Source organism: Molossus molossus, unplaced genomic scaffold, assembly GCF_014108415.1.
Source record: "Molossus molossus isolate mMolMol1 unplaced genomic scaffold, mMolMol1.p scaffold_m16_p_4, whole genome shotgun sequence".
NCBI classification, from domain to species: Eukaryota; Metazoa; Chordata; class Mammalia; order Chiroptera; family Molossidae; genus Molossus; species Molossus molossus.
In genome coordinates, this window is record NW_023425377.1 from 82,256,723 (window position 1) to 82,532,891 (window position 276,169).

Here is a 276,169-nt window from a genome sequence, read left to right on the forward strand (position 1 = left end):
GGGGGTCTTGGAATGTAGCCTCTGCAGATAAGAGGGAACTACTGTAGAGAAACAACGATAAGAATAACAGCAGACTTCTCATCCAAAAAATTTAAGTGAGAAGACAATGGCAAGATATTTTTAAAGAACTGAAATATTTCCTTCCTTAGATCAGACATAAGAGAAAAGAGGCCAGACATGGAACTGTGAGGTACAGAACAAGTAATCTCAGGTGTAAGAAAATATAAGAATATAAAGGAGGCTAATAATAAGGTCTAACATTTTATTAAGTTTTCATTTTATTTCTTGTACCATAAAGAAGCTTCCTTCTCTATCAGTAATTTCTCATGATGAAGTATTATTATCTCCATTTTTCAGATGACATACAGGTATCACAAATACTGCCAGCCCTTCAGAGAAGCTGCATGTCCAGGTATTTCAGAACCAAATCCAGAACACACCACATCCGTGGGCAAGGAATCAGTAGGAATCCAGTGTCGAAAATGACCAGTATCTAAAAGATAGTCATCAGGAGGGAGATGACAGTTGGCAATGCATGAGCAAACAGAAGACTGTCAAGGGGTAGGAAAGGAGAAATCAGAAACAAGAAAGCTGAGAGGAGAGCTGGGTCATAAGGCGGTCATTAAAGAAACAAGGTCAAGGTTCTGAGAGTCCTACTGCCCTTCCTTTACCCAGCATGCAGCTGAAAGGACTAGCTTTCCCAGGGGCATGATCTAAGCTGCCCTGGGACCTGTCAATCATTGATAACCATTTATTAAGCACCCACTAAGAGCTGGCTGCTAAAAATACAAAGAGGTATAAGACACCACTCTTGGTCTCAAATAACTATTTAGAGGCAAATAAATTAAGTTAAAGGAGTAAAAACAATATGAAGTAACAGAATTATAAGTTTCCAGGGAAAGTCAGACTTTAAGAACCACAAAGGCTCCCTGGTAGAGAAGCAATTTGAGCTGTTCAATGAAGGAAGAGCAGGACAGAGGCAAGGAGTTGAAAGAGGAACACATTCCAAGTGGGAAGAAAGGCACGGAATTGGAAATACATATTTTGTGATGGACATTATACTGGTAGGCAAAAATAGAATATCAGAAGTTTGTATTAGAATGATAGATTCCAGAATGTGTGAACTCTTGAATTCTGGACTGTACGGCAAAACAAGATGTACCATTTTCCAACCATGACCTATCTCTTCTTCAGGGCCCCACCATCTGATAATACTTGTATACTTGTAATACTACATTTTCACTTCCAAGTGCATGGCAATTCCATGAAATAACCAGGGAGGAAAGGAAGTAAGACAACTGCGTGCACATTACCATGAGTGTTCAAATACTTCTCTTGAATTTTAGAAGTTTTTTGTTTTTTTTTTGGTTAATCCTCATCCGAGGATATTTTTCCATTGATTTTTAGAGAGAGTGGAAGGGAGGGAGAGGGACAGAGAGAGAGAGAGACACTGATGTGAGAGAGACACATCCATTGGTTGTCTCCCACACAACCCTGAACCTGCAATCTAGATATGTGCCCTTAACCAGGAATCAAACCCATGACCCTTCAGTTTGCAGACTGATGCTTTAACCACTGAGTTAAACTGGCCAGGGCTTGTCTTTTAGAAGTTATTTAAAAAGCAGGTTAATATCCTGCTTGATTTAAGATATTCAAAATTTCTGAAACAAATGAAAAATAGCACAGTAAGGAGACATTCTCATGTCCTTAAACCTTCCCATATGGATCAAGAGCCTTATGCTCTTTTATTTTGTTTTAACTCATCTTTATGGTCGAATGTATTACAGCTGTCCCCCCTTTTTCCCCATTGATCCCCTCCTCCACAATTCTACCCCCCTCCTGCCTTCTGCACACTATTGTCAGTGTCCATTGGTTATGCATATATGCATAGAATTCTTTGATTTATCTCATTCTGCCCTCCCTCCCCCTTCCCTTTGAGGTTCATCAGTTTAACAACCAATTTGTACTTCTTAATTACTTCATCTTTTTCACCCATCCCCCCCAACCTCTGCCTATCTGGCAAGCAACAAAAAGTTCTCTGTATCTTATGAGTCTGTTTCTGTTCTGCTTGCTCATTTTGTTTGCAGATTCAATTGTTGTTGTTTTTTATCCTCACTCGAGGACATATTTCCACTTTTTGTTCAGGTAGAGTGGGAGGGAGAGAGAGGAACAGAGAGAGAGAGAGAGAGAGAGAAACATCGATGTGAAAGGAACACATCGAGTGGCTGCCACCCGCACGACCTACCAGGACCGGGGACAAACTGCAACCGAGGTACATGCCCTTAGCGGGAACCGAACCCGGGTCTCTCTGGACCGCAGGCCGACGCTCTAACCGCTGAGCAAAACCGGCCAGGGCTCAATTGTTGATAGATATGTATTAATTGCTATTTTATTGTTCATATTTCTGTTCTTCTCCTTCAAGAAGACACTTCAGCATTTCATATAATACTAGTTTGGTGGTGATGAATTCCTTTAGCTTTTTCTTGCCTGGGAAACTCTTGATATGTCCATAGATTCTAAATGACAACTTTGCAGGATAGAGTAATCTTGGTTGTAGGTCATTGCTTTTCATCACCTTGAATATCTCTTGCCACTCCTTTCTAGCCTGCAGTTTCTTTTGAGAAGTCAGCTGACAGTATTATGGGACCTCCTTTGTATGTAACAAACTGCTTTTCTCTTGCTGCTTTTAAGATTCTTTCTTTGTATTTAACCTCTGGCATTTTGATGATGATGTGTCTTGGTGTAGACCTCTTTGGGTTCATCTTGTTTGGGACTCTGTGCTTCCTGGACTTGTATGTCTGTTTCCTTCACCAATTTAGGAAAGTTTCCTGTCATTATTGTTTCATATAGGTTTTCAATTTCTTGTTCTCTCTCTTCTCCTTCTGGCACCCCTATGATGTGAATGTTGGCACACTTGAAGTTGTCCCAGAGGCTCCGTATACTATCCTCATTTTTTAAAATTCTTTTTTCTTTTTGCTGTTCTGATTGGGTGTCTTTTGCTTCTTTATATTCCAAATTGATGGTTTACTTCTTGGTCCTACCCACTCTACTATTGATTCCCTGTAAATTATTCTTTATTTTAGTTAGTGCATCCTTCATTTCTGATTGGTTCTTTTTTATGTTGTTGATGTTCTCACTAAGTTCCTTGGAGGTCTCCTTAAGTCCCTTGAAGGTCTCACTAAGTTCTCTGAATGTCTCACCAAGTTCCTTGAGCAATCTTATAACCAGTGTCTTGAACTCTGCATCAGATTGACTGCTTATCTCCATTTTGTTTAAAATTTTTCCTGGAGTTTTGTGCTTTTCTTTCATTTGGGACATGTTTCTGTATCTCTTCATTTTTGGCTGCTTCCCTGTGATTGTTTCTGTGTTAGGTAGAGTTGCTATATCTCCTAGGCTTCGTAGGGTGACCTATTATTGTAGGTGTTCTGTAGGATCCAGTGGCACAACCTTTCTGATCACCCCAGCTAGGCCCTCAAGGTGCACCCTTAGTGTGAACTGTACATCTTTCTGTTGTAATTGAGTCTTGATTGCTGTTGGCATGTCAATGGGAGGGATTTACTCAGGCTGACCTGCTGCAAGGACTGGCCATGCCCACTGACCACTGGCCTCTGACTCCCTTGGAGGATCAGCTGTGTAGGGGCCCACTACATAGAGCAAGACTTACTTCAGTAGGGCTCTTGTACCCACTGAGTCTGCTCATTGAGTGTGTCACTTGTGGAGGTGATTGAGTGGTGGTGTTTTGATGTGTTCTGAAGCTGTCCACAGGGTGTACTGGCTCTGGTCCAAGGTCAGCCACTGCCTGTGTTCTATCCACGGCCACTGGCATAAGCTACAAAATGATCTGCAGATGGCTGCTTCTTGTGCTGGCTTGGAGGTGCCCAGGCAACGCCAAGCTGTGAACCAAGGCTGTTTGCTTCTAGTGTCAGGCCTGGGGCCACTTAATGAGAGGTATGGGGCTCACTGAGACCAGATGCTGCTTATTTGAAAGGAAACTCTGAAGCAGGATCCAAGACAGGTGAATGCTATGGTAAAGCCTTTGGAAACAGCTTGGGTGGACCTGAAAGTTGGGTGGGGCGGGGCCTCAGGGAATCACCAGGGCGGGGCAAACAGTGTGAGCCAGGTTGCTGGAGTCCCAGATATGGCGGCTGTCTGCTGCCCCAGGGAAGGGCTCACCAAAGGAACATCAGTCTCTACCAGCATTTCTGTCCAGGAGAAAGCTGCCTCTCCAGCCCTCCTGAGGCCAAACGGCTCAGTTCTTCCCTGTATGTCTCTGGTGCCCCTCAAGCTGCCTCTCCTCCGAGCTTAGAGGGAGCAAGTCTGAGTAAGTCTGTGCGTGGGCCCTTTAAGAGGAACTGCTTGGGGCTTCCACAGCTGCAGTCTTCCTCAGCCTCAGTACCCACTGTTTTCCAGCCAGAAGTTGTGGGGACTTCTCTTCCTGGCACTAAAACCCTGAACTGGGAGCCTAGTGTGGGGCAGGGACCCCTCCCTCCTGACTTTTATCCACGTGGAACCAGCCCGTCCATGCCTCCACCCCTCATACCAGTCTTGTTGTGGCTGTTTCTTTAATTTTGTAGTTGTAGGACTTCCATTCAGCTCGATTTCAGGCGGTTCTGAATGATGGTTGTTCTGTAGTTTAGTTGTAACTTTGATGTGGTTGTGAGAGGAGGCAATACTATGTTTACTTACCCGGCCTTCTTGACCGGAAGTCCAAGCTTTATGCTCTTGACCTTGCAGTGAAGTACGTGGTTTATATGTAAAGAAACTTGGTGACTTAAACTGGCTGAGAGTTGCTCAGTTGTTCTTCCTGTCTCTCTGAGTACAGAGCATTGCAATCGATTTAGAAGAACCTTTTTTTTTTTCATAGATTCAAGGGATCCAAATAGAACTGAAAAAAAAAAAAAAAAAGCACAAATGCTGTATTTCCTTCTCATGAGAAACTTGACCCACAGTAACTAGTGTGCTTCATTGTAATGTTCCCAGAAACATCTCCTTGGGAATTCAAAGTGTTACAGGAGGGTGATGTCAGCATTGTGGCAGACTGACAAAGTGTAACTTAGTTCATCTCACAAAGGCTGCACTACATGCCCGAGTCCTCTCAGCCTGTGAAAGACGTAGCCAGAATGTTCTTGGTGCAGTGGAAAGTATGGGTTCTGTGGTCAAGCTGATGAGAATTGAAATCCTGGTTCTGTCACTGAGAAAGAACCTGGGCACTATCCTCAGTCTCTGAGACCCCAGGTCCCTCTGTAATATGGGTGCATGATGCCTTCCTCATAGGGTTACAGTGGTGAGTAATCAAATCAGGTAATGCGGGCAAAGTGCCAGCCTCATAATCAACACGTTGTAGGCACTTTTTGTCTGTTTTCTTCTCCTGAAATACAATTTAAAAAAATGTTTTAACTGATTTTTTAGAGACAGAGGAAGGGAGAGAGAGATAGAAACATCGATGGGAGAGAGAAACATCCATTGGCCGCCTCCTGCACACTCCCTACTGGGGTTTGAGCCCACAACCCGGGCATGTGTCCTGACTGGGAATTGAACCCGGACATCTAAGTCCACAGGACGATGCTCAATCACTGAGCCGCACCAGCCGGACCTGAAATACAATTTAAGATTATAAAATTTCTCTTGGGTATTTATATAAAAAAAAAATCTGAAATTAAATAAATACCACATATAGTATTTCTAGAAACTCAATCAAAAAATATTTGATACCTAGTACCATTAACCTGCAGAGAAGCCACAAAAATTGACCAAGGAAGAAAGTGTGAGGATCTCATTACAAATAAATTTAGAGACAGTTTTCTCTTTCGCTAAGGCAATAAATGTTCCATGGTCTTAATTAAACTTTTCAAAATTCATCTTGATTCTTCCTTTCATTCCTTTGAAATCTTTTCTGATACACATCTCCTGGCTTTCTTCTCTCCCTTAATTACCAGCTGGAGGGTCTATTACACATGCACACTGCACATTCTCTCTGTCTCTGCCTGTTTTTCTTTTCTCTCTCGTTTTCTGTGTGTGGGTCCCTCCCTCCCTCCCTCCTTTTCTTCCCCCAACTCCCACCTCTTGCCCCAAAGTGGAGTTCCTTGGAAATAAATTGTAATGACATTGTATTTCTATAGGGAATCTCTTCACTATTTTGCTGGCCACAGTGTAATGCGCTGACTATGGAACTGTGTGATCATTGTCTGGCTGGCTATGAATAGACTTCTTATCTTTGCATATCATTTGATGGCTCTTAATTACCTGTAGATTAAGTCCAAATTTTTTAGTTTGATCATCAAAGCCCTTGTCAATGGCCCAATCATTTCAGGCTCATCTTCTATCAATCCCATTGCGTATGGTGTTCTGGTCACTCTGGATAACATTGCCAATACCCACACCTTAAACGTCACTGTCACTCAGCCTGGGCTAATGACTCTCTCTTCCATGCCCCCAGCAAACAACCACAGAACCTGTCACCTGTTGTTTTAGTTGGTGAGTGTGATTCGTCCCATATAGAACACAAGTTGCATGGTCCTTTTATCTATATCCATTATTCCAGTGCTTTTGGTGCATTATTATACTCTCAGGATATGGGTAGGACAAACATTTTATAAAAAGTTTACTACTGAAAACAGGAATTAAATCTAATATGATTAGATTCAATTGTGACTGACAGAAAAAATTCTCAAAAGCAGGGTTGATTTCTCTTTTATGCATCTGAAGTAGATTTGGTGCCCATAGTGTGAACGATCCAGGCTTTTGCCACCCAGTTATGCCCCCTTGCATACTTCCTTTTTTATCTGCACTTCAGGATCCAAATTGGTTGCTGCCACTCCATGCATCACACCCACATTTAATCCAGCAAGAGACAAGAAAGGGAAGAAAAGGGCACACTCCTCCAGGTGAAAACACTTTCTGGAAAGTGTGTGTACTATTTCCATTTCCTGACCAGACATTTGTAAACTGATGACAGCTAGCAGTAGGGGAGGTTGGGAAGGATAGAGTATCTAAAGTTTCATTATGCAAACAAAACATGGATTCATGAAACAGACTCCCTGCAACTACAATTCCTTATGATCATTTGAAGTTATGCTCAAGACAGATTAATGTGCAATGCATTGAGCATTACTTACTGTAATTCAAGCATATATTTTCATATGCATTATAGCTAGGACTTAAATGTAACTCAATCATGTGTTAGTATGTTACTGCAGTCATGCCTGTGAGTGACAACAGACACAGCTTGGGTTATTAAACACAGAGCCCTATTGCTGCTTAATAGTGTTAATGAAAAACAGCTCATAAGCAAATTATGCAACTTAATTGTAGTCAAGAAATCAGCTCAGTTATATTATTTTTAAAAATCACATCTTAAATTTAATGACCCAAACTGAATCCTTCCCTATAGAAATTTCCTTTCCTCCTTCTCATCTTAATGATAGCACCACCATCTGCCCACCTGTTCAAGCCAGGAACCTGGAAATTTCTCTATTCAGTCACTGAATTCTGTTGATTCTTCCGGTTTCAGTTCTTCCCTCTCCCCTCTTACCATCACACTCTTAGTTCAGGCCCTCACCCTACCTGGTCCCCTCCTATCTACACCTTCCCCACGGGACTCCCTGCTTCTGGCCACAGCCCCTTCCCCTGTGGGTCAGAATGACCCTCTTAATTACAAGTGTATTGTTCCCCTGCTTTAACACTCACAGGACCATGCTCACACGTCCTAATCCCACCCTCCCGGCCACGTGAAGCATCTGGACCCTGCCAATCCTGGTTCCAACTGCTGGCACATCCTCTTATATAAATTTTTTTTTCCTCACCCGAGGACATTTTTTCATTTTTGTTCAGATAGAGTGGGAGGGAGAGAGAGGAACAGAGAGAGAGAGAGAAACATCGACGTGAAAGGGACACATCGAGTGGCTGCCACCCGCACAACCAACCAGGGCCGGGGACAAACTGCAACCGAGGTACGTGCCCTTAGCGGGAACCGAACCCGGGTCTCTCAGGACCGCAGGCCGACGCTCTAACCGCTGAGCCAAACCGGCCAGGGCTGGCACATCCTCTTATTACCATAGATCCTCCCTGTTAGGGAGCCACTTGTCACTTTCAGAATGCCACGGGTCTCTCCCACCTTTGGACATGCTGTTCTCGCAGTCGAGAAGGCTCTCCACTGCATCCTTTTCCTCCCGTCCTCTGCCCGCCTGACCTTCTTTCAGCTACTCCCCAAAAGTCAGCCCAGACATCATTCTTCTGTGTAACCTTCTCTGCCCCCTCCCCCTCCACTGAAGAGGGAGGCCTTCGCTCTGCTCCACTCCATAAAACATACAGCATTTTCATGATAGAAACTATCACAATATCAGAACCCTATCTCTCACCTAGATTGTAAGACACTTCAGAACTGTGTTTATATTTGTATTCTCAGAACCTCGCATAATCCCTACCACATAATAAGATCTCAATAGAATGAAAACTAAACATATAAATTAGCATTTTGCTGTATTTATGCCTGTATAATGTAGTTGTGAATTACTGAATTATCTAAAATTTGATATCCTGTTTTTTCCACTTAAAACTATGTAATAATGTTATTTTTATTTCAAACAAGCTGTTGATTCAAGTTCCCTATAAGGTTAAAAATGTTTATAAACATCCTCTGTATAACTGTCCCATACTTTAAAAATTATTTCCCTGTTGCTAGACAGTCACAATAGTTGCATTTTTAATATTACATTTAACACTTTGATGAACATTATTGTCCACAAATCTTCGCATTTCAGAATATTTCTTTAGAAAGAAAGTAACTAAATCAATGGTGGGCATGGATATTTTAAGGGTCATGTTATATACTGTCAAATGGTTTACTAAAATGGCCAAACCCATTTGGATTCACAAAAGCAATACCTGAGAGTGAGCATCACATTTGAAGAGAGATATAGGCCAACTAGAAAACATTTGTAAAAGAATGAAACAAATTTGAAAATTTGTAAATACCCCATCTAAATAATTATTGGAGATATATGGAAAGTTTACCTAAGGTATAGTTAGGACATGATGTATCTATCATGAGGAAGATGTTATGATAATACAGTCATGAGGAAGAGGAAACAGACTTCAGTGCCATTACAGAAAACAATGATAGAATTACACCAGCTACTATTTGTTGTGCATCAGCTATGTGCCAGGCACTGTGCTAAGCAGTTTAGCTATACTAGTGATTGAATCTTCATTTTGCAGATAGATAACTAAGAGTTCAAAGAGTTTGGTCACTTTCCAAGAGTCACAGAGGTAATTAACAGCAGATCTGGTATTCATCAGTCCAGGCTGCACTGATTCTGAACTCATCACACATGTTATTAACCACTGCACCAGGAGTTCCCAGACTTCTCCACCAAGGTCAGCCTCATGGTAGATAAGAGTGAAAGCCAATACTAGGAGTATGTAGACAGAACTAGCCCTCTTTAAGCAAGTGAATCCCTAGAAGTCTGTTGTTGTTTTTTTATCCTCACCCGAGGACATTTTTCTATTTTTTGTTCAGATAGATTGGGAAGGAGGGAGAGAGAAACATCGTGTGAAAGGGACACATCGAGTGGCTGCCATCCGCACGACAAACCAGGGCCGGGGACAAACTGCAGCCGAGGTATGCGCCCTTAGCGGGAACTGAACCCGGGTCTCTCTGGACCGTAGGCCAATGCTCTAACCACTGAGCAAAACTGGCCAGGGCTAGAAGTCTGTGTTTTGTTTTGTTTTTTTTTTTTATCCTCACCCGAGGACATTTTTCCATTTTTTGTTCAGGTAGAGTGTGAGGGAGAGAGAGGAACAGAGAGAGAGAGAGAAACATCGACGTGAAAGGGACACATCGAGTGGCTGCCACCTGCACAACCGACCAGGGCCGGGGACAAACTGCAACCGAGGTACGCGCCCTTAGCGGGCACCGAACCCGGGTCTCTCTGGACCGCAGGCCGATGCTCTTACCGCTGAGCCAAACCGGCCAGGGCAGAAGTCTGTTTTTTCTTCAAAAAAACCTACTCACATTTTTGCACCTGCTGTGGAAAACAGCATGGCAGTGCCTCAAAGAAATTAAACATTGAATTAACCTTTGATTCAGCAATTCCATTTCTGGATATATATGCAAAAGAATTGAGGGAAGGGTCTTGAAGATGTATGTATACACCCACATTCATATCAGCATTATTCACGTTACCTAAGAGGTGGAAGCAACCCAAGTGTTCATTGATGGATGAATGGATAAATAAAATGTGGTATATTCATGCAATGGAGTATTATTCAGCTTTGAAAAGGAAAGGAATCCTATTACATGCTACAGTATGAATGAACCTTGACAACATTATGTAAGTGAAATAAGTCCGTTATAAAAAGACAAATACTATATGATTCCACTTAATATGAGTTACTTAGAGCAGTTGAATTCAGAAACAGCAAGTAGAATGGTGGTTATCAGGGGCTAGGGAAAAGGGGAAAAGGGAAAGAGGAGTTGTTTAGTGGAATAGAATTTCAGTTTTGCAATATAAAAAGTCCTGTAGGTTTGTTTTACAACAATGTAAATATAATTAGTACTATGACCTGTATACAGATTAAGGTGATAAATTTTGTTATATCTCTTTACAGTAAAATAAATCTAGGTACATTTTTGTATTATATTTGATTTTTATATTATCATAACAATGTTTCCCCCTAACTTTTCAATAAAAATGATCCTCTAAGATGTGCAATGTTTATCTTCCAACTTTGCATATCCCTGCATATCATGTGCCCGGTGTAAGAAGCATTACTCTGCATTACACATCCAAGGAAGCCAAACAACATTATCCATGGGGTACTATAGTTTTTATATCTTCATCCAGAGAAACAATTAGCTATTTCCTTTCTGTTTCATTTAATTGATTTCTGCTCTTATCTTTATGTTTTTTCCTTCCAGCTACTTTGGGTTTAATTTGTTATTTCTTTCTAAATTCTTAAATTATTGCTCTGAGATCTTCCTTCTTTTCTAATATAGACATTTAGAGATACATTTTTCTCTCTAAGTATTTCTGTAGCTACACCCTACAATTTTTGATATATTGTATTTTTGTTTGAATTCAATTAAAATATTTCAAATTTTCCTTGTGATTTATGCTTTCACCAATGGGTTCATTTAGATTGTGTGGTTTAATTCGCAAATAATTGGGGATTTTCTAGATATCTTTCTGTTACTAATTTCTAGTTTAATTCCATTATGGTCAGAGAACTTGTTTTGTATGATTTCCATCCTCTTAAATTTTTTGACACTTGTTTTATGGCCATGAATATAGTCCATCTTAATTAACTCCAGGTGCACTTGAAAAAGAATATATATTTTGCTGTTGTTGAATATCAAGTTCTATTTGGTCAGCTATTTCTCCTTTCAGTTCTATCATTTTGCCATATGTATTTTAAGCTCTGTTATTAGATAGCGCATATATTTATAATTCTTGTTTTCTTTTTCTTCTTTTTATAATCCTCACTGGAGCATATTCTTCTATTTATCTTCAGATAGAGTAGGAGGGAGGGAGAGAGTGGGAGAGAGAGAGAAACATTGATGTGAGAGGGATACACCAACCAGCTGCCTTCCACACGACCCTGACCAGGGCTGGGGATGAACCGCAATAGAGGTATGTGCTCTTGACCAGAATCAAACTCGCAACTCTTTGGTCTGTGGGCCAAGGCTCTAACCACTGAGCAAACTGGCCAGGGCAAATTCTTATTTTCTTTTGATAAATTGACTCCTTTATCATTATATATTGTTCCCCTTAATGCCTGATAATAATCCTTGTTCTAAAATCTATGTTGTCTGAGATGAATGCGATACTCTGCATTCTTTTGATTAGTGCTTATATGTTATATCTTTATTCATTTGTTTACTTTTAACCTATCATTGTATTTACATTTAAAATGGGTTACTTGTGCCTGGCCAGTGTGGCTCAGTGGACTGAGTGTTGTCACATGGACTGAGAGGTCCCAGTTCCATTCCCAGACAGGGCACATGCCTGGGTTGCTGGCTCAATCCCCAGTGGGGGGCATGTAGGCGGCAGCTGATTGATGTTTCTCTCACATCAATGTTTGTGTTTCTCAAAAAAAAATCAATAAAAACATATTTAAAAAAATAAAATGGTTACTTGTATCAAGCAAATAATGGGGTTTTGCATTTTTGTTCAATGTGACAGTCTCTGCCTTTTAATTGGAAAGTTTAGACCATTTAAATTTAATGTAATTACCAATATAGAATAAAAAATTGTTAAGCATGTAAATCCTAAAGTTCTCATCACAAGGAAAAAATCTTTTTTTTTTTTTTGTATTTATATAAGTTGGTGGATATTAGTTAAACTTATTTTGGTAATCATTTCACAGTGTATATGTAAGTCAAGTAGTATGCTGTACATCTTGAACTTTTATGGAATTTTATCTCAATAAAACAGCAAAGAAAATTATCAATATGGTTAGATGTAATTATACCATGTTGTTATTTGCTTTACATTTGTCTCCTTTGTTCTTTGTTTCTTTTCTCCTGTCTTATTCCGGGTTGGATTTAAAAATATATATATTCCACTATCTCCAGTCTTGGCTTATCAACAACACCTCTTTGTTTTTGTGGTTATCATCTTCCTTGTTGGTGTTGCTGTTTTAGGTGTTGCCCTCAGGCTTACAGTTATAGCCTCAACTTACCTCAGTCTGTCTTCAAACATCATACCACTTCACCTATGTGTAAGACTCTTACAATAGTATACTTCCTTTTGTGTCACTAGTCTTTTGTGCCTTGTTGTATTATTTCACTTTTCCATGATATAAACCAGCTGAGCCTGACCCTTCTGTGAACCAAAATTGCTGCCGTGCATTTCCAAAATGCCTTATGGGGGTGATACTGCCCAGTTGAAAACCACAAGTCTGGGATCTTAGGATTTAAAACATGCCTCTCTTTCACTCTGCCCTTCCCTGGCCCCGATTCCTCCTCTTACCACATCATCAAGAGAATTCCAAGGAGCCCTGTTCTTCGTATGCTCTTCCTGGATGATGAATTCATTCACTTCTGTGGCTGCAGCTGCTGCCTAATGCTCTTGACTCCCCACCCACCTCCAGCCCACCCTCTTGCTCCTGCCTCTTCTTCTGTTCAAAGCCTGCTCATTCTTTTTTTTTGTACAGATAGAGTGGGAGGGAGAGAGAGGAAGAGAGAGAGAAAGAAACATCGATGTGAAAGGGACACATCGAGTGGCTGCCACCCGCACGACCAACCAGGGCCGGGGACAAACTGCAACCGAGGTACGTGCCCTTAGCGGGAACCGAACCCGGGTCTCTCCGGACCGCAGGTCGACGCTCCAACGGCTGAGCCAAACCGGCCAGGGCCAAAGCCTGCTCATTCTTAAAGGCTCAGGGCAACTGCTGCCCACTCCATGAAGGCTTCTCCAATGACTACCCTTCCTCTTGCCTTGGAGATACTGCCTCTGGTTTAGTTCTTTTTTTAATCCTCATCCGAGGATATTTTTCTATTTATCTTCAGATAGAGGGGGGAGGGAGAGTGAGAGGGACACATCGACTGGTTGACGACCCCGACCAGGGCTGGGGAAGAACCTCAACCGAGGTATGTGCCCTTGACCAGAATCGAACCCACGATTCTTTGGTGCTTGGGCCGACGCTCTAACCGCTCAGCCAAACCAGCCAGGGCTACTTTAGTTCTTAATTGTACAGAGCACCTCAAACTGTAGTCACAATTGGCCCCTAAAGACCTGGAGAAAAGCTTGTTAAAAAGTAGATTCCAAGGAACATCCTCAAAAGATAATATTTCAGCAAGTCTGGTCAATTATTTTCATTTACAAATACCCCAAAGAAGGAAATGCGCATTTTAACAACTCTCAGAAGGATTTTGATAGAAACGGAAAATTTAGGAACCATTTCCTTAGTCATTTCATTTCCATGTGTTTCCCAACTGGCGTGTAAACCCTTTCGATGTAGGAACTGCCTCTTAGTTTGGGGCCCCATGCTGAGCACACAATTGGAGTTTTCAGCTTTCAGTGTCAGGCAGTGGGGATGAGTGGGACCAGGGGGTGTCTTGGTGGTGGGTTTCAGCCTGTGGATAATCTGAATCAGCCACCTTCGTTCTTTGATATATGCAATCGATGGTGCTTTCTGGGTCTTATATGCCGTGTGTCACAAAAGAGCTATAAAAATGAAGCTTTGAGACAAGTATGCTGGACTTTCTTTCAACCACATGGCTGCCCCTAATTCCATCCTATGCAGAAATTCTGGAGCAGCCACAGCCTGGGACACAAAGATGAATAAAACGTGTTCCTGTTTGTAGAGAAATTCAAATCTAATAGATTAGAGAGAGAGGTGAACACATAATTACATGGTAATCAACGCATATAAGAGGTACAAAAGTATTGGTAGAGTCAGGGAACTTAATATCTGAGCTGAGTTTAAAGGAATGCATGGAACAAATTCAACCAGGCATGGAAGAGAAGCCCAGGCAAGGGAACTGCATGAGCAGAGATGGACGTTTGGATCAGTGCAGTTTATCAGAGAATGAGTGGTAAGTGCAAAAGTTTGGTGAAAGAGAATGGTGGGCATGGACCTTCCTCCTGGCCTTGGGTATTCCACTGGGAGGATGGAGACTCGGATGGGGTAAATTTGTGGGACTAGACTCTCGAGGGCATTACTGTCTCCTTTCACGCAGAAGCAGACAGTCCCTGATGGCGTGGCCACAGTTTCTCGCTGTCTCCAGCACAGCAGCTTCCTGAAGCCCCGGGGCTGTAGCTCTGGTCTCCATGTTCATTCTAGGTCACTGCCTTTCAAAGGGTTCTGAGTGCAACCTCCAGAAAGAAATACATTTTATGCTGTGACCTAGAGCATGCATACATAAATATAAAACTGAAACATAATTTCCGTAAAACAATACCTTCATTATTACCTGTAATCACTTTGATATTTTTTCTACTCTATTTCATTCAAAAAAAAAAAAAAATTAAAGTTGGGTGGTACCCACTAGGTTGAGTTCACAGTGCAATAAGTACAACTCATAGTTTGAAGACCGTTGTCCTCAGACTCATATCCTAGTTTGGAAGTGTCAGGTCCCAGCACAGTGCAGTGACTAAGAACTCAGCACTCTGGGAACACACTTTCAGAACCGAAGTCCTTGTTCTCCCTAAGGGTGGCCTTGGGCAAGTTACTTAACCTTTCTATACCTCAGTTTCCTTGTGTTCAAAATGGGAGAATAATAGTACCTATGTTGTAGGGTTGTTGTGAAGATTAATCTTCAAAAAATTGCCAGGTATCTAGTGTCAGCTGCCATCATCATCATCATCATCATCATCATCATCCTTGATCCCTCCTGTTATCCCATCCTAAAATGAAGCTAAGTTGCAGTACCTCTGGTGGGGGAACAAAAATAATACCAAATAATTCATTTATAAAGCTGTACAAAACTACACAGTGTGCAGGAAAAGGTGGACAATGCCCTGGGACACTGTCCACGCAGCCTCTCCCCAGTCCCTTTTGCAGGGGAGAGGAGGAGGGAAGTCCTTTACCTGCCATGGTTGGTGTTCTGGATAATGTGACTGCTGGGTCTGCAATCACCCCTCTGCTTCCCACTAACAATGTTTTATTTCCTCACTCACATTTTGTGACCACCTAGAATCCCACACTCCCAAAGTGAGGAGGACTTCCTTCTTACTGTGCATCTTGGGGGCCGTATTAGAATGTCAATCCGTGGAAAGCAAGATTGGAGTCATTTTCTCATCACTTCAGTGCACCGAATCCAATCAGGGAAAGCTCACAAAAAGGGGGAGGAGGAGGAGGAAGGGGGAGGGGAAAGAGAAGCAGCAAACTTTCCAGTTACGCCAAAGGCTGGCATATTTCAACCCGCCTCACCATCTCAGACGCTCTGATGGACAAACTGAGGGACAAAAGGGGCATTTGCCACCTGTGAGGCAGGAACCAAATTCAAGAACATTCTATCAATTACCCAAAGGACCGATTCAGGAAATAAAGAACTGGAGACTTGGAATAGATGTTTCATTGGTCATGATGATCAAAAGATGATGCTTAACACACACACACGCAGACCTCAACACCTGTTGCAGGGCTGAAGCAACACCTCCAGCCCCCCACCCTCTCGCTGGGCTTCTCCAGCCACACCCTGCAGCCACTGCCCACCCAGGACTCTGCCCTTCGCTCGGACTTCTGCTCTGTTTTCCACTTCTCTCAACATGGTGCCTGGACGCTCACGGTCAAGAAAGGCGGAGGACTTGACCTGAGACTGCGGTGGGCAGTGTTGCAATGTCCATGAGTCCTTCTCCACCTCCCTCTCCCCACTTCTCTCCTCTCCCCTCTCCCACCCCATCATTGTTCCCCAGAAACAAATAGGATGGCTTCACTGGTCAATTCTTTACATGTACAAACACCAAAAGCAGAGGGAACACCCCTGGCCGCCCCCCTCCCCCCAAACCCCAGTGCTGCGAGAGCAGCCAGCGGTGGGCGAGGCTGCCTCGGGAACTGCGGAGCTGCTGGAGCTGTCCGGATGTTCTGGAAACTTCTTTGGCTTCTAGGCTTTACCTGGAGGCCTCTTCCTTCAGCTCCTTGTTTTTCCGCACCTCTTCCGCGTGCTTGTCCTGGGAGGGAAGGGAAGGAAAAGGACAGGTTACACCCGGGGGAAAAAGGGAGGGACAATAGAACCCAAAGAATGGCCACCACTGGAAGTGAAGAGCAGGGTCTCAAGGATTCCTGAGAAGGGACAGAAGGTGGCAGGTGAGGCGGGCAGGAGGCAGGTGAGTGAGTCTGCTGATGTGGCCCTAGGAAGCTCACTGACTGGGCCAACCTCCCCGGGGGGACCCACCTCACAATGACCCCAGTGCCCACCAGCCTCTCCCTCCCTCACCTGGCCATCCTGAGGTTTGCACTGATGCTACTTGACTCAAGTAGCCACTCAGTGTAGCTGCTAGAGGAACAGGCAGAGCAGACAGACCTCATAGCAGGCTACACACACACACACACACACACACACACACACACACACACGCAACCTCACTGCTACTTTTATTTCTTGTCTGTCTCCTTATGAGAGTTGTCTAACCCCCTTGGAAAAGATGAGGGCTCTTGAAGTATAAACGGACTGAAGAATTTTGGGAAGTGTTGTCCAGCTCGAAAAGGTGAGCTTTCTTACAAGTGTATTAAGAGAACCCTCCTTTGTCTCACAGCATAATCAAGCCAAAAGATGGGGTTTGACCTCAGAGGCCTATTAGTTGTGTGACAGCGACCAACTTGCTTTGCTGATCAGGCCTCGGTTTTCTGGTCTTTAAAGAGAGGGGCATGCAAGTAAGCTTGTTTACGTCTAGAATTCTGCGATGTTGTGTTTACCTACAAGGCTTATCATTACAGCTCATTCATCAGGGCCTCTACTGGGTGGTTTCTTGAGGGCAGGGAATATGTCTTGTTCTTTTTGCATCTCCCAATTCCTCCAGTGGCAGCTTGCTCATGGTAGGTGCTCAACAAATGGCGCTGCAGGACCCTGGCATCCATCCAGATATCATCGCATCCAGATATCAAGTATCAGCCTGGAGCAGGCACACTGAGGCAGTCCAGGTTTCCAGGATATACCTTAAACTACAAATCTGTCCCTAGAGAGGCCCTAAAGTTTTCCATGGTCCTGAGGAAAGTATGGGGAGTGGTGCATCTAAGGCAGTGGTTCTCAACCTTGCTACGTGTATGAGCATGACCTAGAAAGCTTGTTAAACTGCAGGTCCTCAGGCACCATCCTTCGAGAGCCAGCATGAGAAGGTCTAAGATATGATCCATGTATCTGTAGTGTTAAACTTGACACCAGGTGAGTCTGGTGCAACTGGTCAATGACCCACACAAATACTGACACAGACATTGTTGAAGGTGTCCCTGGCCTGAGCCAGGGCAGAAACCATACACCTATCTCTTGCTTTCATTGGTGGGCAAGGTTGAGTAGAGGTCAAGATCTCAGAGACTGAGGCCTACTTGAATGTCTACTTCAACATCTTGCTTCTTTGAGTCTTACCTCCAACGTTATTACCCCAGAGTCTGGGTCTTCCCAATCTCTTGGAATCTACCTCCAAGTCCTCGTGAGCTCACTGGGCAGATCCCTAGGTTTCTGGACTCTCTTTCTTTGGCCTTTAATGGCTCCCTCTCTGAAAAAAGGCCAGGAGGACAACTGGGGGGCTGGTCGCCTTGACATAAGTGTTGAAAGAGACATCTGGATGCATAGCCAAAGAATTGGGTTCTAGTTCCAGCTTAGTGGCTGTGTGTCCCTGGGCAAGTCATTTGACCTTTTCTGACGTGGTTTCCTCATGGTAAAAAAAGTAAGGATAACATTTGCCCTGCTTAACTTATTGACTGGTTGTGAAGATAGGATTATGATGAAATAGAAGTGTTGGACAGTTTTTCAAATACCATATCATGCTCTAGCTTCAATAATTTCTTCTGGGTTTGGCCTGAGAGCCCATGTCCCATCCTATCCCAATTCCAGATTTTTTTTTCATGCAAGAGTTTGCTCCTAATTATCCCTCAATAACTGGGGAAGCCTGAAATTCGACAAGATCACTTCCCTCCTATCTGGTACTTGGTGGAGATCTTGCTGACCCAAGAAAGACGGAGTATAAAAGTGGAGGGGATGCCACATGCTGGCCAACTGCAGGGCCTATGCAACATTCAGATCCCCTCTGAAGAAACTAGATCTTTCTAGTAGCTGTTGTGAAGAGCCTGAGACTCTATGTGGATAGGCAGGAAGGAGCGGGGACCACGCTGCTCACCATGGGACGAGGCCACCGATCGGGTCCCGGGAGTCACCGCGCAGCAGGCGGCTCCTGGAAATAAAACACAGAGCTGGAGCTCTCCCAGGAGCTGCAGGAGAAACTGGGGCAGCCTTGAGACTCAGGAAATGAGGCCAGCATGTTCTTAGCAGAATGGGCTGTTATTCTGCTGATACGGAGACCAACCTCAGACTCTCACATTTCTCATATTTAGGTGACACCATTTGCTTTATTGACAAAAGGCAGCATATTGGGAAGACTCATGACACCCTCAGACCATATCAAGAGAGTTGGAAAGAATCATGTTTCCTGCTTAATGAGCAACTCAGATCATCATGCCCTTTGTTTAGAGCCAAGGGCTCAAGTCAGCATCTTTCATTGAGTCGAACTAGTCCAACAAGGATGAAGCCAGGAGTATACAGCTGCTTGTCTATTCCTCCTCCCTTGCATTGTGCAGGCGTTCTCTAGACAATGAGAGGTCTCATCTCCCTGAGACAATGAGACATTTCTGTGGTGTAGCTGTGTAACACGTCCCCGTGGAATTCCAAGTTCAGTTTGTGTTTCTTGCCTGTGACTTCCCAAACCATCCTTTGGAACTCATTAAGGACACAGCCTAAAAGAAATATCCCCATTCCTGCCTGAGGCTGCTTGCTCCCTGAAATGATATATAGGTCCATTATACTTGCCATGGAAGGAAGAGAGCGCCCCAGGAGTCTCCTCTCTGATTCAAGACCACTTACCTTCTCTTGCAGCCGTTCCAACATGGCGGCAAGGTGGGCCTCTCGGTTCTCCTTGTTGGATTCCATCTTCTGGGCCAGTTTTTCTTTCGCCATCTTGATGAAGTTGTTGTTTTCCTCAATGGCTTTTTGGATCACCTCCCGCTCATGTTCCCGTTTCTCTGCCAGGTGCTTTAGGAGCTCAGCTTCCTGGTACTAGGGTTGCACAAAGGGAGAAAGAGACCCTTGAAATGAGCATGATGGGGATATTTTTATCATCATGACTTAAAAGCTCCACACCCAGAACACATGCCTCCCTGAACTTGATCCCTGGCCCATTGGCAGAAAGCAGGACACTTCTTGGATTCTTCCACCATACCTTCGGTTCTCTTTTCCTTGTGGCCATCATTCATTCATTCATTCATTCATTCATTCACAAATACTACATGACCATGCAGTATATGCCAGGCACTATTCTAGCAAGTTGGGAAAGAAAAAAGTCTAGTAGAGATTTAACATACATAAATAAATCAAACCCAGACTAGTATGTGACATATGCCGTAAGTGCTACAGGAATTCAAGGAAGGTGAGGATTATTTTCTGCTTGAAAGATGAAGAAAAACTTATACAAAAATGGCATCAGAGTTGGGCCATAAGAATCAATAGGAAATACAGCAGGCGCACCAGAGGGTGAAAGTATACCATACCATGACTTTCTTCCCCGTCCTCAATTAAGGAGCCCCTTTTTACTTGTCTAGTCTTTTCCTACATTTTTAGTGTTTGTCCGTGTCTTACTCTTGTCATTGTGCATATAAGACCACCTCTTGGAGGTATGTAACGCAGTGCTTTATCCTCCTAACCAAACTGTAAGCTCCTAGAGACCAGGGATGTATACTTCTTTGTTTCTCTCAATGATGCCTCATTCTCTGCCCTGCATATGGGAAGTGCTCCCCAAATATTTGTAGGTTGTGATGACCTGACCCCAGCTCAGAACCACCACCTGTCTTCTCCAGCTCCTCCCCATTCCTGCTGAGATGGAGGGACAGAGGGACAGCACTTACCTTCCTTCGTTCTTCAGCGGCTTCTAGTTTCTTCTGTATCTCCTCCAGCGATGGGTCTCTCCGCCTGGGTAGGGAGGCATTGAACTCGGGCACCCCATCAAAGGAGGGCGGCTTCAGGATGACTTCAAAGGACTGGCCCGAGGTGCATTTGTTCAGCTCGATGACTTCCATGTCAGAAATTACACACCAGTTCAGGTCCACCGTGTCTGCTGCAGAAAGAAGAAAAGGGGTTGCTTACCCCCTGAAGACTGCATGGGCACCCTTAAAGCATACACACATGCACACCTGTGTGGGAGACCTAGATGCCCAAGGCAAACCAATGGCCAGGGTTCTGCATCTGTCCTCAACGTGGCACCTAAATTCAATGGGCTCTGATGGGGCTGGAGGAGTTGGTAGCCACAGTGAGGTGTGAGGCTCCACGTTTAAGGTCCCAGGATATGTGATTTCCAATAATGGCTGTAGCAATTGCTTTTGCTTCTGCCACAAGGCTCCTCCCATAGTTGGGCTCTTGCTCAAATTGTCATCTGTGGTGGCCAACAGTGGTGCACATACCCACCGCCCACCACCCATCTGCTCCTCCACTCCTCGTCCCACTACCAATCTGATGGCTCAGCCTGTTGACACCTCTCCCCCTCTCCCTCCTACCCTGCTCTCTTCTTTCTCTCCAGTCAGCACTGTCTTTCCGCTGGCTTTGATCTTTCCTCCTACACTGTCTCCCACACCAGCCTAAACAACAGAGAAAAACAATCTCAGGTAACCCAAACACCCCCCATCTCTCATTTCCAGACCAAACCCATCCCTTCTTTTATAACGCCCAGAAAATTAAGAGGTGACCTGTGCCTTGACCACCCCCGATCAGGATGTGGCCATTCAGTGCTCCCTGCCAGCATCCTGAGACATGGTGTCCTGGGACCCATCAGCATGGCCAGCACAGAGCCTCCTTGGGGGGCTGTAGGTGAAAGTCCTCTTCACCTCTGGGCTCTCTCAGAGCATTCTCTAGCCTTCCCACAGGGGACTTGGTAACCATGGAGCCCAGTGATTTACACCTGTGTAGGTGTCCCCGAGGGCACAACCTCTGCTTCCTCCACAGCGTCATTTAAGTGAATGAACAAGAGCTAAGATCAAGTGCGCTCTGCACAGTCTGATTCAGACCTTCACCTCCGTCTCCTCCCCGGGCCCAGCCCCACCCTGCCTTCACGTGGTGCTTGGACCCTCGGAATCAGCTGTGGTGATTTTACTGGCTCTGGGAAAGCGAAGGTAACGTGGGGAGGAGAGGGTCAGGAAATGGGGGTGGGGTGACATACTTGTGCATACAGGCCGCAGAAACCCTCCACCTGTTACTGTCCCAAATGCAGCCCTCACTTACCTTCATATTTATAGGATGACTTGTTCAGGGGGTCGGCCAGGAAACAGGAGCAGAACAGTGACACCAGCGGGAGCTCCTTCATCTTCTCTTTGTAGGCTGTGGAGGCACCGGGCAGGGGAAGATGGTCAGCCTCCCCTGGTCTCAGAGCCAGCATCTCTGAGTCTGGGTGCCCAGGCAGCCGGGGTCCCCGGGCTCTGCAGAAGCAGCCAGACCCACCCTTCGGCTGGGAATGTAGCCCCCTTTGCCCCAAGAGGCCCTGTTCAGGATTCCTGTGTGTGATTCGGACCCGAGTCTGTCCACCTGTAGAAGCCGAGCCTTCCAGAGCACTAGGGTGACGCAGATGACCCATCTTCTCCCTAGCACGTCGTCTCCCTCCTAGTGCCTAATACAAAATGCTCCCGAGGAAAGATCCCGAGCACAGTGTCTTCCCCACCCAGCCAGCCGCCCTGCGCCAAGCTCGCTCTCTCCCCACACTTGCCCGGGATTCTCCATTTCTTTTGTTCCGGGCAGTGTTTTCCTGGAAACACTGGCGATAAAGGAATAGGTAAGAAGCTCACCCCTCCCACCTGCTCTTGGCCCTCACTGGGTGGCGAGGTCAGGCTGCGAGGCTTCCCAGTGCAGTGACCACAGCCAGAGGGGCTGGTGTCCATGAGAGCTAGAGTGGTACCCCACCACTGTCTAGACTTCCTGTGTCTGGGGAGGATTTGAAAACCAGAAGGTCACAGATCAGAGCCCTGGCCTGGCATGTCCCCGCCCCCAGCCCTCCGGGCCCACTGCCATGGGCCCCGTGGGCCTGTTTTAAGCCCAGGCTCTCTCAGCTATCGCCCAGCGCGATGCCCGGGCACTCTCCTCCTCATTCCTGTTTACAAATTGAAAACATAATTGACTGCAAAAACATTATGTGCTTTGTAAAAACTTTTTAAAGCACACACGCAGAAGAGCAAAATGAAGAGCTCAGCTGTGATTCCACCCACCGTCTAGAGATAACCTCTTTTAACCCTGGGTGTATTTGTTTTTTAATATGTTGATTTGAGAGAGAGCCAAAGATCAATTTGTTGTTCCACTTACTTATGCATTCACTGTTTGCGTCCTGTATGTGCCCTGACCGGGGATCAAACCTGCAACCTTGGCATATCTGGATGACACTCTCACCAGCTGAGCTACCCGGCCAGGTGCAATTGTTTTATCTTTTTCGGTGCATATGTAAGCACATACATGCAGGTACAGAAATACCCTGTGCTGCGGTGCTCCCACCACAGAAAGTGTTGCACCTACCAGCGAGGGTCATGTTTTCTGGAATGTGAGAGCTGAATCCGACTGAAAGTCACAGAGTAGGTCTGTCACCGGCTCAGGACACTGTTACAAATCTAAGAAAAAGAAAGCATTTTACTATTGACAGGTTATTTACATAAGAAAGGGGAGGAACCCCAGAAGGTGACTTGCTGCTCCCATCTCCAGGCCCTCTTCACACCAACTCTCCCTCTCCCACACCAGCCGCCTCCCCCACACCAGCCACCTCTTCCACACCAACCACCTCTCCCACACCAACCACCTCTCCCACACACCACCTCTCCCACACCAACCACCTCTCCCACACCAGCTGCCTCCCCCCCACACCAGCTGCCTCCCCCACACCAGCCACCTCTCCTACACCAGCCACCTCTCCCACACACCACCTCTCCCACACCAGCCACCTCTCCCACACACCACCTCTCCCACACCAGCCACCTCTCCCACACCAGCCACCTCTCCCACACACCAGCCACCTCTCCCACACACCAGCCACCACTCACACACCAGCCACCTCTCCCACACACCAGCCACCTCTCCCACACACCAGCCACCACTCACACACCAGCCACCTCTCCCACACCAGCCACCTCTCCCACACCAACCACCTCTCCCACACCAACCACCTCTCCCACACCAACCACCTCTCCCACACCAGCCACCTCTCCCACACCAGCCACCTCTCCCACACCAACCACCTCCCCCACACCAATCACCTCTCCCACACACCAACCACCTCTCCCACACCAGCCACCTCTCCCACACACCAGCCACCTCTCCCACACCAGCCACCTCTCCCACGCTCCAACCACCTCTCCCACACCAACCACCTCTCCCACACACCAGCCACCTCTCCCACACCAGCCACCTCTCCCACACCAGCCACCTCTCCCACACACCAGCCACCTCTCCGACACCAGCCACCTCTCCCACACACCAACCACCTCTCCCACACCAGCCACCTCTCCCACACCAACCACCTCCCCCACACCAACCACCTCTCCCACACACCAACCACCTCTCCCACACCAGCCACCTCTCCCACACCAGCCACCTCTCCCACACACCAGCCACCTCTCCCACACCAGCCACCTCTCCCACGCACCAACCACCTCTCCCACACCAGCCACCTCTCCCACACACCAGCCACCTCTCCCACACCAGCCAGCTCTCCCACACCAGCCAGCTCTCCCACACCAACCACCTCTCCCACACCAACCACCTCTCCCACACCAGCCACCTCTCCCACACCAGCCACCTCTCCCACACCAGTCACCTCTCCCACACCAGCTGCCTCTCCCACACACCAGCCACCTCTCCCACACCACCCCAATCAAGTTCAGTTTCAAGGCACTGATGATTTCATAATTGGTTTCCCAGTCTCAAGCCCCCTGAGTATACAGACATGGGTTTCCCCAAACTGTATGGATCAAGGGGTATTCGTCTGCCCCCTGCAAAGCTCGCTGAGCTGGCCCCAAACAAGGGTTAGGGGGAGAGATAAATCCTGAAACAGAATTACCTGGGAGGTGTCCACAAAATACCTGTTGTAAATTTCTCCTTACACCCACCCAGAGGACTCATTCTGATACGAGCGAGGGGGAATTGGACAGAGATGTCAAAATACCTCTCCGGGTGCCCGCTCACCTCCCAGCCCCCAACCACTGTCCTAAGCACTCTTTGACCCCACTTAAGATAGCCTCAGACTATGAAAAAAACAAACACCATTAAGGAATAATGGCATAAAAATGTAGTTAGTGCAGACGGTAGCCGGTGCGAGGAATTATTGTGGGAGCACAGAGCCGGGACTCTATACTCTGTGTGAGGCCTGGGGAGCCAGGTAGGGCCCCCTGGTGTTAGCAGCACACAACAGAGTCTTAAATGGGAAGTCAGAATTGGTCAGGAGGTGACAAGGGGGCATTCTGCCAAGAAACAGCACATACGGAGGCAGGGGTGAGTGATCTCAAGCAGCCTGATGCTGGACCAGAAAGTGTGAAGGAGGAGGGGCGGTGAAGCTGGAGAGGCAGGGAGGGAGCAGACTGGGGAGCATCTGGGACAGTAGGTGATAGTGAGTGGCCATCATGGGGGCCACTGGTTCCTTGGCTACTGTGATGGTTAACTGTTGTGTCAACTTGACTGCGCTAAGGAATGCCCACAGAGCTGGTAAACATTTTTTCTGGGTATGTTTGTGAGGATGTTTCTGAAAGAAACTAGCATTTGAGTCGGTAGACTGAGTGAAGATCCTCTCATCAGTGAAGGTGGGCCTCATGCAATGCCCTGAGGGCCTGAATAACAGCAGGTGGAGGAGGGGTGCATGTGCTTTCTTTGATTGAGCTGGGACCTGCATGTTCTCTTGCCCTAGGACGGACGGATGTGGGAGCTCCTGGTTCTCAGACCTTCTGACTGGACTGAATTGCACGAGCAGCTTTCCTGGGCCTCCAGCTTACAGACGGCTGACCGTGGGCCTTCTCCGCCCCCATAACTGCGTGAGCCAGTCCTCATGATAGATCTCTTTCTCTGTGTCTATACATATCCCGTTGGTTCCGTTTCTCTGGAGAGCCCTGGCTGATACAGCCACCCTCAATGGTCACTGTGCCAACAGAGGGCGGCATGAGCCAACAGCTTCCCTGCCAGCAGACTCACACAAGGGCCCTGAGACTGAGTTAGAACCCCTTTCTTACTTAGGGAGGTGTTTTCCCTCTGTAGATCAGGGTCTGTGCTGGCTGGGGACGGGCAGGGAGCCGCTGGGAGCAGTGGGCTCGCTCCAGCTCTAGGGCTCAACCAGCGAGGAGTCGAACACAGACTTTGCCTCTCTTACTAGTCACTTTACATGTCGAACCCTGCTTTCCCCATTTAATTCTGCACAGAGTTGTACAAACTAGACGAAAAAAGCATACACCCCGCATCCAGCAAAAATGAGGTGCTTAACAAATGTTAGTTTCCTCTCTTCGGTCTTTTTCATCAGGGTGGTTACCAGGTACCACACACCTGCTTCAAAGTTGTTACCTGCGGTTCTCACCTGCCATGCAAGGACCGTCACCCCTATTTGCAGATGAGATGGAGGATCAGCGGGTTTATGTGGCTAGAAGGTAAATGAATGGAGATTTGAAGCCAGTCCAGCTGGCCTTAAAGTGCTCCAGCCCCCCAGCGACTCCCTGTGCTTTGGAGCCAGAGGCCCTGCCACGCCCCTCCCAGTGCAGCACAATAGGCCTCTCTCCTCCCATCCGACAGTACCAGTGAGTCCCTGAACCGGGAGGCGGGCCTGGGTGCTGGACGCAACAGCCTTGGCCATGAGCCTCCATTGACACAATCTCTGCTCAGGATCTGGCTGATTGCGAGGGCAGCTGTTAGACTTCTGAGCGAGCCCTTGCCAGGAGAGGGAGTGGCCTCAGACTTTACCCTGAGAAAGAAGGGGGACTGGGCTGGGCTTTTGCTATGGGAGCAGGTACCTGGAGTCAGGGACCATGTGCCTTGGTGTGAGCTGAGAACAATAATTAAGATCCTACACTTATGGCCCTGGCTGGTGTGGCTCAGTGGTTAAAGTCGGCCTGTGCACCAAAGGGTCTCAGGTTTGATTCTTGGTCAAGGGCACGTACCTGGGTTGCAGGTTCAATCTCCAGCCTTGGTTGGGGCATGTGTGGGAGGCAACCAATCCATGTGTCTCTCTCACGTCGATGTTTCTTTCTCTCTCTCTCCTCATCCCCCGTCCCTTCCACTCTTTCCAAAAATCAATGGAAAAAATATTCTCAGGTGAGGATTAACTAAAAAAGAAGACCCTACACTTATGGCATACTTTACAGGCTACAGTTTCTGTCACCCACATTGTCCCAGCCGATCTTTGCATGAGGTGGGCTAGGCTGACAAGAAAGGCATCATCAACTTCATTTTCAGATGAAGAATCTGGGGCTCAGAGAGGCTAAAACTTTTGGCTAAGGTCACACAACTAGCTGGAGATAGAGCCAGTTCTAAGATCCAGGTCTTCTGATTTGTCAGCTCTTCCTTATGGGCAGGGGAGGGACTAGATGTTAACTGCTCATTCTTCCATGGTGCTGGGGACTCAGGAAAAACCAGCCTGGCCTGAGGATATGATTGAATTAAAATATGCAATAAGTGCTTTCTACACTTCTATGGATACTACTGTGCTCAGAGTTTTAGGAGAAACACAGGTCAGAGAAGCAGAGAAGGAAGATCAGGGCAGGGAACAGGAAACACCCTAGACTGCAGGGGGACAGAGGTATGCCTGGCCAAGGACCTTGTAACTGAGAGCACTCAGTTTCACAGGGTTGGAATCTGCATAATTTTCTGCCCCCCCCCCCCTTTATTGATTTTGGAGAGAAAGGAAGTGAGAGAGAGAGAGAGAGAGAGAGACATCAATGAGAGAGAACATCGATTGGCCACCTCCTGCATGCCCCTCACAGGGGATTTGGCCCACAATAGGGGCATGTGCCCTGCCCAGGAATCAAACTGGCAACCATATGGATCAATGCTCACCACTGAGCCACACGTACTGGATAGAATCTGCATAATTTAAAATGTGCATTTATGGAGCATCTACTATGTGACAAATGCTTTCACTTTAGTTTTAGCAATAACCTTGTCACATAGGGATTGCTATCCCTGTCTTTTAGATGTGAGAACTGAGGCTCAGAGGTGCTGTGACATTTCTAAGATTACTCAGTGTAGTGGATTGAATGGTGTCTTCCAATAAAGTATATCCAAGTCCTAACCCCTGAAACTTGTAAATATAACTTTATTTGGAAAGGGTCTTTACAGATTTAAGTTAAGGGTCTCAAGATGAGATCATTCTGTATTATCTGGGTGGCACCTAAATCTAATGACAAGTGTTCTTATAAGGGACACAGAAAGGAGAGACACACAGAGAGAAGGGCATGTAAAGATACAGGCAGAGATTGGAGGGATGCTGCCGTAAGCCAAGGATATCTGAAGCCACCAGAGTCTTTGGAGGGAACATGGGCGTTCTGACAACTTGATTTCGACTGCTGGACACCAGAACTATGAGATAATGAATTTCTGTTGCTCTAAGCCACAGAGTTTGTGGTCATTTATTCCAGCAGCCACAGAAAACTAATGCACCCAGTAAGTGACAGAGCCAGGGTTCAGACCTATGATTCTTTTACCTTATCTCATCTACCAGTGTTTGTACACAGTCTGATATTTTCCTCAAGATAATCTGTGTACCTGTACCTGTGGGTACATGGGGCCCTTTAAAATCTTTGTGCCGATGGTCACGACATTTCTATGGCACTCAAGATCCGAAAGATATTGCTGCCCATGGGACATTCTGAGAAAGGATATAAGGGGGCAGTGAGGAGGGCATGGCTCTTCTGAAGGGCCCAGCAATGCAAAGGGGACCGAAGACACTGGCTGGTGGCAGCCACAGCCGGGAGCCTGACCTCACTCCTAATTAACCTGTGGCATCGATGTTGGGTGGGGCTGGTCACACGGCCTTCCCAGCACTCAACCTGGCGGTGAAATGGGCCAGACCGGGATGGAAGGCGCACCACTTGAAGATCTAGTGATGTTAACCTATGGCCTGGAGGCCCTTCAGAACAGTTCGTAGGCCTCTGTTCTCCCATCGTAGACACCAACTGCCCAGGCCATTCTTTTGGGCACGTCCAGTCAATCCTAAGGACCACAATCAGCCTTAGTCCTATAAGCTTCTTATGGTACTATGGGATCTGTTAAATGGCTTGGCGGTTTGGGTCATGTCGTCATGCCTGCATCACCTGCAATGGAGTAGGGCCACCAGGTCTGTCAGAGAGGGGGCAGTAAGGGTGTAGTATTGCCCAAGGTAAGTGACAGCAGAATGCTAGAAATTCTAGGAGGCAGGACGGAGATTAAGAAATCATGGAGGCCAGAGTAGGCATGAAGCAGTGGGGTCAGACCCATCAGATTCTAGGGAGGACATCAGACACTGGAGCATCATAAGGCAAAACTCCATGCTGAGACAAACCTCTGGCCCTCCCAGAGGCTCCTTGCACATTTTCTGTCAAGGCAGAGGCCAATCCCAGGCCTTGGGTAGCCCCTAAGGGAGACCAGCAAACTGATGGCATTCAGCGGTAGGAAAGATCAAAGGGGTTCCCAAGTGAAGGTTGATGTGTCACAGTAACTCAGGGGGTAACTACCGAACCATAGCCAGAGCTCAGGATGGTGGCCTCCGGACTCCTGCCCAGTGCTTGCTCCCAAGCCCGTCTGATACACACAGACAAGAGGCAGGGCTGCCCTGGGCAGCCCAACTCCTGTACTGTCAGTTATGATCCAGCATAGCAGGTGGTGAGAGTGACTCAAGCTTCAGATGCTAAAGGTGAGAGTGTAATGGGCTTATTATGCAGTTAGTTTCTGCAATGCCTCTAATGTTGCAGTGGCTTTGGAACTTGACCATGTGATGGCCATGTGACTGAGTTTACTGGGGGGCCGAGGGAACCCATTGGGTTGCATGCAGGGTGCACTGGGACTGATTGCTGGAATTGGAAGGGAAAAATCGGAGACCTCCAGACCAGGGAAAGAGTTTATGCTTTATCTTCAATCCAGTGGGAAGCCACTGACATCTTTTGAATAAGGGAAGAGGAAATGGTGATGCTGATAATAATAGCAATAATAATGGCTACCATTTCTTGAGCACCTGATTTGTACCAGGAAAACCACCAACATTATCTCAGTTTATTCTCTGAGGTTCTTTGATAATGAAGAGGTGGAAGCTTGGCAGGGTCAAGTTAATTCCATGTCCTACAGGGAGTAAGGGACAGAGCTGGGATTTTCATGCTAAAGCCTGGCTCTGTCTTTCGGTTACACTACTAGTGCAGAAGGATTCATCTGGCCCTGGCTGGTGTGGCTCAGTTGACTGGCCACTGTCCCATACCCTGAAATGTTGCCAGTTCAGTTCCCTATCAGGGCACGTGCTGGGTTTTGGGCTTGATCCTTAATAGAGAGTGTGCAAGAGGCAGCCAATTGATGTCTCGCTCTGGAATAGATGTTTCTCTTTCCCTCCCCCTCTTCTCTCTCTAAAAGAAATAATGATAAATAAAAATTAAAACATTTCCTCTGGCAGCATGATCTTGGGGGGAAAGATGAGGAGGAGAAGGCTAGAAGCTGAAACTAGGCAAAAAAGTGTTAAACCCTGGATTGTTGGCCACCCACCCAGCACTGTTTTCCTGTTTGCAAACTGATCATTACATTTCTCCCAGCTCCAGCATTTAAGAGTCTGTGTATGGAAAAGCAAGTAATAACATATGTTTTTTCCTGAAGGGCTGACCATTAGCATAACTGGTAAAAGTAATGAGTGATAGCCCCACCAAGCAGGGATCCCAGCCATCAGGAGATAAGACACAAAATGAGTAAGTTTTTATTTTTATTTTTTTTATCCTCACTCAAGGATATGTTTATTGATTTTAGAGAGGAAAGGAGGAAGAGAGAGAGAAGAGAGAGAGGGATGTGAGAGAAAAACATTGCTCGGTTGCCTCCTGTACATGCCCGGACCAGGTATTGAACCCTCCACCTAGGTATGTGCCCTGACCGGGAATTGAACCCACAGTCTTTTGGTGCCTGGGATGATGCTCCAACCAACTGAGCCACCTGGCCAGGGCAGAATGAGTAAGTTTTGATGAGGGGTGAGGGCAGCTGATAGTGACAGTCTAGAGTCAGGCTGTTGACTGAAGAGAGATCTCATGGCTCCCCCAGGTTCCCCTAGATAGAACATCAGAACGTCAACGATGGAGAGACCTGGCCATCACTAGCCAATGGTTCTAACTGGGGGCAGTCTCACTCCCAGGAAATACATGAGACTTTTTGATGGTCACCAGACTATGGGTGGTGGTTGGGAGCATTTAGTGGGCAGGGGCCAGGTAGGTTAAGTACCCTGCACTGTACGCAACAATCCCACACAGCCAATCATTGTCCCTTCCAAAATGCCAATACCCTTCTCCACGGGGACCAAAGATCCTGAGGTCACACTGAGTTGGTGGCAGAGACCTAGCCTCTGGATCTCAGTGTCAGTACCCTCCTCTTCATACCGATCCCTTCTCTCTCCCACAGACCAGGATGTGAATGAACAGCATGCATGGGGCCACCCAAGCAGCAATAACATGATGGGGATGCATAAGGGACACCAGAGTTGACAAACCTATTTACATGACCAGAAATGTGACCCACACTCCCGGGCTTTCTATAATGCAGTCAATGGCCAGGAGCCGACAGAGAAGAGCAACCAGTTCTCAGAGGCTGAATGGCCATTGATCGGGTGCACACCTGACCTCCTAAGGTGCTCTGACCGCCCACATAGCCAGAGTGAGCAAGCATTTTATTTGTCATTGCAAGAAATGCCTAGAGATTGCCAGCAGGATGTGTCAATTCCCATGTGGGCTATTTTTGAGGGATAAGAAGCTAATGCAAATCTAAGTGGTTTGAATAGAGTGGTTCCTGGCAAGGGTGTTCAGAGACTGTATGGTAACTGCACAGACTCAAGGCGTGGAAGCAGTCGGTTCTGACCTAGGCTCTCTGACCACAGGCAGTACAGGAAGGTGGCTCTTTGGGTCTGTGCCAATTATCCGTTTTTAAGCAAGTTCTGTTGAAATTAGGCACTTACTGAGGTAAGCTGCCAAAGTGTCATGGAATCATATCATTTCCATACAGCAATCTTGGTTATTTCATGCTGATCAGAGGCCCTGATTGGCAGCCATATTTCATTTCGGTTAAAACAAAAGAGAAAAATTATTTTTTCATGAATGTGGTTTTCACTCTTTCCACAACTATTATTAAATATTTAATTCTGTGCCAAGCCCTCAGCTAGGTCTTAAAATAACCACAGGGGTTTTTGATGAGAAAAGTGAAACAGGTCCCCTGGGTGGGGATGTGGAGCCTCTGGACATTTCTCAGAGATGCTCTGTGGCCTTGGGCAAATTCCCTGGCAGGCACAGGGAACTGTTGTAAAGGGAGAGGGGTGGGTGAGGCACACAGAGGGAAACTAGGAGGGCTAGTGAGACTCACAGAGGGAAACTAGTCAAAGCAGAATAGCATATGGTTTTGCTGGCTTTGGAGGGCTGGCATTTGTTCAATCCCGCCCTCCCACCCCCCCAGGTTGACTTCAAGAGGAAGAGAGGGTGGGAGCTGTGGTCAACTTCCAGCCAGTACCTAACAGACTTAGAAATGCAGCTTCACTGGTGCTTCTAGGAAATCAGGAGGTGTTATCTGTGGGCAAACACAAAGCTCTGGGGTTTGTGTTTATATTGGGAAACAAGCCAGAGAAGGAAAATTAAGCTTGGATAACAGACAGCCCCAAATAATCCACAGTAATGGCACTCTCTGAGCTATTTTTATTTTGAGTCAATATATACAGAAGAACCAACGTATTGGAAGTAAAGTTCAGGGGCACAGACTTTCATTCAGTGCTGCTGATGAAGTGCAAGGCTTTGTGACGCAGGTACCATGGGAGGTCCTGGGGTTGAAGCACGTGGAGGATTCAGCAGAGGGAGCAAGCCTGTGTGCTCTTACTCTAGTCACAACACTGGGCGTGCTTTGTAGTATTGTGCCATTTACCAGGCACTTTTACATGCATGTATGCATTTTATATGTAATGTGTGTTTTTTTTTAAAGTTTTCTTTAAAATATTTTTTTTCTTTATTGATTGCAGAGAGAGGAAGGGAGAGAGAGAAATAGAAACATCAATGAGAGAACATTGATTGGCCGCCTCCCACATGCCCCCCACTGGGGATCAGGCCCACAACCTGGGCATGTGCCCTGACCAGGAATCTAACCGGCGACCTCTTGGTGCATGGGTCGATGTTCAACCACTGAGCCACAACGGCCGGGCTATATGTAATGTTTTAATTACAAACATAATAACATCATATTTCAGAGCATCTATGTGATAGAGAAAAGACAAATCCCTGTCATCTTGCTACATTCTGCTATTGGCCTTTCCTTGTAGTTTTCTTTTTATATCTGTTATCTGTAACCTGGGTATGTATATTTTATCATTTCATTTTCCCCAAATCCCATACAATAGATACTATTATACCCATTCTACAGATAGGTAGTTCAGATTTGCCCAGAAGTCATACAAGTAAAAAATAATGAAGATGGGATTTGAAGCCAAGTCTTATATCAAAGGCCATGCTGTTTCCAGTAAAGTCCCATGGTACTTTCTCAAATCCAAGGCCAAGGATACATAGAAGCAAGATAGATGACTGCCTAGGGCATGTGGTTGAAGGGTGCACAGAGACTCATTTGCCCCAAATCTGCCTCTCAAGTGTGGATGACCTAGGTGCTTAAACTGTTCACCGTTAAGTTCCCCTTTGTAGCAGGCATTGCCTCAGAAAGCCCCTGCTAAAATGTGCAGACATGACCTGCCAAGTGTAACAAATTAAATCATTTCCCTATCAGCAGAGCACAGGCAATAGAACTGGAGACATCTTCCGAATTCAAGCTCTCTGCCCATAGGTAGGCGGAGCCATGGAGATCCCAGGCATTTTCATTCCCCACCTTTTTTCAAATGAGGAGACAGAGGGCGCAAGAGATCCAGGGCCTTCCCCAAGATTAGGTAGGAGTGACAGAGCCAGTGTTCAGGCCTGCATTTAGCTCCACTAAAGGGAGACTTATCTTTTGCAGTAATACTCTTGTTGTCTTTGTTCTTTCATTCTCCTCTGATGCTTTGTAAGTTTTACATCTTAATTTTATCTTTTAAAAAGTAAATATATTTTTATTGATTTTTTAGATAGAGAGGAAGGGAGAGGGGGAGAGAGATAGAAACTTTGATGACAGATAAATATTAATTGGCTACCTTCTGCATGCCTCATACTGGGGATCGAGCCCACAACCTGTGCATGTGCCCTCACCAGGAACTGAACCAGTGACCTCTCAGTGCATGAGATGATGCTCAATCCTTTGAGCCACACTGGCTGGGCATATCTTTAAGTTAATATCATTTATACCTATATTTCACTACATTGAGAATAAAAGAGTATCTGATGGTTTTCTTTGTGTGAGATGGTTTTGTCAGAATGGTCTGGATTTTCAGTTATAAATGATCATTATTGATTTATTTATTGAGAACCTACTATAAGCACTATGTGAAGTACTAAGAAGGACTATAGTGACGAATTGAACAGACATATTTCCTAGTCTCAAGATATTTGACAGTTGCATTCAGCTTTGTAAATGTATCGATTACAATTAGACAATGATTCTAAATTCTAGTTTTTCTTTCTTCATGACCATTAACAATATTCTTTTTGTACTCGAGTTCTATAATTGATTAAAAATGTTTGCTAAAAATAATTAGCTAGACTACTTCTGGAGTAAATTTTTCTAGGAAGAACTCATGGAATGCTTGTTGAGCCCTTACATGTCTATTTGATGGTAGGTGCAGAAGACAGACCTCTCTGCCTGTTTCCACAAATGCTGGTCCTGCCTTAACCATGGGGATGAGCTCCAAGACCCCAGCCAATGCCTGAAACTGTGGATAGCACTGAACATGATATATACTGTTTTTTCCTGTATATACATACATACCTTTTCACTTAAAGGAAGCACTTTACAGCTTTTTTTTTTTTTTTAATTTTGTTTTTTATCCTCACCCAAGGACATTTTTTTCCATTTTTTGTTCAGATAGAGTGGGAGGGAGAGAGAGAGAGAGAAACATCGATGTGAAAGGGGACACATCGAGTGGTTGCCCCCACCACGACCCAACCAGGGCCGGGAACAAACTGCAACCGAGGTCCGCCCCTTAGCGGGAACCGAACCCGGGTCTCTATGGACTGGAGGCCGACGCTCCAACCACTGAGCCAAACCGGCCAGGGCTACAGCTTCACTGCCAGCATCACCACCCTAGCACTTTGGGGCCATTATTAAGTAAAATAAGGGTGACTTGAACACAAGCACTGCGATTCCATGACAGTCGATCTGATAACTGAGATGGCCACTAAGTGACTGATGGGTGAGCAAATACAGCGTGGAAACTCTGGACAAAGGGATGATCCACATCCCAGGTGGACGGAGTGGGACAGAGTGAGATTTCATCATGCTACTAAGAATGGCATGTAAGTTAAAACATATGAATTGCTTGTTTCTGGAATTTTCCATTGAATATTTTCAGACTACTGTTGACGGGGGTAATTGAAACTGTGGAAAGCAAAATAGTGGATAAGGGGGGACCACTGTACTCAGTTTGAACCTTGCTCCCTACCTGGTCTGGATCTCTGGGCACTGACATCTGAAGGATCTGCTGGAATTCTGCCCTCTGTCCCTCCCCCTCCCCCACTGGGTCTTCCACTAGAGTCTGAGCTCAGGTCATTTTCTGGATTCACATTCCCTAGTTTGTTCTCGGGACTCCTGGGTTGCCTGTGCTCTCATATATTAGGCCAACCACCCCAGACTCCTGCCCCTTCTGATCTGTTCCAGGCTCCTGCTTCCCACCGCCCACCTCTGACAGGACCCTAAGCGGGTAGACACAGGGCTGTCAGTTTTAACTGATGGAAAAGGTCAGTGAGCTTTGGTGGGGAAGATGAAGAGGGGTGTAAGGGAACAGGGGTTAATATACCTGCATCTGTCTCTCTTTCTAATAGGACTAAAAATGCAGCCCCCCCCCCCACACACACAGTGATTTTTAAAATGGCAGGAGAGATTTTTTTTGTGTCTTTACTCCTCTCCAGAGAAAAACAGAAAAAGTAACCTTTTCCAGACTACCACATCTCTAAATATATCAAATTCTAACTTTATAAGCACACTAAATTGTACATGATGAATGTTTATTTCCCAAGCCGAGAGACAGAGAAAGAGAAGAGAGTTTGGTTCTTATAAAATTATAAAAATTACATTATAAAAATTACAGGGCATTATAAAAATTACATTTTGCATATTTTATCATATTTCCCATAATATCTATTCCCCCCCCCCAAAAAAAAGAGTTCCATTTCTAACCACTGTGACTTCAAAATATCTGGAATTCTATGCTTCCAAATGGGAATCTCCAGGTAGGTAGAAAACAATATAAGAACATCTAGAGAGGCCCTGATTGGTGTGGCTCAGTGTTTAGAGTATCAGCCTGAGTACTGAAGGGTCATGGGTTCAATTCCCAGTCAAGGGCACATACCTGGGTGGTAGGTTCAATTCCTGGGCCCAGGCACATTCCGGAGGCAACCAATCGATGTGTCTCTCTCACATCGATGTTTTTCTCTCTCTCTCTCTCTCTCTCTCCCCCTCCTTCTCTCTCCTCCACTCTCTCTAAAAACCAGTGGAAAAAATATCCTCTGGTGAGGATTAGCAATAACAATAACAAATACCTAGGCAGAAGATCTTAGGGGTTCTGGAAAAATTAAGCCTTTCTTTGGTTAAGATCTTTAGTTTTTAAATATCCAATAATTTAAAATCAAGAACACAGAAGGTCTGAATTTCTCATTCTTTCTATATTGTTGAGTTAATATAGACACTATCTTCTTTCTATCTCATTCTCTCCCTCTCTGTTTTTCTTTGCCTGTGACCCTTGCTCTGATCCACTGCCTTTCTCTCTGGATCTAGGTTCATCTTTGCTGCTCTATTTTCAATCTTTTTTTTTTTAAATCCTCACCCAAGGATATTTTCCCATTTGTCTTCAGATAGAGCAGGAGGGAGGAAGGGAGAGAGAGGACAGAAACATCAATGTGATAGAGATACATCAATTGATTGCTTCCCACACAACCCCAGTTGGTGGACGAACTGTAACTGAGGTACGTGCTCTTCCTTGGCTGGAATCGAACCTGGGACTCTTTGGTCCACGGGCCGATGCTTTAACCGCTGAGCCAAACCAGCCAGGGTTCTATTTTCAATCTTATAAGTCATCCCACTTGTGTCCCATAGGGCAAATGTGGTTCCAATGGCCTGGTTGGGCGAGAGAAGGCAGGCAACCTCACTTGGCTATTGGATTTCTTTTATGAAGCCAAATTTAGATATTGAGCAAAAATACAAGACACTCCCACTACCCCGTAACCAATTGTGTGTCTGCTCAACAGTCTGCTCAGGACACAGGACTTCTTTATCTTTGATGGAGCCTTGGAACAAAGTATCTCCCTAAAGAGATGTAGTTTCTCCATTTAAAACAATACTTGGATTTAGTTGTACCTTTTGGGCGCTTATTTTGTACCTGATAATAGGGACACATAGAAACAAGATAGTTCTTGCAAGAAGTTCAGTCTACACCATGAGTGGACCTCGAGGACATTATGCTAAGTGAAATAAGCCAGTGACAAAAAGACAAATACTGTGTGATCCCACTTCCATGACAGAATAGAGAATGATGGTTGCCATGGGCTGGGGGGTGGGGGAACTGGCAGTTATTGTTTAATGGGGACAAAGTGTTAGTTTGAAAAGATGAAGAAGTTCTGAAGGTGGATGGTGGTGATGGTCTCGTAACAATGTGGATGTGCTTAATGCTCCTGAGCTGTACCCTTTCAAGTGATTGAAATGGTAAATTTCATACTCTGTGTATTTTATCACAATTAAAAATAAATTTTAAAAAAGTTTATAGTCTAGTAAGAGTTATCCATATGCTTATAGACTTATACTTAAAAAAAGGAATTAGAGATCTCTCAGCCCAGTGTTCCTCAAAACTTTTTCTTATTGGGATCCACAATAAAGAACTACATTTCATATTTTGATTCAGTAAATATATGTCATGATACTGATATATGCATATATTCACTGATATATACACATATGTACAGACAGATTTACACATAAATGTATACATAACTGAAAATATATAACTAGAAAATGGTACAGGAAACATTATTTACTCTACTACATGGGATAAGTTCTGACTTTTATTTACATGGTGTTATCCCATTTTATTTAAAAATGCCATTTACAATCCACAAATTGATTTCACAATCCTCTAATGGGTCTCAATTTACAGTTTGAAAAACATTAATCTAGACCAGGCTCCAACACAATGCAGAAATCTCCTCTACAGTGACCCTGCTGGGTGGTAATCCAACTTCCACTTGAATGCTTTACATGATGGGGAACTCATTCCCTACAATGCTGTATGATGGATCCATCTAGCAATTAAAGATCCTCACCCACTCCAAACCTGTCCCAGAAAAGCTGGGACCCACTGCCAGGTGCTCAGGTACTGATGATTGTAAGTGGGCTTCAAGGAGAGGTGACATAGTTCCAGAAAGCAAGGTGGGAGTCTGGGGGGTAGCTGAGTAGAGGGGCGTTGGCTGGCCCTAGAGGACAGAGCAGGGTCTCTGAGATTCAAGCTCCGCTGCCCAGACCTTCCGCCTCTGCCTCCTCACAGCTCCAGCACTACAATTATTTCCTCATCTAACAGATGATCTCATTCCCCCGGCACCCTGACTCCCTGCCTGTGGGAGGGGTTTCCTCCCCCTACAGGGGGCCTCAGCCTCAGTAGAGACAGTTTTCCCCACCTTTCCTCTCAACCTCCCACCCTCCCTACAGGACTCCAGCAGGCCACCGCTGCCCATCCCTCCTGCCATTCTCTTGATCTTGAAACATGGGGTATCCCTGCCCCGGTATTCAGACATGGGCTGCCTGAATACTTCTGAGCCCCTCAACGGGTTCTGGAGACCTGCCCTTTTCCAGGACAATGGGGCTCCTCCACACCGGACTGTGTCATCCCGAGAGGAATAAAACAAAGACAGCACCACCACGTGGGGATAGCTGGCTGCTGGACATCAAATCCTGGGTCCTGCATGAGAAGCAGACAGTGTCTAAACTCCAGGCGAGGGTGGTGGGCTGAATGAGGAGGGGCCTGGCTCGGCCACAAACGGGGACCAGGGCGTGGCAGCTGTGGTCCCCGCAGTTCGCAGCTTTACGGCCAGTCACCCTGCCCAGGTAGGATCAGGTTGACCTCAGGGTAGGGCGGGGCAAGGAAGAGGTGGTGATCTCATTGTATCTTTAGAACCAAGAGGAAAAAGTAACTCAGTGCCCAGAGAGGAGAAAGAAAGGGATGATACAAAGGGAAAGGGAGAGGAGAAAAAGCTGGGGCTGAGAAAGGGAATTTAAACACAGGTCAGCTTCTAGCTTGAAAAGGGTCTGGGGGTCAGAACCAGCTCCAGGGAAGGTGGACCCTGAGCAAGATCTTTCTCCTCAGCAACACAACATTTTTTATGCAGGAAAAAAACTCACCACGGACATCTAACCCGGGCAATTCCCGCCCACCCTCTCTCCTGAGCTCCAGAATGGAAGGAGCGCCTGCAGCCCACCCTCACCCCTCTGCTGAGGCTGAGGCCGTTCTTTTCTCCTCACCCAATTTCTCCCTGGATCTGACAAAGTTTGACTGAGTGGAACCAAAAGGCAACACAATAGGTGCCAGACTCCTTGCTGCTTTTCCTCTTTGAAGCTGCTGCTTTTCTTTTTCTTTTATCTGAAAAGCCTCAAATAATTTGCATTTCATTTCTACTTACCTGCAGTCCAGTTAGAAGCGAGCTGCTCCCTTCCTCACTCCCTCAATTAGTGGTACCCAGGGCTTCTCTCCACATCAGCACCACTGCTCAGCTCTCGCCATGACATCACCTCCGAGCCCTCTGATTGGCCAGCAGTGGGTTGCTTGGCAATTGGACAGTCTCCTCCGGTGGAGCAGGGATTGCCTGAGTGAGTAACTCTTAGCAGGCCAGGGAGTGGAAGATGATGTCAGACAAATAGCCTGCTTTCCATGCAGCCTGTAGAGTTGGGGAACCAGAGGGTAGGGTGGGGATGAAGAAAAAAGGGGGAGTGGTGCGGGAAGGTGGGGGTGAGCAAGAGCACCTGGAGAGGGGGAATGATGAATGATTTCCAGAATCTTTAGCTCTTTCAGGTCTGGGGGTGGGAGAATATGGAATCTAGAGAACTCAGAAAGCACATATGAACCCTAAAAATAGCTTCCCAGAGGGTTTGGTGCCTGTTTCCATCTCTGTCAGAAGGGCTGGTGGGTTTGAACAGTGACTCAGAAAGCAAGGAGGAATGGCAGGCACCCCAGACCCGGGGGGCGGGGATGATGCACACAGGGGTCCCAGGAGAGCAGGGCTTCCCTCTCACCACCTTGCTGCGGAGTTGGCCCCTGTGCTGTGGCTACCTGACCAGAGCTGGTGGGACCTCACTGCCCTGCCAGCCCACGTGGGCCTCCCATAGGGTCCTCCTGAGCTTCCTGATCAGGACTGAAGCTGAGGGTCATCACTATCCCGGGGGATTCCTAAATGAGAACCTTGAGGGGAGGCAATGGGTCATCCAAGGTGGCTTCTTAGTTCCCTAAGGGAATGGGGGCCCGGGAGCCCCTGATGTAACCTTCTCAACCTGCTCCCCCTCAGTAAGGCAGCTGGAGGTGGCAGGGTGAGGCAGTGGAGGGCATGATAGCCTGTGGAGCGAGCCCCCCTTCTTCTGAATGCTTCTCCCTGTCAAACTTCCCTGGGTGTGTCTTCCATCCACCCCCCTGGAACCCATGGCAGGTGCAGACTGCTCCACCACCCAATCTTGCCTCGGCCCTTTCTGCTGGGGAGGTAGGGAATGGGAAATAAATATTTTATTGTAGTAAAATACACATCACATAAAATTTATTATTTTAACCATTTTAAGTGCACAGCTCAGTGGCATTAAGCACCTTCACAATTCTGTGCTCCATCACCACCGGAGCTTTTTCCCAAGCTGAAACTCTGTCCCCATTAAACACTGACTCCCCATTCCCTCTCCCTATCCCCTCCCAAACTTTAATCTACTTTTTGTCTCAATGAATTTGCCTGTTCTAGCAAATTCATTACCTCATGTATTACCTCATGTAAGTGGATTCATACAATCTTTGTCCTTTTGTGTCTGGCTTATGTCACTGAGCATCATGTCCTCAAGGTTCATCCACACCATAGCATGTATCAGAATTCTGTGGCCTCATTCTGTTCAAGGAGGGTTTGTTCAACTGCAGTCAATTTCATGGACCCTCACCCTCTGCCACCACGCCCCTGCTATGAGAATATGCATAATGACAAAAGGTTACTTTGAATGCAGCCCATGCTTTTAAATTATGTTCTTAAACCACAAGAGCACCAATAAGCATTTGCACACTGCGGTCCATGCATGTATAAGACCTGTCATGCGGTCACCCTGCAGATGGCTGAGGAAGCAGTAGGTTCTCGGACCTGGCCTGCACCCCACAGCTGGGATCCACTGGCTGGGGTCTCACTCCCAGTGCCCCGTGTGGCTCATCAGGCAAGGAGAGCACCGTTAAGCTGCCCCCTCTTGCCCACCATGCCCAGAAGTGGCCAGAATAACAAATGCCCCGACAGCCTTTGGAGGCCTCAGAGCTCACCCATTCTGGGCTCTCCGGTCATCCCCCAGCAGTGCTGTAAGGCCAGCAGCAGGAACCCGTTCTGATTGAACAACAGGCTTATCATGCCTGCCACATGCCACTAAGCCGGCCCAGTTCAGAGGGAATCAGGTGTGCCTAAGGACATCAGAATGGCTTCTCAACATGGAGAGACAATGGAAGCCACGCTGTACTCCAGGCTGGAATCGGAATCCAGGCAAAGCTGACTGGTGGGCTGCCTTTGCAGTCAGGGAAGCCTCTCTCCCCTCCCCCACCCCTCTTTCCTCTTCCCTCCCAGCACTAAGAAGTCTGGAACTCCACAAATCTGCCGGCTCTGGAAAGTGAGGGGATGGGGGAGGAGACAGTGAGTTGCCATGGTGATGGCAGCCAATGAGAGGTCCTGTGCTACTAGGGGAGAGGAGCACTCTGTCTGCATCCCCCTAACTGACTGATAGGAGGATGGGGCTGGGCACAGGGTGGGGGGATGAACAGGACAGGACATCATGACTGAAAACAGAAACCATGGTGAGGGGCAAAGGGTAATGGGAAGGGCTGGCCCATTTCTAGAATTAGCTAGCTACCACCTGAGTACTAAGCCATGATGGGAGATAGATGGAGATATATATATATATCATTTTTTCCCGCAATGTTGTGCTGCTATCACCACCATCCAGAACTTTTCATCTTCCCAAACTGAAACTATGTACTGATGAAACAAGAACTCTTAGAGCCAACTGGACAGTCACCTTAGGGACTGTCCACAAACTTTTGCTCTCTTTCTGGACCTCAGGAAATACGGTCCTAGCCATACACAGGAATTCAGAATATTGAAACACTGCATGTGTATCTTCTTCATTCTCACTGATGTGGTTTTTAAAAATTATATAATGCAAATGGGCATTTATTATCCGCCTTTATTTTAGGAGGAGACTAAAGCTTGGGGGATATTTTTCTGTATAATGTGTTGAATTGAACATTGTCAGGTATTTTCTTAAAACAAATAAAATGTGTGCACTATGCAATGTTCTTTAACTGTGAATGTTGTTATTTCACTTGACATTTTATGACTTCTGCACTCTTGTGACATCAGTGGCTTAGATATTTTTTTAATCAATGGAAACACAAACTCAGTCAGTTTGAATTTAGGCAGTGCTGCACTGCTGGAACTATTTGTTTATAAACTAAAATGTAATGGTAGTTAATAATTAGAACAATAAGATATGATGTTTATGCACTGGCTGGTTTGGCTCAGCGGTTAGAGTGTCAGCCTGTGGACCAATGAGTCGCGGGTTTGATTTCAGTCAAGGGCACATACCTTGGTTGTGGTTCGTCCCAGGCCCTGGTCTGGCCTTATGTGGGAGGCAACCAATCAGTGGTTCTCTCTCTCATCGATGTTTCTCTCTCTCTCTCTGCACCCCGCCCCTCATCACTTCCACTCTTTAAAAAAAAAAAATCAATGGAAAAAATATCCTTGGGTGAGGATTAACAAAAAACAAAATTTACAGTAAAAAAACACACGCACCCCAAATAGAAAATGGGCAAAGATATGAAGAGACATTCCATCAATGAGGACATACAGACAACAAATATGCACATGAAAGAAAAAATTTAACGTTACTAGCAATTTAAAAAAAAGCAATTTAAGATGACAATGAACCCTGGCCAGTGTGGTTCAGTTGGTTAGAGCGCTGTCCTGTGCACTGAAGGGTCATGGGTTCGATTCCTGATAGGGCACATAACCAGGTTTTGGGTTTGATGCCCAGTTGGGTGTGTATGAAAGGCAACTGATTGATAGTTTCTCTCACATCTAGGTTTCTCTCTTTACCTCTCCCTCCCTCTCTCTCTCAAATCAATAAAAACATATCCTTGAGTGAGGATTAAAACGTATTCTCAAAATGACAAAATCATAGATGGAAAACAGATTAGAAGTTGCCAGGGATTAGGAATAATGAGAGGAGGGGTGACTATATAGGGATAGCAATAAAATCTTTATAGCATACATTGTACCAATGTCAATTTCCTGGTTTGATATAGTACTAGTGTTATGGAAATCATAACCATGCAGGAAACAGTGAAGGGTACATGGGACCCCTCTGTACTATCCTTGCAACTTCTTCTGGATCTGTAGTTATTTCATAATTAAAAGGTTTGTTTGGAAGGCAAAGGGAGTGTCAGGGATATTTCATGGAACGCAAAGCAAAGAGAGCAACCCCTCTTCCCAATAAACAAGTACCATAAAGGCAACTTTGAATCATCTCCACCACCCATCCCCAGCCCCTCTGCAAAACTGCTGCCTTTCTCTCTCTTTGTAGACCACCATCCCTGCTGTAGACCACCAATCATCCCTGCTGTAGACCACCATCCCTGCTGTAGACCACCAACCATCCCTGCTGTAGACCACCAACCATCCCTGCTGTAGACCACCATCCCTGTAGACCACCATCCCTGCTGTAGACCACCAACCATCCCTGCTGTAGACCACCATCCCTGTAGACCACTATCCCTGCTGTAGACCACCAACCATCCCTGCTGTAGACCACCATCCCTGTAGACCACCATCCCTGCTGTAGACCACCATCCCTGTAGACCACCATCCCTGCTGTAGACCACCAACCATCCTGCTGTAGACCACCATCCCTGTAGACCACCATCCTTGCTGTAGACCACCAACCATCCTGCTGTAGACCACCATCCCTGTAGACCACCATCCCTGCTGTAGAACACCATCCCTGCTGTAGACCACCATCCCTGTAGACCACCATCCCTGCTGTAGACCACCAGCCTTGCTGTATACCACCAACCATCCCTGCTGTAGACCACCATCCCTGTAGACCACCATCCCTGCTGTAGACCACCATCCCTGCTGTAGACCACCATCCCTGTAGACCACCATCCCTGCTGTAGACCACCATCCCTGCTGTAGACCACCATCCCCGCTATAGACAACCATCTTTGCTGCTCCATGCCTGTGGCTGCCTCACAGCTGTGAAGCCCCATTGCCCTCTGGCAGCAGTGCTGGAATCCTCTGTAGTTGAGCCACAGAGAAAAACCTGCTAGTTCTCTCTTTGATTCAATTCAAAATTCCCAGAAAAACAAAATCAACCAGCCCTGTGTGGGTCGGGAACCTATGCCTTGTCCTATGGCAGAGGGTCACACAGCACAGACATGTCTGCCAACACAAACACCTTCACCACCCCCAATGAGGCCCTGGTTCTGGGTCATGTCCATTTCTCCTCCAAATCAGTCTCCAGCTGGTCCAGTCTATGGAGGAATGATAAAATCTGCCATCTATATCACACCTGCTAAAGAACATGAGGAGAGAGATGAGACAATAACCACAAAGCTCCCATAAAAATGAAGAAGGAAGGGACCTCCAAGACAGCAGTTAGTGTTGGTTGCTGGGTATCTGACAAAACTCATGACTGTTGGGTGGTGACTCCTGTAGGCACCTGCAGGAGGTCCTTGGTTAGCCAGTACGTCCAATCCAGGATCTGCTCCTGGGGACATGGCCCTTGTCTGGGGTCCTCCTGAACCTCCCCTGGGAGGAGAGTGGAGAGAAACTGGCTGTGGGGTGTGTGACACCTTCTGAATGGAGTTAGCAGCCTCTGAGCTAGGGCCTGGACTTGCCTGAGGAACTGAGAAGGCCCTAGTGTGATTTGTGTTGCTTTAAAGACCCTGTTGTCCAGGCTGGAGGTTTTCTTGGTAGCATAATGCCTGTAAAACCTTCTTTAGCAGCCCTTTGACTTAATTTATGGAGACTCGATTTGCTGGAAGCCTTTTTTAGACAGTTTGCTAAGCTGGGCAGCCAGAGCAGGCTGTGTCTAAGGGGATTCTGTTTCTTGGGACACCTGTTGTATTCTCTACTTAATGGATTTCACTTTAGAATGTAGAGGGTAGGGACAGTGTTGGCCTCACCTCAGTAGCCCAGTGGGGGCATCCCAAAGTCCTCAGGTGTGCACGCATCACCACCTCTGTCCAGCAAGAGGACGCAGCAAACGGACTTGGCAAAAGTGTCGAAGGATCAGGGTTTCCCAATGCCCCTAGCGTGTCCCAGCTGTCCTTGTTCCAATGGGTTGGCCTCACAGTTTCATTATTGGTGCACCACCGTTGTTCGGTGCGGCAGCTCAGGAAGTGCTAGGGTCAGTTTTGAGAATGGACTGGCAGTGTCCTCAGCTCCTATACTATAAGCATAAAGAACTGCCAGCAACAGGGTTGTGTAACTGACCTGTTTTCTCTTACCAGCTTTAAGCCAGGCAGCCTCAGACTGGTGCATGTCTCCCATGCACCTACTGAAGTCCCAGGGAAGAGCCAGCACAGTCAGACATCCTTCAAGGTGGCCCTTTAAGCCCCTTAAAGCCTCAGCTTCAGGACATAATTGTCCAAGTCCCCAAAACAACAGACACTGATTTCACCAGCTGCTTCAGTCTGTGTTCCATGAACATCCCTCCCCGTCCCAGAAAGGTGGGATCCTTGCTTCCGTGTTCTAAAATGAGCCAGTTATGTGGTTACATGCAGCTTCATTTCCTGGTCCCAGGCTGCATCTTATTCAGTCGTTTGGCTGTAAATGAACAGGAAACTACTCCAAATTACCTTAAGCAAAACCAGGACGTTCATTCAAGTTTACAAGGTGATTGCATAGAAACCAACACAAAAGGACTGCTGTGTTGAAACTGGAAACTGGGAACCAACAGAATCTGGGAAGTTCTCCCCCATTCCCCTGTCTTCCTCGCTCCCTCTCTCTGTATGTGGATGTGCCTCCAGCTGCTAACACCATATGGTCACTCATGTCCACATCTGCATCTATCCACAAGGCTATATCCTTCTGTCTCCATGACAGACACTGCTTTCTGAGCACTGGCCATCCTATGTTTCTTGGGGTGACAAAGAGACAGACTAACCCGCCTTCAATCCTAATTTCAAATATCCAGGCAAGAGAACCCATCTGGCCCAATTTCAGTCAGGTGTGTGTCTGATGGCGTGGATTTTGGCCGGGGGTGGGTTGCACAGTTCAAACCTGCATGGAGTAGGGGGCACCGTTCTCAGAGTGGGCAGTAGGGAGCTCTGAGGACACATCCCACATGGGTACTCCATCAGGGTCAGTGATGAATAATAAAACAGCAACATTGTGCTCATTGCCTTTGAACAAAAGGTAATTGCCAACAGCAGAACATCTGAATCAGATTAGGACGAAAAAGAAAAACTGGGGACAGGAAGAGGATTTGCCTTACGCATGTTTTGGCCTCTAACACTACAGCTGTTTCTTCCTCAGTGCAAAATTCCCAGGGGCTGAAACCCCTAGACTGGAGCTCAGAAATGATGCTGGAAACAGGATGTCAGAAGCACCGGGTGCTAGGAGATAAGGGGCCACCTGCCCCCGCAGCCACGGCCACAGCTAGCCAGCCACTGAGTTCTGTCTGCTGCAAGCTGCCTTGTGTGTGGATGGTGCTGGAACCAGGGAGCTGGGATCACCTCTGGGTCATCCTGGCATGTTCCGTCCTTGCCCCGCTCAGAAGCACAGACAGAATGATGGAAAAGAGCCAACTTGCTCTCCCCTGCAGAATTTAGGTTTAAGGGACAGTGGAGACTTGGAAGACGCTAAAGGGAGGTTTAAAAGAAGGGCCGAATCGGAAGAAACACACAACCCTACCACAGTGACAAAAAGCCACAGTGACTTTCATTCACTGCATAAGTTAGAATCTGCCTCATTCTGCTCAATGGCTTCACAACCATTATATATTTTTTTAAAAGGCATTTTGTTATTTTTTTCTCTTTATTCCTATATTGATTTTAGAGAGAGAGGAAGTGAGAGAGACTCTCTCTCTCTCTCTCTCTCTCTCTCTCTCACTGGTGAGAGAAACATCGGTGAGAGAGAACATAGATTGGCCGCCTCCTGCATGCCCCCCACTGGGATCAGGCCCGAAACCTGGACATGTGTCCTGACCGGGAATCAAACTGGCGACTTTCTGGTACATGGGTCGGTGCTCAACCACTGAGCCACACCAGCTGGACTCACAATCATTTTAGACCAATGAATAGGCCGTATTCCAGCTGAGAAATCGTGAAGATGTATTAGCCCGTGAAAAATCACTTTGTATCCCCAAATCGTAGGAAATTAGAAATACCCATAAGTATAACGTCAATGGCATTTTCAAATTCTAGCAAAATAAATAAGACATCAGAAGAAAATGGAAACATAAATTGAAGGAGGGGTGATGAGGGAGGAGGCAGAGATTTGGGGATATATAGTCAGAAAGATTATTTACAGTATGTTTACTTTCCAGAGAGAATGAATATTGGTTTTCTTGTTAGAAGGAAACAAATCACATTTTAAATGAATTTTCTTGGAAAAAAAAAAAAACAACTGGCTTCTTAGCTAGAGAGATTTTTCTTGATTAAACTTTAATTGTCAAACATAATTCCATTTATATGAACCTCTGGGAAAGATAGGCCTCATCTGCAGTGATGAGAAGCGGCCAGGGGCTGCCTGGGGCTGGGTGGGGGTGTGAGGATTATCTGGGGAGGAGCATAAGGGAACGCTGAGATGATGGAAATGTTTCATATCTTTATTGTGGCAGTGACGGGCTTATATATTTGTCAAAACTCATTGAACTTAACATGAGTTTATTTTATTGTTGGTAAATTATGTCTCAATAAAGTTAATTTTAAAAAACCTACTGTGTGGGAATGGCAGAAAAAATTATAAAAGAATAGCATCTTCCCCCAAAGCTGGGGCACTGGTGGGTACTGTCCTACAATCAAACAAAGCACCCCTGTCTCCATAAGGAAAGCAGGTAGAGAGAGGCTCAGGAGACTCTGGAAAGGAGACAATGGTTGGCTTGCATTCGGATGAGGAAACAATTCTTGCTGGAAGGGCAGGCATGGGAAGAGCATGTTAGGCCAAGATCAGCTGTGTAAGGTGCTGGGTTTACTGAGTAGTGCATTCAGGAAACTGTATAATAGTAAAATCATCATGAAGTTAAAGAAGCAAGTCTTGTGAGAGACAACCAAGTGTTCCCGGATGAAAATCCTGGCAAATCCCATTATTTCCTGCTTACACTCTTTAAAAATATGTTTTTATTGATTTTTTAGAGAGAGAGGAAGAGAGAGAGAGAGAGAAATGTGGATCGGCTGCCTCCTGCACCCCGCCTACTGGGGACTGAGCCCACAACTTGGTCATGAGCCCTATCTGGTCTCTCTCCCTTGTGCTGGGTGGGTGGGTGCCTCTCTGGCTGATTGTTCTGGCTCTAGCAGTTCCTGGGCAGGGGTGGGGTACATGTCAGTGTTTATTTTGGTGGGTCCCTTTCCCTCGGAGGTGGCCCCTTTGGACAGAAGTTAAAACAACTCCAGACAGGTCTACACAGAGCCATCTGGTCCTCAGGAGAATCATGCACACCCTTTGTTCCAACAGCTCGGGCTGTCCCTCTGTTGTGTCATCAGAACAGGTAACTCTCCCAATCTGATTCTTCAAGCATTAATCAGATGCCAGTTCACTGTGACCTGTGAGATCCAGAGGTCATGTAAGAGGTATTCCAGGTGGTCCTGGTGAAGTTCCCTTCCTTAGTGCTGGGGTAAGCGAAAGGCATGCTCTTTTGTTGTTGTTGTTAATCCTTACCTGAGGATATTTTTCCATTGATTTTTTAGATAGAGTGGAAGGGAAGGAGGAAGAGAGACAGAGAAACATCAATATGAGAGGGGCACACCAATTGATTGCCTCCCACATGACCCTAACTGGGGCTGGGGATTGAACCTGTAACCCAGGGACATGCCCTTAATCAGGAATCAAACTTGTGACCCTTTGGTCCATGGGCTGATGCTCTAACCACTGAGCAACCAGCCAGGGCACAAAAGACATGCTCTTAATTCCCTTGTGGTCATAGAAGTGCATGTGGAGAGCTGGGAGATTGGGAGGGAAGGCGGGACCCACGGCATCCCAATACTGCTCCCCAGAGAAATCCTCCCATGAATCCCATCCCTGCCCTTGGCTTCTCAGCTTCTCTCAGGTTGGGGAAGAGGGAAGTCAGCTTGGAACAGTGGGGAATTGTAACCCATCCCACCATTCTTTTGACATTGTTTCTGTAAATGCTGACTCTGATTAATACGTAGCTTGTAGATAGACACGTTTGTATGAGAGTCCTAGGAACTAACTTCAGAAGATACAGGCTCTGACCTTCATCATCCCAGTTCCAGGAGATTTGCTGACCTTCAACTGTAGAACCAGGATGATGAAGACCAGGATGACACACACAAGACCATCACTTGACTAGTTTGGGATCCTTATTGGAATGGACTGTGCTGGTCTGCACATAGAGAACTTTTCAACCCCCTCCCCTTGATCTCTTTGTTCTGTTTTCCTTCTTTCCTTATAATAACCTCTGCTTGCTCTGAGATGTTAAGATGGGCTTTGTGACGAGAGTCCTCCATCTTCTCATGAGTTTGGCTTTTGTGGCAGCAGGCAGCCGAACCTTGGTTTTGGTCATAAGCTGAGGTTTACAAAACAGGCTGTCAGTCCCCTTTATGTACCTGCATTGGATCCCACTCCTCACTTTAGGGTGTGGAAGTGGTGGGCCCTATTTTCTTGGGATCATGGCCTGAAACAATACCAAACATCAGCTGCTACATACTGATTCCTATAAGGATCAGGTACTCTGCTAGGTTCTTGACATAGATGACCTCATTAAATTTTCACCATAAAACCTATATGTTGGGAATGACTATTCCCATTTTACAGATGAGGAAACTGAGTCTCAGGGCGGTTAACTGACTTGGCCAAGATTACATTGCTACCTGTAGAAGCTGAATGATAAATCCAGGTTTTCTGGTTCTGTGCTATGCTGGACCCAGAACTAGATACTCTGTGTAGGTTGATATTATGGAAACAAAGTCCATAAATTCAAAAGCGTTGGAGGAGTTTACAGTCCAGACAGTGCAGGTGTAACTCCATTCTCCTTCCAGCCCCACACTCTCCTGCTCATCCTCCCTTCCTCCTGTGGGACACCCCTTGCCTTCCCATCCCAGACAGAATGTTGACACAAAATGTTCCCAATATATTTTATTTATTTATCCCTTCCTTAGACTGTGAGTTTTTTTTGAGGGCGAGGACTTAGCTTGTTATTCTCTGTAAGTATCTTAGCACCTGGCTGAGTCTCAAAAACTATGGAATTAGGAAGGCATGAAAAACCATGAACACATAAATGTCAGGGAATGAACCAGCCTTGCAAATCCCAATCCGTACAAGAATTGGGTTATAGAATTTGATGCAGGGGTGTCTTAGGTGTTCTCTGGGATGGAGAAAGAAAGTGAGGATTCAAGCTTCCAGCCTGTAAGATGAGAGGGTTGATCTGGGTCGTATCTAAGGCCCCTTCCTGGGGCATCACTGTGACTCTTAAGGAGGCCAGAGAGAAGAAAAGGAAGACAGTTCACTGCCTGTCTGCTCCCTTTTCCCCTTGGACTGGTGGTGCAGGTGTTGGGGATTAACCCAGCAGGCTGTGAGCCCATAGTTGTACTGGAAACACCCCAAGAGGAGGGGAACAAAGAAGAGAACTTTTGGGGACAGAGGCAGCAAATGGATTCATTCCATAGCAATAGAAGTACTTTTACTACTTTATGGGTTGGGTTTCAAGTTTTGAACACCTATTCCCCAGATGAGCTCTTAGAACTCAACCCATTGTAATTTAAAGTCTGTCTTCATAGACTCTGAGGAAGGCTATACAGCAATAGAGGGGGCACTCCATTGGGCCAAAAGGGAATAGGACCCCTCTCAGAGGTCTTGTGTTGCTTCACCATTTCCCTAACAGAGCTGATCTAGAAATGGGGAAAATGGCAGCCATTGTCAACCTCAAGTTTAATGTTCAGAAAGCAACACAAGCCATCTCTGGCTTTTACTGCAACCTGAGTTTCAGCTCACCAGCCTTGCGAGCATGATCTCTGCCTGGGGAGAGGCTTACAGGTAACAGGCACAGTGAATGCTGTTCCTGGGGGAAGGAGGACTCAGATCACATTGAGCATGACAGCATCCTGGTCATTGAGGCTCTGGGGCCCTAACGATGCCTTCAGCTTCCCAGAGACACCACTGAACGGGTCCTAGAGGGACCACACGTGGCTGCAGTTTTTAAGTAATGAGCATCATGGCTGTGTAAGTCAGGCCAAATATTGGCACCTTTTCTCATACAGAGAACAACTTCACTGCGCTGGGAGCTGGGGAAGAAAAGAGAGGGGGAACCTGTTGCTGATCATAACTTGATCCTCCTTAAAAACCGTCAATGAGAAAAAAAAACAAAATCAATGGCTCCCCAGCACCTATAGGACAATGTCCAAACTTTTCTGTGTGTCCCTGAGGCCTCCACTCCTGAGCCCGCCTCTGCCACACACACACACACACACACACACACACACCCTACACACTGAACTTCTTTTTGAACTGCAACAAAACACAATAAGCTCCCCAAAGAAACCACAACATTTCCAACCACCCACCTTTGAATACACTGTCTTTCCTCATGGCTGGGCTGACCTCCCACCACCACTGTCTGGCCAGCTTCTGCTTATATTTTAAGTCCCAGTATACATGTCACCTCCTCCGGGAGGCTTTCCCTGTTCAGGAAACAGTTGTTCTCACCCTTGTTTTTCCTAAAGCTCATGCTAGAGATAATGAGTAAGGACAATTAACATGAGGGCTGAGCTGAACATGAATCTAGCATTTTTAAAGGGAAACCCACAGGGAAAGTGGAATTCTTAAATTATAGGAAGCATAGGGAGAAAGTTTAGATGCTGAAGTACAAAGTGGAAATGATTTTCAACAAGGATGGGGGTTTTGCTGCAGTCCTCTTTCTACATCATTATCCAGCCACCTAGTTATTTTGCAGGTTTTTATTATAAGGCTTAGAGTTTTGTTTTCTAATTTTTAAAGTAATCCATGTTCATTGTATCAATTTTTTAAAATGTGGATTTACAGCCCTGGCCAGTTTGGCTCAGAGGTTAGAGCGTCGGCCTGTGGTCCGGAGAGACCCGGGTTCGGTTCCCGCTAAGGGCGCGTACTTCGGTTGCAGTTTGTCCCCGGCCCTGGTTGGTTGTGCGGGTGGCAGCCACTCGATGTGTCCCTTCACGTCGATGTTTCTCTCTCTCTCCCTTCCTCTCCCTCTCACTCTATCTGTACAAAAAAATATCCTCGGGTGAGGATAAAAAAAAAAAAAAAAAATGTGGATTTACAAAAACTACTAGATTAATTCGTTCATAATTCCAGCTTCCAGGTACCTTCACCCAAGCAGAGAGCAGTGTACCATGCTGGAGAGAGGTGAGCAGCCACATCAGCCCCAGCTTGTTCCTCATGGGGGCAGCCTCACAAAATGTGGAGAAGCCACACTTGACTACAGAACCAAAACTCCCAGTGTGACTAACCAAGGCTCTGGCTCTCTCCCTCCTAATCACCTCACCCCAGACTTTTGGTTCTCTGAACTGGGAAAGAATATCAGTAGTAAATGAAAATGTTTCTTTTCTCTCTTCATTTTGGCCTGGGATCTAGGCAGAAAATGATACCAGAATCTATCTTTACTTTTTTTTACATATTCTGAATTCAAGTTCTTTGTTGGATTATATGTATTGAAAATATTTTCTCTCCATCTGTGGCTTGTATCATTTGTTCCTTAATGACTTCTTTTGATGAATGGAACTTCTTAATCTGAATGTAGTCAAGTTCATTGATCTTTTCACTATATAGTTAGGTATTTGTGTGTGCTTTATTTCACTAACCAAGGTTGTGAACATTTTCACATATTTTATCTTCTAGAAGCGTTATTTACCTTTCAGATTTGGATCTACAATATCCCTAATATACATATTATTTTTGTAAGGCATGTGGAATTTTGACTGGGATTGTTGTATAGACCGATTAGGAAAGAACTGACATTTTAGCAATATTGAATATTACAATCCATGAACATGGTATATTGCTAATTTATTTAGGCCTTCTTTAAATTTTTCAAAATGTTTGATAATTTTCTGTGTACTCCTGTAAATATTATTGTATTTATTCCTAAAATTTAATTTTTCAATATTATTGAAAAATATTTTATTGAAAATACCTTCATTGACTTTTCTATTCTAGATTCTTGCTAGACTCATTTATTTATTTATTTTTTATTAAATTTTTTTTCTTTGTTGATTTTAGAGAGAGAGAAAAAGAACGAGGGAGAGAGAGATAGAAACATCCATGAGAGAGAACATCGATTGGCCGCCTCCTGCATACCCCCCACTGGGGATTGGACCCACAACCTGGGCATGTTCCCTGACCAGGAATCAAACTGTCAACCTCTTGGTGCATAAGTCAACGCTCAACCACTAAGCCACACCAGCCGGGCTCTTTTCTTTTATTAATAACAATTTATATGTTTTGATTTACTTACAAAAGTAGTCACATCACCTAAAAATAATGATACTTGTATTTTTTCCTTTTAAATCCTTGCACCTTTATGTTTTTATTTGGCCTTAATTTGTTGGCTAATGCCTCCAAAAAGATGGTGAATAAAAGTGGTGATTACTGACATTCTTGTCTTGTGCCTGATTTCAAGGGAAAAGCTTTTCAACATTTCAGCATTATATATATATTTTTTTCTCCAACTTTTTTGTACATACCCATTATCAGATTCAGAAAGTTTTCTTCTATTCCCAGATTCCCAAGAGTTTTTTAATGAATGGTTATTGAATTTGATCAGATGAATGTTCTGCATCTATGAAATGATCATGTGCTCTCTTCTCTTGTAATGTGATGAAATAAGTGATTGATTTTGAATGTTAAAAACAAAGCCTAAAATAAATTCTTGAAATAAACTTAACCTGGTTATATAGTGTTTTAAAATACTTTAAGACTTGGTTCACTATTTAGAACTTTTTTTTTTATTTTAAGGATCTTTGGTTTTGAATAAAATTGGTCTATTATAATTAATTATCATTCTTATAATGTTTCTCTTAGGTTTTGATTTGTAATGTTAATTTTATAAAATAGTGAGTGTTAGCTATGTTTTGTCATAAAACTAAAGATAATAACTATTACAACCACAAATAGCCCTGGCCGGTTTGGCTCAGCGGTTGGAGTGTTGGCCTGCAGACCAGAGAGTCTCAGGTTCAGTTCCCGCTAGGGGCACGTACCAGAAAAAAACAAACAAACAAAAAACCCCACAAATAACATAAGTACTTAGCAAATTTCTAGAGGAAAAAAAATGCAAAGAAAATACACTTTACAGAACAAAATATGGGGAGGGGATGAAACAAAGATGCGTAAAACACATAAAACAGAGTGACAGTAAAAGTGAGTTTTAGATTTTTCTGTGAAAAACAACATCTGAAAAATCTCATCTACATTACTACAGACACATCTTTAAATAAAGACCCAGAAAGGTAAAACTAGAAGGATGGATCAATATACAGTAGACAAATGGACACAAAAATAATGAGAGTAGCAATATTATGTCAAGGGGGCAACACAGAGTGTATTTGTTATCTATTGTTGTAAAAATATTACTTCAAAACTTAAAATGACAAACATTTATTATCTGACAGTTTCTGAAGGTCAGTAACCCAGCAGTGGCTCTGGGTTTCTCATAGGGCTGTGGTCACCTGGAGGTTTGAATGTGGTTGGAGAATCTGCCTCCAAAAATGTTCTCGAGATACAGCAGAGTTAGTGACTCAGGAGAGAAAGAGTAGCTGTGATGGAAGCTGCAGCCCCTTTACATGACCTACTTTCCAAAGTTTTACACCATCACTTCTGCTTCATTCTAGTCCTTAGAATTGAATTGTGGAGTTCAACCCACACTTAAGAGAGGAAGGAATTTGATCCCTCCCTTCAAAGGAGGAGCATCAAAAAATTTATGAACACGTAAAAATAAAAATTTTTAAAAAAATTATGAACATACTTTTAAAATCACTACATGAAGCACAGAACACCTTAAGAAATGGTTACATACAAATCCCCAAAGGAAGCATCAACAGTTACAAACAGCAGAAGTTATACAGGCTGCATTTTTTTTACTGTAGTCAATAAAAACAGCTTAAAGTTTATGTTATAAGGATAAGCACCAGACCAAAAATAAAAATATTCCAGATTATCAGAAGCAACACATGCTTGCACATGAGCAGATACATAGTAAAACATTTAAAATTCAGAAGAAACAAAAACATAATTCATAATATAAAATTGATAACAGAATTAAGTCTAAGCATATCTGTCATGATAGTTATTGCAAATGCACTGTTTGCTTAATTGAAAAAACAGCTCACAGATTTGATAGATATGTGGAAGGGTAGTTATTGTAGCATTATTTGTAATAGTAAATATTAGAAATGACCTTAATTTCTCTCACAAATGAGGTGGCTAAGTAAATTATAAGTTCCATACATTGGAACAATACACAGCTCTCAAAAAGAATGAGGGAATTTTATATGTATTAAATAAAACAATCTTCAAAATATATCAAAAGCAAAATAAAAATATTTATAGTCTGTGACTATGTTGTGGTCTTAAAAAAGAAAGAATGTGCTTATTTTCTGTATATCTCTCAAAAGATCCATAACAAACCAGCAATAGGGGTTGTTTTTGTGGAAGATTGGGGGCACAGAGGAGAGAGAAACTTACCTTGTAGTATACTGTCTTCCTTTTGAATTTTATATTTGTGCTCAAGTGTATACTACTAATTTAAAATTTTTTATAAAGTCATTTTATTAAGTTTTAATTAAAACCTTAATTATTTTAACTAAAATAATTAAAAATTTTAATTTTAATAACAAATAGACTAATTGAATTGAATTGATTGTAATTATGTAAGATATTTTTTAAGTGGTCAGAGAATTACCTCCAATATGGTTCTGGTTCTTTAAGCTTTCTGGGAACATACTACATAAACTATTCTACACACGGAAAAAGTAGGAAAGCTGTCCAGGTGCAGTACAAAAATAATGGCATACTGAAACAAAAATCTGACAAAAATAGTATAATTTAAAAAACCTATATATTCAGTTATGTATCTCTGAAAAAAGATTCAAGAAAATACTGTCAAGTTGAAATGAAAGATCTTGCAAACTTCCTGGTATAAAGACGGGCAGGGAAGACAGAGAATTCAGAAAAGAGAAATGAGGCATTGAATACATAAAACCATGGTCAATAGCACCAGTAATGAAGGAAATGGGGGTGGGGGTCCAGGAGCTATCATTTTGTACTAGACTATTAAAGATGTAAAAGATGAAAAACACCCAGGCTTGCTTAGGCTGTGAAGAACTGGACACAGAAACTGCCTCCAACATTTCTGGAGAGCAATCTGGCAGCCTGTATTTTAATCTCCGACACAGGAATTTTGCTTCTAGGAATTTATCCCAAGGAATGAATTAGTCAAGAGTCCTACAATACAATGTATATACAGTAGTGTTCATTGCAGCAGTGACCTGGGCACCTTTAAAATAAATTACCATATATTCACACAATACAATTCCTCATAGCCAGTAAAAATGATGCTATAGATGTATATACTTATACATCTACATGGTACACTTATGAAATGGCCATTTAGTTGAAAAGTTTTGCAGCCATTAAATACTATGCGCTTCAAGATTTAATTATTTATTTAATTAAAAATTCACAGTAAGTGAATTTTTTTAAATGCTGCAAAAATTATAGTGAGTTAATTTCCATTAAATCCCAGATTTTTAAATTAAAAAATATAGTTAAACTGCATCGAAAAGTTTAATAGTACTAACTTTGGGTAGTGGAATTCTGTGATTCTTTTTACAGTTTTCTAAATGAACATGCATTACTTGTATACCTTAAAAAAGTCTATCTGTATCTACAAAACCTGGCACTATCTGCTCTTACTCCGTTTAGTGCCATCGCCACCTCCTCACTTCCCTCCCCTGGAAAAGTAGTTAAAAAAGACGAGGGGTCCCGTTTTTGCTAGTTCCTAGGGGTTAGGAAGAGTTAACTAAGTCCTAATTAACTCCTAACAAGGGAGGAACAACTGACTTCAGATTGGATGATGGTGACGTCATGCCAGTAGCAGGAGCCAATAGTAGCGTACCTGCTCAGGAAGTTTCCGTGAGCCCCGGATGCTTTAATGTGGCATCTGGACGCTCCGTGGGCACCTCCACCCCGGACGTGGCCTCCTGAGCAGCGCGGCCGCGGCCTGCGGACCTGGACCTGGTCCCTGTTCACCCAGCACGCGCCACCCTGGGGTCCTCTCCAAGCAGGTCCGGCCCTGCGGGTCCGGCTCCATCTCCAGCCCTTCTGTCCCCGAGCTGCACCACGTTCTTCCCCGACACCCTGCCGCAAGCGTCTTGCCGAAAATACTCCAGGATTCACAGGAGTCATTGCAAATGTTTCCGTTTGTCCCCGGGTCGTCGCCCATCCTCTCCCTGGCGACCCAGACCAGAGGTTACTTACTCCCTGTCTCCCTGCTCCCCCTCCTGACCTCACAGTTCTGAAACTAGAACCCTGCCTCAAGGGCACCGGTAACCACTTAATAGCCACAGCTGACACTCTGGTTTTCTTCAAGTCACGCTTTTAAGTACAGTGCTTTCTCTCTAGAAGACAAAGGAGGGGGAGCAAAAAACCCCAAGAGTCAGGTGTAAACACCTCATCCAAAGAGAGCCATGGTTAACAATACTGGATATTTGTTGGATTTGCTCTGATTATACTTTGTTTCAATTTGGCTTTTTTCCAAGTATTTCATGTCTTTAAATATTCCTTTATTTATTTAGTGGCTTCATAGTATGTCAGCATATGGAATAATTTATTTACTATTCCCCTTCTCTTGTATATTTAGATTATTTCCAACTATTCCCTATTCTAAAGAATTCTGTGATGAACATACATTGTACCAAAATTGTCCCAATATGTAAATATTTCCTCAAGATGTAATCTGAGGGATATGATCACCCCCTCCCCCCCATTTTGGTTTAACCCTCTTTGTTATTTCTAATGAAATTAAAATCACTTTGTCTAATTTCAAAACCAAAGAGCTAGGGATTCTGATTTATGACTTCTTATTCTAGTCAATTAAAAAAAATTTCTGCAGAGTTTTGTGGTTCTGTTTTAAAATTTAATTCAAGGTGGTTTTATATATTGGTTGTTTTTGTGAATGGAGTTTTATTTCTACTATATTTTCTAGCTGGGTATTGCTGGCATATAACAGTATTAATTTATTATTATTATTATTATTATTTTTATCCTCATCCGAGGGTATTTTTCCATTTTTTGTACAGATAGAGTGGGAGGGAGAGAGAGGAAGGGAGAGGGAGAGAGAAACATCGACGTGAAGGGACACATCGAGTGGCTGCCACCCGCACGACCAACCAGGGCCGGGGACAAACTTGCAACCGAAGTACACGTACACGCCCTTAGCGGGAACCGAACCCGGGTCTCTCCGGACCGCAGGCCGACGCTCTAACCGCTGAGCCAAACTGGCCAGGGCTAACAGTATTAATTTTTATAAGCTAATGTTATTTGGATTTACTTTACCAAATCTTATTGGTTGTTTTTACTTGATTCTCTTAGGCAATAATTGCAGCAGCAAACTTGTGATGTACGTCCAACAACTTGCCTTATGTATTTTGATGCTTTTGTCCTAATATCCCTTTAAATCCCATTTTGTCCTTTTCCTTTGAATTTCTGGGCAAAATTATTGTTGCCAATCTTGTTTTCTATTTGGATGTGTATTGTTAGAAACCAGACTCCTTGCTACTGTGGTTCATTTTCTTTTGTCTGAGATGTATTTTTTATAAGCAGTTGATTATAGTTTTTTAAATCTTATTTGCAAATGTTAGTTTCTAATAGGAATATATTTGTTTTGTAACTATTACATTTAGTTTTATGGCTTTTTGTTTCCTTTGTTTTCATTTTTGCTGCATGCACTCTCTTTCTTTTCCATTTTCTCATGTTTTGGAAGAAATATATGTTGTTTTAAGAGTCTCCTAGTATGCCGTGGCAGATTTGGCTCAGTGGTTGGAGCGTCAGCCCACGGACCAGAGAGTCCCAGGTTCAGTTCCCGCTGAGGGCATGTACCTCAGTTACAGTTTGTCCCCAGCCCTGGTTGGGGTCATGTGGGTGACAACCATTGGATGTGTCTCTCTCAAGTCCATGTTTCTCTCTCTCTCTCTTCCTCCCTCTCTCCCTCCCGCTCTATCTGAATATAAATGCAAAAATGTCCTCAGGTGAGGATAAAAAAAAAGTCTCCTAGTATTTTAGCCACCTTTAAATATATTCTTGTCTCAGTATCAAAAGTACAAAATGAAACAATATATTTTTAAAATTCTGCTGTTTCACCTCTTTTCCTATATAAGGGATTTAAGAAACTTTACTTCCCTTGCCTCCAAATTTTCTCGGTTTGGTTACTATAACCTGAAATTATATAATATAATTACTGTTATTAAATCACATTTAAGCCCTGGCCATTTTGGTTCAGTGGTTAGAGCGTTGTCCCGAGGACCAATGAGTCGCAGGTTTGATTCCGGTCAAGGGCACGTACCTCAGTTGCAGTTCATCCTGGCCCTGGTTGGGGTTGTGCAGGAGGCAACCAGCCGATGTGGCTCTATCACATCAACGTTTCTCTCTCCCTCTCTCCCCCTCCCTCCATCCCACTCTATCTGCTGATAAATAAAAAGTATCCTTAGGTGAGAAAAAAAAAATCACATTTAACATTGTAAATTATCTCTTCCAAGAATAATTTTTGTTCTTTGCAACATAATACATCTTCAATAAAATTATTTTGAGTAGGGTTTATGGGTAGTATATTTTCTGAATCTTTACATTTTTGAAAATATTATTTTTTACTTTCATACACTTATCTGGGTATAAAATTCTCAGAAAATTCAAAATGATTTACTCAACATTCTACACATATTTCCCCATTTTCTGTCTTTTGCTAAACCAGATTGATTTAGTCCTTTGTACATAACTAGGTGTTTGTAGTACCATTTTCCTTTGGAGTCCTGGATGTCAGTAGATTTTTTTTTATTTTTATCCTCACTTGAGGATATGTTTAGTGACTTTAGAGAGCGAGGAAGGGGATGGAGGACAGGGGGAGAGAAACATCGATTAGTTGTTTCTCATAGGTGCCCCCGCTGGGGATTGAACCTGAAACATAGGTAAGTGCCCTGACCTGGAATGGAACCCAAAACCTTTTGGAAGCACGGGCCGATGCTCCAACTAACTGAGCCACCTGGCCAGAGCTCAGTAGAATTTTTTAAATGTACTGTAATTCAAAGTATTTGCCTTAAATTTATCCGGAATGTGATATTGCACTTTTAATCTCAAATAGTGCTAGTTATTTTGGTTCTAATTTGCTCTGATTTTTTTCTACAATTCCTTTTTTTTAAATCTGTAAGATTTTTATTTTTTTAAATGGATATTAATATTCATTATATATTTACATTTTAAAACACCACCTAATTTAATGAAAACAAGGCACTCAATGGCCACTGGCAGCAGAAGCTGCTATTAACTGCTAATCATTGTTATGAAGTCATAGTTATATAGAAACACTAAAGAGAATAAGTAGACTTAATTTAAGTTAATAAGCAACAAGTATAATTATAAATAATACCAGATTTTAAACAGAAATCTGTAAAGGTTTTATTTACTACATAAGGATTTCACTCAAAGTAGACAAAATACATACTCAAAATTGGAGGATACCAAATTAACTTCCTTTTAGTTGAGGCCTATCCAACTTCAGTAACATTTCTAGATGAGGCATAAAAGTTACTGCTGTACATTTTAAAAGGATTGGTCCAGTTTTAATTCCTCCTCTTCATTTACAGTATTGGCAGCAGCATCACTATGTGGATTATCTAGAATGTCTTCGTTAAATCCATCTGACTCCTCCTCTTTTTGATCCTCACCTGTATTAATATCTTCAATTGTCTGTGCCCTAGATGTGTTCATTAGCAAGTCATTTTCTTTTCTTTCGCAATTTTCATTTATTTGTTTGTTTGTTTGTTTATTTATTTATTTATTTATTTATTTATTTATTTATTTATTTCCTCACCCGAGGACATTTTTCCATTTTTTGTTCAGATAGAGTTGGGAGAGAGAGAGAGAGAGAGAAACATCGACGTGAAAGGGACACATCGATTGGCTGCCACCTGCACGACCAACCAGGGCCGGGGACAAACTGCAACCAAGGTACGTGCCCTTAGCGGGAACCGAACCTGGGTCTCTCTGGACCACAGGCCAACACTCTAACCGCTGAGCCAAACCGGCCAGGGCAGCAAGTCATTTTCTAGGGACTATCACTCAGTAGCTTTGCCTGCCTTCTTTCCAAGGCCAGCTGTTTATTTCTCGGAATTCTTTGTTGTTGCTCCTCTGGTGGGCTTCTACTTGACTCGGAAGTAAACTTCATATTTTCAGATGAGTTTGTCAAAAAGGGATCTAATTCAGTAGCAGTTACATCATGGCCATTATTCCCCCCTACTTCATCATTGTTGTTAATAAAATCTTCATGTAATAGGGAGATCAAATTGAATTAGTTTTAAACAGGTCTGAACTTCTTTTTTATTTCCCAAGTTTTCAACTCTGTCAATAAAATCCTCAAACTGCAGTTTAGGGAATAGCCTGTGTGCCCAGTGCTCCGTGTGTTTGATTGGGTCTTATCAAATACATGTCCGAATGCTGGAAGCCCTCTCTCTGAAATTAATCACTGAGCGTCCAGCTTGGGTATATTTCTTTTAACAGTTCTCTTTAGAGGTACAGGAACAGGTGCCCCTCTTCCCGACTCTTCATCAGTTTCATCTCCTTCACCATCTCCTCTCCCTGGAGAAGCTGGAGGTGGGAAGGAGGAAAAGTTTCATCTTCTACATGCTCATAATCTGGAAGGTCAATCAAGTCATTCTCCTATGGTTCCAACATCTTTTCCTCTGGTTTTCCTCCCTTTCTGGACACTTCTTCTGGATCTTTGAAGATTCTTCTTCCTCTAACCTCGTGCAGACAGGAGCGACCGCAGCTCCGGGCTTGGGGCGGTGAGCAAACCATGCTTCTCCTTTCCCACAATTCTTAATTTGGAATTTTATTTTTCCCCCTATATCTTTATTTCATTTTCTTTCTTAAACAAACAAACAAACAAAAACAAAGAAACGTCTGTTACCTCTGTTTTCTTGCTAATTTCTCAAGTCTCTCTCTTCCACATTCCTTGCTCAACTGTCCTCAGGCTTTTAAAATCCTGGTCTTTACTACTTCTTCTATGGATTTTATGGCTGCTCTTCCCTTGATAGTTTTCCTGCATTTCTGCTTTCTCTCACTCATTCTATTATAGCTTCCTCTCTTCTTGCTCTCTCTGCTGCTGTTCAAATAGAGATGATTCCTTACTGAGGATGCCAAAGTTTTCTTCTGGATGTTGCAGATGGCCTTTTACAGGGATATATGTTCGCACTGGGTCTTTGGATGATTCTTCTTTGTTCTGTGGTATTTTTCATGCCCCATGTTTTTCTTTAACCAATGGGCGCATCCTCGAAGGAGGTGATACCTAACTAGACATGTGGATCCCATCAGCCCCACACAGGATCCACCGAGGGCAGTTCTTCGGGTGCCCCAGCTCCCATCACCTTCCAGCTTCTCCCAGACAGAAGTGGGGTGTTGGTTCACATTTCCCTAATAACTAGTGATGTTGAACATATTTTCATATGTCTGTTGGCCATCGGTATGTCTTCCTTGGAAAAATGTCTGTTTAGATCTTCTGCTCATTTCTTAATAAGATTGTTAGTTTGTTTCATTGTTGAGTTGTACCAAGTCTGTATATATTTTGCATATTAGCCCATTCTTAGAGGTACTGCTTGTGAATTTCTTCTTCCATTTGGTTGGTTGCCTTTTTGTTTGGTTGATGGTGTCTTTTGCTGTTTCTTTTTAGTTTGATGTAGTCTCATTTGCTGATTTGGGGAGGTGCAAATTAGGAAAAGGAGGTAAAATATACAGTAAAGAAAGGAAACTAGACATTGGGTGGAGAGCACACAAGAGTATAGAGATATCAAATTATAATGTACAACCGAAATTTATATAATGTTATTAACCAATGTTAGCTCAATAAATCTAATATAAAAGAGTGGGGTGGCTCTGTTGTTTGGAGGTGGGATCTATTCCTACCGCGTGGATCAATAAAAACAAACCCACATGCATCCTGGTAAGGGTCCTTCCTATCTCTGCCTCATTTTGTAGGAACTATGACCCCGGGATGCTGCTTGGTCCTGCCCCCACTTCCCCTCCTTTCTGCCAAGGCTGTTTCCGGGACATGTGGCAACTGAACAGGTATGGCAGGATGAAGGAGGGAAGAAAACAGCGTTCCTGGCCACTTCAAAGAGCAGCTTGGGAACAGTAAAGGGTTAGGACACGTAAGGAAAATCCCTTAATTAAAATAATACCTCAATCTTCATTCAATCTCTATAGTGAAGAGATCATTTCCAGGTGAGGAGAATGGTTGGATCTCACCACCTCAAGTTTTGGGTCCCCGATTTACTTTCTCCGCGATGACTGATTCATGTCTTTATGCATTCACTGAACAAACATTAATCTCAGTGGGCCCTCCGCCACCACTTCGCCGTCATCCACGGGCCCGCAGTGTGGATCCTGCCCACAGCTGAGGCTATGTTCACGGAGAGAAAGTGGAATAGAGCAGGGAGGAACTAAGGGGCACGGCTTTGCAGCACCAGTAAGACCACCGCATTAGAACCTCAGATTCCAACATCAGAACCTCTGTAGCGTCTTGTCCACATAGTAATTAGAGGAGAGGCAGAGGGAGGGACTTTAAATGTCTCTTGGGTGGGAGTTTCAAAAGGCAAGTCTGGGCAGGTGCTAAAAGCCCAGCTCCCCTGGCTTTATAATTAGGGGGTCATTCCTCCTAATTTCTGCTAACAGGCTGGTCACCCACCACTTCTCGTCGATGTGAGTTTTCATCTTTTCTTCGCTGCTATTGGGAGAAGCTGTGTCAGGGGTTGCAATTAAACTGGAGCAGGTGAATTCTTTTCCATCCTCATTTCACCGGACTTTCTGGTCCTTTGACACTGTCGCGCACTCCCTCTACCTTCAACATTTTCTTCGGCTTCTGTCACACCGCCTTCCTCTGGCTCTGCTTCTCTGTTCACTCCTAGTGCCTTTAACCCGGAGACCTTGGCCCACCTCTAAAGGTGTCAGTGCTCCCCAGGACTGTCCTGCCCTCTTCTATTCTAGACAACTGCCAAGTGAGAGCACGAACTCCAGTAGCTTCAAGACAACCCGCCAATGACTCCTGACTCTCCCGTCCAGATCCTGAGCTACAGATCTGTATCTGACGGTCTTGTCTTCCACCAGTGTTCCCCCACAACACTAAGCCCACCTGATTCCTCTAGTCTAGTGGTTCTCAACCTCCCTAATGCCACGGCACTTAAATACAGTTCATGTTGTATGTGGGTGTGCCTGGAGACGGATAGAGGAGCGGTGTCTTGGTTCCTAAGACCATGGGAAATACGTGCTTTCCGATGGTCTTAGGCAACCCCTGTGAAAGGGTCGTTCGACCCCCAAAGGGGTCGTGACCCACAGGTTGAAAACCGCTGCTTTAGTCCATGCCTCAGTGACTAACACCCCACACAAGCCAGAAACCTGATCGCCATAAGACTCCTGACTTCCCTCACCTGGTCCAGTCCTCCACAGCGCTTCCTGGCCGTCTTACCTTCAGTATTTCTAGTGCCCATTTCTTTTTATCCGCACTCCCCCTTCCTTGGGCCCTCACAAGCTGAACTGCCACACCTATGTCACATTCACTGCTGCAAACCCCAGATGTTTGGGGATTTGGGGACGGTCACTCCAGACCTGGGATTGAGGTCTGGCTCTGCTATGAATTACTCATGTGACCTTGGACTTGTCTCCTGGCCTCTTGAGCCTGTCTCACACAGTGTTAGGTGGCAGAGGAGGTTAAAATGAGAGGGCACATGTGGAATGCTTTGTAAGGAAACAAGGGAATTGCACAGGCTAGTATAGTTATTCAAGGACCCCTTAGCCCATAGCTGACATAAAGGGGGAGGCAAGAGCCTGAGCATTTGTTGAGCCCCAATGTGTGCTGTGCCCTGTGGGGGGCGCTGTTCATCCACTGACCCTCTTAGTTCCCAGGGCTCCATGTTGCCACCTCTCCAAAGAAAGAGGGTTGGATCCCAGACTCCTGGAGGAGGCTGAAATAGAGCCTGACTACCCAGACCCTCCACCTCGTCTCCACGTGCCCTCGTGTTCCTCCCGCGTCCACATTGTTCCCAGACTGTCTGTTTACTGAAACACATTATGCAAATCCCAGCTAGCCCCGTATCCATAGAAACCAAAACCTCCCATTTTCCTCAGCCTGTTCCCCCAGAAAAGAAACCCACCCAAGTGACACCCACCACCAAGGACAAAGAGCACCCAGAACAGGGGGGCTTCCTTCTGCCTGGGGGCACCAGGCTTTAAGTGTCATTGGATCCGTCTTGCCTGGTCCTCCATTGTTGCTGGGGAAAGCAGTGGGTGGTACTGGACGGTGTAAGAAGCTGCGCTTGTTTTTGGAAACCTTGAAGGGAGATGCTACCCCCCAGTACAGTCATCTTTTGCCCGAGCCACATAGCTCTGCTGCCGCTGAGATCATCCCCAGGGTGGACGTGAGTCAGTACTGACGTCACCTTTAGTCTGGCACACAGCACAGGAGCCGTCACTGAAACATGGCAATACAGTTTTATTGTTCATGACTGATTCTTAGTCTTAGGGACAATTTCTCAAGACCTGTTCTGGTTAGAATAATAACCTTTCTTATACTTCAGACATTATGACTCTTCAGTCTTCTATTTGTCTAGACTCAAAACTGGAGGCAAAGCTCCTGATGGCACACGCAGGTCACGGAATACTGGTCGGCAGTAGTCCCTGCTGCATGCAAGATACGAGGCTTTTGCTAGTGACACAAACTGTGGATCACAAGACATTAGAATTGGAAAAGACCTTGACAAAAATATGCAAGTGTCCTAGTTTCTTTGCCTACAGAAGTTTATCTAAATTCTAATCTCACCACTATTTAGTAGCAGGGCCCGGTAACACAATAGTAGAATCTCAACTGCCAAGTGTGTACCAGACTCTATTCGAAGTGTTTCACACATTTGCTCATTTAATCTCATAGCCACATTATGAAGTCAGTCACCTCCATCAATCTCAAGGTATCATATTACCTCCATCTTCCACTTGATGAAACTAGGGCAGGAGAGGCTAAGTAACTCCCCCAAGGTCGCACAGTGGTTGAGTCAGAGTTTGAATCTGGCTTGTTCAGTCCCACATCCCAACCTCTTAACCACTAGGCTATTCAGGTCACTAGTGGCTTTTGTGAAATTTTTTAAATGTATGTTGAGGTCTCAGGTTTAAGGTTTATCTTCTCATGTCAGGAGCAACTCAATTCCACTTGGTTTTCTTCCCGGTTTTAAAACCCTAGGGTGAAACATTTAAACAAGAACAAAAAGCCAAATCCACCAGTTAAGCTGACTGCGTGAAAACACCCTTGACAAACCTCTCCTTGAGGGGAGCAAATTCTCTTCTTTCTTTCATTTACTTTTAAAAATCTTTATTGAAAGTATTCCAGATGTTCCCTTTTCCCCATTTAACCCCTCCTCCCCGCTCCCACCCAGCTTCTGCCTTCCCGGCACTGTTGTCTGTGTCCATTGGTTATGCATATATGCGTATGCGTTCTTCGGTTTATTTCTTCCTGCCCCCACTCCCTCCCACCCCATCTTTCTTCCCTCTGAGGTTTGTCCATCTGTTCCCTACTTCCATGTCTCTGGATCATCAGTGTATTTTGTTCATTATATTCCATAAATAAGTGAGATCATGTGGTACTTCTTTCTCTGACTGGCTTATTTCACTTAGCATAATACTCTCCGGGTGAGGAGAGAAAATTATTTTAATAATATCCTTTATTTTTCTCCTCTTTTTGGGTTGCTTAGAGATATAGATCTAGAGTATCTGCTCTTAAATTGTAGTGTATGGGGAGAACCAGATATACTCATATTATTTTTTATTTTTTTAAAGGGCTGGGAGCACCCGTGGGTCTGGAACCACCCTCGTGGGCAAGAGTGGTTAGCAAGCTGCAAGCTTAATGCGAAGGAACTGCTGGGCTAAAGCCAGCCCCAGATGTACTCAAAAATAGAATATTGCTGTGCACAGAATATCCCTGGAAGGATTAAAAAAACATTTTTTTGTTAATCCTCACTTGAGGATTTTTTTTTTTTCCCCACTGATTTTTAGAGGGTGGGAGGGAGGGAGGGAGAGAAACATCAATGTGAGAGACACACATTAATTGGTTGCCTCCTGCATGACCCCACTGGGGGCTGGGATAGAACCTGCAACCCAGGTACATGTCCTTAATCAGAGCTGAACCCGAAACTCTTTGGTCCACAGGCCAGCGCTCTAACCACTAAGAAAAACCGGCCAGGGCTGGAAGGATTTTTTTTAATGGTAATATGATTGTGCACAAGGGAGAGGAGCTGAGTGGGAAAAAGTAGGAGAAACTGTTCTAGTACTTTCTGTACCTTTGGAATTTACAGCCATGCAAATGGATTATCTAATCAATACACAAAATTAGAGACAAGATCTCACTTGTCTTTTTGTTTAATCCTCGCCTGAGGATACACTTATATTGAGTTTAGAAAGAGAGGAAGGAAAAGGGAGGGAGAAACACTGGTGTGAGAAAGAAACACTGATTGGTTGCCTCCTGTATATGCCCCGATCGGGGTTCAAACCCACAACCTCGGGATGTGCCCTGATTGGGAGCCGAACCCATGATCCTTTGGTACACAGGACAATGCTCCAACCAACTGAGCCACACCAGCCAGGGACTGCTTGTCTTTTTCTGTGTGTTTCATGTCTGTATGCCTAACTCTGACTCCTATATTTCTTGGTTATTACAACATAACCATTTCCCACGTTACTCAAATTTTTCATAAACATCAATTTTATGTACACATCCTTGTTAAATATCTCAGGAAATCTGGGCCCTCCCAATACAGATAACTTACTTTCTCATTTTCCTTTGGGATTTTTCATTAACGTGAATCACATTAACATTCTGAACTTCTCACTTTCCGAAGAATTAGCCGACATGTACTAAATCTATACTATGTTTAGGATAGAACACATGGCATTTGTACTAAAACATTACCTGACTCAATCCTCACAACAGCCTGAGGCAGAAATCGTAATCCTCACTTCAGATGAGCGAGCAGAGCTTCGGAAGGATCAGTTGGTATTTGGAACCCGGAATCGGGATTTCAGGTCCCAGGCCACGCTCTCCTCACCGAAGATGCTGCCAGTGTCGTGGAGCTCTCAGGGACAGCTCCCCTGACCTCCAGCACAGTCACGAACTAGCGGTAGAAAGGTGAGGTGCTGTGCTCCCTGCACTAGTCTCCACGCCGAGAGGATGGCAAACGCAGCTCTGCCACCCTAGCGCCCTTCCAGCAGAACAGCCAATGTGTGGTGGCAGCCAAGGGAGCCTGGGCAGGTCTCAGAAGGCACCAGAGTCAAGGACAACTGAAGGCGAATTAGGGAGGACAGAAGCCACAGAGGCAGCTCCCAGGATGTGCATGTGTCCAGGACTCCAGAAGGCTGGGCAGAATCTCTGCAGAAAATGGTGGCAAAGGTGGGTAGGAGTGGCAGGGGAGGGGCCTCGAATGTCACTCAAAGGAGCTGGGAAAATCCCAGGATGGCACAGTCACCCCGTGCCAAAGATCCTGGCACTGCCACTTCACTAACCATGGGGGTCATGGGAGATTTCCACTACTCTGATCAACAGACTAACTGCTGAGAGAAATTTCATCCTCCACAGGCAGGAGGAAGCAAGGAAGATGGCCACAGTACACTTAATTCTGACCCAAAAAATAACTGGTGGCTGAAGTGGGAGTGATGGGGAGCCGAGGAGGTCAGCGTGTGCTCAAGGAAACACAGCCCTTGAACCAAACCCCGTAAGTGGTGGGGCCAGTATAACCAGAATAGAATAATTTACAGGAAATCAATAGTAGAGTAGGTGAAGCTGAGACACAAACCATTGATTTGGAATATAAGGAAGCAAAACACACCCAATCAGAACAGCAAAAAGAAAAAAGAATAAAAAAAATATGAGGACACTGTAAGGAGCCTCTGGGACACCTTCAAGTGTACCAACATTCACTTTATGGGGGTGCCAGAAGGAGAAGAAAGAGAAAGAAATTGAAAACCAATTTTAAAGAATAATGACAGAAAACTTCCCTAACTTGGTGAAGGAAACAGAGATATAAGTCCAGGAAGCACAGAGTCCCAAATAAGATGAACCCAAAGAGGCCCACACCAAGACACATCATCATCAAAATGCAAAAGGTTCAAGACAAAGAGAGAATCTTAAAAGCATCAGGAGAAACGCAGTTAGTTACCTATAAGGGAGCTCCCATAAGACTGGCAGCTGATTTCTCAAAACAATCTTTGCAGGCAGGAAGGGAGTGGCAAGAATATTCAAAGTGATGCAAAGCAAGGGCCTACAACCAAGATTACTCTATCCTGCAAAGCTGTCATTTAGAATCAATAGATTTTATATAAAGAGTTTCCCAGACAAGGAAAAGCTAAAGGAGTTTATCACCAACAAACCAGTACTATATGAAATGTTGAAGGGTCTTCTTGAAGAAGATAAAAAATATGAACAATAAAATGGCAATAAAATGTATCTTTCAACAACTGAATCTACAAACAAAATGAACAAGCAGAAGAACACAGACTCATAGATACAGAGATATTTTTGTTGGTTATCAGGTGGGAGGAGGTTGGGGTGATGGGTGAAAAAGGAGAAAGAATTAAAAAGTACAAATTGGTTGTTAGACTGAGGAACCTCAAAGGGAAGGGAGGAGGGGTGGTAAGGGATAAACCAGAGAACTTATATGCACATATGCGTAACCGATGGACACTGACAATAGTGTGGGGAAGGCAGGAGGAGGGCAGGAGTGGGGCGAGGGGGTCAATGGGGGGAAAAGGGGAAATCTGTAACACATTCAATAATAAAGAAAAGTTTAAAAAGGAAAATAAAATAAAATAAAATAAATAACTAAAACTTTTGTGTTTCAATTTGGGAAAGTGAAAAGACAACCCACAGACGGGAGAAAATGTTTGTAAATCCCATATCTGATATGGGACTTGTACCTAGATGTATAAAGAACACTTATAACTCAATAACTAAAAATAAAACTAACCTAATGAAAAATGGGTAAAGGATCTGAAGTCAGTTCTCCTGAAAATATATACAAGTGGCAAATAAGCCCATGAAAAGATGCTATATATCTTTAGGAATCAGTAAAATGCAAACTGAAACCAAAATGAGATACCAGTTCACCCCCACTAGGATGGCTAAGTTCAAAGACACAATCACAGGTGTTAGAGAGGCTATGGTGCAGTGGAAACACACACAGCTGTAGAACATAAAATGGTGCAGCCACGCTGGGGAACAGCCTGGCAGCCACTCAAAGGGTTAAACAGTCACCACATGACCCAGCCAATCTACTCCTGGGCATATACCCAAGAAAATGGAAAACATATATCCACACAAAAACTTGTACACAAGTATTCTAGCATGTCATAATGACCAAAAACTGGAAGCAATCTGAATGTCCACCAACTGAAGAATGGATAAATAAAATGCAGCCCATGCACACAATAGAATATTATCCAATAATAAAAAGGAACAAAGTCGAATACATACTACAGCATGAATTCACAAGAAGTGGGTTTTAGCTCAAATATCATTTTTATTCTTGTAAAAAAGAAAATGAATTCTCCCAACATCTAAGGTGGAAATGAAACACATTTAAAACAGTTTATAACTAACAACATTTTCTGGTCAAGATAATTACATGGAAATTATATTAGAAGTGCTAAATACTTGACTGTAGAGTGCACACTGGCCTCAGTGTTTGGTATCCAAGCGCTTTCAGAGGGGCCTGTGCATGAGTTTGCCAGCATCCTCACACACCCAACCTGGGGGCCTTTACACAGTGGCATTTCCTACCACGACCCTCCTGTGGCCCCTACCAAAGTACACACCACATTTATAACCAATATATAGTTTTGAATCATCATTTCTGTATAAAATGTCCATTTCTGTGAAATGGGGACACAGGCAAGAGAAAGAATGGGCATCCGTGCCCCCCCATCGAGAACATCGCTACTATAAAAAAACAATTCCTTGTACAGTGCTGTTCCCAGGACACGGTGCTTTGACCATTAAAAACTACAGTAGGCACGTGTGAGGAAAAAAAGGTGGAGTACAAGTCTGGCAGGCATGGCAGGAGGAGAAGACATCGGGATAAAATGCAAGGCAGCAGAGCAAGAATGAGCAGGCTGAGGTCGGCAAAGGCGAGCAGTGTCTCCCTTGCTTCTCACCCCCGCCCAGCCCAGACTGCGTCCTCTCCTTCCCTTCGTACCTGTGTAACAGCGACCAAAGGAATTTCCCCCACAGCAGTTATAGAAGTCCCGCTGTCTCATTTACAGATGAGGAAGGGGACCAGAGGGGAAATGGGTCAAAGCCATGGTTTTAAAATTGTGTATTTTAAGTGCTCTGGACCCTCCGTGCAGAGAAAATCATCCAAATGTAAGGAGAGAAATCAGAGTTGATCTGATGGGCAGTCTTGCCTTGAGCTTGAGGGGTCCCAGGGAGGCTCTGTGAGGCGGTTTTAAAATACTGAACTGACAGATGAGCCAAGCCCTGGTCCTGCCCCAAAGCCATGGCCATAGCCCTGTGCTAACTATATTTTATTATTTTCTATCTTCTTGACACTGAAATCTGGAGCTCACTGACCATGGGGAATTGCCCCTCCCAGGGCTACCTAAACTAGCCAATCCCACACCTGTCCAACCCATACCTGCTTCATTTGTTCCTTCCTGTGAAAACTGCAACAGCCTATGCTGTCCCCTCACTCCCGCTGCCTCCTGGAAAACCTGGGGCTCCCCCCAACCCCCCTCCTCTTGGGAACTATAAGTAACAAACTTTTCAATAGCAGTTGACTCCTGGTCTGTTGGCCTCACCATACCTGAATAATAACAAAACCTACATTAAAAAATGTCTAAGATAGGTCTACTCTAGAGGCAAACATTATCCCCAGAAATCCTGTAGTTAGGATTAAGGAAATTTACACCCTGAAGGTGCCATGCCTCTGGGAGAGCCTGGCCAGCAAGCTACGTCCTAGATGACTTCCAACCGTGGGTAGAGAAAAGAACCAGGTATGAGGGAGGCCTCGGGCCTGGAGCCATGGAGAAGAATCTGACAGTCAGAAGCAAGATCCTGGCAAGAGAGCAGGAGGTAGAGGCGTCCAGGTGAGTGTGGGCTTTAGGAAGAGGGACAGAAAGAGGGCAGGGCCATGGCATGACGCCTGGGCAGCACCTGGCAGGCTCCGGGCGGGCCTCAGCCATCCAGCTCCTTCTTGACGGTGATGCGCAGGGGGCAGATGCGCATAGGCTCAGGGGGCCCGTCCCCCCGTGTGCCCCCCAGGTAGAAGTAGGGCCGCACCTCCCCAAAGCGGGCGTGGAAGGTGTAGAGGTGGCAGTGGCGCTCAGCATCGTAGAAAGACAGCTCGCCCTCCTCACATTCCAGCTCCACACGCAGGCGGCGTGGGATGGAGGGGACCGGTGGTGATGTGGCGGGCTCTGAGGTCATGCAGTGGTCGCCCTCCACCCCCTGAGTGCGGCACAAGTACCAGAAGCCAGAGCGAGTGTCCTGGTAGCAGCTGTGGGAGTGGCCCTCCGTCCCAGTGTCCTGCCGCATGCGCACCACGCCCACCCGCCAGCTGGACAGCGCCCCCAGGTCCACCTCCCAGGCGTGGGAGCCGTGGGAGAAACTGCGTGAGCCCAGCAGGCAGGGCGCCGAGGAGAAGCGCTCCGGGTTCTCCACCTGCACTCGGTAGCCGTGGTTGGTGACACTGGTGAGGTCATCAGACACGGACAGCCAGCCAGCCGCGGTGTTTGGATCAAAGCTGAAGGGTACTGAGAGCAGAGGGGGACAGTGGAGTGAGATCAGCAAACCTCACATCCTGACCTTCTGCCATGCCAGCTGATGCCCTAGGCCCCCAGACTGACAATGGTGTCCCGCCCGGCCCCAGTGTAGGGAGGGTGCTGCCCTGGGCTGAGGGGCGGTGTTATGGGTTGAAATGTGCTCCATCAAAAAAGGTATGTGGGCCCTGGCTGGTTAGGCTCCGAAGTTAGAGCGTCAGCCTGCTGACCAGAGTCTCGGTTCGATTCAGGTCAAGGGCACATACCTCGGTTTCGTTTTGTCCCTGGCCCTGGTCAGGATCGTTTGGAAGACAGCCAGTCGATGTTTCTCTCTCTCTCTCTCCCTCTTCCTCCCTCCTTCCCTCCCACTCTATCTGAAGATAAATAGAAAAATATCCTTGGGTGAGGACTCAAAAAAAAAAAAAGGTATGTTGAAGTCCTAATCCCTAGTACCTCAGAAGGTGAGATGTAATTAGACTGGGATGGTGGGGCCTTAATGCAATGACTGTTGTCCTTACAAAAAGAGACGCAACACAGTGAGGGGAGTTCACCTGACCACCACGGTGGAGATCAAAGGGCTGCAGCCCCAACCACAGGTTGCCTGCAAACACCAGAAGTCAGGAAGAAGCAAAGGACTTTCCCCTACAGAGTTTGGAGGGTTATGACCCTGCTGACACCTGATTTTGGACTTCTAGCCTCCAGCAGTGTGAAAATACATTTCTGTCATTTTAAGGCATCCAGTTTGCAGTCCCTGATTATGACAGCCACAGGAAGTCAATTCAGCCAGAGATGCTCACAGAACTCCCATGCCATCTTAGACAAGCACGGAACATTCCCTGTAAAAGCACGAGGTCTCAGTCAGTTTGGGCGGCTACAACAAAAGTGCCGTAGACTGGGTGGCTTAAACAATAGAAGTTTGTTTCTCACAGTTCTTGAGGCTAGAAGCCTGACACCAGGGGACCCCCATGGCCAGGTTCTGGTGAGAGCCCTCGTTTTGGTTTACAGATGGACACTTTCTTGTAGGGTCCTCACAAGATGGAGAGAGGAAGCCAGCTCTCTGTGTCTCTTCTTATAAGGGCACAAATCCCATCATAGGGCTCCACCCCATGACCTCATCCGACCCTAATCACCTCCCAAGGGCCCTGCCCCAAATACCATCAGATTAAAGGTTAGGACTTCAAAATATGAATTGTTTTGGGGGTGGGGAGATGACACAAACATTCAGCCCATAGCACATGACACAGTGATCATGTGGGCTGGAATCACCTCAAAAGAGGCAGTCCTGAACTGAGGAGGTCTTTCATTATATATACAATACAGTTCTGAATACAGGGAAGTCAGTTTCTTTTTCTGAAGAGGTGGCCAAGTGTCAGGACCCAAAGAGGAAGGAGTTCTGCAAGGAGGCATTGGAGCACTGGGGAAAGGAGTGGAGGGGAGCAGGGAGCAGGGGCCCTGTCTGAATGAAGCTGGAGAAGGTGAGTTCTGCTGGCTCTCCACCTCGTATGAAGTGCCTCCCCTGCCTGTACCCCGACTCACCAGATTCAACAGACGTGACCATCTTCCTCCAGACACGATACTGCAGGGAGTCCAGGTACTTGCAAACATCGATGAGCATGCCAGGCTGTACGGGCTCTGGCTCCATGGTGCAGAAGAGGCTGGAAAAGGAGAATTGGGCCTGGTGGGCAGGGCCAGAGCCATGCATCCTGGACCTAATGGGTCAGGCGGGTTTAACAAATAACAGGCCTTCTTCCCATCACAGGCCTAAATTCCCCGCCACCTTGCCCAGGACAAACCCAGACAAAGCTGTGATGGGAGATGAGCCAGGAGACGACTGGGCGGCTCATACTGTTTCAGGATTCAGTACTAGGGCACACCTTGCGCCAGCTGAGATAAATATATATATATATAGGAGGTTCTCAGACCTGATTCCTATCCTTGTGAGCAGAAATCACACTTACACATCTGCTCACAGGATGTTTAAGTCGAAAGGGACTTAAGGGTCCTCCAGTCCAATAGTATAAAGGTGTCACTGGCCTTTGCTTGAACACTGACAGGGAACTCACTACTGCTCAAAGTACCTTACCTTCTTCCATCTTTGTACAGTTCTGACTGAGACACAGTTCTTCCTTACTCATCCCTGTGTACAACCAACAACATAAACCAGTATATGTCCTGAGGCTCTCAGAGGAAGGGTTGACTGAGAAACAAGCTTAAATGTGAGGATGACCTACTGAGAACTACAAGCCGTTTGCAGGATGGCACTCTCTCTCCTCACCCAGTGAATGGTGATGCCCCACACTCAGGAAAACAACACTGCACCAGCGGGATGCCTCGAAAGAGGCTCGGTCCCCTGGCCAGTACCCACCATGCCCTCTGTATTACACCCCACTGGCTTTATTACCTGCCTGGCCCTGGAGCCACTGGAGTTTATACCCCAGGTGTTTCTGCCTGCTCTTTCCCTCCCTTCCATCAGCCTTGGCAACTTACCGGCGTTTTCGGCTCTTGTGTTTCTGAAAGAGAAAAAAATCAGACACAAACATAGACACAGAGAAAACATGTAAGTTTCTGAACTTAAAAGGAGTCATACATCCCATGTTCATGGATCAGAAGACTTAATAGCATTAAGATGGCCACATTCCCCAAAATGACCTAAAGGGTCAATGCAATTCTGTCAAAATTCCAGTTGGCTTCTTTGCGGAAACTGATAAGCTGATCCTAAAATTCATATGAAAATTCAAGGGACCCAAAATAGCCAAAACAATCTTGGAAAAAAACAAATTTGGTGGCTCACATTTCCCTATTTTAAATCTTATTAAAAGCAACAATAAACAAGTTAGTGTGGTGCTAACATAAGGACAGGCATATAGGCCAGTGGACATTGAAAGTCTGAAAATAAACCCTGATATTTATGGGCAATTGGTTATCTACAAGGGTGCCAAGACCGTTCAATGGGAAAAGAATGGTCTACAACAAATGGTGCTGAGACAACTGGATATCCACATGCAAAAGAATGAAGTTGGATTCCCACCCTGCACCAAATACAAAAATTAACTCAAGTGGGTCAAAGAATTAAATGTAGAGATAAAACTCATGACCTTAGATTAGGCTATGCTTTCTTAGATATGGCACCAAAAGCGCACACAAGCAGCAAAAGAAAATACAGATAAGCAGCACTTCATCAAAGTGAAAAATGCTTATGCTTCAACGGATGTTATCAAGAAAGTGAAAATAACTCTCAGAATAGAAGAAAATATTTAGAAATCATGTAGCTGGTAAAGGTCTAGTATCCATAATATATAAAAAATCTTACAATTCAACAACAAAAAATAATCCAATTTAAAATTTAGGCTAAAGGACTTGAACATATATTTCTCCAAAGACACACAAATGGCCAACAACTACATGAAAAGATGCTTAACATCACTAGCCACCAGGGAAATGCAAATCAAAACCATGAGATACCACTTCACACCCATTATGATGGTTAAAATAAAAAAAGACAGATACGTGCTGGCGAGGATGAGGAAAACTGCAGTCCTCATATACTGCCAGTGGGATGTAAAATGGTTCAATCTCTTGGAAAACAGCCTGGCAACTCCTCAGGGAACTCTGTTCTGATTAAAATCTTTTTGGCCTCTTGACCCAAGCAGAGGATGTGGTCTGTAAGCTCCTCCAGCCCAGGAAGACTGGGTTGCCCAGGGCTGCTGGTCTCAGGATCCCCACTGGTTCTTAAACATCTGGTCCCTGTCGCTGAATGAGATGATGAGCTCCTCACCAGGAGAAAAGATACATCGTCTTCCTTCATCTCCATCTGCAGCCGCTCGATCTCATGGGCCAGAGCCTCTGTGTCTTTCTTGAGCTGCTTCATCTTCTCCTCTGCCAGAAGCTGCTTCTGCCTCGTCTCCTCAGCCATGGCATCCAGGATTGCCTGCTCCTCCACTCTTAAGAACTCTCGAAGCTTTTCAAACTCCTGCCGGATTCGCCTTTCTAGCCAGGCAGTCTCCACCTACAGCAGAGAGTGGGAAGGAGGCACAGAGCATTAGATGTGGAGGGAATCTCAGCTGTCACCTACCCTAGTGGCTCTCAGACTTTTAGTGAAGGAACTCTACTTTCAAAAGAAACCATATATAGAACGCAAATGGATAAAATATAGATGCAGTTTTCTTAGCACAAATTTACATTTAAAATAAGTCAAACAGCACAATGTGACTGTTTTGATTAATTTTTTAAAAGTTGAAATCACTGCTTATACATGACAACTGTAATCCTGTAACTTCAAACATACAATATTCTGTATCTTGTTTAAGTTGCACAATAGCACAAGAAATCCTGAATTACAGAAAAGAATCAATGCAAATAGCAACTACTTAAAAAAAAGTTACCTGCCTTTCAATCTTAGGGCTTCAAATTTATTCAATCAAGAGGCTTATCAAAAAAGTATTAATAGAAAGTATTTATTTTAAAATGGAATAATTGCCCTGGCCGGTTTGGCTCAGCGGTTAGAGCATCGGCCTGCGGTCCTGAGAGACCCGGGTTCGGTTCCGCTAAGGGCGCGTACCTTGGTTGCAGTTTGTCCCCGGCCCTGGTCGGTTGTGCGGGTGGCAGCCACTCGATGTGTTCCTTTCACATCGGTGTTTCTCTCTCTCTCTCTGTTCCTCTCTCTCCCTCCCACTCTACCTGAACAAAAAATGGAAAAAGTGTCCTCTGGTGAGGATAAAAAAAATAAAAATAAAAAAAATAAAATGGAATAATTGCCCTGGCCAGGCAGCTCATTAGAGCATCAGGTAAAGCATTATTCCGATATGCCAAAGTTGTAGGTTCGATCCCCAGTCAGGAATCAACCAATGAATACATAAATAAGTAGAACAACAAATTGATGTTTCTCTGTCTCTCAAATCAATAAACAAATAAACAAAACTAAACAAAAGCTGTATTCATTAATGATATGCATACTCTTAATCATAACCGCAAAAAGCTTCTAAAAAGTTGAAACCCCAATGTACTCAAAGAAAAAGCAGAAAAATATTTCTCATCTTGCAGTGAGAAAGATCTTTATTACTAGAATATAAAACTGAGAAGCCTCAAAGAAAGAATGAAGTAACTAAATACATATAAAAATACAAAGTTTCAAATGGTAAAAAACCACTAATAAAGGTAAATACATATTTACTGAAATATACAAATTATATATTTCATGATGACTAGACTATTGGAAAAACACCTCAAAATGTATGCTCTAGCAATGACAGGTTAGTAATCTATATCTTTGGATTACAAATTCAATATATGTTTATGGCTCTGACAATATGATGATAAAGTGATTCACTGAAAAAGTAAAAATGACAAAAAAAAATAGTGAAAATGACTCATTGAAAAAGAAATGACAAACTAGGAAAAATATTTCCAACATACATATATATATGAACATATATAAGAACATATTATTCTTAATATACAAAATGCTTTTATGAATCCACAAGGAGAAAAGATAAATAATTCATGAAAAAATGACTGGATTGACATTCACAGAAGAAACGCAAATGGCTATTAGACTTTTGAAAGGATGTACAAACTTACTAATAATCAGAGAAATGCAAATGAGAAGAGATGGCACTGTTAAAATATCAAGCTGAAAGGACTGATAATGTATAGTAGGAGGGAGAGTGAAATCTGGGATGATTCTTATCCCACAGGAGGATAAAAAACAGAGCAGGCAGGAAAAACCAGTCAGAAGACTTAGCTCATTTAAGGGACAGAAAGAAGGCTGGAACTGAGAGCACAGCCCAGCCTGGGAGAAGATGAAGCTGAGGGGCAAGAAGGGGTTGGAAGAAGCCCTCAGAGGCTATGGTGAAGAGTCTGGATTGTATTGCGTGTGTCATGGAAGCCACTAGACAGTTATAAGCAGAGGAGCGACACAATCGATGCATTTCTCTAAAAAAGCAGTCTACTCTGCAGAGTAGACTTGTCACGGGGCCCAGGTAGGAGGGCAGGTGAGAAAAGATGGTGACCTGGACTGGGATGGTGGCAATGGATATGGAGTGTAGGATGGACGTGATGTATTTTGGAGAAAGAGGGGATGAGACTGTTGATGGAGTAGACATGGAGAGTGCATGGGAAAAAGGAATAACTAATGAGCCCAGGACATCACTGGCTTGAGCACTCAAGGTAGGCGGAGAAGTGTGGCATATTCTTAAGTTGATTTGAAAACACAGAGCAGATAGCACAGGTGGCTTTGTAAGCTGTTCCCGTGGCTGCTGGCATGGCCATGACCAGGAATTGAAAGAGGCCCTGGCAGCATAGTGTCTGAGAGCATGATTGTGCTAGACCATCAAGGTTGGGGAAGGCTGACTCTGTAGGTCAACAGCCATGGCCAGGGCCAACCCACCCTCACCTATCCCCCAGATGGCCCTAGGTGGCCCCAGTCTCCCATGCAGCCCGACCACTCACTTACCTGATTGTGCTTGGCGATGGCCTCGTAGGAGCGCCGCATGGCCCAGAAGGCCTTGGCTTTCTCCCGCAGTGAGTGCTCCATGTTCCTGCACTTGGCCTAATGGGAAGAATGAGAGGGAGGCAAAAAGGCAGGTTGGAAGTGGGGGCCAGACAGGCAGAATGACACATTTACAACTGGAGTTCCACTTCCACCAGGGTACAACTCAACCACAATTACTGAACCCAGTCTGTCCACTCACTGCAGGAAACAGCAGAAGGTCCTGACCTAGAACTTGACATTTACAGCGTAAAGGGCCCTCAGATATCCTCCAATCTAGACAGAGAGACAGGGGTGAGGTCAAAGGGCCTATTCCCTCTCAAGTTGGTCACAGCACAGCACAGAGGGGATGCATCCTGCTCAGGGCTAAAGCTGGTCCAGGCTTGGCCGTGAATCCTGAGCTGCATGTATAACTTGTAAAGACAATGTGCCCACAGGCTCCCTTTTCAACTTTCTAAACTGGACTGGCCTGCAGTCACTAACCAACAGGTCTGATTACAGGGTTCATCCAGTTATTCCCATGGGTCTTTATCCCAACTACATGTCTCCCCACATCCTGATCTCATCCCAATATTCTAATCATGTTTGGAACATGTGAAATATTTTAATCAGCAGATTCAAAGATCTTTTTGTTTAATAGTTTTTGTTTTTTAAAACTTAACCACTGCTCTAATCTCTTTGGACTCCTTGAAGAACTGGGACTAGTTTTAGGTTGAATTTCTACCTTTTGTATACAACGCTTAACATTTGCTGTCTTTATCTTTTTCACTCTATGTTCTAAGAAAGCTTTTCAAGTTTTTTCCTTTGGAAAAATAAAAAAAAATAAAAATTCTAATAACATTAATTATAAATGACTACCAATTATTGAGCATTTACTACTTGCCAGGGACTGTGCTAATTACTTTACAAATTATGACACTTAATCATCACATTATCCCTATTAGATAAGTAATACCACTAGCTCCGTTTTACAGATGAAAACTGAAGCACAGAAGGGAGGACTAGCCCTAGGGCACACAGCTAATATGTGGCAGAATAAGAACATGAACCTAGACAGTAGTGGTAGGCAGCCTCTAAGGTGGACCCTAGTGATCCCTCATTCCTGTAAAATTAAGTTTGTTGTTTTAAGCTGTCAAATTTGGGGGTGATTTATTATGTACCAACAGATAAGAGATTTGTCCTTGAAAGCTTCATCCCCACCTGGACCTCATTTGGACGAGATTCTGGAATCTGAGCTGATACTATAATGAGATGAGACGTATGGGGATCTTAAGAGGGGGTAAGTGTATTCTGCATATGGAAGGGATATGAATCATTGGGGGCCAGAGGACAGAATGAAGGAGGCAGTCAATAAAATGACCCCAATGAACCCCACCTCCTGGTATTCATGCCCTAATGGAATCCCCTCCCCTGTGGACTGCGCCTAGTGACTTGCTTCTAACCAAATACAGCAGAAGTGATGAGACGTCCCTTCTGAGATGAGGTGATAAAAAGCCTGTGTACACCCTTTCTTGTCCTCTCTTGCTTGATGTCGCCTATGAAGCAGCCCATGGGGCAAGGAACTGAGGTGGCTTCCAACCAACAGTCCATGAGGATCTGAATCCTGGAGCAACCACCCCAGCGAGCCTGAATGGGGATCTTGGCCTACTTGAGCTTTTAGCTGAGATGGTAGCCCTGGCGACACCTTGAGAGCAGCATCATGAGACACAGAGGCAGAGGCACTCAGCTAAGCCATGCCCGCATTCCTGACTCACAGAAACCACGAGATAACAGATATTATTTGTTTAAAGCCACTGTGTTTTGTGGTAATTTGTTACATGGCAACAGATAACTACTAACCCATCTGTCCTACTCCACAGCCCATTCTCTTAACTGCTATGCTACAGACCGCAAAATAATGACTGATTTCATTTTCTGCAGGTTTTGTGTTCTTTTGTACCCATTCTGAACATTTTTGTATTTTTTGTAGTATATCACCTCTAAGGTGTGTCTCCTCAATAGCAAAATAATATTAGTATGAGCATCCCACACGACCACTTAAATATCATCCTAATGTTTTATTTTGTGGGACAAGATATTCTGTTACAAAATCATGTAATAAAATCCAAGAGGACAATTTCAAGATCTGCCAAATAATTATAAACGATAGAAGTGAAGCAACTGCTTCCTACCCAGTGTTGTGCTGGTCCCCAAATGACACAGCTGACCCTCTGACCTTCAACCTTGACAGTTAGGGAGTTATGGGACAATGAAGATAGATAAGAGGGGGTGACAGTCCCCTGTCCTTCCCAAACTTTACAATCACTTGGAGAACTCTGGTTTAATTCAACTGGTGAGATCAACCAAAGAGTGTATTATTACTAGCAAGCAGTTATTATTGAGCATGTTACACTCCTACAAGGCAGGCTCTGTATTCCTATCATGCAGAACAGATAATAAGGCCCAGGGGAATTAAGTACTTGTCAAAATTACACAGACAGTAGCTGGACCAGGAATTGTACTCTGAAATGTTCAACACCAAGGACCACATTCTTGTTTTTTTTTTTTATCCTTACCCAAGGATGTTTTTTTGCATTTATCTTCACATAAAGCGGGAGGGAGAGAGGGAGGAAGAGAGAGAGAGAAGCATTGACGTGAGAGAGACACATCGAGTGGTTGCCACCTGCACAACCCCAACCTGGGCCGGGGACAAACTGCAACCGAGGTACATGCCCTTAATGGGAACGGAACCTGGGACTCTAGTCCGCCGGCTGAAGCTCTAACTGCTGAGTCAAACCAGCCAGGGCTCTTTATAAAAAAAAAATGTTTTTTCCTTTATTGATTTTAGAGAGAGAGGGAGAGAGAGATAGAACCATCAAGAACATCGATCAGCCGCCTCCTGCATGCCCCCTACTGGGGATCCGGCCCACAACCTGAGCATGTGTCCTGACTGGGAATCAAACTGGCGACCTCTTGGTGCATGGTCTACGCTCAACCACTGAGCCATACTGGCCGGACAAGACCACATTCTTTTTTTTTTTTTATCCTCACCCGAGGACATTTTTCCATTTTTTGTACAGATAGAGTGGGAGGGAGAGAGAGGAAGAGAGAGAGAGAGAAACATCGACGTGAAAGGGACACATCGAGTGGCTGCCACCCGCACGACCAACCAGGGCCGGGGACAAACTGCAACCGAGGTACATGCCCTTAGCGGGAACCGAACCCAGGTCTCTCCAGACCGCAGGCTGATGCTCTAACCGCTGAGCCAAACCGGCCAGGGCAAGACCACATTCTTAACCACAATACCACACACCCCATTTCAGTGTTGTTTCCCTCTTTTCAAACCTACAGCTTTCATTTGTAATTCCTGACTTACTTTATTAGCTAGAATCTCCAGTACAAAATAAAATAGAATTGGTCATAATGGGCATTCCTGTCTTTTTCTTGATCTCAATAAGAAAGCTTTCAATGTTTCCCCATTACATATGGTATTTGCTATATACATTTTGTTACTTTTTTTTTTCCTTCATTGATTTTAGAGAGAGAGGAAGGGAGAGGGAGAGAGAAAAATTGACGGGAAAGAACATTGATTGGTCACCTCTTGCATGTCCCCACTGGGGATTTGGCCCACAACCTGGGCACGTGCCCTGACTGGGAATTGAACCGGTGACCTCTTGGTGCATGGGTCGATGCTCAACCACTGAGCCACACTGGCCAGGCTTGTTAGATACTCTTAATCAAGATTAAGGATATTCCTTCCATTCCTAGTTCGCTGTTTTCTTTTAATCCTAAAGGATATTGAATTTTATCAAATAGATTTTTATCTATTGACATAGCATATTTAACTGGCACAGAATTGGATTTTGGTTTCCTATCCAGTCTGACAACTTTTGTCACTGAACTTGAATATGTAACGCAATTACTGATATATCTGTGTTTAAACTTATATTCTTGTTCTGTGCTATTTGTCCTGCTTATTTAACACTTCTTTTTCTGCCTCCTTTTGTCTTTTAAAAAAAATTTACTATGCATTTTTATTCCACTTTTTTCCCTTCTCTGCATTTAATGGTTAACCTAGAAAATACATTAAAAAGTATGAATGCAAATAAATCTAAAAAATATCCTTCATGTTTGCTTTTGATATTCTAATTTTAATATACTTGTATCACAACTGGACCCACACTTCAGGGACCTAATTATCTGCACATGGCCCAAGGAGTGCCTGAACAAGCAGAGACTGCAGTCACTAGTGAGGATTCTGGTGAGGAGCCCATCTGGACTAATATAGTGATCACTGCCCTGGGTGGAACTCAGTGGCCCATGACCACCTGGAATGCCTCCCAGGCCCCAAGCCCCAAAGAGCAAATGAGCTGATTATGGCATCAAATTCTAATATTCAAGATTAGTTATAAACACACACAAAATATGAAGTTTTTATTTACACTACAGGATTCAGAATGTTTAAAAAGCCTACATGAATTTTTTAGAAATTACAATTTGATTCCTTACGCAGCAAATTTCAATAGCATATTTAATACCCTAAGGATTTTACAAAGTTGTTTAATCCAAAATACCTGTTAACTCAGGTACTATGTGGTGTAACAGAAAGTGGGAATGGTGCGGGTACAGGTAAGAGAAAGGATAACTAGGACTTCCCAAGATCATCACAGGACCCTAGCAAGTACTTAGCAAAGAGCTAGGGTCATGTCTGAAGCCAGGGGTGTCAGGCCCAAGCCAAGTTTTCTGTCCTCTGAGGTCCTATGTATGCTGTTGCTTCTGACTTACCCCTACCTGCTTCACCCAGCTATCACAACAAGGCCTTGAAAATTCAACTCAGGCCTCTTCATTTCCTCCAGGAAGTCAGCTTGACCTCCCAGTAGAGTTCAGGTATATCTCCATGGGCTCTCACAGCTCCCCACTACACTTCCATCATCCCACTCATTACCCTGGATAATCGCCTCACTCTCCTGGAAAGGCTGCAGGCTTCCTGGGGAACAAGTCCTAACACCCACGTCCTCTCACTTGGCACAGTGGTGCTCAATACACCTTTGCAGAAGGAGTTAAGGCCTGCTCTGCAGGGATAAAGGCTGTTTTGCCCACTGCATATCCCCAGGTCTTAGCACAAAGTAGATGCTCAACTACTTGCCCAGTTGAAGAGTAAGTGAACACCCACGTTCTCTCTACTACACCATATCCCCTACTGGACTGGAAGTTAGGAAAACAGATCTGCATCCTTGTTTTTGTCACTAACCACTGGAACAAACTTCTGTGTGGCTCAAACTTCCTCAGGTTCAAGATGAAGGCATGAAAATTTCTATGGTCTCTCAAATTTCCTCATGAAAATGATGAGTGTGGTTTCCTCTGCTGATGCTTACCGGTCCATCACTAGGACTTCCTAACATCTGTCTCTGGTTCATGTCTTTTTCCTATTTCAAATGTTTGATGTCAGGCAGACTGATGTAGTAGCTAGGAGATCTGGCCACTCAGGTTCAAATCCCAGCTCCTCTACTTATTAGTGAGTGATCTTGAACAAGTTCCTTAACTTCTCTGCATCTCAGGGATGAGGATACTGCCTGGCTCATAGTGTTGTAACGTGTCAGCGAGATAATCAGAGACGCACAGCTGAATTGTAAAAGAGAGGAGTGCTTTATTCACTGGCAGGCTGTGGGGGGCATAGTTTCCCCAAATTGACAGCCCCAATTGTTCTTGCTCTTCTGCTTTTAAAGACAGAAGCCAGTTACATCCCAGGAAAGTTTCAGTTCTTCAAACAGAGAAATATTGGCTGGTGAAGTCATTTCTTGGAACAAGGTAAAGGGATTTTACAGCCACCCAGGAACAAAAAAGCACTCCCAACAAAACCCTGTAATTAATATTTCAACTAGACTGTATTGACTTTAATTTTGTTTGTACTTAATCTGTAAACTTCTTTTGGTTTTATTACCTATATGTAATGTAAGTAAGAGAAATTTACACCAGTTTTGTGCTTGTACGTAAGGAATATGATCATTTAAGACATGCTGTTGAAATACATATTTTTTTAAGAACATGTACAAGCAGTAGAGGATTTCCTAAGGTCTCTCAAGATCCAACATACTTTAAAGCTCTGGTTTATTTTTATTAAAAAAAATTTATTTTCTTTATTGATTTTAGAGAGAGAGGAAGGGAGGAGAGATAGAAGCATTGATGAGAGAGAACATTGATTGGCCACCTCCTGCATGCCCCCCACTGAGGATTGGGCCCACAACCTGGGCAGGTGTCCTGACCAGGATCGAACCTGCGACCTCTTGGTGCATGGGTTGGTGCTCAGCCAGTGAGCCACACTGGCCGGGCTAAAGCTCTGGTTTAAACACTTTGTCATATTTTGAAAGCTCATCAGTCCTTCCCTTCGTGCTCCATGGGACTTAGGACAAAATCTCAGATCTTTTAACATGCCCTCCAGCGCCCTACAGGATGCCCATTCCTTGCCCAGCATGTCTCTGGTTTGCTGTGAAATCACTTCCTCAGAAATTCCTCCCCATGCCCATCAGACAAGAGCAGGCCTCCTTGTAACAACAGCCCATCACATCCTGTACTGTCCTGCACAGGAATGTCACAGTCTGAAACCATGTGATTGTCAGTGTGATTATCATTCAGCCATGCCTTTGGACTCCAAGAAGGCAGGGGCTAGGACCGCATGCCCTGTCCCCTAGTGGACATACCATGCCTGGTACATAGTAGGTACTCAATCATCCCACTGACAGAGGTCCTTGTCCCCTTAAGCCTCTAAGTCCCCCCACACACAGTCAGCTGCCCTCACAGCTCCTGGAACAGAGGACCAGCAGGGAAAGTTTTACCCTTGGACCAGAGAAGCTTCTCTCAAAGTCCATGACCAGAGTAAGGGCAGAACAAGGCCCAGGCGAACTCCATAGTACCTGCTCTGTGACTTTGGACAGGTTACTTAACTTGTCTGAGGCTCAGTGTCACTGTCCGTAAAATGAGAACAGTACCTACCTGTAATAAGCTGAAGAATGGTCCCCCCAGAGATGTCCATGTTCTAATCCCCCAACCTGTGAGCATATTGCCTTATATGGCAAAAAAACCTTTGTAGATGTGATTCAATTACAGATTTTAAGATGGGGTGACTGACTATCCTGGATTGTCTGGCTGGGCCCCATGTAATCACAAGGGTTCTTATAAGATGGAGGTAGTAGAGTTAGTCAGAAAGATAGTGGGACAAGAATCAGAAGCTGGAACGATGTGCTTTAACAATGGAGGAGGGGGCCTCTAAAAAGCTGGACGAGGCAGGGAAATAAATCCTCTCCTAGCCTCCAAAAGGCATGTAGCCCTGCCAGCACCTCGACTTTAGCACTTCTGACCTCCAAACCTGTAAGATAATAAATCTGTGCTGTGTTAAACACGTTTGTGGCAATTTACTACAACAGCAACAGCAAACTAATATACAACCTTATAGGGTTTTTGTGAGGATTAAATTTGTTGACAGGTAAACACTTAAGAGTACCTGGCACATAGTAAGTGCTCAAAAAATGTTGGCTGGTATGATGCTTATTTTTGCTGAATTCTTCATATGGGTGCCAAAGGTGATCTTTCTGAAGCACACATCTCATCACAAAATTCCTAATGTAAAAGCTTTCAGGGTGCCCCATAGCACACAATGGAAACCCCCTCAGTGCTAGACCTCTCCAGCCTTCCCATACTGCTCCCTGACAACCTCCATCCAATCGTCCAGAACCACAATTTGTCTCTTTACTAACAGCATCATTCCTCTGCTTAAAACCCTCAGACTGCTTCCTATAGTCTTTAGGATAAAGGCCAAGGTTCAAGGCCTCCTGGCTCCTTCTGCAACTCCATCATCATTCTAATTACTCTGAAAGGCTCTCGGTGCCTGGAAAGGGAGGCCTTCCTGCTTCGGGACCCATACACATTGCTACTGCCCCAGCCTGAAATACCCTCCCACACCCTATTCACCTGGCTAACACTTCCTCATTCTTCTGGTCTCTGCTTGAAGTTCCTGGAAGGTATATATTATTGCTTATATCATGTCCAGTATTGTCCCCAGGGTCTAGCAATACAAGGTAACTGCTGAATAAATAGAAAGTTGACATTAGATCATATATACTCCCTGGCACCTGGCTCACTGATCTTGAATCCTGGCTTAGTCCAGACCTGGGGTTTTACCTTGGCGCCCTTGGCCTTGACCCCTGACCCTCTTGAGCTGTATCTCTGCCAGCCCCCTAGTGATTACTCATGACTTGATCCACGGAGCCCCCTACCTCCAAACCAGTCCCTACATTGTTCCGCACTTACTTTACCTGTCCCAAATGAGGACCTGACACCTGTCAGTGGAAATGGAAAAAGCATTATCGTTAAATAAGATGGCAGCAAGCTATATTAGTGTTTAAACATGCATACTGACACATTCCCCTTCACTTGAACTTTGTCAAAATGTGTATGAGTCCTGGCCGGTTTGGTTCAGGGGTTAGAGCGTCGGCCTGCGGACCAGAGAATCCAGGGTTCGGTTCCTGTTAAGGACACATACCTCCGTTGCAGCTTGTCCCTGCCCAGTTGGGGTCGTGTGGGTGGCAACCACTTGATGTGTCTCTCTCACACTGATGTTTCTCTCTCTCTTCCTCCTTCTCTCCCCCTCGGTCTATCTGAAGATAAATGCAAAAATGTCCTCAGGTGAGGATAAAAAAAAAAATGTGTATGAAACTTTAATCAACTTATGATATTTCTTAAGAAAGGCATTAAAGCAAACAAACTAATTGAAACAATGTCTGTAGGACAGGCATGGGGGGGTGGTTTTTGCAGCACCTCCTTTTCAATACACTCAGCATCCTACCACCTAACTGCTGTTCTCCGAACTGGGTCTAACCCAGGTGTTATAGGTGATGAAATAAATTAGTGTTTCACATCCTGTGCAATTTTTAAAATAAAACAACAAAACTACAACATAAAACAGCAGAGTACAATCAACATTTTCACAGAACTTTTGTTTCAAATGATACATACATGAGTGTTCTGGGTCACAATGGAGAAAATATTTCTCACTATGGGTTAAGGTAAAAAAATTTGAAAACTCCTGAGTTGGCTAATTCTTATTTTCTGATCATTTTTCTTTCCTACGCCAAAATATTTCTCATGTTAGTTTTGCCCTGTAAGTTGCTCCTTTATTTATAGCCACTGGCACTCTAAGCATTGGGATGCTGAGAAAGTGATCCAGAATAAGCAAGCTGGCTAGGGCCAAAGGCCTCCTCACAGCTACACAACAGATGGACCAGCTGGGGAAGCAGGTGACCAATGTTGGGGATCTCAAGGCCCCATAAATGGCCAGGCCTTGGGCTCCTGCACCTCTAACCTGAAAGTGCCGAGCTCCACGTTTCCTGAGCTTTACCCACACCTGTGCTTCTCAGAGAAGCATGGGCCACACCCCGCTGGCAGAAAGTGTGCCCGGCCTAAGAAGTGGGTGGGGCTGTCCTGAGAACATCACGTAACCCCAGTGTTCACATTTCCTGTTTACCTCTCCCACCTCAGACCCCCTGGGCCCGCTTTGAAGGGGGCGGGGCAAGGCAGCCTCTACAGGTTATGGAGTCACCCAGGAGTGGATCCTGAGGCGACACCAGTAAGCCGGCTGCAGGAAGAGGGGGCAGGAGCAGCGGAGTCAGGAATGCTGGGTTCTAGTCCGGACTCGGCCACCACGTGTGCACTGGGCCACCTCCCTCACACAGCCGCACTTACCCGAAAGTCGTGGGCAGTGTCCTTCACTGCCTGCACGCGGTGTCCCTGGTGCCGGGGGTCGGCCTGGCACGAGTAGCACAGTAGTTCCTTGTCATCGAGGCAGAACAGGTTGAACTGGTTGCGGTGCAGGCGGCAGAGGCGGGGAGAGCGGTGGCCTGTCCAGCGCGCGCCCTCGGCCTCCTCACGCAGCAGCTTCTCCACCAAGTTGTTGAGGGTGTGGTTGGTGCGCAAGTCGGCGGGGGCCACGCGGTCCTTGCACACTGGGCAGGTGGGCGCTGCCTGCACCTCCCAGCAGTGGGTCACGCACTCGCGGCAGAAGTTGTGGCCGCAGGGCAGAGTCACGGCATCCCTGAAGGGGTCGTAGCAGACCGCGCAGAGCAGCTCCTCCTTGAAGGAGCGAGAAAGCCCGGGAGACAGCGGGGGGTCCTGCTCCATGGCACCCACCGCCTGGTCCGGTGCCCGCAACTTCCGGTGCTTCGCGGCTCCTAGGTGAGCCGGGCCCAGTCCCTTTCCCTCTAGCGCTGAACGACAGCGGCGCCGGCCAATCGTGCGGGGCATGCTCAGAGGCTCCGCCCCACTTCCGGTCTGGGCGACAAACCAAGGAAGAGAGGGAAGGGGAGGGGAGAAGAAGGGAAGGGAGGGGGAGGGGGATGGGCGGGGCGGGGCGGGGCCGTTCTGCTCCAAAGTTCCTGCCAGTGTCCGCGGGCTCTCTGGGTTTAGAGAGGAAGTAACTCCCGGTCGGTGCTGTAGGGCTTCCGTGTCACTGGAAACCTACTTCCCATTTTAAATGGAAAGTGAAATCTATAAGCCCCTTCCTTAATCAATCCCTGAAATACCAGGCCCGCGAGGTCGGAAAAGCCAGAGCACCCCACTTCCAGGATCCCACGTACAGTCTGGCTCTTTACAGCGTGGTCGGTGTTTTCACCACTTAGGATTAGTGCCCTTTCAAAGATCTGTGCCCACTCTTGCACTAATTGTTTACTTAATTTTGGCCAGCCTTATTATCCCCCGGGGTGAGGAGGAAACGGGTGAGGGAAGACCTGATTTTTGTTCCCTAAATGGGCAAGTCACAATCTTTCAAAATCTATTTCCTCGTGCGTAAAGTGACGCTTGTATCTCTTCTCTCCTCGAGATGTGAGAATTAAAGTGAAGTAAGTATGGAAAGTTTACATGATATTAGGCAGGTACACATTAAAACAAGAGTAGAATCCAGCCTAGTGTACCAGGCCTGGATCTCTCCAACTCCCCCTTCTTGCCTCAGTTTGATCACTTTACAAGAGCTCTCAGCGCAGTCGGTTAGCCTGCGGTACTTATACTGCCTTCAGATGCAGGATTCCTTTCCCCTGACACACTTCCATTCTGGTTTCTGTTGGAAGACAGTTTCCACATGTCTTGTTTCTGTATGGAGCAGAGGCACTGGCTGCCTTTTCAGATTGTCTTTCCAAGGATGTTTCCATGGTGAGCAGCCTTGGAAGGCAGAAATAGTGTCTCCTTCCAGAAAAAAGACTCTCTATTATGAAATATTCGGGTTCCTTCAGCTTTAGGTCTTTAAACTCTCCTGTAATGCAACATCCTGTGGCTTTCATCACATGGGCTTGTGGGAATTAAGGCTCAAGAAACGGGGCCCAGCTGAGGATTATCTGAACACTGCTATCGCTGTTAGTAATGACTGTCTTTTGTCATCTACCAGTATTCATGAAACTATCAGGCTAACTTGTTAATTTGCAAATAGACTAAAATCTCTCACCCTTTATAGTTCTTGACAATTTCCTTCCAAACTTTTCCTCTGAATAATCCTTTCCCCACAATGCCAACAGGATGAATACCACTAATTCTTATTGCCTTCTGCAGTGTTTCTTATACATGATTTATGGTCCTCCTACCCCGGGGAGTTTTCTAAAAGCAGAGATTCCTGGGCCCACTTCAATCTACTTGCCTTTCTGGGAGATGAGCCCAGGAGTTTGAATTTTTATGTGCTCTCTAGGTGATTCTTGGGCACACCAAAGTTTGAGACTCATATTTCTAGATCAGGGGTGGGGAACCTTTTTTCTGTCAGGGACTGTTTGGATATTGATAATATTCATGGGCCATACAAAATTATCAACTTAAAAATTAGCCTGCTATATTTGGTCAAACATTTAATTAACTCACCCTTAATGTGATGGCTAGAACTGCTTCTCTTTGGTGAGGGGTATGATGTTAGCTGGTATTGATGATGTTGCTACCTGCAACTGCTTTTCCAGGTTTGCAACGGTAAGTTTTGAAAAAAACTACTTGCAGCAGTAAGTTGTTCTGAACACAAATGCATATTTCAATGCATGTCTCCTCAAAGTAGGAAATTCATCATTGCTTATGTAACATTTATAGAACTCAAGCAGTGGGAAGTTGTTGTACCTAGCTTTCAGCTCATCATTGCTTTGTAGCTGAATGATTTCATGTTGTAGGTTATCAGGCACATCAGCTGGTTCCACATTGAATGGTGTAGCAAAGATGTTCAATTTCATTTGTTTACTTTTCATGTTCTTTTTTTAAAAAAAAATATTTATTGTTGGATGTAAAATGTATTACAGATGTTCCACATTTTTCCCCCATTGATCCCCTCCTTCCCACCCCCGCCCCCCTCCCACCTTTTCCCACACTATTGTCTGTGTCCATTGGTTATGCATATAAGTTCTTTGGTTTATTTCTTCCCACCCCCCCAACCCCTTTCCCTTTGAGGTTTGTCAGTCTAGCAATTAATTTGTGCTTCTTAATCCCTTCACCTTTTTCACCCTTCCCCCAACCCCCCTTCCAACTGGCAACCAACAAAATGTTCTCTGTATCTATGAGAATGTTTCTGTTCTACCTGTTCATTTTGTTTATAGATTCCATTGTTGATAGATATGTATTCATTGCCATTTTGTTTGTTCATATATTTTATCTTTTTCTTCAAAAAGACCCTTCATCATTTCATATAATAATGGTTTGGTAGTAATGAAGTCCTTTAACTTTTTCTTGTCTGGGAAAGTTTTTATATGTCCATCGATTCTAAATGACAGCTTTGCAGGATAGAGTAATTTTGGTTGTAGGCTCTTGGTTTTCATCACTCTGAATATTTCTTGCCACTCCCTTCTGGCCTGCAAAGTTTCTTTTGAGAAATCAGCTGACAGCCTAATGGGAACTCCCTTGTAGGTAACTAGCTGCCTTTCTCTTGCTGCTTTTAAGATTCTCTCTTTGTCTTGAACCTTTTGCATTTTGATGATGATGTGTCTTGGTGTGGGCCTCTTGGGGTTCATCTTGTTTGGGACTCTCTGTGCTTCCTGGACTTGTATGTCTGTTTCCTTCACCAAGTTAGGAAAGTTTTCTGCCATTATCGTTTCAAACAGGTTTTCGATTTCTTGTTCTGGCTCTTCTCCTTCTGGCACCCCCAAGATGCGAATGTTGGCACGCTTGAAGTTGTCCCAGAGGCTCCTTACACTATCCTCATTTTTTTGGATTCTTTTTTCTTTTTGCTGTTCTGATTGGGCATTTTTTGCTTCCTTATATTCCAAATCGATGGTTTGCTCCTTGGATTTACATACTCTATTATTGAAGCTGTGTAAATTATTCTTTATTTCAGTTAATGCCTCCTTCAATTCTAACTGTGTATCCATGATTTCTAACTGGTCCTTTTTTATGCTCTTGAGGCCCTCCCTAAGTTCACTGAGGTTCTTACTAAGTTCATTGAGCCTCCTTATAAACAGTATTTTGAACTCAGCATCTGTTAGGTTGCTTATCTCCATTTCGCTTAGTTCTTTTCTTGGGGTTTTGTTCTGTTCTTTCATTTGGGACCTGTTTCTTTGTCTCCTCATTTTGGCTGCCTCCCTGTGTTTGTTTCAGTGTATTACTTAATGAGAGGTATGGGGCTAGCTGAGACCAGATGCTGCTCGTTTGAAAGAATTTAGGAAAATCCTGTAGCAGGATCCAAGACCGGCCAATCCTATGGTTAAACAAGTGGCAACAGCTTGGGTGGGCTTGAAAGTTGGGTGGGGTGTGGCGGGGCCTCAAGGAGTCAGCAGGGCGGGGCTACCAGTGTGAGCCAGGTTGCTGGAGTCCCGGATGGTGGCTGTCTGCCGCCCCCCGGAAGGGCTCACCAAAGGAACAAAGGCCTCTTACAGCACGTTTGTCCCCAAGAAAGCCCCCTCTCCAGCCCTCGCTCCAGTGCCAAACAGCTCAGTTCTTCTCTGTATGTCTCTGGTGCCCCTCGAGCTGCCTCCCCTCCAAGCTTAGAGGGAGAGAGTCCGATAAGTCCGTGCGCGGGCCCTTTAAGGAGCTGCCTGGGGCTCCAGCCGCTTCAGCCTCCCTGAGCCTCAGTTCCTGCTGGTTTTTCCAGCCAGAAGTTATGGGGATTCTCTTCCTGGCACTGGAACCCTGAGCGGGGCACCTGGTGTGGGACAGGGACCCCTCAGTCCTCAGGGAGGACCTTCCCAGCTGCGGGAGCCTCCTGATTTTTATCCGCCACGCTTGGGTGTGGGACCAGCCCCTCGCACGCTGCCGCTGCCCCTCCTACCAGTCTGGATGTGGCTGCTGCTTTAATTCCATAGTTGTAGGACTTCCGTTCAGCTTGATTTCAGGCGGTTTTGAATGATGGTTGTTCTGTAGTTTAGTTGTAACTTTGATGTGGTTGTGGGAGGACGTGATACCGCGTTTACCTACGCTGCCATCTTGACTGGAAGTCCTACTTTTTATGTTCTTGAATCTTTGATTAAATGCCTCAATTAGTTTTGCACATTCACCAGCATATTCAAGTGTCATAGAAGGCTTTTGTCCTCCCAGAGTAGGGAAATGCACCGTGTTTGAATTGTACTTTCCACAGTCTTAATTTAGCTTCAAATGATTCATGTTTGAAAGGAGGGAACTGAGATGCTGGTTAGGGCCCTGCAGCTTGACGTCCAACTCTGAAAGTTCCTTGGTAATGTCCATCCTGAATGCTAAATCACGCAACCGCTTGCTATCATTGAGTTTCCTGACAGGTTTTCCCTTCACCTTCATGAACTGCTTGACTTCACCTCAAAGTTCATGAAACCTCATGAGCATGTTCCCTCAACTCAGCCACTGCACTTCACAGTGATAAACAAGATCACTGTACTCAGAGTCAAGATCATTCAATAACTCCTTAAACTGCCGGCTCTTGGCTGTTAAACCCTCTGCTTTTGACAAAATGTATGCATGACACTACTGTTGACATCACATTGTTGAGCTGCAATGACTGTGCACAGAGACTTTCTTGGTGTATGATGCAGTGGCATATAATTCAATCACTTGGATCAAGACTGGGATGATTCCGTTTTTTTTTTTTTTTTCTCATTCGAGGACATTTTTCCATTTTTTGTTCAGATAGAGTGAGAAGGAGAGAGAGGGAGAGAGAGAGAGAGAAACATCGACGTGAAAAGGACACATCGAGTGGCTGCCTCCTGCACGACCCAACCAGGGCTGGGGACAAACTGCAATTGAGGTATGAGCCCGTAGCGGGAACCAAACCCAGGTCTCTCTAGACCACAAGCTAATGCTCTAACCGCTGAGCCAAACGGGCCAGGGTGTGATTTTGTTCTTTCTTGACAAATGCAATTAACCCTTTTTGTGAGCCAATTATGGCTGGAGCTTCATCTGTAGTAAGGCCACTTAACTTTTCAAATGTCAGCTCAAGATTTTTCATTGCTAAAACAAGTCTCTCAAACAAATCCTCACCTCTTGTAGTGCCATGCATGGCTTCCAGTGACAGCAGTTCCTCTTGCGTGTCAAACTCTACAGTTATTCCACAAAAGAAAATGGCCAGTTAGGCAGTATTTGTTAAGTCTGATGTCTTGTCACAAGCCAGAAAGAAAATCGGAAATCTCCTACAGAATCCTTCAGTATTTTTTTCAATATCTTGTGCAAAATCAGTAATTCCATCTGAGACAGTTCTCTGAGACAGACTAACACTCTGAGACAATTTTACTTTGTCTGGTGCTAACACCTCCCCAGCAGCCACCATGCACTCTTTCACAAACTCTCCCTGTATATGAGGCCTCAAGGTCTCTGTCATTAGCTCGCTCACTACATACCTGGTCTGAATAACATTGTCTTTGTCGCTATGAGGCCCAGTGAAAACGGCTTGTTGTGATTTCAAACTCTGCTGAAGAGCATTGATTTTATTCAGGCTCATTTGGCCTCCCAATTCATTGAGTTTAGTATGTTTTGAACTGTAATGAGGCTCCAGATCGGCTTTTTTTCCATTACTGCTAATGCATTGACAGAAACTAAGCACACAGGTTTGCCTTTGACTTCAACAAAAAAAAATAATCATTTGTCCATTTCTCTTGGAAAGAACGACACTCTGCATCAACTTTTCTTTGTAGTTGCCACTTGTAGGATGTCACGCCACTTAAGTTTTAATAACTATCCAGTGTAATGATGTCACCAGAGATGTAATCATTTTGCTTTGATCGCTGTTCTAATCCTGCATCTTGGATTTGGAACATATCCAAAGTTTGTATCATCGACCTTGAGGTCTTTTCTGTGTACTGTAATTTCCTCAATCTTCATCTGCTATTCAGTTTTTGTGAGGATTGTTGATCGTGGACATGTGGATGAAGGTTGGATTAGAATTATAATCTGTGTTGACAAGGAAGTCGACAACGTCGTTGTCAATCATTGGAGGCAAGGTCATCAACATCTCGAGGAATCATCTTATCACATCTCGTCTCATCATCACCGGATTGCCATAGTTTCACCACAGTGTGTTAACACTTTTGCCACATGTACACAGCCTGCCTGGCACGGACTGTCCTCTGAGTCACTGAAATACAGGCAGACAAGCGAGGGCAGGCGACAAGAAGCATATGTGTCTGTCCCATCATGTACTCGTATGTGTCCTGTCTATTCCATAATGGACATTTCTTGCTTGTCCCTCAAAATTTATGTTATTATTAGGATTCACTTAATATAAATTTTTACTATGAAAAAAGCTCCTAGATTTATTGAATTTCAAGTTCCACCTGCAGTTGCCTTGGCAGGGCCAGACCAAATGACTTCTCAGGCCTTATATGGCCTGTGGGCCGGACGTTCCCCGCCCCTACTCTAGGTCTACCTACCCCAAAAGTAGTCAAGTTTCAAGTTATGGTCACTGGTTCAGAAACTAACCTTAGAGGCAATCTCCCAAAAGGCCACAAGATGGGGTTAATAACCCTACACTCCAGGCACCTCCCTGGAAAAACTTGTCTTTTTTTGTGGTCTCACTTTCTTTCATTGTGTTCTCTTATCTGTGTGTCCCAGTGGCTCCATGAATCTATCTGTTTTGCTATCTATATGTTTCATTCTGTTCTTACATGATTTTCCTTGTTTGTTTTGTTGGTGTTTTTTTCCCCTCAGACTTCGAGCGGGTGAAGAGTAGAAATTAAATGTATTTTTTAAAATAGTAGAATACAAAGGTGAACATTAAACCATTAAGGTTCTTCAGTCTTTCTGGAAATCCAGAAAGGACTTATTTCTATTCCAAGCTCCACCACTAGCTAGAGCAGTGATTTTCAACCTTTCTCATCTCATGGCACACATAAACTAATTACTAAAACAACTGACTAAATATATTATTTTGCCGATCTGACAAAACAAAATTTTTTTTGATTCATTCACACTGGACGGCTATTGCGTTGGCTGCTGTTATTTTTAAATTTGACAATCTAAGGGAAAAGAGGTCAGTTCCCCTAACTGTGTAGTTAGGTATTGCATATTTTAAAAATTCTTGCAGCACACCAGTGTTGAACATCGCTGAGCTAGGGGCATGACCTGAGTAGAGTAGTTCACTTTTCTGGCTTCCTTTTCTTCAACTGTAAAAGGGAAGATTGAACTAAATGCTCCAAGTTCTTACCAGCTCAGACACTCTGAACTTTTCTATTCTCTGCATAATTTCAGTAAAAAGGGTGACTAAGACTTACCCAGATCCTGGGAAGGAGAAATCTTGGTAACTATAATAAATTTGTTACTAACTTCTGTTTCTTCCTTCAGTAGAATGGACCTTCTTCAGAGGATACTGAAGTTCAGGTCCTCTGCATACCAACTAAACTATTGCAACAGTCTAGTGGCAGTTCTCACTGTTCCTAATTTGCCTCATCTCATACCCAAGGCATCCTTGCTGGGCACTGCCACATTTCCTAACCCCTTATCGTCACCATGCAAATTTATGTAAGGAACTGACAAGTATTTTTTAAATGTTGTGTTGAGAAACAAAATTCCTTGGTGCAGAAAGAATGCTCCCCCCCCCCCCCTTTAAAGCTGTTAACTACAAAGTGGCTACTGCAAATAAAAGCCAGAGATTGTTAGGTTAGATAACAAAAAGGGAAAACCAACTATATGATGCATAAAAGGAACTCACTTTAAATATAAGCATACAAATAAGTTAAAAGTAAAAGAGAGGTAAAATATACCATACTAACAGGAATCAAAGAAAGCAGGGGTGGCTATGTTAATATCAGATCAAGCCAACTTCATATCAAATAATCTTTTGAGATAAGGAGGAGGCTGCTGAATGCAATGGTTGCAGAACTGACAGTGGCAAGAACCATTTCTAGAAATAGGCAACCACAGTTGCAGACGTAATTGAATTTGTTCAGCAAAATGACTAAGGAAATCTTTGAGGTAATCATTGTAGTCTTCATGTGGGGCGCAGATGACTTGAGCCTTCTCTGAGGCCTAAATGATAGAAATAGGAGGGTGGGGGTTCTGAGTTGGTTTGAATAACACAGGGACAACTTCCAAAAGAAATAGTGCTGATGCAAGAGACGAGGGAAACACCTAGGGTAGTAAATAGCCTGCCTCTGGTCAGATTTCCCAGCTGACTTATTTGATCCACTTCCTTTCCCCTTCTATGTATCACTTATGATCTTCTAAGCTGCAACTTTTAAAATACAATTCAAAATGATTAACCAATAAGGGGATGGATTGTCTCACATAACAGACATTCTGGAGGCAAGAAGGCTATGTCTAACCCATCCTTCTGGTCTGCTTATGGCTGCCTTTTGGTTGGAAAATTATTGCAGCAGCTCCAGGCATTTTATCCTGACATGAACCAATGTCCAGAAATGGAACATTTCTCCCTGGCATGTCTCATTTTCAGAGCCAAGAAACCTTTTTCTGAGTCCCCCTCCCCCCAAAGACTTTCCCTCACACCTTATTGGTCAGAACTGGTCACAGGCTCACCTCTAAATTCATCCCTGGCAAAAGGAATGAGACCAGTATGATTGCCTTGAGCCAATTAGATTTACCCAAGTCACCTGGCGGAGAGATGGTCATTGAAGTACACTTGGGGCTTGGCTGTTATGAAAGGGTGAAATCGCCATTAGGTAGGTAACTACAGCTTGAGGACAGTTGCCAACATTGGCAAATTGGGAGATTTCATACAAAAAGTCTGCTTTCTACCTTTGCCTTTTTTTTTTTTTTTCATTAAAAAAATTTTTTCATTGTGCAAAATAAACATAACAAACTTGACCATCCTGAACATTTTTAAGTGTGCAGTTCAGTAGTGTTAACTATATTCCCATTGTTGAGCAACCAACCCCCAGAACTTTTCATCTTGCAAAATTGAAACTCTTTACCCATTTTAAAAATCCCTTCTCCTTCCTTCCCCCATTTCCCACAACCACCACTCTACTTTCTGTTTCTATGAATCTGACTGCTCTAGATCAGCAGTTCTCAACCTGTGGGTAGCGATCCTTTTGAGGGTTGAACGACTTTTTCACAGGGGTTGCCTAAGACCATCAGAAAACACATATTTCCGATGGTCTTAGGAACTGAGACACTGCTCCTTTAACTGTATCCAGGCAGGTCCGCCCACATGCTGATATACCCACATATAGATATGCCCACATACTAGTACCCGGCATGATCACATTATTGCACCAATCCCACCACATACCCTCCATACAAATACAGGTGTCTGTGACAGGGTTGGCTCCATAATATACTTATGCAGACCTGTCACACATGTGTAGAGAGCATCTACTGTGTAGAAAGCAGCTACTCTGTTAAAAGCAGCTACTGTGTTGAAAACAGCAGTATTGGAAGTAAAATGACACTTCATGAATTATAATTACTGGGTAAATGTAAAATCATGTACTGTAAAATCATCAACTACTGCAAAATATATATATATATATATATCTGTGTCATGGGAACTTAATCTGAATGCTGATCAGTCTTTTTTAAAAATTTTATTTTTGTTACAAATGTTTCTCCTTTTTTACCCCATTGACACCCTCCTCTCCGTTACCCCCGCCCCATCCCCGGCTTTGTTGTCCATGCCATTGGTTATGCGTATATGCATATAAGTTCTGTGGTTTATCTCTTCTGTCCCCCCACCACCCCCTCTTCTGAGAGTTGTCCGTCTGTACCCTACTTCCATGTTTCTGGGTCTACCCTATTCCTCAGACTGTTATGTTCATTATGTTCCATAAATAAGTGAGATCATGTGGTATTTGTCTTTTTCTGCTTGGCTTGTTTCACTTAGGATAATGCTTTCCAGGTCCCTCCATGTCATCTCAAAGGATAAGAGATCTTTCTTTCTTACAGCTGCATAGTACTCCATTGTGTATATTTATCACTGCTTTTTTTTATCCACTTGTCTACTGATGGACACTTGGTTGTTTCCAGATCTTAGCTATTGTAAATAGTGCTACTATGAACATGGGGGTACATATATTCTTTCTGATTGGTGTTTCAGGCTTCTTGGGGTATATTCCTAGAAGTGGGATCACTGGGTCAAATGGCAGTTCAATTTTTAATTTTTGAGGTAACACCATATTGTTTTCCATAGTGGCTGCTGCACCAGTCTGCATTTCCACCAGCAGTGTACTAGAATCCCCTTTTCTCCACACCCTTGCAAACACTTGTTGTTTGATGATGTGTTAATGGCGGCCATTCTGACAGGTGTGGGGTGATATCTCATAGTTGTTTTAATTTGCATCTCTCTGATGATTAGTGATGTTGAGCATTTCTTCATATGTCTCTTGGCTATTTGTATGTCCTGTTTGGAGAGGTGTCTATTTAGTTCCTCTGCCCATTTTTTAATTGGGTTTTTTGTCTTCCTTTTGTTGAATTGTATGAGCACTCTATATATTTTGGAAATTAATCCCTTATCTGATGCATCATTGGCAATTACGGTCTCCCATATAGTGGGATTCCTTTTCATTTTGATGGTTGTTTCTTTTGCTGTGCAGCAGCTTTATAGTTTAATGTAGTCCCGTGTGTTCATTTTTTCCTTTGTTTCTGTTGCCTTAGATGATGTATCAGTGAAAATTCTGCTGCGTATGATGTCCAAAATTTTGTTGCCTACATTTTCTTCTAGAATTTTTATGAACTCATGGGTCACATTTAAATCTTTTATCCATTTTGAGTTTATTTTTGTGTATGGTGTAAGTTGATGGTCTAGTTTCATTTTTTTGCATGTAGCTGTCCAATTTTCCCAACAACATTTATTAAAGAGGCTGTCTTTACTCCACTGTATGCTCTTGCCACCTTTGTCAAATATTAATTGAGCATATTGCCTTGGATCCATTTCTTGGTTCTCTGTTCTGTTCCACTGGTCTATATGCCTGTTCTTGTGCCAGTACCAGGCTGTTTTGATTACAGTCACTTTGTAGTATAACCTGATATCTGGTATTGTGATCCCACCTGCTTTGTCCTTCATTTTCAAGATTGCTGTGGCTATTTGGGGTCTTTTTTGGTTCCGTATGAACTTTTGAAGTATTTGTTATAGTTCTGTGAAATATGTCATTGGTATTTTGATGGGGATTGCATTGAACCTATAGATTGTGTTGGGCAATATGGACATTTAAATGATGTTAATTCCTCCAATCCATGAACAAGGTATGTGCTTCCACTTTTTTTATATCTTCCTCTATTTCTTTTTTCAATGTCCTGTAGTTTTCTGCAAATAGGTCCTTTACTTCTTTGGTTAAGTTTATTCCTAGCAATCTTAATTTTTTTTGCCGCAATGGTAAATGGGATTGTTTTTCAAGTTTCTCTTTCTGTGAGTTCATCATTGGTGTATAAGAATGCTGTCGAATTCTTGATGTTCATTTTGTATTCTGCTACTTTTTCAAATTCATTTATTAAGTCTAGTAGATTTTTGGTGGAGTCTTTAGGGTTTTCTATGTATAATATCATGTCATCTGCAAATAATGACAGTTTCACTTCCTCCTCTCCAATTTGGATCCTTTTGTTTTTTCTTTCTGCCTGATTGCTGTGGCTAAGACTTCCAGTACTATGTTAAATAAGAGTGGCGAAAGTGGACATCCCTATCTTGTTCCTGTTCTTAAGGGAAATGTTTTTAGTTTCTGACCATTGAGCATGATGTTGGCTGTAGGTCTTTCATATATGGCCTTTATTATGTCAAGATATGATCCTCTATTCCCACATTGCTGAGTGTTTTTATCAGAAATGGATGCTGTATTTTGTCGAATGCTTTTTCAGCATCTATTGATATGATCATGTGGTTTTTATTCTTCATTTTGTTTATGTGGTGTATCACATTTATTAATTTGTGAATATTGTACCAGCCTTGCATCCCTGGGATGAATCCTACTTGGTCATGGTGAATAATTTTTTGATGTATTGCTGGATCTGATTTGCTAGTATTTTGGCGTCTATGTTCATCAGAGATATTGGTCTGTATGTTTTCTTTCTTAGAAGTGTCTTTTTCTGGTTTTGGGATTAGAATTATGCTGGCCTCATAAAACGAGTTTGGAAGTTTTCCTTCTTCTTGAATTTTTTGAAATAGTTTGAGGAGAATGGGTGTTAGTCCTTTTTTGAATGTTCAGTAAAACTCCCCCGTGACGCCATTCGGGCCTGGGCTTTTGTTTGCTGGGAGAGTCTTGATTACCTCTTCAATTGCCTTAGTTGTTATTGGTCTGTTCAAGTTTTCTATCTCTTTCTGGTCCAGTTTTGGGAGACTGTGTGTTTCTAGAAATTTGTCCATTTTGCTTAGATGGTCGAATTTGTTGCCATATAATTGTTCATAGTAGTTGTTAACGATCTTTTGTATTTCTGTGGTGTCAGTTGTTACTTCTCCTCTTTCATTTCTGATTTTGTGTATTTGGGTTTTCTCTCTTTGTTTCTTAGTGAGTCTAGCTAAGGGTCCATCAATCTTGTTTATCTTTTAGAAAAACAAGCTCTTTGTTTTATTGATCCTTTGAATTGTTTTTTTTTTTTTTTTTTGCCTTTATGTTATTTATTTCTGCTCTGATGTTTACTATTTCCTTCCTTCTACTTGCTCTGGGGTTTTCTTTTTTGCTTTCTCACTTTTTAAGTTGTCAGGTTAGACAGTCAATTAGAAATTTTTTCTTGTTTCATGAGGTAGGCCTGTAGTGCTATGAACTTCCCTCTCAGAACTGCTTTTGCTGCATCCCATAGATTTTGTGTTGTTGTGTGTTCATTTTCATTGGTTTCTAGGAATTTTTTAATTTCTTCCTTGATGTCCATGGTAACCCATTCATTGTTTAATAACATGGTATTTAGCCTCCATGTGTGCAAATGTCTTTGCATGTTTTTGTTGCAATTGATTTCTAGTTTCATGCCATTGTGATCTGAGAAGATGCTTGATATGATTTCAATCTTCTTGAACTTGTATAGACTTAGTTTGTGTCCTATCATGTGGTCTATCTTTGAGAATGTCCCATGTGCACTTGAGAAGAATGTGAATTCTGTAGTTTTGGGTGTAATTCTTTGTAGATATCTATTAAATCCATTTAGTCTAGTGCTTCATTTAGAGTCTCTTTTTCCTTGCTAATTTTTGTCTAGAGGATCTATCCAGTGGTGTCACTGGGGTGTTGAAGTTCCCTGCTATGATTGTATTGCTATTGATTTCTCCTTTGAAGTCCTTCAGAAGATTTTAAATATACTTTGGTGCTCCTATATTGGGTGCATATATGTTCATCAAGATTATATCTTCCTGTTGGATAGATACTTTCACTATTATGTAGTGGCCTTCTTTGTCTCTAGTTATGGCCTTCATTTTGAAATCTATTGTATCAGATATGAGTATTGCTACCCCAGCTTTTTTTTTTTTTGCTTTCTGTTTGCTTGGAAGATTTTTTTCCATCCCTTTACTTTCAACCTATGAGTCTTTTGTTGTGAGGTGGGTCTCTTATAAACAACATAAAGATGAGTCATGCTTTCTTATCCAATCAGCTACTCTGTGTCTTTTTATCAGAGCATTCAAACCATTTACATTTAAGGTGATTATTGATATGTACTTATTTATTGCCATTTTTGTTTAGTTTGGTTATATTTTTCTTCCTATTTCTTCTACTAATTACAGCAGTCCTTTTAACATTTCTTGCAGTGCTGGTTTAATGCTAAGGTATTCCCTTATTATTATTATTATTATTTTTTTTGTCTGGGAAGCTCTTTATTTAACCTTCTATTTTGAATGACAGTCTTGCTGGGTAGAGTAGTCTTGGATTCAGATCCTTGCTTTTCATGACCTTGATTACTTCATCCCATTCCCTTCTGGCCTTTAGTGTTTCATTTGAGAAGTCAGCTGAGGGCCTTATGGGGTTTCCTTTGTAGGTAACCTGTTGCTCATCTCTTGCTGCTTTTAGGATTCTCTCTTTGTCTTTAATTTTTGGCATTTTAATTACTATGTGTCTTGGTGTGGGCCTGTTTGGGTTCTTCTTACTTGGGGCTCTCTGTGCTTCTTGAACTTGAATGCCTTCTTCCTTCACCAAATTGGGGAGGTTTTCTGTCAGTATTTCTTTGAATATATTCTCTAACCCTTGCTCATTTTCTTCCTCTTTTGGGACTCCTATGATGCAAATATTGTTACATTTCCAGTTGTCCCACAGTTCTCTTAAGCTGTCTTCCTGTTTTTTAATTGTTTTATTCTTTTGGTTTTCTGATTGGTTGTTTTTTTTCTACCCTGTCTTCTAATTCACTGGTCTAGTCCTCAGTGTCCTCTACTCTGTTGTTTAGACCTTCCAATGTGTTCTTTATTTCTGATATGTCATTCTTGATCTCTTCCTGGTGTTTTTTAATTTCCAGTTGATTGATTTTCAACATCTCTATGTCCTTCCTCATGCTGTTGTGCTTCCTCAAGATCATGGCTCTGAATTCTAGCTCTGTTAACTTGCCTAACTGCTCCACATTTATCTCATCTTCAGTAGAGGTCTCTTGTTCTTTCATTTGGCTTTTGTTTCTGATGACCATTTTGGCTATCACAGTGGGCTTTGGAGCCTGCCAAGTTTTCCCTGTGTGTGTTGGTGCTCTGTTGTTTGTGGCTCCCACTCCTGGGTTTGGATGAACGAGGGAGGACCCATGTTAAACACCACTGTCAAGTCTTACTTTCCTGGTTAGAGTTGCTAGCCCAGGAATGGTACAGTTATCCTCTAGCTTTTTGCCTGGAGGCTATCAGTAGTGGTTACTTGAAGAGTTTTGGGTTGTCAGTTGAGTGAAAAACTCCCTCAGGTGCTCAGAATATGGAGATTCCCCGAGGGTGGGGCAGATGCTGGTTGTTAGTGAACCTCAATTTGCATTTCAATGGTCCATCTGGGTGGGGTTGAATCTTTGTGGGAGGGGCCGCTGCCTCTCCCCAGAGCCCTGGGAAGGAGCAAGATGGCCACTGTCCTGCGTGGCTGCAACTCAGCAAAAGCTCTGAGCCCCCTCCAAATCCCGAGTGTCCCCAATAAGTTCCAGTCCAGTCAGCCGTTCCTCTGCCAGAGCCCAAGGCTAATGGCGGTGGCTATTTTAGCCTCTGTCCCAGCTCTGTGCTGTGGAGCCACTTGGGAGTTTAACCCAAGGGTGCTGCTCACAGCTAAGGCTGCTTCTGTCTGTGGGCTCCCAGCCCCCCTCTCATGCCTCTGCAATTCTATCAGGATCGAGTCAGTGTCCCTGGTTATATGGTCCTCGCAAGCTGCTTTTCTGTTGCTTTTTCCCATCGATTTGTCTGTGTTTTAGTTGTAATTCCAGTTTGGTCCTGGGAGACAGTCTGTGTAGCTTCCATTCACTCCACTGCCATTTTGGAATTCCTCTGATCAGTCTTTTATGTTCAGCTGTGGTTGATGTGAATACTGCTCCCTTGTGATAGTAACAGGTATGTAAAAAAACAACACAGAGAATGGCAAATCATAGGAAACTTTAATGAACTGTGTTGACTAAACTATGCCATGTATTATCTTTTCTATTATTAAAGCTATTGTTATATATTATTTTCATTAGCAAACCATCCCATGACAATGGATCATGTAGAGAAGAAAGTTAAGAAAAGAAAATAAAGTGAGGATTTTTTACAGTATGGTTTTACCTCAATAATTACAGGAGGAATTTAGAAACTGCAATGTGTTATTTGTTGTGAAGTTCTATCAGCCGAATCTATGAAGCCGAACAAACTAAAATGCCATTTTGATAGCAAGCATCTGAGCTTTGCCAGCAAGGATACCAACTATTTTAGAAGCAAAGCAGATGGACTCAAGGAAGCCAGACTTGACACTGGTGGCAAGTACCACAAACAAAATGTAGCAGCTGTTGAAGCTTCATATTTGGTGGCACTCAGGATCACCAGAACTATGAAACCTCACACCATTGCTGAGGATTTACTGTTGCCAGCAGCCAAAGACATTGTTCGAATTATGATCGGAGACGAATTTGTTATGAAATTGAGTGCAATTTTCTTATCTAACAACACTGTCCGCAGAAGAATAGATGACATGTCTGCTGATATTCTTGATCAGGTAATCCAGGAAATTAAATCTGCTGCACTTCCAATATTTAGCATCCAGCTTGATGAATCTACAGACATTGCAAACTGTTCACTGTTACTGGTTTACATGAGGTATATTAATGATGGTGACTTTAAAGATGAGTTTCTTTTTTGCAAACCTCTTGAAACAACAACTACTGCACATGATGTATTTGACACAGTTGGTTAATTTATGAAAGGGCATAAAATCTCTTGGGAATGGGTTTGTGGTGTTTGCACAGATAGTGCTCCAGCTATGCTAGGATGTCAATCTGGGTTTCAAAGTTTGGTACTGAATGACTCACCAAAAGTCGTTGGAACTCACTGTATGATTTATTGGCAAATATTAGCAACAAAGATGCTGCCACAAGAGTTACAAAAAGTAATGAAAAGCGTCAAAAATTCTGTCAATTTTGTAAAGGCGAGCACTTTAAACAGTCGACTGTTTTCACAACTGTGCAATGAGTTGGATGTGCTGAACAATGCTCTGCTATTTCACACTGAAGTGAGATGGTTGTTGACAGGAAAGTTTTAAAATGTGTTTTTGAGCTTCATGATGAACTCAAATGTTTTTTAATCAGAAAGGAAGACTACAGTTCAAAGCACTTTTTAGTGATAAACGTGAACTGCAGAAAATAGCTTGCTTGGTTGACATCTCTGTCATCTTGAATGAGTTAAATTTATCACTGCAAGGACCAAGTGCAACATGCCTCGATTTGTCTGAAAAGATCCGATCATTTTAAATGAAACTTCAGCTTTGGCAAAAAAAATTGGATGAAAATAAAATTTACATGTTGCCTACCTTATCTGCTTTCTTTGAGTAACATGACATTGAACCAGACAAAAGGATTACAAAGGTGACAGTTTCTTCACACCCTGACCACCACTTGTTATTTTCTATTTCTTTTCATAGTAGAATCCTAATGTATGTGAGAAGATATCTCCCTGTGGATTTGATTTGCATTTACCTAGTGATTAGTGATGTTGAACATCTTTTAATATGCTTGTTGGCCATTTGGATAGCATCTTTGCAGATATGTCTATTCAAGCCCTTTGCCCATTTTTAAATTAGGTTATTTTTTGTTGTTGAGTTGTATGAGTGTTTATATATTCTGGATATTCACTTCTTAGCAGATATATGATTTGCATATATTTACTCCCATTTCTTAATTTGCCTTATCACTTTGTTGATTTTGATGCACAGAAAATTTTTATTTTGTTATAGTTCAATTTATCTATTTTAACTTTTGTTGCCTGTGCTTTTAATGTTATAGCAAATAAATCATTGTCTAACCCAATGTCATGAAGCTTTTCCTCATATTTACTTCTAAGAGTTTAATAGTTTTAGGTCCTATGTGTAGGTCTTTGATTCATTTTGAATTAATTTTTATATATGGTGTTAAGAAAGGGTTCAACTTTATTCTTTTGCTATGGATATCCAGTTTTCCCAGCACCACTTGTTGAAGAGATTGTCATTTCCCTATTGAGTGGTCTTGGCCCTCTTGTTGAAATTTGACCATATTCACAAGAGTTTATTTTTAGTTTTGTTTTTTTTATTCTTACCCGGGGACATTTTTCGATTTTTTGTTCAGATAGATGGGAGGGAGAGAGAGGAAAAGAGAGAGAGAGAAACATTGACGCGAAAGGGACACATCAAGTGGCTCCCTCCTGCACGCATGACCTAACCAGGGCTGGGGAAAAACCGCAACCGAGGTATATGCCCTTAGCAGGAACCAAACCCAGGTCTCTCTGGACCCCAGGCCGATGCTCTAACCACTGAGAAAAACTAGCCAGGGCTTATTGTTTTTGTTTGTTTGTTTTGTTAATCCTCATCTGTGAATAATTTTTCCATTAGATTTTTAGAGAGTGGAAGGGAGAAAGGGGGAGAGAGCCAGAGAGAGAGAGAAAAACATTGATGTGAGAGAGACACATTGATTTGTTGCCTCTTGCTTGTGTGAGGGATTGAACCTGCAACCCAAGTACATGCCCTTGACCAGGAATCCAATTGAAACCCTTTGGTCACAGGGCTGATGCTCTAACCACTGAGAACACCAGCCAGGGCTACTTTTTAAGTTTTTTATTCTACTCCATTGGTTGATATGTTTGTCTTTATGCCAGTACCACACTGTTTTGATTACTGTAGCTTTGCAATAAATTTTGAAATCCAGAAGTGTGAGACCTCATGTTTGTTCCTCTTTTTTAAAGACTATTTTGACCTTTGGGGTACCTCGAGATTCCACATACATTTTAGTGTGGATATTTTTTCTATATCTGCATGAAATGTCTTTGAGGTTGCATTAAATCTGCAGATCACTTTGGGTAGTATTGAGATTTTAACAATATTGTGTTCTTTAAAAATTTTTCCTTTTTTATTTTATTTATTTTTTTATTTTATTTTATTTTTTTATCCTCACCCGAGGACATTTTTCCATTTTTTTTTGTTCAGGTAGAGTGGGAGGGAGAGAGAGGAAAAGAGAGAGAGAGAGAAACATCGATGTGAAAGGAACACATCGAGTGGCTGCCACCCGCACAACCGGCCAAGGCCGGGGACAAACTGCAACCGAAGTACGTGCCCTTAGCAGGAACTGAACCCGGGTCTCTCAGGACCGCAGGCCGACGCTCTAACCACTGAACCAAACCGACCAGGGCAAAAATTTTTCCTTTTTTAAAAATTGATTAGGGGTGACACTAGTTAACAAAATTATACAGGTTTCAGGTGCACAATTCCACAACACTCATCTGTATACTGTATTGTGTGTTTACCACCCAAAGTCAAGTCTCCATCCATCACCATTTATTCCCCCTATAGCCTCCTCCACCATGCCCCCACTCCTCAGCAATCACCACACTGTTAACTGTGTCCATGAATTTTCACTCTTTTTTACTCAATGCCTCCACCCACCCTCACCTAGCACCCCCAACAGTTGTCAGCCTGATCTCTATCTATGAGTCTGTCTCTGTTTAGCTTGTTCATTTTGTTTGTTAGAGTCCACATATGAATGAAATCATTCTGGGACTGGCTTATTTCACTTAGCATAATACTCTCAAGGTCCATTCATGCTGTTGCAAAAGGTAAGATTTTCTTTTTTTACAGCTGAGTAGTATTCCATTGTGTAAATGTACCACAGCTTTTTTATTCACTCATCTACTGATGGACATTTGGGCTTCTTCCAAATCTTGGCTATTGTAAATAATACTGCAGTGAACATAGGGGTGTATATATTCTTTCGAATGAGTGTTTCAGGTTTCTCTGGATAAATTTCCATAAGTGAAATCACTGGATCATAAAGCAGTTTCATTTTAAATTTTTTGAGGGAACTCCATACTGCTTTCTACAGTGGCTACACCAATCTGCATTCCCACCAACAGTACACAAGGGTTCCTTTTTCTGCACATCCTTGCCAAAACATGTGGTTTGTTGATTTATTGATGACAACCATTCTGACAGGTGTGAAGTGATATTTCATTGTGGTTAAAAAAAATTTTTTATTCTTTATTAATTTTTGAGAGAGAGAAAGGGAGAGGGAGAGAGAGAGAGAAACATCAATGAGAGAGAACATCAATTGGCCGCCTCCTGCATGCCCCCTACTAGGGATTTAGCTCACAACCTGGGCATGTATCCTGACCAGGAATCGAACCAGGAATCGACTTTTTGGTGCATGGGTTGATGCTCAACAACTGAGCCACACCGACTAGGCTTTCATTGTGGTTTTAATTTGCATTTCTCTGATGAGTAGTGACGTTGAGCATTTTTTCATATACCTATTGGCTATCTGTATGTTCTTTTGGAGAAGTGTTTTTCAGGTTCTTTGCCCAATTTTTAATTGGAGTTTTTTAATGTTGAATTTCATAAGTTCTTTACAAAATTTGGATATTAACCTCTTATCAGGTGTATCAATTAATATGTTCTCCCATTCAGTGGGTAGTCTTTTCATTTTGTTGATAGTTTTCTTTGCTGTGCAAAAACTTTTTAGTTTTGTCCTGGCCAGTTGTTAAGTGGTTAGCTGGTCAGTCTGCGGTCCAGAGAGACCCAGGTTTGGTTCCCTCTAAGGGCATGTACCTCGGTTGCAGTTTGTCCCCGGCCTTGGTTGGTCGTGCGGGCGGCAGCCACACGATGTGTCCCTTTCATATCGATGTTTCTCTCTCTTTCTCTATTACTCTCTCTCCCTCCCACTCTATCTGAACAAAAAATGGAAAAATGTCCTTGGGTGAGGATAAAAAACAAAACAAAACAAAAAACTTTTTAGTTTGATGTAGTCCTATTTATTTATTTATTTATTTATTTATTTATTTATTTAGTTTCTCTTGCCCAAGGAAATATATCAGAAAAATATTTCAATGAGAAATGTCCAAATTTGACTGCCTATCTTTATTATTTTTATGGTTTTGAGTCTAACATTTAAGTCTTTAATCCACTTTGAGTTGATTCTTTTCTATGGCGTAAGAGGTGCTCTAGTTTCATTTTTTTTTTTTTTGCAGGTATTTGTCCAATTTTCCCAACACCATTTATTGAATAGACTATCTTTCCTCCATTGTATGTTTTTGTCTTCTTTGTCAAATATTAATTGACCATACAGGCAAGAGTTTATTTCTGGTCTCTCTATTCTGTTCCATTGATCTATAGGTCTGTTTTGATGCCACTGCCATGCTGTTTTGATTATTATGATATCAGGTAGTGTGATTCCTCCAATTTTGTTCTTCTTTCTCAAGATTGCTGTGGCTCTTTGGGGTATTTTGTGGGTCTATATAAATTTTTGGAATATTGGTTCTAGATCTGTGAAATATATCATCGGTATCTTGATAGGAATTGCGTTGAATCTATAGATTGCTTTGGGTAGTATGGGCATTTTTATGATGTTAATTCTTCCTATCTATTAACATGATATATACTTCCACTTATTTGTGTCTTCTTCAATTTCTTTCTTCAGTGTCCTATAATTTACCAAGTACAGGTCGTTTGCATCCTTGGTTAAATTTATTCCTAAGTATTTTATTTTCTTTGAAGAAGTTGTGAATGAGATTATTTTCTTAGTTTGCCTTTCTGGCAGTTCATTATTGGTGTATAAAAATGCAACTGATTTCTGGATATTTATTTTGTATCCTTCTATTTTAGTAAATTCACTTATTAGTTCTAGTAGTTTTTTGGTGGAATCTTTAGGATTCTCTATATATGTTATCATGTTATCTGCAAATAATGACAGCTTTACTTCTTCCTTTCCAAATTGGATGTCTATGTTTTTGGTACGTGCCCTTAGTGGGAACCGAACCTGGGACTCTCTGGTCCGCAGGCAGACCCTCCAACTGCTGAGCCAAACCGGCCAGGGCCAAATTGAATGTCTTTTATTTCTCCTTGTTATCTCATTGCCATGGCTAGGACTTTCAGTACTATGTTAACTAAGAGTGGTGAAAGTGGACATCCTTGTCTTGTTCTTAATCTTAAAGGAAACACTTTTACTTTACGCCCATTAAGTATGATATTGGCTGTGGGCTTGTCACATACGGCCTTTATTATGTTGAGGTATGTTCCCTCTATTCCCACTTTGCTGAGAGTTTTTATCATAAATAGGTGCTGGATTCTATCAAAATGTTTTTTCTGCATCTACTGATATGATTATGTAATTTTGTTTTTTATTTTTATTTATACTTATTTATCTTTTTTGTTTTTAAATCCTCACCTGAGGATATATATGTGTGTGTGTGTGTGTGTGTGTGTGTGTGTATATGTACATATATACAATTAATTAATTTTTGTTACAGATGTTTCTCCTTTTCCCTCCACTGATTCCCCCCTCTCCCTCCTCCCCGCCCTGTCCCCGGCTTTGTTGTCCATGCCCATTGTTCATGCATACATGCATTTTAGTTCTGTGGTTTATCTCTCCCCCGCCACCCCCTCTTCTGGAGATTGTCAGTCTGTACCCCACTTCCATGTCTCTGGGACTACTCCATTCCTCAGGCTGTTATGTTAATTATATTCCACAAATAAGTGAGATCATATGATACTTGTCTTTCTCTGTTTGGCTTGTTTCGCTTAGGATAATACTTTCCAGGTCCCTCCATTGTAATTTTGTTTTTTAAATCCTCACCTGAGATTATGTTTTTTAAAACTGGTTTTAGAGAGAGGAATGGGGGAGAGTGAGAGAGAGAAAGAGAGAGAGAGAGAGATCAATTGGTTGCCTCCCATACATGCCCTGACAGGGATAGAACCTGCAAACTTTTTTGCGTATGGTCAATGCTCTAACCAGCTGAGCCACCAGGCCAGGGCAATATGATCATGTGGTTTTTATCCTTCATTTTGTTTATGTGGTGTATTATGTTTATTGACTTGCAGATATTGTATCAACCTTGCATCCCTGGAACAAATCCCTTTTGATCACGGTGTATGATCTTTTTAATATATTGCTGGATCAAGTTTGCTAGTATTTTATTGAGGATTTTAGCATCTATGTTCTCCAGGGATATTGGACTATAATTTTCTTTCTTTGTAATGTCTTTATCTGGTTTTGGAATTGGCATAATGCTGGCCTCATAAAAGGGACTTAAGAGTTTTCCCTCCTCTTGAATTTCTTGGAATAATTTGAGAAGGATAGGTGTTACTTTTTTGAATGTTTGGTAAAATTCACCTGTAAAGTCATTTGGTTCTGGAATTTTGTTTGTGGGGAGTTTTTTTTTTTAATGTTTATTTTTTTATTACGGCTTCAATTTCACTAGTTGTAATCTCTCTATTCAGATTATCTGATTCTTCCTCATTCAGTTTTGGAAGATTGTATGTTTCTAGAATTTATCAATTTCCTCCAGATTGTCCAATTTGTTGCCATATAGTTGTTCATAATATTTTCTTACAACCCTTTGTATTTCTTTGGTGTCAGTTGTTACTTCTCCTCTTTCATTTCTTATTTTATTTCCTCTTTTTTTTTTTTTTCCTTGATGAATCTGGTTAAAAGTTTGTCAATCTTGTTTATCTCTTTAAAGAACCAGCTCTTGGTTTTACTGATATTTTGTATTTTTTTAAAGACTCTATTTGGTTTATTTCTGCTCTGGTCTTTCTTTTCTTTTCTTTTTTATTCACTTTTCTTTTTCCTTATTGATTTTAGAGAAAGGAAGGGAGAGAGACATAGAAAAATTGATTGGCCACCTCCTGCATGTCCCCCACTGGGCATCGGGCCCACAACCTGGGCATGTGCCCTGTCCGGTAATCGAACCAGAGACCTCTTGGTGCATGGGTTGATGCTCGACCACTGAGCCACACTGGCCAGGCTACTCTGGTCTTTCTTATTTCCTTTTCTGTATTCACTTTGAGCTTTGTTTTTTATTCTTTTTCCAGTTCCTTTAAGTTTAAAGTTAGTTTGTTTATTTGAGATTTTTCTTGTTTCTTGAGATAGGCCTGTAATGCTATGAATTTCCTTCTTAGGACTGCTTTCACTGTGTCCCATAGATTTTGGGTTGTTTTGTTCTCATTTTCGTTTGTTTTAAGGTATCTTTTGACTTCTTCCTTGATTTTATTAACTCATTCATTGTTTAGTAACATGATAGTCTCCATGTCTTTGTGTTTTTAGCGTTTTTTCTTGTGATTGATTTCTAGTTTCACACCATTATGGTCAGAGAAGATGCTTGATATGATTTCAAACTTCTTAAATTTATTGAGACTTTTGTTTGTTTGTTTGTTTGTTTGGTATGTGCCCCTAGTGGGAACCGAACCCGGGACTCTCTGGTCTGCAGGCTGATGCTCCAACTGCTGAGCCAAACTGGCCAGGTCTATTGAGACTTTTTTGTGTCCTAACATGTGGTCTATCCTAGAAAATATTCCATGTGCACCTGAAAAGAATGTTTATTCTGCTGCTCTGAAGTGAAATGCTCTGAAGATATCAATTACATTAATCTGATCTGTTGTGTCATTTAAGGCCACTGTTTTCTTATTGAGGTGTTAAAATCCCCTACTATGACTGTATTACTGTCAATCTCTCAAAGTCCACCAAGAGTTAAAAAAAAAATGTGTGTGTGTGTGTTTAGGTGCTCTTATGTTGAGTGTATAACAATTTACAAGGGTTATATCATCTGTTGGATTGCTTCCTTTATCATTATGTAGTTTCCTTCTTTGTTTCTTACTATAGCCTTTGTTTTAAAGTCTATTTCACCAGATATAAGCATTGCTACTCCAGCTTTTTCTTTCCTTTACATTTGCATGAAATACATCCCTTTACTTTTAGTCTGTGTGTATTTTTCATTTTGAGGAGAGTCTCTTGTACACAGCATATATATGGGTCTTGTTTTCTTATTCAGCTACCCAATGTCTTTTGATTGGAACATTTAAGCCATTTACATTTAAAGTGATTATTGATAGGTATTTACTTATTGCCATTTTATTATTTTAACTATGTTCCTCTGTTGTTTTACTTCTTTTTATAAACAAAAAATATTATACTCGTTTATTGACTTTTTCTGAGAGAGAAAGAGAGAGGGAGAGGGAGAGAAACATTGATGTGAGTGAGAAACATTGATCACTTGCCTCCTTTTATGCAACCAGATTGGGGATTGAACCTGCAACTTGGGTATGTGCCCTGACTGGGAATCAAATCTGTGACCTTTTGGTGTATGGAACGACACTCCAACCAACTGAGCCACACTGGCCAGGGCTTTTTTTTGTCCTTCTTTAAGCAGGTCCTTTAACATTTCTTGTAATGCTGATTTAGTGATAACAAACTCCTTTGTTTTTTATTTTCTGGAAAACTCTTTATTTCTTCTTCAATTTTATTTATTATTATTTTTTAAAAATGTTTTTTATTATTTTTTAGAGAGAGATGAAGGAAGAGGGAGAGAGCGATAGAAACATTGATGAAAGAAAAACATTAACATCAATTGACTGCCTCCTGCACACTCCCCACTAGGGATTGAGCCCACAACCTGGGCATGTGCCCTGACTGGAATTGAACCAGTGACCTCTTTGTGCATAGCTCAACTCTCAACCACTGAACCACACTGGCAGGGCTCTCCTTCAGTTTTAAATGATAACCCTTCTGGGTAAAGTAGTCTTGGTTATAGGTCTTTGCTTTTCATCACTTTGAATATTTCATGCCAATCCCTTCTGGCCTAAAATGTTGCTGTTGAGAAATTAGCTGACAGTCTTATGAGAGCTCCCTTGTAGGCAGCTAACTGTCTTTCTCTTGCTGCTTTTAAGATAGTCTCTTTGTCTTTAACCTTTACCATTTTAATTGTGATGTATCTTGGTGTGGGGTTCTTTAAGTTCATCTTGTTTGGGACAATCTACACTTCCTGGACTTATGTGTCTTTTTCCTTCACCAAGTTAGGGAAGTTTTCAGTAATCATTCTTCAACTAAGTTCTCTATTTCTTGCTTTCTCTCTTCTCCTTATGGTACCCCTATGATGTGGATGTTGCTATGCTTATGTTGTCCCAAATGTCCCTTGAACTATACTAATTTTTTAAAATTCTGTTTTTTTTTCTGCTTTAATTGGGTGTTTTTTTCTATCTCATCTTCCAAATCTGAGCCTCTGATCCAGCCAACCTACTATTTATTCCTTCCAGTGTATTCTTCACTTCAGATATTGTATTCTTCATTTCTGACTGGTCCTTTTCTTATGATTTCTATGTCCTTTTTCATGCTGTTGATTATCCTTATAATAATTAGTTTGAATTCTATATCTGATAAATTGCTTGCTTGCAGTTCAGTTTAGCTCTTTTTCTGGAGGTTTCTCCTTTTCTTTCATTTTGGGCATGTTTCTTTTTCTCCCCATTTTGGCTGCCTCTTTGTGTTTGCTCCTATGTATTAGATAGATCTGTTATGACTCTCAGTCTTTGTGGGGTGGCCTTATGTAGAGGGTGTATTGTGGTGTCCAGTGGTGCAGTCTCATTGATCATCTGAGCTGGGTGCTCCAGAAATGTCCCTTTTATGGGTTATGTGGGCTCTGCTGTTGTAAGTGAGTCTTGATTGCTGTTGCCCTGTTCATGCATTGGATTGACTCTCAGGCTGACTGGGATGCTCAACCTCAACCACAGTATGTGAGCTGCTGTACCAGTGCTGACCATACAAAACTCAGTCACCGACACCCCCTGAGTCTGCTCAGACCTCTATACCCTGGCCAAGGCAGTTGACACATCAGCAGGGTGTGAGTTCTTCAGGTTGGGGTGAGAGGGAGTCCAAATGGTAGGGCTATTGTTTTCCCCCAGGCCAATGCCACAGGGAGGGAAGTGCTCCACCCAAGAAAGATGGCATCTGTGGTATGGAAGAATGACTTAGCATAGGGAACCTGGTCACTTCAGCTCTCTCCTCAGAGCCATGGACTCCAGACTCTCCTCATGCAACTTTAGTCTGCTCCTCTCTCCCTTCACCAGAGCCCAGGGTGAGTGGCTACAAATGAAATTTTGTGTATTGGCCCTTTATGAAGATACCTGTTTCTCTAGTGGACTCCTGTCTCTCCCTGGTAGACAGAAACTCTATTGCTTTCAGATTTTATGTAGGCACTTCTCCCTGGCTTCGATGCTCTGGGTTGGGGAGCCCTGCTTGGGGTTTAGACCCCACATTTCTCAGGGGAACTCTCCACAATTGAGATATCCCTCCAGAACCTCAGGTGTGCCTGTGGGAGCAGTGCCAGCCCTTTGTGTGTCTCTGCCCTTCCTACCAGTCTCGATGTAGCTTCTTCTGTAAATCCTTGGTTATAAAACTTCTCTTCAGCTAGTCTTCAGTTGGTTATTCAGGATGATTGTTCTATAATTTAGGTGTGATTTCAGTTTGGTCCTGGGAAAAGGTGAGTGTAGCTTTCACCTACTCCACCGCTATCTTGGATCCACAATATTGTCTTCCAACTCATGAACACAAGATATCTTTCCATTTATTTGCATTCTATTATTTCTTTCAGAAATATCTTATAGTTTTCAGTGTATAAGTCTTCCACCTCCTTGTAAGTACTTTATTCTTTTTTGATACTACTGTAAATAGAATTCTTTTCTTAGTTTCCTTTTCAGATAGTTATTATCTGCTTTTTCTTAGAAGGAAGGAAGGAAGGAAAGAAAGGAAGAAGAAAAAGAAAGAAGAAAAAGAAAGAAAGAAAGAAAGAGAGAGAGAAACAAAGAGAAAGAAAGAAAGAAAGAAAGAAAGAAAGAAAGAAAGAAAGAAAGAAAGAATCAGACAGACTTGGCTGCATTGCTACATTAAGCTTCTCCTCCTGTATGGCAGTAGATTTTTGAGCTGAATAGCAGCTGCTTCCTGTAGGAGGGATGTATGTTTTCCCAACCCCTGTACAGCCAGCCTTCCTCACATTCCCGCTTTGCTTCTGAAGGCATGTGGTTTTTTGACCCCTTGTTTGGATGTCCTGGGTGAAGATTACACACTGTTCTGATTCACTGTGAAGGAGCCAGAATGATAAAATACTCTGGGATAGACAGGCAACTTGACAACTTGAAAAATGAAATCTAAGTTGATTCCATGTTCCCTGAAATTTATCTATAAGCATCCAATTATTTTATTGCAAATATTTGAATAAAAGCTTTCCTGAAATATAGAGTGTGCTTTTTCTCTAAAATATAAGATGAAGAACATAATTTAAACTTTTTTTTTTGATGTCCAAAATAGACAATAATTACTGTGCTGCTGTGAGTAATAAAGGGGTACCGTCAGGAGGTAATGAAGCATGGAGGGCTGTTTGTATGTGTCCTGTAAATGTCTGCAGAAGCCCGTGCTCCGAGGGTTCTTGCATTTGCTGGGCACTTTTTGTTTCTTTCTTTCTCAGAGGTTCTTGCTACTAACAATGAATCTGCCTATAGCAATCTGCTCTCAATTCCTAGTTGATGCTTCCAGCATAGTGTGGGCTGGGAGCAGATTACCACACTTGTTAGAATTGCAGAGGTCAACAATGGCAAGAAAAGGTTCATACAATTACTCCATTGCTTTGGAGTTCAGTCATAGGCTGTGGGGAACCTGATGAGCTCACTCACAGGTGGAAGTAAGGGACTGAGAGCCAAAAAGTCCATAGTCACAGGAATGATGGAGCTGGCTCGGAATGCCCAGGGCTGTGGAAACTGCCTGGCTTCAGTGGCACTGAGGCTCTGCATGTTGTTCTTTTTTTTTTTTTATCCTCACCCGAGGGCATTTTTCCATTTTTTGCACAGGTAGAGTGGGAGGGAGAGAGAGGAAGAGAGAGAGCGAAACATCGATGTGAGGAACACATTGAGTGGCTGCCACCCGCACAACCGACCAGGGCCGGGGACAAACTGCAACTGAGGTACGTGCCCTTAGCGGGAACCGAACCCGGGTCTCTCTGACCGCAGGCTGACGCTCCAACCGCTGAGCCAAACCGGCCAGGGCTCTGCATGTTGTTCTTTAATGGAAAAACAAAAACATTCTTCTGCCTTCTCCATCTGCCCTCCCTCTTGAGTACCCAAATTAATTTCTTAAAGGACTTAATGCAGTTTTATTTTTTCCCAAGAAAATTCTCTTTGGATTATGTCCAGGAGTTATTTTTTTCTGTGAAAAGATTTTATTTATTGTAACTTCTGTTTTCATTATGAATATTTTCAAAGATGATATTAGGGAGAACAGTATCATTAACCCCCATATGCCTATCATTCAGTTTACATTAGTTATTAACTTTGCTATTTTTGTTTCAGCTCTCCCCTCCACATAGGGTGGGGATCATGGACTATTTTAAAACACTGATTAAAAAAATTTTTTTTCTTTATTGATTTTGAGAGAGAGAGAGGAAGGGAGAGGGAGAGAGAGATAGAAACATTGATGACAGAGAACATTGATTGGCTGCCTCCTGCATGCCTGTCACTGGGGATTGAGCCCACAACCTGGGCATGTGCCCTGACCAGGAATCGAACTACGACCTCTTAGTGCATGGGTCAATGCTCAACCACTGGGCCACACTGGCTGGGGAAAACAATGATTATTTTTATTTCAGGGACGTATTTTTACAATAAAATTACAATAAGGTATAATATCTTCCATTTATCATCAGCCATGAGCCATAGCACTAGCAAGGACATTTATAAGTATTATTTCTAGTCCTTCAATAAACCCAAAAAGTAAATTATTCCTATTTTATAAATGAGAAAATTGAGGTCTTGCCTTAATTTGTATACAAAGGAAAACAGGCTAAATAGTGGTACATTAGTTAAGATGCAGTCTAGACTATGGTAACAGAAAAGCCCAAAATATGACAACCTGAAGAATTTAAGTATTTCTCTCTCATGTAAAAGTTCAACTAGGTCCAGGCTATTTCTGGGACTAGCATGGCAACTTGATAGCAACAGAAACCCAGGCTTCTCCTCTCATGATGTTCAGCTATTCTCAGCACCACAGACCGAGATGGCTGCTTTGGTCCCTGTCATAAGGTAGAATGGAAAAGGGAATGGTGGAGGGCATACCCATTCCCTTGAAGGGCAAGATACTAGAGTTGCACATGTAACTTCTCACCAACCATTGTCCAGAACTTCATCTCATGGTTACACCTGCAAGGGACACTGGGAAATGTAGTCTTTACTTTGGGCAGCCTATGACCAACTAAAAACCAGGGATTCTACTATAAGGGAAGAAAAGGGGGCAACTAGGAGAGCTTTTAGGGGTGGAAGAAAGGGTTCTTTTGAAGTCACAGGTTTTGAGTTTTTTATTTTGGCTTCAACTGTGGTCCACTTAGTAAACTTAGTGGCACATGATTAAAGTAGAGATGGCCCTTTGCCCATGAGGTTTGTTTTTTCCTTTTTTGTTTAGAACACATAAACATACTATTCTTTCAAAGTGAAATTTATTTTAACAGTAAATTTACATCATGTGATTTAATTCCATTATCCGGAATGGAAAGACCCCAATTATATAGCATAACAGCTCTGCCACTGATGGATTTGGATTCAGCTCTATTCTTTAACACCTGGACAGCTGTAGACAAACTATTTACCTTCTTCAAGCCTTTTCCTTTCTACAAAACAGGAAAACTACTGTCGACTTCAATTATTGTGAAGATTAATTAGATGATAGATGAAAGTTCTTGGCACACAGTCAACACTCAACAAATTATATCTATGTAACAAATATACATATGTAGTATTTCCTCACTAATCTTATCCTATTTAATTCCTATAACTTCTAAAAATAATAATTACAGCATTCTATAGCATTCTCATACCTTTCACTTAATTTGGGCATCACAGTGTGCTGTGAAACATGTAAATACTTAGGTTCTACTCTCCTAGATTAGGAAATACAAACTCAGAGAGATGGATTTGCTTGCCCAAGGTCACATCTCTCTTAACTGGATCTTCCCATGTACATTTAAACCGGCTCACTGGCTACCATGTTGAACAAATGACAAAACAGTCCTCTTTCAACCTAAAACCCCCTCCAGCCACCCCCACCCCCCACATCTCTTGATACCCCTTTCAGCCAAATTTTTAAAAAGTTATTGGCACATGCTGCCTCCATGCCTTCACTTCCAATTTACTTATCAACCTGTCCCTTTGGACTTTTGCTTCTTCATTAGATTTGCTCTGGCCTGACCTTAAGGTCTCTGCTCCCTCTTACGCCTGTTGTGCACTTAGTGCCCCAGACAATCTCACCTACCTTGTAGCTTCAGATGCCAACCCAGAAGTTCATCACCAGCTCAGACCACTTTTCTGAGCTCCAGTCCCAACTACTCTTCAGGTGAGAGTGGAGGACAGGTTAGGAAAACCCTTTTCACAAGGGTCTGGCGTAGGACGAAGAGATCATGAACCAGAAAGGCAATAGGACTGGAAAGGGGATGAAGAGTAGGAAGGGTGCTGGAAAGGATCCCCAGGACTTGGAGATTGAATGGCTATGGGGTAAGGAAGGAGAAGAAGGAACAGTCAACACTGACTAAGATTTTAGCATTTGGTGCCTGGGATAATGTGGACACTCATGGGGAAGGATGGAAGGGGATCTGTTTGGGGAGCAATATCATGCACAGTGGGAGACCTGAATCTAGGGTAAGGGTTAAACATTTAAGTGGAAATCAGTCTTTTTTCTTTACAGTTTTCTCTTCCTGCTGAACCAGCTACACATTTTCCCTCCACTTTCATCTAGGGCCTTCAGAGTAGCACTGTCTCTGCTTGAGACATAGAAGTAGACAGAAAGGAAATACTTTTGCTTCTTCACTGGGGTAGGTCTTTATCTCAACGCACAATGAGACACTGATAGGCTTTTTTCTTTTTAATCCTCACCCAAGGACATTTTTTCCATTTTTTGTTCAGATAGAGTGGGAGGGAGAGCGAGGAAGACAGAGAGTGAGAAACATCAGTGTGAAGGAAACATATCGAGTGGTTGCCACCCTCACGACCCAACCAGGGCCGGGGACAAACTGAAACCGAGGTATGTGCCCCTAGTGGGAACCGAACCCAGGTCTCTCTGAACCGCAGATCGAAGCTCTAACTGCTGAGCCAAACCGGCCTGGGCGATAGGCATTTTTTAGAGTGTGTACATAGAATCCCAGGCTCCTGAAAGCAAGGAGACTTAAAAGTGGAGTTAACTATTCCAGAGTTAACTATTCTCAAGGTCTCTTTCATAGATAAAACTTATGATTCTACAATTCTAGGAGCAAGGTTTTGGAGCTTAAAAAAAAAATCACTGAAGAATTCCACAACTTCTGAAAATTTGGAATACCTGAAAACTTTTATTTCTCGAAATTGGGGATTCAATTAAGTTATAGTTCATGGATTTGGCCACATAGGGGCAGCATACACACACTCATCTTTTCGTAAACCGGTCTGGTTGGTTGTGCACTTAGTTCCTGCTGTCACCATACTAGCACAGACCCTCAACACAGGTGTTTAAGCTTCACACCACTAGGCCTTCATCACCGCACTCCATGCACAAGAATACGGAGAGGCCACTCACTTTTTGAAGCCATCTGACAATTTCCTTGCAGTGTGATCAGTTAGCCACCTGTCTCTCCCACACTTTCCCTGCTCAATCCAGTTTACTCTGTCTGACTTGCCTGTCTCCCCAAGATCTCCCCGGATACCCCCTTGGCCTCCTTCTGAAAGCTATTCAGTCACCAGCATTACTTCCAAGACTCCAAGTCAGCGCTGGGAATGCAACTGGTGGGAACAAGAGGCAGTCATGCCCATGAACTCCCATCAGATGGTTTGTAAGTTGCCTTCTTGGGGCAGGTGGGCCCCAGGCACAGTGGCTCTGATTTCCTGTAGACCTGGAGAGCGTCCAGGTATCTGTGCTTTAAAATATACTGAGCATACTTTAAGAAATAACGACTCTCTGGCTTTGTGGCCATGAATGTGTTAACTTAGCTAAGTCTCCATTTTCTTTGCAGAAATTGGGGAGAGTTAAATCAAATCACATGAACTGAGTGCTTCCTTAGCACAGTGGTTGGCAATGACATGCTCACTAAATGCTGCATTTCTTGTTGTCCTGGGTGGCTGCTCCACTGAGTTTGGGGATGCAGGTCAGGAAGTGTCATGGGCAGCTGTGCACGCCGGGCTGTCACAGGTGCCACCCTGAGAGCCGACCTTGTGAAGCGTGTCCTCCAGAAAGTGCGAGATCCCAGGCCTTCGCAGGACACAGAATGATGTTGGGGTGGGGAGCCTGCACAGGAACTTTAAAGAAGTGGGGAGTGCAGAGTACACACCAACTTTTGACCTAACGCGAAGTCCACTTCCCCTCCTTCTACTCAGGAGAAATTCTGAAATCTTTCTAGTAATGGGGGGGAAGGGGCTGCTAAGTTTATTTGGGCAGCAATATGGGACAAGGTGGAGCTGGGCAGGGTGGGAAAATGCAACTTAGCTTCTATGACCGTTCTTGTGCCACCCTCTGGTCCTGCCCTATCACAGGGCAGGGACCTGGTCTGTAGTGTTGAGTTCTGCCGAAGTCCCTGGTGATAGTCACCTGATTTCTGGTGCCCTGGAAAGGGGCTGGCCCTTCAGGACATGGAGAAACAGGGAAGGACACAGGTGCTGAGAGGTGGGAGGCAGGTATAACCTCTGGCTCTGAAATAAACCGGAGGCTAGAGAGGAAAGAGCTCCCTTTAAACGTGGCCTCCAAATGTCTGCAGGTGGAGTGGAAGGAGAAGGGAGGAGTGGCTGGAATTGTGGAGCAAATGCTCCCGGGGGGCACATAGCAGAAGACCCCATCTGAGGTCCGGAAATGGCAGAAATGGCCCCCCAGGTGAGCACGTGCAGCGAGGGAATGGAAGGTGGCGTCTATTTCAGAGTTTATGGTAAGAGGCTGGAGCAGGCACACACTCAGCACCAGACAACACACCCCACCCTTTAAGGAAGTGGGGAGGAGAGCAGCAGGGGTGTGGTTAACTGGGAGGAGGAGAGGGGAAAACACAAACCTGTCAGCCCTCTTACTCAGCGGCCTCCGGAGCCGTGAGCCCCGGGAGCCCCGTACCTGCCACAGCCGCGACTCACCTGGACCGCTCAGCCCCGCCGCACCTGGCCCAGCCGAGAGCCCCGCCCGCGCTTCGTTCCGAGTGAGTCCCTCCCGCGGTCCCGGCTCGCCGGCCAGAAGTTGGCGGCTGGACGAGGTAGAGGGGGAGAGGGGGGTGTTTCGTAGATTGTGGGCACCTGCGCGGGACCGAGTCCCTGGTAAAGCAGCCTCGGACCCAGGCGGCGGAACTGCGATGCAGTGTCCTCCGGGGCTCGCTGGGGAGAGGGAGTCTGTGTTCGGAGTTCATCTGAGACTAAAGGGTGTTTCTCCGTATTTGTCCTCTTAACGTCCTCAGACGGGAGAGGCTGGGGCGACAAGGAGAAGGCACAGAAAGGCCACCTGCCTCGGAAAGGTCAGATCAGAGAGCAGCGAACAGGGCTTTCCAGATCGTGCCCAAGCAGCTCCCTGCCCTGCTCTCTTCTCCCCAGCCCTTCGCACCCCACCCTGGCTGCTCCCACGCGCACCCCGCCGTGCCTGCACCCACTTCTAGCCCCCTGAGTGAGCATCTTCCGAATTAAGCCCTGGCTGGAAGCAAACAGGGGTCTGCAAGTGGCAGAGGCAGAACTCTGGTGTGTGTGTGTGTGTGTGTTGTGGGGACTCCGTCAATACTAGCTGCTACACTGGTTCTTTGTGAAACTACGTTCTAAATGCTGCTAACGGGTTAAATTCTGTGCTGCCTTCTCCTGTCAGGCTGTGCGTGGGCAAAGCCTTGGGTGGGTGAACAGGGAACATATGGGTGATGTTCTGAGCCCACCGAGGCCCACCACCTGCCCTAACCCTCAGCCATCTGACACTGGCATCTCCCCACACCCCAAACTTGGGGATAAATCCAATTAGATTCCTTTCAAGGCTCAGGGAGAAGGAGAGCTGAAGTTTGGACACTGACGGGGCATTTGCAGGAGGATTTGTAATTCAGAGGCAGAAGAACTTCCCGCTGACCTGCAGCGGGACTTGAGCCGACTGGGACAGTTGGTATGGCATGATCCGCTCGGGGACATGAGGAGGCTTCTCTGTTCCACCATGGCTAGTGTTTCCTCACCTGAGTTCAGGCCAAGAAATGCTGTTGTGAACCTAAGTCCAGCCTTTCACAACTCCTCTGGGAGGAGGGAGAAGAGGAGGCAGAGATGAAAAAGTTTAAGTCAAGATGGAAGGGAGGAAGGACATAGTCACATTCAAGAGACTCAGCTATGGCAGAACATTCATTCATTCATTCACTCATTCATTCATTCAATAAGCATTTACTGACTTCCTACCTGAGGCCAGGCTGGGTGTGGGGAGAAACAGAGCAGAGAAACAACCCCTGCTCCCCAGAGCAGTGCAGTGAATGGTGGGGGCCTGGGCGGGAAGGGGCAGGGTGCTAACTAACCCAGTGCTGGAAGGTTGTGGGAGGAGATGGTCAGGGGGGCACCCCAGGAAGGCTTCCTGGCAGAAGTGACACTAAGTGTGGACCTCAAGGATTAGTAGGAATTAGCCAGGCAGGGGTAGAGGCACACTAGCACAGCAAGTGCTAAGATCATAGGCCAGAAGCAGCATGACGCATCCAAAGAAACTGAAAGTAGCTCAGAGTGTTCAGCGCATGGAGAGAGCAGGGGCGAGGTGAAGCAGGAGAGGTAACTGGAGATTGCTCCAGAATGGCCTGCTCAGGCTGCCATGGCAACTCCTGTGGGGGCAACACTTGGACCTGAAGCCAGGCATGAGACTTCCCAGCATGCCTTCCACTCCAGGGTGAAGTTGCCAGATTTAGCAAATAAAAATACAGGATTCTCTGATAAGCAATGAATGTTGTTCAACTATAAGCATGCCCCATGCAATATTTGGGATGTACTTAGACATCACTCAGTGTTTTTCTGAAACTCAAGTTGAATTGGGTGACTGATAGTTTATTGGGCAACTTCTCTAAGAGAAAGCTGAGGTGCTACATTCGGAAGCAAAGGATAGGCAGTGCCCAGGGCCCAGAAGAAGAGTCTCGGGACAGATTTACCTTGTAGCCAATCCTCCTGGATTCCAGTCTGGAGCTTTTCCATTGACCGACAATATTATTTCTTAAAAATAAACCAAAAAACAGTTTGAATTCCTTGGTCAACTTGTTCATCTCCATAGCTGAAGGATGATGGTAACTCAGAAAGACATTGGGCTTTGGATCAGACCTGGGCTCAAATCCCAGCCTGGCCACTTGCCTGCTGTGGGGCTGCATATAAGCCACTGAGCTTCTTTGAGCACAGAATCTCTTTTCTGAAATGTAGACAAGGATGTCTGTTTGTCTGGGTTGTTGGGAGGATTTGTGATAATGTATGAGGATTGTCTAGTGAGTGCAAAAAAAAAAAGTGGTAGACATAATTTCTTTAACACCTTCTGGAGGTCACCAAAGTAGCATCCACAAAGTGCGTGGGGCTCATTTATTTCCATTTATACTTATCAAGCATTCAGAGGTCTCAGGGGATTACATGGTGGGGGTTCTGCTTCTACCTACAGAGTGGGTTAGTCCTGTGCAGAGAGGGAGAGGCTGAATCACTCTGTCAGCTTTGCTGTTCTCTTCCCATAGGACTGCTTCCTGGGGAAGAGATATCCAGCCCTCCTCTTGAAGGACAGTGTGTGTGGGGGGAGGGAGTAGCTCAAAGTAGACTTAACTGAAGGGAAATGTGAATGAATAAATTGAAAGAGAGAACCCACACAAAACACCTAGGACAGTGCCTGACACAGAAAAATACCCCATTAAATTGAACTGTCATTATTCCCATTTTTTTTTGTTTGCATTTTTATTAATCCTCACTCGAGGATATTTTTCCACTGATTTTAGATAGATGGAAGAGGGGAAGGGAGAGAAAGAGAGAGAGAGCAACATCAATGTGAGAGAGACACATCAATTGGTTGCCTTCTGCACAACCCCAACCAGGGTCGGGGATCTAACCTGCAACCCAGGTATGTGCCCTTGACTGCAATCGAACCCACAACCCTTTGGTCTGTGGGCTGACACTAACCACTGAGCCAAACAGGTTAGGGCAATTATTTTCATTTTTCTAATGAGTACTTTTTAGAAAACTAGAGCTCAGGAGTTGATGAAGTAGGGTGCCTTGTGAATCATGTTTTGACTCTAATCGGAACATTTGTAAAAGCAAATTAGGGGCCCCCAAAAAGGGAACCTGGAGGGAGTTAAGAATTTGGTATGAGAAAGAGGAAATGGAAAGTGTGTTTCCCTTGTGGGAACCACTGGGTTAAAAATGTTCCCTCTTTCTAGTGGCTCGATCTCCCCCTCCTCCCTGCTCAGTGATAAGCATTTTGTCTCCAGCTCTTTAGAGCAGCATTTGCCGACATTGTTCAGAGAAGCTCTATACCATGAGATAGTTATAGATATTCTATTGGTGAAACACTCCAATGAGCCCTCTTGGAGCTTTGTCATCTATATTTGCACTATCAAGGTTATGGTAAGTCCTGCAGAAAAGATGCTTCTATCACTGGGCTTACTAACATTCCCTAAATTTGACTCTACAACCCTTGCAGGGCATGAGGGGGGAGGCACCTATTACCACATTGAGGACAATGGCATTCCACATCTAGTGACTGTTGATATGGGTGCAGTGCTGGGACCAAGCAGGTCTTTCAGGGACATTATTCATCCCCAAATTCTGGCCAGGATGAACCTAGACTCAGCAGTGCCCAACTTACAGAAGATCCTCAGAGACTGAGCACTTGAGTGCCACTGTCCCAGCCTCATACGAACACAGACTCCTACCCTGTTAGCCTTAACCTTCCTACTGCAGCTTACACCCTTTCCCGTTGTTCAGAAGACCCCAGGATGAGCAACTCTCAGCCTGATGGCAGCAGCTCCATGTGTCCTGAACGTTGCTAAGACAAGTACAATTGATGGGGAGGTAAGGGAAGGGAGGGGGCATACCTGGGGTGGACCCCAAGTCATAGGTCTCCCCGCCCCTAGTGTTCCCCCTGCACAGGAGTTATGGGCTCCAGATGAATGGCGCTCTGAGGTGGTCACGCAGGTGTGTCTGGAACACAGACACGTGACTGCTGGCGTGCTTGGAGCTGGAAGCATGGCAATTAAGAGAAGTTCTTGTTGGCTTGGTGATCAAGAGTTTCTCTTAGACTCTGCTTCAGTGCCACGGTAAAGGGGGAGGAGCAAGGAGAGTGGCATCCGTCTCTGCAACATGAACATGGTTGGGGGTCCAGCGGTCCAGTGCCCACACCTGGCCAGTCGTCCGGGCTCCAGCTCCAGCTCTGGACTCATTGTATGAAATTAGTCAAGTTTGTGCCCGTGTTTCTCTCTTTACGGCAGAGATGCTAACAGGGTTTTGCATGAGTACGGACGGCCTAGTATACCAGGAGTCAAGTTCAAAACACGGACAGCCATGAAAGCATGGGCGGGGATCTCACAGAACTGACACTAGCCACTGTCCTGAGTGGGATCGGCGAGACCCCCTGGGGTTGGGGCATCTGGGGCTGGAGGAGCCAGGCCGTCAGGAGGCTGGTGTGGCAAACATTTACCAATTCCTATAGACTATGTCAATATTTTAACATCCTAGGTGGCCAGCTTCATAATAGCCTCGTCTGCACATAGAACATTCAGTCCTTTAAAGGCAGGACACAGCAGGCATTCATTATCTTGTTATACTACGGTCAGTCTGAGCCGATGAGGGAGCACCCTTTTATTTTTTTCTAAGGAAAAAGGCCATCTTCTGAGGGGCAGACCTCTCGTGAGGGTATCTCATGGACAAGCATCGCACAGACAACTGTATTCGCTTCTTGTCCCCTCCCCAACCCCAACTCACTGTGTTTGAGGAACAGCCAGGCCTAGTTCGCTCTTTATTTATTTATTGTTCCATTTATCTTCAGGTAGAGTGGAAGGGAGGGAGAAAGAGAGAGAGAGAAACATTGATGTGAGAGAGACACATCAACTGGTTGCCTCCCGTATAACCCGACCAGGGTGGGGGACCGAACTGCAACCGAGGCACGTGCCCTTGACCAGAATCGAACCTTCTATGCTTTGGTCTCAAGGCCAACGCTCTAACCGCTGAGCCAAACCCACCAGGGCTAGTTAGCTCTTTAACCCGCAAAAGAACTCCCCCAACTGTCCATCAGACACAGGAGTCCGAAAGGTCAAAGAGTTCAAAGAGCCGCGGGGCAGGAGAACATGCTGCCGGGCAGGAGAAAATGGTGGCTTCACTTTCAGGGTTCTCAGCAACGCTCTGAGCTGTGCAAGGGGGTGGCGGTGGGGGAGGGGGCAGGCGTCTGAGTCACTGCTGTTTCCCAAGGTATGATTATTACTCACGATGACGGTTTGATGAAGACAGCAGACTAGAGACTGCATGTTCCCATGTGCTTTTCACCTAGACACATGGCTGGAGAGAGGATTGCAGGATTTTGTCTCCAAGGCCCCTTCAGAGAGGCTATGGGTGGGCTGCAGGAACAGACCCCCAGGTATTCTGGGTCTCCCCTTTTCCCAGCATTAAGGCTCCTGCTGCTCTTATAAGGCAGCCAGTTAACGTGATTGGAACTGAGGCCAGCGACGGCCAGTACCCATGGGAGGGTGAGCCTTTCCCTTTTCTGTCTTGGCTGCAGTTCACTAACATTTTCCTCCTCTCCCGTCCCCTGCTTCCCTTTTATGTTCTGAAATCCACCTACACAGAATCTGACAACGTCCCTCACTCGAGACGGGGGCTCAGAGGAATGCACCTCACCCAGTATTTAAACTCGGGACTGGCTTTAATTCTTGTCTCTCGGACTAGCCTCCCTTTCAATCAGGGCAGTTTCCCCAACAACGTTGAGGGCACCAGGACCACAGCCCCTCGTTCTCATGCCTCTTCTTTCTCTGAGGGCCTTCCACCTGACTCTCAGACTCCCCGAGCTGATGTGATCCCGCTGCGACGCGCAGGTCCTGGAGGCTCCTCGAAGGCCTGCTGGGAATTCTGCCCTGAGTTTGGGCTTTGCCCTTCTAGGGGGTTCCCTTTTGCAGCTGACCCCTCCTCTGGTCCTGGCTACTAGGAGCATCACATCTTTTTCTGGTTTCTAAATTAATACAGTTTGTCCCTGGGGAACAAAGAGACATACTTGAACAGGAGCATTTGGGGTGAGAGCCTGGCTTCTCTCCCTTCAGCTCAGGTTTACACTCTCCCCACCCCCAGGTCCTGCTGCAGGCAGGTTACAGATGATCTGATCCCAGCACCTTTTACAGTGCTCCTACCCGGCATTCGGTTACGTTCCCAGCCCCCAGCTCGAGGCAGGCAGGCCCCGCGCTCGCTCAGCAGTTCGGCAGCCTGGGTGAGTGGAAAGGCAATCTGGGTCGGAGACACGGCTCTAGTCTAGATCCTTCCCCTGCTGCCTGTGTACCTTCCGGTGACTCTTCACTCTTCCAAGCCTCACTTTTCTCAGTTGAAAACGAAGAAATGGTGCTGCATCTCTCAAAGGGGCATTGAGAGAAATACTTGACTTGTGTGAAAATGCCCTGTAAAATACTGCCAGGCACGCTCCCTGAAAAGATAGAGAGCTTTGGGTCCCAAAAGGTGAGTTGGGTCTCGACTCTGTCACTTTCTACCTCTGTGACATTGCCTAGTCATGCAATCCCTCTGAGCCTTCATTTTCTCATTTGTAACTTGTTCTGGGCATTTGTTTAATATTTCTTCACTAATATTTCTTCATGTCTTCACCCCTCATTATGCTCAGGGCATGTTCTTATTTCCCTAAGTCTGAGGAGCTGTATCTGTTCTCAACAAGTTTATAGTCTGGTAGGAGAGGTAATACATAAAGAGAAATAACTGTTAGACAAGATGGGGACTTATGGTGCCATAAAAGAGGTACTGATAAAGTGCTATGAGGTCAGAGGCTGGAGAGGTTACTTTTGTCTGGGGAGTCATGGAGTGCTTCCTGGAAGAAGTGGCATTTGGGAAAGCTCTGAAAGGATAGTTAGTGTTTGGCCATACAAACTTGGGATGATGGTTGTGGTCAAAGAAGAATGTAAATAAAAGCAGGTGAGTGGGCAGGCATGGTTCCAATGACTCATTTTGGGTGGAGCCAAGGGTATTGAAGGGCAATAAAGATAAGGTATATGGGCAGAAAGTAAGATAAAGGTTGAACATGGCAGCTGAAGAGTTTGGACATTATTCTGAAGGCTGTGGGGAGCTGTTGGACTGAAGGTTGTTGAGATAGCATTTTGGGTGAAGGGACCATGATCAGATTTGGGCAGCAGCATATAAAGCAGATTGAAGATGGGAGAACTTGCAGCAGGAGCAGGTCAGAGATTACTATCAATAGTTTAAGTCTTAAGAATGTGGATAAATTGTGTAATTCAGGATGGTTTGGGGGCCATGGAGAGGATCTGCTGGTCACTTGGAGATTCTACATTCTCTGGGTTGAAATTGGTCTTTAGATAAAGGTAAAAGATGTAGGGTTGATGGGAACATCATATGTTTAGGTAATATAGGTAATTTGCCATTCTCCTTAACTCTCTCCTTCCTTTGAGTTCTTGATTCACAGAGTTCTTTCACTCAGACCTCATCTTGGCTAGGTACGCACTAAATGTCAGCCTGTCTTGAGAGCTCTTGGCAGCATCTGTGTGGCAGCCTCCTCCGGAATCAAGGAGGAACATGTATTTAGATCTACCCTCACCCACCCTCATCAGTTCCGAGGTCTCCAGGGCTCCACTTCCAGCCTGACCCTCTTCCTTGCTTCAGCCCTCCACTTGCAAGAGTCTATAAGACATTGCCACTCAAGTAGCTCATCTAAAACGCAACACGCTGGAAACTGAACTCATCAAACTATCTCTACCTTCTGGCATCCTTCCTTCTCTTCACACCTTTGTCATTCTCTTAGTTACTTGGGTCAAAAACCTTGGAGGTATCTTCCCTTTCTCCTCTTCTCTGCTTTTCTCTGCTCTTATCTTCCCTCCTCACTAATGAGTCCTACATTCTTTCTACATGCCTCTCATTCCTTCCTTTCCTTTTCCCTGGCCAGCCCTGCTCTAGCTGGGCCTATTAAATAATATCACCCAACATTACCTAAGAGCGTCTCCCCTTCCTAGCTCTAGCTGACAGTGCAAATCCAGACCCCTTAAATTGACTGCTCAGTACCCTCCATAATCCGACTTTTATCTACCCTGCTCACCTAATTTCCCCATACTTTCCTCATCTGCTCACTGATTCTCCTCAAACCTTTACTCAAGACCCGTGTCCTGCCTGGAACACCTGCCCCTTCCCCCTTTCCCAGTCTGACTCCCTCTAGTTCAATTCCGGACCTGGGAAACCCACGCTCTCTCCTGCAGCCTCTGGGTTTGGGCTTTGGGATGTGAAATTCCTCCAGGGCAAGGAGGTGCTTTTCTTTTGGTTTTCCTTCCAAACTCCCTCAAATGACAAGAATAGGAATTCCACTTCCCTCCTTCTCCACACACTCATGCCTGGCTCACCCGGGCCAGACGTGACCTTCCTCATTCCCCGTCCTGGGTAACACAGCAGCCCGTTGCAACAGCACAGGGACCCCTTCTCCCTAGAGGTCAGGATGCGCTCCTGCCTCTCCTGCACGTGGAGGTTTCCCAGAGCCCAGAGAGAGCGAGTCAGCGTTTAGAGCCGGAGCTCCATAATCCCTCTACTAACCTCTCTAATCCATCAGATCCTCGCCTTTCCCTTTTCTCTCATCCTCCAGTTTATCGAGCCCTCCCAGGCCAGGCTAAATGACAGAATAAAGACAGGGAGTAGGAAACAAGGCAAGGTGCCTTTATAGAGGTGAAATCGTGTTAGGGATACCAGAGAGAGGCCTGCCAGGACTCCCACCTGTCTGTGCCCAGGCACAGGGCTTGCCATAGTAATTGCACGTGGAGCTTTCTGGGTGTTGCTTTCCCAAGAACTGAAAATACTTAGTCCACACTGGCTCCCTTATCTCCAGAGGGTGGCCCTCTGTTGTGCCAGAGTGCCTCTGGGCCTTCTCCCTCTTTGTTTACCTCTGTGTAGAAAAATCCTTCCTGCACCTGTTTGAGAAACACTTAGCCCCCCACCTGTGTTCACTTTCAGAGAGTGGTGTGAGGGACAGAGGGGGGGGGATGTCCTGGGACAGGGAGTCCTGAGGGCGCCCTGGGTCTGGTCTCTGGTGGCTCTGTCACTGTCCCTCCTATGACCGTTGGTGAGTCCCCTGGGTAAGCCTGTTCAAGCCTCAGGGTTTTCATTTGTACATACAATAAGGGAGAATGGGGATGGACTTGTTAACAAGTGGAGAGTTTTTACAAAATGAATCTTAGGAGAAAGCCCAGTAAATGAACCGGGTTATAGAGGGCCTCCCAGGGTTGATGCAGAAAGGGCAGATGCCTGCCAGACCCTTGACCCTCTTCTGCACTGGTCCCTGGGCCCAGATCATCTTGGATCTTTTCCAGGTCTCCAGTTCTTGAGGTCTTCATTGTTTATGGGTGATGGGGGCTAGAGAATGGGTCCAGATTCACGTGGGCTCAGCAAAGCATGATCTCAGAGGAAGGAATCCGACCTGGGCCGTGGGGTGGACGTGTTGGGGGCAGGGGTACTGCGTACACGCGCGCCCTGGGAGAAGATGCACAGTGCTCACCTCTGAGCAAATGCATGTTTATGGGAGGAAAGCCCAGCGCTTTCATCCGTGCTCCGAGCCACGGATGGCCCCCCAAACATTGAGAACAACCCACAGGGTTTTGTAATCAGTTTTTATAAACTTTTCATAGTAGTTAGCTCAAACTTGAGCTCCATTTTAATGGCTTTAATTTAATCCGTTTAATTCAGAACTAGTCTGTAAACTCTGCTGAGGTCAGACCCTCTCTGTACTGAGAGTCAATATCATACTCAAGGACACAGCTGGTGCCAAACACACAGTCAGCACTGATGAATGCGATGTGAGCCTGGACATATGTGTGTCTCCCAGTAAGGGGGATTGTTGGGGAAAAAAAGAATATGTAAATGTTTCAGGGTCATGTTCAACATATCATTTTGGTGACACGTTTCAAATCACATACTATATAAAATAATACATTAAATTAAAAGTACTTTTTTTCCCTAACCCTCTTTGTTTATACAACAAACACTTCACTCACATCTTTGACATGAGTGTCCTTCTTATCCCAGAACCACTTTTTGAATCAGCTGTCTGTGTTTTGACCTCTATCATTGTCTCTATAGTCTAAGGAGAGTTGGCTATTCCTTATTAGGCCAAAAGGTGTTTGTTTATTTTATTCATTGTTTTATTTAAGTGTACTTAGTATACAATCTTAATTGGTTTTGTTAGTTTCAGGTGTACAATATAGTGATTTGGCATTTTTATACCTTACCATGTGATCTCCCCACTAATGTTTTTTAACAACAGCATTTTTTGGAGATATAATTCACATACCATAAAATGTATCCTTTTAAAGTACAGTTTGGTGAATTCACAGAATTGTGCAACCATCACCACCATGTCATTGCAGAACATTTCATCACCCCAAAAAGAGACCTGTATCCTTAGCAGTGACTCCTTATTCTCCCCTTTCCTCAGTCCCCACTAATCTACTTTAAATAGAATTTGCCTATTCTGGAAATTTCGTATTAATGGAATTGTGCAACGTTGTGATCTTTTGTGACTAGCTTTGTTTACTTAGCATAATGTTTTCAAGTTTCATTTATGTTGTAGCACATATCAGTCTTTCATTCCTTTTTTCTTGCCAGATAATATTCCATTGTATGGATATACCACATTTTATTTATCCAGTTTTTGTTGATGAAGGTTTGAGTTGTTTCCACTTTTTGATCATTATGGATAATGTTGCTATGAACATTTATGTACAAGTTTTGGTGTGGACATATGTTTTCATTTTTTTAGTTATATGCCTAAGAGTTGAATTGCTGGGTCATGTGATAAATCTCTGATTAACATTTTGAGTAATTGCTGAACAGCTTTCCACAGCAGCTGCATCATTTTACATTCCCATTAGCAATGCATGATGGTTCCAGTTCCTCCCTATTTTCACCAACATTTTGTTATTGCCTGTAGTTTTGGTTATAGCCATTCCAGTGGGATTGGAGTGGTATCTTGTTATAGTTTTAACTTGCGTTTCCCGTATGACTAATGATGTTGAGCATCTTTTATGTACTTATTGGCCATTTGTATGTCTTCTTTGGAGAAATGTCTAATCAAGCCCTTTAGAACATATTTCTTTTAGATATCCCCAATATACCACTTAGTATACTGCTTTTAAAAAATGATCTTTTAAATGTTTGTTTACAACAAAATTCAGCACTTATAAATTGTAAGGTTATACACCCACCCTGCCAAAAGTTACTAAATCTACATTATAGTATCATGCTTAAAAAAGCCCCAACAATTCTATCCAGTGACCTTTGTAAACATCGAAGACTTGAATTCACTGAAGTGGTATCAGGCTAATATTTTTCCCCAAACAGTATATTTTTGTTCAAAATAGGGTAAATGAAAAAGAACTGCATAATATGAAAGATTCTAACCCAGCTGATGTGGCTCAGTGGTTGAGTACCGGCCCATGCACCAAGAGGTCGCTGGTTCAATTCCCGGTCAGGGCACATGCCCAGGTTGTGAGCACAATCCCCGGGGGTGGCATGCAGGAAGTGGTTAATCAATGTCCTCTCTCATTGGTGTTTCTATCCCTCTCTCCCTTCCTCTCTCTCTAAAATCAATAAAGAAAAAGAAAGATTCTGTGAAGGCTAGAAGATAAACTTCCTATTTCTGACAGATAATTTGGGGAGGGAGAGAGCTTTACCTTATATTTAAAGATGTATAATATTTAAAAATGAATGGGTGGATGAACAGACAGACAAATGACTAGGAATGAGTGAATGAACAAATGGAGGAATGCAAGCTGGTAACAGTCAACCAAGCAACCATACCATTCTGACTCTTTTTATTTCCTCTTAATTCCTATCCAGAAAACCAGCATTGGTCTTTATTTTGTACTACACAGAATCATATATAAAATTGTTTTTAAAGCAGATTTGCAGTTACCATGGAGACAAGACACCATATTTTCTGTTGTTCTGAACATCTTTATCATCTTCCTTTACAATGGGACCACCTGAGTCTGCCCAGTCTCCTGGAGGTGATTGAGAAACCCAAAGACCAAGTACCATGACTGTAGGACTTGATTCAGGGTTATAGTTGCTGGAGCAGGACCTTTCGGGTTGTGATATGACACCAGGGTTCCCTTAGGGTTTGTCTTGCTCAGGGCCTGAGTCCACTGCTGCCCTCCACCAGCATGAGGACTTCAGGGTTGCTGGTGCCTTGTGCATGGCCTGGTGCTGGGGGTCTTTCCCTTCTCCCTCCTCTGCATTGAGACAGCCACTTCCATCTCACAAGCCACACTCACTAGTGATTCACCAGCAGATTCCACACAGAGAGACTGCCCCTTCCAGTCTTCCCCTTCGGTCTTCTCTTAAGGGGACACATGTGAGCTGGAGACTAGGACTCTGGATATCGGGGTAGAGTGAGGAAACAAAAGAGAAAGAATAGCAGGCAAAGGGACACAAATGGGGGCTGTGGCTAGACATAGGAAGAAGTGACAGAGACATGGGCGAAAGCTGTAGCGGTGGCTTTTAAAGGCACAGGCCCTGCAGGGGGATAGTGGCAGACGATACTGCTCTTTAGAAAGACCTGCGTGGCCTCAGAAGGCCAGGCCCCTGTGACATTGCTCTGGAGTGTGTGTGTCTGGAGTTGAGGTCAGGGAGCCAGGGACAGGGGAAGGACATGTGGACATGGCCGGGACTCCTTCCGTTACCTCTGGTGGTCTGTAAAGGAAATTAGGGCTTCAGGTTTGTGGACATCAGGCATGCGACCGGGTCCCTTCCATAGCAATTAGGTCCATTCTTAGATGGGATCCCAGTGACAGCGACAGCTAGTCTTTCCTTCGTGCCATGAGAACACTGAGTCTAAACTGGCCCCCCAATGGATGTTTTCCTTGTTTTTCAAACCTCTACAAGGAAGGAGAGTTTATGGTCTTCCTCCACAAAGGCCTGTTTCTGTGTTTGAGGGGGTGGGATCAGGGGCTCTGAGGCCCAGCTGCACGTGACTTAGTGCCTACGGCGGGCTACAACCGTGGACAAGAGACCACCCTCAAGGTGACAGAGCAGTGTGAATGGTCACAATAAAGCCAGATGTGTTGCCAGAGGGTGGTCAAAGGCCAGAGGCACAAAGGCCAGAATCACCAGTTTGACCAAGGGGAGCTAAACAGGCTTTACAAACGAGGTGATTCTGGGAAGGGTTTTGAAGAATGGATAGGAGTGCACCAATCCGAGAAAGGGTGGGGAGCTGCTCTTCCAGGTGGAGAGCACAGCATATTTAAAGATAAGAAGGCACCAAAGAGTGTGGCCTGTTTGGGAAGCTGTGAACAGCTCAGGAAGGCTGCATGGTCTCCTGGCAATGGACGTTATTCTCTAACAACAAGAAGCTGTAGGATATCTAAGGTGAGCGTATATATATGGGATATATCACTATTGGAGTTTTTACGCAGGGAAAAAAATCAGATTTTTGCTTTGGAAAAGAGGACTCTGGCCCTGGGTCAGAGCAGCTGTTATGCCCACACAGAGGAGGCTTTGGATCGGAGAGCCTCAGACAGGCATTTCTGGGGCTTGGTCAGAGGCCGCCAGCAGGGCCAGGCCTGTGGCCTGGAGTTCCGCTGTCGGCTTGGGTGTCTCAGCTTTCTGCGCCGCTGGCTGGCCACGAGGGTGCTGGCAAAGGCTGGCCTGGAGGAGGAACCCACTTCCTGCTTTCTCCCCCTGACATCTGTGTGCAGAGGGTAGTGGGGCAGGGAGAACGGGGGTGGGGGTGGGGGGTGGGGAGCTTGTCCAGATGAGCACGAGCCGACCACCTCCAGCGGGGACGTGCGGACAGCGAGATGGTGCTTCATCTGCAGGAATCAGGAATTTATGAGGAAGACGCCTACCTGAAAGCCAGGGGCAGCCAGGCATCTATTTTTGCCCCAACAGTAGGACTAGGGTATTCCACTGGAATCACAGAGCATACAGGATATTCAGTCTGGGAGACTGGTGGAGGGAAAGGGACTGGGCACGAGACAGAAGCTCACATTCCACCTTCCCAGCACCCCTCCTCCCAGAGCTCTTGGCTGTACCAGCCATTTATGCCAGGCACACATTATCCTGAGATAAAATTATTTTTCACAAGTACATGCCTTGCAAAACAGAACGGTGGAAGGCAGGGGCCTTGTCTCATGCCCCTTTGCCTCCCAATCATTTTCTAGCAGATGTCAGGCTGTGAACCTTGTACTCAGCCAACAATTGTTCAGATCTGAGGGAAAAGCACTCATGCAGAGATGGTCTCTGCCGCTGTGGGAATGAGAGGCATCAGAGGGACTTACATGAAAACGATGCACACAATTGTATCAGCTGCTAAAAGAGACCCGTGGGCGAGGACTTCCTGATCCCAGGGTGGATGCTCTGTGGAGAACATTGTGAACAGAAGCAACCTGGACCCTCCAGGGTCACCCCGAGCAGAGCTTCTCTAGGTCAGTGCCCTCAGAGTCATTGGAGGGTTTTTGACAGCACAGATCACCAGCTCAGACTCGAGTTACTGCTGCCCTCCACCTGGGGCGTGGCCCGAGATTCTGATTCTGACAGCTTCGCAGGGATGTGAAACCTGCGGGCCCAGGAGCCACACTGCGAGAGCCACTGGTGCCGAGCCAGCTCTGTTACTTAGGGGCTTGTGTTAGCACCCCCGTCTGCGTCAGACCCAGGCAGCCATTTCTTCCTTTCTTGGTTTTGCTTTGTTTTGTTCCTAACACTCCAAGCACGGTTTTGATGCCTACCCTGGTTGAAGCACCTACCATGTCTCCATGGGCTCTGCCACTGAGCCCCACCTTTCATCTGCCCAGGGCCCCTGAGGGCTTGGTAGACTTTCCCTGCTTCTGGCCTCTGCTGGGCTTCCTCAGTTCCCACCTCTCAGACCCCTCTAGGCCTGACCCGAACCCCGACTCAGCGTGCCCTTCCCCCTAGTGCCGCAGTCTGGCTTCATCTCACCATCCTCTCTGGTCCTCAACCCTCTTCCTGACTCTGATCTTATTTTACTGTGGATTGCGTGTGTGTGCTCTGTCTCAGCACGGCTGCCATGAGCCAACGCCACAGAGCACGTGGCCGAAACAACAGACTGACTTTCTCTCAGTTCTGGAGGCTGCAAGTCTGCGGTCGCGTCAGCACGTCAGCTTTGGGTGAGGGATGTCTACACAGCTTGCGGACCTTGGCCTTCTTGCCGTGTCTGCTCACGGCCTTTCCTCGGTGTGTGTACACATGGGGATGGGGTGCGGGGGTGAGGGAGAGAGAGAGCATGCTCTGGTCATTCTCCCTTTCTTTATAAGGACACTAAGTCGATCAGATCAAGGCCCACCCTAATGACCTCATTTAACCTTCCATCAAAGCCACATCTCCAGACACAGTCACTGCGGTTAGGGCTCCAACCTTTGAATTTTGGAGGAACACAGACGTTCAGTCCAGAACATTGTCTTTCCCATTTGGACTATACATCTTGGCGGTCACAGTCATGGAGCCTGTGTCTGCCCTCACGGCTATTGTGGGAGGTGTTCCATCAGTGTCTACTTAATCACTGTGAAGGCTTGAAAAACACACCAAAACAAGCCGAGACCTATTTGTTTACTTTGGCCCTTACTGGCCCCCAGCTCTTGAAATGTATCCACAAACGCCAAGGAGATGGAGAAGAGGTGCTGGCTGCACCCTGTCCGTGAGATGGCCTGGCTGGGTGCCAGAGTTGTCAGTCGGCCCATCAGCCTAGAAAATAATGTGATTACCAATCTGTAATCACTCAGGGAGCTACCACCCCCAGAGCTGTATTAAGAATGTTTTCTCGGGCAAAATAAAAACACAAAAAAGTGCTGTCTTTGGTGTCCAAGTCTGCCACAGGAATCTCACCAGCCTGGGTCCTTCCCACACTTCCTCCAGATCTGCACCTTCCAGTTCTCAGACCAAAGACCCCCGAGCCCCCATTCTGCCCTCTTCAACTGCCAAATGTGGTTCTTTGCCCCAAGACTGTCTTTTAGTTCTTGCTGCTTTGCCTCCTTCCTCTCAAATGAGGCCACTGGCATCCCCTGGCCTGAGGACCCACACCAATCACAGAAACCCAAGTGACCCAGGTACACTTCTGGGAATGACTGCCCTTTGTGTCTATTTACAACTGTCTAATGACGGGGTCACCCTGGGGGAGACCCACAGAATGTGCCTTGAACAGGTCATGGCTTGTCTTCTCCACCAACTTCTACCTTATTATTAAAAAATTTTTTTTCCCCTTTATTGATTTTACAGAGAGAGGGAGTGAGAGGGAGAGAGAGATAGAATCATCGATGAGAGAGAACATCGATTGGCCACCTCCAGCATACCCCTCACTGGGGATCAGGCCCACAACCTGGGCATGTGTCCTAATCGAGAATCGAACTGGCGACCTCTTGGTGCATGGGTCGACGCTCAGCCACTGAGCCACACCAGCTGGACTACCTCTACCTTATTCATGAAACTTGTCTCCTGCCTTCTGGGCTTTTTCCTATTATTTTTTTCCCTGTTCCTCTGAGTCTCCTGGTCAAAGAAAGGAAAATAGAAACATTCCCTAAGTTTGGAAAAAGGATTCTTAAACTCAGTTCTTGATCTCATCTTTCACTTCTTAGGAAAATGCTCACTTCTTGGTGTGCCATCCCCTGACTCCCCTCCCCCCTCTCCTCCCCTCCCCCTCCCAGCACAAGCTTGGGTTTGAACTTATTGCTCCCTTAAATATGGAGCAATCCAGTCTCCCAGTGGAGGCAAGGGAGCATCCGCCTTCACACAAACAACTCCCGATCCATCAGCAGGCAGTGTTCATAATGGTTAGGAGCAGCCCTCCGACTCCAGGTGTGGCTTCTCACCTCCTGGAGATGTGGCTTCAGGCACATTCTTAACCCCTCCAGCCCTCAGCTTTCCCACCTGCCCCGGTGATGATAACGGGTGATAACGGGAGTGCTGTCCTTCAGGAGAGAGTGCAACCACTGAAAAGAGAAAGTACATTCGTGTGCATGAAGCACTTAGCCCTGGTGCCTTGCATTACATTTAGCAATTATTTTTATCAATGGCACGTACTGTTAGAACACAGACATATGTGTGTAGCTGAACCGTCACCTGCCCTGCCCCTTGTCTCTCACGCGTGGGGCACAGCCCAGCTCCACAGCCTAGGAAACCCAGGTCCTGCCCCAGGATCTCTGCCAGTTCTAGACTCACTTCCTCGCGCCTCCAGCCACCTCTCTGCTGTCAGATCTTGTTCCGTCTCATCACCCCAGGGCACAGAGCTCGGCCCATTCACTCATTGCCCTGAGAAGTCCAAACACACAGAACGTTTGATGTTGTGGTTTCACGGAAGGATTGGAGGGAGGAGGAGTGTTATGAAGGGGGTCAGGTCCGCAGCTTAGTCTTTTCCTGCTCTCCCTCTGCTCGCCTTTCTTTTCCCAGAGCAATGAACAAAGTATACTTGCCCAGGCTCCCTGAGCCTCATCTAACTGCAGTGACTTCATGGAGTATGGCCTTAGTCTGCCTGAGCTGCTGTGACAAAGTACCATGGATGGGGGTGGGGGGGCACAGCTCAAAAAAAACCTTTATTTCTCACAGTTCTGGAGGCTGGAACATGTAAGATTAAGACCCTGGCAGATCCACTGCCTTGTGGGGAACTGCTTTCTGGTTCATAGACAGTCTCTTCACTGTGCTCTCACATGGGGGGAGGGGGAGGAGTCCCTCTGGGGGCTCTTTTATTTATCTATTTGAAATCTTCACCTGAGGATACTTTTTCATATATCTTTAGATAGAGTGGGAGGTGGGGGGGAGAGAGAGAGAGAGAGAGAGACAAACATTGATCCGAGAGAGACACATTGATTAGTCACCTTCCACATGACCCCCACCAGGGCTGGGACCAAACTACCAAAGTACTTGCCCTTGACCGGAATTGAACCCGTGACTCTTTGGTCCGTGGGCCGATATGCTTTAACAACTGAGCCTAATCATGTCCCAGAGGCCTTATCTCCTAGTACCATAACTTTGGGGGTTAGGATTTCCAGGGGACTACAGTGATTCAATCCATAGCAGGCATTTTTCTGAAGAAATACGGTTTTCTCCTGGAGGAATCCTGTTACCCTGTCCTAAGGGAACAAGAACCACATCATCTTTTCCTCATGTTTGAACGAAGGTGCTGCATCCAAGGGGCAGGGCTGCCTGTGCTGACCCCTGGTGCTCCTGAGTGGGGGGCTGCAGGGAGCACGCTCTGCCCAGGGCTGAGGGCTTGGAGAACAGACGCCCGCTCCCCAGCAAAGGCAGCCAGGCCTAGTTTCTTCACTGCTTGTGAAGAGAAGCGGTTGCTTTCCCCAGACTGCGGATCTGACTTTCTGGCAATGGGACGTTATAACTGATCAAAAACTTTGAGAAGTAGACAAGTTACATTACACACGGTTGAATCAGGCGTGAAAAGGAAACAAAACCTGTGCACGGGAAGGGGAGTCAGGTAGGAGTGTATATACCGCTCCCCTGCAGGAGACCAGGGGCGCATCGCCCCGAGGTGACAGCGAGGGCGGGAACTCGGAGAGGCTCATTGGCTCCAAAGTGACCGGCCTTTCTGACACGCAGTCCCAAAGGTGTCCACACTCCCTGTTCCCCAGAGTGGAGAGAAAGAAAGGAGTCTTTCTTCTACTCAAATGATCTGCATGGCCTGTTACCTTCTCGTTCTTTTTATTTACCCTTTGAAATCCTCTTCAGCTTTCAGCTGCCCCTGATCCCTTCGGCCATAGTCAGAGCGACTGGCCCTGTTCTCACTGCGTTCACAGCACAGAGCCTCGGGTGCAATGGGCACTTCCGCCTTCAGACTCTCAGTGAGCCCTATAAGACCATCTTACACACACACACACACACACACACACACATGCACACGCGCGCACACACACACATATATTGGTTAATCCTCACCCGAGGATGTTTTTCCATTGATCTTTTTTATATTTTTTTACATAGAGTGGTAAGGAGGGAGGGAGAAAGAGAGAAACATCGATGTGAGACATATCAATTGGTTGCCTCCCACACAACCCTGGCCACAGCCAGGATCGAACCTGCAACCCAGATATGTGCCCTTGACCAGGAATTGAACCTGAGACTCCTTAGTCCACAGGCTGACGCTATAACGGCTGAGCCAAACTGGCCAGGGCATTTTACTTAACTTTAAATCCACTCTCAGCCCTATTTGGTGGCTTAGGCAGTGTCTGGCCTACAATGAATTCTCTGCAAATCTTTTAAAAATGAATTCACTGTGATTCTAAAGTGATGGAGAGCCTCATTCAGCTACAAGCCCCATCACTCAAGACCATGGTGTTTATTATAGGCAGTTTGCCCTGTTGGAATTTCTATTCCCATCTAGGGTGTCCAGTCTGCTTAGACCCACAGGGGTGGAGAATCCCCTTCCGCCTGAACGAGCCCACGCTGCTGCTTCTACAGCATTCCACTCCAGCAACGTGGGCCTAGAAAGACCTCACGTTTCACAAATCAAAGGTGCTTCTCCTTCCAATTCAGATAAATAACATGATCTCTCAATAAATAACATTATCTCCAGATAAAATGAGAGCTGAGTAGCATATGGGGAAAATAAATCTGAACTATCCCAGAAGCTGAAACCTAGTGAGACTAGATGCCTGAAACCTGTCTACCCTGAGAGGCAATTGTTCTCGGGGGGCAGTCTTACACAGAACTCGGCCCTTCTTCTATGTTGTGAACACTCAAACGTTTCTTAATCGGTTCCCCACAATTCAGGAGAATTGCCATCCATGTTCCCTCTGCAAGACAGAGCTCTCCTGAACTTCACCTGCCAAGATCCCTCAGTCACAGCAAAATCAACAGAGCCCACTGTTCTTTCCACTCCACTGTGTGGTTCCTCGCCAGCATGCACACCCTCCAACACGCCTCCTGGAGCTTCAGCCTTGTACATCATCTTAATGCTGTTGCTTAGCAACCAGCAAGGGAAGTGTGATAGCACCTCCTAGCACTGCCCATGGAACACAGCAGACAATACAAACAGTTCCTGGCTCCTCTCTGCAAGTAGAGGAAGGTAACTGTCAGAGGTGGCCAGCAGTATGCTCCAGAGATATTGGCTCATCACCCAGGGGCCCAAATTGGTTGTTGCTTTGCTTTTACTTGGCATCAGGTAATGTCTTCGTGGGGGTGGCTGGGTAGGTGGTTCTTGAAGGGCCGGATCTCTCTGCTTGCACTTGTTCTCAGGATGCCTGTGATGCAAAAGGGCCTTGCAGAATCCTCTCTGCTCCCACGCAGCCCTGCCCTGCACCAAGCCCGCGTCCCCCCCCCCCCCCCCCCAGCCACCGAGTTTCCTGCAGTCTTTTCCATTTAGAGATTGTTCCGCAATGCTCTGGCGCTGCCCTGCCCACTCCCCCTTCATGCAGCCCTCTGTGCCTCCAGTCGCTGATTCCTTTGCCTTTCAGATGCTTCGCCATGCTGTGGGACAGCCTCCAGCTCCTGAGGTCATCCATGTCCCCCCTGCATCTCTGTCCCTTACATTCCTTACAACCCAGACCACTGGGCCAGATGCCACACAAGTGGCATCTGAGGCCCACCTCCTGCTCTCTGTGGTGTCCTGGGTCATCAGAGACTGGGTCATTGTGATTTGGAATTCCCAGGCATTGTCTAGCATAAAACAGTAGAGAAAGCAAGAGAGGCTGGAGTCTGAAAATACACACTGCAATCCCAGATCTTCTCTTCCTGTCATGACTATGTGATTTAGATCAAGCTTCTCTAACTTCTGTTAAGCTTTGCTTACCAAGGGGATTGGACTCTTTGCCTCATTAGGCTATTATAACCATGAGATAAACTAACAAATGGAAGGAACCTAGCAAAATACGCAGCTTACAGTTGGAGAACTCTAGTCCCTTCCTCTCCTTCCATCTCTATCTCTTTATTCTTCTTTTAGTACCTGCTCTTCCTCAAGCAAAAACAAGTCTTCTGGTTGGATTCTCGGAGACAGTGCCATGTCATGACAAGACATGGCTGAGAGGCAGAGGGTCAGCTCAAGGTTTACCACTCAGTGCCTCTGACTTTGGGTCCTTGAGGTTTCTTCTGTTCACCTGTGAAAGGAGTTAAGAACACCTGACTTGTCCAGTGCCCAGAACTGCTGTAAAGCCCAAAGGAGAAAATAATGTGTGTCACTATCCTTTACACATGTCAGGGTGTTTTACAAATTTAGAGATAAGAGTTCTCTTGGACAAACCTGATCCTATCCCCTCCGCCTTGTAAAATGAAGGAACTGGATACCAACCTGTCTCAAGCCCCTTAAGTTCTAAGATTGAAGCACACCGAGAGATGACAGTTCCTCGCCTTTCAAAGGCCTTCATGGACAGAACCGGATCCTCCTTCACAGACAGTATTTGTCTTGAGGCTGTGAGAATAATTTGCATTTATATAATTTGCATTTATATTTCCCTGGGGTCCCATGACCAAGGTGGCTGGTTATCACCGAGTCAACCCTCACCCAGAAAGGTTTTAGAGGCTTCTTCTAGTTCTTGCTTGGGACTGCATGGAGCTCTGTCCTTTCAATAAGGAAAACAGATGAGTCAGAACGTGCCCACAGTGTGATAGATGTACCAGGGAAGCAATTGCGGCTGTAGGTGTGTGAAGTTTATGTCACGTGTACTTCATTGGTGGTTGTATGTTTGTTAGTGGCCTGAAAAAGAGCTGAATTTGCATATGGAGGGTACATGAAATGAGATATTAAAGTATGTAACATTAGTCATTTAAATAAAAATATGACCAACAAATAGAATTTGGATGTTATTGAAATCTTGAAGGTTGGGAGTCTGGCCAACGATGAACAAACATTCCAGAGACATTTGCATTCTCTTCCGTGAGATTTTTCCCAGGCAATTAGAGAGCCTCCTTTTATAAAGAGGATCCCAGCAGGAAAGATGGGTGGTGCCAGCAGCTCTCAAAGCTCTGGCTTGGCTCAGAAGGAGGGTGCGACTTCACTCAGAGACGCGACTGCCAACGTCCCTCTGATCCCATCCCTTCAGGGGAAGAGGAATAGAGTCTTCGGTTAAAAAGTTGAGAGCTCCCGCTTCATAATAAGGTTGCAAGAGGTCAGATATCGTACAAGTGCCAATGGTTATCCACTAACTCTTTGAAAATACAGTTATTTGGTAGGAGAGCAGTGGGGAGACAGATATGACCTATGTTATGACTGGACCCATGGAATAATGATCATAGAAGCAGAGAATGTTAAATTGGAAAGGACCTTGGCAATTGCCCAGTCCAATCCTTTTATTGAAAATTAAGGCCCTGGCCCTGGCTGGTTTGGATCAGTGGTTGGAGCGTCGGCCTGCGGACCAGAGGGTCCTGGGTTCAGTTCCTGCTAAAGGCATGTACCTTGGTTGTAGTTTGTCCCCGGCCCCGGTTGGGGTCTTGTGGGTGGCAACCAGTCGATGTGTCTCTCTCATATCGATGTTTCTCTCTCTCTCCCTCCTCTCTCCCTCCTGTTCTATCTGAAAATAAATGCAAAAATATCCTTGGGTGAGGATTAAAAAAATAAATAAATAAGTAAGAAAATATTCTCCAATGTGTTAACAGTGGTCGATTTGGGATTGAGCAGATGTGGATGATTGTTATTTTCTAGGTGGTTCCCTGTCCTTTTCAAATAAAAATACAAAAACAAGAAACCAGGAAAATGACTTGCCTAAGGTCCCGTAGCAATGTGGAGGCAGAACTTGCCTGGCCCCCAAATCTGTTCACTTTCATTCCTCTGCTTGTCTTGAGGGAGTGGGGTGGAGGGGTGGTGGGGTGGAGGGGCGGAGGGGTGGAGGGTCTATCTGAGGCTAGAACTGGGCTTACAATTTCCAGAATCGTTTTATAAACATTTTTCTTCTGCATAAAACACAACCTTAATCTACGGGAAATGTTAAAAATAAAATGTCAGTTGTAAGCAAATCTCTCATTGCACACCTGGCTCGACAGGGTTAAAACCGCCTGCCCAGGGATAATGTGCAAATGGAACCTGTGTTTGGTTTTCTTAACCCACATCCCACGTAGCCCATCACTTGAGGAAAGAGGAGCACAGCTAATGGGGTGGTAAGAACGCTGTGAATGCCATCCCCCGCACAGGCTCCTGTCTACAGCTTTTGTTCCAGGGTCTCTTCAATAAATATGACTCAGTCTGCTGTTTGGGCTCCGCTTCCCCTGCGCTCCGCTGTGCCTGTCATGCATGACTCAGGAGGCATGTTCAGGGGCCCCTCGGGTCCTGCTGCCTCTCATCTCCCCCGCTGACCAAGCTCCCCTCTGCTTGTCTGAGCGCTGAGATCCTCCGCCCACCCCAGCTTTCAAAGCACCAATTAATGCGGATGGGGGTCACCGCTACCTCCCCATTAAAAAAAAAAAAAAAAAAAAAAGTGCTGTACACTTATCTTGACAAACTGCCGAAGTGCTTTTTCTCTCACCTACTCGTCTGCAAAACGTGTCGTCTCCAGCATGTGCGTGATACCCGGAACGCCAAGTGAAGGTCAAAACGTGTTCTTGTGAACAAGGAAAACAAAAGACAGGAAAACCTCCCAATCACCTCTCCTCCGGTAAATGCTTGTTAGAGCAAGAACATTATACACTTAATGTGCAGAGAGGCTGGGTCATCTGGGCCAGCCCACACTTGTGAACTTGTTTGGGCTGGAATAGTCAAGATAGGAGCTTTAGTTTATTTGGACTGAACTCAAGGCAATAGTAAAATGTCCCAGCATTTTCTTTTTTACTCTTTTTTTTTTGGTACGTGCCCCTAGTGGGAACCAAACCCAGGACTCTCTGGTCTGCAGGTCGATGCTCCAACCGCTGAGCCAAACCGGCCAGGGCTCCCAGCTTTTTCTATAACAAAAATAACCAAAAGCATTAAATAAGAAGCATGGGGTCTCCTTCCCCTAAGCCACCGAGGCCACAGTCACCTCAAGGAGGTAGTGAAGCAGAAAACTGCCTGCTCAGGGGGCTGCTGATGTAGGCTCAAACGATTTCTGTAGCACCCTCTATGAGAGAGGCCCAGAAGGGCTGGAGCACAAATTTGCCATGAGCTACACATCAGTGGGGTTGTTAATGTTGGAGGCTGTGCTCTATGAGATGCCCAAGATAAAGGCAATGGGACTACCATGGCTAGCCAGCGAGTCGCCCTTGGTTTGGGGGATGCCATGCCCTGTCTCAGAAGGGACTGTTGTTTGCCAGGACGTCTGGGATGGAGCACCCACTGCCTGGCCATCTGCTGTAGGATTTTTCTCCCTCCTTCTCCTTTCTTCTCATGGGATAAGAAGGGCTCGTCTTGGCCTAATTGTACATGTTGACCTCTGAGTATGAGGAAGCAAAGTCCCTGATGCATTTATTCACATGGGAGTTTTCTCTCTCTCTCTCTCTCTCTCTCTCTCTCTCTCTCTCTCTCTCTCGCGCGCGCGCACACACACACACACACACACACACACACACACACACACACACTTTGGTCACACAGCACATCCCCATCCTACCCTGTAATGTCAGATCAGATTTGGACCAGTCCTGGAATCAATGAGGCACTTTAGTGGTTGGGTTGTTCTATGGCGATGCGGCTTTGAAGGTGTGATTTCCCACAGTCCAGCTGCTTGAGGAGCAACAGCCTGAGCATGCCAACTCATTTAGCCTTATCAGTCACCGAGACCCGACCAACGGTGGCTCTGGAAGATGTTTCCCGAGAGCGGGAGAAGTACAGCAGCAGACACAAGCCTACCGTTGACGACGAAGTGAGAACAGGAAGGCCCCGCGCACCTGTTAGTTTCATTGTCAGTACTCGTATCGTTGCATATGGCAGGAGCCTCAAAGAGGGGATTTGCTGTCTACAAACTCAAACTAAAAGATTCAGGAAGCAGCTCAACTCAGGGACGACTGCAACTAAGAGTCTAAACACCGCCAAGTGCCCCTGTGCCTGCCCTCTGCCTCTCCGGCTCTCTCTTGTATGTTGGCTTCATCCTTTCAGGGCAACTTCTGTAAAAGGCAGAAGGTGTAGCTCTCATCCACAGCCTTCTCAACCACAGGAGAAAGCTTCTTTCCCTAAGCTGAAGTTTTAAAAATGCCAAAAAAGAACTCTGATTGTTTCAGCTAAGATCACGTGTCCAGTTCTGGACCAATCGCCCTGGCCGGGAGGGTGGGGAGCCATGCTTGTCCCAGTTTGAGTAATGCATACATCCTGTGGGCCAGACCACAGAGATGAGGTAGCCGAGATGGTCTCACGATGGCAGCCCCTGCTAGAACTAGCCAGTTGCCATGGGAGGAGGAACGCGTCCCCGAAAAGACTGTGAGTTGAATTCCTTTGAAGGGGGAGGAGGTCTAGGCACACAAAACAGCTGTGGTCCCCTGCCACACATGTGCCAGCTTTGGTCATGTAGCAGTCTGTGATCTGTGGTAAGCAGGTATGTGTGTCTGTTGGGAGGACTGTTAAATTTGAGAAATGCAGGGAAATGGTGACATCTAAAGTGCTGGGGAAGTGGCAGTGTATAATTATGTTCTGGTTCTGAACTATATAAAACCTGTCAGAAAGAAGGTCAGGAATTATATGTCAATAAATCATTTACATACTGTTAGGCTGTTTGACAATAGTTAATAAATAAAAGAGATAAGTGAGCGTGTCTTCTTGGTCATGTTGGCCTGCTTATAAGATTTAAAAGACCAGGTCACGTGTTTACAGGCTGTTCTTTCTTTCCTGAGCTTGAATGCAATGTTAGTGATGGCCTTCCCACAGAATTGGCCCTGATTTTGTAGTTGTTGTTGTTGTTAATCCTTACCCATGGATATTTTTCCATTGATTTCTAGAGAGACCGGAAGGAAGGGAAGGAGGAAAGGAAGGAGAGAGAGAGAGAGAGAGAGAATCAATTGGTTGCCTCCCACACAACCCCAACTGGGACCAGGGATTGAACCTGCAATCCACATATGCACCCTTGACCAGGAATGGAACCCGGGATTCTGTGGTCTGTGGGCCAATGCTCTAACCGCTGAGCCAAACTGGCCAGGGCGGATTTTTTTTTCACCTTATTGTATTGTGTCTGTCTGAAATTGAAAAACAATCTTGCCCTTCCATCTTGAGTGAATGGTGTTCTTAGAATAAATGACTATTTTTGATTCTGCCTTTTAACTCTTCAGACCATACTTTGCCCTTGTTTAAAGGGAGTCTTAATGTTTTAATACAGGTGGGTACCTAATAATGGCCTTCCAAAGCTGCCCATATCTTAATCCAATCACCTGTGCATTTGTTAATTTACATGGCAAAGAGATTTTGCAGGTGCGATTAAGTTAGGACTCTTGAGATGGGGGAGTAATCCTGGATTATCAGTGTGGACCTAATTTATCACAGCGTCCTTATAAGAGTGAGGTAGGAGGGTCAGAGAAGGAGAGAACAGAAGGAAATGTGACAACAGAAGCAGAAGTTAGAGAGAGAGAAAGTATTGAAGATATTACTCTGCTGTCTTTGAAGATGGAGGAAGGGACCATAAGCCAAGGAATACACGGTTTCTAGAAGCTGAACAAAGCAAAGAAAAGGATTCTTCCATAGAGCCTCCAGAAGGAACATGACCTGATGACACCTTAATTTTGGGACTTCTGGCCTCCCGAACTGTAAGACACATTTGTGTTGTTTTAAGCCACGGAGTTTGTGGTAATTTGATACAGCAGCAGTAGAAAACTAATACAACTACCTTTCTGGTAAGCAACTTGGCAACATGTACTAAGAGACACAAGATTTTATGCTTCTGACTCTGTCATTCTACTTCTAGGACTCTCTCCCAATGAAACAATCAGATATGCAGAAATGTACTTATCTGCTCAGATGTTCATCACAATATTATCTATAATAGCAAAACCTTGGAACTACCTGAGGCCCCTACTGGTGATCTTACCTTTATTTCAGTCACAACATTTCAAATAAGAAAACAAGGCCCACTGGATGGTGGTCATCTGCCATTAAGATGCTGCTTCTAGAATGTGTTGTAATCACAGGTGGGAATGGCCTGTGTTAGAAAATGCTGTCAATCTACTGATTCAACAAATACTGTTGAGCATGCTGGGACCTGAGCCGGGGGTATAGACACCAAGAACACATGGGATAATGGGAGGTGCAGAAACCTGGCCAGAAAGATGGCTATCAACACAAAGGCTTCAGAAAAGGTGACGTGCCACTTAAAACTTGAAGGATCAGCAGGAATGAGCCACAACTGAAAAGTCGATTTATGGAGTGTAGCTGTTTCCCCATGCTGTGCACGTGGTACCTGAAAGTGGAGATAGATCTGGCACTCACCAGGAGTTCAGAAGGCTCTGCAGCTTGAAGCAGGACTAGCAGCCCTCTTGTTAAAGAGCTATAGAAAAAGACTAGAAACAACCTAGATACCCTTCAGTGGGTGACTGGTATAGCTATGCCATGAAATACTACTCAGCAATGAAAAGGAATGAACTATTGACACATGCAGTAACCCGGATGGATCTCAGGGACATTATGTGTCGTGAAAATGAGTCACTCTCAAAAGGGTTCATACTGTATGATTCCAAAAGTGTAACATTCTTAAAAGGACAAAACTATAGGGATAGAGAACAAATTAGTATAGTCATGTGTCTTTTAACTATGAGAATACGTTTTGAGACGTGCTGTTAAGCAATTTCGTCGCTGTGTAAATACCACAGTGCACTTACACAAACCTAGATGGTATAGCCTAACGCTCGCCTAGGCTGTATGGGCTAGCCTGTTCTTCCTAGGCTACGAGCCTGTACAGCGTGTTACTGAACAAAATATGAGATTAAATCAAGCCCAAGAGAAAATGATGTAAACATGAGATGAACAAGGCTGCTGCAGGCGTAACGTGGCATACTGCTTTACGGCAACCTTTTTAAAAAAAAAATAAGTAGAAAGAGTACACTCTGAAATAACAATAAAAATACTGTAGTAAGCATATAACATACTATGTACTGTACATAATTGTATTGCTACACTTTTCTATGACCGGCAGAGTAGTAGGTTTGTTTGCACAGCATCACGACAAACGTGAGTAATTTATTACACCACAATGTCATTAAAGCTATGACACTTCTAGACAATAGAAATTTTCTTTAGCTCCATTGTAATCTTATGTGATCACCATCATATGTGTGGTTCGTCATTGAATGAAACTGTTATGTGATGCATGACTAAAGTTGCAGAAATGAGGAGGCAGGTATGACTATATGGAGGTAACACAAGAGAGTTCTTTATGGTGATAGATCAGCTCTGTGTCTTGACTGCAGAGTAGTTACACAATTATATACATGGGATAAGATTGCAGAGAACCACACACACACACACACACATCCATGTTTTAAAAAATGGTGAAAATGGAATGAGGTCTGTTGTCTCACCAGAGTATAATACCAATGCCAGTTTCCTGGTTTTGCTATTATAATACAAGATGTCACCATTAGGGGAAGATGATGGGTCAGGGTACACAAGACTCTGTGCGCTATTTTTGCAACTTCCTATGAGTCTATAGTTATTTAAAAATAAAAGCTTAAAAAATAACCACAGACTAAAATTCCTCTGCCTGATGACACTTCTGTCCCCAAGCATTTTTTCACTACTCAAATAGTTCCAGGTCCATTTCAGCTGGTGTTTGAATACCTCATGCTTCCCTATCCCTTCTAGACGTCTGCTCATGGTCACATAGGACAGGTAGCAACTGACAGCGGAGGATTTCCTTCCAAATGCCCAGCACACTGGGCCCGCCTTCCCCCTCAACAACGGCCAGGAGCAGCATTTCCCAACCACCAGCCTGCAAGGAGGTTGGCTGTGTTTGTGAGACACCCTGGGCGTGTTGAAAGAGTCTGGCTTTCTTCTCTCTCCTTTACCAGCTCTGGATGAGGGACCAGAAATGGCCTGTAAACAGACTAGAGGGAGGAGGAGCCTTTGTTGAAGGGGAGATTTGGGTGAAATGAAGAGAAGATCGTTAAGATTGAGAGCGACAGCAGGTAGGCACTCTGGCCTAATGGAAACAGCACAGGCTTGAAGTACTATCCGAATTCATTCATTTATTCAAGCAGGTGTCTGTGTTCAGTCTGCTACCAGAAATACCACAAACAACAGTCCCGGAGGCTGGGAAGTCCAAGATCAAGGCACAGGCAGGTTCAGTGTCTGCTGAGGACTGGCTTTCCAGTTTGCAGACAGTTTTCTTTGTTCTGTGTCCTCACTTGGTGGTGAAAGGGGCAAGGAACCTCTCGGGACACTGGCCCCATTTAGGAGAGCCCCACCTTCAAGACTTAGTCACCTGCTGAAGACTCCACCTCCTAAAACCATCGCCTTTCAGTAAGGATTTAACATATGGGTTTTGGGGGATATAAACATTCAGTCTATTTATCAAGCGCCTACTCTGCGCCGGGCATAGTTTCACACATTGGGTAAAAATGGTTCCTAGCTTCATGGAGGTTACATCAGATGGTCTGAATTTAAGCTCGGTTGCTCACCAGTCTTGTGATCCCTAAAAAGTCACTTAATATCTTTGAATTTTCGTTTCTTTTCTTTAAATTGGGGTTATTAATCCAACGTCTTTGGATTTCTGTGAGGTTCATGAGATGGTGCATAAGTGCGGGGCAGTGTCTTAAAATGTACAGGTGTTCAGTTTTTACACTAGTTCTCACTGTTCTCTCTCTTTGCTCACCTTCTATATGGATTGCTTATGACTGGTGGAAGCTGGATTCCACCAGGGGCAGCCCAGGGCTGTTGGCAAAGCTCAGTATTGTATGTGTTGTTCAGTTAAATGCAGGGGTGTCTGCACAGTTCTATAGAGCTCAGGACAGATGAAGTTGGACAGGGAAAAAAATTCTGATTTTGTATTTCTGTTCATTTTTTCTTTCTATTTTTAATTATCTATGTTTGGTGTGTTTATCATTGTATCTTCTTGGTGAATTTTTCCTTGTTAAAATCACTCCTCCTCACAATCATATTTTCAATTCTTTTTCTGCGTGTTTGTTATTTCTAGCGTGTTTGTTATTTTATGTAGCTATATCAACTTTCTTTCACTTAGTATTTGTCTGGCTTATGTGTTTCTATCCCCAATTCTCAACTTTTCTGTGTCTTAATGTTTTAGGTCTGTTTCTTGTAAACTATATATAGCCGGATTTTAAAAAAATTGAATCTAAAGGCAATTTAAGCTTTATAAAATTTATTAAGACTTGTAATATATTTAGCACATTTCTACAGCATTATTTTAGATTTTCCACACTTGACCCTCGTCTTTCTCCCACCTTGTTACCTTTCATTGGATTGGTTGTGTTTCTTTTATTTCTTCCGTATTCACCCTCTTGGGTTAAAGCTTACATATTACAATTCTATCATTTTAATGATTTTGCTCATTTTTAAACACATTGCTTGAAAAATCTCATATCAGTCAACATTATTCTCCTTCTCCGCAAAGTGGAGGGACTTAATGACACTGACTCGAATCTTTCTCCCTCCGTCTTCTAAGCCATTGTCAACTCCCAGTTTCGTGTGGCCCCTTTTCAGTACCCCGCTCCAGTTTGCCTCTTAGAATTGTCTTCGACTTCTCTTACCTCGCTTTAAATACATTTGAAATATATTTATATTTGATTAAATTAAATATATTTAAACTATATTTATTTGATTCATTAAATATATTTCAAAAATATTTTTATTTTATTAAACTAAATGTATTTCAGCTATACATTATACAGCCCTGAATTGTTCTATGAACTCTGGTCCTTGATTTTCTAATCTATGATTGGCCTCTGCTGAGCTTTCCCCAATGTTGGTTGTTTGCCTGTGTGGTTTGTAATTTTGAATCATGTGTGTGTGTCTGTGAAGGGCGGGGGTTTCCATGTATTTCTGATTGTGAAATGTCCTAAAGAGTTTTGCCTTTTCCTCTGCCTGAATCACTTGTCACCATTTCTGGGCTCGTTTTTACTTTAATTACTCAGACTGGAATTTCCACCACACATATGTAGAATGGCACAGGCTTTGTTTTTAATTTCTCTTTTGATTTTTTTTTTTTTAACTGGGCTCCAGGTTAAGGTTCTTCCCCATGGCCTGGTGAGCAGCAAGCTATCTGAAAAGATGCTTGATATGATTTCAATCTTCTTGAACTTATAGAGACTTAGTTTGTGTCCTAACATGTGATCTGTCTTTGAGAATGTCCCATGTGCACTTGAGAAGAATGTGAATTCTGTAGTTTTGGGGTATAATTCTCTGTAGATATCTATTAAATCAATTTAGTCTAATGCTTCATTTAGAGTCTCTGTTTCCTTGCTAATTTTTTGTCTAGAGGATCTATCCAGTGATGTCAGCGGGGTATTGAAGTCCCCTGCTATGATTGTATTGCTGTTGATTTCTCCTTTGAAGTCCTCCAGAAGATTTTTAATATATTATGTTGCTCCTATATTGGGTGCATATATGTTTATAAAGGTTATATCTTCCTGTTGGATAGATCCTTTCAATATTATGTAGTGGCCTTCTTTGTCTCTAGTTATGGCCTTCATTTTGAAATCTACTTTATCAGATATGAGTATTGCTACCCCAGCTCTTTCTTCTTCTTCGTTTGCTTGGAAGATTTTTTCCATCCCTTCACTTTCAACCTATGTGAGTCTTTTGTTGTGAGGTGGGTCTCTTGTAAAAAACATATATGTGAGTCATGCTTTCTTATCCAATCAGCTACTCTGTGTCTTTTTATTGGAGCACAGTGAGCTATCTATTTGTTCTCTGTGCTCAGTCCCTGACTCGCAGGGATCGGCAGCCGATGGCACTGCCTGCGCGAATATTAACCCCCAGGCCCCGCTCCTGGGGTCCCCATAGCCTTGGTTCTTACTCACCACTCTGAATGTGAATCTCCTCAATTTCTGATACCTGAGAATTTTCTCTTTTTCCTGGGTGTGACTAACATTCTTTGGGGTTACGGTTTATCCCGCATGGCTTCACATTTGGAGTGGGATGGGCCTGGTCTGCAGTAGGTCAGTCTCACAATGACTGTCACATTCTTGCACAGGCAGACACTCACTTTGATTCTTTCAGTCAGCAAATGTCCCAGAACTTACCATCCAAAGAGGGAGACAGCCTTGAATTAAGTAGTGTAAGGAGCAAATGTAAATTTATAACTCTGGCAAATTCAGCCAAGGAGAGGCACCTGTTCTAGGACAGTGGATGGATGCTCTAGGAGAGGCCAGACCCAGCCAGTGGCCGGATGGGGAAAGCTCAGAAGTCACAGAGGCCAGAGGACAGCCTCAGGAGGTTTTAATTGCAAGGGCCAGGGCTGTGGCCAGGGCCCTGTATCCTTCTCTCCCTCCTCTTCCCTGTGTGAGGTCTGTCTGACCTGGGTGCTAACTTTCTCCCCACTCAGGTGGCAGGAGCCCAGGGCAATTAAACCCAACAGGGGTGGGGGTGGATGTCAGGGGCAGGATTTCCCCTGGCACGATGCCCTCAAATGCTGTGAACTACCCCAAAATATTGCCATCTATGCTGTTGACTATATATGTATAGAAAAAGGGATGTGAAAAATCTGTCTACAGAACATCACACCTGGTACATTCTGACTAGCAGGTGGGAGAAAAAAAAAGCCAGAACTGCTTTTCTTTTGTCCTCTGGGTCTAGAGTTAGAGATTTCTTCTCCTTCCAGATGATAACCAGGAAAAAGGCCTTCAGTCATTCTCTAAATAAAATATTTTGGTCACTCAAATAGCCAATGGGGTAATGAAGGGAAGGCTGGGAAAAAATTTAGTTTCCTTATATTTTTATTTTATTTTTTTTATCCTCACCCAAGCATATTTTTTTCCATTGATTTTTAGAGAGTGGAAGGGAGGAAGAAAGAGAGAGAAAAAGAGAGAGAGAAACATCTATCTGAGAGAGACACATCAATTTGTTGCCTTCTACATACATGCCCCAACCAGGGCCTGGGGTTAAACCTGCAAGCCAGGTATGTGCCCTTGCCCGGGAATCAAGCCTGAGGCTCTTTGGTGTGTGGGCTGACACTCTAACCACTGAGCAGCAACAGCCTGGGCAAGATTCAGTTTCTTAAAAGGAAAGATCTCTGGGCTGGAGAGCCATGGCCCAGCTCTCCCTCCAACTTCCAGGTGGGACCATGGGTCAGGGGTACATGGGAGCCAGGCCCCTTCTATGTAAAATTAGGAGATTCCTCTAACAGAGATGGAGGGACCCTTCTGTCTCTGGTATCCAAAATGGTCTCCAGGGTAAATGGGGTGCTCTGAGGCCCCAGCTGCCCTGCATTTCCAGGGTTCCCAAAGAGCAACTGTCCCTTGAGCCTGTTGCTTCTCTGGGCTTTGGAGCAGGCTTCCTGCCTACCTGCCCACCCCCACTTCCTGTCACTGATAACCCAGATTATCCATCATGCTCCCTCAGGAATGTTTCTCATCCTCAAATTCAGCTGTGTAGCCAGCTCTGCCCAGCAGTGCCAAGAAAATACAATCTCTGCGTCACGAAGCGAGGAGCTGAGTGTGCGCCTCCGTGGTGTTTACTAACCTGCCTGGGTCAGGGTGGTGGGGAGAGAAGGCCCTGGTAACCCTTTGGAACTTCCTCGTATGGACACAGATTGCTGACCAATCCCTGGCAGGTCTGTTCTAATCCAGGTCTGGCCCGGAGCCTCCTGTCATTTGCTGACCCAGTTTGTAACCCTGGAGGCAGGGCCGACAGAGTTGAAAAGTTGTCGCCTGTGGCACTGCCAGGAGCCTGCGCTGCCCAGGGCCTCGTCCCTCCTCCCCTTCCCCACCCTCCTCTGGGACAACCTGTTCCCTCCTTTTCACTTCCTGGGCGTGGCTCACCCAAGGGCTCCCTCTCAGCGTGGCAGGTATGTGTCATTTCCTATGCTGGTGAGGCCCAGAGGTTCTGGGTCCCTCCACTCGGGCCTGGTCTCATCTGATTGAAAGGGATGTAAGGGTTGGCCCCTCGAGGCCACGGCATATTAAATCCTGGTAATGATTTATTGTTGGGGTGAATGTATCACCTGCGGGAGGCTTTCTGTGTTTTCACTGAGAGATGTTTGGGAGAAGCAGGGGCCTGGGACATTCTGTTTCACTCTGTTTTCTGCCACCTCCACCCCTGTCCCCAGCCCCACTGTCATCCCCAGAAGCGCTCTGCTCTCCCCTCACCTATGCCCCCTTACTTCCCTGGGACCCTAAGGCTCTGCGGGAAGCCTTGGTAGTGTCCGGACCCTCACTGGGGAGGCTAGCGGGGTGATGCTGAGCCCTGTGGTCAGGCAGGAGGGACCCAGCTTTGCAAACCCATCACTGGCCGACCTGGTTAGTGCTTCTCCGTCAGGCCAGGATGAGAGTCGGTGTGGGCGTGGGCTTCATTCAGCAGGTGCTGGCACTGTCTAACTGCTCTGCCGGCCCGGTCCCACTTCTTCGTGACAAGAGACCCACAACACCCTTGTGGCCAGGGTTGGCTGGGAGTTCTTGTGATATTGGCTCCCGAGTCAGGTCTTCCAAGGACAGCAGCCACCTCTGCTCCCCTCGTGGTGAAAAATGGGAAAAAGTGCAGGTAAACCACTAGGCCTGGGAACATCTCCCGATTAGCCCAGGACGAGGAGAAGGGCCAGCACATTCTGTTGGCCATGATGCTTCTGTGGTCTTCCACACAGTTCTTTTAAAAAATTTTTAATCCTTACCCGAGGATATTTTCTATTGATTTTTAGATAGAGTGGAACAGAGGGAGAGAGAGAGAGAGAAACATTGACATGAGAGAGTCACATCGATTGGCTGCCTCTCGCTGACCCCCAACCCCGACTGGGGCCTGGGATAGAACCTACAACCCAGGTAGAACGTGCAACCCAGGTACATGGCCTTGACTGGAATCGAACCCATGACTCCTTGGTCCACAGGCTGATGCTCTAACCGCCAAACTGGCCAGGGCTTGAACCCACTTCTGAGGGCTCCATCTTGAACCAGTGGGAAAGAGTTTTCTGGGAGTATCTACTTGGGGAGGTGAAGGATCTGAAGACTGCATCTTATGAGACTGTTTGAAGGACTTGAAGCAGTTTAGGTTTGAGAAACCTGGAGGAGCAGGGGAACCGTTTTCTAATATTGACAGGTTGATAGGTGGAAGTGAAATGAGTCCTGCTCTGTGTGTCCAGAAGGCAAACCAGGGAAGTTGTAGAAAATTATAATTGGGCTGAATATAAAAGGCTTTCTTATCATTAGAGCAATGGAACAGGCTGCTAAAATTTTGAGGTCGTGAGTTTCTTATCACTAGAAGAATTCAAGCAGCAAGTGGCCAGGAGGAAACTCCCGCACCAGGTTGAAGTTTGGACAGCATGATCTCTGACAGCTCTTCCCACTGTAAGCCTCTGGGAGTCTCTGGTCTACCCCTGCCCTTTCTTCCACCTCCACAATGTTCCCGTAGCTTATCTCCACCTTTCTCATCAAGGCCCCCTTCCTTGAGCCAGATGGAGACACCCAGTCTGGCCTGGGCCTGGGCCTGAGGTGGGCTGGGTGATGGCTCTTGGCAGAAGCCCCAGAAAAGTCTGCCACATTCAGAGCTGGTACAGCTTTGTTGCGTGTTTCTGTGAATTCTTACTAGTCAACTCACCCACCCCCAGTCCTGGGGGTCAAGATTACTCTGCCTGGGGCTGCAGATGAGGAAGTAAGGAAATACCCAGGCCACTGCAGAGCGAAGATTAGACCTGGACTCTGCCCTCCTGTTCCCGACGCCGTTTGTGGATTGCCTGCGTGCATGTCTGTGCCTTCTACATACAGCCTCGGTTTAATCCTTGCGGCAGCTCTGACACGGCTGCATTGTCCCATTTCACAGGGGAGGAACTCCATTTCACAGCAAAGCTGGAGCTGTGTCGGGGACACAGCTAGTAAGGGATGAAGCTATGCTGTTAGCCTCTTCACCAGCAGCTGTGAGGGGCAGCCACAGGTGTGCACGGAGAGAGCCCCAGTGCAGCTGCAGAACATGAACCCCCGGGGACTGGCTGCGGCCATTCAATTCCATACACCCAGGTGAATGATGACCGGCTTCATATATTCCCTCTGTGCTCAATGCAACTGGGGGGAAAAGTATATGAGGTATTATTCCCAGCTTACGAGGATCCTGTGGTCCAAAGCCTACCATGTTTACAATAAGCAAGATGTGCCTAATACAGAGCAAGAGCTCAGCTTATTGAGGGACAGGAGGGAAAGCTTTGTGACAGAGGTGGAACTGGAAGTGGGCTTTGCAAAAAGGATCCTTAGATAGGCAAACATATGGGGCATGGGGATGGGCAACATCGTGTTCAGTGCCACAGGGACCAAACAGAATTGGACCCCTGAATTCTTGAGTTATTATTAAGAAAGCATGATCGGCCCTCCTGTTTTCTCTGCCCACCTAGGGACGGCTCCCGTCCCAAGCAGAAATTTCCAGCCCGACCTTCTCATTCTCTGATTTGACGAATAGCCTCACCATGGTCCCATGTTCTGGAGAAGGCTGTGAATGACTTGGGCTCCTCCTTTAGTTCCTGTGGATTTTAGAAATCTTCCTTTATCCATCCCTTATTATAGCCCCCATTCTGGGTGAGACTAATTCTTCTTGCCTACGTCAATGCATCAGCCACCAAATTGCTGCCCCTGGGGCCTCTCCTTGCAAACCTGTCTTACCCATGGCTGTGGGGTAGAGTCACCTCCATCAATAAGCCTTGGCTCTTTGACCAAATCCTTATCAAGCCCTCACTTTTCTGCTGTCTTTCCCACATTCATTCTAAGTTTTGCTGACACACTTCCACGCCCACCTCCTTTGTTTACAAACTTACCCATAGCTGCACATGCGCAAAACTTAACCTCGGCGCAGCACAGGATTTCTATGGGAACAGAAACAACTCAGCAAGAACAGGGACCTGCCAAAGCCCTGGCTGCTTTCCTCCACAGGGACAAAGTCCTGTATGTTTCCTGGAGACTCCGTGTGGTGTCCTGGTCAAGGAAATAGAAGACAGATCTGACATTTCCTAGCTCCACGACGTGGGGAGAGGTACTTTAACCTCTCATTGCCTCAGTTTCCCCACATGTAACATGGCAGGAGAATAACAGTACCAACCTCTTTGCTTTGTTTTGAGAAGTTGACACAGGTTTCCCCTGCTATCCCAAAGCAGAGCGTGCTTAGAAAACCTTTGTAAACGGAAAGGGTGTAAATCAAAGAAGCAATTACTATTCATTTATATGGAAAAAAAATTGAGCATTCCCAGACCTCCCAAGATAACTTAGCAAATCACACCGAGTAACACGGAAAACCTAAACTAACCCTCACGTGTACTAATGGCAGGGGTGACAGGATAAATGCACAGCCCGGATACGGCTAGGTGGGGCTTCTCTCGCTGTTTGGGGTGCGCGCTGCCTCCATAATGGCTCCCCGCAAAACAAATACTGAGTACTATTTTCACAAAAGCAAACATCCTTTTGGGGTTCCTTTCGGTTAGTGAAAACAGGTACTAATGTAGGTCTTCCGTAAAAGACAAGTGGCGTAACATAAACTTTTGAAAAGTGGGGCATAGCTGTATTTGTAACGGGCACATAAAAAGACCCAGTATATGTCTATTATTTTAAAGTTATTATTATTGCTTATAACCTGTGCTCCACCTAGAAGGCAAGAAGAGGCAGACATCTGAAAACTAGGGAAGCCGGAGATGCCCCTGCTGATGGGGACTATGGACTAGTGATCAGAAATGTACCTTCCTGACAAAGGTCACAAAAGGGACCCTTGGAGGGTTCAGATGTGAATTAAGGCAACGAGGGACCACAGACCTAGTCCTGAGAAAAGGATTTCAAGCAATGCCAATTAGACCTTATTGTTTTATAATGTTTCCCACTGACACTGCCCCAGAAATATGAGACCTTGGCCATCAACCCTGGCAACACCCCCTTATCTCTTCTTTACTCTCAAGTTCTAACAAAGCTTCTCAGCTTCTATTTCAAATAGGACAATGACCCACCAATTCCTATGATTGACAGGAAATGTGAAACCCAGAGAGGCAAATTGTGGCTTGGAACTTGAGTCTTAGGGTGACATAAATCGCATTCTATAAAATCTCCCACCCCTACTATCTCGCCATCTGCTATGATCTGAATGTGTCTCCCCACAAATGCATATGTTGGAACCTAAACCCAAGGTGATGGTATTAGGAGGTGGGGCCTTTGGGAGGTGATTAGGTCATGAAGGTGGAGCGCTCATAAACGGGATTAGTGTCCTTATAAAAGAGACCCCAAAAAGCTCCCTCTCCCCATCTTGTTAAAAGACACTGAGAAATCTCTCACCTAGAAGAAGGCCCTCAACTGACCATGCTGTTGATCTCTGGTGATCACCTGCTTTCTAACTTCTAGATTCCAGCTGTGAGAAATACATTTCTGTTATCTGTAAGTCAGTGGTATTTTGTTATGCAGCTCAAACGGATTGAGACACCATTCCAGCTGTTCTGCTAGGGCAGGTCACCTTCCCCCAAGGGAGGCTGTCTACTTCCTTCAAGGCTGTGGACTAATTCCCACCTGTCCTTCTTCCCAGCTCCAAAGGTTTTATGCAAGCCTAGTCAGTTTCATATGTAAACAGTGTGGTCTCTCCAGGTAACATCCGGCTTCTAGATTTGCATGCCCAGGGTCTTGTGGTGGTAGCCAGCCTTAGCCTAGGTAAGCTGAGGAAGTCTTTCAGCTGGCCAGATCAGGATCTGCCAAAAACCCTGCAGAGTCCATTCTAGGCCAAGATCAGAGCAGCCATCTGGGAGTGGCAGAGGCTTCTAACCTCTTGCATTTCCCTCTCACTATCTAACCTCCCTCCCTTGGGGAGGAAGTTCCTGAGCAGGGTTCCTGGGCAAGGTGCCCTTTGCAATATGCAAGTTGCTTGTGACCAAGCCTGTGTCCCTCGGGGAGGCAGGAAGTCCTGTTTGAAACTTCTGAGCACATAGAACACAGGCTGAGGGAGGACCCTCCCAAGTCAGGGGCTTCAGCTCAAGTTTGTCAGGGGGTATTTGTGTGTATGGGTCTGTGTGTGCGGAGAGGAGGGGCTGCTGCAGGGTGAGGCATGGTGGCGGACTGGGCAGAGAGGAGTGGTGAGCAGCAGCCTAAGAAACAGCATTGTTTGGAGAGCAGAGGAGAGGAGAGAGGACAGAAGAGGAGAGGAGGAGGAGGAGGAAGAAGAGAAGAAAGAGGAAGAGGAGAAAGCTGTATTCTGTCTTCCCTGGTATTGGAATCTTGTATGAGGAGGTAGAAGAAGTTCCTTGAAAACAGGGTCTCTAAAGTTCTAGAGAAGTCTTGGCCTCCTCCATTTTTGGAGGTTCTCTGGATTAAAACAGAAGAAAAAATATCAAAATAGGACAATAAATATGATGGATTTTAAATGTTTACTTTCACCAGTTAATAGTTTTAAACACAAACAGTGACTTCATGAGTGGACTTAATTGGACATAATATCAAGGGCCCTTTGTCCTGTGAAGCCTGAGCCAAGTGGCCCTCTTGGCTTTGAGCTGTTAAAGAGCAAAATTCAAATGAGCAAATGTGAAGATCTAATTGGCTTTATGGAGCGATTCATGAATCAGACAGCATCTTATCCAGCAACTAGAAGGTCACTCTGAGGGGTTGTACAAAAGATTTTTATACAAAGAAAGTTGGGGCAAGGGAGCTATTAACAAAAGAAAATTAAGGATTAATTTTGGTCCAGGGCATCTTTTTGGGGAGGGAAGAGAAGGGGAAGGGATTTTATCATGCAGAGTGCCTCTTCTTTCAATGGGGGAAGGAGGGGGCTCCTGTCACAAATGACCTCATTGGTGTCAACCAGAAAATTCCAGACTGGTTGATTAAGATTATGTTTCTGGCCTGGCCAGTGTGGCTCAGTGGTTGAGTGTCGACCCATGCACCAAGAGATCACCGGTTTGCTTCCTGGTCAGGGCACATGCCCTGCCTGTGGGTCAAATCTCCAGTTGAAGGCATGCAGGTGGCGGCCATTCGATGTTCTCTCTCATCGACGTTTCTATCTTTCTTTCCCTTCCTCTCTCACTAAAACCAATAAAGAAAAAAAAAAAGATTATGTTTCTGGGGGAGGTTGAAACTGCAATTAGATCAACTAGGTTTGTTTTCATGGGCTTTTATTTATTTATTTATTTTTTTATCCTCACCCGAGGATATTTTTCCATTTTTTGTACAGACAGAGTGGGAGGGAGAGAGGGGAAGGGAGAAAGAGTGAGAAACATCGACGTGAAGGGACACATCGAGTGGCTGCCACCCACACGGCCAACCAGGGCCGGGGACAAACTGCAACCGAAGTACGTGCCCTTAGCGGGAACCGAACCCGGGTCTCTCCGGACCCCAGGCCGACGCTCTAACCGCTGAGCCAAACTGGCCAGGGCTTTTCATGGGCTTTTAGAACACGTGACGCCATTTTGGGCCTATGGTTTCTCTTTAACAATGCTCATGTAGGTTGTTTCTGAAGAAGATGAGGGAGAAAAATAGCTCTTTCCCCAAATTACTGACCTCTCTGCTTCACTGACAAGTATTCTCTCCTGGACCAAATTTTACTCAAGCTCCCCTGAACCCTCTTCTCAATGAGCCTCACCCTTTGCCTGCCGTCCTTGGCCTGAGAAGCTCAGTTCAGCTCGATACCTAACCAAGTTCCTCATAGTGAGTTCTATCTACTGACTCCCTCACCTTGCCCATCGGCTATAAATGCCCGGCTGCCCCTGTTGTATCTGGAAATGCATTCAACTCTCTCCCCTGTTGCAGTGGTCTTGGACAAAGTCTTCCTTGCCCATTCAACTCCATTTGTGCAATTTTTCTTTGTGCCTGCATGTGCACACATGAACTCTTTTTTAAAAAAATTTTTTAAAATTAAATTTAGAGAGAGAGGAAGGGAAAAGAGAGAGAGATAGAAACATTGATGAGAGAGAACATCAATTGGCCTCCTCCTGCATGCCCCCCACTGGGGATCGGGCCCACAATGTGGGCATGTGCCCTGACCAGGAATCGAAACGGTGACCTCCTGGTGCATGGGTTCACATTTAACAGGTGAGCCACACAGGCCGGGCATGAACTCTTAATACAGCACGCTTAACAAACTCCCTGGTTCCCCTGGTTTGTCTCATTCTCTCTTCTGCACTCAGAAAAGTTTGTGGGGACGGATATTCAGGTGTAGGCAGAACGAAGCCATTTGTCACACGTGTCATGGGATCCCCTGTCCGGGAAGAGCGGATCACTCTCCCTGGGGCCTGTGAGTGACTGCAGGCCATGCTCTGCTCTGCAGATGGTCAGCTGTGTGTTCTGGAGACTGTGAAGAACCCCTACTGCCTTGGGCTGGGAGGGAGGAGAAGGGAGCTGGCAGGGTGGGAGAGGAAAGAGCACCCAGGGGTGTCTCTCTTCCAGGCTCTTCTCTGCTCCCATCCCTGGAAAAGGGCTGTTCTAACCTTGGTTCTCACAGATTTCTCTGTCATTAGAGGCGTTTCTCAGCATATCTATTTTGGACCTGCAGCTGGTTGCTTCTCAGAATAAACAGAGCTGTGATACTGGGATAAAAGAAGCAAAGCGTACCATCTCCTCATGATGCCCTCCCTCTTCCCAGTGTTTTCCAACCTCCATTCCCCTCTTCTTAAAGGCCTTGCCCTGAGACCCCTCCCACCTCACTTCCTGCCCTGTAGCTCTCCTTCGACCTGCTTAGAATCACAGGCTCCCTCCCAGGCACGTATGGGCCCCGCTATGGCCAGGACCTGCTGGGCATGGAGACTCCAGGGCCTGCAAAGAATTAATGTCAAGTTATACAAGAGCTCATATATTCATGACTTTAGCAAGAGAATGTAAGAGCTGGTCCAGCCCCTCATGTTTAGATGAAGCAACTGAGGTCCCACTAGGAACATGTGGTGCTCAGGGTCTCGGAGCTCCTGGAGGTTCAGGTAGGAGCCGTGACACCTTGATTGTGATGTTTTCCTCATACTTCTCTATTTCATTATCAGACCGTCTGTGTTCTGAAGTTATTGAAATAGGAGCTTGCTGCTGCAGGGACAGGAAATGAGACTATTGTTTGGGACACAGCGGATGTGGGGTACCTGGTGTATTTATAAACTGAAATGGTTTCCATGGGGGAGAAGGCAATCGGGGATACTTTCTGGTTAACCTGGAGGTTGGAGGGTCTGGTCAGTAAGGAGAGAATGAAGAGACCGGTGTATGTGGCCACTTTCAAGACCAGGTCCCTCATCAACCCTTGCTGTGCCTTCTACCCGAAGTAGGTCTGAAGGTGCATCTGCGGGTGTGCACGCCTCTTTCTCACCTCCGTTCTGGTCTATCGAGAGCCCCCCTCCCCGCCTTTGTCCTGCCTCTTTCCTGTGCTTGCTGCGTTTGTGAGCTCTGCCCAGTTCCACTCGCCACCAGTCCTGTATCTGCAGCCTGCTGTGTGGCTTAACTCACATGGGGTTACCGAGGTCGAAGGAAGGAAGGAGAGGTAGTTTCTAGAAGTTGTGCACGTTTCCTCAAAACCTTCTTCCTATTCAGGGCCGAAATGGTCAGCCTCACCTCAGTCGCTCTACAGTCTGGATTCTCAGCCTGGACATCAGACCAGTCAGTCTCCTCTGTTACCTCTGAGAAAAGGGGACAAGCCAAGCCTGTGGGTTTCCTTTCTGACTTTTGTCTTATTTTTATAGATGAAACTGTGGTTAGACTCTGAAATTAGTCCTCAGAAACCTCAGTGGCCCACCCAGTAGCAGAGCTGTTGCTGTGGGATTGGGTGCTGGGCGCTGGGCTGTGAAGGACCTATACTCTGAGCACCCCTGTTAGCTGAGAGGGTTGTAGGTGTGAATGTCAAGGCCCTGGAGACAGCCTAGCTCTTCCATGCACCCTGGGAGGGGGCAGAGGATCAGCAATGTGGTTTAGAATTCAAGCGAACTTGGGGTTGTGTCTCAGCTCCACCATTTCTTAGCCCTATGACCTTGGGCTGGTTATTTAAGTGTCTGTGAGATTCTATTTCCTCATCTGTAATATGGGGATATTAACAGTATCTATTTTGAATTAACAGTATCCATTCCTTAATTCAACACATAATTTATTGAGCATTTCTTCTAGCCAAGCCCTGGTCCAGGCATGAGCATACAGTGGTGGGAAGGACTTATGTGGCATCTGTCCCTGTGATATTTGTGTGTTCTGATAAGGGAACAGGGTGTTGTGTGGATTAAATAAGAAAGTGTATATATATATATATGTAACTTGACACCATAATGATGCAAAAAAGTGCTTGATAAATATAATTGGTCAGGCAGTGAACCAGAAAAGGTGTTTCTATGCTATAAAATGTTTACCCTCTTCTTCAGATTTATAGCTCTCTTTTGATTAAGGAGAGCACATTAATCAAGGTTTTCTAGAGAAACAGAACCAGTATACATATGACTTATATATGCATATATACGCTAAATATATGGTACATATATATGTATGTGTGTGTATAAGGAAATTTATTATAAGGAATTGGCTCACATAATTATGGAAGCTGACAATTCCCAAGTTCTGCAGTAATCAAGCTGGAGACCCAGAAGAGGCAGGGCCATAGTCCTAGTATGAAAGCTGGCAGACCTGAGACTCGAGTTTGAGTTTGAAAGGCAAGAAAAGCCAATGTTCCACTTCGAAGGCCATCAGCCAAGAAGAATTCTTTCTTATTCCAGAGAAGGTCAGCCTTTTGGTTCTATTAGGCCTTCACCTGATTGGATAAGGCCCACCCACATTTGGAAGGGCAATCTGCTTTAGTCAGTCTACCAATTCAAATGCTAAGCTTATCCCAAAACACCCTTACAGAAACACCCAGAATAAACTCTGACCAAATACCAGGGTACCCCATGGCCCAGTCAAGTTGACATATAAAACTAACTAGCACAGGGCACCATGGTTGGAGAATGTTATAGCTGAGAAAGCCCTTGGGAAAGAGCTGAGTGACCACCCTGTCCTGAAGAGGATGACTTTGGCTGAGGTCAGGACAGGATGCATACCCTGGGGCTCAGTCCAAGCCAAATACTTGTTTTTGTTAGTTTACACTATGCTTTATAAGATTGTGCCAACGCTTAAATATTAAAGAGTTCACATTAAAATCTGAATTTCAGCTTCTCACGAAAAGCTAGAAGCAGTGGTCATGTGCTCTCCTCCTGGTGCCTGTTGAGAATCCATCTTCTCAACCCTCAGGCATGTGGGCAGGACCTTGTAATAACCATGTTTTCTAGTTTCTGTATTTGCTGCTTTGACCTCTGGGGCCTTGCTGACTCTGGACTATTCCTCCCAGTTAGCACCCAGTTCTTGAGAGGGTGCCTTTCATATGCAACCCAGCCAGTCCAGAGCTCACACCACCACCACCCAGGCCACCATTCTCTGGCCTTAATCACTCCTGGGCCACTGGATACGAGACAACTAAGGACAGGCTCTGTGCCCCAGGACCCTTTGAAATGATCCAAACGAGTCTACCCTAAGCCTGCTTACTCTGTCTCGCCTGTTCCTTCTCAAGAAAACCACATTCAAGACTCTTGCCTACTTTTCTCCCTCGTTCCCTCTGCCTCCTGACTGACCTGGTGCTTTCCCGTGTGGCCCTGCCTAGTGTCCTGTGCCTCCTGTTTCTAAGGACCTGTTAGGATAAACTACTTCCTTCATGGCGGCCACCTCCAAGTCTGTGTGTCTTACCATACCTGTATCTGTGACAGTCTTTCCCTGAAGGGTATTCACCAGACTGGAGGCCACCAGACTGGGTGATCTCAGAGACCCATTCCAAGGCTGAATCGTACAATGTTCTGGTCGTCTGGGCTGGTCCACATGGGTAATTCATTAGCGCCGCACCGCAGAGGCAGTGGGGGAAGGACTAGAGAGCCCAAATGACTTCTTAAGGTCACAGCTACTAGGTAGGGAAGGGGTGGGAACCAGAACCCAGATATCCTGCCTGTGTCAATCTGCTTGAGCTACCGTGACAAAATGCCACATGCTGGGAGGCTTAAACAGCAGACATGTATTCCTCACAGTTCTGGAGGCTGGAAGTCGAAGATCAAGGTGTCAGCAGAGTTGGTTTCTTCTGAGGCCTCTTTGCTTACAGATGGCGGCCCTCGTGCTGTCCTCACACGATCTCTTCTCTGCATGCCATTGGCGCCTCTGTGTGTCCACATTTGTCCTCTTACAAGGACCCCAGGCAGATTGGATGAGGGACCCCCCTAATGGCTTCATTTTACCTTAATCACCTCTTCAAAGGCGCCATCTCCAAATGCAGTCACATTCCGAGGTCCCGGGGGTTAGACCTTCAACATAGAAAGTCCATAACCCTGCCTCCTGGGCTGTGTTCTGCCCTCTGCTCTGTGTGCCTCTCCCCTGGTGGCCTCTCCTGCTCCCCACCTTTGTGAGCCCAGCTGTGGGTACAGTCAGTGTACCGTGCCCATTCTCGTCTGGTTCAGTACTCTGTTCATATGACCTGTTTGTTCCCGGAAGGGCCGTGGGCCGCAGCAGAAAGCAGGGAGCCCATGTTCTGGACTCATTCCCCTCAGCTGGCGCACGGCCACGTTCCATTAGGCACTTGACAGATGATGGCGATGTGATGATGTTGACAACCCAGAATAGAACCCAAGAGTGGGAGGTTAATCTGCTCAGCCAGTGCTGTGGGGACCAAGGGGGTGTGGTTACCACCTCAGCTCAAGCAGGGACCAGAGTTCAAACTGAGCATCGAACAGGAGACACAGCCATGACCACAAGGCTGTGGGAGAAGGTCCAGGGGTGGGTGACCTTCAACGCCCACATGCAGCTCTCAAACCCTAAGACCTAGGTCTAGACCCAGAGAGCTGGGGGCTGCAGGGCAGCCTGGGAAGGCCCTGGAGGCTTGAGCGCCCTCCCAGTGCTCCCGAGCGGCCTCTGGCGGTGTCTGCCCTCACTGGTGTCGGCATAGCTCGTCTGAAACGATTTCTACAGGCTTCTTGAAACTGACATTAAAATGTGTATGAGCAGCTGGTGGTCCCGGTGTGGAATGATCTGTGTCTTTCTGAGCCAGTGTCCTCTCCCCTGTAAAGGGTCCAGCACCACCTCCAGAGAGAGGAGGAAGGAGAAAGGGCAAGTGCTTTGTGAACTTGTCGCTTGTTACTGCGTGTGTAGGGGAGACCGTTCTACTCTAGACGACCGTTAGACTCTAGACTTCCTCTCTGGGAAGGCGAGCACATTGGCTCGGGCTGGAAGAAGCCTTTTCCAATAGCCAGTCCTCAGTGGGCTGGGGGAGGTAAAGACCAGGGAGGTGCTGGATGCAGGTGCAGAAGGTTCTAGAAGACAGAGGACTCCTCTGTTTGACTCTGTAGCTGGTATCATACTTAGTCCATAGGGATCACCTGGACTCCAGCACGTACAGGGGGTTTACTTTGGGTGAGACGGGCCTCCTGACAAGGACTCAGGTCACAGTGCTCTGCTCCCCACAACGAACGTTTCTGCTTTGACGTCTCTGGCCTCAGTTTTCTGATCTATAAAACAAAGGAGGTAAAAACATCATTTCTCAGTCCCTTCAGCTCCGGTTCTCGCCACCTGCAAGTTTATAATCTTAGTTGTTACATTGTCTCCCTTGTCAGTGCCTTACATACTTTTTCTTTCCTTCCTAGCTACTTCCTCGTCCCTCTTATTTTATTTTTCTCAGAACACTCATCTCTCCCTCATCACCCAGCTTCTCTCCTGTGGCTACTGATTTTAACTCCCAGAATTTTGTATCCAAGAGGGCATTTTGGGGAAGAATCTAATCTGGTCCAGTGGCTTTAACCTGAAATTCAGGGCCCCTGAAAGGTGTTTGTCCGGGGCCGGGGTGTGGGGGTGGGTTCTGCGAATCTTGGAGCATTGTCAGCCAAACAGTGAAGAATTAAACCACCCCCGGAAACAGGCTGTCCCTTTTAAGTTTAAAATACTCATGCTCAAGACTTTGTTGGAAACACATTCCTCTCACTCAATCCCCTCACTTTTTAGGTAAGAAAACTGAGGTCTGGACAAGTGAGGTGACTTGGCCACGTTATCTAAGTGTCTTTCTGGCATTGAAGTCGGATGTGATACAGAAGAATTTAAATGCTATGGCCTTGTTTGTGTACATGAGGTAACCAGAAAGTCCTCAGTCCCCAGGAGGAGAGGGTTCGTAGATAGAACTGGTTTCTCTGGGTGCTGTTGAAGACTGGGGCGTGGACATAACTCCCACACTGTCCTCTCACCCACTTCTGCTGGGCCCTCCTTGCCAAGCCCACTGTGCAGGGAGGGCCCGGCGGCACCCAGGGCCCTCAGCCTCCACGGTGGAGGGCACTTGCTGGGCGCTGCTGGGCCCTCCCTGCAGCCTGCGGTGGAGCTGTGGAGAAGTGGGTTGCTGCTTTCTCTGACTTCCTGTGTGCTTCGGAAACCTCAATGAAGAAGAGCTACAGGAAAAAAAAGCCAAGGACCGTTATGCTGAACATAGACTTCTATCTGACGTGGGGGTGGTGAATGCATGATTTTTCTAGAACTAAAGCCCAGGACCCCCCCTTCCCTACTTGGCTGCTGGGAATAGAAGTGCCTGGGGCTGTAAATAGGTAGTGGGGTCCTGGCCATGCTCAGGCCTGGGTCTAGTGGATCTATAGCGGTGGCCAAAGTGATTCTTGAGAAATATTTATCATTGAAAGCAAAACCATCAAAAGGAAAACTTAATTACCTCTCTCCTACAACTGGTTGACATTTTTGGTGTCTCCTTTTCTGCATACAAACCGGTGGTAACCATGGGAGCATATCTATGTAGCAAATATACACATACTCTTTGGAGTTTTTATAATACTCCCATTGCATATGCCTAAGTGGTCTCCTTATCAATTACCTTTAGGACCAACAGGAATGAACTCATGAGGGAAATTCTGTGCTTGGGTGAGAAGGACAGAATTATGCAGAAACACTACCTTTCTTTCTTTGTTTCTTTCTCTTTCTCCTCCTCCTTCCTCCCTCCCTCCTTTTCTTTCCTTCCTTACTCCATTCTTTTTCTCTTCCCTCCCTCCCTCCCTCCCTCCCTCCCTCCCTTCCTTCCTTCCTTCCTTCCTTCCTTCCTTCCTTCCTCCCTCCCTCCCTCCCTCCCTCCCTCCCTCCCTCCCTCCCTCTTTTCCTTCCTTCTGTTTTCTTTCTTTCTTTTCATGGCACATTGCTGCTAGCTGCCCATAAACTCCTATTCTCAGGGCCTCCTACTCAAACTGTGACTCATGGGGGCCCGAAGGGTCAGTTCTTTCCTGGGCTGGGGTCGCCACCTGGATGTGAGTTTGTATGCCTGACTTTGTGTCCATGAGACCTTGCTCCTCCATAGCTCTTTTCAAAGAATAACTGATATTGCTACCTTTCAGGCTCAGAAAATTCTGGGTTGGGTTTTCCCTTTGTATTTTATTTTGTTTTTCTAACCAGGGAAGAAAAAAAAAAATCCTACTGCAGCTTGAACGGTGGTTGGGAAGGCTGTGAGGGCAGAGCTTGTGAGCCGGGGGGTTTCTTGCCACCACATTCGGGGTTACCCTACCATGGAGCTCCCGTGGCTGAGGTTGTAAACAGGCAGAGTTCTCCCAAATTTTCTGAGCTCTGAATCACTGAAACCATCTCTTTCTGCTCTTTCTATTTCCCCATAATGGGCCTAGGTAACAACAAAAAATTAAAACAGAAACCACTACTGTGCTCTGAAATCAGAGACTTGGAAATACCCAGGAAGGTCCTGTATTTAAAAATCGAAATTCCTCAGAGAAAAGTAGGGTGGGGGTGGGGGGGTGGAGAGATAAACCAAAGAAATTATATGCATACATGTATAACCAGTGGACACAGACAATAGTGTGGGGAAGGCAGGAGGGGGGCGGGAGTGGGGAGGAGGGAGTCAAGGGGGAAAAAAGGGGGACATCTGTAATAAAAATAATTAATTAATTAAAAAAATTGAAACTCACTGAGAGGGGTCACTACACCAGTATTTGTAGATCAATCACTCCCCGGGGACAGGGAGGCCTGGTTTCACCACCGGGGGGCAGGAGGCCTGGGTGCCAGCCCGATGACCTCACGTTTCAGTCTCTCTGAAACCCAGTGCTCCCCAGTGAGACAAGGGCTAACCCAGCTGTTCCCCACCCTCCAGAGGTGTGTACCAGAGTCACCTGGGATGTTATGTAAAAACACAGAGGGCTGGGCCCCAGCTCCAGATGTCTTCGTTCATTAGAGTGGGACTAAAGCTTGAGCCATGTCCGTATATATATATGTATATATTGTTAAAGAAAAAGTATTCAGACACTCGTGAAAAAAAACCAGTAAAGCCGACTTTATTTGTGGACTATTACAATGGGGTTTTGCAGTCGGGGAAAGAAATTGAAGTAAAACAAGGGAAAGTGGGGATTATAGCCAAGGAGCAGGGTGGGGTGAGGGATGAAGAATTACTAAAACCATAGGGTAATTCTTTTCTAAATGGACCTAACCAGATTCTTGCTGAAGGCAGGCCACGGTGATCAAATATTCCCTAGGGGCTGGGGCTGGTACGTGTGTGGGTGAGCAATTTGATCAGATAGCAAGTGTACTTAGCTAGATAGAGAAAGTGGGGAATTCTGGCTGAACCCACCAAGCAGGATTCTTGCTAAGTCTGGACTCTGCAAGGACAGAGACAGAAGCTGAGGTTTGGGTTTAGTTGAGCAGAGGGTTCAGAGAAGTCTGATTGGAATTTGGTGGAGGAGAGAATCTTTGTCAATATCTATATGGACATGTACTTGCAGCCACAGTGAAGAAGCCATGGGACCAAGTGCTGTTTGAGGTGATGTTTCAGGTCCAGCAGTCCACTCTTCTCTCCACGAGACTCTAGAGCCCAGGGGACATTACCCTGGGATGTCTGTGGGCCAAAGCCTCCTTTCCTGGGCAGTCCCGGACTCTAGATAATTGCAGGGGGTAGCAGTCAAGGCCACACCTGGAGTCCCTCAGACAAAGTATGCTCTCTGATTGCTGTGTGACCTACGGGAAGTCTCTTTGCTGAGCCTCAGTTGCCTCATCTGTGAGATGGGTTGATAACAGTGCCTACCCTGTAGGAGTGTTATTGGGAAGGAATGGACTCATGGTGCATGTGAATTGCTGGCTCAGGGTTGGTCTAGGGAAGTGTTCTGTGTTAACTGCTGCTAGCTCTCAGAAGTGAGCCCTTGGCAGGCATGCAGGGGGGCATGAAGAGGAGGACACGTGCTCAGAGATGGGGAGGGAATCAAGTCACAGTGGGGCAAAGACCCCCCCAGGGGCATTGCCAGTCTCTCTGTTCTCTTGGAAGATGGCTTCCAGTTGAGGATAACTTTCTGTAGTCCCACGGTTCTCTTGGCGGATTTTATTGCAATGTCTTTTTATCCTATTCACCCTAATCCTGATTTTGGATAGAATTCAGAAATCTAAATTTCAGAATATTTGCTCTCTAGTCTAGCTCTGGAGTAAGAGGACTGGCCACTCTCTGGCTATGTGGAGAATCTAGAAAGTAAGACTCTCTGAGGAGCTGGCAATAGATGACAGAGAGGGGGCTGGCTCCTATCATTGTGGAAGCCACTTATTTAAAAAAAAAAAAAAAAAAATATATATATATATATATATATAACCAATATAACAGTAAAAGAACTTAAGATCTTTGAACTGTATGTAATTCTAAATATAGATGCATTTTTACATACCTATAGTTATAATCAGCATGTTAACTCCATTCCCGGTCATTGAACATTTTTATATAAATATTCTCATATTGCTGTCATAGAGTTTATCATTGCTGATGTTGCCGGAATGCTTCCTGAGCATTCTGTTCTAAGTTCACTATCTCATTACTTATGATAAGTAGTACAGCTGTGATCATCTCTGTGCAAATGATCCATGCCTACCCCTTGAGGTATGTGGGGGGCATTTCCCAAAGTTGGGGGACCAGGTCTACCTGTGTGAGTTGTCATGTATTTAACTAGCTTGCTTTTTAGAAAGCCAGTTCTGAATCAACTGGCCGTTGTACTATTTCAAACCCATAAACATATGATTTTACTGTTTTCTCTCGGTAGCTTGGCGTGTTTAATAGGGTTGTGCTGGTACCTCAAAGTTGTTTTCCTGAGCATTTTTAACTGCTGAGGATTTTTTGGGTCTATTTTAAATTCTTCCAAGCCTTTCCACACACAGGTGGCATCCTGTTTGTTTGCCGGGGCATCCAAATTGCTGTTTCATCCAGTTCACACTGAAATGGAAGCTGGTTGCTGCCGTGTACAGATGGGGCATCGTCATGTTTATTGGTTTTGATATCTGTTTACATAAAGCAAATTTGTAGTGTGTACTGGATTTGCAAAGAGTAGCATATTGGGGCTTGGCAGGTGGAGAAGCCTATTCAGAGAATGGTTTTGTTGTTTTAAGGGTGGTAATAGATGAGGGGACAATACCTGTACTGTTAGATGTGGCTTTGTACTTTCTGGTTGAAAAAAATACCCAACTACTTGAGCTTATTTATTTATTTATTTATTTTTTATCCTCACCCGAGGACATTTTTCCATTTTTTGTACAGATAGAGTGAGAGAGAGAGAGAGAAACATCGACGTGAAAGGGACACATCGAGTGGCTGCCACCTGCACGACCAACCAGGGCCAGGGACAAACTGCAACGGAAGTACGTGCCCTTAGCGGAAACCGAACCCGGGTCTCTCTGGACCACAGGCCGACGCTCTAACCGCTGAGCCAAACCGGCCAGGGCATTGAGCTTATTTTTTATTGTCATTTTTTTTCTGTTTATTAAATGTATCATAAAAGATAACAAAAAATTCTATGTTGCTATCATTATTATACATATTCATATATCAAAAAACAGTATACCTTTTAGTGCTGCATGGCTAGAAACTGATGAGCTAGCTTATATGTAGATTTCTGTTGGGGTGGAAGTCTGGGGCCACATCAGGAAAGCAGTGTTCTGAGCTCTCCTGTTTGGCACAGGAATAACCTTGATGTGTAGACACAAAGCCCAGAGTGGTGAGCTCACTGGTGGAACCTGGCTGTAGTCTGTCTCTTGGGCTCACATGGGAAATGTGAGTTCTGGTCCTGCCTCCATCACTTAAAAAATGTGACTCTAGGCAAGCTGCTCAGTCACTTTTCCTCATCTTCCAAATGGGAGTGACACCTGCCTTGGAAGACATCAGCAAGACAGCAAAAGACTCATCAGCCAAGACTCTAAAAAGTGATGCACAGTATGTGGTCTGCAAACCGAGAGACCCTCTTCCCTCCCGTCTGTCACATGTTTTTTTAAACTCTGACGTGGATAAAGAAGTTGGCTCTGTCTTTTACATGGCAACCCTACAACCATTTAAAACCAGCAATCCCATCACCATGTCCCAGGACTTCCCTCTCCCTTTAGTTTTCAGGATCTGCCCCATATGACTAAGTCCCCAGTCACCAAGGGCTCTGAATGTCCTCACCCTACGACACAGTGCTCCAACCGTGGGGCCCTGGACTGGCAGTGCATGGATGTGGTCATGTCCACACATAGCCCTGGGAGAAGTCACCATCCTTGTCTTAAAGACGTGCTGGTGACCTGAACACGGCATGGGCTTCTTTGGCAGCCACATCAGAGTGACTAACCATGAGCTTACAGTTAGCTTAAGCCCCATTTTAAAAATCCATTTTGTTGCTAAACCACATCTTCCTCATCCCAGACTGGGGAAGATTTTTTTTAAAATCGACATGAAGAACTTCACATTTATCCCATTTTGCTAGTTGCATTTTGTAACACTTGTCTTGCCGGCCTGTGTAGATTCAGGGAACTCTTTGTGGTCTGCAGTGAAAGGAGGCACAATCTCTCCTAATCCTGTGCTCAGCTTGGCTTCAAGTCTGATAACCACAAACTCCTGCATGCCAAATTCAAAGGTGCCAATTGTAACAGCACTCAGTCCTCAGCTTACTGTGGACACTCGATCAGCAGCTGTGGAGAGAAATCATTCGACCGGTTACGAATATACCTCAGTATCTTCTGGCCTCCTCATTAACCTTTTAGGAAAATGGGGAAGAACTCAGTCAAATACCCAACTGAAGTTTTGACTCATCAAAATATCAAGTTTCCCTGCTCCACAGCCAACACTGTAACACACACAGAGGGACATGAGAGTCTCTGGAGTTGAAGGCTGGGAGAGAAGGAAAAGTTTGAGATCATGACTTGAAGTGGAAGGCTGGAGAAGAATTTAGTTTAGGGTTAAAGAAGACAAAGGGTGTGGTTTTAACAATTACAACTTTTAGGAGATTGGAGAATAACAAGATTCTTGGAGGGAGGACTACATCTTAAATTCCGTGCTTCCATGCATCTTGTATTTTGCTGTCTTGAAGGGCTGGGTGGCGATACTACTGCAGGGACCAGGAGACATCAGGGTCAGAGGCAAGCTTGAGGCGAGTGGCTGAAATCTGCCCCTCTCCCCGGGTCTCTCACTGTTCAGGCAGTGGTGCGTACTGGTACCAGCTCTGACATACCGGCAGCACCCATTTCTCCCCAAGTCTCTTTCAGTGAGGCCAACTCAAAATGAGCGATAATGGAAGCATTTCCACCAGAGAGATTGGCAAATGCTACAGATCAAGTCACAATTCCCCTGGATTGTCAGTTGTAAAACATACCATGACCTCACTTGGATTGTTCCTGTTACCTCCTAGTTCATGCTTGTACTTCTGCCTATGGTCAGAAATATATACATAAAGACATATATTTTTATAAAGAAATATATATATAAAGAAATAAGTATATACAGAAATGTATATAAAGAAATATATAAAGAAATGTATATAAACAAATATATAAAGATATATAAAAATATAAGGAAATATATAAAGAAAGATATATAAAGAAATATATAAAGAAATATAGATATAAAGAAACATATAAAGAAATATATAAAAGAAATATATATAAAGACATATATAAAGAAATATATATAAAGAAATATATGTGTTTGTATATATATAGTGTGTATATATATATAGTGTGTATAAAATATATAATTGTTGTTAATCCTTACCTGAGAATATTTTCTCCATTGATTTTTTTTTTTTTACATAGAGCAGAAGGAAGGGAGAGACATCCATGTGAGAGAAATACATCAATTGGTTGCTTCCCACATGTGCCCCAACCAGGACCAGGGATCAAACCTGCAACCTAGGTACATGCCCTTGATAGGGAATTAAACCCACCACCCTTTGGTTCTCGGGCTGATGCTCTAACCACTTAGCCACGCTGGCCAGGGCAGAATTATATATTTAAAAATATATTTTTTTTCTTCATTGATATTACAGAGAGAGAAAGGGAGAGGGAGAGAGAGATAGAAACATCGATGAGAGAGAACACTGATTGGCCGCCCCACAATGGGGATTAGACCCACAACCTGGGCATGTGCCCTGACCAGGAATCGAACTGGTGACGTCTTGGTGCATGGGTCGATGCTCAACCACTGAGCCACACCGGCCAGGCCAGAGTTATATTTTCTAAATGAAAATCTGCTTCTCCACAGGTAAAGTTTAAATTTTTAGCATGTTGCCCCCCTCTTGTCTCATTTCCCAGCAACCCCTGGCCACGCTCCTCAGCAGCCATTTGGTTTTCCCATCTTGCTGGGTCACCTTTTCCTGGGGCCTCTGGCACCAAGCTTAGTCCCCTATCAGCCCATATCATGCTCTGGCTGTCTTGTTTTCATCTTTTTCCTCTTCACTGAATTATGAGTTTCTGGTGGACAGGAACCTCTCCCTCTTCTGTTTATCTTTGTATGTTCTGGCATGCCCCCCCCCCCCCCAGCCCCGGACATAGAAGGCAGAGGCTGGGGTGGTGTGGAGGAAAGGAGGAAGGTAGAAAGAGGGGAAGGAGAGAAGAAGTAAAGAAGGAAGGAAGAAGAGAAGGAAGGAGGTAAGAAGGAGGGGGAGGGAAAGGAGGGGAAGTGACTGAGGGAGGGAAAAAGAAGAAAGAGCGAGAAAGACAAGCCAGCCAAAGTTATTCATGAATAGGCAAATAAGGAGGAAGGTGAGTGGCTTCTGAAGGACTGGAGAAGAAGTAGAGGCCAGAGGTCACAGGAAGTAAGAAAACTCTGCCCAGCTACAGGGATCACAGTCCTTGAGCTAGCGAGGAGAACAGAGGTTCTATTAACAGAGGAATAATTCATCCCTGTTTCTCCCCTCCTGCCCACTGAAAGCTGGCCCCAAGTCAGCTGACCTCTGGGTTGACAGGTACTGGCGAGAGAATGATCCTGAGTGGTAATGTGTGCGGGGGTGGTGGGCTGAAAGTGTTTTAGAGTTTCAATACATGTTTCTGAATGACGTTGAATTATAGCTAGTGATAATCACAACCTTTCTGGCTCCCTTTTTTGCAAGGTAATGGGGAGGGATGCTTGGAGAGGAGGGGAAGGGATTAGCCAAAAGATGGATTGGGCGACCCTGGAATAGGCCGGATGCTGGCCCCTGGGAACTGGGGGCTGACAAGGCTTGAGCTAGGGAGGGGGCGCTGCGGAGAACCGGTAGGGCCCAGCTTGCCCAGAAATGCAAGGCCACTGCCAATATTTAAGTGGCTGCTCTCAGCAGGCCTTTGCAGAGGAAAGGCCTGTGTTCCCCATTTTGTTGATGTGGAAATGGCAAGAGGAAGTGACTCAGAGACGGAGTGGAAATAAAGTGTATCTTGTGACATTCAGGCTCCTGCGAGACCCAAAGGGCTGGTGTTTTGAAGTTGCTGTGAGGCTTCCTTCCACACTGCTGCGGTGTTCTCGGGGCAGGTGACGGCCCTGTGTGCGGGCAAAGAGTAGGAGGAAGGGGTGAGCTTTTCAGGTGGGCAGGTGGATGGAGGAAGGTGGGTGTTGATGGAAAGGTTGCTCAGAGCACTGGAGACAGAGGGGCTGCCATAGCCACCTGACCCTGGACTTACCAGGCCACCTTAATTTTTCACAAGTGGGGACTAGTATTGGGTTTCTGATTCTTTCTTCTGCCAATTCACAGGCATTAAAAAAATACATGTACCAGGGAGTTGGCATCAGTAATCTCTGAATCTCTAGAAAATTCTGTAGGATGGGTAATGTTAGCCTGATAGCTCAAGAGAGGAAACCAAGACCCTGTAAGGTGACCTTGTCCAGATCACATCACTGGTAAGTGACAGAACTTTCAATCCTGGAGACAAAGAATTTCAGCCTCAGGCTCCTGTTGTCTGCTCTCAAGTCTGGTTCTCTGAGAGGCCAAGCTTTGCTGTCAATTTCCAAAGACTATCGTCATTTCATAAGCTAATGAACAGAGGAAACCCCCCCAAAGGTGGAAAGACATGTTAGAATATGCCCTTCAAATGGAATACATTGAGCTTTATGATGAATTTTCTATAGTGTCCTTATTTTTCCTTGGACATGGAAAATATCATCAAAGGCCATCATCCACCTACCTACTGCTGTTTGAGAACTCTGACTCATCTGGCCTGATGTCTCAAGATGTCAGAGCCAATCAGTGGCAGAGCTGGGCTCTGACTCCAAAGCTTGGTGGCAGGACAGCCATGAAACCAGCCCTCTGATCTTTGGCGACTGACGTTGAAGCTTGGCCTCTTGGGAAACCAGGTGCAAGAGCAAATGCTCAGTCCTTAGGGTAAAATGCATTGTCCTGAGGGTTGAAAGCTAGGCCTAAGATTTAAGGGAGCATGAAAAAGGGACAATTAGTCAGAAAGGTGGCATGATGTCATGGGTGACATGATGTCATCTGACTCATCAAATCTGGGTTTAAAACTGGTGTCCTCAGGGCGGCAATGACACACCAGTCTGGAACATTACTCACGAAGGACTTTCGGAGTTAGGCAACTTAGTGGCCTTAAGTCTCTGCCACTTGCTAGTAGTGTGATCTGGATAGTCACCTTGCTAAGCCTCAGTTTTCTCTCTTAAGGTCTGAGACTGTCATTACCAATCCTACAGAACTTTTCTAGAGATTTGGAGATTGCTTCCGTACACTCCTAGGCAAACAGAATGTGTCCAGTAAGACGTAACATGACCCTAAAATATTGTGAAGTGCAAGATTGTGCTTTTCTGGGGTATTGACCCCTGTAACCCTGACATCTCTCATGCAGGGAACACAGCCCTGGGTACGGCACCAAACCAGAGTGTCTGGAGAGACTTAAACTCTGCTTTAGTGTCCCCTCATTCAGGTAGGTGAATGTCTTACCGTTCAGGAAGAGTGTCATTTATTTTCTTCCTGGAGACTCCAGAGATTGTGCAGCCTTTCTTAGTACCCTTTGCTGGTTTGGGCCAAGGCGTTCTTATAGCCAATCAAAACTTTTCCTGTTTTAATTTGAGCCCATTTCCTTGTGTTTGTTATTCTTTGATTTTGGCTTAGGCAGATCTGGGGGTTGGGAGGCAAGCTGGAGCCCACAATGGCTTAGAGCCAGGGTTTTTGCTAGTGTGGTGGGACATTCATTCCCTCGGACACTGCTCACAGGGTCTGGGGCAGGCCACGATGCAGGGAGCAGGGATTCAGGCTGGGGGTCCAGTCCGTACTGGAGAAAGGGGCAGGGCTTTTGGCTCACAAGTTGAGAGTCAGAGGATTTTGTGATCACATGACTAAATCAAAGTTCATGGACTGAGGATATTTAGTGCTAGGATGATCACTTTCTTCTTGCATAAAGTTTGTGCCAACCTCAGTAGTATCAAGAGATACTATTTTCTTCAAAGACAGATAGGAAAGTGGAAAAAACTTTGAACTTGAATTCTAATCTGCTCTGGCATCTAGGTTTGCCATTCAGGAAGTGTGACTCCTGGACCAGATGGCTTAAACTTTCTTAGGCATGTCTCCTCTGTGCATGGGCATAGTCCTCCCTGCCGATCTCCCAGTATTGTTGTGCAAAGCACTTATGTGTCTTAAAATTTTGAAACTGTAATTATTTTGGAAGTCAATAGCCTGAAGTTACTGCTGCCCTGGACTAAAGGCAGACCTGAGGAACTTGCATGAGGCTGAAGGTAAAGGTAGATCCTGGGTAAATGGAAGGACTTGGTGAACATATTTCAATGGGAGCCACTGTGAATGATGGCTTTTGAACCAAGGGTCAGGGAAAACTGATGAGGATGAGAAACCAGTGTCCTTCAGGCAAGCAGGTGATGGCCAACACATCAGTCTGGGTGGGCTGTGCTTGGACAGATATGCAATGTGAGCATTTCTCTTTGGTTAGAGCTGGCGTAGGGGCTGACTCCTGAGTGGGCTAGACACTCCCAATCAGGCTGGGCCAGGGGTCAACTATCAGGCTGTGGTTTCTCAGTTTTATATTTTTTCTTAATAAACTTTTTTTTTTTCCCAGCTGGTGTGGCTCAGTGGTTGAGCGTCAACCCATGCACCAAGAGGTCACTGGTTTGATTCCCGATCAGGGCACGTGCCCTAGTTTTGGGCTCGATCCTATGTAGGGGGTGTGCAGGAGGCAATCAAATGATATTTCTTTCTCATCAATGTTTCTATCTCTCTCTCCTTCTTCCTTTCTCTCTCTCTAAAAATTAATAAGCCCTGGCCAGTTTAGCTTAACGATTAGAGAGTTGGCCTGCGGTCCAGAGAGACGCGGGTTCGGTTCCCGCTAAGGGCATGTACCTCAGTTGCAGTTTGTCCCCGGCCCTGGTTGGGTCATGCAGGTGGCAACCACTCAATGTGTCCCTTTCACATTGATGTTTCTCTCTCTCTATCTCTTCCTCCAACTCTATTTGAGCAAAAAAAATAAAAAGGAAAAATTTCCTCAGGTGAGGATAAAAAAAATTAATAAAAACACATTAAAAAAAATAATAGTTTTAGGGTCACAGCAAAATTGAAAGAAAGGTACAGAGATTTCCTACATACCCCTTACCCCCACACCCACACAGCCTCCCCCATTATTGACATCCCCCCCCTGAGTGGTGCATTTGTTACAATATGAACCTACCTACATGGACACATCATAATTGCCCAGAGTCCACAGTTTACATTAGGGTCAGTCTTGGTGCTGAACATTCTGTGATATGGACAAATGTGTAATGACAGAGATCCACCATTATAGTGGATTATCATACAGAGTATTTTCATCACCCTAAAAATTCTGTGCTTCTCCTACATATCCCCCAAACCCTGGCAACCACTGATCTTTTTATTGTCTCTGTAGTTTTGCCTTTTCTAGAATGTCATATAGTTAGAATCATAGAGTATCTAGCCTTTTCAGATTGGCTTCTTTTACTTAGCAATATACATTTAAGGTTTTTCCATGTCTTTTTATGGCTTAATTGAGCATATTTTTTTTTTTAGCACTGAATAATATTCCATTGTCTAGATGTGCCAGTTTATTTATCCATTCACCAACTGACGGACATCTTGGTTGCTTCTAAGTTTTGGCAATTATTATGAATAAAGCTACTGGGAACATCTATATGCAGATTTTTGTGTGGACATAAAATTTCAGCTCCCTTAGGTAAATGCCAAGACGCAAGGTTGCTGGATTGTATGGTAAGAGTATGTAATTTTGTAAGGAACCGCACAACTGTCTTCCAGAGTTTGCTCCGGCAATGAATGAGATTTCCTGTTGCTCCACATCCCTGTTACCTGTTTACATCCTCAGGTTTAAAAGAACCACATTTCATTGTACTGTGGGCTGTAGCCGCACAGGTTTAAAAGTGTCGTGGGCGCCCTGGCCGGTTTGGCTCAGCGGTTAGAGCGTCAGCCTGCGGTCCAGAGAGACCCGGGTTCGGTTCCCGCTAAGGGCACGTGCCTTGGTTGCAGTTTGTCCCTGGCCCTGGATGGTCGTGTGGGTGGCAGCCACTCGATGTGTCCCTTTCACATCGATGTTTCTCTCTCTCTCTGTTCCTCTCTCTCCCTCCCACTCTACCTGAACAAAAAAATGGAAAAATGTCCTCGGGTGAGGAAAAAAAGAAAAAAAGTGCCGTGGAGGCCCAGCTGGTGTGGCTCAGTGGTTGAGCGTCGACCCACGCACCGAGAGGTTGCCGGTTCGATTCCCGGTCAGGGCACATGCCCATGTTGTGGGCCCGATCCCCAGTGTGGGGCGTGCAGGAGGTGGCCAAAGGATGTTTCTCTCTCTTCCTCCCTCTCCTTTCCTTTCTCTAAAATCAGTAAAGAAAAAATAAGAAATCCCTTTCTTCGCCTGCCCCCCCAAGACTTTGCCCTGGCTCTGTCCCAGGCCAAGGTTTCTAACCCCTGCGTCCGCCTCTGCTCCTGTGGGCTGCTTTGCGAGAGGGCTCGTCTCCTCCACTGTTCTCTTCAGAAGATGATGTACACGATGTGTGCAAATGGAATTCCTTAGATCGCACCAGTCAGATCTTGTGAACTTTACTGACATCTTCTTTCTACTCAGTTGTTCCCTCTCACTCTTCCCTGGTGTGTCAGGAGGTCCCTGGAAGGTCTCCCATCGGCTCACTGGCGCTAGTGTTGTTTGGTGAAAATGCTGCCTGGGCCAGGGAGACGTGTCCTGAATGGCACCCCCTCCACCCACTGTGGAGGCTCCGGAGCCGCGTGGTGTCACCTGCAGATGTGGATATAATTGTTCTTCTTTCCAGTCCTCAGCCCACGTCCCCACCAGCCAATGTGACAGCACCGATGATGCCCCTGGTTTCCAAGTGACCTTGGAAGGCAGGCCCTCTGGCTTCCATCAGTAGGCGCTAGTCCCTGGCGACAGGCACCATAGGCCACTCTGTTTTCTTCCTACCCCAGACACCTGTTTCACAGAACTGCCTCGTGAGCCTCTGCCTGAGAAGTAGCTTATGCAACAGCAGCCGAGGGTCGTGTGTGTTATTGACTAACCTGTGCATATATTGTGCCTGTTTATCTCTATGCCTAGAGTGAATGCTCTTTAGGGACAAGACACCCTGGCTCATTTTCACGTCCTGTGGCAGATCTGTCACTGTTCCCTCTGACAGCCAATTGGGCCTTGTCATTTCTGTATTCTCCCACTCACATCTGCCTGCCAGCATCTGCACCTGCGCCCTGAGACTTTCTCTGGCTCCCCAGTCCACTCTGCCCTTGTGCAGAGCGGGCCGGAACGCTGGGGGCCGTGCCTGTAAGAAGTGGTGTGTGTGTTCGTTTGCATTCGTGTTTCGGGTTTCTTTGGATAAATTCCCAGAAGTGGAATCGCTGGGTCATAAGGCAGTTCCATTTTTAATTTTCTGAGGTAACTCCATACTGCCTTCCACATTGGCTGTACCAGTCTGCATCCCCACAAAGAGTGCACGGGGATCCCCTTTTCTCCACATCCTCGCCAACACTTGCTGTTTGTTCATTTACAGACAGTAGCCATTCTGACACCCCTATGCTCATTGCAGCGTTATTTATAATAGCTAAGATCTGGAAACAGCCCGAGTGTCCATCAGTAGATGAGTGGAGAAAAAAGCTGTGGTAAATTTACACAATGGAATACTACTCCGCTGTAAAAAAGAAAGAAAGAAAGAAAGAAAGAAAGAAAGAAAGAAAGAAAGAAAGAAAGAAAGAAAGAAAGAAAGAAAAGAAGGAAGGAAGGAAGGAAGGAAGGAAGGAAGGAAGGAAGGAAGGAAGGAATCTTGCCCTTTGCAGCAGCATGGATGGACCTGGAGAGCATTATGCTAAGTGAAATAAGCCAGTCAGAGAAAGACAAGTACCATATGATTTCACTCATATGTGGTATCTAATAAACAAAATAAACTAACAAGCAAAACAGACACAGACTCATAGACAGAGAACAGACTGACAGCTGTCAGAGGGAAGGGGGTTGAGGGGCTGGGTGAAAAAGGTGATGAGATTAAGCAGACCCCCCCCCCCCAATCCAACAATTCATAGACACAGACAACAGTATGGTGGTTACAAGAAAGAAGGGGGGCATGGGAGGTAAAGAAGGGTAAAGGGGAGATAAATAGTGATGGTAGGAGACTTGACTTGGGGTGGTGAATGCACAATACAGTATACAGATGATGTATTATAGAATTGTACACCTGAAACCTCTATAATTTTATTAACCAATGTCACCCCCAATAATTTCAAGAAAAAAGAAAAGAGAGATGGTGTGCAGATCCCTCCCTCCCTGGGAGGAGTAGCCAGCTCCACGGAATTACTCTGCATTTGCCCAAGTGCTGATCCCTGCACCGATCACCCTCCTTTGGCTGCCTTCCCCTCCCGTCACACACTCCCCACTTCTCTAGCGGGTTTCCTCTCAAGCCGCCTCCCCTGGAGTCCTTACTGAGGAGCTGGGGAAGCTTAGGTACATGCCACTGCCATAGCCGAGTACTGGCTCACAGGACATGCTGCGAAGATATTTGTTGAAAACTGCATGGCTACTTCTAGAATATTCATAGTAGTCTCTAAAATAAAACAGGCTGAAGATCCTTTTCTCCATCTGTCTTGTCGCAAATTCCGGCTGCCCTGTGGACTCAGGCTGGCGTTCCGCCCAGTGGAGGGGCGCCCCGCTCCGCCCTCGTGTCCACGGCAGCTCTGTCTCCTCGGACGCAGGGGTTTCAGAGGATGACTGTGTGTGTGGCGTCTCCCTTTCCAGTGCCCGGCGCAGTGTGAATGGAAGAACACAGACTCTGCTTCCACTTCCAAAATATTAGACTCCGCATCTGTATTTTAACATTGCCAACTCCATCTTTTTGTCCCCGACTTCTGTACTAGGAATGTCCCCCGAAATGTCCCCCCAGTCTTTTGTTAGAAGGAAGGTATCTTTCTGTAAGTATAGGTTCAGACTGAGACCAAAGATTAGTCTAGAACAGTGGTTCCCAACCGAGCCTGAAAGTTAGAAAAATCCTTGGAAACTTAAAAATACCAATTCCTGCCCTGGCCAGTTTGGCTCAGCGGTTAGAGCGTCGGCCTGCGGTCCGGAGAGACCCGGGTTCGGTTCCCGCTAAGGGCACGTACCTCGGTTGCAGTTTGTCCCCGGCCCTGGTTGGTCGTGCGGGTGACAGCCACTCAATGTGTCCCTTCACGTCGATGTTTCTCTCTCTCTCTCCCTTCCTCTCTCTCCCTCCCACTCTATCTGTACAAAAAATGGAAAAATGTCCTCGGGTGAGGATAAAAAAAAACAAACAATTCCGGGTCTCTCCACAGACCAGCTTAGTGGTAGTCTCTGATCATAGGGCCTGGATGTAGGTTTTCTTAAAACCTTCTCAGGGGCGCCCTGGCTAGTTTGGCTCAGTGGTCAGAGCGTTGGCCCTCGGACCGAAGGGTCTTGGGTTCGATGCCTGGTCAAGGGTACGTTCCTGTACTTGGGCTGCAAGTTTGATCCCTGGCCCTGGTCAGCGTCTTGTGGGAGGCAACCAAACTGCAAGTCTCTCTCACATGGATGTTTCTTTCTCTCTCTCTCCCTCCCTTCCACTCTCTCTAAAAATCAGTGGAAAAATACCCTCTGGTGATGATTAATAAAAACAAACAAAAAAGCCTTTCCAGGGGGTCTTAATGTGGAGCTAAGTTGATGGTTGACACCACCAGTCTGGAGGTCTGGAGGGGGAACTTCGACTGCTTCTTTGGGCGTTGCTGCGTTAGCTCGGCGAGGGGGTGAGCCCAACAGTGTTGCCTTGGATCAAAAGGACCAATTATGCTGAGTTTCAGGGTGAACTAAAGATCCCTAGAATTCTTATAGTCCATATAAGTGTCAACCAAGTTGTTATCAGAACTGGGCGGGACTCTAGGGGCCCAGCCCAGCCCCAGCCCACCCGCCAGAAAGACCTTCCAAATCGGGCACCTGGAGTGCTGTTCCTCTCAAATTCTCCTGCATGCAGTGAATGATGGGATGTTTGGTGAGCTTCTGTGGGACGAAGGCCTCCTGCCCAGAATGTTCAGGCTGGCGGCCTCCAGTGGATGGAGGCAGACAAAGCCATCAGCTGATGGCTTGTCCCCCCTACCTGGGTCCCCTTCTGCCTTCTCAGTTCCAGTGCCCTCCAGGCCACCTATTCTCCAGCTCTGTTCTTGTTCTTTTCCCCCTTGTCCCTGCTTCTCTCCCGCTATTTTCCACGGCCCTCTTTGCTTTCCCTGCTCAGCTGTGCCTCGGAAGCATGCGGTGGCCGCCTCCTCCCACAGCTTCCTTTGCACAGTGTGGGCCCCTGCCTGGGAGCCAGTGTGGGAAGAGAAAAGGAATGGAGAGACGGGGCTTCCAGAAGCCAGTGCTCACAGCCTGGGAGTTTGAGGTCTGGGTTTCAGACCCGGATGTTGATGCAAAGGAATCCTTTGTGTTTCAGCTTCCCCCAGGCAATACATCCTGGTGCCTTTAAAGGAGCTTTTCTAGGAAAGGGAGAGTGTTGTCTGCAGGGGTCTCGGCCTGGTGGGTGCTGTTCCTGCGGGGGAGGCATGTGGGCCTACGCGGACTTGCTTCAGGCCTGTCCCTCTGCTGTCTCCGCAGAACTGCGATGTGCTGGTCCTAGCTGCTGTCTGAGAGGATGTCTGGGGTGTCCGAGCCCCTGAGCCGAGTGAAGGTGGGCACGTTATGTCGGCCGGAAGGTCCCCCAGAGCCCATGGTGGTGCCAGCAGACGTGGAAAAGGAAGATGTGCGGATCCTCAAGGTCTGCTTCTATAGCAACAGCTTCAACCCTGGGAAGAACTTCAAACTGGTTAAATGCACTGTGCAGACTGAGATCCGGGTGAGTGTGGCGGGCGGTGCCTGCTTCGTTTGTCTGTCTCTCCCTCTCCTCCGGGGCTGCTGGGTGGCCCTCCTTCAGCACAGCAGGCTCCCCTGTAGCCTCCCCTGGGCTGGGGGCACCAAAGGGGGAAGTTCTCAGCCTACAGAGCCAGGCCTCCTCTCAAGGGGTCCGCAACCCACCTCTCTAGTAGGTGGGGGACAGATCTTATAGCTTTAGTTAGAACCCCAGATCGTTTGCTTGGTCTTTGATTCAACTCATTTCAACTCATTAAATATATATGACATTTGAGTTTCTGCAAGAGATGTAAGAGCCTCCACCCTCAAAGAGTTTACACTCTGATTGAATTGGAATCAGATACACTAGTGATAGAATTGAAAATAGAACGAAAGTGGGATAAGACATGCTGGGTGCTTAGACACAGGAGCTGGTGGGAACATTCAGAGGATGATAATGAACTAGAGATGCCCTAGAACACGTGAGTGGCTGGCAGGCCCTTTCTGAGGCAATACTTCAATTGGCTTATTCTCATCTAGGCCTCGGAATCTGTTTCGCAAGATCAGAACACCTAGACACCAGGAAGCCAGTTCCACTGAACCAAACATATAAGAACTTGTCATCAGAAACAGTTACAACAATGAATGATTTAAATGCCTACATTTATTAGACAGTTACTGTGTACAGCCTGGATCAATTCCTCTACATATATTATCTCACTGAATCTTCCCAATGACTCCATGAGGTAGATAAAATAACGACATCCCCTTTTACTGCCCAGAATACTCCTTTCTGATAATGCAGAAGAAAGCCAAATTGATTCTCAAAAAGCCAAATTGATTGCTTGGTGGGATGGTAATTCGAACAAAGGAAGCAGTGGACTTTTGAGAAAACTAACCAGGTCTGAGAAAGCTGGATGAATGATCCCCAATCGTCTCATTACCAATCATCCCCTCTCCTAAAAGTCAGTATCCCCCAAACTCAGTGGGTGTCTCTTCTGGTCAGTGCTGGCAGCACAGAGCCTCTGCACGTCTGTCTGCTTGGCTGCCTTCCATCTATTACAGCACACCCTGTGCTTCTACACACCAGAGTAGAACGTAATTGATTAGGTCACTGCCTTGGCCAGTTATCACCATCGATTATGGTTTGGTTACTCCCTCTGTTTCCTGTAACTGATTTGATTAGGGCCTTATTTGCTCATCTCAGGGTTCCAGATATGTAGGTACAACTGTGTCCTTAGAGTAAGCCCTGGGCACCTTCTTCTAGGAGGCTGTTTTCATATCTTCTTAATTCTCTACTTCTTGAGTCGTCCTTTGGGTGCATCGTCTTTACAGATAACTGATGCCATCCACTGTGGGTTTTGTTGGTGTAACTTTCGTAAGTTAACCTGACTTCCAAGTTTGGAGGGCACATCCCTGCCTTTCTGCTGAAACCCAGAGAGCATCTGGATGGTCCAGACCAGGATGTGGTCTGTGGAGTTAGTGGAAAGGGACCTGAAGGATAGGCAGATTTGAAGCGGCACCTCTGGGGAGAGCAGAGGGCTTTCTGGGAGGAGGGAACAGCAAGAGCAAAGGCAGGGAGGCTGCAAACAGTGAGTCATTCCGTTAGGCTGGGGCATGGCTTATATTTAGAGAAGTGTCTGAAGTCAAGATCAGAAAGGAAAAGTTGATGGCAGATAAGGGAGGGCCTAGACTATTAGGCTGAGGAATTTGGACTTGTTCAGGCAGTAGGGAGAAACACGGTTTTCAAGCAGGGGAGAGGCTTTTCCGGCCTGTCTGATGTCTTGCTGGATGCTTAAGGAGAAAAAACCACAACGGGCCACAGAAAGGGCAATGAGACCCAAGTTTAAGGATAATGGCTAGCGCCCGAGGCATTATCTGGAGGGGTGTGAGAACAAAGGTGGAGAACAAAGGAAGATGTGCTGGCCTTCTAGGAATTTATGTCCAAGCCTTCTGGTTTTTCCTGTTTCCAATTCTGCAGGCAAAATATCACCTGTTGATTGCAAATAGCCATGACTTTCAAGCCACCTAGACCTTGAGCCAAGTATTGCCTTTTACATATTGGTTGTATGGCCTTAGACCCAACACTTAACCAACCTGGCTTCAGTCTCCTCACTGGGGATCCTGCCCATGTGCAGCCTTGTTGTAAGGATTAGAGATGATAGGTGAGAAGCACCTACATATAGTAGGAGCTCAATCATTGGAAGCTATGGATTGTGTGGTTATTAGGTTGTTACCCTGCTCAGGAATCTCCAAAGGTTTCTAATTGCCCATAGAATGAAGTTCAAATTGTCTTCTTTTATTGTTTATCTACTTCTCTGTCATATTTTCAAACTGAGAAGTAAGATGATCAGGCTTGTGTTTTGAAACAGTATATAGTATCCTGCAAGATGTTAAGAAGTGTGTCCTGGAGAAGGGGTTTTATGGTCAAAGAAGTTTGAGAAATGCTTGGTTAAACAATTCTGAATAGATTTCTTTGCAACAAGACTTACTAGAACATTCAATATGCTGATATGCATGGTGGATCACTAAGAAAGGGCCACAAAAGGGGTGTTTTCTTTAAAAATATTTTTTTTTCTTTACTGATTTTAGGGAGAGAGGAACAGAAAGTGAGAGAGATAGAAGCATCGATGAGAGAGAACATCGATTGGTTTCCTTCTACATGTCCCCCCACCCCCAGGGATTTGGCCCACAACCTGGGCAGGTGCCCTGACCAGGTATCAAACTGGTGACCTCTTGGTGCATAGGTCAACACTCAACCACTGAGCCACACTGGCTGGGCAAAAGGGGTGTTTTCTTTTAGTAAGTTGTTTCTTAATTGCCTAAGAGAACCCTCTTTTAAAACTTAGACCTAGTTCTTCAGATAATCATTTAGGGATCCCATTTTCCTAAACTCTGACAGCAATACAAAAAAAGGCGGGAGAGAGGGAAGGCTGGGGAGCGAGAGATGGGTTAGGAAGCTGTGGCCACACTGCTGGTGGGAAATGGTTAGGGACTGAACAAAGGGAGTGGCATTGGGAATAGAGACAAGTCAATAGATCTGAGTTCATCTAAGGAGGCAGAATCAACAGAATTGGATGATTAACTAGCTGTAGGGAAGGAGAGCAAGGTAGGAGACAGGATGACTCAAGCTTTTGCTTGGGCAACTGAATGGGTGTTGGTACCATTCATTTAGCTAACAACAGAGAAGGAAGGGCGTTCTGAGATTTCAGCTTTACCTGTATTGTATTTATGAAACACCCTCATGGAGGAAAGTGGACCCGAAGCTCAGGAGGGAGAAAGGACCTAGAGTTGAAGATTAAAGAGTCGTTATGCAATGGATACCATGTGAACGGATAGAATCACCCACAGAGAATGAGTAAAGCAAGAGAAGAAGAGTTCCAATTAGGAAACCTTGGGAAATCAACTCCTTAGAAGCCAGTAGAGAAAGAGGAACAAGTGAAGGAAAAAGATGAATCATCCAGAGAAAGATAAAAAGAAACAAAAGAACAGGCAGGGGAGACATAGGCAGAAGAAACTTTGAGGAGAGAGTGGTTAGCAGTGTCAGACACTCAAAAAGGTCAAATCAGATAAGGCTAAACAGGTTTATTGGCTTTGGTAACAGGTGCCACAATGACTTTTTGCTGGACAGTTGCAGTGGAGAAATGGAGGCACCAGGCCTTGTGCAGCCAGTTTGCGAGTGGAGACAATGAGTATAAGCAATATCTCAGAGTGTTATCAGCAGAAGGAAAAGTATATGTGAAGGTCCTGGAGTGGAAAACTACAGGGCAGGTTTGAGGCTAAAGAATGGCCAAGATTGACTATTTAAACCACATAAGCGATTTTGAATTTTATCCCATCTCTCGGGGGAAGTCATTGATACAGTTTAAGTATATGAATGATACGAGATTGCATTTTTAAAAGATCACCTGGCTGGTTTTGCTCAGTGGTTAGAGCATGGGCCTGTGGACCAAAGTATTACAGGTTCAATTCCTGGTCAACATCACGTACTTAGTTGCAGATTTGATCCTCAGACGGGGTCGTGCAGGAGGCAACCAATCAGTGTGTCTCTCTCATATTGATGTTTCTCTCTCTCTCTCTCTCTCTCTCTCTAACTCCTTCCCTTCCACACTATCTAAAAAGTCAATGAAAGAATATACTCGGGTGAGGATTAACAAAAATAAATACATACATACATACATACATAAATAAAATAGAAAAGTAAATAAATGAAAGATCACTTGGATTACATAGTAGAAAAGAGATTGAAAGATGGCAAGAATGGACGTGGGGAGATGTTAGGTGGCTATTGCAGTAATCCAGATGATTGTGGCTTGATTAGCATTGTAGCCATGGTGATAATAATGTTGATGATGCCCAGCTAGTGTGGCTTAGTGATTGAGCATTGACCCGTGCACTAAGAGGTTGCCAGTTCAATTCCTGGTCAGGGCACATGCCCAGGTTGTGGGCCTGATCCCCAGTGGGGGCCATGCAAGAGGTGGCCAATCAATGTTCTCTCTCATCGATGTTTCTATCTCTTTCCCCCTCTCCCTTCTTCTCTCTCTAAAATCAATCAATCAATCAATCAATCAATCAATAAATAAATAAATAATGTTGGTGGTAATGATGGTGGAGGTGATAATGATATTTCTATGCAAATGTTGATGTGATGGTGGTGGTGGGTAGTGATGATGATGATGGTGATAGTGGTGATGAGGATTGATTATGGTGTTGATGATGGTAATGCTGCTGCGCAAGTTTCAAGGTGATAGTGGTGGGGATGGCAGCTAACACTTTTGAAAGCACAGCACATGCATCCTCCAACTGACTTCTCGAAAGAATCCTATGCAGCACATACTATTATTGTCTCCACTTGGTACATAAGGAAATAAGGTCCAGAGGAGTTAAACAAATTGCTACTCAGTGGTAGAGCCTATTTTGAAACCCAGTCAGCACACCTGCAGAGCCTGCACTCTTAGCCACCGTAGTGTAGGGAGAGAAGTCGTTGTAATGGAGATAATTTAGGAGATGGAAATGAAAGGTTTTGCTGGTGGACAGGAGATGCAGGAACGAAGAAGAAGGCAGTGTCAAGACTGGAAGTCCCGGTGCAGGTGCACAGAGTCCCAGTCCCTAAAATGAAGAACACTTGAGGAGAAACTAACTGGGGAGTGGGGAGTTCCTAAGTTCAGTTTTGGACCTGTTCGTGCAACTGAGATGCTCTAATGTTCTCCTGTGGAAATGTTGAATAGACTGTTTGATTTAGGATTCCGGAGGAGAGAACTGGGCTAGAGATAGACATTTGAGTGTTGTTAGCCTCTGTGTGGTGGTTGAAGCCATGGCTGTGGGGAGACCATTAATGAAAGAGTCCTGAGTAATTTTGTCATTCATTCCACAAATATTTGCTGAGTGCCCCCGTGGACCTGCACCATGCGTGGCTTATTATGACCTGGGGAGCATCGTCCTACCCCAAACACAGATGCACTCGCTGCTTTCACGGAGCTTCCAGGCCAAGGGTGAGCCTGACATTGACTCACACTCCTGAATGAACCTTTACAACAAGTGGAGGCAAGTACTCTGACAGGAAGAAAGAGGTTCTGTAGGAGTACAGAAGTGTACAGAAGAGCTCGGCCCAAACGTCAAGGAACAGCTTTGTTATTCCGGGCATTTGTGAGCTCTGCACCCAGTCATGTAGGTCCAGACCCAGCTTCCCTGCCTGAGACTCTCCTCGAGGGGCCCCTCCCACCCTTTGCTTCCTGACCCCTTCTCGCGCCTTCCTTTCCTAGCTGGGCGTTGTCCTTTGATGGATTTCTCTCCTTTCAGCTCCATATCTTCTTTTACCATCCTCCCCACGCTCAAAATGCTGCCAGTCCTTTCAAGCTTGCCAAGCACTTGTCCCTCCATAAGAACACTCCCGAAGTTCCAGCACTCCCATCCAGGTGTGTCTGATCAAATAGAAGCACCCAGAATCACCTTGGCACAGTCTATTGGCAGCACATTTCCAAATCACAGTTCCTCCACGCATACTTGCTGAATTCATGTGTTCCTTTTCACTCTCCACTTGTTTCTGTGCAACTATAATAGCCTCATGGTGCTTCTCTGTGCTGTTAAAAGCTGTGTGAATAAGCCCTGGCCCTTGTGTTTAGGACCCAACAAACAGGCAGGTGTTGAAGAGAATTGAGCAACATGCCGAATTTTGCTCTTCTTGATTTTCCATTTCCCTTTTGTTTGATACTTGCTGGAAATTGTGTTTGTTTGGGAGCCCTGAGTCTCTGTAGCAAGTGGAGGCTTATATCATTATATATTTCTCTAACATGCTAATTTGCTTGTCTGGGAAAGAGGTTAAGATAACACTTCGTAAACAGGCAACAGAGTGCCACCCAGACGTGCCCACACAGGGCGTCTCTCTGACTCTTACAGCCTCTCTTTCTTATTCTCTCTCGCTCTCTTTTCCCACCCCCCTGCTCTCTCCCCCAACACTTCTCCTTTCTCTTTTTCTTCTTCACTCCCTCTCTTCTAGGGTATGTTGGGCAGGTTGAACATGTGTCCTGTTTTGTCTCAGATAGTCCTAGTTTACACACAGTGTCTAGGAATGACTGCTAACAGTGCCCCCAGACAATCTCAGGAGCGTCACGATCCTGGGGATAGATGATATGGTCACCACCTCTCAGTGCCATATTTGCTCCTCTCGGCCCCACACTGACTTGCTGGCTCATGGTGTTTTCTCTCTCCGGCTAAACTCAGCTGATCCACTCTCTGCATGGGCCCATCTCTGTCTGTTATCGGACCATCTGTGTCTCACAAGGAGCATCTTAAGCAGAAAAGCAGGCCCTTGTCTGTGAGATGGTGTGGTTCTCAGGGTGCAGGTGGTCCAAGAGGGTCCAAGACCCTTTTCCTCAGCCGGCCTCTATTATGCTGGAAAACCATGTTCAAGATTCATCCGTGTTTTCTCTCGACGCATCACCCCACTCAAAATCCACATGTATGTCTTCAGGAGGTCCAAAGACTGAGCTATTCTTTGCCCTTCTCTCCAGGTCCAGTTGTGTCCCTTCCCCTTCAAAACAAGGCTCCCGGCCTGCAGGCGTGGCTGGTGGGTGCCACTTGCCTGAGGTGTGAGAGTCCAGCCCCAAGGGCAACCTGCTCTGTGCTCTCTGCCCTCCCCAGGAAATTCAGCGCTCACACAGCACATTCCAGATAGTTCTCAGAGAAGCAGATTTCAGAGATGGTGGCCCATTCTCCCCTATACTCATTAGAAAATCATCCCAGTTAGCTTATTGCTTAAACCTATCAATTAACCAGGGTGTCTCCCCCCACTAAATCCCGATGCTGAAGCCCTAGCCCCCAGTGTGATGGTATTAGGGAGATGACTGGGTTTAGATGAGGTCTTGAGGGCTCCCTGACGGGATTAGTGATGACATGGCCAGAAGGCGGCCATCTGCAAAGGAGGAAGAGGGCCCTCGCCCAAAACCAAATCAGCCAGCACCTTGCTTTGGGACTCCACAGCTTCTAGCACTATGAGAAATAAATGTTGGTCATTTAGGCCACCCAGACTCTGGCATTCTGTCATAGCACCCAAGCTCAGACACAGGGCCAGCCACTGCGCCTGGCCAGAGGAGCAGCCTGCAGCCCACAGCTCATCCCCTCAGGCTCTCTCTTTCCAGAACAATCCCCGCTTCCCTCCAGATGCCTCAGGGGGCAAGACCACTAGGGGAAGAGGGGAGGAAGGCTTGAGTCCTTGCCCTGGGAAGCTGGCATGTCTAAAAGAAAGGTTACCCTAAGGAGAATAGCAAAGCCAGACAAAGCCAGCACCCCCATATGTGAGAACAGTTCCTGAAAACCTGAGAAGAAAGGGTTCGGCCAGGAAACCACAGACTGATACCACAGAGACACTCACAGTGATGTAAAAAGAGGTACATTCACAAGGACCTTCTCCCCACTTCCTGTGTGTGCTCACCAGGCCAGCCCCCCTACCCACAGACACCTGCAGAGGGGCGCGGGCCAGACAGGCAGGGTTCCGGCCTCTTCATCTGCATGACTGCGTGCATTAGATCGACGAACTAGCAGTCAGGTGCCTGTGCTTCGTTTCTATTTTTAATCTGGCCGTTGGGGGGCTGAATGTCCTGGTTACAAAGAGGTGTTTTATTTTTTTCTTTCACATCGAAATGAGTGCTCTCAGAGTGAGATGTTATGCTAACTTGTATTATTTTGTTCATCAATCATTTTTTTTTTAAATCATGCCTTAGGTGTGTTGAGAACTCAGAACTTGTATAGCTATTGTACTTGGTTCCTGGGGCTGCTGTAACAAATTAACAAAAAAACTGGTGGCTTAAAACAGCAGAAACCTATTCCCTCACAGTTCTGGAAGCTGGAAGTCCCATCTCCGAGGTCAGCAGGACTGTGGGACCTCCGCAGTCTCTAGGGGAGGAATTCCTCTGGTGTTCTCCAGCTTCTGGTGGCTCCAGGCTTCCTTGGTTTATGGCTGCGCAATTCCAATCTCTGCCTCTGTCTTCATAGCCCCTTCTCCTCTTCGCTCCGTGTATCTTTTATAAAGAGACGCCATTAGATTTAGGAGCCACCCAGATAGTCCAGAACGATCCTATCTTGAGATCCTTAGTTTGATTACATTTGCAAAGACCCTTTTCCCTGAGGAGGTCTCATCACAGGTTCCATGGGTCAAGGCATGGACATATCTTTTGGGGGCCACCACTCAGCCCACTGCAGCCATCCATGAGGATCGTGGTGTCTGTTGCTGGTACCCCCATTCAGCTGTATACAGACCCATGTGTACAGTGTGCAGGTGAGCGTGAGCAACGTGCACACATATGCACACCCACACTGAAGCTCAAGGCTGAATGTCAGGAAATGACTGCAGACCACAGGCTGGTGAAAGTCTCTTTCCCTCACTACTGCCTGGGATGCTCAGTTGCCGGGCAGCCTGTGGCCTGCCTGTGCCCTGGCAGGATGCTTCCTATGATGCTGTCAGGCTACATGATACCACAGGCTGGTCCCTTGTCACTCTTCAGGTGATTTCATACAGTCACATAGCTTGAAATTCTAATTTTAACCACTGGTGCCCAAATTTGTATGCTGGCTGCGATTTCCTCCCACGACTCCAGCTCACGTGTCCTCCTGCCTCTTTGCCAGCTCCATGGGACATCCAACTTCCAGGGGGAGAATCAAGCTCATAATCCTTTCCCAAAAGTCTACTTCTCTTCCAGTCTTTCCCAGCTCCATTAATTGCAGCTCTGTTTTCTCAGTGAATTGTGTCTCAGGTTAGGCCTCAGAGTCATTCTTGTCAACCCCACCATCAAAACACGTCTGGATTCTCATCACTTCCTTCTCACCATCTCCACTGCCTCCACCCTGGTCCCGGCCATCAACATCTCTTACTCATCACCTCCTAACTGCTTCTGTCCTTCTATCCCAGTGGTTCATTCTACGGGTAGCAGCCAGGGTGAATTTTCAAAACACAGGCCAGCTAGAGGTGTAGCTTAGATCATATCACTGCTCTACTTCAAACTCTCCCGCGGTCCTGTCTCACTCAAAATAAAATCCAGTGTCCTTACCTTGGCCTACAACGTAGGTCAGCAAGCAATAGTTGCAGGTCAAATATGGCCCACCACTCATTGATGTAAATAAAGTTTTATTGGAACCAAACCTTACTCGTTTACATATTGTCTACGCCTGCTTTTGAGCTACAACAGCAGAGCTGGGTAGTTGTGACAGAAGCCATATGGCCCACAACGCCTAAAATATTTACTACCTGGCCCTTTCGAGAAAACAGGCCTGGACTGGCTTTCTCCTCTTACTTCCCTTCATGCCCTGCCCTCCGCAGCCCCTCTGGCCTCTCCACTGTCGCTCAAATGCACCAAGCACTCTGGGGCCTCCAGGTGCCCACCTTGGGGCTTCTGTGCTCTCTGATCCCTTTGCCTGGAAGACTCCTTCTCCACAAGGCCATGCTTCCTTGCTTCCTTTGGGAATCCATGCCAAGGCCTCCTTATCAGAGAGGACTTCACCTCGTGTAAAATAGCAGTCCCTGTCAATCTGGTGCCTTGACCGTGGTGCATCTTCTTAACACTTATCTGAACCTGAGATATTATTATGCTTATTTGTTTACTGTTTAAGCTCCCTCCCCAATAGAAAAGAAGCTCCATAAGAGAAGGACTGTGAGTTTGTTTCCCCATTTTGTGGAATTCATTAATGAGAAATTATTTAATAATGAGTGGATTTTAGTTATAAAGTGAACAGAGGCTGGCTAGAATTCCATATTTCAATTCCAAACTCCAGCGGAGGAGAAGGAGTATCAGATTGACCTGGTGTGTGTAAGAGGTGGCATCTGGTGTCGGTGGCAGCCTATGCCCGAGAGGTGCTGTAATCAGGGCAGGCAGATGGGTTTATGTAACCGCTACATCAGTGTCCCAGATGAGGCAGATGGTCTGAGTCTCCACAGAGATTTAAAAATACTAGTTTTTCAGCCCTGGCTGGTTTGGCTTAGTGGTTAGAGCATTGGCCCGTGGACCAATGAGTCACGGGTTCGATTTTGGCCAAGGGCACGTACCTTGGTTGCGATTCATCCCCGGCCCTGGTTGGGGTCATGCTGGAGGCAGCCACTGGATGTGTCCCATTCACATCAATGTTTCTCTCTCTCTGTCCCCGCCCCCTCTCCCTCCCACTCTGTCTGAACAAAAATAAAAAAAATGTCCTCTGGTGAGGATGGAAAAAAATACTAGTTTTTCAAGCCCCATCCCAAATTCACTGAATCAGCATCTCTGCCTCCAAGGCCCCACTTCTGCCTTCAGGACACCCAGCTGGCTCACACTCTCTGGGAAAAGATTATGGGGAGGGGGCCCAGGGTATGAGGTCATTGTTTTAGAGTCAGAGAACTCACAAGATACTGAGTCTGAAAGGGTCTATGAAAGGGTGACAGAAGAATTGGATGGAGCAAAAGGAAGAGAAGTCTGTAGATGAGCATCGAGTGGTTGGAGGTGATGCTTAGTGCGCTCCTTGCTGCCATTCTAGCACTTGTTAGTCTCTAAGCAGATGTGGCCTCCTGCAGAGCTGGGGCTATGTCCTGTTCACCCCCGAATCCCCAGTGCCTACACACAGCCTAACACAAAGGAGATACGCAGTGGATGTTTGCAGAATGAATGAATGAGCTGATGCCTAGAGAATACTCAAAGGAGACCAGTAATCTCCTAGCTCACTTGATATAAAGACCAAATAGGAAGTTGACTGAAGGGAAGATTAGCACTTGTGAGTGATAAAGTGTAGGAGGGCTAATAGAATTCCAGCTGGTTTAAAATAGAATTCCCTATATATTCGTCAGCAAGTCACCTGACCTCCCTAGGTTTCAGTTTCTTGGTTTAAAAACAAAGTCAATTTAAGTGATCTCTAAATTTACTTAAGGCTCTAAAATTCCAGTCTAAGTTTTACAAGCTTACTAAACATTTGAACATTTGAGTATCTATAGAGTTGAAGATTTAATTTTTTTGTGGCTACGCCAGAAAGGTCTGCTTTTATATCTGAGCTTCTAGGTTCTAGAAGGCAAAAATGTCTGTTCAACTTAGCTTTCATCAAGATCTGGGTAATTTTGGCTGTTCTTCTGCTCTCTGGTCCTGGACATTTATTGTCTAGTCAGCGTTTTTATTTTAGAGTTGTATATTTCACAGGGAATTTATTCACCTCGTAGAAGCTGAGCATATCAGTGGGGTGTGAGGTCCCCACTTGCTAGCACATGAGCCAAGCATGTAGGCATAAGCTGTGGCATTTGTCTCGAGTTGGAAGATGATGTCTGCTCCTACTATTTCACTATGAATTTTTTATGCCTGATCTGCAAAACCAAGCTTATAATAGCTAAACTGAAACATTTAGTTTTGAAGAGATTTTTTTATAATTATAAAATGAATATATGCATGGTATACATGGAAGGAAAACTACAGACCAATATTGCTCATGAACATAGATGCAAAAACCCTTAACAAAATATGAGCAAATTGAATCCAACAATATATAAAGTGAATACATGTTCATTCAATAATCACAAAAATAATAATGATACACTTTAGCCCTACTGTATGCAAAGCCCTATGCTAAGCTCCTTACTTGTATCATCTCATTTAATCATCAAAAAGACCCTGTTAGAGAGGAATATTTTTACTTTTTACAAATGACTTACCGGGGAAATTAATTTGCCTAGAGTCACAAAGCACATCAGAGATGAAACAGTTTCTGATTCTGAGGTCATTCTCTTCACTACTACACTTTATTTTATGTATTTTTTAATTTGTCATTATTGATTTAGAGAGAGAGAAAGTGAGAGGGAAAAAGAGATAGAAACATAGATGAGAGAGAACATCTATTGGCCACCTCCTGCATGCCCCCAACTGGGGATTGGGCCCACAACCTGGGCATGTGTCCTGACCGGGAATCAAACTGGTGACCTCTTGGTGCATGGGTCGATGCTCAACCACTGAGCCACACTGGCCTGGCTCAACTACTACATTTTATACAAAAGTTCAAACACAAGAAACCTGGAAGAAGAAGGCTACATGTGTATAATTTGACTCACCCAAGGCAACACTGTTTACATTTTGATATATTTCACTCTGGATTTGTTTCTGCTTCTATCACTGTCACACTTTGTGTATGATTCCACATCCTATCCACCCCATTTATTATAATACAAACAAAAAGTCCAAGAGTTGAGTGATGCATGGAAACCCCCTTAGAAGGTGGGGGTGGGCACATAACACAGTGTTATGTGCTTATCTTATAATTTAATATCTGCTCTTTTTATTTATACCACATGTTATCTAATCCCACCCAAACTCCCATCACTGAAGGGGTATTTCGTTCATTTTAAAGATGAGGAAATGGGGGTCAGGTGCCCAGATCTTGTAGACTCCAAAGCCAGTAGTGGTGCCAGTCACCACACCCCTGATCTCTTGAACAATTTTGATGGTAGGTCACTATCCTTTATAACCCCAGCTTGTTGTCCAGGGAGCTAGCCACTGTTCATTTCCTCAAATAGTTGAGGACCGTCTCCACGCCAGGCACTGGGCTTGGAATCAGGGATGATATTGTACGTGAGGTTTGGCTTCTGACCTTCATTTGAAAGGTTAGGAAGACAAATGTGGACAATTGTCTTATTCTGATTGGTAAACGTCCATGTTAGTTTCTTAGGGCTGCCATAACAGAGTACCACAAATGGTTGACTCAAAACAACAGAAATGCATTCTTTGCAGCTCTGGAGGCTATAAGTCCCAGATCCAGGTGTTGGCCAGGACATGTACCCTCTGAAACCTGTAAGAGAAGGAAACTCCCTTGCCTCTTATTCGCTGCTGGCAAGTCTTTAGCATTCCTTGGCTTGCAGATACAGTACTCAAGTCCTCCACCTTCACATGACATTCTCCCTGTTTGCAAGTCTCCCTGTATGTTCAATTTCTCCTTTTTATAAGGACAGCAGTCACTGGATTGGGACCACCCCAATGACATCATTGTAATTTGATTAGTCTGTAAAGACCATATTTCCAAATAAGGTCACACTGTAAGGTACTGGCTATTAGGACTTCAACATATCTCTTTTGGAGGAACACAATTCAACCCGCAATAGTGTCTTACTAGGTGTGTGTATAAAGGTCTTTGGGAATCCAGAGGAGGAATCAGGAAGGGCTTCCCAGAGGACCTCACAGTGCTGACTGGGTTTTAAAGGATAACTGGAAGCTCACTGGATGAAGGGACAGGAGGGCGGGGGAACCAGGGGTCTTCCAGGCCAGAAGAGCACGCTGTGCTTGGAGAAGAAAGAGAGTCATTCTGGAGCTTAGAGCACAGCACGGATGGGAGTGGGAGCTGAGGCTGGAAAGAACACGTGGAGGAAAAATCCAAAGGGCCTTTTATGCCTCGTGCTCAAGAGTTTGGATCTTATCCTAGCATGCAGAGAATGAGGAGCCAATGAGGATTTTTCAACAAAAAGTCACCTGTTTGAAAATGTCCTCAATCTTAACGTGACACCTTTTAAATCAGAATTCAGGCAAGACTTTTGGGAACTAAGGCTTCGCTTTATTAAAATTTAAACTCAATCATTTCTAAAAAGAGGAGCATTTTGACTTCATTGAGCAGACTGTAAGGAGGGTGAGTGAAATGAAGCCTGAAAGCAATGTGAAGGCCTTGCCTCCGGCTGGGCCCAGGAAAGCAGACCTGAGAAGGAGGTTTGCATGCACGAAGCATGTTTGAATACACTCCTGAACTGCACCTGGGGGAGTGAGGGACTCAGGACGGGCAGAGGGAGAAGTTGGGCTGTGATGCTGTCGTGACTCAGGGAGCTCTGAAGCTGCGGTGGCCCAGCAGATTGTTGCAAATCGGAATGAAGGACAGGGCCTTTATACCCCTGAAGTGCCCAGTCACTGGATGCAGGCTGCCCCCAGTAAGAGCTATAACCTTAGTAAAGGCGAGGTCGATTCTAATGAAAGGGGGGGGGGGAGTCACAGTTATCATATTTCTTTATTATTATTATTATTTTTTAAATCCTCACCTGAGGACATTTTTGCATTTATCTTCAGATACAGCGGGAGAAAGAGAGAGAGGGGAAGAGTGAGAGTAAAACATCAATGTGAGAGAGAGATATCGAGTGGTTGCCTCCCACACAACCCCAGCCCGGGCCGGGGACAAACTGCAACCGAGATACGTGCTCTTAGCGGGAACCGAACCCAGGACTCTCCAGTCCATGGGCTGATGCTGTAACCACTGAGCCAAAACGGTCAGGGCAGTTATCATATTTCTAAAAAACCCAGCTACTAACATGAAATATGTTTTATAAGCTCAAGAATAAAAAAAGAGATTAGGTATTTTATTTGAAAAAAAGGTGGACTTAAGAAAATCATGAGACTACAGAGAGGACTAAAGAAATCATAAAATGTGGCTGAGATACAAGGATAGACTATTAGATCAAAGGACAGAAAAAGAGATGAGAAACAGCCCCACACATATAGTCACTTAACGTCAGACCTCCTTGTAAAAACAAATTCATTTTAGCCTGGCAGTGTGGCTCAGTGGTTGAGCGCTGACCCATGCACCAAGAGGTCATCGGTTTGGTTCCTGGTCAGGGCACATGCCCAGATTGTGGGCCTGATCCCCAGTGGGGGGCATGCAGGAGGCGGCCAGTCAATGTTCTCTCTCATCCATGTTTCCATCTCTCTCTCTCTTATTGTCTCCCTTCATCTCTCTCTAAAATCAATGAAGAAAAAAAGCACACACACAAATTCATTTTAAACCATTTCTTGTGCTATATACAGAAATCAATTTCCGATGGGGAAACGTGGATGAGTGACAATAAAGGAAGAGAAAGTGGATTGAGTAACTAATTGCTCGGGTGACCTTTCTTTTTTTGGAAAGAAATTGGCCTGGGCATGGGGACAAGTGTACAATCCTTCTTTGTTTCTGACCTACAAGAGGAAATGCCAGAGAAGAGGGAGAGAGGCAAAGGCAGTCTGGGGTCTTCACACTAGCTGATAACGAGAATAAATCAACGTTAGCCACGCAGGAAGGAACGCCATGGAAACCCCACTGTTTGCAATAAGGCACCAGATGCTGGGAGCCACGGGCAATCTGAGGGCCTGCTTTTCAGTAGCTCTCGTGTGAGGGGAAGTAAAGGTTTTCCTGTAGCAAAAAAGAATCCTGGTCTTATCTAAATAGTAACTGATAAAATTAAGACAGCCTTTCCTTTTCCCCTATCGTGTTACATATGGCAATTTAGTGAGTAGGAAGACATCTTATACTGTTGTTTTTAAGAAGTGATTTATTAATAGAGAAAGAAATATTGACTCATTAATGGCAATCTATGAGCCGTGGGCAGAGGGCTGATTTTGCTGCTCCCACTGTATACTTGAGGAGCTGCGGGAATATTTGGGGAGCGGCAGGAAAGGGTGAGGGAGGCAGGGCTGATCCCAAAGTCTGCACAGTGCGATCATGCCAACCTCAAATTTTTCTTCATTTAAACAGATTCCCTACCCCGCTCGGAGGACCCCTCAATTTAAGCTACTTTCTTCTGCCCACCCACTAAATAGAAGCTCCTTGAGGAGAGGGCTCTGCGCACTGGGGTTCCTAACAATGCTCTGCAGAGGGAGTACGTCATAGAGGGTCGCTGATGGTTTGAATGAAGGAAACATTCTGCAGCTTCACATGACAAAGGTGGAGACAGCAGGATGTAGACTGTGGCCCAGGGAGTTTGCCATCCTGCTAGAAGTATGTGTCAGAACTGGGGCCAGACTCTGGGTTCGTGACTCTTCAGTGAGTGGTCTTTCTGTGTCACCGGTGATGGTCATCCTCGTTGCTCCCCGGGTGCCCCTGGAGGGTTGGTGCACTTTACAAAGCAATTCTGGAGCTGGCACAGACTTCACAGTCCCTACAGGACACCCCTCCTCAGAACCCACTCTCAAACTGCAGGGTTCCCAGGCCGCCCACATTTCTGACTAATTGGCTACATTCTTAAGGGTTCCAGCTAGCCCCTCGGGTCCAGGAGTAGGCAATGCATCCCGTTGTCCTATCTCTTTGGTCTCCTCCGATCAGAAAGAGTTCTTAAGTCAGAAAGAGTGCAGGCCTTTCATTCTACTGCTCTGTGAGAAGATCCCCTCACCCTGAATGTCATGACCAGACTCAGCCATGAACTTTTGGCAGAAATGTCTTCGAAATGGTGCTGTGTTCTTGGTGGATCAAGGTGAGGGACATGCTCCGTTCACCTGTTCTACTGATGATGATGTTAACACGGATGACCCGGTCATTTGTGTCTGCCAGGTTTTTCTTGGTATATGATTAGTGTCTGAGGAAAGATATACTAAGGCCATGTCAATATCCTATTACCATACGACCTCCCTCCTCCATCTTTATCATCCTTTGATGAATCATGCCCGAACCAACCAACGCTGTTTATTGCCAACGCTGTTTAGTGACTTTCTATTTTCATTCCTTCTACATTTACTAGTTGGCATCCTACTGCAAGGAAGAACATTTTGTTTCCCTTATTTAGTTATTTATTTATCTATCTCATATTCTATTTTATTCAGTAGGATGTAATCTGTTCCTGTCTTGTGTATTTTAATACTTAGGTTGTCCCAGATTTGGCCAATGCTAGCCTCTGTAAGCTGATTGTTTCCTTGTTACATAGCCCCAACATTCTCCAAACTCTTCCTTTTTAAAATTTTTTTTATTTTCCCTAGTCCTGGAATCAGCCATTTCCCCTAGCAGCCCTGGATCCTTTTAGTGGAGAAGGATATTTGGGAACTAACACTCAGTGTTTGGTACCCAAAAGACAATGAGGACACCATGAATCCTAGGCTCTTTCAATAAGCAAAGTGCTGGTGTGTTCTCTCTCTGTCTCACCATGAGTTCTCAGCAATACTTCCAGTTGCAATCCCTCGCCACAAGTTCTCTCCGACCTTCCCCTCTCTATATTTCAAGGACTTTCTCCAACAGTAAGAAACCCATTTGCCATTATCCTCAATATATTTACTCCTCTGCTCAGTCCCCCTGTATGCCCCTTGACCATACCAGCCCTCTCGCCCAGCCCCACCTCCTCCTGTGCTCTGATTCTGGCTTTGCAGCCACTGCCAACCCCTCAGCCCCACCACTGTGACCTGTGGCCTCCCCCCACCTCTAGGAGAAGGAATAAGAAAACGAGTTTTTAAAAGGTGAAGGAGAAGAAACCAGACTTTTGTTTTTCTGATCTTTGTTTTTACAAAAGTATCAGAATCTACACTGGATTCTAGAGTTTTTCAGACCTCCACCCTCCAGCTTTATCATGCCAGGTTCTGTCCTAAGGACTTTCATCTAATTCAGTCCTCATTGAACCATTCAAAATAGGTGCCATTATTATCTCTGTGTTATAAATGGTTGTATGGAGTCTTGGTGGCATGCACATTGCAAAGACATTCAACAGAGATTGGTCAGTGCTTGAGAGTTATAAAATTTGCCTTTGAGGGTCCTCTCTGTTCCACCAGAAATAGGCTTGATTCACTAGTTATATTCAGAACCATATGAGAAACCCGAGTTAAACTGGAAGCAGTGTGATTCAGAACTAGGCATGGCCTTGTAGATGAGCATCCAGGCAGCTGCCCAATGTCCTCCTCTTAACCCAGCTCTCTCTCCAGGCTTGGAAGCTATGGCATCAGGATGTCAGGCTAACTTCTGGTCAAGAAAGCAGGAATAGCCCTGGCCAGTTTGGCTCAGCGGTTAGAGCGTTGGCCTGCGGTTCAGAAAGAAAGCAGGAATAAGGCGGGCATTGAATTTCTTATCAACACTGTTTCCTGTAGTCATACTTCTGTGTGGGGCCTGTGTCACTTAATCCCCTAATGTGAGTCCTGTCCTTCTGTCTTGCCCAGCCCCACCATTCCACAAAACAGCTTGTTCTAGTAGAAACCCTCAGTCTCCAGGGGGCCAGAGTTCAAAATCCCAGCTTAGTTCCATGAGCTGTGTGGCCTCCATCAATTTCCTCATCCACCAAAATAGGGGATGTAATACCTACTTTCCTGTGCCTATGGATTTAATGAAGTAATGTATGCAAAGTGCCTAGAAGTGCCTACTGAAGACCCTGAGTAATGCTGACTAAATTGGAAACCACTCAGAGGGTGCCTTTGACTTGGTGGATGCTCGGTGATTATTAATCGGTTGGTTGGAATGAAATCGGAACCACAGAATGGGTGCTCTTTGCCTCGCTGCAACTTCTCCTTCACTTCTGCTGCTTCTTCCTTCACTTTGCTGGTTTGTTCATTCATCACATAGAGCCCCCTGGGTACCAGGTCTTGCACCAAGTGCTAGAGAATCACAGATGAATAAAACATTAAGATGGAACATCACCCTAGAGAAGCACCTTCTGCATGAGGACTGTGGGAGCCTAGAAGGAGGTACCTCTGAATCGCGCCCCTGTCTTCTCCACAGGAGGTCATTGCCTCCATCCTGCTGAGCGGGCGGATCGGGCCCAACATCCAGCTGGCTGAGTGCTATGGGCTGAGGCTGAAGCACATGAAGTCGGATGAGATCCACTGGCTGCACCCGCAGATGACAGTGGGTGAGGTGCAGGACAAGTACGAGTGTCTGCACGTGGAAGCCGAGTGGAGGTAGGCGAGGAGTCCTGGGCTCGCAAATGGGCGGTGTGGAGTGGGGAGGCCCTGGGGAGCCTTCCCTGGAGCACTTCCCGACCTCTGAGAGTCATCTAGAACATCTGGGTGACGTTTTAGGCGTAGTCCCCCAGCAGCGTCCAATGTATGTATTTGCCAAGGCTGAAATGGGCTCACAACACATCCCCATCTGGGACAGATAATAGAAACATCCCCAGACAAGATTCTGTGGATGCTATGGAGAAGGAGGAAGAGAAGTGCTAGGAGAGGGCGAGTCAGGCCAATGGCTGGTCCAAGGAAACTGGTGGCCAGGAAGAGGAAGTGAGGGGACTCAGCACTCGTGCTGGCCACCCCTCTGTCCTCCATGGTTCTCCACCCAACCAGAAGTCCTAAATGGGTGGTCAGGATCCACATGGGCAGCCCCTCGCTTGTGGTGGCTGAGGCTGCACCGGCCCTTGGCCGGACCTACTTCTCCTTCAAATACAAGAGAGTCTTAATTTCCTGTCGCAGGTATGATCTTCAAATCCGCTACTTGCCTGAGGACTTCATGGAGAGCCTGAAGGAAGACAGGACCACGTTGCTTTATTTTTACCAACAGGTAAAAGATAATTCTTGTGCCCAGTGTCCTATTACACCTTAAATGCCAAGTATTACCTGTGCTCTCCTAGGAGATGGGAGAACAAAGCCATAGAGGTCCAGTGCAGAAAAGTTCTCTTGGGAACATTCCTTGGCCCCTGGTCATCTGTCCAACTCTGCCTCTCGCACAGCTAATTAAGTGCCAGCTAACCCCACCCCATATGCTCACAGCTCCTCTTGGACTTTTCTGATGGCTCTTTACTGCCCAGGAGACCTGGCTGGTGAAGCAGACAGAGCAGGTACAAGGAGAAGGCTGTAGTCTTACACACACAGGCTCTGCCATCTGACAGGACTGGTTCCTCGTCGAGCTTTGCCACTTACTCACGTGGTACCTGGGACTTCACCTGCATAAAGCTGTTCCCTCTTTTATAAGATGGGGATGATGATGATGATGGTGATGATGATCCTACTTTATAGGATTGTCGTGAGAACCAAATTATATTAGTAGCAGTGTGCTTGTAAACCAGCTCTCTGAATTAAAAACAAACCTGATTTGTAGAACTTGCCAATTTCCATGGTGTAAATAGACCTGTTTCAAGCTGCCAATGTGATATCAGCCAGCTTGAAAAATATGTTTAAATGTAATAACTAGTTTTCAATAGCTGTTTGGAGCTGCTCCAACACACCAACTATAGTGCATGTAAAGTTCCTAGCATGAGACCTGGGACAGTGAATGCCAAGTCACTGTGAGTTGCTATCATTATATTCTGTCTGATCTTAGTGCCCTCCTATATCTCTTTTCTGGTTTGCTGGAGACCATGCCAGACGTTTCTCTTACAGTAGATGTCACCACTTATCAACAGGGCTGTGGCTAAATTACTGACTCTTCCTCCAAATCCCAGCTTTCATATCTCCAAAATGAGGAGTGGGGGAGGGGAATCTGAACTCCCTGCCTAATGGAGCCAGTGGGAACATGTCTAAAGCACTTCAAAACCCCAAAAGCCTCAGCCTGTGGAGGCTTGATCAGCAGTGCCCAGGGTTCTGGAGGGAGGCAGAGGCTGAGCCGAAGGTGAGCCTACCCCTTCTGCTCTTCATCTCCTGCTACGAGTTTGTACATGGCGGGCGTATGAGACAGCTCAGAGTGGCAGGATTGTGTTCAGGGCATCTACCATCTTCTGGGGCCCCTGCTCAGAAAAACAGGGGAAGAGGGCGGGACTCTCAACCTCGGCCTTTCTCCCCACCAGCTCCGAAGTGACTACATGCAACGCTACGCCAGCAAGGTCAGCGAGGGCATGGCCTTGCAGCTAGGCTGTCTGGAGCTCAGGTACGTGGCTCTTAGCCTCTCCAGGGAGGGGTCTGCACCTCCCCTCCTGTGCCAGGATCCTGGCCAGCTCGGTTCTCTCCAGGGTGGGAAGCAGGAGTGGATATGTGAGCTGGGAGGGAACAAGTGGTGGCCGACAAAGGGTCAGGCCGTGAGGTGCTTGCCGTCTGGGTCCTGGGATAGAGGTGCCAGGTCCTCTCTGGCTAGAGCCCCATCTTCCTTCGACTGCCGCTGCCCTTGCCTCCAGGATGCCTGCTTCTTCCAGCTGTCTGCTGTCCAAGTGATTCAGTAATGTTTCTTTGAGCCTTAGGTGAGATTGTGGGAGACAGAGAAATGTTGGAATTTCCATGTGTTGTTCACTGCTATGTCCCCAGCTCCTTCCTATAGGCACTAATAAATGTGTACAAAATTAGTGAATCATCCAGACAGGTCCTCAAACTTACAGTGTTTGGGAGGTGACAGGTGTGTCTACAACTGATCATAATACAAGGCAGGATGAACTGGGTGCCAAACAGATGTACGTATAGGAGCCACGGATCCCGCCTTAGGGCACCAGGCAGAGGGGATCTGAGCTGTTCCAGGAAGGAGGAGAAAGATTTCTGTGAGTAGATGATGGAGGAGTCCGGGGCATTCCGGGCTCAATGACCAGAGGCAGGAAAAGAACAGACTGAAGGATGATGGGAGATGAGTTGTGGGAGGTAAGTTGGGGCTGATGGTGGAAGACTTTGAATGACACTCTAAGAAATAGGTCTTACCCTTGGCTGTGGGCCAAGGAGGGTGATGTGGTTAAACCTGTGTTCTAGCACATTCTTCTCCAAAGCAGCACCATTCAGTTCACCATCCATCATCATTCATCTGCCCATTCCTCCCTCCCAGGGCTTTTTCTGCACCCCTTATTTGTCTTACAATGGTGGTTCCAAAGTCTGGTTGCAAATCATAATCACCTGGGAGCTGATTAAATTAGAATAACCCTAACGCTACCCTTGGAAATTCTGATTTAGTAGAGCTGGGTGAAACTTCAGGATATGCATTTAAAATTTTTTTCTTTCTTTCTTTCTTTTTAGAGGGAGAGAGAGATAGAAACATTGATGAGAGAGAACATTGGTTGGCCGCCTCCTGCATGACCCCCACTGGGGGTTTGACCCACAACATGGGTATGTGCCATGACCGGGGTTTGAACCAGTGACTTCGTGGTGCATGGGTTGACACTCAACCACTGAGCCACACCAATCGGACTAGGCTATGCAAATTTTTGACAAGCCTCCCGGACAATTTGAACACAGTTAGCCTCATGAGTTGGTAGAGGGGGTTTCAAGACCATTGTCAGGGAAACCTTGGGCCAAGGGTTACTTTTGGTTTGTGGAAAATGTGGTTCCAGGAAGAGTCCTGAGCCTGTCTGTGACCTTAAAGTTATAGAAAGTATAACCCTGCTGGGGCTTCTGGGGGCCATGGAGGAATTCTGGCTCCCATCCTGCGTCCCAGAGAGAGTGCTGAGGTGTCCCTCAGGGAGGACTGTGGGTGGGAAGGGGAGGATCCCACTTTCATCTCAGCGTCTGAGACTGTTGGCGTTTGTGACGGAACAGGTCAAGGACAGCCTCGGAGGGCTCCTCGTGGCTCTCCCACTTGGTGACTCTGCCTCAACGAGCAAGGGGACACTAGGGTCCTCTGTGCAGTGGAAATCTGCAGCCTGTGCTGCTAATTGGAAGACAGACCACCTCACCACAGGTGGTCGTGGTCCTGGGAGTTCTGTGCTGGTGGGTTGGGGCTGTCTGTGAGGTTTACTTGATGACACGTGCCCTTTTATGCCTTCCGAGACCACCATGGCTCCTATAACCTGCATGGCCTCTTACACAGTCTCATCTCCTCTGAAATGAGACACTTCGAGAAAGCTCACCTTTCCCTTTGTATCTGTGGCTCTCATACCCAGGACTCTAATCATGCGAATCACCTCTCAAAATATCATGACTTACTAGTATCCTAATAGCAACAAGAAGACCCATTAGCCTTCTATTTTATGTTCTTATTTCCTTGAATTATTCCCAAATAATTATTGATCCAAATAATAATAATAACTATTCTTATCTAGCGCCAGGCATGGTGCCCAAGGCGCTGGAGGACACAAGGAGCCCCCCCACCCCCACCCCACGGTGGCTCCATTTACATTCTTGTCAGGGGCGTGCAGTCTGCTGCTTTGTCAGCTCGGGATTATTCCAGAGCCGGGTTGGCTCTGTGACAGGGATATGTTGTTTCATGTCTCCTGGGTCAGAGGAGCAGAGTCAGATAAATGTTCCTATTCCCCCGTGTTGACCTTTGAGTTACAGGATAAATGATATTAGGAGAGGATGTGGGAGATGCCCATTTTGTAGGCTTAGTAGAAGATTTAAAAACCTATGATTTTAAAAACTTGAACACAAAGCTATACCTTACCATGATTTTAAAATCAAGTTATAGCTATTTCTCACCAAGAGATACATTTCTGAAAATCAGGCCACAAGGCAGAATCTTCCAGGGCTGTGATTTTTTTTTTTCTTACAAAAAAAAGATTTTTTTTTTCTTTTTTCCTGAAACTGTTCCTGAGTGCAGTCTACCTACAGATCATGAACAAAGGTTCCCTGCTCTAGTAACATCATGGGTTGTATCACCTAGGAAAACAGTATGGTGTCTCTAGAAAAAAAAAAAAATCCTGGCTTAAAAAAGAAGTATGATCTATGCACGAGATACGAGGTTAGCAAGATGAATCCCTGGTGGATTCGGTTCACGCCAAGGAGCAACGGGTGTAATGGTGAAGAGCGAAGGGCCTGCCGGGAGAGCCTAGGTCTTCCGCTTCCGGGCAGGTCACTGAGGCTCTTTGTGCCTCTTCCTTCATCCGTAAAATGAGAATGATAATTATAGTAGCAACCGTACAGGATTGTTATGAGGATTAAGTGAGTTAATGTGTTTAAAGTACTTAGAACAATGATAGGGCCCGAAGTACTCAATTATTCATTATTTGTACTAATTATTTTTCTCTTTACCCTTATTCATTATTTTTAAATTTATTTTAATGGACTTTATTTCCTAGAGCAGTTTTAGGTTCACAGCAGAACTGAAAGGAAGGTGCAGAGATTTCCCGTGTACCTCCGGCCCCACGAGGCACAGCCTCCCCTAACAGCCACGTCCCCCACCAGAGTGGTACATTTGAGACAGTCCTTGAACCTGCACTGACACATTGGGTGACTACAGTGTCACCCAAAGTCCACAGTTTACATTGGGGTTTACTGTTGATGTTGTACATTCTTTGGGTCTGAACAAGCATATAATGACATGTATCTACCATTACCATATCATCCAAAATAGTTTAACTGCTGTAAAAATCCTGTGTGTTGTGGGCTCAAGCCCCAGACAGGGCACATATAAGAATCAACCAATTAATGCATCAATAAATGAATCTCTCTCTCTTTCTAAAATCAATCAATGGGTTGTTTTATTTTTGAAAAAGAAAAAAAGCATATTAAAATAGGGGTGTCAAAATCTTTACCAAAAAATCCCCTATTTATCCCTCCTTCCCCCATCCCCTGGCAACCATTGATATTTTTACTGTCTTCATAGTTTTGCCTTTTTCAGAATCTCATATTGTTGGTATTATACCTAATCAATTTTATTAATTTGTTGGAGGTGCTTTATCAATGCCAACTATATTAATTTACATGTCCCTCTATCAGTTAAACTGTGAAATTCATGGCCCATATGCTAAAAATCAGTACCTGCCCAGTGTGAGGGGATAAACAGCTTTCCCTTCGCCGGAGACACCAGGACCATTGCCAAAACCCAGGAGAGTCCCAGACACTCTGACCTAAAAACTCGGAATGAATGTGTAAACAATAGTAGTCAAGTAGTAGCTAATACATAAAAATTAGAGAAAACACTCAGAAGGCGTTTTGTCCTCTAGTTTAGAAATGTTGGTGATGAGTTAATATTTCTGTTGCATTTTAAAAGGAAAACACAACCAACTGGATTTTCCAAAGATGTTTCTTTAGTTTCTGCTGTCATTACCCAGGTAAAAGTCACTGACCTGTGCCTGCCCATATGCCTTCTGTCTACTTGGTGTGTTAGCTGGTTAAAATGGCAGGCCTGGGCTTGGGAGAACAGCCAGGCACCAGAGGGCGCTCCTAGCATGTGCATTCAATGATGGCTTCTGGGGCAGGTTGAGGATCACTGAGTGCTCACTGACAGCAGCTGAGATAGGGTTCAGCCCAGAAGATTGTGAAGCTCAATCTGGAAAAAGCAGTACATCTGATTAGCAGTGGTGACTGGTTCTCCCAGACACCCCAGTGATGCTCAACTGTCCATATGTCAGAAACACACAGATCATGGCCCACTTGAGTGATTGGGTTCCTTTGTCAAAAGTAACACAATAACTGCTCTGGCCAGTGTGGCCCAGTTGGTTGGGCATCGTCCTGTGCACATACCCGGGTAGCAGGCTCGCTCCCCAACAGAGGGCATGCAGGAGGCAGCCAATCAGTGTTCTACTCTCACATTGATGGTTCTCTCTCTCTCCTCCTCTCCCTTTCTCACTCTCTAAAAATCAATAACAAATCTTTAAAAAAAAATCAAAACACAATAACTGATCCTCAGTACATGAAAGAAGGGCAATCAATGGTATAGAGTGTGAGTTGGATTTCAAGAGATTAGGATGACCTAGGTATGTTACCTGAGTTACCTTTTCCCTAATTAAACACTTTTCCATTCACCACTTCCTTAATCATTCTAAAATTGCTATTATTTTCATTCCTCCATGTTCATTTCAAAATTCGTTTACCCTTCCATTTAGCCAACCCCACCTTTTGTTTACTAAGGCTTATTTAAACATTCTAATCCTCAAAATTATTTTATCCATCCCTAATCTTAATGCTCATTCATTCATTCAACAATGATCATAAGTCAGGGGTGACATTAACAGACCCCTGTGTTTGGGACTTGGAAGCAGCTCTCACCCCCTTAGTGAGTAATGCACTCCCTCTGCCTGGCATACTCTTCTCATTCCCCTCTTCCCAGCTTGGTAAACTGTTCTTTATTCTGGAAGCTTTAGAAAATTTACTAAGCCAGTGTTGCCCCCTTGCCCTCTGCATTCATAGAAAACCTCAGAGCACACCTGTGAAGTGTCGATGATAAGCAGTAGGATGGCCATGGGCTCTTCCTGCAAAGCCAGCTAAGGGTTTCTCCATCTTGAAGCCTTCCCGTCCCCATGCCCACCCCACCTACACTGCCCTGGGCACCAACGGGCTCACATGCACTAGACTGTGAAATGTCAAATCCTTGAAGTCAGGGTTGGCACTCCCTTCACTGGGCCCATGATGAGGGCACAGTCCATATTTGAATGAATGGATAATTCTGAAAGGTCTAAATTCCTCTTCTCTGCTGCTCACTTGCCAACATTTATTCTGTTAGAATTAAATAATTAGGTACGGCAAGCCGATTTGATCAGTTACCTAGGAGTACATCTTGCAGCTCACTCAACCCAGCAGGAATTGTGAGTGGCCACGGTGCCTGGACTCGACATTTTGTGCTCTGAGGTTGTCTGTGAAAGTGGTGGGGGCGGGGGGAGGCAGATGACACAGTTCTGAATACTTTCCAAAGCTGCCGTGATCGACTGGGTAGAAACTTGGCATCTTAACCACAAGCTCCTCGGGTAGAAGTAGGATGGAATGATTTTTTATCCAGGGGAGAATTCTGGATAGGGTTTTTTTGTTTTGTTTTGTTTTGTTTTTTTAATTTTCACCAGAGGATATTTTTCTATTTATCATCGGATAGAGTGGGAGAGAGAGAAACATCGATGTGTCTGAGAGACACATTGACTGGTTGCCTCCTGCATGACCCGACCAGGGCCAGGGATGAACCACAATCAAGGTACATGCCTTTGACCAGAATTAAACCCGCGACTCATTGGTCCGCAGGCCACTGAGCCACACCAGCTTGGGCTGGATAGGGTTCTTTTTTTTTTTTTTTAATTACAGTTGACATACAGTATTAGACAACCCATAGTTAGATATTTACATAACATGAAGCAATCACCCCAACAAATCTAGTACACATCTGACACTATGCATAGTTATTATAACATTATTGACTATACTCCCTGTGCTGTGCTTTACATCCCCATGACTGTTCCGTAACTACCTACTCATCCTTCTAAATCCCTTCACCTTTTTCACCCTCCCAGCACTCCTCCCCCGTTTGGCAAACGTCAAAATGGTATCTGTATCTATGAGTCTGTTTCAGCCCTGCTTGTTCATTTGTTTTGTGTTTTAGTTTCCATATAGAAGTAAAATCATCTGGCATTTGTCTTTTCTGTCTGACTTATTTCACTTAGCACAATGCCCTGTAGATCCATCCATGTTGTTACAGAGGCAGGATTTCATTCTTTTTTTTTTTTTATGGCTGAATTATATTCCATTATATATATGCACCACCCCTTTATCTATTCATCTACTGATGGACACTTAGGTTGCTTCCATATCTTGTCTATTGTAAATACTACTGCAATAAACATATGGATGTATAGGGTTCTTATGTTCTATAACTGAATGTTTTTCCTGTTTACCTGTTATCTGGTTTCCAAAGATCAGACCTGCTCTAGTCAGCCCCAATACTCCATTAGCATCTGCTGTCTTTCTCTGTTGGATACCTGGCAGAGAGAGGGTTGGGGAAGAGCCATGCTTCCTAGACCCCTAAGTTCTCTCCTTGGGTCAAGCTGCCAGGGTTTCTCAACCTCAGCCATAGGGACATTTTGAGCTGTATAATTCTTTGTCAGAAGGACCATCCTGTGCATTGTAGGACACTTAGCAGCATCCCTGGCCTCTATAGTCCAGATGCTGGTAGGACCACCTCTCCTCCCAACCAGGTGTGACAATCAGAAAGATCTCTGGACATTGCCAAATGTTTCCAGGCTGGGGAGGGAGGTGCAAAACTGCCTCTGATTGAGAACCACTCGATTAGACCATTGGAAGGTCTTGTGTTTGCACCACTAAAGAGAGGCCCTCCAACAGTCACACTTACTGAATTGTGCTTTAAGGCTGTATCATTGGCATTTACCAAAATTGCAACAGGAAAAAAAAAAAAAAAAAGAGATGTATAAAATTGACTTCTCTCTCTCTCCTTTTTTTTTTTTTGGTAAAATGAATATTGAGAATAGTATATGTTTTAACCGAAGATTTCTTCTGTGATTTCATGCTTTAGATGTTCTTCCCAATTCTGTGATTTGGGAATATTTTCCTAGACTTTGTTGTAGTTTAAAAATGATTTTATTGTTACATTTATCCCTTTAATCCATCTAGAATAAATGTTCAAAATAAAGTGTGAGATGGGGGTCTAACTATTTTCTAGTCATAGTGAATTGTCTTTTGAATTCATATCTTTTGGATTTCAAGTCACTTGCCTCTCTCTCTGCTTATAGTATCAGCACAAACTGTCCTCAGATGTGTATAAAGACAGTTGGGTTACAGGAACACTGAGTCACTCTAATGTAAGATTAAAAGTGTGACAATGTCTGCAACAATGGAAGAAATGACTAGACATGGTGGTCCAGGCAGAGAATGGAGGAGACACAGTGAGGACATTGGCTATTTGGTCTCTAAACAGCAATTGTTATAAATAAGTGATACATTAAAATCTCCATCAAGGTGTACATTTAATGGGACTTAAAGAATGTATATTACAAAATTAATAAATGCCACCCCTGATCATAAGATTACAGATCATTTCTATTTTTCTTCTCCTGTTCCACAAGTTCTAAAGTTTTTGTATGTACTGCATTTAATCATCATTAGATGAACACACCAACACACACACACACATAGAATGTTTCAGGGATAGCAAAGAGGAAAAGAGGAATCACAAAGGAAACCTAGACCCTGAAGGTGAAGGTGGATGTTCCTAAGCTGATAGCCTGAGTGTTGGCTGCCTCGGGTCCTTTGTTTTTGAGGCCACAGCTAGAACCGCTATGTCCCTCCTCTGCCCAACAGCTGTGCAGTCCCAGAGATGGGCCTCCCAGAGCACAGAGCTGGAGTCTTTTCTAGGAAGGACTGAGGCTTGGAGGTTTTCCTTTTCTTCGTTTTCTAAGTACCAAATTTTTTGCCTCTAATTTTTTCCCTCCCGGTGGTTTCCACATGTGGCAGGGGAAGAGGGCTTCTGGGCCAACATGTGGGCGTTGGGCTCTGATGGTTTTAGTCTCCAGCCATCAGCGTCACCATGGCTCCTCTCTCTCCAGGCGGTTCTTCAAGGACATGCCCCACAACGCACTTGACAAAAAGTCCAACTTCGAGCTCCTGGAGTAAGTCCTGAGAGTGGTTCCTGCCTCTCCTCCCTCTTGCTGCCCTGATTCTTCTACTTCCCCTGCTCCGCTCATCCCCAGCCCTCCAGCCCTCTCACTTCTCCCCGATTGGCCACAAGCCCTGGGTTGGGGGAGAGGGGGAGTCAAATGGTGTTTTTCTTCTTCTTTTAGGAAGGAAGTAGGGCTCGACTTGTTTTTCCCAAAGCAGATGCAGGAGAACTTAAAGGTAAGTGGGCAAGGGGCCCAGAAAGACCTCCTTTGTGATGGGCCCCAGGACCAGAGCTAAAGGGATGGGGCTGGGGATACTTGGGGATACAGCCAGGGTGCCTGTGCACGGTGGGCCATCTGGACATAGGACCATGGAATGCATCCAGTGCTCTTTCCTCGGCTGGGGATCAGAAACCTGGCTCTAATTCCACATCAGAAGCCCATGAGCTGTGTGGCCTGAGCACTGGGGACACAGCCCCCCCTGGCCCCCTTGAGACAGCCGGCATGTGCTCTAGGTAAGAGACGGCCACCGCTCTCCCCGCAGAGGCCTGGGGACCGTCCTACGGAAGCAGGCAGGCTCTCAGTGATCCTGAGGGAGGAGCCTGCTCACCCCTGCCCATCTCCCCCCAGCCCAAGCAGTTCCGGAAGATGATCCAGCAGACCTTCCAGCAGTACGCCTCGCTCAGGGAGGAGGAGTGCGTCATGAAGTTCTTCAACACCCTTGCCGGCTTTGCCAACATCGACCAGGAGACCTATCGCTGTGAACTCATTGTAATTCTCCCCTCCGCCTGAATTCCAGGCCTCTTGAGAAAGGGAACCCAGACACCATTAAGGAGGGCCGGGAAGGGGATTTATATGCTTGTGCTGACCTGCTGCAGAATGCAACTCACGTTAATCGACTTGCCTCAGGAAAGAAACTAAGATCTTGGCTCCAACTCTGGGAGGTGGGCAGGGTGTGGAGAGAAGGATGATCTGTATGGCCAGAGCTTAGAGTGGAAGGAGCTGGAGGGCCCAGGAGAGAGTAGCCTGTGCTTAGTCTAGAGGGCCTTTTTCAAATTTCTGAAATATGAGCAGGGCAAGGCTTGGGCTATTATTCCCTCCCTCCTTGTATTCCAGCAAGGATGGAACATCACTGTGGACCTGGTCATCGGCCCTAAAGGCATCCGCCAGCTGACAAGTCAAGATACAAAGGTAGAGAGGGACTGGGAGCACCTCCCCCCACTCCACCCCAGGCTGAGCTGTCTTCCTTCTCTGCTTCCCCTACCCTGGCCTGCCCCATCCATTCTTCCTGCCCCACTGCTGAGAGCAGAGAGACCCTTGGTCTGAGCATCTGTAAGGAGAGTGTTTGGCATAATATCATGGGACCAATGGTTCTATTTTTTTTACCTGTAACAGAGGTTGGGGGGCAGGGATGGTTTGGAGGTGCAGAGCAGAGGGAAGGACATTATTACTGCTTTTCTGGCTCAGATACAAGAGTTGCTCTCTCAATGGCAAAATGGGGCCATCACTCCCCTGGGAGTCAGAAGACCTGGGTCCAGTCCTGGCTCTACCACCAACTTGGCATATGACCTTGGGCAAGTCCTGGCTCTCTCCAGTCTCATGTTCTCCTCTGCAAAGACAGGGACTTAACCAAATGATCCTTCCAGTCTTAATAGTATTTGATTCCCTCTTCATCCCCCTGAGAGACTCCCAGATCCCACGTTTTCCTTGTGCCCTGCATACTGACCAATTTCTATGGCCCAATCCCAGGAGTGAGATAGTCTGAAGCCCCCCACCCCCATCCTTTCCCACAGCCCACCTGCCTGGCTGAGTTCAAGCAGATCAAGTCCATCAGGTGCCTCCTGCTGGAGGAGGGCCAGGCAGTGTTGCAGCTGGACATCGAAGGCGCCCCCCAGGTGAGCATCTCGGGGAACCCAGAAGCTCTGAAACAAGGGGGCACAACAGCCAGTTGAGTGTTCTTGTGCAGGTGGTCAGAAAGCCAGGGATTCTCTGTCTTCTGAGATCTTGTTAAGACAACTGCAACTAGTTCTTAGACAAGGTACCAGGATGATGATACATTACAGGGAAGATATCTCAGAGAGCAAAGCTATTTTAAAAAGTGTCAAGAAAGTTGGGGGGTGTAGGGGGGAGGGTAAAGGTGACTAGAAATCAAGGTACTAATCAGAGGCCTAACTTCGAACAAGTGAACAATGACTTAGAATCAAGACCTCAAGGACCCAGGGTTTTTGTGGGTGGAAGGATCAGAGAAACCTCTCAAAAAGAATTCTATCCCTCCTCTCATTCAGCTAACCCCTGCCCCACTCTCTTTCTCTTCCCTTTTCGGTTTCTGCTCTTGCATATTTTGTACCTACTAGGTGCAAGGCATTGTGAGACCAAAATAAGTCAGACCTGGAACTGGCCTACCTAGAATTTAAGGCAATCAGTTGGGCGAGATGACAAGAGCGCCCCCTGGTGGCTATTCAGAATGCAACCCAAGCCCAGGAGAGGAGAGAGGGATTCCGGTGGGGGGTTGGATAGCAGGAATATGCAGTTTCTTCTCCTTGCCTGTGAGGTAGACTCCAGCCAAGGCTCTGGGGGTCTCATGCTTGGCTGGTCTCTTCTCTGCAGTCCTTGTCCATCAAAACCTCCTCTCTGGCAGAAGCTGAGAACATGGCTGACCTCATAGACGGTTACTGCCGGCTGCAGGGGGAGCACAAAGCCTCTCTCATCATTAATTCCAGGAAAGGTGCGTTTCCACTCACAGGCAAACTGGCCCACTGGACAGATAGATGGCAGCACAGCTGAAGCAAGCCACCTCCCCACGCCCCTTCCCCCCAGCGGAGGAAGCTAAGCCATTGACCAATATGTAAATGATTGCGAGTGGAAATGCTCACCCAGCCACGCAGGACGTTCCCTGTGGTCCCAAGCTACAGGCCCTGGCCCCACGGGTCAGCGGTGACCTGGAGGCCAGCTTCTGGAGGAAAGGCGTTGGTGGTCTCGGGAAGCTCCCCGCTATTGCTGGAACCTGGCAGGTGCCTCTTGCGTGGCTGTGCCTCTGCTCTGGAATGGGATCAGGAAGCAGGGGTCTGGGCTGGGGCTTGTAGATGGTGGTAGAAAGATTTCTCCTACAAAGAGGATTCCAATTCAGGACAAAGGCTACCCAGCTTCCACTCAGGCTGTCAGAGAGTACAGAATGGCAGGGAAGGGTCCCCTTGTGGTGGCTCATAGGAGCAGTGAGGTCAGCCGTCCACCCAGGGCCCTGTGTCCCTGGCTCCAGCTCCTTTTCTTCCTCCCCTCTTCCCAGATGGTGAGAAACGGAACAGCCTGCCCCAGATCCCTGTGCTGTGAGTACAACCAGACGGCCGGGAACAGGCCCTCCACTCAGCTTGTCTTCCCTGAAGAAGGCAGAACAAACAGGGAGCCTCCAGCCCCATGGTTTCTGGGCCCCAGGGAAGAAGACCAGAACCCCAGCATTTCATAAGTGGCAATTTTTTGCTAGTAAATTTCTCCCAATAACTTCTTGCAGGAATAGTCCTATGTTCTAATGCCACCTGCCATCTAATCCTAGAGGATATTGCTGTTGTCCCTTCCCTCCTGCCCCCTGGCAGCCTAGGCCATGCTCCCAGGTCATTGCCATCCAGGCAGGCTGGTTCTGCAGGCAGGCAGTGGGCACAGTGCAGCTGGTCTTCCAGGTGGGATGGTGGGAGAGGGGGAGTCAAGACCGCCCCTGGGGAGCATTGCCAGGCTCTGAGCTGACTTGGCCCCTGCCCTCCCTTCTCCTCCTACAGAAACCTGGAGGCCCGGCGGTCCCAGTTCTCAGAAAGCTGCAGCATAGGTAAGCCTGCCTGTGTGCTGTCCGTGGCCCGCGCCCAGAGCCCCACGTCCGCCTGCGCTTGTGCCATAGTCAAGGAGTCCCTCAAAATTACAGAGAAACAAACTTTCCCTATGAGGTCGCAGTGATGACTTAAAATATCATCAATCATAACAGCTAACTTGTTTTGAATAGTTAGTATGTGGCACTGTGTCTGTCTTTGTCAGCTTAGGCTGCCATAACAAAACAACGTAGACTGGGTGGCTTAATCCACAGACAGGTGTTTCTCACAGTTCCGGAGGCTGGGAGTCTAAGACCAAGGTGCAGGGTCAGGTCCCAGTGAGCACTCCTTCCTGGTTTGCAGACAGCCACCTTCTCTCTGTGTCCTCTTTGTTCTCTTCCTCTTCTTATAAGGGCACTATTCCCATCACGGGGGCTCCACCCTCATGACCTCAACTAAACCTAATCACCCCCAAAGGCCCCACTTCCAAATACCATCGCACTGGGGATCAGGGCTTCCACATAAGAGTTTGGGGGAGGAGGCGTCACAAACGTTCAATCCATAACAGTGTTAAATACATAACAGGTATTATTTTATTTGATCTTTAGGACGTCCATTTTACAGAAAGGGAAACTGGGATTAAGGGAGACTAACCAACTTGTCCGAAAGAATGCAGCTGGGCAGTAGCAAGCAGGAACTCTAGCGAGGCACCCGGGGCTCTGTGGCCACTCTAAAACCCGCATCGGAGCCCCAGCCCGGGTCCCGCCTTCCAGGGACGGCACCCTTGGTTCCACTGGCCTGACAGGAGAGCCACACACCTGGTTCCTGGTGGGGCCCTCCGAGGGCATCTTGCCCATGAGATGTCCTTTTCCTGTCGTTGCAGAATCAGACATCTACGCCGAGATTCCGGATGACACTCTGCAAAGGCTAGGAGGTAGATTATTGACCCCACCATGTTGACAACACCCAGGGCCCTGTGGAGTGATATTGTGGGGCACATGTGAAACTACAGGGGACTTCCCTCCCTCCCTCCCTCCCTCCCTCCCTCCCTCCCTCCCTCCCTCCCTCCCTTCCTTCCTTCCTTCCTTCCTTCCTTCCTTCCCTCCCTCCTTCCTCTTCTCCCATGTGTGGTTCAGACAGGGACAAACTGAGCAAGGCAACTTTGATGTGAAAGCTGAGACCATTCTTTTATCCTCACACCATTGCCCTTCATGTAGCCGTGGTTGGGGGGACCCTAAGAGTGTGGAATGGGACCAGCTTTCAGAGGGAACAGAGAGATGGCTGTCCCCCGGGTCTGAGACAGCAGAACATGCCAGAGCCCCTTTGCCCGGGGCCCCTGGTTCTTGGCCGAGATGTTGCCGGGGTCGGGTGATGCCTGAGCGGAAGGGGAGCAGAGCCTGTGGACACTCAGATTCCCGGGGTGTCGGCCGGTTTCTGAACTCTGCGACTCTGCTTTCTCCGTGTGCCCAGGCCCACAGTATGGCATCGCCCGGGAAGATGTGGTTCTGAACCGTATTCTTGGGGAAGGCTTTTTTGGGGAGGTCTACGAAGGTGTTTACACAAATCACGTGAGTTCCAGGGCTGTCCTGACACTCCCTTGCACTTTCTGTGGGATGAGGGAGGGGCGGGAACCTCCCAGGGCTGGAGGCGGCCATGCGCTGTGGGTCCTCAGGCACTTGGCACCTGCAGTGTTTATGAAACACCCAGGGAGCGATGGGAACAAGAAGTAGAGTGATGTCCGGGATCAAAACAGAGGCAGCACCAGGAGAGGGGCGACAGACTCCTGGTGGGAGGACAGGCAGGAGGCATGATCACACACAGTTCTGGGCAAAGGACGGCGGGTCGGGGGCAGGCTTAGTGTGAGGCAGGGCAAGGAGGCTGTGCGTCCATCAGGCCTCGGGGGAAGGCCGAGCTGAAGGAAAGGGGCAGGACAATGTGAAAACTAACAATAAAGAGAGAAAGAGGCCTGGGAGCCGCGTCTGCTGATGCCTCGCACAGGCTCCACACACGTCCGCTACCCTCTGAAGACCCCCTGGCCCCTCAGCCCCTGTTTTCTCACCTGCACAGCCGGGGACTCGCGTTACCTGACCTCGAAAGTCCTTGCCGGTCCTAGCACACCCCGATCAAGGAGAAAGAGAGGAGGGAGGGGAGGAAGGCAGGGAAGAGAGGAGGAGAGGCAAGGAAAGGAAGAAGGGGGAAGAAGGTGCTGTGCAGAGACCCAGAGCCAGAGGCCACCTGCCCTCCCTGGGCCGGGGAGATGGTGGTGACACGGGGAAGGGACACTTTCTTTTGGGCACTGGGCTGGACCAGGGGGCCCTGAACTCACTCACCTTGCAGAAAGGGGAGAAAATCAATGTAGCTGTGAAGACCTGCAAGAAAGACTGCACCCTGGACAACAAGGAGAAGTTCATGAGTGAGGCAGGTAGGCACGCCCTGAGCAGGGACACAGACTTCCAAGATGAGAGAGGGGCCTGGGATCTGGGAAGGGGGTGGTGTGAGCAGTGCTGGGACCCACACAGGAGGAGGGGTGTCTCTCCCCTCCCCCCCCAGTTGAGACAGCAAAGCCCTTTTCTCACATTGGACCTTAGAGCCGCTGCGGCCCATCCCTCTCACCCCCTATTTCAGTGATCATGAAGAATCTGGACCACCCGCATATTGTGAAGCTGATAGGCATCATCGAAGAGGAGCCCACCTGGATCATAATGGAATTGTATTCCCACGGGGAGGTGAGCTGCAGGTGGTGGCAGAGGAACCGCACAAGGGCTGGGTCACAGCTGAGCGGGGGTGTGTGCAGGAGAGACCCTCAACTCCTAGCTTCCTGCCTTCCGTATGCAGCTGAATCAACCCAGAGACCATCAGTAGAGGGAATGGCTGCAACTTCTTGCCAGCCTGGGTTTCCCCCCCTCCCCCCGCTCCCCCCTGGGCCTGGCTCCCGGCTCACGCTGAGGCCAGGCCCAGGTCTTGATGGCACCTTCCCCCTTCCGGCAGCTGGGCCACTACCTGGAGCGAAACAAGAACTCCCTGAAGGTGCTCACCCTCGTGCTGTACTCGCTGCAGATCGGGAAGGCCATGGCCTACCTGGAGAGCATCAACTGTGTGCACAGGTGCGGCTGGGGTGCAAGCTGGGCGCTCGCTCTGATCCTGGGCTTGGGGCGAAGCCGGGCCTCGGTGTCACCCCGACCAGTGTCGAAACCCCAGCTGTGGTCCTGTCTAATAGGACAACTTGAGCGTCTTCTGCGAGCCTGTTTCCTCATCTGATAAGTGGAAATAGAAATTTCCAGGACTGTTACTAAGGGAAAATCTAAAGCCCCAGGTGTGTGATTGTAACTCATGCATTCTAGCCTGCGTCCCTGTGGATTCTGGGAAGTCGCTTCCCGCCTGCTCTTGTCACTCTGAGCCTGTGGCACAGAGCCCAGGCAGGAAGACCGAGCTAGGGCAGCTCTGGGACAGTCCTGGGCTCGGGCCCTTCCAGCCAGAGTGGCTGGCACCGCCCAGCACCCCTGGGCTGCCAAGTCCTCTCTCTGTCTGCAGAGCCAGCCCTTTCTCCTCCTGGCTTTGTTCCCACTCCCTGAAAGCAGGTCCCTACCACAGGGGACGTGATCCCCTAGAGGAGAGAGAAGGGGTGCTCTCGGAGCACTAAGGTGTGGGGGGAACTCTCCATTCCAGCACCACTGACGGCAGCTGTGTGGCCTTGTGAGTGACAGACTGCGAAGCAATGTTGGGGGATATAAACATCCATCCATCCATTCATTCATTCATCCATTCAACAAATATTGTAGAATTCGCACCCTGTGCCTCCAGGTGCTGTCCTGGGCTCTGGGATAAAGTCAGAACCAAAACAGACAAAAATCCCTTTCTTGTGGAGCTTACCTTCCAGCGTGAGGGTAAAATGCAAGACAGAAATAGTCATGGGTGAAGATGGTGGGATAGCAGATTTGTGTCATTTGTGTGATGTCTGTTCAGTAGAAAGACAAATGACGGAGGGAGCCTGCCTGTCGGAAGCAAGCAGACAGACTGAGAAGTGATGCAGGGCGGTGTGAGCCCAGCTCCGGAGTTAGGCTGCCTCCTTTCCTGCCAGTAACATGCTCTGTGCCCAGCTCCGCCTCTGTGCCCAGCGGGCCGAGGGTCTCCTATCGCCACTCGGTGTGTCAAGCGCCGGGCTGGTCCTGGTGCTCTGCAAGTTCGCTCCGAGTGCTGCTGCTCTGAGCCACAACAAAAGCCTACCCAGTCCTACGTGGCTGCAGAACGAGAGCATAATCGTGACCGGGAGAGTTGTCAGGGTTCTTTCTCGGAGAATCAGCTGGGTGCCAGCATCCCTGGCGGAGGGGACAATAGAGGCAACAGGGCAGGAGAGTGTAGGGAGCAAGTCCTGGGAACCCGAAACAGGCTTCATGCTGGAGACCCGGAGACAGGTGCTGGGAGTTAAAGCCGGATGCTGAGATGAGAGGAGGGGGGTCAGAGGGCCCCCCGGGTGCCCCCCTGTACGATGACTCGGTGGGTCAGGGAAGGGCTGCTGGAGAGAGGCTGCCTCTGCCTCTGCCCCGGAGGCCAGGTCCCTGCCCGTCTGTTTGTCTCTCTGAAGCCTTCTCAGCCGCCTAACCCTAGCCTTCATATCCGTCTTCCAGGGACATCGCCGTCCGAAACATCCTGGTGGCCTCCGCGGAGTGTGTGAAGCTGGGGGACTTCGGCCTCTCCCGCTACATTGAGGACGAGGACTATTACAAAGGTGAGGGGCACCTTCCAGCCTCCGCGTTGCCCCTGGAGGCGTCGCTGAAGCCAGAGTCCCAGGAAGAAAGGCTGTCGTCAAGGGTCTGCCGGCCCTCGGGTCTCCAGAGAATAGGCTATGTTTTGGGCTAACTCTGGATCTTTCTTCCCTAAATACCTCCTGGGAACCTCTACGCCCACCCAAAGCCTCTGTGACTCGTCTGCCCATCAAGTGGATGTCACCTGAGTCCATTAACTTCCGCCGCTTCACCACGGCCAGCGACGTCTGGATGTTTGGTGAGCTGAGTTTTGGGAGGGTGTGGGTAAGGGTTTCGATTCTCACCTCCATGACCAGGCTAGAAGTGAGAGGCCAGGGATGGGCGGGGTGACGTGGGCCGAGGCCGGCCTGGGCAGTGTTGGCTCATCTTCCTGGAAAAGGCATGTGCTCCGCCAGCCAGCCCCAGGGGCCAGTGTGGGGACACCACGAAGGGGATCCTCACAGGCAGACTCTGAGGTTTGTTCTCAGAAAGGAGGTGCAGGGAGGGGTGAGGACGAAACTCAGTGACAGACAGACAGCCCCTGGCAGAGCGCACGCCTCGTAGATTTCCTCGCTCCGTGCTCACAGCCGACCAGTAGAAGCTCGTTATTATGTTCCCAGTTTCCTGAGAAGGAAGCAGAGGCTCAGGCCGGTCAGGGTTTCCCCTTGATCACACAGGCAGCAAGTACTGGCTTCAGACCCCAGCTTCGTGCTGGAGGCCTCACTCCTTCCTAAGAGAAGGCACCAGTGGTCCAGGGACGTACCTTTGCGTGCCCACCCCACCCCACAAAACCCTACTGGCTGGCTGCACGTGGAGGGGACTTAGAGGGGGGACCTCAGTTCACTTCAGGTGCAGCTGAGTGGTCCCTCGACGACCACCACGGTGCATAAAACTCCCAGGATGTTCAAGGGGAGGCGAGGGAACATGGGGGCTCGTCCGGCAGGGACCGAGAGCAGGTTACCGTGGTTGTTCCCAGAGAGGGCTGACCGGCCCCTCTGGGGAGGAGCCCCACCCCTGCCCAGCCCAGGTCCTAACCCTCTCCTGCTCACAGCCGTGTGCATGTGGGAGATCCTGAGCTTTGGGAAGCAGCCCTTCTTCTGGCTGGAGAACAAGGATGTCATCGGGGTGCTCGAGAAGGGCGACCGGCTGCCCAAGCCCGACCTCTGCCCACCGGTTCTCTACACCCTCATGACCCGATGCTGGGACTACGACCCCAGTGAGCGGCCCCGCTTCAGCGAGCTTGTGTGCAGCCTCAGGTGAGCACGGAGCAGGGCGGGGGCTGTAGGCACAGGGCCTGGAGGGCTGCTCTGCAGCAGCACTGAGAGGCTAACCGCACACTTCCCGAGTTCCCACCCTGCAGATGGCAGAATCGGACAGTACCTGGGGACTCACCCAAGGCAGCGGCAGGCGGGGCTGGGATTGCACCGGGGCCTCCCCTCTGACCCACACTGAGCCTCGTGTCCAGGAGGAATTAGCGATCCTCCCAGCAGGAGCACGAAACCTTTGTTGTTCCTCCCAGATCACAGGGAAGAGGGTCAGTTTTGACTATGAAGACAGTGACCCAGGGTCACCTCTTCCTTCTGAATGGAGCATCACCAGTGGCCTGAGGGTCTGGTCCTTCTCAGGTGCTCAAGAGCCATCATTCCCTGGGTACTGGGAGGTCCCTGGTGAAGGGTGCTATTGGAGTACATTTTAGAGGGTCCCCGTTTCCTTGATAGCCCGCCTGACATCCTCCTGACTTCTTTTAGTGTCTTTTAAGGCAGACTGGTCCTGTAAAGGGCCAGATGGAAAACATTTCGGGCTTTGTAGGCCAGACCGTCTCTGCTGAAACTACTCAGCTCCGCCCTTGCAGCTCAGAGCTGTGGGCAATATGCAAAGAGTGGGTGTGGCTGGGTTTCCTTATGGCTTAGCTTGTGGACACTGAAATGTGAATTTCATGTAATTTTCAGGTGTCCTGAAATATTTTTTTTTCTTTTTTTCAATCATTAGAACACTTAAAAACCATTCTTAGTTTGGGGCCATACAAACATAGGTGGTGGCCAGACTTGGCCTGTGAGGTGGCGTTTGCTGACCCCACTTAGGGAATCTGGGGCTTAGTTAATGTTGCATGGGACAACTTCAGGCCCTGTCGTCAACATGTTGGCATATTTTAGGGCAAGAAATAGCCGCTGGAAACCACCCGTAGGAGGCACCCTGGAGGGACGCTGGGTGGCAGTGCTGTGTGCAACGCTCCCAGCTTAAAGGGGGTCTGTCCCTTCACTGACACTCCCCATCGATTCTAGATCCTTTGTCAGTCCCTCATATGGGAGATCTGGGAGACCAAAGGATTCCAGGAGAAAAGTATTTAAAAGACGTAACTCGAGAGAGCAAAAGCTCTGGGGTGATGAGGTGGTGGGGGGGCTGTTCCTTCCTTCTGGGGCTGGAGCACCGTGGGGCGCGGTGACAGGGCGCCTCAGCCTGGGCTGAGCAGCATACTCGTCAGAGGCACTGGGCCCGCCCCCGTCACGGAGGGAGTGAGGAGCTGACCTTCCTGGTGCACGACCCCAGCACACCTCCCCCAGACCACAGCTGGCAGTTGTCCACTAGAGTTCAAAGGGATCTAATAAGTGTTTCCCCATCTTCTGGGAAAAGAAGGGCCCCTTTAACATCAACGTTTAAGAATTCTACCATGGGTGATGTTACACTTTTAGAATCTGTTGATTGACAAAATGTGCTAAGTTGCATGATGAATTTTTTATTACACTCAATGTAATGCACATAAATCTGAAAACGCAATATCAACTATTATATATAGTAGCACTGTTAAAAATGATTAAAGAAGGCAATTTAGGTGATACAAAGCTCATTCAGCACTCCACAAAGCAGGCAGTCTCTGTTCCCAAGGGTCAGAGAAGTGTAAAATGAGCAGAAAACAGGGAGCTTTAATAGGATAAGGAACAAGGAGCCAGGAAGAGGATGAATAAGGAACAAGAAAGTAAGTACAGAGCTGAGAGCTGCTTGGGGATTGGTCGACTAGATATACTGCATTTCTGGTCAAGTCGAACATTTGGGGGGACACAAAAGCTATCTCAGTTTTGGTTTGCTGGTGTGGCACCCCAGAACGACTCCATCTTGGGCAAAGAAATCTATTTCAACCATACATGATACGTGGTAACAGACAGCACATGGTACACACGTGGGCGTGTGGATTCGTGGACCCCTGCAGTTATTCCGGAGTCCTCCAGGGTCTGTGAGTCCCAGGTTGGAACCACTGGGCGGGGGAGGAAGGCGGGAGGCACGCACAGGGCCAGCGTGGGAGTGATGCACAGCCCTGTCCCTCGGCACACACCAGGAATGCGCTGACGGGCTGTTTAATAAAAAATGGGAGATGTAGAACCCAGGCCTTGGCCCTGACATGGCTGGGACATCAGAAAGCCACATGGGGGATCAGTGCCAATAGCAGGCACAGGAGGGCGAGAGGCACGGGGGGTGGGCTGGAGACACGCTTCCACCACTTTGTGGGGCTGGGACCGTCTCTCCAAGGACTTTTCCCCCTGTGGATCTGTTCCTGTAATTCTCCCAACCTTGTTGTGGAAGTGACCTCAGGGTCCATATCCCAGCCTGTCTCAGAGGTGTGTCCCCAGCCCACTCTGCAGAGGAGATGAAAGTGGGACCTGGTGGCCATGCTCCAGGCCTCTCCAGCCTTCAGGGGAGTCAAAGAGGAGCCCCCCAGGAGCACTTCCAACCTTGTTTCTCTCTCCTGTTTGACCTGACCCCTTGGCAGTGACGTTTATCAGATGGAGAAGGACATCGCTGTAGAGCAGGAGAGGAACGCTCGCTACCGCCCTCCCAAAATCTTGGAGCCCATAGCCTTCCAGGACCCCCCACCCAAGGTGAGCCAAGCCCAGTCTCCTCAGTCCCCTGAATCATAGCAGAGCCAGGTCCTCATCTAGCCCACTCTTGGCCTGACTATACAACTCCTCCCTCACAGTACAGAGAGGGTGCACCCCTACAATTCTCTCAGCCCCTCGATCCAACCGTCCATCAGTACTGAGCTCAGCCCCTGCCCCATCGGTGCCTGGCAGGTGGAATCCGAGACAGCGAGACAGCACAGGCCTGGGGGGCAGCTGGGGCAGCAGGCACCCTAGAAACACTTCCCTTGAGAGGCTCGAGCACCCTTCTTTCTGGTGTTTTTTTAGGACCAAATTAGATCCCCATGAGGGCACAGGGATGAGGAGTGTCCCGGGGCTCCCTAGGTCCAGCCTTCGTGCCATACCCACCAGGACGCCTCTGGCTGCAGGAGCCAGTGCCCCGCCGCCACGCCGTTAGGTGGGTGGGCTAAGGACAGTGCCTGTGTCACTCAGCTCCGGCTGCCATAACAAAATGCCACAGACCGGGCGGCTTAAACAACAGGCATTTGTGGAGGCTGGGAAGTCCGAGATCAAGGTGCCGGCAGACCAGGGTCTAGTGAGAACTCTTCCTGGCTTGCAGACAGCTACCTTCTCGCGGTGTCCTCACAGGGTGAGAGAGTGAGCACTCTGGTATCTCTTCCTAGTATTATAAGGACACGAATCCTATCACAGAGGTCCTACCCACATGACCTTACCTCCCAAAGGCCGGCCTTCAAATACCATCACACCCGGAGGGTAGGGCTTCAACATGTGGGTTTGGTGGGGACACACACGTTCCGTCCGTAAGAAAGCCCTGTCTGGCCAGTGTCCACCTTGCCTGGTGTGCCTCTCCCTTCCCTGAGTCACGGCCCAGCTCAGTTTTCATCTCCTCTGTGAAGCTGATGTAAGTGCCCTTCGTGACCTCCCATCTCTGATGCCTGTGGCTCTCAGCTGCTGTTTGGAGGTGCTCCTACATCCAAAGAAGCTGCAGTAACCCCGCCAATCAGTGATGGCCCCCAGGAGGGCAGAGAGGCTGGTCTCTTTGTACCTTCCCATCACTCAGCATGTAATGGGTGCTCAATAAGGGAAGTCAGTGAGAACCCCATCCTTCACCTTTTTCATTATGAATAAGCCTGACCTGTCTCTGACCTGATACTCCCCTTAGTGAGCTTGCTCGCTCAGGGAGAGACGAGGACTGACTTATCTCTGTGTTCTCTCTCCAGCCCAGCCGACCCAAGTTCAGACCCCCTCCGCAAACCAACCTTCTGGCTCCCAAGCTGCAGTTCCAGGTAAACAGAACCAGAGTGCTGGGCAAGTTCAGGGCCATTTCTCATCTTGGTCCTTCCTGGAATTCCATTCTCACGCCTTTGAGGAGCCACAAGCAACTGCTTAGGTACTGGAGATGGCCTTTGGTACCCAGAAAAGAATTTGAACGCAGAGTACCCAGAGATCAAAAGAATCAAAATGCAGTTCCGCCAGGCTGTCCTCAGCTAAGGGGTGTCTGAAGCCAGTCCACCTGTCCAAGTGTTTGCTGCTGCTGCCTGTGTCTGCCTACTGCTGCCTCTTCATGCCCAAGCCTCCCTGGCCTCCTGCCCTGAGCAGAGCCTTCTGAGAAGGCATCTCAGGCAACTGGGGACAGTTGATGTTCCCCAGAAAATAGGGTTGCTCCCTGGGGCTCCCCACAGAGGCCCTGGCCAGAACCTAGGTGGCCAGTGAAGAGAGAGAAGGGTTCCATCTGAGCTTTTCTCCCACCGTTGTCATCACCAACCACGAAATCTTCCCAAGCCAGAGGTCCCTGTCTCAGAGTGTCTCTGTCCTGTGTCTCTCTCTTGCATCTCGGTCACAGGAGCCCAGGCCTGTCTCTTTTCTTCTCTTACATTCCCCAGTTCAGAGTCACTGCCCAGTGACTAAAACAAGCCCAGCCAAGAGCTAACATACATCCTCTTCATTTGACGAAAAATCTTGATGCAGAGGATAGAAGCAATGTCTCTAAAAAGAAACGTACCTTTTGTGATGTTTAAAATAACGACTAAACGTGCACACACATCTGTGTGCTAATTATATCTGTCGGTTTGTAACGTGACTATGAAATATAACTCTTTTCAGAAGAGTCCTGAAGGGGAACTCAGTAGGTCAGTAACATGTGTGGACCTATCACTTGCAGAGCATCATGGGAGGGCTGTTTGATGAACGAGAGGCTACCATGGCAATGCTGACTCCTAGCCAAGAGCCGTGTATGTTGTTCCTCCACATCTTCCCAACAGGGCCAATGCAATGCTCATGTTACATTTTTTATTGGCTCCTGGAGAGCAAGTCCTGTTTCTCCCACAGTGCTCATGTATCGTTTGTTTGTGCTTAGTTTGTAGCAGCTAATTGTCTACCTTCTTGCCTTGTCCTTGTGCCTGGTGCTTCTTTGCTTCTCCTGAATAGGTCCCCGAGGGTCTGTGTGCCAGCTCACCTACGCTCACCAGCCCTATGGAGTATCCATCTCCCGTAAACTCGCTGCACACCCCACCTCTCCACCGGCACAATGTCTTCAAGCGCCACAGCATGCGGGTAAGAGGGCTTTGCATGCTGGGTCCCAGCCGGACTGAGGAGGCTGATGGTGGGGAGGACCTGGGACATCTGGAACCCCACAGCCTCAGGCTCAGGAGGTGCCCTCCACGCTTCCATGCACAGTCAGATCACTTAGGGGCTCTGTGACTCTCGCCTTTGAAAACACATCAAGGCTGGGGGCCAAGCCAGGTCTGCTCCCGAGGACGCCAGCTGGAGCTGGACCCGCCCCATCCATACTCTGGTGCTGTGGTGAATGATGCAAAACCTCCCCCTTTCCTGAGCCCTGGGTACAGTAAGGAGTCTTGTGGGTAGCGGACAACCAAGCCTGTTGGTGCCAAAGAATAACAGATCCTGGAAGTTCCGTTCTGCTCTGCCCTTCCTGCCTGATCGCTTTGGTCGCTCAATCTCTCTTCAGTCCAAGGAAAGACTTCCCTGTGGCTTCTATTCCTGCTGCTTTTGTAAAAGTTGTTGCTGTTTGGGAAGGAGCACGGGGGCCAGTGTGGGGCAAAGATACCCTCCCCAGTCACCTCTTTGTTGTAACCGCCAAGCTGAGGTTCTGGATTAGCATCTGATTGCCAAGGCTTGTAAACAACAGTTAATTAAAGCACCTTTGCTTGTCCACTTGTCACTTGTCACCACCCATTTCTCCTTCAATGCGAATAGCCTCTGTGTTTGCCATGAACATGTAATATATTTTACTAAACTGAGTCTTGCTGTGTGACAAAACAGACTAAAGTCCTTATTATTTTAGCTCTAATTCTGTATGGATACATGGTATTTCATGTTCAGTATACATGACTAAAAATTTTTAGAAAACTACATGATTATTCCAATAGATTTAGAAAATGTAGGAAAGTATGTATGTTGGTGAATTCTGTGCCGTTACTCTCAATTTAGTAAAATTTTGAAATGAGTAATATAAGTTAGAATTCTAGGCATCGAGATCTATTGTGGAATATATTTCCCCATTTATAATTTAAACAATTTATATCTTAGCATATACTTAACCATAATAAAACTGCATTTTGAAGCATGCACTATAATTTAGGCAGTGTTCAGTTCCTCCGCCCTCCTGCCCTTGACTCTTTATTCATAATTAATTGAGTTTTAGTGAGTTTTGCTTTACAATGTGACCTTTCAGAAAGAAGCTATTTTGCATGTGGGAGGGGCGGCACTGTCTTTGTCTACTCTCTGCTTCACCATAAGGACTTTGTTCAATTCCATAAAGACAGGCTGTGCACAGGCAAAAAAAGACCTTTTGTGTCCGGGCTTTAGAAGTTCTTTCCATAAGAAAAGTCTGCCTAAAAGAATATAATGAACATTTCTTAAAATAAACCCCAAAAGGTTAAAAATATAAACTCCATGTTATGGTTTACATGAGAAACGTGGATAAAGCCTCTTCCAGGTAGAACGCTGAAAAGGTATAATAGGCTCCCTGCAAAGCATTTGAAAGCATTTTAACAAAAATCAGACATGGTTTTCCTATAAATTTTTTTTCCACTGACTGGCTCTATTACCTGACTCATCTAGGAATCTGTGGGATGCCACACCAGAGTCAGAATGGCAGCAGTCTCACAATTGACGTTTAAAATAATAATAAAAATATGTCCAGCCGGTGTGGCTCAGTGGTTGAGCGTCAACCCATGCACCAAGAGGTCACCGGTTCAATTCCTGGTCAGGACACATGCCCAGGTTGTGGACCAGTTTCCCAGTGGCCGCAGGAGGCAGCCAATCGATGTTCTCTCTCACTGATGTTTCTCTCTCTCTCCCTCTCACTTCCTCTCTCTCTTTAAAATCAATAAAGGGAAAAGATTAAAAAGTAAGATAAAATAAAACAATATTTAAAAAATAATAAAAATAAAATAGTAATAAAAATGAAAAAAAGAGAGTACTTTTGCGGGAATGCTCTGCTGGGAGCTGTCCTGGGTGCTGAAGAGAGATCTAGGCGGTTCTGCCTTCCGTGAGTTTACAGTTGGCCTGAAGAAACAGGCCAGGTGCACAACTACCTGTCGTGCAAGCCAGAAATGTGAGAGGCACACATAGGTACAGCAAAAGTGAGAGTTCAGAGAGAAGAGCAACTCCTTCCAGCTTCTTTTTGTCGGCTGGGCCTGAAGGATGGGTAAGATTTGGACAGGAAGGAACTGGGATGAAGTGGAGGAAAGAGGCAGAGGCATCAGTAGGAGCCAAGATTGAGTGATGGGAAACCATAGGGCAAGTGCAGGAGCAGCTTGGCTAGAATGAGGAAGAATGCATGTAGGAGTGGTAATAAAGCCAAGGGTGGGGGTGGGTAGCCAAATTCTGGAATGGTCACAGCTTATTGAGTCATTTTAAAACACCACAAACACCTTATCTATTTTAAGAGTGACCAACAATGAAATAATTTATTGCCCAACAATAACTGAGGTACATTTCAGACAAGTAAGCCCTAAAGAGATTCGATGGTTTAAAACCTAATTTCCTTCTTGAATTTGATGATAAAATTGGAAGACATAGGAAGAAATCTTAGAATGTATCTTAAACTATTTTGTAAGATACTGATCAGGCCTGGGGCATACTAGACATTTGAGTGGTAGGAGCCTTTTTTTAGCACTTACAAATTACATAGAGTTCATTTGGCTCTGGTAACTCCTCCTACCAGCATCAACTCCAGTCTTCCTCAGTCCACACATTTTTCTTATGCCTGGAGATTTCTAACTCTGTATTCAAAATGTTTGACACTTGGCTCCCATTTGTCACTATTTGTTGAAAGTCTGGGTAGCCACACCATTGTATCTGCAGGTGTTGATATTTAACTGAGAATGTTTATAACCTTAAAACTCCCTAATTTTGGAGCATGCTCCTCTGTGAAATAAATCTGACTTATTTTTATTAATTCTATGATTATAAAATACTCTTATGTTATGAAATTTGTTTTCTTAAAATAAGCTCTAACTCAGTAGCTCTCAACTGAAACCGATTTCACCACATTTTGTGATACCCGGAGGCATTTTTTATTACAACTGGGGAGGTGCTTGCTATAGGGCAGGGTTGTGGCTAAGCATCCTACAATGCACAGGAAATCTTTCCCCAGTAAAGAACTATCTGGCCCCAAATGTTAGTAGTGCTGAGGCTGGAAAACCTGGTCTAGCTATTGCTTAGCCAGCCCCATGAACACAGGGGCATTGCAAACTGTACCATCGCTTCCTCCCAGCACCCATTCCTATGCCTGACACTTAGTAGTTTCTTAATAAATAGTTGTTGAATAGAATAACGAACAAAGAATATTTCACCAAGAAATCTAACTTGTGGGAAGAAATGTATCATTAGAAATTGAGAGCAGTAATTGGAGCTGAATGAGTCCTAGGAAAAATGTTGCAATATAACTGTGTTGTTACATTCGAGTGTGTTTTTAGAGAGTTAAGTGGGGAAAATACTTTTAGAGATTTGGCAGCGATTAAGGCTTGCTGAAGTCGATAGAGAATGACTTTTAGCATTTTATGCAAGTAACTTGTATGTAAACAAAGGAAAGAGCTGAGGGGCTTGCTGGCCTGCATGTCGTGGGGTGGTCCTGTTCCTGGCAAAGGCCATCCTGGGCTTGCTGTCATCCAAAAAATGCCTATAGCACTCAGGAGTCCAGGTGCAAGGTGTGCAGCAGGAAAAAAAGCAAAATAGTTTGAAGGGACTGAGCAGATAATTACGTAAATGAACTCTGGAGAAGACTGAAGGTAAAGCATATAATAAGAAACACCCAACACCTTCTTCTTTTGGAAATAGCAGGTAAAACTATGAATAGGTCCAAAGTCCCCCAAATGAGTTAAAACAAAGGTTGGGTTAGTGAAGCCAGGAGAGGAAGCATGTCTTGCATATCCATCCATCTGTGTTTCCTTAAATTTTGTTCTTCACTTTATCCTTAGCTCACGCGTTTCTTTAACCTTTGGCTAAACAACCCAAACGACTATCTTGATAAAGAGTATGTTTGAGCAAAAAGGCTTGATCAGTGGGTGCATGCTGCTGCTCCTCCTCTCAGGCCCCGCCCCACTCTGGGGCTCCTCGAAGCTCCCGGATGTGCCTCAGTGGTGCTCAGGTGGACGGAAGTGCCCAAGGCTTTCCAGAGGCCTGGCCTCGCACTTCTAAATTTATTAAGTAACAGAAACCATGACAAATACCATCTGAGAAAACAATATTAGGGCTTTAATTCGAAAATAAAATTGTCTTAGCAGATCATGTCATCATTTGAATAGAGTGCATGCTACACACTGCGTTCCGGGTTTGGCATTTCATAGCAACAGGGGCGCGTGCTGGGGGCTGACGGACCCAATAATAACTGTCTGCATGTATGGCTGTGAATTTATGAACAACATTACCAAAAAAAAAAAAAAAAAAAAAATCCAGCTGGTGAGGCCAAGTATTGTGGCTGCTGCGACACTCTTCAAAGGACTGTCCCTCCTCTGAGTCTGGGGACCAGGCTCACTGTGTCCTCTCCTCTTTCCCTGCTGTCCTCCCAGGAGGAGGACTTCATCCGACCCAGCAGCCGGGAAGAGGCCCAGCAGCTGTGGGAGGCCGAAAGGCTCAAGATGCGGCAGATCCTGGACAAGCAGCAGAGGCAGATGGTGGAAGACTACCAGTGGCTGAGGCAGGAGGAGAAATCCTTGGTGAGCAGCTGCTGCGCCATGGGTGGGGGTGGGGGGACGCTGTTCTTGCACGGGAGAGCTGTTCATGCCATCGTGTCACTTTGTGTCCTCCGCCTCCCCCGCTGACCCGAGTGAATGCTCTCCATGCATTCCTGGGGCTTCTAGTTCTGCATTTCTAAGGGCTTTGCCTTGGTTTCCTCCTCTGCAGGACCCCATGGTTCATATGAATGACAAGTCCCCATTGGTAAGTCCCCGGGAGAGGTCTCTGCCATACAGTGAAGGCCTGGGAAGTCCTCAAAGAGAGCAGGACCCCAGCTCCAGGCCCCTGGCCTACACATTGCTTCCTTTCACCTTGATAGAGAGTCTCTTCTCTCGCCTCTGACCTCTGTGAGGCCCCTTCCTGAGCTCTCATTGGACCTACACCCCAGTCCCTTCAGCCTCTGAGGAAGGAGGGATGCACCTCTAGGTTGCTTTTGGTCAGGAGCCTCCAGAGTCCCCACCCCCATGGCTATGATCTCTAAACCTCTAATGCACTGTTGAGGGGGCAGGGAACAGGTCAAGGTGGGAAGTGGTTGTCCCCCAAGCCACGTTAGTAACGTGTTCCCTTTCCTTCCTTCCAGACCCCAGAGAAGGAGATTGGCTACAGTAAGTATGTGTGCCCATCCTCTCGGTGGGTTTCCACCTGACATCTGGTGCTGAGCTGCTGTCCTGGCTCATTGCCTGCTGTAGAGTTGTAGCGTGTCCTTGCAGCTTTAAGAAATGTCCGTCTGGTTGTTACTCAGAGTGCGCAGCTGATATCCACCCTTCTCCTTCTGTCGCCCCATGCCCTCCCTGCCCAGCGCTTTTCTCATCCCTGTCTCTGTCCCGGGGTCTTAGTCCTTTTCCCGTTTATTTCCTTCTCGCATTTATTTGGAGGAAGTGGCGATTCTCTTCCTTCCTACCCCTCACTCATTCCGAGGCTCCTCGTGGAGGAAAATAAGGTAGTTCCACTGGCCTCTCTCCGCTGATGCTCCTATTCCCTGGACCCAAGGGATGAAAAGGGAGAGAAAGGGTGGCTGGGCCCTCAGGGTCTCTCCAGAGGCCTCTGCTGAGTGGGAGGGGTTGGGGGTGGGAGGAGCCAGCAGTACACCGGGCGCATCTTTATCATCCTAGACGGGTAGGGCTGATGGTGAGGGTGACAGTGACCATTATGATGGTGACAACAGTCACAGAAAATAAACACAAGCAAACACAGACCCAAGTTGCTTACAGGTGTCAACTAGTTTAATCTCACAGCAACTCGGAGATAAAACAGTTTATTATTACACCCATTTTACAGAGGTCACAAAACCAAGGCACAGGAAGGTTAAGTAACTCATCCCAAATCACACAGCTGGTAATTAGCACAGCACAGATTTGAGCCCAGGCAGTCTGGCTCCAGGGACTTTTTATTTGACAGATGAAAATCAAGGGCCAGGGAGTGAAGGGGAGCTGCCCTGTGTACACAGGTCTTTGGTGGTGGAGGTGAGAGCAGAACCAGGTCAGGTGACTCCCACTCCGGGACTGACTCTTCCCGCAGCTCCGCAGGGCTGTGTGTGTCTTCGCTTCTCAAAGTGGGGCATGAATAGCGTGGTTCTTCTGCTGTTTCCCTTCCTTGACTCCCCGAATGCTCAAAGGAGACCAATGGGGATTCTCATAGATCTACCCCATGAGCTGGGAGGGGGGGGGGGGGTGGCCGCCACCTGCTGCCCGCACAGAGGAGTGAAGCTGGTTCTTGCTATTGTCAAGGCCAGAGGGTGTGCTGTTCCTCAGGGCCGGACACAGGCTTGCAGGGGTTGGAACACCCTCTCCAGTCGCTCCATCTCTGCTGTGACTTCGGCTTTTTCTTTCTCTAAGTCTAAGAGGGCAACTTGTCCCTAACTACCGGAGGGCCGTCTTCTGGAATTAGGGTTTCATTTCTCCAGCTCCTCTGGTAGTAGAAGAGAGGGGATTGGCTTGACTACCAGCAGGTACAAAGGGAAGGGCCAGGGTGCCGAGACTCTCCCCACTCACTCTCCTTCCTTTTGCAGCAGAGTTTACGGGTCCCCCACAGAAGCCACCGCGGCTGGGTGCGCAGGTATGTGTTCGTTCTGCCAAAGGTGCTAATGAATTAGAATCAGGGCTGCCCAAGGCTGGAGGCTGTGGACTGTGACGGTTTCAGAGGCCCTCAGAAATAATCTAGTCGAGTATCCTCATGATGTAGTGAGGCCCAGAGAGGCGAAGTGCCTTGTCTAAAGCCACACAGCTAATCCATGAAAAAGCAAGGTGAAGACTAGTCTGTCTCCCGTGCTTGCTCCCTAGCTGGAAGGAAGCTCATTGGTCCTCCCTTAGGAGCAGGAGGTGGGGGCCCCCTTCCTCCCTCGAGCATGCCCCAGGCTTTCAGCACCCACATTGCTCTTGCAGTAGCCTAGATGGGCGCTGCTTTCCTCCCTCAGGAACAGTGGTTCTCGGCCTTGGCTGTGCATTCGAGTCCCCCGAGGAGCTTTTGCAAACCAGCTGGCCTCCATGCCAGGTGATGGTTCAGTTGGTCTGGTGTGCAGCTGGCCACCAGGGTCCTTTAAGGCTCCCGGCAGATTCCCACGTGAGAACCACTGCCTGGAAGAAGGGAGGGGTGCACCCCTGGGACAGGGCACTGCTGTTTTGGGAAGAGTCTCTTCAAACTGGGCTGGTGGCTGAGTTGGCACTTACAGTGCCTGCCCAGGAACGAATGGTGGCATCCCCCTGACTCAAGACACCCCCACCAGTCTATCCAGCCTACAGCCAACCTGGATCGGACTGACGACATGGTGTACCTCAATGTCATGGAGCTGGTGCGGTCTGTGCTGGAACTCAAGAATGAGCTCTGTCAGCTGCCCCCCGAGGCCTACGTGGTGGTGGTGAAGGTAGCGCCAGGGGCAGAACCCAGACCGGGAGGTGGAGGCTGCTCATCCCAGCCCTGGCAGGAGGGGGAGGGGCGGAGCTTCCTGGTCTGCTCAGCAGGTGTCTTTCCCAGAAAGATCCCCATAGACCAAGGAGGTCAAAGGGCATTTAGTCCCGGGTAGCCTCAGAAGGCAGATACTGACCAGGAGTGCTCCTCCGAGGGAAAAAAGCTTTCTCAAAAAGGTGCCAGTCACCCTGCCCTTTCTCTCCCAGAACGTGGGCCTGACCCTGCGGAAGCTCATCGGGAGTGTGGACAATATCCTGCCTTCCTTGCCGTTGTCTTCACGGACAGAGGTGAGTGTCCTTACCTCAGACAGTGCCCCTTCACCTGCCCCAGCTGTTTCCCGCAGGAGCTCACAGGGTCACCTGGGCAGTCTCATTTCTGCCTGCTGAACCTGCAACCGGTGGCCCTGCACAGCGGATCCGAGCAGGTGCCGCAGGGGGCGGGGTCCGCACTGGGCACCCGGCCAGCTTCCTCGGGCGGTTTCCTGGTTTAGGCCTCAGACAGTCCTAATGTGTGAGGATGTGCAAAGGAGGGTGCACCTCCCCTCTGCCCCTCCTGCCATCCTGGATCTAGTCCCCTCCATGTGAAAGTGAAGGTGACTGTGTTGTGGAAATAGAAGTTAAGGTTTCTTTTGGTGACCATTTAATCTAATTTTCTTTATTTAAGTGAGAAACAATCACCGAAAACTATAAGAGGCTTGGTGCTCTAGATTGAGATGGTGCCTGTAGGGGGCAGGATAATGGCTCCTCAAAGAGGTCCCTGTCCTAATCCCCAGAACCTGTGACGGTTACCTCACATGGCAAAAGGGTCTCTGCAGGCGGGATGACATTAAGGGTCTTGAGACGGGGAGATTGCACTGGATTATCCAGCTGGGTCCAGTGTAGTCACAAGGGCCCTTAGAAGTGGGAGGCAGACGCAGAGTTCTTGTAGGGGTCAGAGAAGGAGGTGTGACGACAGAGACAAAGGTCGAAATGATTTCAAATTGGGCTGGGAGGGCCCAGACGCCAGGGAAGGCAGCAGCCTGTAGAAGCTGGAAAAGGCAGGGGACAGAGTCTCCCCTGGAGCCTGCAGAAGGAGCACAGCCCAGTGTCGCCTTGACTTTAGCCCCGGGAGACCCATTCCAGACATCCAACCTCCAGAACTGTAGGGGGATAAACCTGTTGCCTTAAGGGTGTGGTACTTGGTCCCTGCAGCAATAGGCAACTCACACAATGCCTCTGCACTTCGCTTGGTTGTCTGCCTGGAAACCAGACGTAGACCCCGAAGAAGCCCGCAGCCCCTGCCAGGTTGTGGTTTGATGTGGTATCTCCCTGTGGTTGGTGCCATGGCACAGGTGACCACCGAATCCCCACCGTCTGTGACTGCTCAAGGCAGAACCGTGCGGGGGAGGAGGGAGTCCCGGCCTCCCTCTGGGTGGAGGCAGCGGCCCATAGAGGAGCCCCAGGCCAGGCTGTCCTGCCTGGCGAGAGCATCTTACCCTCGGCATGATGGCCCAGTCATTCATTTCACACTCTTGTGTGCTGAGCATGCGCTCAGAAGTGTGCTGAGCACTGGGCATATGACGGTAAACAAAACCCTACAGCTCCAACCACAGTCCCAGAGCTCTTGGTCTGATGGTAGACCGCATGAATGAATGCACTTGACCTCCGACCATCCACTTGAACGCTGGGCCCGCACAGGTGTTGTGATAAAAGGAGGGCCGTGGAGGTGGATCGGACTGGCTGGCGTGGGGTGGGCTGGGGGCTGGGATGTCTGCAATAGTGGTCCTTGGTGACTTGGCTCCAGCCCGTACATGGCCTTGGACTCGGACTCGGCCTGGGCCTGACTTGCCCCCCAGAGTACTTCTGACTGCCTCAGCCAACGCTGAGGTGGACACTCGTGTGGCTCAGGCCCCCAGCCTCTCCTGTGCTCTCCTCCTACAGATCGAAGGGACCCAGAAACTGCTCAACAAGGACCTGGCAGAGCTCATAAACAAGATGCGGCTGGCCCAGCAGAACGCCGTGACCTCCCTGAGCGAGGAGTGCAAGCGGCAGATGCTCACGGCCTCCCACACCCTGGCCGTGGACGCCAAGAACCTGCTCGATGCCGTGGACCAGGCCAAGGTCCTGGCCAACCTGGCTCACCCGCCTGCGGAGTGACGGAGGGTGGGCGCCTTCTGCCTGCGTCTTCTGCCCCCGCCTGTCGTGTACCTCCCTTGCCCCTGGCCCCTGCCTTGCCTTCGGTCACGTGGGCCCTCTCAGGGGGGAGGCCGAGGGGAGTCCTTCCCTTGCCACTTTGCACGACCCCCTTCCCCCACCCGACCCCCAGACAGTGCTGCTCAGGTTGCAGCTGGACAGAGGGGACGAGGGCTGTAGAATGCAGGGGTGACAAAGAGGGTTCAGAGGGAGTGCAGCCGCCACTGGCCACTCCCTCCTCATACCCGCCTGGCCTGTTGGGGGTCCTGCTGAGGCCCCTAGAGGCCACGATGGCTTGATGCATGGACATTGCAGGCCATTTGGGAAGCAAGCTGTCCCTCCTTCCTCTTCTGCCTACGGAAGTCCCCCGTGCAGAGGGGCCAGAGAGGGGCTCCCTTTTGCAGGGTGGACAGTTGGTGAGGTGAGGGATGGACCTGGCTTTCTTGTACAGTGTATATTGGAATTTATTTAATGTGAGCATGGTCCAGACTGACAGCCACGTGCCCCCTGGAGTGGGGACTGGGGACACAGTCCAGCAACAAGCTATTGGGAGACTGGGCACAAGACACTGTGTGGTCAACATGCCGATGTCGAGGAGAAGGGGAGTTGAGGCCAAACAGGACTTGGACCACAATCCGCTTCCTTCCTCACACCCACCCACTTTTCTCGTTCTTTCCTTATTTTTGCCCCCTCCTCTCTTCCTCTTCTCTTCCCCCTTCTCCTCTTATCTCCCCCTTTCTCATCAGCTCCCCCCGTCCTTCTCTCTGGTGTTCGTGCTCAACACCCTTTACGTTCTTTCTATTTGACTTGTGGATGAATTAAAATTGTATTATTTGCTTTGTGGTTTGATTGCTTTGTGTGTTTGATCTGCTGTGAGCGGGGAAAACACTGACCTCAAGCACAGCCCTGGAAGAGGCTCACTGTGTTCCTTTGGGCATAAATCAAGGGCTGAAGCCTGGGCTTAACTCCGAGGCACTGGTGATGCCCAGGCAGTGGGGTCAGAGATGAGCCTCAGGGCCTTTGCCCCTGCCCCTGACCAAAGGGACATTTTCCAGTGGGGACCCAGGACAGCCCCTGCACAGCCACAGGAGGGGTGTCAGCGGAATGGCCCTCTCCCAGCTGGCAGCCCCACCCCAGGGCCTGGGGGCGGCTCAGGTGGTCCTGGGGATGCTGACAAGTGGTCCCAAAGCGAAATGAACAGCAGCGTGGATTTTATCTGATCTCTTTACTTACATGCAAAATGGAGGGAGACGGACTAACATAAGGGAGCATCGCCGCACCAGGAGACCCAGGCTGGGCGAGCCAGGAGGGGACACTGGCTGGGGGCTGGGTGCACAGAACAGGGAGGGGCCAGGAGCCAGGATGGGCCACTGGGGGAGGGGTGGGGGGATCTTGAGAGATAACGGAGGAGCCGGGGCTGGGGCGAGGGCTGGGGCCTCTCAGGCTTCCACTGGGTCTGTCAGGGAGAGGCAAGTGGGGGGTTCGGAAGGAGAGGAACCCAAAACCTGAAGGGAGAGTAGAAACTTGTCCTGCTGGGCTTCCTGCCCGGGGCCCCACACTGGTCCGAGAACGCAGCGCCCACATCTTTGAGCTGTGGGGTTCCACCCTGGGGAAGTGGGACTGGGCGAGGCAGGGTGAGGCCTGATGCCCCCCGGAACTCCTGCAGGGTCCCGCCACAGCGGAGGGCCCCAGGGCCGTGGACTGCGGGGTTCCAGGCTCCGAGAACAGACTTCGCGGCCAGTTCGGAGCCTGTCAGACGTCGCGGGGCTTTGGGAAGGGCAGGAGGGGCGGCGGGAAGGGAAGCGGCTCTGGCCCGGCGGCGTTTGCATCTACACAGCCTGTGGTTTGTCCACACGAGTCGAAAGGCAGGCGGTGCCCCTGTAGACAGGGACTCTCAACGCTGCCGACCCTCTTGGGGCAGGTGGTGCTGAGCCAGTTTCAAGGTGGTGGTGGGAGGGCTAAAGGTGAGGGCATGTCTCCAGGCCCACAAGAGCCTCCAGTGGGTGTGCTAGCCCAGCCACCAGCACCCAGCCTTGCGCACATCTCTGCCTGTGGGTCTGCCGGCAACCCCACTCCACCTGTGGCCTGGCCCCCTTCCTCCCCTTCTGGAAAGCCTCCTCCACTCTACTGTCGGATCTGCCGGGTCAGACTCTGAACTTCTTTCTCTACCTAGTTCAGAGACACCCAACCCTCCTTCCCGACCGCCGGCCACGGCTCTGCACCCCGGGGGCGCACCTAGCCTGGCTGTTCGGACACTACAGGCTCTTTCCTGCACCCAAACTCTGCTTATTGCCCTCTGCCCCCTGTGGCGCCCCCCTCATCCCGCTGCACCCCTCCTTTGAGGTCTGTGTCCTGCTCCCCTTCGCCTGGCCCCAGCCCCGCCCTCTGCTGTCTCTGCTCGCCCGTCACTCAGTGTCCGTATGTTCCTTCAGGAGAACCTCATGCGCTTCACACTGTCACCGCCGTAGCCCCCGTCACTCAGTGTCCGTATGTTCCTTCAGGAGAACCTCATGCGCTTCACACTGTCGCCGCCGCATCAGGACTTTCCCCAGGCAGAGCGAGTGCTTTCTTTCCCTGCGCCTCAGCCTCCAAGCCAGGGCTGCAGCAGAGCCGGCCCGCAGCGCCACCTTCGGGCCACAGCCGGGCTGGGACATCAGATCATTCCGGCCAGGAAGGGGGGAAGAAAGAGTCCCACAGTCCCCAGGAAGCAGACCAGGATAAACAGCCAGAGGAATATCCTGTCAATGACCATGGCCACGTACTTCCAGTCTTCTTTCACCTGCAGGTGGGAGTGGGCTCAGTGACAGGCCCAGGCCGGGAGGGCAGGCCCGCCCACGCCCAGCCTCTGCAGAAAGGGACAGGGGCAAGGGCCCCGAGACCTTGAGAAGCTACGGTGGGGGTGGGTGGCTGGGGAACAAGACCGGCTCGACTCAAACGATGTTTTCCTAACTGATTCCCACCTCGTCCTACCGTCCTACCCTTGACACAGCCCAGGGCCTCTCCTGGGGCTCTCAAGTTCCAGGTAAGAGAGGGGGGAGGGGCACAAGAAGGTTCTAGAACACCCAGGGGACTGCAGTGGTTTAAACACACCACCCGGTACTTACAAAATGGGAAGGACTTTGCTGCCCCTGCACCGCTCCCACCGCCCGTTCACATCCACTCCAGGATGGAGGGGGGCTAGGTGCGCCCCGGGAAGGCTGAGGCACTGTGCGGGGGACCTTATGGAATGCGGGCTCATAGCCCAGGTGAGTGGGTCTGAACTCCTGGCTGCTCCCAGTTTAGATAACGCTTAACGTTTCTTATCTACTCACCAAAGCTACCCAGTAATAACCTCCCTGCCTTTCGCCCTTCCCTAGGTCGCTAAGATTGCTGTGATCCTGGGCGGTGGCCAGCTCACCTCATAGTGCCAGACATGGCAGGGCCAGGGAGCGGAGCCCGCCTGGTACGACCAAGCTTCCTCGGGGGTTGTGAGCAACAGTGAGGGGCCCACAGACAAGGAGGAGGAGGGGAGGCCAGCGGGATGAAGGCAGAAAGCTGACAGGGCAGCCTGGTGCTTGGTCCCACCCATGGTCCTCCCTCGGCCTCCCCCTGCCCTCCCCCCTCACCAGCCGGACAATGGTGAGAAACGGCCCTGAGAGGGTGGTACCCGAGCTGGGTGTCAGCGATCCCTCCCCCTGTCTTGTTGATTCCAGTTAGGCTTATCTGGACATGCTTGACCGCTGGTCTGTTGCCTGCCAATTCATGTCTTAAGAGTTGCCAGCTAGATGTTCTCCATCATTATTTATCCCAGACTCCCAAGGGCCACTGCGAGGGAGCTGGGTCCTCTCATGAAGGAGACTGGGTTGCCCAACCCAACACCCTGGGGTAAGCTGATTCCCTATGAGGCTGACAGAGTCACCCAGGGGAGGGCTCAGCCCCAACTCACCGAAGAGTCAGCATCCTCAGACCGCAGGTGATCAGCAATATAGTGCACGCCCTCCAGGGCCTTCTGCATGTGGCGTGACAGCAGGAGCCCGCCCTTCTGCAACGGGGCCTCCGCCTTGGGGCCTGAGGCCCTTTGGCGCAGACCACCATGGGTGTAGAGGACACCCATGGAGGAGGACAACGCCCATCTGTCCTCCTCCTCCTCCTCCTCCTCCCTCTCCTGTGCATCCATGTTGGTCTCTAGCCAGAGACAGGAGGGGCTGAGTTTCAGATCTGGGGAGCCATGGAGCCCCAAGGGTGGCAGAGGCCGTTTCATCAGAAGCCACCGGGGCACATAGCTCAGAAAGGCCACCCGCACCCAGTGGGGCATATTGTGGGTGCTGGGGGAGCGGTGGTGGACATTGAGAACAAAGACCGTGATGACAATGGACAGGGTGACGAAGATCATGGTGAAAAGCAGGTATTCACCGATGAGCGGGATGACCAGGGAGGTGGAAGGGATGATCTCGGTGATGAGCAGGAGGAAGACCGTGAGCGAGAGCAGCACGGAAATGCACAGGGTGATCTTCTCCCCGCAGTCGGAGGGCAGGTAGAACACCAGCACGGTCAGGCAGGAGATGAGCAGGCAGGGGATGATGAGGTTGATGGTGTAGAAGAGGGGCAGGCGCCGGATGACGAAGTAGTAGGTGACGTCGGGGTAGATCTCAGCGCAGCAGTCATATTTCTTGGTGTTGTAGGTGCCCGTGGCGTTGACGATGGCCCACTCGCCACTCTCCCAGTAGTCCTTCAGGTCCACGGTCTGCTCCATCTGCTCCAAGTCGATCTTGGCCTTGTCGTACGTCCAGGAGCCGAACTTCATCTTGCAGTTCTGCTGGTCGAAGGGGAAGAAGGTGACGTCGATGCTGCAGGAGCTCTTGTAGATGGCTGGGGGCACCCAGTGCACGGTGCCAGTGGAGAAGAGGTGGGCCTTGGTCATGTGGTTCACCACGAACTCCCCATCTGCACTGAGGAGAGGAGAGGAGCTGGAGGGCCCTGCACACCCACCTGCCCTCACCAGGCTGCAGCGGGTGGACCCCAACCACAGAGCCAGGCCTGGCCAAGTTGTTGGGCGTTAAGCCAATGTGTGAGACTCTCCCAGCACACTGCCATTTATAGCTACCCGGGCTGTCCTTTCAATTACAAAAGTAGAAATTTTGAAGAATATAAAAATATTCCAAGAGTGTCAAAAACAGCCACTATTAACATTCTGATGATATATATATATATATCATATATATTTGATTGTCCTATAGATCATATATGTATGATACATATATATGTTATGGGGCATGTGTCGTTTGATTTGTCTGCTTGTGTTCATTTAATACTGTAGAGTGATTATTTATGAGCATATTTTCTCCCCCAGCAAATGGTGAGTAAGGCCCTCCACTGAGTGTCACGTCTTGTCCGCCTGGGATCTTCAGTACCTCGCTGAGAAGACACCCGGCATCTTTGCTAGTGAAAGAAGGTAATTCCTTGACACCATCCATTTACCGTGCTTTTCTGAGCCAGCCTCATCCACCGGGCTCTACGTGGGAGCCGTGAGGGGACAGAGTGTGAGACTCAGCCTGCCTGAAGGAGCCAGGAGGACATGAGACGCAGCCCCAGGCACCACCACTCAAGGAGGCAGCTTGCCCTCAGCGCTCTGAGGGTGTCTAAGCACTCCTCAAAAGCTGTGGAGGGAAACTCCCCTCTGGCTGGAGTGAGCAGGGTCCCCATGAACGCTGCCATGTGAGCAAGGCCTTGACAGACCGCGGCAAGATTTGCAGAGAGATGAGCTGGAGAGGGTCCCCCAGAGCACCCTCCATAGCAAGGAACAGAGGAGGGGAAGGAGGAAATTCACAGGGTGTGTTAGATTAGGGGAGCAGGGCCTGCCGTGTTATGGAGCTAGGCATCTAAGGGCCCACGGGGGTTCTGGGGACACTAGAATAGTAGTGACTAGTCAGGTAGAGTTCCTGGGAGCCTGAGCTCCCCTGGGAGGTGACGCGAAGTGATCCACGCCCTAGTCTTTAACAAGCCATCCCTCCCTTTCCAATGATCAAGGTCAATCCTAAGGGCAGGAGAGCCAGAATACACAGGAAGAGACTTCTTTCCCATGGCGTAGCTCCAAGCCAGAGATTAGAGAATGGGGACCTTTTAAAGAAAAAGTTGGACGCGGAAACTTTGAAAGAGAGTAACAGATCAGGGCAAAAGTTAAAAACATTTAAAAAAAAAAGGCATTTTTGTCATCACACAAAATCACCACTAGATGGCAACATGCACCCTGTTTTGAGGAAGGAAAGGGCAATTTCTGGGATCTTCTGCAAACCCGGAATGAAGTGTTTGGGTGAAGGAGACCCTTCTCTAAAATGGAAGAATTCGGTGTGGACGTTTGTCCTATGGTAAGAATTACGTTACATTCAAGTAACACTGGCAAAAGCCTCCTAGCAACCCTAAAGCTCTGGGCATAGCTGATGCTAAGGGCTTTGCTCTGACCTCTGCCAGAGGCACCGGAAGCAGAAAGTGGGTGGATCTTGGGTGCCCACGCTGGCGGGCCCAGAGATCTGGGGTTAGATGTGGGTGATTCTGGTGGCAGCAGCGGACACTAGGCACCTGTGGTGTTAAGCCTTCCAGGTGACCCATGCGACTGTGTTTACAGAAATGGTTCCAAGAGAGGGGATCGTTGTCCCCTCTAACCTAGCTGGAGGCACCAAAACTCCAGAAGTGGATCTTTTCCCTTCATTTTATTGTTTGTTGTTAGCTTGTTTGAGGCTTTTCCAAATTGGAGTCAAATGAACTGGGAAATGCTGGGCTGAATTGGTTTCTTGGCTGCACAACGTCTAACAACATTTAAAGGCTACTGTGTCCTGACCTCCTCCACAGGACGAGACGGTCATCGGCATGCAGTGTTACCCAGAATTATCTGACCACACGCCCATTTTCCGCACTATTCATAGCTCCAGGAATTCCTTAGGGACCCACTTTAGAAAACATTTTAGATGAAAAGAATGCCAAATATCTTTTGCTTTTAAGTTCCTGACTTCTAAATGAAGAACTACCTGCTATTAGACACCATAAATAAAATTATAGATCTCGATTTCTTTTATCAAAAATAACCCAACACTCATCCCCCTGGGGCTTTCTTCAGACTCCCCTACCTTTTGGTGGCTCCTCAGCATTATGCTTAAAGGCTGGTACTTTTTGTTCTTGAATACAAGGCAAGTATAAGTAATGTGATTTTTAAAAATACCCATGCCAGTGAGCTTGCTCCTTTCCTGGGTGTTGCCCCAGATGCTGCCTGCCGGCTCTAGCAACACGGCCGTCCTGCAGGTCTCCACGTTAGACATTGTTTTCATCGCCTGCACCAACCAAGTTTTTCAAATAATAGTGTTGGCAAAACTGTCCCACTAGCACAGGCACCGACACATAGTAGGTGCTCAATAAATTGGGGCATATAAGAGAACAAATGAAAAGAAGTAAAGGCATCAAGAGAAAAGGGCGGGGTGGGGGGCAGTCGTAGCAAAGCAGGACTCGAGGGGGTGGGGCAACGAAGGTGAGACACAGGTGTCACACTTCCCAAATCCAACCCAGAAACCCCTCCCAGGGTCCTCCCAGGGGTCTTCCCAGGTCCCCACTGGCTTCCTACTTGTTGTAGAGGACAATGTCGGGGATCCAGATCATCTCTGAAGGGACTCGGAGGGATGTGATGTTGCCGAACTCGGCTGGGTTCCAGCGCAGCTTGTGGTCATTCCACTCCTGTGCGGGGAGGGGAGTCAGGTCACCTGGTGCTGCCCAGGGAGTTGGGACAAACACAGGGCAGCCCAAGGACACCCTGGCAGCCGGGTTCAGGCACCACAGAGCTCCTCTTCCCGCCCCGGGGAGTAGGAAGGGCTCTGAGCTGGGTAACATGGCCAACCCTCTCCTTTGCCCCAGCTCTAGTGTTCAGAGTCCCGGGCACACTTAATCGATCAGTCACCCTGGTCCCGTCTCTAGTCCTCATTCTGCCACTCCCTAGCTGGACGACTTGGGGCGGGGGCACCTCACTCATTTGCAGTAACATTTTTTAATGCATAACAATTTACAAAGTTTTAAACAGGAGAGCTGGGCAGGGAATGCCAAACAGGTGGAAGTATTTCTCCATTTAACAGATAACAAAACAGGACTAGAGAGATAAACACCTGCCAGAATATACAGCTGAGAAAGGGTAGTCAACTAGTGACTTTCCATCTGTGCTCCAGAGCGCCCCCTAGGGGTCCAAGCAGGGCTTACATCAGCAGGTCCAAGTGAATCTTTTCTCCCCCAAACCAGGTTAGCGTTCACTCTCTGAAGTTTCCTCTATGTATGGCATTGTCATAAATGGTGATCACATGTGCATGTGCATATTTATTGATTCAATGTCTCTGTAAGGTCCATGGAGCCGAGGACATCTGCATTACTAGCACCAGGCCCCTGGTAGATGCTGCTCAATAGAGGAGTATCCCAGCAATGAAAAAACTCCAAAGTTGTATGGTCCTATTTCTCGGAGGGTTCCCCATGTCCCTTCTGAACCTAAAAGGAACAACTGCCCCCCACAGAGAATGACTGGTGTTGGCACACAAGCCTGTCCTTTGCCAGTCTTAATTATGCTTCTAATAATTAAAATGAATGCCATTTATAAAGTCAGCTTTGTTGGGGGCCCTTAGATCATTCTAATCTTCACAACAGTCAATGAATCGGGATGAGGAAAAAGGGGGGTATGCTGTAGTAAGTGGTGGCACTGGGGCTTGAACCCCCGCCTCCCGCCTCCAGGCCTGCCCTACGTCCAAGGGCCGTTTTGCTTTTGTGCATTTGCACTAAAACAGTGCAGTGTTGCAACCTTGAAAAGTCCCCATGCAGGATGCCTTTCCCCCTCTAGGAATGGTCGTGTGACATTTACACAGACACATCAGCCTGAGCAGGGATCCAGGAAGGAGAGGAAGCAGGCATGTAAGAGGAAAAGCATTGCCCCTCCTTCGCCAGGGAGGGACCCTCACCTGCTTCAGCCAGACGTTGGTGGTCATCATTTGGTTCTTCTCATCCTGGCCAGAGGCCGCGGAAGGGAGGACAAGAGCAGTTAGAGTGACGGAACCAGCCCCAGAAGACCGGGTGACCTGGGACAGGCTGATTCAAACCCCTCACTCTCATATGAAACAGCCACCAGCCTGACCAACACCCTCCCGACACTGTACCCCTTACTCAGATTCTTCAGGATCACACAGGCCACTTGGGTCCTCTGGGTTTGTGTCCAGTGGAACGAGCAAAGCATCTAGAAAACCCACTGCTAACTCAGTGCCCTCCCAGGAGGGGCTCCGGGCTGGGAGGGATGCTCTGATTGAAGGGCTGAGGTGGCCAGAGGGAAGGGGCTAGAGCTGGGAAGGGAGGGAGGACCCCGGGAAAGGGGCCCATGAGTGATCTGGGGCCTGATCCCCAGGGCTCAAAGGGTGGTGGGACAGGCATACCACATCGATGAGCTGGGCGATGGACAGCCCGAAGCGCACGATGACCACATCTGAGGTGTTGGGCACTGGCCGTGCCCAGCGGTTGTAGCCCCTAAAGAGGTGTTTGAAGAGGCGATCCTCAGCTTGGGCGTGGGGGGCTCGCTGCACTGACCCTGTGGGATAGGAAGGAAGAGTAGGGTCTCTGGGGGTCCATGGTGATGGGTGCTCAACTTCACATCAGAGCCACTCAACCTCACTGAGCCTCAGCTTCCTCATCTGGTTAGTGGGGACGCTACCCAAAACCTATCTCACAACTCTGTTGAGGATTAAATCTAATAATGTGTATGAGAACTTAGCAAAGCAACCAGCACATGGTTGGAGCACAAGAAATGTCCATTGGACATTTGTTAAGAAGGCGTGGAAATAAGTGTTGGGAGGGGTGTCAAGGCAGGGGAGTGGGGAAGAAGTCAGACCTAGAGACAACATTCAGCCTAGAACTGAGGAGCTAGAAAAAAGTGTCCCAAAGTATCTGATGGAATCCCTCGTGTCTGTCTGCGACGGCTTTACCTCAGGTTCTGCTGCCTGAGCAAGTGGAGACTAAAACCCAGAAAAGCATACCGATGGCAATAGTCGCCGTGTACCGAGTGCCGGCTGCATTCTAGGCGCTAGTCACGCTCATCTCGTGTGACCCTTGCAATCGACCTGGGAGGTTCACGCATGACGCGTTTACAGCCGAGGAACATGAAGCTAGGGGAGGTTCGGGGTGGCAGCTACAGTGTGGGAGCTGTGAGTGCCCTGCCTCCTGCTCACTGCAGATGAGCTCCTTGAAGTCCCCTGAAGATCTGGTGGCTGCCATGAGCCCACCTGCAGGAGTTTCCAACACAGCCCGTGAGCTTGCCGGTGTGACATGATGTCCCAGTGATGACACTCACTCACCTGCCGGGATCAGAAGGAGGCAGCACAGGCCAAGCCTCGTCACGGGTGGGAGTGCAGGGTGGGAGGGGCCCATGGCTTCAGCGGAGAGGTCTGGCTCCCCAGGACATCAGAAGGAGGGCAGGCCAGGGCTTTGCCGCAGGTTGAACCTCAGACTGCCTCCCCAGCAGGGCCTCAGGTTGCTGACACCGCAGAGCTCCCGCTGGATTCCACGCAGCTCCCTCTCACTGCCAAACCTGAGCCAGCCCAGGAGAGGGTCTTAGGAGCATGCATCCTTGATACACATGTGCCTTTGTGCCTCACACTCCACACGGGTGAGAAAGGTGAGTGACCAGTCCTCCCAGGAGGGGAGGGCTCTCGGGCTCTTCCTGGCTTGAGGAACCAGCATCTTTCACTTTTTCAGGGTCAACTAGCTACTCTGCCCTGAGATAAGCCCTGACCCTCTAGACAGAGGCGGCCACAAAATGAAACCGAAGTCCCCATTTTTTTAGCCTCAGTGTTGCATGTATAAAATGAGGGTAAACAAACTGAAAAGGGTAGCCAAGAGAAGAATTTGGGTGCTATTTGTGCTAGCCAAAAGTTGGAAGCACCCAAATGCCAATCAGCTGAGGAATAGATCAACAAAGTGTGGTATGTCCATACAATGGAATACTAAGCAGTCATAAAGAATGAAGTGCTGACACATGCTACAGCATGAATGAACCTTGAAAACATTATGCAAAGTGAAAGACATCAGACACACAAAAAACTACATATTATATGATACATGTACATGAAATATCCAGAATAGATAAATCTATGGAGACAGAAAGCAGATCAGTGATTGCAGGGCTGGGGGGAAAGGAGAAAGGGGAGTGACAGCAAATGGTACAGGTTTCTTTTAGGGTGTTAAAATGTTCTGCAATTCTAGAGCAGTGATGGTTGCACAACTCTGTGAATATACTAAAATTCACCAAATTGTACATTTTCGACAGGTGAATTTTACAGTATGTGAATTATATCTCAAAAAAGCTGTAATTAAAAAAAAATTAAACATCTTCTGGGATGATAAGAATAGCCGGCTCTCTTCGGAATGGTATATGTTCCAGAGAAGACACGGCGCCAGCAGGGTTGAGTGCCCTGCACACGATTGCTCAGTGAGCAGGTGGCCAGGACTCAAAGCAATAATATAAACCAGACTGCAGGTGGCTGACTCAAAACCTGTAGTGAGGACACCGATATCAAAGGTGTGAGTGTGGAGGGTTGGGGGAAAGACATATTTTTAAGTTAAAGAATTATTTTATATAGTATGTGATTTAAAACATGTGTCACTAGAAAAACTTCCGGTCAAGATGGTGGCGTAGGTAAATGCAGTATCGCGTCCTCCCACGACCACATCAAAGTTACAACTAAACAGCACAACCGTCATTCAAAGCCACCTGAAACTGAGCTGAATGGAAGTCCTACAACTACAGAATTAAAGCAGCAGGAGGTACGGACGGGCTGCTCCCACACCCACGTGTGGCAGATAAAAATTAGGAGGGACACTTCGGTTGGGAAGGTCCTCCCTGAGGACTGAAGGGTCCCTGTCTCACACCAGGCGCCCAGCTCAGGGTTCCAGTGCCAGGAAGAGAAGCCCCCATCACTTCTGGCTGTAAAACCAGTGGGAACTGAGGTTGAGGAGGCTGCGGCTGTGGGAGCCTCAGGCAGTTCCTCTTAAAGGGCCCGAGTGGACTTACTCAGGTCGCACCCTCCAGGCTCCAGCGTGGGGGAGGCAGCTCAAAAAGTACCAGAGGCAAGCCCAGCACAAGAAGCACCCATCTGCAGACTGCTTTGTAGCTTATGCCTGGTGGCCCCTGGTAGAACACCAGGCAGTGGCTGACCTGGCCCCAGAGCCAGCACACCCTGTGGACAGCTTCAGAATACTGCGAAGTACCACCACCCAATCACCTCCACAAGTGACACACTCAAGGAATGGACTCAGTGGGTACCAGAGCCCTGCTGAAGTAAGTCTTGCTCTGTGTGGTGGGCCCCTGCACAGCTGATCATCCAAGGTAGTCAGAGGTCAGTGGCTAGTGGGCACAGCCAGTCCTTGCAGCTGATCAGCCTAAGTAAATCCCTCCCATTGATGTGCCAACAGCAATCAAGACTCAATTACAACAGAAAGATGTAAAGTCCACACGAGGGGTACACCTCGAGGGCCGAGCTGGGAGATCAGAGAGGCTGTGCCACTGGACCTACAGGATACCTACTACAATAGGCCACCCTAGGAAGCCCAGGAGACATAGCAACTCTACCTAATACATAGAAACAAACACAGGGAAGCAGCCAAAATGAGGAGACAAAGAAAAGGTTCCAAATAAAAGAACAGAAAAAAACTCCAGGAAAAGAACTAAGCATAATGGAGATAAGCAACCTAACAAATGCAGAGTTCAAAACACTGCTTATAAGGATGCTCAATGAATTTAGTGAGGGCCTCAAGAGCATAAAAAAGGACTAGTCAGAAATGAAGCATACACTAACTGAAATAAAGAATAATTTACAGGAAATCAATAGTAGAGTAGGTAAATCCAAGAAGCAAACCATTGATTTGGAATATAAGGAAGCAAAAAACGCCCAATCAGAACAGCAAAGAGAAAAAAGAATCCAATAAAATGAGGATAGTGTAAGGAGCCTCTAGGACAACTTCAAATGTGCCAACATTCGCATCTTGGGGGTGCCAGAAGGAGAAGAGAGAGAACAAGAAATTGAAAACCTGTTTGAAACAATAACGGGAGAAAACTTTTCTAACTTGATGAAGGAAACAGACATACAAGTCCAGGAAGCACAGAGAGTCCCAAACAAGATGAACCCCAAGAGGCCCACACCAAGAGACATCATCATCAAAATGCAAAAGTTTCAAGACAAAGAGAGAATCTTAAAAGCAGCAAGAGAAAAGCAGTTAGTTACCTACAAGGGAAATCCCATAAGGCTGTCAGATGATTTCTCAAAAGAAACTTTGCAGGCCAGAAGGGAGTGGCAAGAAATATTCAGAGTGATGAAAAGCAAGAACCTACAACCAAGATTACTCTGTCCTGCAAAGCTATCATTCAGAATTGATGGCCACATGATGTTTCCCAGACAAGAAAAAGCTAAAGGAATTAATCACCACCTAACCATTATTATATGAAATGTTGAAGGATCTTCTTGAAGAAAAAGAAGACCAAAAATATGAACAAACAAAATGGCAATAAATATATATCTATCGACAATTGAATCTACAAACAAAATGAACAAACAGAACGGAAACATTCTCATAGAATCTATGAGTGATTCTCAACCTTCCTAATGCCATGACCCCTTAATATAGTTCCTCATGTTGTGGTGACCCCCAACCATAAAATTATTTTCGTTGCTACTTTATAACTGTAATTTTGCTACTGTTATGTCTTAGGCGACCCCTGTGAAAGGGTCATTTGATCCCCAAAGGGGTCACAACCCACTGGTTGAGAACTGCTGTCAGAGAACATGTTGTTGGTTGCCAGATGGGAGGGCAGTTGGGTGGCAGGGTGGGAAGAAATAAACCAAAGAACTTACATACATGTATATATAACCGGTGACACAGACAACAGTGTGGGGAAAGGCAGGAGGGAGGTGGGAATGGGGAGGAGGGGATCAATAGGGGGAAAAGGAGGAACATCTGTAATATATTCAACAATAAAGATAAGTTTAAAAAACAAACAAAACAAAACAAAAAAACATGTGTCACTAGAAGACCTATTAAATATTACCCTAAAAAGTTTATATATTCAAGGTAATACTTAAAAAAAACTTCTTTATTGGGAGGCTGGGGTTGTCTATATTCATGCATATATTGTACATATCAATGTGTTAGGCTCCAACCAGGTCCTCAAGACATAATGCCGACTCTCAATACAGATAATGGACACCGGGCTTTCCTTTTAGGATGGTGAGAATGTTCTGGAACTAGATAGGGGTGCTAACTTGTACAACATTGTGAATGTAATAAATGTCACTAATGCTAAATTTTATATTATGTATATTTCATACCACTGTTAAAAAAGGAAAAAGGGTACAGGCGAAAAGAGCTCTAACAGTGTAACCGTCGAGTCCATGGGGGACTCAGAATGATTCCTAATGGAGTCATAAAACCTGCTCCATCTGGCTCATTTTCTTCCCCCCGGTCCCCTCTGTCTCAACTCTTAGAGCAGGGATTCCATCACTGGTCTCCACCTCTCATCACACCCCTCCCACCACCCCTCCCACCCTCTTTGGCAGGAGAGAAGTTTGTAAATGTGGCTTTGAGTTCTGGCCCCACCACCCACTGAGAAATCTGTGCAGGGCACTCAACCCCACTGGCATTTTGTCTTCTCTACAAGATAAGAACAGCCCACCCTCTGCTCTGGCCACTGCTCAAGATGGGGCAGTGAGCAGATGAAACCGTGCCCAGAAAGCTCCTGAACATGGTCAGGGACCCATGCTGCTGTGGTTGTCAGGGCACAAAGAACTCATGGCATTGCCTGTTGACAGTTGATGCCAACTGGAGGAGAGAGGATATGGGAGGGGTTACTGTGAATTTCAATGTGGTAGAATTTCTGGAACATATTTATTATGACAGGTTTTTTTTCAGAGTGTGTTTGTAGGGGGAGGCCCTCCTGCATGAATTTTTTCAATGATTTCAACTCAAAGACGCCTAAGAAATTGATGATTACATTAACCTCTTGTTCCTTGACTGCTAGCTATCCTTCCCCCTTGACATCATCCTACACCTCACCCCTGCCCTGGGTTTCCTTGCTTAGTAGTCCTAGCTCTCTCAGGGGTTCTTGGTTCTCTCCAGGCCCCCCAAAACCCCAGATGGCAGTTGGAAAAGGCCAGAAGTGAACAGAAAGTGGATTGTGGGAATGGGGGGTTGGTAGATGGATGATTTGTAACCTTGTGATAATGCATTTTTGAAACCTGGCCAGCCCAGGATCAAAGTGTGTGTGGACAGACAGGTTTGACTGAAAGTCAGGAAAACTGCCTTGCTTGCATTTAATGCTTCTTTTACATGTGAATAAGATAAGGTTTACGTGACAATGGCTGGAACACCGTCTCCAGTGGACAAATGGGTCGTAGGACTAAAGAATGTCTGGGTTTGTTATTTTTTAGAGAATGTCTGGGTTTGTTATTTTTTAGCTTCAAAGTCTCTTTCTGCCGTAAAAAGTGAGAGACAAGGCTAGGCTCTATGGTTTGCAGAGACGCCATCTCAAGGAAATAATTTACATAAATCCACTTGTAACCTGGGGGAACCAATCTGCAAATAAACGGGACTGTGTCCAAAGATCTGGAGCATTTGCTCCTTTGCAAAACTCCCTCTCACTCCAACCAGTGTGTGCTTATAGTTCATTGCATTGCACTGATTCTTGCAGGCTGAGTGATGGCAGTGGGTGCTCTGGAGCATCTAATGAATGCTAAGAGAGAACATTCCACATCTCTCCCAAAAGTGGTCCCTGAGGCCCCATGAGGATGGAGCAGGGGGTCCTAGCAATGGGAAGCTTCCTGCATAGATAGCCCCCTGTACTCAGACCCTCCTGGAGTTGCTCTATCCGAACAACAAATACTGGAGAGTAATTGTCTGGAGCTCTCTAATAGACATGCAGCTTTGTACATATGTAAATTAACATCTTTCTACACACTGCGAACAATGTTTGTGCAGGGCTTGCCCCAGCCTGGGCCTCTAAGCTCCTGCAGCACAGGTGAGCTATAGTGGCTGAGTCTGGGGGCTCTGGCCCTTGCAGGTATGGGGGCCTGTCTCCTGGGGCCTTCCCTAAAGCAGACCCATTATAGTAAAAACAAGCTCAGTTCATCTATTTCCAGAAAAAGCTATTATTCCCAAGACAATGTATGTGTCCCCCACATATTCATAGTTTGAAGTCCTCCCTCCACCCTCTTGTGATGGTATGAAGATGGGAAGAACTTTGGGAGGGGATTAGGTCATGAGGGTGGAGTGCTCAGACCCCAGAGAGATCGCTCGCCCCCTTCGTCATGTGAGGACCCAGGGAGAAGGCGCTGGCTGTGAACCAGGAAGAGAGGCCTTACCAGACACCAAATCTGCCCGCGCCTTGCTCTTGGACTTCCCAGCCTCCAGATGTGAGGAATATCTGTTCTTTATAAGTCACGCAGTCTGTGGTATTTGTTATAGCAACCCGTATAGACAACATCCTGTTGCTTTCTGATCTTCTTTCATGTACAAAAAGATCACCTGGATTCTCTCTGGGGGCAGGAATTAGAGCAATTTTTACTTCTTTTTTGACACTTTTCTGTATTTTCCAAATTTCCTGCCGTGTGAATTATTTTAAATATTGTAAAGTATTTTTAATTGGGCAGTGACATCTGCTGTGTGTTACACGCCCTCTTTCAATCTCATGGTGGAGGGGCCTCTCCTTCCCTCAACCACACGTAGATTTAAGACTTCATTCTTCCCTCTGAACGGAGTGCATGTAATCAGCCAACTGTAAAAGGTGATGCAACCCAAGTGCCCATCAATGGGAGAATGGACAAATTGGTTTATAGAGACAATGGAATATGATTTATCCTTAAAAAGGGAGAAAATTCTGACACATATGGACATAGATGAACCTTGCAGACATTACGCTAAGTGAAATAAGCCATACACAAAGGGAAAATACTGTGTGATCTCACTTATTTGTGGTGCATAGAGTCATCAAACTCATAGAGCCAGAGATGGCATGGTGCTTGCCAGGGGTGGGGAGGAGAGAGGAGTGGGGAGTCAGCATTTAATGTAGACGGAGTTTCATTTGGGGAAGATATTAAGTTCCAGAGATGGACGGAGGTGATGGTTGTCCAACAAAGTGAGTGTTCTAATGACATTGAACTGTACACTTTAAAATGGTTAAAATGGTAAATTAGGTGTATTTATCACAATAAAAAATACTTTGGGGGAAAGCAGGTAATAAATACTCAAACTCACGCCAAAAAACAAAGTCGGCGGGTCTTAGGAACCACCTTAGGACTGGGCAAAAATGAGACCAGGAACTGGGATCCAGGTGGGCTCCGAAGTTGGGACAAAATTCCTCAGGGGCTTTTGGAGAAAAGTTTCTTTAGGGTGGAGACTGTGCCTTGTTCAACTTTTGTCTCCAGTCCCAAGCTCAGCCCCTCACACTTAGGGGTTCACTTGGTTCTCGGTATGCAGGCCCACCTGTGAAAGGTGTCCAGGGGAGGAAGAGGACTCTGAAGAGCCTGAAGGAGACCAAGGCTTAGGGCTTAGTTTAGGGAACACGACTATGAAACTTTTGTTCCCATGATCCAATTGTTTATTCCTTTCCTTATTCATCAACCTTTCCACTTCCTCTACTGTTGTGGGGCCAACAATGTTCCAGGCACTGGGGACAGAGAATTGCGCTTGAGATATCATTATCCCTTTTATGTCAATAAAAACATATTGATGTTCAGAAATGTTGAGTAATTTGCGTCTAAATTATAATGTGGTCAAGTGCTACTCAGTGGCACCAACCAGGAGGACAATTTTGTGGTCCTGAGGGGAACACTGCAGAGAAGAATGGAAAGAAGGAGAATTCTGGAACCTCACCTCCTCACCCACCCTTGCTTTGAGGCATGACTCTGGTCGCTTACACCCGCTGGTTTCAAAGCCATGTAGAGGGGCCCCATGTCCCCAGAGGTCTCCCTTCCAGGCTTTTCCCAACTCCTCTTGGGAAGTTCTGCCCTGAGTATGATTCTGACTCTGTATAAGCCTCTGAGAGATACTTGAGTTGTTGAGTGAGTTGAGTTGCATTTAAAGATTCTGGGGTCACCACCAAAGACTAAATTTCATCAACACTCAGGGAAAAGCTGTAGACCCAGTGACGTTGGTTCTCTGCGCTCAGCGCTCATTCCAAACCTGACAGCCACAGGGCTCCCTTTCCAGTCCCTTTGCTCTCTCCCAGCCTCTGCCCGGAGGACTTAGGGTTCTCATGTGCCCCATCCCTTCCTAACTTGCCTGGGAGTGCCAGTGACTTCACTACTACCTGACCTCTACTGTCACCGCATCTAGAGGTTTTGTCTGCTCGCTAAAACGAAGAGGAGTTCTCAGATTCAGTTGTTCAGCGCTCCTCTCGCACACGAGTGACGAGTCCCTGCTCCGCTTTTGGTTGGCCTGTAAGGAAGCAGGGCTGGCAAGTGCAGGGAAAGAAGACTCCAGGGTCCCCTTGGACCACGACTCCTGGCTCTTCCTCAGAACTATTTGCTTTTGTGTAACGTTAAGGTTTACAAGGCACTTCTGTGCCTTTGACTTTGTCTGGGTATCAGACCCCCCTAAGAGGGCATGGGGAAGAGACATCATTATCCATTTTATGTCAATAAAACAATTTTGATGTTCAGAAATGTGTAGTGATTTGCTCCTAAACTATAATGTGGTCAAGTGCTACTCAGTGGCACGACCAGGAGGGCAGTTTTGTGAGCACCTGGGCCAGTGCTTGCATGGGCTCTGCAGATCTAGCACCATGACTGTCATTGCTAAGCCACCGTCAGAACTGAGGCCTGCAGCAGACAGGTGATATAAGGGGGAAAGGACCCCGCCCCAAAGCCAGACTCACCTAGATCCAAGGTTCTAGGTCAGAGGTTCTGTTATGTGCAGTTTATTCACTCCTCCTTCCAACCAAATGCACTAACTAAAAGAAAGATTTTCCCCTCATTAGTGAGAATAGGGAGGAAAAATAGAAATCCAGGCATGCTAAAATTGCATCATATAAAGATCCAAGGAGAGGCATCCAGGACCCTTTGGAAGAATGTGCAAACAAGATTCAATTGACTCTAGAGGACACATCCCTGCGAGATGCCTCAAATTCGCATCCCTTGTAATTAGCGCACTATGATCATTTCGCTAATTTGTCACTGGAAACCAAAGAAGGAATTGTTCCAGGTAATTGACACTAATTACAGTAACCCTCTACCTCCTATTAGAAAGATATTAAAAGAGAAAGAGCCCTAAACCCGTTGATCCTGAAAGAGGCTGGATTAACAGGCTGTGGGAGAGGTGGCTGTGGGTGATGTTCCTGTTTGTAAAGTGGGTCGGGGTGAGTGAGGTGCACAGAGAAACCAACACAAAAATATTGCATATTTTAGTAAAGGGCTCAGACACCAACATCCCCACTGAGCTTGTATCGCTGCTGATGGAGGAGAGTGTCCGGACCACCTCCACCCCCACCCCAACTCATTGCAGCCTCTCTCGCCCACCTCTTGAATCCTGGTCCCACTAAAGTCAAGGTTATTTGGGCTTGCTTCTTTATCTTCCCACTGCAGCTGATTTTCAACTTCTCACCCACCAGGCCACGTTCTATTCTTTTCACAAGCACCAACTTCTCCAGAAAGCCTACTCAGATCCCATCAGCCCCTCCTGGCCACCAGCACCCGCGCCGCCCTGCATGGGAGTCTCAGCTCTCCCACAACCCTCGATACCCCTAAGAAAGCCCCTTGATTAAAGGAAGTGAGACTGTTTCTTCTTTCACATAATTTCACTAGAAGTGCTTCGGGGAGAGAGAGCATATTGGTAGCTTTTCTATCTGCTCTGTTCAATAAATTGATCAATCGCAGAAGCTTAACACCTCAGGGTTGGGTGAATCTTAAAGGTCATCAGGATCACACCCCAGCTGATCTGGGAATCCTCTCCACAAATTCTAGCAGCAGATAAACCCGCGATGGAGATCTTGCTACCTTCCAAGTCAGTGAATACCACTGATGTCTTTTAGTCATTGTTAAATGACATAGAGTATTTACTGAGCGAATCAATAAATGACAACAGAAGGAAGAGTAGAATAATGACATCGAAGCAGATTCGATATAGTAGAGCAATAACTCCTGAAACTAAGCCACTCACCCGGGGCGTGGGGGCGGGGTGACCGTCACTGTGCTCCGAACAGCCCTGGCAGGGACAACAGGAAGACTAAAATTTTCCCAGGAGCAGGCAACTTCCAGCATTCTGACACACCCCCCTCCTATGTACCCAGAAGCTGTTAATCTTCTAGTATCCCTTTGACCTCACCCCCCGCAATGTCCCCACCCCCACAATGCCCCCACGCCCACAATGTCCCCAACACAAGCCTTGGGACCACCTTCCTTACCTGTGGCCACAGAAGACAGGCCATTCAAAGAATGCAGAGAACCACCTGGCTTGGAGAGTCTGGGCAGCTGACAAGAGTCCCCCCCGAAGCAGACAGGCAGGAGCAGAGCAGAGGTGGGGACTTCATTTCATGGTCTAACGGAGTCCAGCGCAGGACACGTCTTGGAGGATGAGGAAGACCTGACTACGAGTCCGGCTGGCTTCCTGGGGCTTCCAGGTCAGGCAGCCAGAGAAGCTTCACGCAGGTGCTTCTGAGGAGGGCATCGCGGAGAGCTTGACACAAAGGCTTCTGCAGGTAAAAGGCAGACCAGTCCACAGGAGGGACCACTAGCCTGGCAAGCACACAGACTGACGCTCTCATTCTCTCTCTCTCTCTCTCTCTCTCTCTCTCTCTCTCTCTCTCACACACACACACACACACACACACACACACACACCCTCTCTGGAGGAGGAGGGGAGGAGCCTGTGACTATTCAGTCTGTGTCCAGTGGGGACAGACAACAGATTTGCTTTCCCTTGTCCAGTTACTAGGATGCTTTGCTCTTTGCTCTGAAGGACCTCATGCTCCTGGGTCAGCCTGGGCCCCTGACCCACCCTCAGGTGGGGAATCTGTCTGTCTGGGTCACTATAGTTTTAAGTAAAAGAGGACAGAGGACAGCTAGCCTACAGTGCTCTCCTTGCCCTTCTCCCCTGGAGGGACCCAGTCTCCCCAGCCAGCCTCCTATGGGATACCAGGTCACTCTTGCCGCCGCCTGTCAGCCTCCTTGATGGAGACCTTGCCTTTCATTGCTCAGAGAAGCAAGGTCATCTTCCTTCCAACCATAAACAGCCCCCTTGCCTCCTTCCTTCTAGCATCAAACCAGGAGTCCTGTGCCTCCTCCCGTGCTGGCCGAGGTATCGCCTGTGATCTTGATAGTGTCCCATCTATTAACTGTCCCGGGCTTTTCATGTCTTCACCTCCCCCTCCCGTTTGTCCCTTCCCCTCAGCCCGTAAGTAAGTGCATCCTCCGTCCTGAAAACACTCTTCGGCTTCTGCCTCCCCCTTAAGCTACTTGCTAGTTCTTCCTTGTTTTAAAGCAAAGGGCAGCCCCAGACGTGACTGCCAGGGATTCGTTTCTGGCTCTGCTCCTTAAAAGTTGTGTGATTTGGGGCCGGTCCCTTAAGCTTTCTGTGCCTTGGTCTCCTCACATGTAAAAGGAGGGTGTAAATAACTGTTCCTACTTCAAAGGCTTATTATGAGGAATAAACGAGTTAGTATGAATAAAAGGCTTAGAATAGTAGAATAGTGCTATATATAAATGTGTATATACATGTATATATATGCTTACATATGTGTATATGTTTGCTAATATAATCTTTTGAGAAAATTAAAAGACTTAAAATACAAAAAATTATAAAATACCCATATTCCCATAACTAATGAATGTTAATATTTCATCCATTTCTACTTTTTAAAAAAATATATGTTTTTATTGATTTTGTTTTTTAGAGAGAGAGGAAGGGAGAGATAGAAACATCAATGTGAGAATTATGAATTGGCTGCCTCCTACACATCCCCTCCAGGGGACTGAGCTCACTACTCAGGCTTGTGCCCTGACTGGGAATCGAATGGAGACCTCTCAGTCCATGGGATGACGCTCAATCCACTGAGCCACACTGGCCAGACTCACCATATTTACTTTCATGTTGATATATATATGTGTGTGTGTGTGTGTTTACACATGTACACATCCCTCTTTCTATGTGTGTGTGTTTATTTAAAATTATACGAGTATTTAATGCATGCATTCTCCAGAGAGAAAGACAGGAAGGAAGGAAGGAAGGAAGGAAGGAAGGAAGGAAGGAAGGAAGGAAGGAAGGAAGGAAGGAAGGAAGGAAGGAGGAGGAGGGAGGGAGGGAGGGAGGGAGGGAGGGAGGGAGGGAGGGAGGGAGAGAAATGAGGAAAGAAAGAGAATAATCATAGATTGTATCAATCAGGGTTCTTGGTACAAGCAATAAAAACCTATTGATTTACTTTTAAGCAGCAAATGATTTTATCCAAGGACGCAAGGACGATGGGTAGTTCACAGAAGCACTTAGGAAGCTGGGGAACCTGTTCGGGGGACAGGTGAGAACAGGGAAACATCAGCCAGACTGGAGCCCAAATCACCACCGTCGCCTGCACGGTGGGCCTGCTGCAGAACCCGAAGCAAGCCTGGCACTGTCGCTGGTGCTGCCACCACCACCGTGCCTGGAGACCAGCCATTCCGGCCATTCATTCTCCTCTGTCCCTGCCCCTCAGTCAGCCGCTCCCAATACAAAGGTCAGGACAGCTGTATCTGATTAATCAAGTGCCCATGAATTAGACAAAAGGAAGGCCGAAGAAGCAGGATCTGGTATTTTGAGTTTCTTTGTGGATGGTGAGCTGTGCCACCTTCAAGGCAGGGACATTCCCAAGCTATTTCAAAGAAGTTTAAGTAGGGGGAAGACCCCCTAAATCTAACTCGTTGGTTCCTAACATCAAGGCACACCCAACTTTCCATAATTACACTTTGAAAAAAATGCTAACACTTCACTGTTCTAAAATCTGTAGCCAGAATTTGTTTAATCAAGTATGGTAAGACATGCAGACAGCAGAATGATTGTCTTGAAAAAGTGACAGGTCCCTAGAGGCAGGAGTCACGGCGTGCCATAGGGGCCACAGGGGGGAGCAGCAGGGCCAGCCAAGGGCAGAGAGGACAGAGGGGAAACACGGCCCTGAGTATTTATTGGAGTTTCTGCAGGAAAGACAAGGCAGAACAGGGTAAGCAGCTTAGGACTGGATAGTTTGAATAATGTTGGCAAGCTGTGGGCATTAAGATGATCTCTAGTTGTTTGGTACCGGCCCTGGGTGATTTAGTGCAGGGGGAATATTGGCTTGGCGTGTGTGGGAGAGAGAGATAAAGGAGGTGGGTGGGGGTTGTTGATCAGGATTGGTTGGAGGGTTTGTAATGTAATTTTTGTATGCCCATAAAAGCTGAGTCATGGGGGAGGCCGTTCATTTGGCCCTGTGAGTAATGGGTGCCCAACAGGCAAATACAGGATCTAAGAAAACGCAGTTAGAACACTAACACAAGGCAACCATTCCTCACAGAAACGAAAGTGCTCATCCTCACCTCAAAGCCCCAAAACACAGCCCTAAGCCTCATCAGTGACTCCGACCGGCTTCATTCTAGCGTCTCGGGGCAAGGCCATCCTTGCTCCAATCCCGGCACGGGTCATCTTGAAATTTTGTTTCCTATGGAGTGAATGATGAAGTTGATCAACAGCACACTGCCTATAAAGCAACGGGGTGAGCAGAAAAATAAAACAAATTAACAACGTAAAGAAGAACATACAGGCAGGAACGGCCCTCGTTGTAAAAGATCATTAGGTTAGAATTCGTATTTATAGCTTTTCCCTCTGCCCATTCTCCAGAAGCAGCATCTATTTATAGAAGACACATTTTACCCCCCTCTGTCATGGAAGGGGTTCAATGAATCAGCTTGCCACCAGGGGAATAATTTGAGCCTCAGGCACCATAAATAGAGCTCAGGGTTTGTTGCTGCTGCTGGGGAGTTGGTCATTTTAGTCGTGGCAGTGACAGGGATCATACTGGGAATAGCATCTGTAATCAGAGTCACCGAATTAAATTTACAGCAACTCACTGACGTTCTACTAGGACCCATCCAGCTCAGGTAGAGTTTGGTGGTAAACGATGCCATCTTAGGCAACGTTCTGGTCTTTGATGGTGGTCCTAATCCTTGTGATGCCCCCAAAGACATGGTATTGATTTTATTTATTATTTTATTAAAGAGGCTCCCACTTGCTTCTTCCTCCCAAGACTGATAATGATGAAGTTTCCTTCATTCAAATCTCAGCACCCCCAGTCCAAACCACTTCCCATACCCCACTGTAAGTAATCAAGATGATAGTCTTCCCCCGTTGATGCATTTCTCAAGGCCTTGAAGGAGGGAGTTCTCATGAGTTGTCTCCTATTAGGAGGAAAGTGGCAGGTCATACATTAAGAAAAAAAATCCATCCCAACACTTTTATTTCCCCAAGTCTTCCATGCTGCTGTACTAATTTCTGGTATCTCATTGTCACTTTGCATAGACTACAAATTGAACAAACTGTTAGTACCACACTATGATGGTTCACTTTATGCGTCAACTCGGCTGGCCTAAGGGATGCGTAGATGGCTGGAAACAACGTTCTATCCAGGTGAACCTGTGAGGGTGTCTGTGGAAGAGCTGACCATTTGAATCAGTAGACTGAGTGAAGCAGACCTCCCTCGACAGTGAGTGGGCACGATCCAATCTTTGGGGTGCAGGAAGGAAGAATCCACTCCTGCTTGAGCTGGCCCTCCATTTTCTCCTGCCTTTGAACACCAGTGTTGCTGCTTCTCAAGCTTTGGGGCTCAGTCCAAGACTCACAGCCTTGGCTCCCACCCCAGCTCTCGGGGCTGGAACTCCAAGTGAATGACACCATCTTTCCTGGTTCTCCAGCGTGCAGACAGCAGATCATGGGACTTCTCAGCCTCCAAAACCATGTGAGCCAATTCCTGAAATAAATCTCATCAATATATATACACCTATATAACTCCTAGACTCTAGGACCTAGAGAATCCTTACTAATACACACCCCCAGCCATTCAAACCTGTAGACTAAACCAAAGCCTCTCAAAAACACATCCCCATCACTCAGCCAAATCTTATTTCAACTTTCTGTCATTGGTCCAGTATGTTGAGAATACATTTCTGTGCCTGTTTACCAGATCATGGATGTAAATGAGTAGAATCTTGCAGTTTGGGGTGTGTGTGTGTGCCTTCTCTCAAGTTTGTCCCGAGGACCTGCCTGTTGGGGCATGTGGGGACCCGACCTTGGTTCAAGTCCAGAGGCAGGGAGGGGTGGTTAGGATGGAGAAAGAAGAAAGTTGGCTTAGCTGGTGCGTGATAAATCCTTCAGGTGAGGGTGTTGTAATTAGGGTAAAGCTCGATCTTAAGGGTGAATCCCTCATGATGGGATTATTGTTCTTACAAGGAGAGACACCAGAGAGCGTGCCCTCTTGCCTGTGCGTACACAGAGGAGAGGCCCTATGAGCACACGGTGAGATGGTGGCCACCCGCAAGCCAAGAGAAGAGGCATCAGAGGGAAACCTTCCTGGCCAGCACCTTGACTGGGATGTCGCAGACTCCAGAACTGTGAGAAATAAAGTCATCCACCCAATATGTGGCCCCATCTCCAAATATCGCCACAATGGGGATTAGGGCTTCCACATATGAAGGGAGGACAGTCAGTCGATGATAGCTGGTATGTGAGTGGGACCCTTCGGTAGAGGAGATAGCTGACGACAGGGGAGGAGGGGTTGGCCCTGTGCCTGCAAGGGAACCAAATCAAATGCCTTAGTCACCCGTGGGTTGCGATCCCCTTTGGGGGTCGAATGACCCTTTCACAGGGGTCGCCTAAGACATAACAGTAGCAAAATTACAGTTATGAAGTAGCAACGAAAATAATTTTACGGCTGGGGGTCACCACAACACGAGGAAATGTGTTGAAGGGTCGCGACATTAGGAAGGTCGAGAACCACCGCCCCAGCGGAAGAGCTGGCCTGAGGCTGGAGAAGAGGCAGCTGATTGGTGCAGCCAGAGAAAAGGTAGAGTAGAAATGGCCACAGGTATAGGTAAGTGGGTCAACGGCGGGGGGGGGGGGGTGGCGTTTGTGGAAGTCGACTGATTGCTCCAATATTCTCAGTGAAATAAGAAGCAAAGACAATGGCTGAGAGTGACATTGGAAGGAAAAACACTGGAAACTGAAGAGAGAAAGACATTTGTCATCAAGTCTTTGGAGAGAGTAGGCAAGAGAGCGGACTACAGAAGAGGAACAGAGTCGCCGGGTGGGGAGCCGTGCTGGCCGATGGGCAAGACTGGTGTTGAGTGTCTCCAGGCAGGTTCTGGCAGCACGGAGGACGGAGAGGTTTCTACCCCGCTCCCTGCAGTGGCAACAACGCAGGAGGGAGCACAGCAGGAGCAGGTGTCCCAGGGAACAACCAGATTTCAGCTAGAGCAGGGAGGGAAAGGGATAGAAAGAGGCTTTGCTGGTGATGAAGCTGAATTTCCAGAAGGCATGATGAGTGCCAGAAGGCCCCAGAAGGCACAGTAGGGGTTTGGGAATTGGTAAGGAGTGAGAGATGACTGCTCTGGCTGATTTCAGCTGAGAATATATTTAATGACAACATATTGATGAGGCCCTTTGGGAGCCTGGAGAACCAAGCTTGGAACACAAGAGAGAGGACCAACCTCAGAACCACAGCGCAGAACCAGGCTTGTGAGGACATCGCTGCTGCTGCCACCACCAGTGAGTGCTGAGGGCCACGGGCCCGGCACCATCCCTGCCAGCTGGGTACCCTGGACGCTGCTGCTGCCCCCAAACTGCCAAGTCAAACCCCTCTCTGTCCCTGTTCTCCTCACCACCTCTTGTGGTAAAGTCTGGGATGGGTACCTCTGATTTGCTGAGCCTTGCTCCTAGGCCTGAAGAAGTGAGCACCTGGCATTTTCGGATTCTGTGGTCAAAGTGGCTCTTCCTTCTGTTAAGACTCATAAGATGGACATGTCTTACAGGCTTCTTATTTACAAACACAGAACTTTTTCTGGGTCATTTAAGCAGAACGGGGCATCCTATGGGTTATTGATAGCTAGCAATCTCAAAGAGAACAAGAGAAGCAGACTTGAAAACTACACAGCAGAGAACAATGTTGCGACAGCAAATTATGCCATGGTACAATTTTATTAATCCTCATGAGAGGACATTTCTTCCATTGATTTTTTTTTTAGAGAGTGGAAGGGAGGGAGGGAGGGGAAGAGAGAGAGAGAGAGAGGCATTGATGTGAGAGAGACATATCGATTGGTTGCCTTCCACATGCATCCCGACCAGGGACAGGGATTAAACCTGCAACCTAGGTACGTGTCCTTGACTGGGAATCGAACCCGTGACCCTTCAGTGCCGACACTCTAACCACTGAGCCACTCTGGCCAGGGCTGCCATGGTACAATTTTAACAAAGCCACCACTGTACCACCTTATCCACACCAAGTACACCCTGGACTAGACTGAAGTAGCTCCATCACCGCCCCCCCCCCCCCCAAAATAACTGGTATTTCTGCTACTGCCATCTCTGGAAGAAAGTTCCAGTCACACAGCTGTTGCTCCAGATTGCTCATTTTCCACACAAAAATCTCAGGCAAGGACACTGATTGGTGGAGCCCATGTTACCTGACCAGCATGAGCTGGGAAGCATGGTGCTTGTGGAGTCTACTTTGAGAAGGTAATACTCAAAAATGTGAGAACTACCGAAGTAGAGAGATGTTCCAAGGATGCTGTGCATCTCTGAATGACAGATGCCCATTTTAGGGCAGAATTTTCCAAATGTAGGAAGAGATTATAGATGTTGGGCAAAGATAGATAGATAGATAGATAGATAGATAGATAGATAGATAGATAGATAGATAGATAAAGAGAGAGAGAGAGATGATAAGTAGCCATATACATATTCCTCGCCTCGTTCCTTTCATTACCCCAGAAGCAACTAGCAGCTCCTTGAATCCATCATTCCACTAAAATGGAAACTTCTTGGTACTTTCTAGTTTTGTCTTTTTTATTTACCAATGAATCCTAATAGAATGCAGTCACTTGCCCTGGCCAGTTTGGCTCAGCAGTTAGAGTGTCGGCCTGCGGTCCGGAGAGACCCGGGTTCAGTTCCCGCTAAGGGCACGTACTTCGGTTGCAGTTTGTCCCCGGCCCTGGTTGGTCGTGCGGGTGGCAGCCACTCGATGTGTCCCTTCACGTCGATGTTTCTCTCTCTCTCTCCCTTCTCTCTCCCTCCCACTCTATCTGTACAAAAAATGGAAAAATATCCTCGGGTGAGGATAAAAAAAAAAAAAAAAGAAAAGAATGCAGTCACTTAATACATATTTCTTGAATGAATCAAAGATATTTATTTGCTTCACTAAAGAAAGACAAAGCTTCAGGTGGAATGTGAGTTCAAAACCAGACAGAGGCTACTTTAATTTAAGCTTGATTGAAATACCAACGGCAGGAAAAGGACAGTGACTCCGCTCCCCACCATTAGGGATCAAACAGAGTTTAGAAATGGGACTGAAAAACCAAGGGCTGGCAGGAGGGGAGAAAGGGGTGGTGGTGACAGGACGTCCCAACGAAACCCGAGGTGCTCACTGTGCGTTCATGGCACATTTAGTGGCTGACATCTGAATTTTCACTGCTACGTTAGCCGTGTTTTATGACTTCACACTATCACCGACAACAGTGATTTTCAACCTTTTTCATCTCATGGCACACGTTAGCTAATTGCAAGAATTCTGCAGCACACCGATCTGAGAAAAAAATAGGTGTAGCCCTGGCCGGTTTGGCTCAGCGGTTAGAGCTTCAGCCCTTAGACTGAGGAGTCTTGAGTTTGATTCTGGTCAAGGGCACGTACCTCAGTTGCAGTTCAGTCCTTGGCCCTGGTCTGGGTCGTGCAGGAGGCAGCCAATCGATATGTCTGTCTCACATTGATGTTTCTCTCTCTCTCCCTCTTCCTCCCACTCTATCTGAAGATAAATGGAAAAATATCCTTGGGTGAGGATCGAAAAAAAAAGGCATAATTTTATTTATTCATGCCAGACAGCTATTGTTGTCTTGGCTGTTGTCATTTTTTAAAATCTGACAAAAGGAAAAGATGAATACCTGACTAAATAGCTATTGCAAGTTTTAAAAATTCTTGTAGCGCACCGGTTGAAAATTGCTGATCTAAAACATATTTTATACATATTAAAATTGGCAGACATGAGGATTAGAATTTACATTTCAAAAAAATATTTAGTTTTCATAGTCCCACTGAGTGAGCTCTTATCTTCCTGCACCTTGGGTGGCAGAAAACGGAAGGGACGTGTGACCCATGAGAAAGAGCAGTGCGCAGTAGGATGCAACTGAGACCGCTAATCCTTGCCTAAGGAATTCAACCAGCAAGTTCTGTAACTCACAAGGTATTATAAAATATTCCAGACCAGATCAGCCTACTAATTTACTGCCCCTGAATAAACAAAGTCCATGTGACAGTGTCATACTTTTCTCTCTTAAAAAAAAAATTTGATTAGAGAGAGAAAAAAAAATATTGATTTGTTGTTCCACTTATTTATGCATTCACTGATTTATTCTTGTATGTGCCCTGACCAGGTATCGAACCTGCAACCTTGGCATATCAGAATGATGCTCTAACCAACCGAGCTGTCTAGCCAGGGTCTACTTTTCTCTTAACCAGAGATGATTCCCATCTTAAAGTAAAGTCTCATAATCTAAGTTTCTTATTTTCCTTCTCAAAAGGGGGATTTATAAGATCCAATTCTGTAGGTGTGTCCTTCCTCTTTGCTTTGCTACTTTTACAAGCATGTGTGTGCGTTCATAAATGGCACTGCAACAGAAACCACTCTGGTCACTTTAAATAGAGATTTAATACAGGAAATTAGGAGCCTACAAAATCTTTGAAAGGGATGAAGACATGAGCTCCAGGCTTGGCCCTTCCAAAAGACTTCCAGCCCTGGGCAGTTTGGCTCAGCGGTGGAGCATCGGCCTGCGAACCAGAGAGTCCTGGATTCAGTTCCCGCGAGGGGCACGTACCACCAAAAAAGTAAAAAAAGAAAAAGAAAAAGACTTGCAGAGAACACCACCACTGACCCAGAGCGGCTGCCTGTGCCCCGGTCGGCTGGCCACCACTGGGATGAGCTCAAGACCACAGCTCAGCTGGGAACCAGGGATCTAGAAGCAGCTCCAAGTTCTTTGGGTTGAGCAGTTGAGTGAACGGGGCTGCCGTTCAGTAAGACAGACACATAGTGGAGGAAAGGCTTGGGAGGTGGGAATGCAGTGAGAGTCCTGTGCTACCCAGAGCTTTGACATACCCACTAGGCATTCAAGAGATGTTGAAGAAGAAGCTGGACATGGGGTCTGGTGGGTCAAGATGGTGGCGTGGGTAAATGCAGTATCGCACCCTCCCACAACCACATCAAAATTACAACAAAACTACAATACAACGAGCATTCAGAACCGTCTGAAATCGAGCTGAATCGAAGTCCTACAACTACGAAATTGAAGCAGCTGCCACATGGCGATTGGTAGGAGAGGCAGAGGTACTGACCGGCTGGTCCCACACCCACGTGTGGTGGATAAAAATCAGGAGGACACCTCGGCTGGGAAGGTCCTCCCTTAGGACTGAGGGGTCCCCGTCCCACACCAGGCGCCCCGCTCAGGGTCCCAGGGCCAGGAAGAAAAGTCCTCATAACTTCTGGCTATAAAACCAGTGGGAACTGAGGTTGAGGAGGCTGAGGCTGCAGAAGCCCCAGCAGCTCCTCTTAAAGGGCCCACACACAGACTTACTCGAACTTGCTCCCTCTGAGCTCTGAAGGGAGGCAGCTTGAGGGGCATCAGAGAACAGGGAAGAACGGAGCTGTTTGGCCTCTGGATGAGAGCTGGAGGGGCAGCTTTCTCCTGGACAGACGTGATGGTGGAGCCGTTGTTCCTTTGGTGAGCCCTTCCCCCACAGGGCAGGCAGACTGGGACTCCAGCAACCTGGCTCACACTGTTGACCCCGCCTTGGTGATTCCCTGAGGCCCCGCCCCACCCAACTTTCGGGCCCACCCAAGCTGTTTCCAAAGGCTTTACCATAAGATTGGCCTATCTTGGATCCTGCTTCAGAGTTTCCTTAAATCTTTCAAACAAGCAGCATCTGGCACCTGAGCCCACCAGTGCACCTGGTACCATTCGGGCCAATGGACACCCTGTGTCAACACAGACCAGCGCACAGTAGCAGAGCTGTCAATGTGCCGGTTGCGGAATTAATGTTTGTTATTTCATCAAGCGAGTATTTATATGTGTGTGTTCTGGAGGGGACCTAGAGATGAGCAACCACCTCCGAGGGCTCAAACAACTCCTGGGAGGTCAGGTGAGTAACAGGCACCTGGAGAACAGGCCGCGCCAAGGACTGCCGTGGAGGTTCAGCCTGCTCCGGGGGCCCACAGGAGAACAGCTCACTTTTACCAAAGGAGGGAGCATCTGAGCTGGACCCGGGAAGATGAGTAAGATCTGGATGGGTGGACCTGAGAAAGAAGGACATCCAGCCTGAGGGACGAATGGCTGACGTTATATACACAACTCGCTTCACCAGGGGTAAATATCATGGGAGATGAGAGGGAGTTTCTAACAACATCGTCAGCGACCCTTAAAGGGGGTTCTGGAAGGTCTGGAACATCTGGAAATTGCACATAGAATTTAATGTATGCACAAAGTTTTCCAGAGAAAGAGTCCTTAACTCCCATCAGAACCTTAATAATTCAGTCGAGGCTAAGGGCCTCCGGGCAGCAGGGGCTCGGCGTTCCTGGTGAAGTGCGGGGACCAGCAGCAGTCCTGACGTCGCCTGGGAGCGTTCTGTGATCTACCCACCAGGAATCTGCGCTTTTACAGGGTCCTCCAGGTGACTTACGTTAGCCTGAGGAGGTCCTCCCGGCTTGACAGCTCCCATTCTGAGGCGCTCAGTCTGTCCTCAAGTCCTGTGATCTCAAACATCACCAGAATGAAAGGCTAGTTAACACACAGGTCCCTGGACCCCAGCCCCAGAGTCCTGATACAGTAGGTTTTGTTGGGCAAAGGATTTGCATTTCTTTTCTTTTCTTTTAATATGTTTTTATTGATTTTATTTTATTTTTATCCTCAACCGAGGACATTTTTCATTTTTTGTACAGATAGAGTGGGAGGGAGAGAGAGGGAGAGAGAGAGAAAGAGAAACATCGATGTGAAAGGGACACATTGAGTGGCTGCCACCCGCACGACCAACCAGGGCCGGGGACAAACTGCAACCGAGGTACATGCCCTTAACGGGAACCGAACCCGGGTCTCTCCGGACCGCAGGCCAATGCTTTAACCGCTGAGCCAAACTGGCCAGGGCTGTCTTTCCTCTTTAAGACAATAATATCCTACTGTATGTGTAGACGACAGTTTTGTTTCTTCGTTCATCCATCCATGGACAACTGGGTTGCAGCTACTGCTTTTTCTGAGCACCGTCTGCTAGTTAGTTCTGTTCACAACAGCACTAAGGCATCTCTTCGGTCTTTTCAGCTGGGCAAGCAGAGACCCTGACAGGCTCACCAACTGGCCTGATACTAGGGACAGGACTGGGTCAGGATGTTGGCCTGGTCCTGCTTGACTTCAAAGCCCACGTGCCTCCTCTTGTGCCCTGCGGAGAGGGAGCTTGGACTGGATTGTGTCTTGCACATCCCAGCAGAGAGGAGAGGAGTTAACCAGGGTCGGCTCTAAGTCCTCATTGAAAAGTGACCTCAGGGGAAAGACACTAAATTATTGCAGCCCTCGGGGGACAGAATTTTTGGTATCAAATGTTGACACAGTCATTGTGAAAAAATCAGTACCTCTATTGTTCTGTTACAGCAGCTGGGTTTAAAATCTGCAAGAAGAGTTTGGGGATGGTTTTGTTCTTAAGAGCAAAGCGTCTGGGCAGGGAAATGTTAGATATTCAAATTAGTGACCTGGCTGAAAGGAACCCACGAACCCTGCCGGGCGGTCAGGATAGGCACCGGGCTGGGTCCTAAGGAGAAACCATTCACCTGGGTCTGCCAGCATGTCTGCTACCTGCTAGGCAACGGGGCCCCTTCCTATCTCCGGCCCTCGGTTTCTTCATCTGAAAGAGGATGGTCTCGTTGCACGGTTTTCAAACAGGTTATAGCTGCAAAAGTAAGCGGAATTCAGGCCAATAAGTAAAACATAATACGTACAGCAACTCTTTGCTTCAGGAATGGGCGTTGGTGGCCCCCCTTCCTTCCTGCCTCTCTCCTCCCAGCCCAGTTCCCCTGCTCTTCAGCCCGGAGGAGTCATCTGTAAGGGCTCAAGGTCACTCCAAACCAGTCAGCCTAAGGAAGTCTCCGCTGTCGGGGTGCACCCAGCCCTCCCACCTCTTGCTCCTGTTTGCTGAGCACTGCAGTGTGCGGCTGAGACAAATTCCAGTTTAGATCCAGCCCCCACCCACCCCAGCTCTTTGAACCTTTAGCCCACGTGGTGTTTACTTGATTAACCTGAGAATTTGCCAAGTCTGGTGGAAATGAACACTAAAAGGTGTGTTTTTCTTTGCTTCAAAGAGCAGGGGGTAATAGGCTCTGCATTTGTATTAGTAAGAAAGGGAGGACGGGCAAGAGGACTGGGCAGCAAAGACAAAAAAACCAACGAAGTAATTTCAGCAGGACTTGTTCCATTTTTAAATCTTGGGACTCTTTTTTTTTTAAGTAAATTACAGTGACAAAGGTAGAGGAGAAACCATGTGACAAGCTTCACAGGGTTTTTTTTTAAAAAAACAATTTTTTAGCCCAGCCAGTGTGGTTCAGCGGTTGAGCATTGATTGACCCATGCACCAAGAGGTCACTGGTTCGATTCCAGTCAGGACACATGCC

General features: G+C 46.5%; 4 protein-coding genes and 1 pseudogene across 12 annotated transcripts; 1 reads left to right on the forward strand and 4 right to left on the reverse strand.

The window, feature by feature from the left end:
• Positions 1 to 16,006: 16,006 nt before the first annotated feature.
• On the reverse strand, positions 16,007 to 39,697 carry STMN4 (stathmin 4). Of its 4 annotated transcripts, XM_036240781.1 has the most exons (8): positions 39,628 to 39,663; positions 26,229 to 26,291; positions 23,198 to 23,289; positions 21,923 to 22,018; positions 21,202 to 21,282; positions 20,557 to 20,765; positions 19,520 to 19,711; positions 16,467 to 16,616 (listed from the first exon to the last, which is right to left on the reverse strand). In XM_036240781.1, exons 3-8 carry the CDS (start codon positions 23,208 to 23,210, stop codon positions 16,557 to 16,559), a joined length of 651 nt encoding a protein of 216 aa, XP_036096674.1. In that variant the 5' UTR covers positions 23,211 to 23,289; positions 26,229 to 26,291; positions 39,628 to 39,663; the 3' UTR covers positions 16,467 to 16,556. The 4 variants fall into 4 exon arrangements, with proteins under 4 accessions (XP_036096673.1, XP_036096676.1, XP_036096674.1 ...); XM_036240780.1 differs by lacking the exon at positions 26,229 to 26,291 and having other exon boundaries at positions 16,007 to 16,616; positions 39,628 to 39,697; XM_036240782.1 differs by lacking the exon at positions 26,229 to 26,291 and having other exon boundaries at positions 23,198 to 23,311; positions 39,628 to 39,688.
• A 21,545-nt stretch (positions 39,698 to 61,242) lies between these two features.
• LOC118616493 lies at positions 61,243 to 62,373 on the reverse strand (annotated as a pseudogene).
• An 8,865-nt stretch (positions 62,374 to 71,238) lies between these two features.
• On the reverse strand, positions 71,239 to 90,151 carry TRIM35 (tripartite motif containing 35). Its single transcript, XM_036240668.1, has 6 exons — positions 89,684 to 90,151; positions 79,934 to 80,029; positions 77,258 to 77,488; positions 75,970 to 75,992; positions 75,019 to 75,137; positions 71,239 to 73,476 (listed from the first exon to the last, which is right to left on the reverse strand). The coding sequence occupies exons 1-6, from the start codon at positions 90,116 to 90,118 to the stop codon at positions 72,899 to 72,901; spliced, it is 1,482 nt and encodes a 493-aa protein (XP_036096561.1). The 5' UTR covers positions 90,119 to 90,151; the 3' UTR covers positions 71,239 to 72,898.
• A 33,656-nt stretch (positions 90,152 to 123,807) lies between these two features.
• On the forward strand, positions 123,808 to 243,091 carry PTK2B (protein tyrosine kinase 2 beta). Of its 3 annotated transcripts, none has more exons than XM_036240256.1 (31): positions 124,137 to 124,166; positions 188,062 to 188,299; positions 207,196 to 207,374; positions 207,885 to 207,972; positions 209,195 to 209,274; positions 217,517 to 217,579; positions 217,751 to 217,805; positions 218,198 to 218,338; positions 218,684 to 218,758; positions 219,361 to 219,462; positions 220,175 to 220,292; positions 220,851 to 220,890; positions 221,335 to 221,381; positions 222,242 to 222,292; positions 222,829 to 222,926; positions 223,696 to 223,780; positions 223,984 to 224,084; positions 224,347 to 224,462; positions 225,984 to 226,084; positions 226,270 to 226,359; positions 227,152 to 227,356; positions 229,864 to 229,972; positions 231,193 to 231,258; positions 232,400 to 232,525; positions 237,010 to 237,156; positions 237,344 to 237,379; positions 237,756 to 237,780; positions 239,184 to 239,230; positions 239,898 to 240,035; positions 240,286 to 240,366; positions 241,999 to 243,091. In XM_036240256.1, the coding sequence occupies exons 2-31, from the start codon at positions 188,099 to 188,101 to the stop codon at positions 242,212 to 242,214; spliced, it is 3,027 nt and encodes a 1,008-aa protein (XP_036096149.1). In that variant the 5' UTR covers positions 124,137 to 124,166; positions 188,062 to 188,098; the 3' UTR covers positions 242,215 to 243,091. The 3 variants fall into 3 exon arrangements, with proteins under 3 accessions (XP_036096150.1, XP_036096149.1, XP_036096148.1); XM_036240255.1 differs by lacking the exon at positions 124,137 to 124,166 and adding an exon at positions 148,768 to 149,128; XM_036240257.1 differs by lacking the exons at positions 124,137 to 124,166; positions 232,400 to 232,525 and adding an exon at positions 123,808 to 123,911.
• A 1,812-nt stretch (positions 243,092 to 244,903) lies between these two features.
• Positions 244,904 to 252,657, reverse strand: CHRNA2 (cholinergic receptor nicotinic alpha 2 subunit). Of its 4 annotated transcripts, XM_036240808.1 has the most exons (6): positions 252,585 to 252,657; positions 251,670 to 251,821; positions 251,205 to 251,249; positions 249,839 to 249,948; positions 246,176 to 247,178; positions 244,904 to 245,029 (listed from the first exon to the last, which is right to left on the reverse strand). In XM_036240808.1, exons 1-6 carry the CDS (start codon positions 252,655 to 252,657, stop codon positions 244,904 to 244,906), a joined length of 1,509 nt encoding a protein of 502 aa, XP_036096701.1. The 4 variants fall into 4 exon arrangements, with proteins under 4 accessions (XP_036096701.1, XP_036096703.1, XP_036096702.1 ...); XM_036240810.1 differs by lacking the exon at positions 252,585 to 252,657 and having other exon boundaries at positions 246,176 to 247,045; positions 251,670 to 251,882; XM_036240809.1 differs by lacking the exon at positions 252,585 to 252,657 and having other exon boundaries at positions 251,670 to 251,876.
• Between the last annotated feature and the right edge of the window lie 23,512 nt (positions 252,658 to 276,169).

What these genes read in the sequence shown, in the direction of transcription:
- STMN4 (XM_036240780.1), bottom strand. An exon ending in GAGAGAAAGAAGAGAGCAGG is followed by an intron (nt 20,766 to 21,201) that starts GTAGGAGGGAGA and finishes TTCTTTCTGCAG; the next exon opens with CAGACACGGTGGACCTGAAC. An exon ending in TGGAACGGCTGCAAGAGAAG is followed by an intron (nt 16,617 to 19,519) that starts GTAAGTGGTCTT and finishes CTTCCCTCCCAG; the next exon opens with GACAAGCACGCGGAAGAGGT.
- TRIM35 (XM_036240668.1), bottom strand. Translation starts at nt 90,118, where the DNA reads ATGGAGCAGGACCCCCCGCTGTCTCCCGGGCTTTCTCGCTCCTTCAAG. An exon ending in CCATCGCCAAGCACAATCAG is followed by an intron (nt 77,489 to 79,933) that starts GTAAGTGAGTGG and finishes TCTCTGCTGTAG; the next exon opens with GTGGAGACTGCCTGGCTAGA. An exon ending in CACAAGAGCCGAAAACGCCG is followed by an intron (nt 75,138 to 75,969) that starts GTAAGTTGCCAA and finishes CTCCTTTTCCAG; the next exon opens with CCTCTTCTGCACCATGGAGC.
- PTK2B (XM_036240256.1), top strand. Translation starts at nt 188,099, where the DNA reads ATGTCTGGGGTGTCCGAGCCCCTGAGCCGAGTGAAGGTGGGCACGTTA. An exon ending in CACGTGGAAGCCGAGTGGAG is followed by an intron (nt 207,375 to 207,884) that starts GTAGGCGAGGAG and finishes TTCCTGTCGCAG; the next exon opens with GTATGATCTTCAAATCCGCT. An exon ending in GGACGAGGACTATTACAAAG is followed by an intron (nt 226,085 to 226,269) that starts GTGAGGGGCACC and finishes GCCCACCCAAAG; the next exon opens with CCTCTGTGACTCGTCTGCCC.
- CHRNA2 (XM_036240808.1), bottom strand. Translation starts at nt 252,657, where the DNA reads ATGGGCCCCTCCCACCCTGCACTCCCACCCGTGACGAGGCTTGGCCTG. An exon ending in CCTCCTTCTGATCCCGGCAG is followed by an intron (nt 251,822 to 252,584) that starts GTGAGTGAGTGT and finishes CCTATCCCACAG; the next exon opens with GGTCAGTGCAGCGAGCCCCC. An exon ending in CTGAGGATGCTGACTCTTCG is followed by an intron (nt 245,030 to 246,175) that starts GTGAGTTGGGGC and finishes TCCCACCTGCAG; the next exon opens with GTGAAAGAAGACTGGAAGTA.